Source organism: Hemiscyllium ocellatum, chromosome 6, assembly GCF_020745735.1.
Source record: "Hemiscyllium ocellatum isolate sHemOce1 chromosome 6, sHemOce1.pat.X.cur, whole genome shotgun sequence".
In the NCBI taxonomy this organism is placed as follows: domain Eukaryota; kingdom Metazoa; phylum Chordata; class Chondrichthyes; order Orectolobiformes; family Hemiscylliidae; genus Hemiscyllium; species Hemiscyllium ocellatum.
In genome coordinates, this window is record NC_083406.1 from 117,675,745 (window position 1) to 117,954,899 (window position 279,155).

Here is a 279,155-nt window from a genome sequence, read left to right on the forward strand (position 1 = left end):
ACACATTTTCAGCTCTGATCTCCAGCATCTGCAGACCTCACTTTCTCGATCGAGTGAATGGCTCTGTAGTTTGGAAAGACTATGGAGACTTCATTGTTAAACCTGTCACAACATTTATCAAATAGATAGCAAGAAAAGTCTCCAATGGCAAGGGGATGTCTTTTAAGATGAATAGTATTCTGAAGGTGTGGAGGCATACTGTACCTTTAAGAGAGTGAAGGACTTAGCAAGCACCCAGAGTGCTGAAGAATTTAGATTCTAACATTTGCTCCAGTGACTAGCAGTACCTGGGTTGCTACAAGATCAAAACAAATTTGAATTCTGCCAATCAGTTTAAATTATACCCAAGATACTAAACTCCAATCAAGTTTGAATCTGGTATTTTGACAATATTAACACCAGTGAAACGATCCAATGCTTTGGGTAATTGAACAAATTGGAGGAGAACTGCCAAACCACCAACAAATGCAGACTGCCTGGAGAATTGCTGCTCTCTTAAAAAGGTAGCTTTATCTATCAATCAATAACCGGTGAAATAGAAACCTCTAAGAAACCAGAGGAAGACACAAAGAGAAGAAGCTAGATGGCTTTGAAATTTGAATTTTTTGATAAATCTTAATTGGGGGTTTTACTGGACCACTATTATATAAAAGGGAAAGTAAAAGATAGGTAAGAGAAAGGAGTTGTAAATAGTTGTTAGTTAATATGCAATGTAGGACTTTATTCTCCAAGCTCTTAAATTTTTGGTACTTTAAATAGTGACTATGGGGATAATTCTTGGCCTCTTGAATTAACAGATGACTGCACAGGGTACATTTTTTCTATAGTGCTGGTTTAAATTAGTGGTGGCGGGTAGGGTTAACTTCATGTTGTGGAGAAAGTGAGATCTTCAGATGCTGGAGATCAGAGCTGAAAATGTGTTGCTGGAAAAGCGCAGCATCCAAGGAGCAGGAAATTCGATGTTTCGGGCATAAGCCCTTCATCAGGAGTCCTGATGAAGGGCTTATGCCCGAAACGTCAAATTTCCTGTTCCTTGGATGCTGCCTGACCTGCTGTGCTTTAACCAGCAACACATTTTCAGCTAACTTCATGTTGTAACAACAATAGAACTACTAATAGCATGATGGAGAAAATTTTATGTAAAAAAAGAACACAGCAGCACGAGTCTGAAACACATCGCCTTCAAAAATTGTGAGATTTGTTGCGAGAGAAAGAAAGAGAGAGCCATTGATTAATATTAGTTTGTAAGAACTTACATTCAGTCTCACGGGTACTGTAACAGACAGAACAGTAGGCTGAAGAATACTGCAGCAAATAGTGTCAATAATAGTTATAATGGAGTCAGCGGTTCAGGAGCCTGGATAACAAATGAGAGTTTAAATGACACCAGGACAGTTGGAGAACATGGAAAGAGGAAGCAGCTACAATATTAATTGGCTTGAGGGTCCATTAATGAGCTGGGGAAACCTGAATTCAAGCTAGGTCCATGTTGATATGTACAGTTTCGTCATAATAGTCCTTCTGGTCTTTATCCATCCCCACAGTAAGAAACAAACTAAGAATGGGGGTCACTCTTGATATGCTGTGGCAGTACCCCTACTCTGGATCTGGAAGCCCAGGTTCAAGTCTTACCTACTCCTGCGTCCTGCTATAACATCCCTGGACAGGCTGATCAGAACAATAGGTTAAATTAAAAGTTAAAAATAAAAACTATAGACCAAGGTCAAAACTTTCCCTTGAAGGGGTGAAGCAGGCAAGTGCTTAATTAAATGGAGGGAGTGCCACTCAAGTGGGCTCATTTGTCCTGGATGTGGGTGTCATTGGCTGGGCTAGCATTTATGGCCCATCCCTAGTTGCCCCTTGAGAAGGTCGAGCATGAGCTGCCTTCTTGAACTGCTGCAGTCCATGTCATCAGAGGAAATTCCAGGATTTTGACCCAGCAACCGATGAAGGAACAATGATATATTCCGACATTAAGGTGGTGAAATGTTTGAGTGTTGATGAAAGTGCACCCATCCAGGCAGGTGCGAAGGTTCGAAAACATTTCAGACTTGGAGACGGTGGATGGTTATTCCTTTGTTGTGCTATCGAAGTGTAATGATGTAGAAATTCTGGGCACTTCAAAGTGTGGAGAGAAAAGAATTCTTTGCCTCGTGTCACATTCAACACTTTTCACTGTTTTGTAACAAGATAGACATTATAATAAATAAATGAACAAGACTGATTTTTTGATTCAAATCGCTCACTATCGCAGTTAATTTCAACCCCTCAGAATACCAGCTCCAGCATCTGCTGGCTTCCTCTACAAACATAACATCTGACTTTCGTCAATTTCTTCAGTTGCTCACCAACCCCACACTTGCTGAATGAGCAAGTAACACTGTCCCGCCACCCCATAAAGATGGAAATTAACCATATGTGGTATTAGGTCACAAATAAGCCTTGATCCCACTGAATGACAGAATGGTCTGAAAGGACAAAATATTCCAATCCCACTCAGACATTCCCAAATGTAGCCAGCTCACTGACAACACCAACAGTCATGGAAGTTAACAGAAAAATGCACATGGACACGCTCTGTGCGTACGCGTGGAGCAGATAGGATGGGATCAAGCCGTGCTGATTTCACAGAAGTTTCTCCCATCCCTCTTAATCTGATCCCATCAAAAGTTATAAACATATACAGACACACACAACACACAACACACAAAGGAACAAAGACAATGGATCACAGAGGTATTTAATACACTGGTGGTACATTTTTTTAAACAGATGCAAACTGCAGACACAACATTAGACACACAGGTGTATCTGACCCCCGGAAGGTGAGCTGGCATTTAACCTCAAACCATGCATCCACACTAGTTTCACCATCTTTTTAAAAAAAGTCACAATATAAGAGCTCATTTATTAACATTATTTACAAATATATTGTTCATATACCAGTGGTGGTCAAAGACAAACAGGTTCTTTTATCTACATTGGAGGGGAATGGGAAAGAGACAACAAAATAAAAGCTTTGAAGTTGATTCCAAGCTCATTGTCCTATGCCTCTCTCCTGTGTGGCTTTAGAAGCAGCACAGGCTGGGGAATGAGCATGAGCAGCAACCTTTCAGGAACTGTGCTTTTGCGAGCTTTTTGAGCTAATACATTGTTGAAAATCCATCAACTGCTCCCCTCATTGCATTATATATGAACATCACTCCAACTGTTGTCTGTTCTCCTCCCCTTGTCACGCACACATTAGGGTGGACCCCACGATGCAAAACTCCAAACATCCTGTGTGAAGGCACTGCCATTAACACACGACACCTGACAATTATACAAGTACAGGCAGTGTTATGTCAAATCCTTCCCCAAGGCCAGGAACTGGTTGGGAAATGATCTGAGAAATGAGGATGGCTGACAGGCCACACTAGTGCCAGGCAAGTAAACGGTGGCTATTTTGGTGATTTGGCATCTGGCCTTCTGTTTCAATGTAAAAATGAAGTCTGCCACCTCAGTGAAGTCATTTAATAAAAGGTTATGAAAATACACAAGTCCACTGTTTTATCTCAATGAGATGTCACAGGGAAGGGTAGGGAGACTGTGTTACAGTCACTCATGAACCTTTTCCTTCCCCCAAGCTCCCAGTTCATGTAGAATGACAGTCCATGAAAACAGCTCTCTTTGAAAGGAGCAAGACAGACAAAATAATGTAACTCTCTCAGAAAAGAACTGCATTTGCACTTAACACAGACTCTAAAATACTGGCAATAAATCCCCCACAGAAGACCAGTGTTGGACAGATTCAAATCACTGTAGGTTAGAACTTATGTTGTATGTTTTTACAGTTCTCAGTCTAATCTTATTAAGCCTGTTCTGGTGAGATGTACCTTTACGTCCCTGGTTAGTAGGGCCAGACAGGAGATAGTAAAATGACTGGTGCTGGGACTATGGCATCTCACAGAGGTCACCATGCAGTAGCTAATACCAAGTCAAGATAGGTCCAATGTGGCCTTACCGGCAAGATACAATGTTTGCATCTCTTTCTTAGTTCCTAGGTTGCTAACCTCAAGATTTGACAAGGTTAGAATTGTTAGAGGGAGCATCCCATTCAATCAGTGTGAGAGGCCCCATAGCATTTGCAAACACATTAGCAATAATAGCAGCAGGCTCAGTGGTGCGCCCTTGTGGTCACCATTATTGATCTTTTTGGGGAAGGCCAATCAAACCCAATGAGAGATAGCATCTCCTGAGCTGGAGAGCCGCTTCGGAACGAGTTGGCAGCAAAAACCAAGGCAGTGCAAGCTGGGCTGAAAAATCCGGAGATCGCCTAAAAAAACCAACCCACAAGGACACGGGAAAGCTGCAGAGACGGCAGCAGGAGGGAAATAACACCTCCTGCAGCTTCCAAACAACTGCTTGACCTCAACAAAACCAAACCATAACCCCCATGCATTGTTGGGGGATGTGGTTATACACAGAGAGACACAAAACCAATTGTGAAAGCGGCTTCCCCAGTTTCTGTCCAATGTGACTGTGTTCACAGGGAGGATGAAAGGAAGTTAGAATGTGGGTGCATGGAGGGGTGGGGGGAGAATCACTGATCATCTGGGAAATTAGAGAATCAAAACATAAGGGGAGCAGATGGATTATCCCCCATGATAATGGCATAATGACTCAACAATGGTCATTTAAAAAGGGCTGGATTAATCCAAACATTTTCACCCACTACTCAAACTGACTCGCAGAGCAGGTTAAAAATAACTATCATTCTAAAAAGGTTTGAGTTATACGGTACCAATGTAACTACAAAACATGGGAGTCAGTCACCCAGAGCTATTTTTACTTCTAACCAAATGACTCCCAACCTATAGGCAAAGGATAACCAATGACATGTGATTAAAATAGAATCTATTTTGTTCAGAAAAGGCACAGTGGCAGTGTAAGTGAGAGCCCAACATTGAATGGGACTCCGGCACTTGGAGTTAAAGGGATTTGTTCCCTTTGGTGGGAGTGTCTGCGGAGACAAGTTAATCCAACAAGTTCTCCATTGAAAACAAACACTGGACTTCACTCAATTGGCAAGCACTGCCTCAGCTGACATTATTTATAAACAAAGTGACATCCATTCACTTCAGTTAAAGATCAGTTGATTGGAGCAGGCAAGGCATCATGGCCTGGCAGTGATCAGGAGTTGCAGGTGGTTCCAGTGCGTGGTGGACAGGCCCGACTGTGTTCTGATCAAATTCTCACATTGTACGGGGGAATGTGAGCGAGAGCGCACAAATAGATCATACTCCAATCAGAGGCCAGCACTGATCCCTTGAAGTGCCCAAACTCCAGTACCAATCCCATTCGGTACCAGTGTAGTGTTCAAGCTTCCGGCACAGGTCATCGGCTCCCTGACGGGGCTCACTCATTGTGCCTGACACAGGGTCATTGGCCCCTGAGTCACTGTCTCTCTCATGAAACGGTGACCATGGTACATGTGATAGTTGTCAACCCTTTCTGGCTTTAGGGTCACAAGGAACACTGAAGTGGCCTTAATTTTTTTTTCCTGTCTCTCTCTCTGTTTGCCCTCCCCCCACCCTCGAAGAAAGGGAGTCCTGCTCCCCTCCCACATCCTGCATAAGACAGAGAGAGAGAAAATAAACCAGAACTGGACATTTGAACTGAAACCAGACACACTCTGAAATACAGAGTGAGAGCAGGAGAGCAGTCAGAGGGTGGGAACAGCCACAGGGAGGGAGAGTGAGAGGGCAGACACAGGGAGCAGGCTTAGAGGTGTGGGGAAAGAGAACAGCCAGAGCGAGGGGGGAGGGAGGGAGTGCAAGAGTGAGAAGTGGGGGAGAGCAAGGTGGATGGAAGAGAGCGAGAAGGAGGAGAAAACAAAAAAGGGCGAGAGAGAGAGAAAAACCAAGATCTATTAAGATGTGAAGCCTTTGCCAGTATACAGAAGACTCTACACCTAACAAGCTCCAATTTGCCATCTCTCCAGACATATGGACTTGAACATTCCTCGTCATTTCGCTTGTGATATGCTCAAGGACAGATTCACTGCCAGCCAGTAACATACAGCTCTATAGTTTTAGGGCAAACCCAACAGAGGGTGATAAAACAAATAATTTTAGGTTTTGTAAAACTTGGTGACTACAAGAATTACAAATCAGACAACTCCCACAAACCTGTTGCGCAAGTGGTTCAAGTTAAAACCCTTGCTGAAATTTCAACAAAGTGCATTTTCTGGTGCTAGGACGGAAGCATACAAGGAGGATTTGGGGGGAGCGGAAAAAGGGAGCAGGGATAAATGCAATCCTCGACATGTGAACTGCAAAACCCATCCTGTTGGGGGGAAAGTGACTAAAATAGCGCTTTATTTTGGTGTGGAGATTAGAGATAAGAAGTGAACAAGCTGAGGCAGTGACATGTTCATGAATAACCCCAAGTGGGAACGAATGTGAGGGACAATAATACGACCCTGTGGTTAATCTGGTCATTGATCCATGGCAGACAACTCTTGGTTTAGAGGGGGTCAGTTTTCTCAGCTTTAGGAAAGAAAATGCGCGCACTTCAAATAATCAGCTGGGCACAGAAACGGCTGGGGGGGGAGCGAGGAGGAGATGGGTTACGGGGTAAGATTACAGCAGGCAGAGAAAAGGAACACCTCTCTTGCAAGAAGTCCCTTTGCATTTGGAGCGAGTCCATTCGTGACACAGGGTTTTACACAATATACAAACGGGGGCCTTTCCATTGGGAGGGGCTACAACTGTGCCACGATTCTTCTGGAGGCAGGAGCCACAGCAAGGCAGTGAGCAGCTGTAAAATTTTGACTCCACTACTACAGTTAGTGAGGATGACCACACCTAGAGATTTGACTCGCTGCTGGTAATCTGGGCCACAGCTACACAGAAGCTACATCACAGGTATCAAAAGTCCAAAGCCCAAGATGGATTGTCTCTTTCTGAAAAAAGAACGTAGCAGAATTTGAGTGCAGTAGAAGAGTTGCCAAAAAAAAAACTTCCTCTGTTGGCCAGGATTTCCTTTCTTCGATCGAGAGGTCACTAAAAGCCTACTTTGTAGGCCTGGATTTCCTTTCACAGGGGAAGAGGTCACAGTTAAGAATCCGGTTTGTAGGCCTGGATTTCCTTCATCGAAGGAAGAGGTCACAATTAAGAAGCCTGCTTGAAAGCCCCAATTTTCTGTTTCCTTTTGGTTTGTCATCTTCCATTTGAGACGCCTTAAAATAGAGTGTTTCAAAAACAAAAAAACTGCACGCACACACACACAAAACACACACACTACAAATAGTCATCCTCACTCGAGGGAGAGTCTGGGCTGCTGTCGGAAGAACTTTGCAGAGGGCTCTTTCTCATACTCCAGACCTGGGTGGAGAACGTTTTTGTCCAGCTGCAAGGATTCCCCACAGGCCTCAAAAGTTGGACCACCTCGTTGGCCCAGATCCAGTAGTCGTAATCAGTTCACTTACTGGCTTTAGTGTTCCACTGCTTGTTCATAGAGGTAAGCATCTGACTGATATAGGAGGTCAATAGGTCATCCATTTTGTATCCCTGTTGAGAGGAAAACAAAGGTGAAGCCTGTAGAACATTTAAAACGGAGAATAGGGCAGGAGTAGCCATTTGGCCCTTCAAACCTGTTCCCCCATTCAGTCTGATCATCCAACTTAATCCCCTGTTCCTGCTTTCTCCCCATACCCAACTCTTTATTTTTGAAAACACTCAATGTTTTGGCTTGTGTGTTAGAGAATTCCAGTCTCTGGGTGAAGAAATTTCTCATTTCAGATCCAATGACTCAACCGGTGTCCTTAGATTGTGACCCAAAAATCAGGCCATTCAGCCCATAGCCCACGCTAGCATCCATGCTGCACCTGCCCATCATGATAACCCTCTCTGCTCTCTTGGTCTGTCTGCTGATTGTCCGAAAAACCCGTCTGATTCACTAATGTTCTTTAAGGAGAAAACTGCCTATCTGGGCCTACACGTGACTCCAGACCCACAGCAATGCGAGTGACTCTCCACTGCCCTTGCAAAAGCAGTAGCAAGCCACTCAGTTCAGCAGCAGTTAGGGATAATTTGCAAATGTTGACCGTAAAAGGCATCCCACGAAAGAATGTTTAAAAATTTTGAAACTAGTCTCTCATCCATGACTCCGTGCACAAATCCAACCTTTGCACCGGAACATCTAGAGGTGAAGAGATGAGAGAAAAATGGATTTATTAGGGAGATTCAGCATTGCTTTATATGGGGGGAGGTTGTGTGTCTCAATCTTGATTGAGTGTTTTTTTAAGAGGAACTAATGGAGCTGAGGGTATGGAAGTGGATGTTGTCTGTGTGGATTTTACTAAAGCATTTGACAAGGTCGCTCATGGTTTACTGGTCCAGAAAATCATGTCACATGTGATCCATGGTGAGTAAATAAGTTGGATACAAAATTGACTTGGTCATAGAGGACAGAGGGTAGTTGTGGAGGGGTGTTTTTCTGACTGGAGGCCTGTAACCAGCAGGGTCCAGCAGTGTGCTGGGATCTCGGTTGTTTGTAACTGAATGAAAATGAAAGTGGTCTCATCTGTACATTTGCAGACGACATGGAAATTGGAGGAGTTGTGGACAGTGAGGAAGGTTGTCAAAGGATACAGCAGGTTATAAGTTAGTTGCAAAGTTGTGAGGTGATGCATTTTGGGAGGTCAAATGCAAGAGGAAAAAGTGTAGAGTAAATGGCAGGATTCTTAGGAGTATGGTTATACAGAGGGATCTTGCACTGCGAGTTCATAGCTCCCTGAAAGTGGTAATACAAGTGGATAAGGCAGTAAAGATGGTGTATGGCATGGCTGCAGCAGGAGTATAAAAGTTGGCAGTCATGTTTTATACAGCTGCAAATCTAGCTGTACCACGGTTGGAGTGATGTGTACAGTTCACCACATTACAGGAAGAATGGGAAGACTTTGGAGAGGTTTACTAAGATGTTGCCTGGATTGGAGAGTTTTCATTACCACAGGAAGTAGTTGATGCCACAATGAATGTATTCAAAAGGCAGCTAGATACAGCACTCGGGGCAAATGGGATCAAAGGTTATGGGGAGAAAGCAGCATTAGGCTATTGAGTTGGATGATCAGCCATGATCGTGATAAATGGCAGAACAAGCTTGAAGGGCTGAATGGACTTCTGCTCCTACCTTCTGTGCTTATCTAGAAGATGAACTTGGATCATTTTCTCTAGACAGTCGAAAGCTGAGGGGTGACCTGTTGGAATTATATAGGTTTGAGAGTTAGAGTCTTTTTCCCAGGGTAGAAATATCAAATACTAGGAGGCACAGGTTTAAAGTGAGAGGGCTAAAGTTTAAAGGAGATATGAGAGTTTTTTTTATGCAGAGGATTTTAACAGACATGAGCCAAAGGGCCTGTTCATATGCTAACTGTTCTATGTTAGTGACAAGACTTCTAGAGTAGTTTCACAGATGACTAATACCGCGTTCTATGGTGAAGGTACTGGTCTAATTATGTACTCTGGTGATCACCTTTTGAAAAGCTGAACTCTCAGACTTTGTCAGGCTTATCATCACAATTGCATGGTGTGCTGTTAAAGTATTCTACAACTGGAGACACAACAGTAGATGTGCACCTTTTGGTCTATACTTCATACATTTCTCAAAAGGACCTTTGAAAAAAAAACTAGGTGGGTGGCAACTTGATTCACCATCAGCCTGACTCTTCACTAGACAGCTTGCATTTGTATAGCACCTTTAGCCATACCTAGGTGTTTCATGGGAGAGTTATCAAATAAGATTCAAGTCCAAAACAAGGAGAGAGCTTACAAGGTAGAGAGACGTAGAGATTTAGGAATGAAATTCCAGAGCCAAAGATGTGTACACAATTGAAAGTACCACCACCAGTGGGGAGGAGACAGGGAAGGAGATGTGGCCAGAATTGGAGGAATGCAGATTGCAGAGAGTTGTAGAGTTGGAGGAAATTGAAGTTGAAAATGTGTTGCTGGTTAAAGCACAGCAGGTTAGGCAGCATCCAAGGAACAGGAAATTCAACGTTTCGGGCCAGAGCTCTGGCCCGAAACGTCGAATTTCCTGTTCCTTGGATGCTGCCTAACCTGCTGTGCTTTAACCAGCAACACATTTTCAACTGTGATCTCCAGCATCTGCAGACCTCACTTTTTACTGGAGGAAATTGAAGACAAGATGGAATTTGAAAACAATGATGGGAGTTTTACAATGGAGGTCTTGATGGATTAGGAGTCAATATAGACCACAGAGGCACCACAGGGGTGATAGATGAATGGGATCTATTGCAAATTAGGATAGAGACAGTATAGTTTTGGGCAAATTGAGCTTTACACAAATCTTGCTAAGATTTCATTGGTTGAGTAATGCTTACCAGAGACGTTTCACACAGGAGCTTGCTGCCTCTCACCAGGTTCCCGATGGTAATATGGAAGTACGTGTTACCACTGCTCCAGTTAGAAATCTTGGTGAATGGATGGGTGGTAAGAATATCCTTGAAGAGAAGAAGAAAGTCAGAGGCAGTGCTATACAGCACAGAAAGAGACCCTTCGGTCCAACTTGCCCATGCCGACCAGATGTCCTAAACTAACATAATCCCATTCGCCAGCATTTGGCCCATATCCCTCCAAACCCTTCCTATTCATATCTCCACCCAAATGCCTCTTAAAAATTGCAATTGTACCAGCCTCTACCATTTCCTCTGGCAGCTCATTCCATACACGTACCACCCTCTGTGTGAAAACATTGCCCCTTCTGACACACTCATTTTTCCACCCTGAAGTGGTCAAATAGGACTGCTTCTCCTCACAAGATGGGTCAATATCTTCTATTTCCTGACCCTCAGTGAGCTGCATGGCCTGTTTCAGCTCCTGTGGCCCTATCATTAAGAACCTGCAAGGCTGAGACCGGCAAGTTTTTAATCTGGAAAGGAATGAAGAGAAAAAAAAAAGACAGGAAAGTGGAGCTGAGGATTATCAGATCAGCCATGACTCATTGGATGGGTGGGCAGACACGATGGCCTGCATAGCCTACCTCTGCTCCCATGGTCTTATAATCAAATGATACCCTCACCCATTTACAGGGCACATATTTCTGCTCAGATCAATATCTTTGAATTCTCTGCCCTAGTTAACACAATTAAATAGAACTATAGAAGCAGGAAGGTAAGGCCAAAATGGTTGATGGTCCTCACTCTTCTCTTCCCTGAACCCCATCAACATGTCCTTTGATTCCTTTCACTTCATGCGTTCATTTAAAATCCTGTTAAATGCATCCACAGCATCCGCCTCGACCACATTGTGGATCGTCAAGTTCCAAATTCTTCTGTTTGTCCGTTCAGATTTATTAGTAACTAAATTTCAATTTACAGCTTGTGCTTTGACACATCTTCTCGAATTGTACTCTGTCAAACTGCTCTCGTAGATAGTGTTAAGACGGTTCTACCGTCCCTGCGTTCGTTTCGGAGGAATGAGACACCGGGTCAGATTCTAAGAAACAGACTGCTTTATTCGAGAGAGAATCGAGTTACAGCAAGGTATCAGGCTTGCTGGAGAAGGCGTTCTAATCCTTTGTTCTAAGTTGTCTATTCTTATACCCCCCTTATTCCTGCACCGTTCCCTTATTTGGTAATGGTCGGTTCTATAGTTTGCCATTGGCCCCAGTCTCTTATCAGTGTTCTAACATGCCTTATTCGGCTATCAGTTAGCTCAACTTGCTATGTACCAGATGGCCCCTTTGTTCTGTTTTTTCAAGTTTTACTGCTCTTTCAGTACTTTTCCACTGGTTCAATTATCTTCCTCAGACCTCGTGTCTGTTTTTTCCCCTCTGGGGCCCCCTGGCCACATCAGCCTGAGAGCTACTTCTATTTCACATTTGCCTGAGTGCTACTTCTACCTAACAATAGACATCCATCAAATTACTCTCATGCACAAATCAAAATGTTAAGTGTTTTGGCTATTAAAAAAATCAACTATAATCAGAAGGAAATCTGGAATGACTGTCCCCCAGTCCCACCCTTTAGAGAAGAGATTTTCCTATATAACGTCTCCAAACAGATCAGTAACTCCTTGGGGACAACTCAACTTCTGCAGGTTTCAAAGCACAGGCTGGGAAGAATGAACTGTTCAAGAAATCTTGAAGTTTCGCACCATCCAGGACGAAGCAGCCCACTCGACTGGTGCCACGTTCACAAGTATTCACTCCCTCCAACACTCAGCAGCAGCAGAGGCCCTGCAGATATTCAGCAATGCGCCTCAGGCAGCATCTTCCAAATCCACTACCGCTTCCTTTAGAAGGACAAGGGCAGCAGATACATGGGAGCACCACTGTCTGCAAGTTCCTCTCCAAGCAACTCACCATCCTGAATTGGAAATATATCACCGTTCCTGGAGTGTCACTCATCAAAATCCTGGAATTCCCTCCCCAAGGACATTGTGGGTCAACTCACAGTACGCAGACTGCAGAGGTTCAAGGCAGCAGCTCATCACTACCTTCTCAAGGGGGCAACTAGGGACAGGCAACAAACGCTTGCCTGGCCAGTGACACCCACCTCCCCCCAAGAGAATAAAAAGAGTAGAAATTTTGTATCATTTTATATTATGCAGACTGAGAGCTAGCAGCAGGAGAGATGGGCAGACTGACATTACCTCTTCTTGAGTCTGGTCAGAGGGTTGCCTGATTGAGAGTCATCCCGCAGCACGTGGGCAGCTCCCCAACAGCTTGAGGCACAGTGGCTCAGTGGTTAGCACTGCAGCCTCAGTGCCAGGGACCTGGGTTCGATTCCAGCCTTGGGTGACTGTCCATGTGGAGCCTGCACATTCCCCCCATGTATGTGTGGGTCTCCTCTGGGTGCTCCGGTTTCCTCCCACAGTCCAGGGTAGGTGGATTAGCCATAGGAAATGCAGGGTTACAGAGATAGGATAGGGGAGTGGGTCTGGGTGGAAGCTGTTTGGAGGGGTGGTGTGAACTCAATGGGCCAAATGGCCAGCTTCCACACTATAGGGATTCTATTATTCTCAAGTTAAACCTGGGACAATCAATAAATCCCACGAGTGAATGAACGAATTACACATTTTGAGGCAAAACTATAGAACGGGCATAGTAACGTTACATTGGACTGACTCCTTTTGTGTTCGTAGGATATGGCCATCACTGGCAATTGTTACCATTCCCTAACTGCCCAGAGGGCTGCTCAGAGTCAACCACATTACTGTGGATCTGGAGTCACATGTGGGCCAGACCAGTTAAGGACGGCAGATTTCCTTCCCTTAAAGAAGGTTAATGAATCAGATGGATTTTCCTGACAATTAACATGGTCACTGTGTGACAAGCTTTTTATCCTCAATTTTTATTGAATTCAAAATTCGACCATCTGCCATGGTGGGATTCAAATCTGGGTCCCCATTACATGAGTCAAGGTTAGAGTGGTGCTGGAAAAGCACAGCAGGTCAGGCAGCATCTGAGGACCAGGAAGCTGATGAAAGGCTTTTGCCCAAAACGTCAATTTTCCTGCTTCTCGGATGCTGCCTGACCTGCTGTGCTTTTCCAGCACCACCCTAATTTTGACTCTAATCTGCAGCATCTGTAGTACCTACCTCCACCCCCAGAACATGAACCTGGTATTCTGTATTACTACTATACCAGTAACAAGCTGAAAATGTGTTGCTGGAAAAGCACAGCGGGTCAGGCAGCATCCAAAGAGCAGGAGAATCGACGTTTCGGGCATGAGCCCATTTTCAGGAATGAGGAAAAGTGGTCCACTTTCCTCATTCCTGAAAAAGGGCTCATGCCCGAAATGTCGATTCTCCTGCTCTTTGGATGCTGCCTGACCCGCTGTGCTTTTCCAGCAACACATTTTCAGCTCTGATCTTCAGCATCTGCAGTCCTTACTTTTTTCTCAAAGACTATAACAGTAAGCCAGGCTCCTTTACCACAGCCACATTTTAACATTTGTTTCTTTTATTTTTCGAGCATTACGCTGGTAACATTTTTGCAAAATGACCCTTCCCAATAAATGTCAGTGCACCTCAAACAGCAGCAGCAGCAGCAGCTCAAGATGTCCAGACATAGGTATAGATGCAGTTAATGGGAGGTGTCTTTTCCCTAAGATGAGAAATTTCAAGACTAGGGGACCCATTTTTAAGGGGAGAGGAGAGGGATCTAACAAAGACAAGAGGTAAACTTGTTTTACACAGAGGGTGGTTTGAATGTGGAATGAACTTGAGGAAGTGAAGGATGTGGGCACAATTGCAACACTTAAAGACGTTTAGATGGATATGTTAATAGGAAAGGTTTGGAGGGAGATGGGCCAGGAGCAGGCAGGTGGGACTAGTTTAGTTTGGGATTATGTTCAACATGGACTGGTTGAACTAAAGGGTCTGTTTCCTTGCTGCATGACTCTATATAATCCTTAGGGCTAAAGGCGTCAAAGGACATAGTGAGAAAGCAGGAGCAGGGAACGAGTTGGCTGGTCAGCCATAATCATGACGAATGGAAAGCAGGTTCAAGGGGCCGAATGGCCTAAACCTGTCCTTATTTCCAATATTAGAGTTGATTGGACTGTGGCAATCAATGCACATAGCAAACCTCCTCTATTTAAAAATGTATAAGTCTATTTCCAACCTAAGTCCAATGTTACTGCTGTCAGATCTTTAGCTTCAAACATATATCATTCATCCATCCCTGCTTCGAGACCTGCAATTGTTTAGTTGCCTGGAGAGTTTTGTTCTGCATGTAGACTTTACATAGCAAGCTCCCTCACCAAACCAATAAGAGGGAACAGGATATCAGCACTTTCACAACCACCTGTTATAACTGTGCCACGTAACACAACATTGATCACCACCAATTAGATCACTCACTAGCCCAGCCTTCAGGTGGGAGGGGAGAATGGGCAAAGAGGAGAGGGAGGAGTAAAAAAAAAGTTACCTTTGTCTTCGGGTCAATTAGACTCACTCCATGCTTGTTGATCACAATCAAGAGGATCTCTGGGTAATTTGGCTCAGTGGTTTGCTGTTTAGAAAACAAAAAGGGAAACAGAACAACAGTCAAAGGTCATCCAACACTGGGTTTAAAAAGTGAGGCAAGCACAAAGAGGTAAAGGGTCATGAGAGACAAAGGCAAGTATGAAAGGGGAGTAAGTTGAGACATCATGTTGAAGTTGTACAGGATGTTGGTGAGGCCTCCTCTGGAGTACTGTGTCCAGTTCCAGTCACCATCTCCAGGAAAGAGGGTTCAGAAGTAAAAGTTGCCATTGTCGGAGGGTTGGAGCTATAGGGAGATGCTGAATAGGCCGAGGCTGTTTTCCCTGGAGTGTCGAAGGCGGAGGACTAACCGAATAAAATCACGAGAGGCAAGGGTAGGGGAAAAGTCCTGGACTATTCATCAGAGGGGAGAGGAGCCCAAAACTAAAGGGCACAGGTTTAAGATGAGAGGATGATGATTTAAAAAGGGACCTGAGGGACAAATGTTTTCACACAGGGTGGTTCGTGTGTGGAATGAGCTGCAAGAGAAAGTGGATGCAGGTACAGTTACAACATTTGAAAGACATTTGGATAAGTGCACGAATAGGAAGTGGTTGGAGGGATATGGGCCAGGAGCAGGCAGGTGAGATTAGTTTAGTCTGGGACTGTGGTTGCATGGACTGGTTGGACAGGAGGGTTTGTTTCCATGCTGTATAACTGAGAAAAAGGAGGAAGATTTAAATCAACCTACAGGTACATCAACCTGCTTCATTCTCTTCTCTCACTTAAATGGCATCTGAAGCACACCAAGGGTGGACTTGCCATGGCAAGGTCTTCCTGGAACAGGTCTCCAGTGAAGGCTGCAGCTGGAAGGGAGTTATTCTTGCACGCTGGTCAATAGTGCCACTCAAATCGAAATCCGTCTCTCTGCTGAGCAGGAGCGTTTGACTTTCTAACATCACTCCAACACTGGTGTTCATTGGGCAGCCAAGGATTGGGTGGGTGGGGAGGAACTCTGCTGTAGGTATTTTCTAGAGCTGAAAAATGTGTTGCTGGAAAAGTGCAGCAGGTCAGGCAGCATCCAAGGAGCAGGAGAATCGACGTTTTGGGCATGAGCCCTTCTTCAGGATTCAGGCATATTCCCAAAACGTCGATTCTCCTGTTCCTTGGATGCTGCCTGTCCTGCTGCGCTTTTCCAGCAACACATTTTTCAGCTCTGATCTCCAGCATCTGCAGTCCTCACTTTCTCCCTAGGTATTTTCTAACCAAGCTGTTCAATTGGGTTAAGGCACACCTCTGGGGCCGGTAGGACTTGAAGCCACATGTGGGCAAGAGTGGGGACTGCAGATGCTGGAAACCAGAGTTTAGATTAGAGTGGTGCTGGAAAAGCGCAGCAGGTCAGGCAGCATCTGAGGTGCAGGAAAATCGACATTGAGCAAAAACCCTTCATCAGGAATGAGGCAGGGAGCCTCCAGGGTGGAGAGCCACATCTGACCAATCACATCCAGTTGGGCAAACATGATTGAAGGCTCAAAGACATCTGCAGCAAAACATGCAGAGGGGTGGGGATGAGGCAGGAATATTGGCAGAAGATAATGCTGCTCATTTAAGAGCTAGAAGAGAACACAACGGGATGTATGGCCTTCTGCACCAGACCTCGTGAGAAATCCTGAATCATCGCAGGCAGATGAAGATTCTGTTGTTGAAATGCAACTATTAATGGAGGGGGCCTCAGTTTATGATGCTTTTTAAAAGTATAGACAGGCAGTCTCTTACCTTGACCTCAAAAAATGCTGATCCAAATGTAGGCCACTTATAGATAATCTTCAGGAACGATAGTTTAGCGTCTTCCCGTGATTTTCCTGCTTGTTTGTTGTAAAAAGCTATAATGGACTAGTGTTGAAAAAAGTAAACAATTCAGTTGTACAGTCAGATCCCAGAGGAAGTGTCAATAAGAAGTCATATGACCAGTGTGTTGAGAGTACAGCATGGAAACAGACCCTTCGGTTCAATCCTTTAGTCTATTTGATCCCCCAAGCCTAACAGAATCCCTTCCTTGTGGAAGCAGGCCTTTTGGCCCATCGACCCATAATCTACCCTATCCCTGTAACCCCACATTTCCCATGGCTAATCCACCTCACCTGCAAACTATAGGCAATTTTAGCATGGCCAATCCACCTGACCTACCCATCTTTGGACTGTGGAAGGAAACCCACACAGTCGCCAGAGGGTGGAATTGAACATAGGTCCCTCACGTGGTGAGGCTGCAGCGCTAACCACTGAGCCACCATGCTGCCCCGCAATCTATCCATTAAAACAATTTATGACCCATCTACTCAGGCAGATTGACAGAGTCTTGATTAAACTCATCTCATCGTTCATCCGTTGACAGTACTGAACTCAGAGGTCGGAATTGAACTCTAACCAGTTCAAAACACAACTTTGACTGGATTGCAGTCACCACTTTAGGAAGCAGAGTGCAAAACCGGGATTGATTCTGCTGGTGCCGCACTGAGGGAATGCTGCACTGCCCCAGGCAAATTCTTTTTCAATCTTTAGTGGGATGTGGGCATCACAAAAAGCTTTGTTCATGGAATGCAAGCCCATTGCCCAGAGGGCAGTTAAGAGTCAACCACATTGCTGTGGGTCTGGAGTCACATGTAGGCCAGACCAAGATGGCAGTTTTCTTCATTAAAGGGCATCAGTGACCCAGATGGGGCTTTTAAGGCTCTTAAAATCCATATATTTTTAAACCAAATTCAAATTGCCATACCAGGATTTGAACCCAGGTCCCCAGAACATTACCTGGGTCTCTGGATTAATCGCCTCGTGATATCATCACTCGACCAGCGCCACCCATGGTTACCATTCGTTGCCCATCTCTAACTGTCCTTGAACTGAGTGGCTTGCTGGAGCAGTTCAGAGGGAGGACAGGTGCCAACTACATTGCTGTGGGTGGATTTCCCCCTCTCCGAAGACCATTACTGAACCAGTTGGGTTTTTCTGATAGAAATTGATAGTTGTCATGGGTGCAGTTGTACAAGGCCATTAGAGACACCGAAGTCTACACCACAGCAAAGCTATTTGGCCCATTGAGTCTAAGCAGGTCAAAACACAACCCCCTATCTATTCCAATCCCATTTTCCAGCACTTAGCCCATAGCCTTGTATGCCTTGGAATCCCAAGTGCACATCTAAACACTTCTTCAATATTCCAGATTCCCACTGTCCTCTGGGTGAAAAAAACAACTTCTTCAATCTCCTCTTAACCTCTTGCCCTTTACCTTAAGGTCTATGCCTCTCCTCCAGTCATCGATCCCTCTACCAAGAGGGAACATTCCTTCTGCCTACCCCACGCTCCTCAATTTTGTCCATCTCAATCAAGTCCCCTCTCAGTCTCCTCTGCTCTAAAGGAGAACAACCCCAGTCTGTCTAATCTCTCAAACTCTCCAGCCTAGCCACCATCCTGATAAATCTCCTTTGCAGCCTCTCCAGTGCTATCACATCCCTTCTGTAATGTGGATTTCAGAACTGCACACATTACTCTATTGCTGTGGCTTAATCAATGCTTTATACACTTCCAGCATGATCGCCCTTCTTTTAAACTCTGTGCCTCAGGTAATAAAGGCAAGAATCCCAAGTGTCTTCTTAACCACTTTATCGAACTGTCCTGATCCCTTGAGACCAGAGGACAGATACACCAAGGTCTCTCTGATCGTCAGTGCTTCCCAGGGTCCTATTGTTCATCATATATTCCCTTGCCTTGTTTGTCATGCCCAAGTGCATTACCTCATTTATTGGGATTGATTGCAGTTTTCACTGACCAGCCCATCTATATCCTCCTATTGTCTAAGGCTAGCCTCCTTAAATGTTTATCAGGCACTAACTAGGAACCTGGAGCAACCTTGCGATGTAACGGTGTTGTACATTCACTAAGTCAGAGCCTCTTGCATTTACAATCGCCATGTGCAACGTGTTGGAGTGTGAACATGTGGTAAATAATGTTAACCTTTGAACTGTAAGCATGCAGCCACTCTTTGCCTTCTCTTTAACCAGTTGGTTCAAAATCCAAATTCAGCACAGCATCAAAACTACACGACAAAAGCAGCCCTTCTATGGGGACTAGCTGCAGTTGTTGTGGGTTTGTTCACCAAGCTGGGAAATTGGTTTGCAGATGTGTTCTAGGTGACAGCCTCAGTGCTGTGAATTCTCCTGTGAACCGCTGCTGTGCAGAGTCGGTTGGAATTTATTTGGTTTCGTTCCTGCTGCTTCCACTTGCCAGTTCTAGTTGTTTGTTGCAGTGGTCGGTATACCAGGTCTAGATCAAAATGTTTATTGATGGAGTCAAATGTTTATTGATTCATGCTTCTAGAAATTCTCTGGCTGTCCTGTGTCTGGCTTGTCCTGCTGTTGCTGTGTCATCCCTGGCGAATTTGTGGTCCTTGTCATCTGTGTGTGTGGCTACAAGGGACAGCTAGTCATGGCATTTAGTGGCTCATTGGTTTTCGTGAATGCGGATCTCTAGAGGTCTGCCGGTTTGTCTGATAAAAGGTGTTCCATGCAGTCTTTGCATGGACTCCTGTAAATTATGTTCATCTTGCACATGAGGGTACAGGGTCTTTTGTCTTGGTGATTTGTCTGAGCGTGCCTGTCGGTTTATGGGCTGTCAGGAATCTCAGTGGTCAGAAGTCTGGCAGTCAGTTCTGAGATTTCTTTTATGTAAAGTAGCAAGGCTAGTGAGTTGGGTTGTGGCATGTCCTAATCTCGTCTGTCTGTTAAGCATCTGTGGATGAAGTTGCAGGGGATATCCACTCTTGGCAAAGACCCGATAGAGGTGTTGTTCTTCTTCCCTTTGTCAGTCAGGAGTGCTGCAGTGTGTCGTAGCCCTTTTGAATGGGGTCCTAATGCAGCTTAGGTGTGCGCGCATTCGGGTAGTTGCTGTTATAATTCAGGATCTGGTCCACGAGTGGGTTTTCTGTACATTTTTGTTGTGCATTCCCCACTGTGTTCTTTCTATCATTACATCCAGGAATGGGAGTTGGTTGTTAATTTTCTCCTCTCGTAAATCTGATCCCTGAGAGCATGCAGTTGATAACCTGCTGTGTGCTCTTGATCTCTTCTTTTAGTTGCAAAGTGAAGCTGTTTCAGAACTCCACTCTAAAGGGCTACAATACGTTGCAGCTGAGAATGGAAGAACACCTCTACAAAGTCTTTGTCAAGGACACGGATATCCCCCACAACTTCATCTGCAGATGCCTAACAGACAAACAACGTAATGGGGACATGCCACACACTAACAAGGCTACCTTATATGAAAAATGTCTCAGAACTGACAGCCATACTTCTCTTGACCATTCAGGTTCATAATAACACCAAGTGACAGCCACGCTCAGACAACTGACCAGAACAAAAGGCCCAATACCCATCATATGCAGGACAAATGTGGCATACAAGGTTCCATGCAGGGACTGCACAAAACACTATATAGGACAAACAGGCCGACCACTAGCAATCTGTATTCATGAACATCTGCTGTCCCATACACAGATGACAAGGACCATAAATTCGACTAGGATGACACAACAGTAATAGGGCAAGCTAAACAGAGGACAGCCAGAGAATTTCTAGAAGCATGGCACTCATCCAGAGTCCATCAATAAACACATTGACCTAGACCTGATATAATAACCACTGCAACAAACAACCAGAACTGGAAAGTGGAAGCAGCAGGAACGAAACCAAATAAATTCCAACCGACACAGCACAGCAGCAGTTCACAGGAGGCTCCACAGCACTGAGGAGGTCACCTAGAACACGTCTGCAAACCAACTTCCCAGCTCAACGAATAAACCCACAAGAACTGAAACCAGCACCAGAGTTACAAACCTTTACATAAATATTGGAGACTAACTTTCAATTCCTGGTCTTTATTACTTAATGTTAAAATTTCATCAACTGCCTGAGCCTGGCCCCCTGGGATTACTAGTCCAGTGACATTACCACTACCCTGCCTCATCAAAACATTGTCTGATTTGTTGATGCTTCTAACACGTCACCCATTATCCTCTCCCACTACCAACCCCACCCCGCCAGCCTTTGGATCAATATAATCCCCGTACAATACACTGAAAGGTGGTTTACTCCTCCTCGCCCTCTGAAGTGGCCTAGCAAGCCAAAGGCAGTAGATGATACCTTCTAGGGTCAACTATCCAATGAGGATGGGAGGTTACACATTGTGGTAGAAGAAACACAGAGAATACATGCTCTATGGTACAACTTTAGGGGAGTACAGGAGCAGAGGGACCTAAGGGTTAACATGCATAATTATCTGAAGGTGACCAGGCAAGTTGAAATAGTTGCTAAGGCAGCTTCTTGGGTTTATAAATAGAGACATAGAATATACAGGCAAAGCAGCAATGCACCACCTCTATAGATTGAGTATTGTATTCTGGGCACGTTAATAAAGGAAGGATGTTAAAGCCTTGGAGAGAGTGCAAAGGAGATTTACTAGAAATGATACCAGGAATGAGGGTTTATAGATACAAGGAAAGAGGAGAGAGATTGGGCTTACTCCCATTATGACCAATTTCAACAGGGTAAAAAGGAGGATATTCTGTTTCTGCCAGTTGGTATGTCAGTAACAGTAAATTGTCAGCAAGAGAGAGCTAGGAGTGAGATGAGGAGAAACGTCTTTTGTTCAGACAGTGGTTAAGATTTGGAATGTGTTACCTGTGAGAGTGGTGGAGGCGGATTCAAAACAGAGCTGGATATATGTTTGAAAAGGGGTGAATTGAGGGCCACGGAGATAGGGCCGCAGAGTGGGACTAGCTGGGGTACCTCTTTTGGGTGCTGGTACAGACTGGATGGGTCGAATGGCCTCTTTCTGCACTGTATGATTCCAGGATTCTGAAAGGGACTCTCCTGTCGTTAGTAAAAACACTCCAAGGATAATCTCTTACCCGCTTCCAGTCATCGGGTGAGACGTGCCGGATCAAATCCTGTGGCACCAGTTCCTTCAGCATCTTGGGAATGTTTGGGAATTGGGACTTGTCATCTTCAAACTTCACCCTGTAAATGAGCGCCGCCAATTGCAGCACGTCATCACGGGAACACTTGTGGTAGCCACGCAGATACTTAGGAAGCTCCTAAGACAAGGAAGAGAAAAGCATGTCTGAGACTCCATGGACTGAGGGTCGCGCTCTCCCAACTAGGTTCCAGTCCAACTGTTAGCTTGCCATGGCATCCGTATATCCACGGGCAGGTCAAACTGAGGCACTTTGTCTTCACCATCTCGCTCCGTTATTGTCTAATCTCAAGTGACCCCAGCCTGTGGTAGCCCTCGAGTCACTGAGCTAGAAAGCTGGGGGCGTGCAATCTACCATCAGTTTCTACTGTCTGGTGTAGACTCCAAACCAGAGTCGACATTCAGCAAGAGCCACAAGGACATAAAACCGGTTGGCTGATGATGTTGGTTGTTTAGCACACTGCAAGATTCAAGCCCGACTTGAGCAGAAACTCAAGGCCAACACCACCGCCCCCCCACCCCAGTACCAAGTGACCACCTAGTAGACGTTGTCTGAATTAGATTTTATTGGCATGTGTACTCAAACAAAGGGTTATGGGAATGCAGTGAGAAATTTCCAATGTTGCCATTTTCAGTACCATTCTAGGTACAAAAATCTTTAAGTAGTTGTGGTTCTGTTCGCCGAACTGGAAGTTTTTGTAGCAAACGTTTCGTCCACTGGCTAGGAGACATCATCAGTGCTGTGGAGCCTCCTGCGAAGCGCTTCTTTGATGTTTCTTCCGGCATTTATAGTGGTCTGTCCTTGCCGCTTCCGGGTGTCAGTTTCAGCTGTCCGCTGTAGTGATTGGTATATTGGGTCCAGGTCGATGTGTCTGTTGATGGAATTTGTGGATAAATGCCATGCCTCTAGGAATTCCCTGGCTGTTCTCTGTCTGGCTTGCCCTATGATAGTAGTGTTTTCCCAGTCAAATTCATATTGCTTGTTGTCGGAGTGTGTGGCTACTAGGGATAGCTGGTCGTGTCGTTTCGTGGCTAGTTGGTGTTCATATATGCGGATTGTTAGCTGTCTTCCTGTTTGTCCTATATAGTGTTTTGTGTAGTCCTTGCATGGTATTTTATAAACTACATTAGTTTTGCTCATGTTGGGTATTGGCTCCTTTGTTCTAGTAAGTTGTTGTCTGAGCGTGGCTGTTGGTTTGTGTGCCGTTATGAGTCCTAGGGGTCGCAGTAGTCTGGCTGTCAGTTCTGAAACGCTCCTGACGTATGGTAGTGTGGCTAGTCCTTTTGGTTGTGGCATGTCCTCGTTCCGTGGTCCATCTCTTAGGCATCGTTGATAAAGTTGCGCAGGTATCCGTTTTTGGCGAATACTTTGTATAGGTGTTCCTCTTCCTCTTTTTGCAGTTCTGGTGTACTGCCGTGTGTTGTAGCTCTTTTGAATAGTGTCCTGATGCAGCTTCGTTTGTGTGTGTTGGGGTGGTTACTTTCATAGTTTAGGACTTGGTCTGTGTGTGTTGTTTTCCTGTGTACCCTTGTGGTGAATTCTCCGTTCGGTGTTCTCTGTACTATCACGTCTAGGAATGGGAGTTGGCTATCCTTTTCTACTTCTCTCGTGAATCGGATGCCTGTGAGTGTGGCGTTGATGATCCGGTGTGTTTTTTCTATTTCCGTGTTTTTGATGATTACGAAAGTGTCATCGACATATCTGACCCAGAGTTTGCGTTGAATTTGTGGTAGGGCTGTTTGTTCTAACCTTTGCATAACTGCCTCTGCTATGAGTCCCGAGATTGGTGATCCCATGGGTGATTTGTTCGTATATCTGATTGTTGAATGTAAAGTGTGTAGTGAGGCATAAGTCCAGTAGTTTAAGTATGCCGTCTTTGTTGATAGGTTCCGCCTCCTGTTTTCTGTTCTGTATGTCCAGTAGGTTGGCTATTGTTTCTCTGGCTAGGGTTTTGTCAATCGAAGTGAACAGTGCCGTCACGTCGAATGAGATCATGGTTTCTTCTTTGTCTATGTGTGTATTCCTGATGACGTCCAAGAATTCCTGTGTTGATTGTATGGAGTGTTTGGATCCGCTGACCAGGTGTTTCAGTTTCTGTTGTAGTTCTTTGGCCAGTTTGTATGCTGGTGTCCCTGGTAGTGATACTATGGGTCTGAGTGGGATGTCTGGTTTGTGTACTTTGGGTAGTCCATAGAATCTGGGGGTGTTGTTGCTTTCCGGTTTCATTCTTCGTAGGTCCGCTTTGGTTACAATAGCCGCGCAACTTTATCAACAGATGCCTAAGAGATAGACCACAGAACGAGGCCACAACCAAAAGGACTAGCCACACTACCATACATCAGGAGCGTTTCAGAACTGTGACAGCCAGACTACTGCAACCCCTAGGACTCATAACGGCACACAAACTAACAGCCACGCTCAGATAACAACTTGCTAGAACAAAGGAGCCAATACCCAACATGAGCAAAACTAATGTAGTTTATAAAATACCATGCAAGGACTACACAAAACACTATATAGGACAAACAGGAAGACAGCTAACAATCCGCATACATGAACACCAACTAGCCACGAAACGACACGACCAGCTATCCCTAGTAGCCACACACTCAGACAACAAGCAACATGAATTCGACTGGGAAAACACTACTATCATAGGGCAAGCCAGACAGTGAACAGCCAGGGAATTCCTAGAGGCATGGCATTCATCCACAAATTCCATCAACAGACACATCGACCTGGACCCAATATACCAATCACTACAGCGGATAGCTGAAACTGACACCCGGAAGCAGCAAGGACAGACCACTATAAATACCAGAAGAAACATCAAAGCAGTGCTTCGCAGGAGGCTCCACAGCACTGATGATGTCTCCTAGCCAGGGGACGAAACGTTTGCAACAAAAACTTCCAGTTCGGCGAACAGAACCACTACAACAAGCACCCGAGCTACAAATCTTCGCACAAACTTTGAAAATCTTTAAGTAGAAAAATATGAAAATAAAAGTTAAAAAATTCAACATTACAGTCCCCAATGTCTCATCTCAAGTAGGTGTAAAAGATCCCATTCTGCTATGTTAGAGAAGAGCAGGGCAGATATTCCTCGTGTTACACAGAACATAGGAGCAGGAGGCCATTTGGCCTTTGCAGCCTGTTGCACCATTCATCACGATCATGGCTGATCGTCCAACTCAATAGCCTAATGCTGCTTTCTCCCCATAACCTTTGCTCCCATTTGACCCAAGTGCTGCATCCAGCCACCTCCTGAATCTTATTTGTTACCAGGTAGCAGAGTCTAGCAGGGGTACCCTAGATCCAATGAGATAAGGGAATGGGTGATGGTTATGGTTCACTTAAGCGATAATTGAGGGAGTACTGGACTGGATATGGGTAGCGAATGTCAGTGCGTATATCGGAGTTTGAGTGTGTGTGCGCGATTAGAAATATTAATGCCTAGACTCTATTTAGCCAGCATTTAAGCTCTGGTATTTAAACACATTGGCCAATATTTATCCCTCAAAGCAACTTCACAAAAACAAACCATCACCCTGTTACATTGTTGTTTTTGGAACCTCACAGCTTGCAACTTGGCTGCAGCATTTCCCTGAACTGATGCTCCAACATTGGTGGGTCACAGTCTGAGGAGAACAGGTAGGTCATTTAGGACTGAGACGAGGAGAAATGTCTTCACTCAGAGCGGGGAGTCTGTGGAATTCTCAAAACAGTCGAGACCAAAACATTGGAATGTTTTTTTAAGAAGGAGATGGATATATTTCATAGGGTTAAAGGGATGAAGGAGTATGGGGAGAAAGCAGGAACAGGACAGAGCTCAATGATCAGCCACGATCATATTTTTAGATTAGATTAGATTCGATTCCCTACATTGTGGAAACAGGCCCTTCGGCCCAACAAGTCCACACCGACCCGCCGAAGCGCAACCCACCCATACCCCTACATTTACCCATTACCTAACACTACGGGCAATTTAGCATGGCCAATTCACCTGGCTCGCACATCTTTGGACTGTGGGAGGAAACCGGAGCACCCGGAGGAAACCCACGCAGACACGGGGAGAACGTGCAAACTCCACACAGTCAGTCGCCCGAGGCGGGAATTGAACCCGGGTCTCTAGCGCTGTGAGGCAGCAGTGCTAACCACTGTGCCACCGTGCTGCCCACTAATATTGAATGGTGTAGCATAGTCAGAGTCTACTCCTGATTTCTACCTGTTTTTATATTGCAAAATTGAAAATGTTGCTGGAAAAGCGCAGCAGGTCAGGCAGCATCGACGTTTCGGACATGAGCCCTTCTTCAGGAATTCCTGAAGGGCTCATGCCCAAAATGTCGATTCTCCTGCTCCTTGGATGCTGCCTGACTTGCTGCGCTTTTCCAGCAACACATTTTCAGCTCTGATCTCCAGCATTTGCAGTCCTCACTTTCTCCTTATATTTCAAAATGCCTGGTGGTGATGAAAATATATAAACAGTAAACTCACTGCGGTAAATGGTTACAGGAAACAGAATGGCAAATGCTCCAATCCTATAGTATTCCAAATCTTATTTGGGTGAAAAGACTGCAGCACAAGCCACAATCCTCTAAGAATTAGGAATCAGTGACCAGCCAAATGCACCATGTAACTGAATACACCCTCAAGCCCAAGACCGTGTCCCATGTCTCAGGCCTACCGGAAACTTCTGTTTGCTGCACCATGGTACCTGATAATAATGAAAGATGGAGTCCGCCATCGGGTCCTTTCCGGGAACTGTATGTGTCCATAATTTCTTCATGAAGAAGACCTGGTATGTCAGAGAAGGCATTACACCTAGAGAAACAACCACAAAAAACTGACATCTTTCGTTTCTCAGAAGGACTGAACTAATAATCCTGAAAAAAAAAGGGGGGTTCAGGTTACAAAAAGAAAATGCTAGTGAACGGCAAAGCCCACGAAGCTGACGTCATCTCCTAAAACGTCTGTGCAAGCTCCAGTCCTTCGGAGAGGAATCGGTGTGAATCGAGGCGTTGCTAGTCAGTTTTACCGCCTCACTCAAGAACAGATTTCAATTCAGCTGTGCCCCCAGTGGGGGGTGTGTATCTCTCCATCTGGGAGACAGCAATTTCAAATCCCACTCTGGGGACAGGAACACACCACACTCCACTAGGGTCCAGAGGCGGTGCTGCAAGGTTCAGGCCACTGCTTGGGGAGAACCAACTTAAACCAACGTACCGCACCCCACCCTGGCCTCAAGAGGGTCGTGAATAGATTTTTTTTTCAGTCAGAATTTTATTTCTACTCACTCCACAAACCCCAGCTCACACAGATGCCTCGTCTTCTCTACTCACACTTCAACCAAGTCAGAAAGGTAGGCAGTACTGGCTGGGGCTGTTTCCCCTGGAGCAGAGGCGGAGGGGGGAGACCTTAGAGGTTTATAAAATCATGAGGGACACGGACAGGGTGAATGGCCAAGGTCTTTTCCCTGGAGTTGGGGGTGAGGCACAAAATTAGAGGAGACAGGTTTACGGTGAGAGGGTGGTGGTGCGTGTATGGAATGAGCTGCCAGAGGAATTGGTGGAGGCTGGTACAATTACAGCATTTAAAAGGCATCTGGATGGGTATATGAATAGGAAGGGTTTCGAGCGATAGGGGCCAAATGGGACTAATTTAGTTTGGGAAATTTGGTCAGTATGGATGAGTTGGACCAAAGGGTCTGTTTTCAAGCTGCATGATGCTTACTCTTTAAAATATCCCTTAATTAAGAGAAGACCAGTGTTCTTTAGTTCCACTGCGCTAATTTTGAAGAGGTGCAGCATTGGAGGTCACGCGCGATCCCTCAACCGAAGTAAATAAGACAGATCTGGTCATAATGATCACGCTGCTGTAATGGGATGGGGGCCTTGCCTCATACAGCTCGCCTGCATTATAAAAATAAACCACTGCAGGACGTGCGGCAGAGTGAGGAACCACTCATTGATCAGCCAGCTAAAATCGTTCAAAATAAGAAAATTAAAAGAACGGTGCAAGTCGGAAATCTGAAATGGAATTGGACAGCACTCGAGAAACCCACTGCAGGTCTGGCAGCATCTGCAGAGGGAGAAACAGAGTTAACGATTCAAAAGGATTCTTTGTTGGGAATGCCAAAAGAAGATTTGTAACCTAAACTGTTTCTCCTTCAGCTGACTTGCGTGTTGCCTTGTAGTGTTGGCCATGTTGTGCTGCTATCAATAGCTCGACTTGACCATGCTCATCCTGCCAATATGAAAAATCATCTGGAAATCACAGCCATCGCTTTCAGTGCCAATTCTGAGTATTCCATAACAATAATGGACAATAAGCAACTGCCTACCCCCTACCCCCTACCCCCTTCATCCTCAGTGACCAAACGTTCAGAGAAATACACATTCCCCAAAAACACCACAGTATAGAACCAGAAAACAATCCCAAGAAGATGCTTTTTGTTAAACATCAACCTGTACAGAGACGTTTTTACTTTGGAGCAGGTGGGACTTGAACCCAGGCCTCCCGGTCTAAATGTAGGGACACTACAAGAACCTGGATATTTACAAAGACAAAATACAAGTCAGCTTGCACAGCCAGATTCTGTTCTGTTCTTTACCATCCTTCATTGGCCGAGCCTTCTTGATCCAGTCAGTGAGGTGTCGTACAAAGTCAAAGAAGAAATCTCCTTCGGGAACACTGATCACCTGGGAAGCAACAAGATCACCATCAGCATTGGCCAGATCCTCCCTCACACTGAGTGCAAGCACCTTGACCCAAGCTTCACCCCTAACAGGTTCAGGGACCTCCACAAGGGGCTGGAACTCAACACAAGGCCAGGATCGTTGTAACAGGGTGCAGGATGAGGGACAGAAGGAGGGGGATGATGGTGGTGGGTGGGAAAGAGGCATGTCAGGGGGTGGGGGGTGGCGTGAAGGGGGTTGGTGGGATCGGGCGGGGAGTGGAGGGAGGAGAGTGGAGGGATCAGTCTACACTGACAGCCCAAAGTTGTTGATCAGCCCACATGGGATCAGATTACCATGAGGTTTGAAACTCTGGGGTTGTGCTTCAGTTGTCCCTTTGGCACCGGGAAGGTGGTGGGGGTTGGGTTCCTACAACACACAGACTGCAGCGTTTTGGAAAAGGGCAGTTCTCTTCTCAAACCGGAGGTGGGGGTTAGAGATGGACAACAAAATGCTGGCCCAGCTACTGACATCCACATCCCAAACAGCAAATATTCCTAAAAATCAAAGTTACCCATAGTTCTGCTTCCAACTTCCAACTTCTTCTATTCCTTTACTATTACACACATCATGACTCCTGCACCAATCGCCCCAGTAGCTGGTTACCTTGTCAGAGATCTTGACAAATAAGCTGAAGCCATCGGGAGATTTCAGCATCAGTCTGCCTGAAATATTGTGGCAGAAGTCTTTGGCTTTGGTGCTGGATTCCACCTCAAATGCCTGCGGAATTTACCAATCACAGTTAGGGCTTCAGAGACCGGAGAATCCTTACATTGCTCCCCCCTCAATGGAGATATTTACATACCCACTGACACGTTTGTAACCCAAGCAGGTTTGGGGCCTCACATTATAAAAAGATACATCAAAACTGACATATAGACAAGCAAAAGGAAAAGGAAAAGGAAAAGTTGAGACCAGAACAGAGCTGGTATACAGAACAGAAGAACAAAAATAGTCAACAACCTGAGGCCACAGAAAAGGGATGGGGTGAACGGTGACTGGATAGTACGGACAAGGCTGGATAATGTGTTTCCATTTGTCATGTAACTACGACAGTTACCTATAAACCTAATTAAAAAAAAGGAATTTAAAAATCCTTCAACCAAAATGTGGGCATTGCAACCAAATGGAATGGGAGAAAGTGAGGACTGCAGATCACAATCGAAAAGTGTGGCGCTGGAAAAGCACAGCCGGTCAGGCAGCATCTGAGGAGCAGGAGAGTCGACGTTTTGAGCAAAAGTTCTTCATCAGGAACCTTCTTCACATTCCCGAGGAGGAGCTTATGCTCAAAACGTCGACTCTCCTGCTCCTCAGATGCTGCCTGACCGGCTGTGCTTTTCCAGCGCCACACTTTTTGAAGCAAATGGAATAGCCAAGGGGAACACCTGAGATGTATTTATCTTTACTCTTTTAGGGCACATGGGCATGCCTGGCAATTTTCTGCATGCCATGCTTGGCTACTTCAAAAGGGGTGTGTAAAAGGTCTGTGGGGAGATGGTGGCACTGGTCTAACAATCCAGAATCACAGGCTAATGTTGAGGAAGGCTCTCTGCATCTTAAACATTAACTCTGCTTTCTCTCCACAGAGGTTACCAGGCCTGCTGAGCTTTTCCAGCCATTTCTTATTTTGCTTCTGGGGCCATTGGGCTTAAGTCCCACATGTAGATAGCAATATTTTTTAAAAATTTGGAATAAAAAGCTAATCTCAAACTTAGCTGGTTCACTAATGTCCTTCAGGGAAGGAAATCTGCTGAACTTATCCAGTCTGACCTACATGCAAAGCCACAGCAACGGATCTCAACTGCAATAAATGCTGGGCCAGCCAGTGACACACACATCCCATGAATTAATAATTTAAAAAAAGAAGAAAATGTCTGAAGTCACATGGCGGCAAGACTGGGTGGGAATGGCAGATTTCCTTTTAAAGTTATGGACATATAAAAGGAAGTTATACAAACACAATATAGTTAGGAAGTAAAATTCAGACTAATAAGGGTTACGTGAAGAGAGATGGGAAAAGGTTTGTGGAGTATAAACACCAGTATTGAGCTGAAGGGCAGAAAAGTCAGCCTCGTCATTTCATTCTCTGTCAATATTTGAGGCAAATGCTCTATCTCTGCCTAGAATTGGAAAACTAATGAGGGTCCATTCTTTGGGGCTCATTCAACACAACAGCGCCAACACAAGCAAGGGTGACATGATGGCTCAGTGGTTAGCACTGCTGCCTTACAGGATCAGGACCATGGGTTCGATTCCAGCCTCAGGCCACTGTCCATGTGGAGTTTGCACGTTCTCCCAGTGACTGCGTGGGTTTCCTCCCAGATTCCAAAGATGTACAGGTTAGGTGGATTGGCCATGCTAAATGCGGGTTAAATCAGCCAAGATTGAATGGCCTAATTTCTAGTCCTATGTCTTACGGATAAGGTAGGGGGATGGGTGGGATGCTCTTTGGAGGGCTGTTGTGGACTTGATGGGCCAAATGATCTGCTTCCACACTGTAGGGTTTCTATGATGATTCTTTATCGATTGATTGGAGATAGCATCTTAAGATTAGTGAATGAATCAGGAAAATTCTAATCACTGACTGTTCTGGCTTTTGGTTTAAAGCATCACACTGGGATATTGGGAAAAGTCAGAGAGATGCAATAGTTAACAACCCCACAAACCTACATCAGAGCAGCAACCTTTCCAAACTCTCAGAATAACTGGGGTTGGGTAATAAATTCTAATCTGGGTGTCACTGGCCAGTTTATGTAGAAGGATAAATGCCCGATTAATATTCCCTAGGAATACTGCCACAAATAACTAATCAACCAGGAGGAATTACCATACAAGAATTGAGTGACAGGTGTCATAGACCTAAGTAAGAATGTCATGGAAAGAGAGGCAATTTTGTAAATAAATACATTCAATAGAACAGAGACCCTGCTGGATGTACCTTTGAAGAGAAACAAAGGTACTGTTGATCAGCTGGGATATTGTGCACAGCAGGTTAATCTGATAAGTGCGAGTTGAGGCATTTTGGGAGATCTACAAAGGGAAGAACATACATTGACCGGTAGGACCCAAGGGAAGTACTGAGGAACAAAAGGGACCTCGGTGTACAAATCTGTATATCCCTGAAGGAGCCAGCACATAGACAGAATGGGGAAGAAACCAAGTTGGGATGTGTGCCTTCTGTTGCCAGGACATAGAATATAGGAGCAAGGAAGTCTTGGTTACAACTTTACAAAGCATTGGCTAGGTCTCTGATGGAATATAGTTGAAAAGGGTGGCGCTGGAAAAGCACAGCATGTCAGGCAGCATCAATGATTCGGGCACGATGAAGGGCTTATGCCCGAAGCGTCGACTCTCCTGCTTCTCGGATGCTGGCTGTGCTTTTCCAGCACCACACTTTTGACTGACTCTCCAGAATGTACAGTCCTCACTTTCTCCTTCACTGATGGAATATTACATACAGTTCTGGTTGCCACACAGATGTGATTGCAGTAGAAGGGGTGCAGAGGAGATTAGATTCCCAACAGTGTGGAAACAGGCCCTTCAGCCCAACCAGTCCACACCGACCCTCCGAACAGTAACCCACTCAGACCCATTTCCCTCTGATTAATGCATGTAACACTATGGGCAATTTAGCATGGCCAATTCACCTGACCCGCACACCTTTGGACTGTGGGAGGAAACCAGAGCACCCGGAGGAAATCCACACAGACACAGGGAGAATGTGCAAACTCCACACAGTCGCCTGAGGCTGGAATCGAACCTGGCACCCTGGCGCTGTGAGACTGCAGTGATTCACCAGGATGCTGTCTGGGATACAAAGTCTCAGTTATGAGGAGACTAGATAGGATGAGTTTGTTTTCCCTGGAGCAGGGGAGACTTGGGTGGGTGAGAGTGTGCAGGAAATCTGATTGAGGCATACAAAATTATGAGGGGCACAGACACATTCTCTGCTGACATTAAACCATTTGTCTGCAATGTAATATATTTCTTGTGAAACAGGGTGACACTTACCTCGTCTGTGTCGTCAGGGAAGTAAACTTTGTGGAAGATCTGAGTGGTTTTATGCTGAATAGCCTCCACTTCCACTAGGTGAGGTGGGTATTTCCTCAATCCATTCCTGTAAATGGCCAACACGAGAGGTGGAGCAACTTGGTCAATCTCATTTATAAAGAAGGTTCTAGCATTTCTACAGCATCTCTACTGCCCTGGGCCATTATTGTGGCTTTACACCCATTGGAGTACTTTAGGAACGTAGAACATTACAGCGCAGTACTGGCCCGTTGGCCCGCGATGTTGCGCCAACCTGTGAAACCAATCCTACACTATTCCATTTTCATCCATATGTTTATCCAATGACTATTTAAATGCCCTTAAAGTTGGAGAGTTGCAGGCAGGGCATTCCACACCCCTACTACTGAGTAAAGAGCTTATCTCTGACATCTGTCCTATATCTATCACCCCTCAATTAAAGCTCTGTCCCTTTGTGCTAGCCATCACCATTCGAGGAATAAGGCTCTCACTGTCCACCCTATCTAATCCTCTGATTATATATGTCTGAATCAAGGCACCTCTTAACTTTCTTCGTTCTAACCAAAACAGCCTCAAGTCCCTCAGCCCTTCCTCATAAGACCTTCCCTCCATACCAGGCAACATCCAAGTAAATCTCCTCTGAACCCTTTCCAAAGCTTTCACATCCTTCCTATAATACGGTGACCAGAACTGTACGCAATACTCCAAGGGCAGCTGCACCAGAGTTTTGTAGAACTGCAGCATGACCTTGTGGCTCCGAAACTCAATTCTTCTACTAATATAAAAGCTATCACTCTGTATCCCTTCTTAACAGCCTTATCAACCTGGGTGGTAACTTTCAGGGATATACGTACATGGACTCCGATCTCTCTGCTCAGCTACACTACCAAGAATCTTACCATTAGCCCAGTACTCTTTATTCCTGTTACTCCTTCCAAAGTGAATCACCTCACACTTGTCCACATTAAACTCCATTTGACACCTCTCAGCCCAGCTCTGCAGCTTATCTATGTCCCTTTGTAACCTGCAATATCCTTTAGCACTGTCCACAACATGACCAACCTTAGTGTCATCCACAAAGTTAAAGACCCCACCACCAGGGATATACTTCCCTCCCCACCCCTCTCCGCCTTCTGCAAAGACCGTTCCCTCCATGACTACCTGGTCAGGTCCACGCCCCCCTACGACCCACCCTCCCATCCTGGCACTTTCCCCTGCCACCGCAGGAACTGTAAAACCGGTGCCCACACCTCCTCCCTCACCTCTATCCAAGGCCTTAAAGGAGCCTTCCACATCCAAAGTTTTACCTGCACATCCACAAATATCATTTATTTTATCCGTTGATCCCGATGCGGTCTCCTCTACATTGGGGAGACTGGACGCCTCCTAGCAGAGCGCTTTAGGGCACATCTCCGGGACATCCGCACCAATCAACCACACCGCCCTGTGGCCCAACAATTCAACTCCCCCTCCCACTCTGCCGAGGACATGGAGGTCCTGGGCCTCCTTCACTGCCGCTCCCTCACCACCAGACGCCTGGCGGAAGATGAGGCGTTCTTCCTCCTCGAAACATTTCAACCCCAGAGCATCAATGTGGACTTCAACAGCTTCCTCATTTCCCCTTCCCCACCTCATCCTAGTTTCAAACTTCCAGTTCGGCACTCTCCCCATGACTTGTCCGACCTGCTTATCATCTTTTCCACCTATCCACTCCACCCTCTCCTCCCTGACCTATCACCTTCATCTCCTCCCCTACTCACCCATTGTACTCTATGCTACTCTCTTCCCCACCCCACCCTCCTCTAGCTTATCTCTCCACACTTCAGGCTCTCTGCCTTTATTCCTGATGAAGGGCTTTTGTCCGAAACGTCGATTTCGCTGCTCGTTGGCTGAACTGCTGTGCTCTTCCAGCACCACTGATCCAGACACAAAGTTTACTAACCCATCCTTCTACGCTCTCATCTAGGTCATTTGTAAAAATGACCAACAGCAGTGGACCCAAAACAGATCCTTGTGGTACATCACTCGTAACTGAACTCCAGGATGAACAGTTCCCATCAACCACCATCCTCTGTTTTCTTTCAGCTAGCCAATTTCTGATCCAAACCATTAAAATCACCCTCAATCCCATGCCTTTGTATTTTGAGTAATAACGTACTGTGGGGAATCTTATCAAATGCCTGACTGAAATCCATACACACCACATCAACTGCTTTACCCTCATCCACCTGTTTGGTCACCTTCTCAAAGATCTCAATAAGGTTTGTGAGACATGACCTACCCTTCACAAAGCCATCCCTAATTAACTTACTCCTTTCTTAGGAGATTATAAATCCTCTCTCAATTAACCTTTTCCAACACTTTACCCACAACAGAAGTAAGACTCACTGGTCTATAATTACCAGCTTCTCTCTACTCCCCTTCCTGTACAAAATGTAGGGATGTAGTCACTGGTATAATGAATTGAATCACTCCCATAAATGGAAACAAGATCAGAGATTATTGACTTGTCGTGACATCAATTGACGGATATATCACTGTTCACCTTCAGAATAACTCCTTGTGATCTCCATAAGGGCTGGTGAAGGCCGCAGCCATTGTTACTCCAGAAGCTAGAGATTACCCCTCCATCTGAGAGAGTCCTGGGCCTGCACACAGGTAGCAGAGCACAAAGGAGGGATAGTTTGGGAGGTCAGCACAGGACATGGTTTCCTTTGGGGAATTTACACGACTTGGATGTTAGGACACACCCCACTCCACTGGATGCCTGTGCAATCAGAATACCGATGCTCACAGAAAAGGGTGCAGGCAGATTGAGACTGAGTGCGCCAAGTGAGGATGAGAAACGGTCATTCTTACCGGAGTGCCTTCTGGAGACGATGCATGCAGTCCACAGCAAGCAGGTGGCTTTTCCTCGACTGTAGAAATCTCTGGACGTGGGGCAGGAGGACATTGCTGGGGGGAAAGAGTCCCGTACAGAGCCAGAGCAACTCCCAGCCCCTCTCTTCACTGTACCTGACCGAAAACACACACCATGAACGCCCTAAGCTGCAAGCAAAACTGAGATGACCAGCATCAAAAAGGTGGGAGGGAACAACAGGCAGTGATCAGGACATCTGGCATAGTGAGGGCCAAGGCGACCGCATGGCACTGCTGGCATTGGACCAGTAATAGAGGGTACAGGCTAATGCTCTGGAGGAGACATGGGTTCACATCCTCGCAGGACAGTTGGCGGACTTTAAAATCAATCTGGAATTGAAAGCTAGTCTCAGTGATGGTGGCCATGACAATGGTGATTCTTGTAAAATCTCATCTGGTGCACTTTCAGGAAGGAAATTTGCCAATTTTTACCTGGTCTGATCTACATGTAACTCCAGACTCTCAGCCATGTGATTGACTTGATTGCCCCCTGGGAATGGTCCTGGCCAATGGAGAGTTGATTAAATTTAATCAATAGTTATCAATTATTGTATGTTTCGGGATGTGGATTCCAAAAATGGAGGTTAATGGATATGGGTCAGTTCTCTAAAGGCTTTTTCTTTTTAAGAAAAAAAGATAGAAAGCCAATTTGGAACAGTGACCTTAATACATCAGTTTCAAGAAAACCAGTGACTACAGCAGGGATAAATCCATGTTGTTCATGGACAAAATGTTTAAATGCTAGGTTTACGAAAGGCAGACTTAACTAATCATGATAAACTTTTGTGAAAAAAAACAGTAGATGCTGGAAATTCTCTGCATGTCCGGCATGATCTGTGGAGAGAAAGAGTTAACAATCCAAGTCCAGCGACCCTTCCTCAGAAGTGATGGGTAGCTGGGAAAACATTTTATGCAGAAGATAGGGAGGTACCACTAAACGATAAGTAGCGATAGAACAACAGTTGGACAGACAAAGGAGTGGATAACGATCAGCCTGGGAGAATGAATGGCTGCTAATGGAGACTATGAGGAGATAACAATGGGTAGTGTGATAACAAGGCCTGGTGTGTGGAGGTGCACAAATGCTGCCAAACTTGCTGAGATTTTCCATCAATTTCCACCTCTGTATCACACTCATTTCAATTTTCAGGAGGCAGAATAGTTTCTCCCACCAAAAGAAGGAAGTCAGTTCAAGTAAACCAAATCACTTTGGTAGAACTGTTTTACAGGCTGAAAGTGTGTTGCTGGAAAAGCGCAGCAGGTCAGGCAGCATCCAAGGAGCAGGAGATTCGACGTTTCGGGCATAAGCCCTTCCTGACCTGCTGCGCTTTTCCAGCAACACATTTTCAGCTCTGATCTCCAGCATCTGTAGTCCTCACTTTCTCCTCTTTTACAGGCTGCAAAGCTGCCAAACCAGGAGGGATTTTAACCTTTAACATGTCAGGACAGAGACCATTTCGGCCATCACACTTATAAGATGCACCAAGGGACTTGGAAAGCAATTAAAGTTGATTCCACCAGGCAAGAAAATGAAACTTTGGAAAATCGATTCAATAAAAATGTTAAAAGTTCAGATATGAGAGACATTGAATCTTCATAATGGATGTTGTTGAGAGTTAGGTTGAAACTTTGTATTAATCTTTGCATCAAGGTCTTTCTGACTGTAATACATAGTTTTTTTCTGGCATAATACGTTAATATCCTGTTGTTAAAGCACATGCTGCATCCTTGAGTGAATAGGTTTGTGACCAACCACAATGTTACCCAACTGCTAAAGTTAAATGTAAGATCAATCAAGTCAGCTTTCATTCTGGGATCTGACCTATCCAGTGTTACCTTCAGCTGGAGTCATAACACTTGGTGGAGCTCAAAGAAAAACAGGATCATCTTAACACCAAATTTTAAAAAATATATATATAACCAAAACTCTATCCTCCACAGAAAACAGATGGGACTACTTTAAGTTTGGAATTACAATCAGCTCGGACCGAAGGGTCTGTTTCCATGCCGTATGACTCCGTGGTTCTAAGACTCATCCTAAACCAATGAATGTTCTACCCAGTGTAAAAGCTTCAATTGGCACCCTGTTTAAAAACTTGGCACCCTATAAAAATCCATCCCCATGTCTCTCAGAGTTGAGTTTAAAAAACAAAGGTCCAAAGCACCTGTAGATTGCCCTCTATACCTGCCTCTGAAACAGGACTGTTGATCAAGATGATCAAACAAGGATGAACCAAATACTCATACACTAACACAGTATACACCAACAATGTGGCTTCAAACACACTGTCTCCAATTTGATTAATTTACTTCACTACAATATTATGCACAAGCCTGACATTTGAAAACGATCAATGTTGGGAAGCTGAAGGGGAAGCCTTTCCAGCTCCCTATGCCTGCTGCCCCATTCCACTAACAAATAGTTTCTGTATCAAAAGTACGTTAACAAAAGGTCTCACTCATCTTTCCAACTCTTCACTTATTCCTTTAATGACCCCAAAGAAACCATCGGGTTTTGACATTTATTGACATCAAGTCCTGTTCTCTTCTCCATTCCACTTTTGTTACTCATTGAATAAAGACTTCACCTTCAGCCATTCCTGATGAAGGGCTTTTGTCCAAAACGTCGATTTTCCTGCTCTCGGATGCTGCCTGACCTGCTGTGCTTTTCCAGCACTACTCTGATCTAGACTCAGATTTCCAGCATCTGCAGTCCTCACTTTTGACTACTTTATTTAGTTTTCACTTTGTAAGGAACAATGTAAGACCATAAGAAATAAGACCACAAGACACATGAGTGGAATTAAGGCCATTCGGCCCATCAAGTCCTCTCCGCTATTCAATCATGGCTGATGGGCATTTCAACGCCACTTACCCGCACCCCTTAATTCCTTGCAAGATTAAGGATTTATCAATCTCTGCTTTGAAGACATTCAACGTCCCGGCCTCCACACGGCTCCATGGCAATGAATTCCACAGGCCCACCACTCTTTGGGCTGAAGAAATGTCTCATTTCCATTCTAAACTGACCCCCTCTAATTCTAAGGCTGTGCCCATGGGTCCTAGTCTCCCTGCCTGATGGAAACAGTTTCCCAGTGTCCACCCTTTCTAAACCATGCATTATCTTGTAAGTTTCTATTAAATCGCCCCTCAACCTTCTAAACTCTAATGAATACAGTCCAAGATCCACAGCTGTTCTCAGCTAATTTAACATGTTAAAATAGAATAATAGAACCTCTACAGTGTGAAAAACAGGCTATTCAGCCCATCAAGTCCACGTCAACCCTCTGACTCACTCCCCTGCATTTCCCATGGCTAATCCACCTCTCCATCACATCCCTGGATACTATGGGCAATTTACCCTGGCTAATTCACATAGCCTGCACATCTTTGGACTATGGGAGGAAACCAGAGCACCCAGAGGAAACCTACGCAGATAAGGGGAAATAGTGCAAATTCCACACACACAGTTGCCAGAGGTTGGAATCGAACTCTGGTTCCTAGCACTGTGAGGCAGCAGTGCTAACCACCAAACCACTGTGCTGCCTTTAATTTAATGTTCGGTGCTTGCAGAATCAAGAAGGGGGAAGACCGTTTCATTTTGGAGAGTAATTTTGTGGGCTTGGTGCAGACATGGTTGGGGCGTGTTTGTACATGTAGGTTTTTGATGAGCTTTCACAACCTTGAAAAGAGATGGGCTTGGTGGTTCGGTGCATGAAAAAGGGTGAAGAAAATAACTGGCTAGCAACAGGGCTACAACGTTACACAGACAGCCAAAACAAATCCATAGGTCAGTGTGTGCAGCTGTACCAGAGAGTAGATGCAGAAGGTTAAAATGTTCCAGCAATAAATCCTGCAAAACTGATTAAAACAGTTTAGGAAATTCATGAGTTTCCTCTGAAATTAAAAGGTAACATTAAGTTAAGTTTGTTTATGGAATCCAGGGAGAGTAATTAGCTGAAGAAAAGCATCTAGTGAATACACAAACACATTGAAAGAAACCAGTTACCGCTGCGTTTGCCTGGACAACAAACATTAACATGGGAGCAGCACGGTGAGTCAGTGGTTAGCACTGCTGTCTCAGTGCCAGGGACCCGGGTTCAATTCCACCCCTGGTTGACTGTCTGTGTGGAGTTTGCACATTCTCCCCGAGTCTGGGTGGGTTTTCTCCGGGTACTCCAGGTTCCTCCCACAGTCCAAAGATGTGCAGGTCAGGTGGATTGGCCATGGGAAGTGGCCCCATTGTGTTCAGGGATATTTAGATGGGATGGATTAGCCATGGGACATGTAGAGTTGGGGGGTGGGATGCTTTTCCGTGGGTCGGTGTGGATTTGGTGGGTTAAATGGCCTGTTTGTACACTCTACGGATTCTACACTGGAACAGTAAATTCCTATCAAGTTTTGTTCCTTTTCCCCCACCTCTGAGGACAAAGTAGGAAGGAAGAGTATGAATCTTTTTTGCTGGTGTTTGTAATGAATTTGTTTTGCATGGTGCAATACACTTCTTTTCTTGTATATTAAAGATTGTGTGTATCTATGTCGAGATAGCGGAGAAAGTGAGGACTGCAGCTTTTGCCCCAAACGTCGATTCTCCTGCTCCTCGGATGCTGCCTGAGCTGCTGTGCTTTTCCAGCACCACACTCTCTAACCTGCATGTCAAGATATGTCTCACTGAGATCTGACTTATTAGTATTAATATCTATTGGAATTGTAACTCTTCAACTAAGTTGAAGTCAGCTCCAACCTCCTCACAGTATCCTAATACAAAATACTCATTTAATTATCCAAAATTTAATCTGAAAATGTCTTGTCTATTGCAGAGTCAGTTTTGAACAGGGTCACATGCCCTAACACTTCATACACACGACAAGGAGTTGCCAGAGGTCAGGAGGTCCCTGACAAAGGGGCAGCACTCCGAAAGCTTGCAATTTCAAATAACCCTGGTGGACTATAACCTGACGTTTTGGTGACTCCTGACTTCATATATACAGAACTTTTATGAATCAAATGTTTTATTTACAACTCAAATTGGTTATTATTTCACCCCAAACGCAGTCAGGTTAATGACTGGACTTACTTCACATGGTTATCAGTGAGTTGTTTGAGAACCTGGCAGTAAATCTCATCCTTCATCAGCTCCCCTTTCAGAGCAGCTTCAAATATTTGGTCGGTCAGCTCATTCACAGACCGTGTTCTCTTGGAGGGGTAATCGCCCATGTACTTCATGATAGGTGCTGGCTAGGAGTCAAGGCAATGACCGAAAGAACATTCATTCACCCAGTGCCTTCACAGAGAGTGACGGCACAGGGTTATCACCAGACTAATAACCCAGAGACCAACATCACCGATTCTCAGAGACCAATTCTCACTCCTCCCCCCCGACACACACAGTGGCTCAGTGGTTAGCACTGCTGCCCCACAACACCAGGAACCCAGTTTTGATTCCAGCCTCAGGCGACTGTCTGTGTGAAGTTTGCATGTTCTCCCAGTGTCTGCATGGGTTTCCTCCGGGTACTCCAGTTTCCTCCCATAGTCCAAAAGATGTGCAGGTAAGGGTGGATTGGCCATAGTCTTCAGGGACGTGTAGGCTAGGTGCATTAGTCAGGGGAAATGTAGAGAATAGAGTAGGGGAATGGGTCACTATTCACATGGTCAGTGTGGACTTGTTGGGTTGAACGACCCATTTCCACACTGTAGGGGATTCTAATGTCTATAGCGCTCAGATAAGGAGGGCCATCAGTTTGCCTGGGATAACGTAACCATCTTGGGACATGCTGATCAAAGACACACATGGGAATTTCTAGAGGCCTAGTTCTCAAACCAGAACGCTATGAACAGACAGAGAAATGGACCCTAGATACAAGCCACTGTAGGGCGGGACTGGAAATGCCACAAACCACCATAACAGACCGGGTCAGATAGATAATGAGCAGAGTACTACAACAACGCTTCATAGGAAGGTGCACTGAGGATGTTACCTAGTAGGGTGATGACACATCTGCACACAAACCAACCAACTCAGCAAGCAAACTGCATTATAGCTCTGGGGAAATGGGTTCAAATCCCACCAGGGTCTCAGAATTTAAATTCTAGGGATGACATTGGAATTGAAAGTCATTTTCCATGATAGCAACTATCATGGAAACCCATCTTCCTCATTAACGACCTTCAGGGAAGGAAGTCTACCATCCTTAACCAGTATGGCTGACATACGAAACTCCAGATCCACAGTAACTGGCCGCTGAAATGGCCAAATTGCATCCTGACAGCCCAGATACTGAAGCAGCCCATGTCCAAATGCAGCAAGTGCTGAACAATATCCAGGCTTGGACTGACAAGTGGTAAGTGATATGGGCATCACAGTGGGTGGCACGGTAGCACAGTGGTTAGCACTGCTGCCTCACAGCACCAAGGTCCCAGGTTTGGTTCCAGCCTCGGGTGACTGTCTGTGTGGAGTTTGCACATTCTCCCCGTGTCTGCGCGAGTTTCCTCCAGGTGTTCTGGTTTCCTCCCACAGTCCAAAGATGTGAGAGTCAGGTGACTTGGCCATACTAAATTGCCCATAGTGTCAGGTGCATTAATTGGAGGGAAATGGGTTTGGTGGGTTACTCTTCTGAGGGTCAGTGTGGACTGTTCGGCCCAAAGGGCCCATTTCCACGCTGCTAATCAAAATGGCAGGCACTAATCATCACCAATAAGAAACAATCGAACTATCACCCCCTGATATCAAATTACCGAGTAATATTACCATCACTGAGTCCCCACCATCAATATTTTGGGGGTTGCCATTGGCCAGAATAAATAGTGACCATAGGAGTAGGTTAGAGGCTAGGAATACTGCAACAAGTAACCCTCCAAATCCTGTCCACCATCTACAAGGCACAAAGTCAGGAGTATGATGGAATACTCCCCACTTGCCTGGATTGGCACCACAAACTTCTGTCCCTCTACCACTGCCACCCCATACACACTGCTGCTACATACAAGATACACTGCAGAAATTCACTCCCCTCCACAACAGCACTATTATTTTGAGGAACATTCTAGTAAATTTCTTCCACGTTCACACCGAGGTCCTCCTGTCCTTCCCAAATGCCCAGAAATTGACTGGCACTGAATTCAATCACTAGACTCTGAACTCAATCAACACTCCAAAAAAAAGGAGCAACACTGCAAAAGCTAGTGCTTCTAAATAAACCTGTTGGACTATAGTCTGGTGTTGAGAGACTTGGAAACTTGTGTAAGACTGGTTGACATGGTTGGAAGCCAGATCTCTGGGAAATGAAAAAGGATATCAGTGAATGCAAGACAAGCTTCTTGTGATAACTCCTCATTACTCAGCAGCTTCTTCAATAGAGGCTGTTTCATCGGCTCTCTGGTACAGGACCACATCTTGTCTTTCCCACGATTCTTTGTGATCATCACTCTGCTTAGTGTGTGCTTTGGAGGTGGCCTACAATTTTGAAAACAACAGAAGGGTAAAGGGTTACAAAGGCATCTACTTGAAAATGATACAAAACATCATTGCAAAACCGCACCAATTCCTTTCTCTTGATGGAGAATGTTCCAGAATGGTTCCTGGGATGACAGGATTGTCCTTTGGGGAGAGATTAAGGAAATTGGGTCTGTGGAATTGAGAAGAATGAGATTCTGTCTCCTACACACTCAAAATTCCTTAAGGGAGAGGCAGATCAGGAAGGAAGTTACTTCTGGCAGTAGAGTCTGGAACCAGGGAAATTAATCTAGGAGTAAAAGACAAGCCATTAAAAGGACAGAGGTGATGAGGAATTTCTTCACACAAATGGTGATGAATCCTCAGAATTCATTTCCCCGGATGACTGTAGAACTATCATGGAAACCCATCTTCCTCATTAATGACCTTCAGGGAAGGAAGTCTACCATCCTTAACCAGTGTGGCTGACATACGAGACTCCAGATCCACAGTAACTGGCCTTTGAAATGACCAAATTGCATTCTGACAGCCAAGATACAGAAGCAGCCCATGTCCAAATGCAGCAAGTGCTGAACAATATCCAGGCTGACAAGTGGTCAGTGATATGGGCATCACCGTAGCACAGCAGTTAGCACTGTTGCCTCACAGCACCAAGGTCCCAGGTTCGATTCCAGCCTCGGGTGACTGTCTGTGTGGAGCATGCTCAGAGACTGATGGATTTCTAGACAGTGATGACATCAAAGGACACAGAGATAATGAAAGAATATGGTGTTGAGGTAGATGTTCAGCCATCAGCTAGATGAGTGGACCAGGCCTGAGGGGCTGAATGGCCTACTCCTGCCCCTATATTCCTACCTGAAGTAGTCATATGAGAACTCTTCCAGTGTGTAAGGCTTAACCTTCTCCTCCAACTCGGATATGGACAACTGGGAGGTCCTGATGGCTTCCTGTCGCTGGCCTGGCGTCATGGTAACCAAGCACTGGAATGAGAGAGAGTGGGAGACATATGGTGTGGTTCTGCACACTCTAACCCAACCATTGCCCAAGCAGAGGGACTGGACAACCATATTCTCTCACATCGAATTGGTGAGCTCTGCCCAATTTACATCGCATACCTTCCACCACGTTTACCCATTAAATGATCTCAGAAGCATGTTTTTTTATATATGGAAATAAATGGTAAGGGCCCAAGTATTAGCTTAACTTGTGTATCAGAGTTTATGTATTCAAGCCTCACACCAGAACGGAGTCCCACAGCCAGACTGACACACACACACACTCGTTTACAGAGTACCATATTTTCAAATACTGCCCCAAGTTTAGTTGTTGCTGTGGACAGCCCAGATATTCTGCAACCTCCAAACAGGGTTCCCTGATGCATTCCTGCCTCAAGCGACAAAAATAGATCAATGATTATTCAGTATCACTAAAACAGAGAGACATTCTGCAAAAACGCTCTGCTTCGTACTCATCAGGACACGTGCAAGAATGCCAAATTTCAAAAGGGAGCAACAATTTATACTCCACAACAAAAGGCTATGATTGGTTGGTAAATCAACGCTGACCAGTTGAGGCAGTGGCACGGAGAAGGAATGGAGGAATTATTGTTGCCAGGCAACAGATCAGCCAACCAAATCAGTACCTTTTTCATATGCAGCATGAATCAATGATCCTTTAAAAATTTGGCATTTTTTTTTACATGCCCTGACAAGCACAAGACAAAACAATCTTGGACAGCAAGTCTCTTTTCTTAGTAATACTCAAGAACAACTCATTCAATTCAATTGCTGTTTGCAGGATCTCTATGCACAAATTAATTGTGTCCCTTTATCTACCCAGCAGCGAATACACTTGAAAATTAATTCACAGGAGGTGAAATACTTGGGAATATTCAATAGGTGCTACTGATAAATGCAGGCCCATCCTTTGGCATCTCGGACTGAGGCAACAGATTACAACAACAAAACCACTCACCACAATCTCAGCTGGTGGCTTGGTGACAGTAGGCAACACGTAGACGCAGTCAGTGGGGAAGTCACCTTTCTGCTTGGTCCTTTCGTTCATTCCATGACCCCAGCCGCAGGTCATCACTTGCTCCCCGGTGTCATGCTGCAGAAGGATCAGGTCTCCCTTTTGGAAGCTGAGGAACGTCAACTCATCGCCAACTGCATGAAAGAGTAGAACCATAAACGTCGTAGTTAGCCAGAACTGGCGTAGCTCTGGACGACTGCCGAACATTGCCAATCTCTCTGCTGGGAAATGTGAAGAAGCTGGGTGGTATGGAAAATGGTGGAGGGGTGGCTCTATTAATTAAGGAGTGATCAATGCCATTTGTTTTGTAATGGATACAGGACTTTCCTGACTAAAAAGGGGTCAATCTGCAGAGCAGCGACTATCTAGTTCAGAAGGAACAGATTCCTGGGGGGGGAAAAAGGGGGGTGTGTAATTCATCTTTGGTTCATTGGTTTCAAAAGGGCCAGAACGCAGACATTGAGCAGAATTTTGACACAATTCTGAGGATGTGGGGTTTGCTTCAGATGAATCCCAATCTTCCCACTGGCACACCCCATTTCAGAGGCATCTTTAAAGTGGTCAGTTTGGAGTCAAAGCATCTACATGGTGTGGAAGTCAGCTAATCAAAAGTCTCTCATTGATGAGAACTTCCCATTCGGCATGTAACACCTCCATGTGGTAGTCAGAGAAAGGTCAGTGAGAGAAGGTGGCCTCCCAGCAGCAGATCAGGAAAGCCATTGTTTCTCCAACCCCAGTCCTCAACACCCTCCCCGTAACCTGTTAGCGTTCCTGTGTGAAAATGCCCAACTGTCATTAATTGCTCAGTTCAACAGAAGTTGGGTCCCTGCCATTTGGGGCTGTAGGACAATTTCAACACAAACATCTTGCTCCAACTAATCCCAGGCTTTTTATTTTTAAAAATTCATTCACAGGAGGGTGTCACCAGCTAGGCAGCATTTATTGCCCAGAGGCAAGTTAAGAGACAACCACATTGCTGTGGGTCTGGAGTCACATGTAGGCCAGGCCAGATAGGGATAGCAGTTTCCTTCCCTAAAAGGGCATTAGTGAACCAGGTGAGGTTCTTTTTCAATAATTGATTTGTGATCATCAGAGAAATGTACCGCACGGAAACAGGCCCTTCGGTCCAACTCGTCCATGCCAACAGGTACCCCAACCTAACGTAGTCCCGTATCTCTCCAAACCCTTCCTATTCATATACCCATCCAAATGCCTTTTAAATGTTGCAATTGGACCAGCCTCCACCACTTCCTCTGGTAGCTCATACATGTACCACCCTCTGCGTGAAAAAGTTGTCCCTTTTAGATTTTTCCCCTCTCACGATAAACCTATTCCCTCTAGTTCTGGACTCCCCGACCTCAGGGAAAATACCTGGTCTATTTTCCGTATCCATTCCCCTCATGATTTGATAAACTTCTACTCCCTATCATTGGACAATTCCAGAGCTTTTTTTTAAAAATTTAATTCACATTCCACTACCTACCATGGCAGAATTAGCACCCGAGTCCCCTGAATATTGTCAGAGTCTCTGGATTATCAGTCCAGTGACAATACCACATGATCATCACCTCTCCTATGCATTCTTGCATAATATATGGGTGACACCGGAAGGGCCACTTAATCAGCCATCCCGAAGTTCCCTTGGACCGAGAGGCTTGAGCAGCCGGTGCGGAGGGCAGTTAAGAGTCAACCACATTGCTAATGGGCCTGGAGTCACATGTAGGATGGCAGATTCTCTTCCCTAAAAGACGACAATAACAAACCAGTTGTGTTTTTAAAATGACCATAAAGAACACATTTGGGTCATAGTGAGCCTAGATCCATGAATTGGATTCAATTTCCACAAGCTGCTGGGTGGGATTAGAATTGGAATTAGAATTAGAATCCCTACCGTGGGGAAACAGGCCCTTCGTCCACACAGGACATTGGTTAGGCCACTGTTGGAATATTGCGTGCAATTCTGATCTCCTTTATATCGGAAAGATGTTGTGAAACTTGAAAAGGTTCAGAAAAGATTTACAAGGAGGTTGCCAGGGTTGGAGGATTTGAGCTACAGGGAGAGTCTGAACAGGCTGGGGCTGTTTTCCCTGGAGCAGAGGCTGAGGGGTGACCTTATAGAGGTTTACAAAATTATGAGGGGCATGGATAGGGTAAATAGGCAAAGTCTTTCCCCTGGGGTTGGGGAGTCCAGAACTAGAGGGCATAGGTTTAGGGCGAGAGGGGAAAGATATAAAAGAGACCTAAGGGGCAACTTTTTCACACAGAGGGTGGTACGTGTATGGAATGAGCTGCCAGAGGAACTGGTGGAGGCTGGTACAATTGTAACATTTAAGAGACATTTGGATGGGTATATGAATAGGAAGGGTTTGGAAGGATATGGGCAGGGCACAGGCAGGTGGGACTAGATTGGGTTAGGATATCTGGTCGGCATGGACGGGTTGGACCGAAGGGTCTGTTTCCCTGCTGTACATCTCTGATTCCATGACCCTCTGAAGAGTAGTCCACCCAGACCCATTCCCCTACATTTACCCCAGACTAATACACCTAACCTGCACATCTCTGAACATGACGGGCAATTTAAGCATGGCCAATCCACCTAATCTGCACATCTTTGGACTGTGGGAGGAAACCAGAACACCGAGAGGAAACCCACGCAGATATGGGGAGAATGTGCAAACACCACACAGACAGACAGTCGCCCAGGTCCCTGATGCTGAGGCAGTGCTAACCACTGAGCCACGGTGCTGCCCCAGAACCCATGCTCCTCCTCGTCTGAGTTACCAACGAAGTGACATTACCACTACACCAACCATCTCGTACATCACTATCATAGTGCTGCTATATTTGTTTTTTTTTTGCAGGGGAGGGGAAGAAATGTGGGAGGATTCACATGGGAGTTTTTCTTTTTAAAGAATCCGTAGTGTGGAAACAGGTCCCTTGGCACAAGTCTACGCCGACCCTCCGAGAAGCATCCCACCCAAACCCATTCCCTCACCCTATTATTACTTCACATTTACCCCTGAACAATGCATCCAACCTACACATCTCCAAACACTATTGGCCATGCTAAATTGCCCATTCACCCAACCTGCACATCCTTAGAGTGAGAGAGGTCGAGGTCATAGAATCATTGAATCCTAGCGTGCAGACAGAGGCTATTGGGCCCATTAAGCCTGCATTGACCCTCCAAAGACCCATATCCCTATGCTATCCATGTGCTCTCAACTCCTGTATTTTTGACAGCTAATCCACCTAGCCTGCACATCACCGAATTGTGGGAGGAAACCACAGCACCCGGAGGAAACCCGCACAGGCACGGGGAGGATGTGCAAACTCCACACAGTCAGACAGTCGCCCGAGGCTGGAATTGAACCCGGGTCCCTAGCACTGTGAAGCAGCAGTGCTAACCACTGAGCCACCCAAGGTGATTATTAAATGGTTATTAAATTTCAGGTCACTTTATTTTACACTCATCTTACAATTCAGACTTCAGCATGGCACTAGATTTATAAGGTTATTCGCCCTTCGGTAGGAGTGTCACCCACAGAAACCTGTAGTTGAAAAATGTGGTGCTGGAAAAAATGTCGATTCTCCTGCTCCTCGGATGCTGCCTGGCCTGCTGTGTTTTTCCAGCACCACATTTTTCAGCTCTGGTTTCCAGCATCTGCAGTCCTCACTTTCTCCAAGTAAACCTGTACTCCATTAACAAAAGAATTTTCAGGAGAGCTAGGACTGAAGGAGAGGAGACAGAACATGCCTTATGGCTAAATAACAAAAGGAAAACAAGGACCCTATGGGTTTCTAAATAACTTCATACTTCAGGGAAATCCGAAAGGCCATTTGAGCAGCTGTTAATATCAGGTCTACCACCAGAATATAGAAAGACAGCAGAGGGCTGTCCTGCTGTTACTCACCAGGGCTCGGGTTATCTTGCAGAGCGACCACAAACTTTGACCTTTTCCTTAGTCCCTCCAGGAAGGTCACCACAAGGTCTCTGATATCCTCCGCATTGTTGGAGGTGAAGGTGTATTCATCACCTTTAATGGTAGACAATGTGAAGCTCTGTCCCTGCATTTTGCTTCCCCTGCAGGTTGGACACAGAGACTCATCAGCGGGTGTTTCAACAGTCATTCACTTTCTCTATACCCCTCACTATTTTATAAACCTCTGTAATAAACCTCAACCTCCTATATTCCAGTGAAAATGGTCCCAGTCTATCCAGACTATTTTTCCCTCTCAGACCCTCCATTCCCAGCACCACACCAATCTGAGCAAGTTCAAGCACAATTAGGGGCTTGTGACAAAATGCTGGGTTTCCCCAATGGTGTCCACATCTCATTGAAAGAAAAATAACTTTGTTCCTAGTTCAGGGAGAGAAAAGTCATTTAACCCATTGTGGTGTCCCCAAAAATGTGTAGTATTGAAACTCTAGCGATCAATTAAAAAATTTCCCGACTGCCTTCTTTCAGGTTTCAGCCCAGAACTTACTTGCTGCTGGTGACTGCAGTGATTTCAGGGAAGGAAAGTTCCAGAAGGACTTGCTCCTGTTCATCCACAAAGTACACACCAGTCCAGTTGACGGCTACAATCACATCGTTCTTTGGAAGGCTTGGGCCTGGAGGGAGGGAAGAACTTAAATGAATAAACGCAACAGCAGTACCACCAGCTCAGCAGGCAAGGTCTCAATGAATAAAGTTCCTTAACTCATACACAATTTGAACAGAATTAGGAACAGCTTGCAGTCCAGCATCTGCATTTCAGGTACGTTTTAAAATAAAAGGATTTTGCATTGGCCTACCACCTACACAACGTTTTAAAAGCACTTTACATTCAGTGGTGGGCAGTCAACGTGGAGTAGGAAGCCAATTTGCAAATAAGCTCCTGCAAGGAGAAATGGGCTGATTGTTTCTTCACATTACTCAAGGGTGTCAATATTGGCCAGAACTTTAAGGAGAACATCATTCCTTTTATTTAAAAAGACCCAGGGGATCTTGGATTTAAAAAAAAATAGCTCTTTGCAGATTAGCAGGATACCTAACCTCTATCTTTTGCAGCATCTTCTCAGAGAGAGGTAGAGATACACAGCATGGACATAGACCCTTCAGTCCAACTCAATTATGCTGACTTGATATCCTAAATTAATCTAGTACCATTTTCCAGCATTTGGCTCATACCCCTCTAAACCTTTCCTATTCATATACCCATCCAGACATCTTTTAAATGTTGCAATTGTAGCACCACTTTCTCTGGCAGCTCATTCCATACACACACCATCCTCTGCATGAAAAAGTTGTCCCTTAGTTCTGTTTTATATTTTTCCCCCTCATCCTAAACCTATGCCCTCTAGTCCTGGACTCCTGATCCCAGGGAAAAGACTTTGTCTATTTATCCTATCCATGCCCCTCATGATTTTATAAACTCTATAAAGGGCACCCCTCAGCAGAAAACAGTCCTGGTATATTCAGCCTTTCTAGAAAGCTCCAACCGCCCAACCCTAGAAATGGCCGTATAAATCTTTTCTGAATCCTTTCAAGAAAAGGGGAACATCTTTCCTCAGGGAGACTAGAATTGAATGCAGTATTGCAAAAGTGGCCTAACCAATGTCGTGCACATCTGCAACATGACCTCCCAACTCATGTACTCAATACTCTGACCAATAAAGGCAAGCATACCAAACACCCATCTTCACTATCCTGTCTACCACTTTCAAGGAATTATGAGCCTGTACTCATTAAGTACAGAAGTCCTGCCCTAAATTGCCGTTCCAAAATGCAGTACCTCATATTTATCTCAATTAAGCTTGGTCTGCCACATCTTAGCCCATCAGATATTCTGTTGGTGAAAGTGAGGACTGCGATGCTGGTGATTAGAGTGTATGGTGCTGGAAAAGCACAGCAGCTCAGGCAGCATTAGAGGAGCAGGAGACTCAACATTTTGGGCAAAAGCCCTTCGTTAGGAATGGATATTCTGTCCTGATACTGACCCAGTAGATATTAACTGTACTGACGGTTGTGTTATTGCTCATCTCAGATCCACCCTGTTGGTTGGTGTAGAGATGGGCCGTCAAACCAAAAGGTGCAGGAGGAATAGGCCATTGAGCCCATTGAGTTTACACTACGTTCAATGATATCATGGATGATCCGATAACCCTCAACACCACTTTTCTGCCCTTCTCCCCATAACGATCTATTCTCTTACTGATTAAAATGCTGTCGGTCTCTCTCAGCCTTTTTCTATAATTAACAACCCAGCCCTCGACAGCCCTCTGCGATAAAGAATTCCACTGACTCATACCTTTCAAGAAGAAATTCATTTTCATTTCTGTTTTAAACAGATGACTCCTCATTATGCCCACTGGTCTGAGACACTCTCACAAGGGGGAAAAAAATGACATGGTCAATGCAGAATGGCTAAGCCCCCTAAAGAATCATGTTTCAATAAATGTTTCTTCTCATTCTTCTAAGCTCCAATGAACACAGGCCCAACTGACTCAACCTTCCTCATAAAACACTCCCACCGTACCTGGGATCAGCCGAGGGAACCTGTTCCTGACTGCCTCCAATGCTAGTATATCTTTCCTTAGATAATGGCAACAGAAGATCCTAATCTTTGATGATCACCAATCTGTTCTGGCCCACCCACATCGACGCAATTGTCAAGAAAGCACAGCAACGTCTCTACTTCCTCAAGTGACTAAAGTGAAATTTGGACTGTCCACAAGAACTCTTACCAATTTTTACAGGTGCACCATAGAAAGCATCTTATCAGGATGCATCACACCTTGCTGCTCTTCTCAACATGCAAGAAACTACAGAGAGTCACGAACACAGCCCAGCCTTCCACCCATTGACTCCATCGATGCTTTCCTGATGCAGCAGGAAGTGATCAACATAATCAAAGACCCCTCCCACTTCGGTTACACTCTCTTCCACTGGGTTGAAGATATCTAAGTTTGAATACATGCGCCAACAGGTTCAAGAATAGCTTCCTCCCAGCTGTTATCAGACTGGAGAATGGACCTCTCAAACATTAATACTGCTGATCTCTCTGTCTCTGTCTTTCGGCACCTGTAACACTGGTGCACTGTGTATGGTATGATCTACCTACACAGCATGCAAAACACCACTTTTCACTGTATCTCCGCACGGGACACCAAAATCAATCAAAACGGAGTACAGTATTTGAATGGTAGGTTTAGTATCTTAGCTGAAAATGTGTTGCTGGTTAAAGCACAGCAGGTTAGGCAGCATCCAAGGAACAGGAAATTTGACGTTTCGGGCCAGAGCCCTTCATTAGTATCTTATACAATTTTATCAAAATTTCCCCATTTCTGCCCGCTGGTCTGAGACACACTCAAGGGGAGAATCACAGGGTCAATGTGGAAAGGTTAAATCCCCTAAAGAATCGTTTATGTTTCAATAAAGGTTGCCTCTTTTTCTGCAAAAAGAGAAGCAGCAGCGGCAACCAACCATTCTCTCTGAAATAAAAGGCCAACATTCCATTCCACTTGCTTTCCCTGTATCTCAGCCATGAATCTAGCAATCCTGAAACATGCATGTTTACCCCGAGTGTGGCATTCCATTGAGCCATGGGCATATCACTCAAGAATGGTAGACACTCAGGGGCAGAAGAGGGCACATCACATTTTTACCTCGAGGTCTATTGCGTGTTTGTGCTCCTGGGAAGCACCTCAAGCTACCTCACAACATTAAAAAGATGCTACACACTGAATCAAAATGTAAAATGAAATTTGATATGAAACACCGTGCATAAAATGCAAAATGCCACAAAATATTAAAAATCTGAAATTTGAAACAGAATTTCTGGAAGAAACCGAAGTCGATTAGCTTCTGTAACGACAGCAACCAACTTCTCAAAAGATCCACAGAACCTGAAAATGCATTTATATTTAAAAAAAGCCACAATAATAAAATCACACACCGGCTATTCTTTCAGGTTAGAGAAAGAAGACATTCAGGTTTGGAAACGCATAGAAACACCATGACCTTCAAGTTCCCCTCCAAGCCACTCACCATCCTGACTTGGAAATATGTCAACCTTCCTTCACTGCCGTTGGGTCAAAATCCTGGAATTCCCTCCCTGAGCATCGTAGGTCCACCTACAGCACATGGAGTGCAGTGGTTCAAGGCAGCAGCTCACCACTACCTTCTCAAGGGGCAACTAGGGACAGACAATAAAAGCTGACCTAGCCAACGATGCCCATGTCCTAAAAAGTGAATTAATAAAACCTTTTGGAATATTGCCAGTTTGTGATGTGCTTTAAGTTTCTGCGATCCATGGGGAGAGAGGCAGCTCTCAGCTGGAGTGAAGATCCCATCTCAAAGTTTACATCATGTAACAGTTCACTTCAGCCATCTGAGACTCACTTTGAACTCTTGAAGGAATGGGAGGGGTGAAGGAGGAATCTTTCAGATTTCCACCCTACCCCGTTCTTTTTGGGGTTTCTGTTCTCTTCACAGTTGCTGGAGGGGTTCAGGAATGTTTCAACTGGATGTTCCAGGTGTAATGTGTGAGACACTGACTATTGGAGGCTGAGGGGTGACCTTGTAGAGGTTTATAAAATCATGAGGGGCATGGATAAGGTAAACAGACAGGGTATTTTCCTCTGGGTGGGGGTGTCCAAAACTAGGAGGGCGTCACCTTAAACTGAGAGGGGAAAGATTTAAAAGAGACCCAAGGGACAGGTTTTCACAGAGGGTGGTGCTTGCGTGGAATGAACACCAGGCAAAGTGGTGGGGGATGGTACAATTCCAACACCTAACCTCATACTTTTAACACATTGTCTGAGTGGAGATGTCACTTTATCTTTATTAATACCTTAAGTTATCCCAGGACAGTGACTGCAGAGTACTGGAATTTACATATTAAATCAATCTCCATTCCAAGTGATTAAAGAATCAACAGCAATCTAAGTTTGTTCAATGCATCACATCAGTTGTGAGACACCTTGATCTTTTACTATAAATCCTGTGCACTATGATCCTGCCCCACTAGCTACCTGGCAAAGCAGCACTGCTCCAAAAAGCTAGTGCTTCCAAATAAACCTGTTGGACAATAGCCTGGTGTTGTGTGACTTAACATTCAAAAGGCATCTGGATGGGTACATGAATAGGAAGGGGTTAGAGGGATATGTGCCAAATGGGACTGGATTAATTCAGGGTAACTGGTCGGCATGGACAAGTTGGACTGAAGGGTCTGTTTCCATGCTATACATCTCTAGGACTCTCCTACTCTGTCCCTGCCTGTATGTTCGTAATATACACTCACATAGTGATCAGCTAGCTCAACTGGCTGGACGGGTAGTCTGTGAGGCAGAGCGATGCCACAACATGGGTTCGATTCCTGAACTGGCTGAAGATGAAGGAGTCTCCTTCCTAACCTTTCCATTCACCTGAAGCATGGTGACCCCCTGGTTAAACCACCACCAGCCATCTCTCTCTAACAAGAGCGTCACCCTCTGGTTCAGCAGGACAATGCGGATTTTGACCTTTACCCTCACTCAGGCCTAAACCACAGTGCTGCAGAAATAAGGAAACACGTGCTTTAAACTGACCTGAAAATTTGAAGGCCTCATAAAATCGAGAAAAAAGTAAAGGCCACTTAAAGCGGGCAAAGTCCACAACCTCCTCCTTCACAGTCTGAGGGTCAACCCTCTTCTGGGTATACACTCCCTAAAAAGGGGACAATTTTAAAAACAGAGTGGCATTTAATGTATCGCACACAAGATGAACAAAACACATGCACACTGCAAGATAACATCAGTGCCCACCAGCTCGGAAATAATTAGAGTAAAAAATGAGGTCTGCAGATGCTGGAGATCACAGCTGCAAATGTGTTGCTGGTCAAAGCACAGCAGGTTAGGCAGCATCTCAGGAATAGAGAATTCGACGTTTCGAGCATAAGCCCTTCATCAGGAATGAGCAGCATAAGCCCTTCATCAGGAATCAAACAAATACAGAAACCAAGACAGAAAAGTTCTCTGGACTGATGGTCACTCAAATACACCTTAAAGATTCAAGCCTGACCTTTGATGGGTCATAGAGGTCACTGGCAGGGCCAGCACTGCCCTGGAATGGAATGGTTCAGTCAGCCATTTCGGAGGGTAAGAAAGAGGCAACTAAATACTTTGCCAAGGAAGTGGCAAGTGTCTTCAGGTTTGGGTACTTGTTAATGTTAATTATTACATACTAAAAAGACTGCAATTGAATTGAGCATCCTTTATTGTCATGTGTATTTTATATAAAACACAGTGAAAAAAGGGCCAGGCACAGAATTTTTAAAAAATAATAAAAGTCTAATATTTTCCTTCTTTGCTGCGATAGCATACCATCACCAGAGTCTCACTCCAGGTAACACCAACCCACGCCAACCCTCAGAGTGTGCATCATGCTCCATGATTCCCAGCCGCAGGGAGAGTACCCCACTCCGGGCTACACTAGCTCCCTGCGGCACAGTGTGGGAATACCCCACTCCGGGCTACACTAGCTCCCTGCGGCACAGTGTGGGAATACCCCACTCCGGGCTACACTAGCCCACACCGTGCCGCGGGGAGAGTACCCCACTCCGGGCTACACTAGCCCACACCGTGCCGCGGGGAGAGTACCCCACTCCGGGCTACACTAGCCCACACCGTGCCGCGGGGAGAGTACCCCACTCCGGGCTACACTAGCCCACACCGTGCCGCGGGGAGAGTACCCCACTCCGGGCTACACTAGCCCACACCGTGCCGCGGGGAGAGTACCCCACTCCGGGGTGCACTAGCCCACACCGTGCCGCGGGGAGAGTACCCCACTCCGGGCTACACTAGCTCCCTGCGGCACAGCGTGGGAATACCCCACTCCAGGGTGCACTAGCCCACACCGTGCCCCAGGGAGAGTACCCCACTCCGGGCTACACTAGCTCCCTGCGGCACAGTGTGGGAATACCCCACTCCGGGCTACACTAGCCCACACCGTGCCGCGGGGAGAGTACCCCACTCCGGGCTACACTAGCTCACACCGTGCCCCAGGGAGAGTACCCCACTCCGGGCTACACTAGCTCCCTGCGGCACAGTGTGGGAATACCCCACTCCGGGCTACACTAGCCCACACTGTGCCGCAGGGAGCTAGTGTAGCCCGGAGTGGGGTACTCTCCCTGGGGCACGGTGTGAGCTAGTGTAGCCCGGAGTGGGGTACTCTCCCTGGGGCACGGTGTGGGAATACCCCACTCCGGGCTACACTAGCCCACACCGTGCCCCAGGGAGAGTACCCCACTCCGGGCTACACTAGCTCCCTGCGGCACAGTGTGGGAATACCCCACTCCGGGCTACACTAGCCCACACCGTGCCGCGGGGAGAGTACCCCACTCCGGGCTACACTAGCTCACACCGTGCCCCAGGGAGAGTACCCCACTCCGGGCTACACTAGCTCCCTGCGGCACAGTGTGGGAATACCCCACTCCGGGCTACACTAGCCCACACCGTGCCGCGGGGAGAGTACCCCACTCCGGGCTACACTAGCTCACACCGTGCCGCGGGGAGAGTACCCCACTCCGGGCTACACTAGCTCACACCGTGCCGCGGGGAGAGTACCCCACTCCGGGCTACACTAGCTCACACCGTGCCGCGGGGAGAGTACCCCACTCCGGGCTACACTAGCTCACACCGTGCCGCGGGGAGAGTACCCCACTCCGGGCTACACTAGCTCACACCGTGCCGCGGGGAGAGTACCCCACTCCGGGCTACACTAGCTCACACCGTGCCGCGGGGAGAGTACCCCACTCCGGGCTACACTAGCCCACACCGTGCCCCAGAGAAAATCCCACTTCAGGATAAATCAGCCCATGCCACGCCACTCCCAAGGGCCCACTCCACACCAAAGAGAGAAAGTCCCACTCCAGGCTTCACTGGTCAACCAACTGTCTCTAGCTACACTGCCTCTGAAAACGCCACCACCACGTCAGAGCACATTGAAGTTGCCTCAAGTTATAGCCTTTATCCCAGAATGAACACTGATTGCACTCCAATGCCACTTCAACAGGGCTCGAGATGGGTAACCCCCCTCATTCAGGCAATATTGCTGGCTCTAATCTCACTGTTAGTTTATGAAATAGTCTCAACAACGTATCACCTAATAATAATCACAACACACATCTCTGAATGCTTCACTTTATTAACACCCCCTCCACAGGGCGGCACGGTGGCACAGTGGTTAGCACTGCTGCCTCACAGCGCCAGGGACCTGGGTTCAATTCCGGCCTCAGGCGACTGACTGTGTGGAGTTTGCACGTTTTCCCCGTGTCTGCGTGGGTTTCCTCCGGGTGCTCCGGTTTCCTCCCATTGTCCAAAGATGTGCGGGTCAGGTGAATTGGCCGTGCTAAATTGCCCATAGTGTTAGGTAAGTGGGTTGTGCTTCGGCGGGTCGGTGTGGACTTGTTGGGCCGAAGGGCCTGTTTCCACACTGTAAGTAATCTAATCTAATTCACAGTGTTAGCTATACTGTGACATCATCGTGAGACTGCTCCAGGGTCCCAAGGCCCATACACAAATTTCTCACTGGCTTTATTCATGGCAATCTAATAATAATGAACCCCACCTTTGAACCCTCTAAATGTAAACCCTTTAAACGATGGGCAGCAAGATCCTGGGAAGCACACAGGATCAGAGGGACCTTGTTCATTTCCACTGGTTGCTGAAGATATCAGGACAGTGGATAAAGGGATTAAGGCGGCATATGGGATACTTGTCTTTATTAGCCGAGGTATAGAGCTTCAGAACAGGAAGGTGATGCCAGAACTGTCTAACACACTGGTGTGAGCACAGCTGGAGTATTATAGGCAGTTCTGAAATCCACATTATTGGAGAGATGTGATAGCATTGGGCAGAGTGTGGAGGAGATTTACTAGGATGTTGCCTGGGCTGGAGTGTTTCATTAATGAAGAGAGATTGGACAGACTGGGGTTATTTTTGTTAGAGCAGAGGAGACAGAGGGGACATGATAAAAATGCATAAAATTGTGAGGGGCATTGACTGGGTAGAGAGGAAGAAACTTTTCCCCTTGGAAGGATCAATAACAGGGGCATAGATTTAATGTAAGGTGCAGGAGGTTTAGAGGGGACACAAGGAAAATATTTGCTCTGAGGGGGTGATGGAAGCCTGGAACTCACTAAGGGGGAGAGGCAGAAAACATAGTAGTATTTAGATGTGCACTGATGATGCCAAGACATACAAGACTATGGGCAGAGTGCTGGAAAACGGGATTACAATTGTTAGGTGTTTGTTCAATACTGGCGTAAACTGGATGGGCAGAATGGCCTTTTCCTGAGCTGTAGATCTCCAAGACTCCACTCTACTGGACATTTATAAAACAAATTTTAAGACTTCACCCCTCAAGCTTTTCACTTCTAGCAAAAAAACTAGAATGTAAGCTCACTTTCCTAATATTTTGGTGACAGTGAATTCTCAGTGATAAATACAGGTAATGGGTAAGGGAAAGGATGCTTGCAGCACTGGTTCACAATTTGAAATTTACAGAGTTTCATTTAGAACTTTATCTGGGAATGTTTTACTCTGTTACTGAAGCTATGAAAGATGACGACAGGAAGGTGTGAACACAAAAAGATCAAAAGCTAACAATCATGGCTGAATCCAGCACACACAATCCCAGACCCTTCACACAGAGGAGGTTGTTAATATGTGGACTGAATGGCTGAGTGAGACAGCGGAGGCAAAACAATTTTAGAATGCTATGGCCTAGCAGAAGGCCATTCAGTCCGTCATATGGAGCCTGGTTTTACAATCAGGTGCTAAATCTCCTGCCTTTTCCCCATAACCCTGCACACTACCTCTATCCAAAATCATCCAAAATCCTCTTAAATAATTAAACCTGCCTCCACCTCACTTCCAGATAATACATTCCAAATATTAAACAACTCGACACAATGGCTAGCACTGCTGCCTCATGGCGCCGGGACCCAGGTTCGATTCCACCCTCAGGTGACACAGATGCAGACAGACACGTTCTCTGAATGTCTGCATGGGTTTCCTTCCACAGTCCAAAGATGTGCAGGGTAGGTGGATTGGCCATGGAAAATGCCAAGTTACAGGGATAGGGTGGGATAGCCTATGGAAGGTGAGTGTGGACTTGATGGGCCAAATGGCTTCTTCCCACACAGTAAGAATTCCATGGTACTCATGGAGTCAGAGATGTACGGCATGGAAACAGACCCTTCGGTCCAACCAGTCCATGCCGACCAGATATCCCAACCCAATCTAGTCCCACCTGCCAGCACCCGGCCCATATCCCTCCAAACCCTTCCTATTCATATACCCATCCAAATGCCTCTTAAATGTTGTGATTGTACCAGCCTCCACCACGTCCTCTGGCAGCTCATTCCGTACACGTACCACTCTGTGAAAGCCTTGCCCCTTAGGTCTCCTTTATATCTTTCCCCTCTCACCCTAAACCTATGCCCTCTAGTTCTGGACTCCCCAACCCCAGCAAAAAGACTTGGCCTATTTACCCTATCCATACCCCTCATGATTTTGTAAACCTCAATAAGGTTGCTGTGTCAAAACAATTTTTTTCCTCACTTCATCTTTGCTTCACTTGCAGGTCACTTTAAATCCTTATCCTCTCGTCCATGTTGAATGGGAACAGCTTCTCCTCATCAACTCTATCCATGATTTTAGAAAACCTCTATCAATCTCCTCTCAGCCTTCTTTTCCAGGTCAAACAGTTTCAACTTCTTCAGTCTATCCAGATCATTGGCGTTTCTTATCCCTGGAACTTGCACCTCCTACACGCTTTCCAATTCATTCACATCTTCCCCTTAATGTGTTCAAAATTGCACAGAGAACTCTAACAGAGGTTGAACAGCGGTCTTAAAACAACACTGCCTTCCTCTTGTACTCCACAACTCTAATAGTAAAGTCTGGTATGCTTCATTTACAAATAATACAAAAAAAAGGGGAATTACTTAACAACTAAAGCTCAATGTTTGGATTGAAAATGGAACACCTAAATTGCCAATCTTCTCTGAAGTGCATTAGAACAACAGTGGTGCAGCAATCCATTTGGTCAACAGAGGGCAGTATTATGCTTCAGAACAGAAGGAGGGAGGATTGTGCAGAACTCCAAACCTGGTTCAGACAGGGTAAGTGAGAATCAGCATAGAGAGAACCTCTCCTTCAAACCATGCATTCAGCTGATACACCAACTCCAATCCCTTTCAATTGTGTGGGCATTAAGTCTTGTACCATACTAGGATGGCACTTTACTTCATGGTTCAATTTTGACATTATATCAAACAGTGCTGAAAATGTGTTGCTGGAAAAGCGCAGCAAGTCAGGCAGCCTCCAAGGAACAGGAGATTTGACGTTATGAATCCTGAAGAAGGGCTTATGCCCGAAACGTCGAATCTCCTGTTCCTTGGATGCTGCCTGACCTGCTGCGCTTCTCCAGCAACACATTTTCAGCTCTGATCTCCAGCATCTGCAGCCCTCACTTTCTCCTCGAAGATTATATCAAACAGTGTCTTACAGCATAGAAACAGACCTTTCGGTCCAACTAGCCCACAACGACCCGGCTCCCAAACCAAACTAGTCCCACCTGCCTACATTTGGCCCATATCCCTTCAAACCTTTCCTATTCATAAACTTATCTTTTACAATGTTGTCACTCTACCTCTATCTACCACATCATTCGTTCTACATAAGAACCACCCTGTGTGAAAATGTTACCCCTCAGGTCCCTTTTAAAAACGATCTCCTCTCATCTTAAAAACTTGACCCTGGTTTTGAACTTCCTCAACCTCCAGAAAAGACCTTTGGTATTCACCTTATCTTAAGTCTCATCATTTTATAAACCTCTAAGCTGGAAGGTTTGTTTTTAGAGGTTGCATCACCATACTAGGTAATATCTTCAGGGAGTCTCTGAATGAAGCTTCTTTCAGAGGCCCTCTGATGAGGTTGCCTAGTATGGTGACGAAACATCTGAAAACAAACCTTCCAGCTCAGTGAGCAAACCGACAGTCAGAACTTCAGCCCGAGCTACAAATCTCAAAACTCAATAAACCTTTAAGGTCACCCCTCAACTTCCTACGCTCCAGTGGGAAAGAAGTCCCAGCCTATCCAATCTCTCCTTCTAACACAAGCCCTCCATTCCCAGCAACATCCTGGTAAACCTTCCCTGAACCCTCTCCAAGATCCTTCCTATTGGAGAGTGATCAGAACTACACACAGTAGTCCAGAAGAAGAGGTCTCCACCATCATCCTGTACAACCTGAACATGACATACTCAACAGGTCGGAGTAATGAAGGCAAGCATGCCTAACCACCCTGCCTGCTGGAGATGCAAATGTCAAAGAACCCTTGGCTTTTGAATTCAGTGTCACTTCAGAATGTGTCCAATTGGAGGAGGTGGTTACCACAAAAACCTTCTCCCATCTCCAACACCTTCCTTTTATAACTAAGTATCCAAAAAGCATGAAAACAAACACTTTATCAGTATTAACATACTGATTAAAGTGTGAACAGCACATAAACAATAAGGATAGATGGTGGTGTAGAGGTAACGTCACTGGGCCAATAGCCCAGAGCCTCAGGTTAATACTCTCGGGAACGTGGGTTCAGATCCCACCACAGTAGTTGGTAGGATTTAAATTCAATTAATAAAAATAGAATTGAAAGTTAAACTCAGGGGCTCTTATGGTGTAATGGTAGTGTCCCTACAGACCAAGAGGCCTGGGTTCATGCCCCACCTGTAACACATCACTGAACAGATAGATATTTTCTAATCAATCAAGGTAGTTTCAGTAATGGGGACCATAAATCCATCTCTCCATCGGGTTCACTAATGTCCTTTAGGGATGGAAATCTGTCAGCCTTACCTATTCTGGCCTACATGTAACTCCAGACCCACAGCGGTGTAGGCCTTCTGAAATGGCCCACCCAGCCACTCAGACTGAACGGAGGTGGACAATAAATACTGGCCTTGTCAGGGAAGAATAAAAGCTTTTTCCAGAGACACTTTAAACAGGGTTCACAGATAAAAAAAAATTTGCAAAAGAAGCAAATGTGAAAAGAAAACATGTCACAATTTGCACTTCCTGGGAGAGCAGCAGAGACGGGTCCAACTGAGGCATGAGGACACTATTTCTGTCAAATAATGTGCAAGGGAATGGGAAAAGGCAGGAGAATGATACTACGTTATGATGGTCCTTTGAAGAGACAGTGCAGACAGAGTCAGAGAGAGAGTCATAGAGATGTACAATATGGAAACAGACCCTTCGGTCCAACCCGTCCGTGCCGACCAGATATCCCAACCCAATCTAGTCTCACCTGCCAGCACCCGGCTCATATCCCTCCAAACCCTTTCTATTCATATATCCATCCAGATGCCTCTTAAATGTTGCAATTGTACCAGCCTCAGTCACTTCCTCTGGCAGCTCATTCCATACACGTACCACCCTCTGTGAAAAACGTTGCCCCATAGGTCTCTTTTCTATCTTTCCCCTCTCATCCTAAACCTATGACTTCTAGTTCTGGACTCCCCCACCCCAGGAAAAAGACTTCGCCTATTTACCCTATCCATGCCCCTCAATTTTGTAAACCTCTACAAGATCATCCCTTAGCCTCCGACGCTCCAAGGAAAACAACCCCAGCCTGTTCAGCCTCTCCCTATAGCTCAAATGCTCCAACCCTGGCAACATCCTTGTAAATCTTTTCTGAACCCTTTCATATTTCACAACATCTTTCCGATATGAAGGAGGTCAGAACTGCACACAATATTCCAACAGCGGCCTCACCAATGTCCTGTACAGCTGCAACATGACCTCCCAACTCCTGTACTCAATACTCTGACCAATAAAGGAAAGCATACCAAATGCCTTCTTCACTATCCTAGCTACCTGTGACTTCACTTTCAAGGAGCTATGAACCTGCATTCCAAAGGTCTCTGTTTAGCAATACTCCCTAGGACCTTACCATTAAGTGTTTAAGTCCTGCTAAGGATTTGCTTTCCCAAACTGCAGCACCTCACATTTATCTGAATTAAACTCCATCTGCCACTTCAGCCCATTGGCCCATCTGATCAAGATCCTGTTGTAATCTGAGGTAACCTTCGCTGTCCACTATACCTCCAATTTTGGTGTCATCTGCAAACTTACTAACTATACCTCTTATGCTCGCATCCAAATCATTTATGTAAATGACAAAAAGTAGAGGACCCAGCACCGATCCTTGTTGCACTCCACTGGTCACAGGCCTCCAGTCTGAAAAACAAACCCTCCACCACCACCCTCTGTCTTCTACCTTTCAGCCAGTTCTGTATCCAAATGGCTAGTTCTCCCTGTATTCCATGAGATCTAACCTTGCTAATCAGTCTCCCATGGGGAACCTTGTCAAACGCTTTATAGATCACATCCACTGCTCTGTCCTGATCAATCCTCTTTGTTACTTCTTCAAAAAACTCAATCAAGTTTGTGAGACATGATTTCCCATGCACAAAGCCATGTTGACTATCCCGAATCAATCCTTGTCTTTACAAATACATGTACTTCCTGTCCCTCAGGATTCCCTCCAACTTGCCCACCGTCAGGCTCACCGGTCTATAGTTCCCTGGCTTGTTCTTACCACCCTTCTTAAATAGTGGCACCACATTTGCCAACCTCCAGTCTTCTGCAACCTCACCTGTGACTGTTGACGATACAAATATCTCAGCAAGAGGCCCAGCAATCACTTCTCTAGTTTCCCACAGAGTTCTAGGTTACACGTGATCAGGTCCTGGGGATTTATCAACCTTTACCCATTTCAAAACATCCAGCACTTCCTCTTCTGTAATATGGACATTTTGTAAGATGTCACCATCTATTTCCCTACAGTCCATATCTTCCATATATTTTTCCACAGTAAATACTGATGTAAAATATTCATTTAGTATCTCCCCCATTTTCTGCAGTTCCACACAAAGTTCACCTTGCTGATCTTTGAGGGGCCCTATTCTCTCCCTAGTTACCCTTTCGCCCTTAATATATTCGTAAAAACCCTTTGGATTCTCCCTAATTCTATTTGCCAAAGCTATCTCATGTCCCCTTTTTGCCCTCCTGATTTCCCTCTTAAGTATACTCCTACTTCCTTTATACTCTTCTGAGGATTCACTCGATCTATCCTGTCTATACCTGACATATGCTCCCTTCTTTTTCTGAACCAAACCCTCCATTTCTTTAGTCATCCAGCATTCCCTATACCTACCAGCATTCCCTTTCACCCTGACAGGAATATACTTTCTCTGGATTCTTGTTGTCTTATTTCTGAAGGCTTCCCATTTTCCAGCCGTCCCTTTTACCTGTGAACATCTGCCTCCAAATCAGCTTTCGAAAGTTCTTGCCTAACACCATCAAAATTGGCCTTTCTCCAATTTAGAACTTCAACTTTTAGATCTGGTCTATTCTTTTCCATCACTATTTTAAAACGAATACAATTATGGTCGCTGGCCCCAAAGTGCTGCCCCACTGACACCTCAGTCACCTGCCCTGCCTTATTTCCCAAGAGTAGGTCAAGTTTTGCACCTTCTCTAGTAGGTACATCCACATACTGAATCAGAAAATTGTCTTGTACGCACTTAACAAATTCCTCTCCATCTAAACCTTTAACATTATGGCAGTCCCAGTCGATATTTGGAAAGTTAAAATCCCCGACCATAACCACCCTATTATTCTTACAGATAGTGGAGATCTCCTTACAAGTTTGTTTCTTATATTTCCCTCGGACTACTGGGGGGTCTATAATACAATCCCAATAAGGTGATCATCCCTTTTTCTTATTTCACCGTTCCACCCACATACCTTCCTTGAATGCATTTCTGGGAATATCCTCCCTCAGTACAGCTGTAATGCTATCACTCATCAAAAATGCCACTCTCCCTCCTCTCTTGCCTCCCTTTCTATCCTTCCTGTAGCATTTGTATCCGGAAACATTAAGCTGCCAGTCCTGCCCATCCCTGTAATGCTGTGATATTCCAGTCCAATGCTCTTAACGATGCCCGGAGTTCATCTGCCTTCCCTGTTCGGTCCCTTGCATTGAAATAAATGTAGTTTAATTTATTAGTCCTACCTTGCTCCTGCCTGTTTGACTCATTTCTGTTCTCTACTGTACCAGTCTCAGATTGATCTCTTTCCTCACCATCTCCCTGGATCCCACCGCCCACCCCCTTTACTAGTTTAAATCCTCCCAAGCAGTTCTAACAAATTTTCCTGCCAGTCCCCTTCCAATTTAGGTGCAATCCGTCCTTCTTGCACAGGTCACTTCTACCCCAAAAGAGATTCCAATGACCCAAAAATGTGAATCCTTCTCCCATACACCAGCTCCTCAGCCATGCATTCATCTGCTCTATCCTCCTATTCCTGCTCTCCCTAGTTCATAGCATTGAGAGTAATCCAGATATTACTATTCTCGAGGACCTCCTTTTTAAATTTCTGCTTAACTCTCTAATCTCCCTTCAGAATCTCAACCTTTTCCCTTCCTATGTCGTTGGTTCCAATGTGAACAATGACCTCCTGCTGGCCCCTCTCCCCCGTGAGAACATTCTGCACGCACTCCGAGACACCCTTGATCCTGGCACCAGGGAAACAACACACCATTCTGCTTTTTCGCTGCTGGCCACAGAAACGTCTGTCTGTACCTCGGACTAGAGAATCCCCTAACACAATTGGTCTCTTGGAACCTGACATACCCCTTGTTGCATGATCAGCTGATTGTGCCAAAACACACCCGACAACTTTAACTTGACAAAACTTCAGGTCAAACCTTGCAGAGCATCAATCCTAAATTTCACAAATATCCACTTCCATGTTAACAGCTGATTATGAAAGATTTCAACAATAAAAACTTTGTTCAAAACAGCCTTTACCATCAGAAAATATCCCACTATGCTCAGGAATGTAATGGGACTAAAAGATCAAATCAGCCCACATGGGGATATCAGATCAGGCCGATAAGCCTCTTCTGGATTGAGAGAGCTGTGAGAGCTTTTATCATGGGAGGAGGAGATGGAGGCTGGACAGGAAAGTTCAAAACTTGGGACTGAAGACATGACCATCAATGGTGAAGTGAAACAACAAAAATAATAAACAGGAGATGGAAGGAACAGAGATCTGAAAGATGAAGGATTGAGTGAATTTGCAGAATCATAGAACCCCTACAGTGTGGAAGCAGGCCACGTGACCCATTGAGTCTACACTGACCGTGTGAAAATCATCCCACCCAGACCCATCCCCTTACCCTATCCCTGCAATCCTGCATTACCCAAGGTAAATTCACCCAGCCTGCACATTCCTGAACACTACAGGCAATTTAGCACAGGCAATCCACTTAACCTGCACATCTTTGGACTGTGGGAGGAAATGGAGCACCTGGAGGAAACCCACACAGACACAGGGAGAACATGCAAACTATACACACACACACACACACACACACACACACACACACACACACAGTCACCCGAGTGTGGAATTGAACCTAGGTCCCTGGTACTGTGAGGCAGCAGTGCTGCCCCATAAACAGACAGAACGTAAGACATATGTATGGAAGGATTTGAAAATCAGGATGAGAATTGTGAAATCTGGGTCCAATCCGACAGTAAATAAATGCCAGCAAACATGGGGAAAACAAGAAATGTTGGATGAGCTGAAGTTTAAGGGAGATGGTAATCAGCTAGGAGAGGGAGCCGGTCTGTTCAGGCTCTAACACAGCTAGCTGGATAAATCTCAGGTCCGAGGGATGCAGCCTCGGTCAGCCTCTCAATTCTGTGCAGTGTGAGCCCACCTTCTTATGGGCTGCAGTGATGTACTGAGCCCATTTCTCCACTGTTTTAGAGGAGCTGATCTCCCGGTCCGGAATGTAAGATGGGATTAAGCTCAAGAGTCGCTCCAGGACAATCTCGGATCCATAATCCACGTAGTACTGCTGGGATGCCAGCTCAGCCAAGTCTTCCTCCTATTGCAGCCAGGATACAAGTTACAGAAAGTGGAAGAGAAACAGAGTCAGTAAGTGTTGGCTAACCCAAATAAATGTATAACAAAAATGGTAGACAAGAACAACACTTGGGATGTTAGTTTAAACATTAAAAAAAGTCTCACAGGAAGTGGACATCACAGAGAGGGTCTGCATTGATCACCCAACTGCAGACCCGAGGGGGGTGGTGCTGACTCAGTATCACTATCTGGTGCAGGCCATATGGTGGAGGTGCTCATTCAGAGCGGTTGGCTTCTGAGCAAACACTGGATACCCACATGGCTGCACGGAGGAGCGAGATGGGAGTATCATCCATTCCAGTTTCTTTATTCATTGGTGGGTACATGGGCATCATTGGCCGAGACAGCCATTTATCATCTGCCCAATATAGGAGCAAATTACTGCAGATGCTGGAACCTGTATTGAAAACAAAACAAAACAAAACAATACAATAATGTTGGAGATCACAGCAGGTCAGGCAGCATCCATGGAGAGGGAGCACGCTAATATTGATTCTTGTAGACTCTTCAGAACTAGAGTAAAAAATGAGGTCTGCAGATGCTGGAGATCACAGCTGCAAAATGTGTTGCTGGTCAAAGCACAGCAGGCCAGGCAGCATCTCAGGAATAGAGAATTCGACGTTTCGAGCATAAGCCCTTCATCAGATGAAGGGCTTATGCTCAAAACGTCGAATTCTCTATTCCTGAGATGCTGCCTGGTCTTCAGAACTAGAGTCATCTAGACTCAAAACATTGGCTTGCTCGCTATTTCCACAGATGCTGCCTGACCTACTAGTGATTTACAGCACTTCCTTTCAGTTTATTATTGGTCCTCTAGACCGACAATATCATTAGGGAGGGAATTCCCAGATTTTTGACCCAGCGACCCAGATCCTAGTCTCTGACCCTCCTCCTGTAACCAGTGACTAGTCCAGTTCAGATCCTGGTTCATGGTAACCTCCTAGATGTTGATAATGTGGTCAAATTTAGCAGTGATAATTCCATTGAAAGTTAAAGAACCATGATTGATCTCGGTTATCATTGCCTGGCATTTGTCACTCGTTACTCCAGTCCATACCTGGATATTGTCCAGGTCTTGTTACGTTTGAACACAATACTTCAGTATTTGAGATGGTATGAAAGATGCTGAGCATTATGTAACCAGTGAACATCCCCATTTCTGACCTTGTGATGGAGGGAAGGACATTGATGAAGCAGCTGAAGATGGTTGGACCTAGGACACTACCCTGAGGAACTCCTGCAGAGACATCCTGGAGCTGAGATGACTGGACAGCAACCACAACCATCTCCCTGTGCGTTAGGTATGATTCCAACCATATGGTGATTTTCCTGTTCCTTGGATGTTGCCTGATCTGCTGTACTTTTCCAGCACCACTCTAATCACGATTCCAACCAGCAGAGATTTTGCCCCAATTCTGACTGGGATGCCTGATGCTACACTGTCAACTTGAGCTGAAGGGCTCAATTACACATGGAAGTGGACCAAGGACAGAATTTAACAGTAGTCCCTGACACACAATCGTTTCGCTGGTTTCATTCTCAGTGTGGGTGTTGTTGACACGATTAGCACTCATCATCCATTTGGTGGGCTCTGTAACTGAATGAAAATGCGTTGCTGGTTAAAGCACAGCAGGTCAGGCAGCATCCAAGGAATAGGAAATTCGACGTTTCGGGATGAAGGGCTTATGCCCGAAACGTCGAATTTCCTATTCCTTGGATGCTGCCTAACCTGCTGTGCTTTAACCAGCAACGCATTTTCAACTGTGATCTCCAGCATCTGCAGACCTCATTTTTTACCCTCTGTAACTGAATGACTTGCTATGCTATACCATTTGAGGCCAGTAGAGGCAGACTTGTCCAACTGAAGGTAATGGCTGCAACTGCTGAAGGAGAACGTGACTCAACAGTTCGATCCAGTTCATGGGGAAGACAGCAATGTTCATACTGAACATCACTGGATGAACAATACTGGCTAACGGGCACATGTTCAAATCCCACAGCAGCAGGGGGAGTTTGAACTAATTAGAATTTATTTATTTTAAAAAATCTGGATTTTGTTTGCTCAGTTATGGGCACGTAGACACGTCACTAGTTTAACCAGCTGTTATATCCCTATTTACCCACGAGAAGGCGATGCTGAGCTACCTCTCGGAATTAAATTTCCATGGAAGGATTTTGGTGGAATTGGGGGCAGTGTGGGCAGGGGTGAGTGCACCCATAGTGCAGGCAGAGAGAGAGAGAGAGAGAGAGAGAGAGAGAGAGAGAGAGAGAGAGAGAGAGAGAGAGAGAGTCCCTAAGGAAAAAAAGCAACCTACCCCTGGAGACTAACATCAGTGACCTATCACAGGTTGCTGTTAATGCTCCATCTGGTTCATGCAGGTCCTTCAGAGAAGTCAATGTCATCTTTACCCAGTCTGGGCTACATGTGACTCCAGACCAACAATGACATGGTAGGATTCTCAAGGATAATTGGCAGTGACCAAGAAATGTGACCCCCCCCTACCCACAAATGGACTTAAAAACAACAAAAGGTTCCCTCTGGTTATATTTTCTTTTAAACAGTATACAGAGACATTCATTTGTTCAATTTTAAAGCAGAAATTAACTACCCCACTCCCCTAAACATTGGAGGCTTAGCGGGGATGTTACAGCCTCTGGGTAGGAGTCCAGTAAGACTGTACAAGTCTAGACTGACTCGGGAAAGGTGACAAGAAATCTTGCCGGGGCAGCTGAGAAATTTAGATTCAATTAATGAATATATATCTGAAACAAATCAGAAAATCCCTACAATGTGGAAGCAGGCCACTCAGCTCATCGAATCCATACCAACTCTCCAAAAGGGGATCCTATCCAATCTCCATATCCTTGCATTTCTCGTGGCTAACCCACCTGGCCTGTACATCCCTGGACACTATGGGCAGGTTTTAGCATGGCCGATTCACCTAACCTGCACACGTTTGAACTGTGGGAGGAAACCCATGGAAACCCTGGGAGAATGTGCAAACTCCACACAGACAGTCACCAGAGGGTGAAATCGAACCTAGGTCCCTGGCACTGTGAGGCAGCACTGCTAACCACTGAGCCATGGTGCCACCTAGTAACGGTATCAAAGCATCTACTGCGCTGCGATAAAAACCCAATCGGGTTGACAGACAGGAAATCTGCCAGTCATTCTCGGTCTGGCCTACCTGAGAATCCAGACCCATGGCAAGATGGTGGACTCTAAACTCCACTCTCAGCAAAGCAACTCAGTTCACGGGCAATAAATCCTTGTCAACAACACACACCTCCCACAAAGCCAATGAGGCAAAACATGAGATGACACACACAACGTAGGCCATTCAACCCATCGAGTGTGCCTTGAGGAAGATCAGACTCACCTTGTCACACCTGTACTCTCCAAACTTGACCCCTCTCACGGTCTGCTGGTAAATGAGGTTGGTTGCCACCAGGTCCTCAGTTGGATCATGCCAGGGTGTGAAGATCTCCTTACGGAAGAAGAGGCGCCAGGGTGCGTTACGCTCCTGAGCGCCTTGTTCCTTGGCGTACTGCTCGCACTGGGAGACGGCATCCATTACATAATCATTCCCACTGCCAAGGGAGGAGACCTACAGAGGGGGCAGTTCACATATCAATGACTGATTAATCAAACCCCTCAACACTCCAACTGGAACAGACACAGATGTCAAATTTGGCTGCAGGACCATTCTGCATTGTTACTGGACAAATTCTGGACAATCAAAAAGACAAAGAACTTCTATGTATATTCCTGTAGTCCAACAACACCATCAGCATTTATACATCACCTTTAACGCAATGGTTGGAGACACGATAGTTTTCGATATCCATACCTTGTCGAACAAAGCAATATAGAGAGAAAATCCAAAGCGATCCTTCAGGCCTATCTTGTCAGCCAACGCATTGCACAGCTCTTTGGCTGTTGTCGCGGAGTCTGTCAGGAGGGTCTTTGTCGTCCCATCCATGAAGGTGATGGGCAACATGATTGGTTTCTTCGACTTGGTGGCCTGTTACGAAGGGGAAGACAAAGGGCAGAATACAGAACGCACTGTCGTGGGGGGTGATTGACACTTTCAAAAAGAATTGTATAATTCCTACAGTTTACAGAGTCTGCACTGATCCTCTGAAGAGTATCCTACCCAGACTCAATGCCCCTTCATCCTACCCCACCGTAATCCAGCAATTCCAATGGCTAACCCACCTAGCCTTCACGTCCCTGGACACAACAGGACAATTTAGCATGGCTAATCCATCGAAACTGCACATCTTTGGACCGTGGGAGAAAACTAGAGCACCCGGAGGAAACCCACGCAGACACGGGGAGAATGTGCAAACTCCACACGGACAGTCGCCAGAGGCTGGAATCGAACCTGGGTCCTTGGCACTATGAGGCAGTAATGCTAACCACTGAGCCATCTTTAATCTGATAATCCATTTTCAGAGAGGGGCATTGTGGGTGCATGGTGGGCAATCCTTAGCTCCTCCGCTAAATGACTATGTTCAAGCTGAGGGGGGCAGACGTGCTTTGTGGTTTAAAGTCTTGGAGATGGTCCTGGAACACTAACCCTGACCCCTGACCCCCTAAAACAGTTTTGAAATAATAAATTTCACACTCCTGGAATTACCTGGAGTTCCAGCCAGCTGGGAGGCTGTGTCCGTGTTCCATTAGCAAACGTTCTCCTCATTCGTTCCTCACAGTAAGGTGCGTAGCCGGGTGGACCCCCGTTGATGAAATTTCTTAAATACTACAGCAACACACACAAAATTATAGAATCATAGAATCCCGACAGTGTGGAAACAGGTCATTCGGCCCAACAAGTCCTCACTGACCCTCCGAATGAGTATCCCACCAGACCCATGCCCTACCCTATTACTCTACATTTCCCCTGACTAACTAACGCACCTAACCTACACATCCCCGAACACGGTGGGCAACTTAGCATGGCCAATTCACCTAACCTGCACATCTTTGAAATATGGGAGGAAACCAGAGCACTGGGAGGCCATTCAGCCCCTTAAGCCTGGTCCAGCATTCAATAAGAATTTGGCATATTTCTCACTCAACCTCTGTCCCAAACTGGTTCTTTAAACCCCAGAGTCTAATTGTCCATCAAACATCCACCATTGACTCGTGGTGCAGGGGAAAAAAAAAAGAAAGAGTCAGGGTGGCAACTTTTAAACACGGTGGCTCATGAGTGGAATAAATTTCCAGAGGAAGTGATTGATGCAGTTACCATATTTTAAAAGACATTTGGATAAGTACATGAAAAGAAAAAAGGTTTGGAGGGATATGGACCATGTGCAGATAGTTGATAGTTTGGGATTATGGTTGGCACAGGCTGGTTGAACCGAAGGGTCTGTTTCCGTGCTGTATGACTCAAAATTGCAAGGAGCCTAGGCAAAGCAGACAGGGAGAAACCATTCGTCCTTCTATCAAGGGCAAGTTCTCACAGAACGAAAGGAATTTGCAAAAGTAGTAAACATGACAAGAAATGCTTTTTCTCTCAGTGAGTAGTGAGGGGATGAAATGCGCTGCCTGGAAACGTGGAGAAAGCAGGTTCAACTGAGGCATGCAATAGGGGTGCGGTTTCCATTTAAATTAATCCTCCAACATACAGCAGAAAGGGAAAGGGTATAAGGATGGCATTAAGTCACAATGCCATTTCTACAGTCAATGCAACCATGGGCCAAATGGCCTCCTTCTGCACTCTATCAATCAATTCTGTGGCTCTCTCTGCAAGTGTTAGAAGCTCTTCCAAGCACTCCCACTGTTATTTATTCCAGATGTCATTGTTTGAGATTAAACAACTTTTGTTTGGCATTTTCAAATCATTCCTAGCTTCGACAGCATTTTTTTAAAACCATTCCAGCTTTTCACTCCCCTTTCTGTCAGGAGTGCAGATTAAATTACAGTCCTTTCTGCTAATAACAAAATCATTGCATTCTTGTGCAATCTCTCTCTATATAAAAAGCGCATGATGAAAATGGTGGGGATGGAATCACGTATGAGCCAACACATGTATACTAAAGTTCATGTTTTACAAACAGTGTTCACCTATTCACCAACCGTGAGACAGCCAATGTGCGCTGATGAAACGTGTGCAATAGTAGAAAAGGACTCTACTGGTGCAATTTACACCAGCAGGAATCTCAAACTGTTCCTCATCACCTCGACATTCTCTACTCTCATACCAATAATCCCAAAGTCAAAATAACTCAATATAGTCTGAGCAGCTGGACTTCACTTAAAGAAAATAAGTGAAAATAAAATTATTACAAAGATAGTTTTGCATTTATATAGTGCCTTTCAGGATTGTGGACAACCTGAAGCATTTCACAAAAAATAAAGTATTTTTCAAAAGTGCATTGTGTTTAAAGTGTAGGAAATAAGGCAGTTAACTTTCACAACGCAAACTCCCACATATGGTAAATGTATGTGCGTAGGTAGGTACTGGTGTTAGACTGGAGTGAAATGAAGTCACAAATCAAATGACACCAGGTTATAGTCCAACAGGTTTGTTTGAAATCACAAGTTTTTCACCCGATGAAGGGGCAATGCTCCGAAAGCTTGTGATTTCAAATAAACCTGTTGGCACATGATTTCTGATATTATATGGCAATATGATCATGACCAGGTACCCTGCTACACAGCGTACTCAATAAGCTTTGGACACAAAAAAATGTTTCTGGCAAAGGTCAGCAGGTCTGGCAACATCTGTGGAGAGAAAAATCCGAATTGACATTTTGGGTTCAGTGACCCTTCCTCAGAATGTAATCAGTATCTTATTTAGCTGTAGTCAATGTGCGATGGCAGAGGTTAATCTTAGGCACAGTAAGCTTCCACTAATATCAATGCCATAACAACAGATGATCCTCTATTTTAGAGAAACTTTTAGATAAATAAGGAGGGTGGGGGTTTGTAGAAGTGATGGGACTGTTTTGGACCCCATATTTCAGGTAGGAGGTACTGGCCCTAGTGCAGGTTCAGAGGAAGTTCATGAGAATGGTCCCAGTAATGAAAAACTTAACATATGAGGAATGTTTGAGGGCTGTGGGACTGTACCTCGATGGAATTTATAAGGATGAGGCGGAAATCTGATTGAAAAACTTACAAAATACCAGAAGACCTGGACAGAGTGGATGTTGGGAAGATGTTTCCATTGGTAGGATTGTCTAGGACCCGAGTAAAGAGAAGACTTTTAGAATGGAGATAAGGAGAAACTTCTTCAGCGAGAGAGTAGGGAATCTATGGAATACATTTAAGACTGAGATAGGTTCTTGAGTATCAAGGGGATCAATGGTTACGGGCAGAGAGAGAGAGAGAGAGAGAGAGAGAGAGAGAGAGAGAGAGAGAGAATGGGAGGGGGGGGAAAAGAGGGGGAAGACAGGGTGAGAAACTTATCAAAAGGAGGAGAAAGTGAGGACCGCAGATCAGAGTTGAGACCATTCCTGATGAAGGGCTTCTGCCTGAAACATGGATTCTCCTGCTCCTTGGATGCTGCCTGACCTGTTGTGCTTTTCCAGCATCACACTCTCGACTTGAGAAACATATCAGCCATGATTGAATGGCGGAGCAGACTTGATGGGTTGAATGGCCTAATTTCTGCACCTATGGTCTTAAAGCAGGAGAGGAGAGAGGAAAAGACAAATACATATTGGCCAGCACATCGGGGAGAAGTCTTTTTCTTTAAATCAGATGTACCTTGGTTTTAAATCCCATCCATTTTCAGGTGGATCTCTGTATATTTTAAGCGTTCATAAAATCACAGTGAGAGCTGGAAACTTACCTTGACAAACTTTGCAGAAGGAGCGAAGCAGCCAACACAGAGGGACAGGAGGATCCAGCCCCGGGCATGGCTGCTCTTGGACGGATTCTGGGTAAGTTGTTTGCAGATCTGGCAGTAAATCTCATCCCTGTCACATGACAAGACTCCGTCAATAAGTGGTATAAGGCCTAGGCTCCTCACTGAACCTCTTGTTAAGATCAGTCATAAGCACAGAATCATGCAACAAGGGATGTCATCCCAAAACTAAAGGATGGTTGAGAGACAATCACCGACTGGACAGTGTTTTCCCATTTTTCAAAGTGTAGGGGGTGGGGGGAGGTGAGTGTGAGGGACAGTGACCAACACGTCACCTCCATTGGTGAGGTTACTCAGCCCCTCGAGCCTGTTCCAGCACCAAGATTGTGGCTGATCTGTGGCCTAACTCCATATACCTGCCTCTGGCCCATACCCCTTAATACCTTTGTTTAACAAAACATTATTGCAAATTTAAAATTGACAACTGCTGTTTGTGCTGAAAAATGCGTTGCTGGAAAAGCGCAGCAGGTCAGGCAGCATCCAAGAGCAGGACAATCGACGTTTTGGGCATAAGCCTTTCTGCTGCGCTTTTCCAGCAACACATTTTCAGCTCTGATCTCCAGCATCTGCAGTCCTCACTTTCTCCTAACTGCTGTTGTGGAAGAGATCCAAACAGCATCTACCACTCTTGTGTGGAAGAGCTTCCGAACATCTCCCCTGGTCCTAATTCTCAGACTATGCCCCTTGTTCTAGGATCTCCAAACAGTGGCGATAGTTTACCTTTATCTACCCTGTCTTTTCCAGTTAATGCCTTCACTACTTCCATCAGATCACCCCTCAACTTTCTAAATTCTGGAGAAAACAGGTCTTATTTGTACAATCTCTCCTCACATCTTAATCTCTGAAATTCAAGCATCATTCCTGTAAACCTATATAGTACTCTGTCCAATTCCAACATATCCTTCCTGTCCAAGTTTGGTGCCCAGATCTGTTCAGTACCACAACAGTATTCCAGCTCTGATTCAAAGTAATGCAAGGCATTAGACAGACAAGAACTCTCTCCTTTTAATGCTCCATTCCCTTTGAAATAAAAAGGCCACAGTGGCCTTCCCTATTACCTACTGAACGTGTACGCTAACCTTTGGCAGGATTTAGGCATGAGGACTCACAAACCCCTTTGTGTTGCAGCTTTCTGAAGAATTTCCCACAAGACGTTTTAGATTTATTCATTCACGGGTTGAGGGCATCGCTAGCCAGGCCAGTCTTTATTACCCAAAGGGCAGTTAAGAGTCAACCATATTGCTGTGGGTCTGGAGTCACGTGTAGGCCAGATTGAGTAACGGCAGCAGTTTCCTTTCCTAAAAGGATATTATGGAGCAAAATTCCAGCTGGTTCACCAACGACAATGGATTTATGATCATTAGACTCTCACTTATTGAATTCAAATTCCATCATTTGTTGTGGCAGGATTTGAACCCAGGTCCCCAGGACATTATCTGGGTTAACAGTCTGGCAACAATATCACCAAGCTATCGCCTCCCCTTAGGATCAGAAATTGTCCATTCAGCCCATCAAACCTGTTGAATATTCAATCGATCAGATCATGGTTGAATATCTCCTCATTGGCACTTCCCACTCCAACTCTATATTCCTTGATGTCATTAGTTTCCAGAAATCTATTGCTCTCGGTTTTAAATTTGTTCAATGACTGAACTCCCAAATCCAGGGGAGAGGATTCCAAAGATTCACCACCCTTGGAGTGAAGGGATTCCTCCTCTTCAGAGTTTTAAAAGGCATACATCTTATTCTGAGATTATATCCCTTGGCTCTAGTCTCACCAAGCAGGAGAAACATCTGTGTCTCCTCTGCAAGATCTTTGAAAGTTTCAATGAGATCACCCTTTACTCTGCAAAATTTTAGGGACACAGACTTAATTTCCTCAGACTCTTCTCATCTGACATCCTGCCATCCCAGGGAGTAATCTAGTGACCTTCAGTGCACTCCCTCTATGGTGAGCATTTCCTTCCTTAGATAAGGTGATCAAGATTTCAGATTAAGTCTCACCAAGGTTCTATAAAACTGCAGCATGGCTACTCCACCTTTAGACTCCAGTCTAATGTGCCACTTAGGCTATAAGGAACACAAGTAAAGCACTTGGCCCCTTGAGCCTGTTCTGTCATTCAGCAAGATCACGGCTGATCCAACATTCCTCACATCCAATCTCCCGTTCGTTCCCAGTAATCCTCAATTCCCCAAACTTCTTGCTGCACCTCTCTGCTGGCTTTCCGAGACTGATAAACAGGTCCCTTTGGAAAGCACACATTGCTTAACCTCTTAAATCATTTAATAAATGATCCACCTTTGTGTAGTGAATAACTTCATACTCATTCACTTTAATATTCCATCAGCCATACTCTAGCCCAGCCACAGTGTGTCCAAGTCTTCTTGAAGCATCTTTGCAACCTCCCAACATTGGGATCAGATGTAACATCTGGAAATGTTACATCCGATCCCCACATCCAATTCATTGATCAAAATGGTGCCCAGTTGTGGCACTGGCACTGACCCCACAAGTTACAGTCTGTTATCCTCAGAATGATTCTGGAACTTATCCTTACTTTCTTTTTTCTGCCTGTTAACCAATTCATAACCCATACTGGTCCATTTCTCCCAATCCTATGCACTTTATTTACTAACTCAGTCTTGGGACTTTTATATATAAAAAAAATGAGAAGTCCACGTGCACCACATCTGCCAGTTCCCTTTTATCTGTGCGACAAGTACCCTAAAAAAGCACCAACCCGTTTATCAAACCTTAAACAAACTTGTGTTGTTCAATCATATCACTACTTTCCAACCGTCTAGTTATTACATCCTTCGAAGTAGATTCTAACATTCTCTCTATTAAGGATAGGCATCAAACTAACAGCTCTGCGCTTCTCCATTCTCTCCCTTCCTCATTCTTCAAATCCCCAGTGTGGAAACAGGCCATTCAGCCCATCAGGTCCATTCCGACCCGCTGAAGAGCACCACCACTCACCCCCAAAATCCTGTAACCCTACATTTCCCATGGCCAACCCACCTTTCCTGCACATCCCTGCGGTGGGGCATTATGGGCAACTCACCTAACTTTGGACTGTGGGAGAAAACAAAATACTTGCAGGAAACCCACACAGACACAGAGACAATGTGCAAACTCCACACAGACAGTTGCCTGACGCTGGAATTGAACCCAGGTCCCTGGTGCTGTGATCATAGGGGTTACCTTTATTCCTTTCCAGCTTTCAGGAACCATTCAAGAATCAATAGAATACTGAAAGAAAGCCACAATGTCTAACCTTTCTTCAACTCCATTCAACTCTCTGGCGAGTAACAGCGGTGAGGAAGACAGGAACGAGAAAGTAAAAGGTGCGTGAGGGATCAGTACCTGACCTCCGGCCTGAGGATGCCATTCCCAATGATAAAATGGAGCTTCTCCAGGTTAGAGGTCGGCCTGTCCTCCAACATACTGTTCCCCCGGAGGGTGTAATCCCCATCATTCAGCCGCTTTGCCACCTAGCAGGAGTCAGAGGAGAAGTCAAAATGTCAAAAGGGAGATGCAGAGATGACAACTTGCACCAATATGGCACCATTAATGCAGCAAAATAATCAGAGACACTTCCACAGGACAGAGAGTTTGTTGGACAAAATCTCTGGACGGGCCACATCACAAGGAAGAGAGAAAAGGAGAGTCAGAGTCAAAACGTGCGGCACTGGGAAAGCATGGCAGGACAGGCAGCCTCAGAGGAGCAGGAGAGTCAACGTTTCTGACAAAGGACTTATGCCTGAAGCATCGATTCTCCTGCTCCTCAGATGCTGCTTGACCTGCTGCGCTTTTCAAGCGCCACACTTTTCAACTTCATAAGAAGGATCAAAGCTCAGCCAAGCAGCAGGGACTGAAACAAGGAGATGGCGGTGGAACGCAGTAGGAAGGGAGCTCCTGAGCTTTGAGACAAGGAAACGGGACACCCACCATCGGCTGGGGACCATCGAGGATGCACAAGTCTTAGTCAGAGAAGTAGAGAGAGATAGATTGAGGGGGTGGGCTGTAGGGCTGAGGGAGATTAGCTGCAGGGAAACAGACAAGGGTATAAAACATTTAAAATCTTCATGTTGAAGAGTTACTGCACTGAAGCCACTGTTGGTCAGCGAGCAGAGATGATGGGTGGGGAGGAGTTGCTGCAAGTGAAGGTAGAGCCTGATTTTCACGAGGATGGAATCGAATGGAGGATATATCAGTAACTCATTTTGACATGATTAGATGGATCTCAGTCTCATGAGCATGGGGGAGGATGGCAACAGGAAAATCCTCTTAAAAATTACCTCCTCAGTTAGCTTTGATTTCTTCTTCAGAGTCAGGGAAACCAGCTTGTGCCTCACACTGTTCTTCTTGTCAGAATGTGCACTCTGCAACACAACCATGTCAACACTAGTGGAAGGTGTATCAACATCAGCACAACATACATTAGCAGAGGATACAGAAAGGAGAATTCCAGATTTCTGAAAACAATGGCATTTCACCATCTTGTTACCAGCAACACATCTTTACCAGAGGGTCATACAGCATGGAAACAGATCCTTCAGTCCAACTCGTCCATGACCGCCACGTTTCCCAATCTAAACTAGTCCCATTTGCCTGTGTTTGGCCCATATCCCTCTAAACCTCTCTTATTCACGCACCTGTTCGAATGTCTTTTAAGTGTTGTAACTGTACCTGCATCTACCACTTCCTCCAGCAGTTCATATGGACCACCCTCTGTGTGAGAGTAGTTGCCCCTTAGGTCCCTTTTTAAATCTTTCCCCCTCTCACTTTAAGCCGACGCCCTATAGTTTTGGCCGCCTCTATTCTGGGGAAAGACCATAAGACATAGGAGTGGAAGTAAGGCCATTCGGCCCATCGAGTCCACTCCGCCATTCAATCATGGCTGATGGGCATTTCAACTCCACTTACCAGCGTTCTCCCCGTAGCCCTTAATTCCTCAAGACAAGAATCTATCAATCTCTGCCTTGAAGACAATTAGTGTCCCGGCCTCCACTGCACTCTGCGGCAATGAATTCCACAGGCCCACCACTCTCTGGCTGAAGAAATGTCTCCGCATTTCTGTTCTGTTTGCTATTCACCTTATTAACACCCCTCATGATTTTCTAAAACTCTAAAGACCATCCCTTAGTCTCAAGCTCAAGTGAAAAATGTCCCAGACTGTAACAAGGATCTTATTGCTATCCATAGCAGTCCACAGGAGCACAGACTGGAGGGAAATCTAGATAAACACATGGGAAAAGGAGGATCGCTTCTATATTCTTAACAGCAGAGATTGCTCACCATCAAGCTGCCTACCTCGCTCTCTCCCTGGAGAGCCTGCAGCTCCCGCTTATATGTCTTCTTGCCGAGGGTTTCGTAGATTTTGGTCATGACTGGAATCTTCTCGCTGCCGTCGCTCATGGCTGTGTGGTACTTGGGCTCCGGTAAATCCCCCATGAACCTCAATATGGTGATCCAGACTGCCAGGGACGCCTGCAAACCAGGAGGAGGTGTGAAAAGAGGAGAGACACTCCGGTCGATCGGTGCAAACACTCATCTCAAAGTGCCCTGCGCCCAGCGCTGTGAGGTAGTAAAATATCACTGGCTATTTCTTTGAGCACAGCAAGCTCCCACAGAGTAGCATCAGACTGCCACTGGATAATCCAAATTTTACTGATACCAGCTGAGGGGAGACACAGCATAGAAGGCCACTGCTGTATTCCAGAACAGCATCTCGTAGATTCCAGACAGTGTGGAAACAGGCCATTTGGCCCAACAAGTCCACACTGACCCTCCGAAGAGTAACCCACACCCATTCCCCTAGCCTATTGACTAATGCACCTAACCTACACATCCCTGAAGACAACAGGACAATTTAGCATGGTCAAATCACCTAAGCTGTATGTCTTTGGATTGCGGGAGGAAACCCACGCAGACACTAGGAGAATGTGCCAACTCCACACAGAGAGTTGCCCAAGGCAGGGATCGAACCCTGGTCCCTGGCGCTGTGAGGCAGCAGTGCTAGCCACTGAGCCAGCCATTTCATTTAACAGAAGATAGCATTTGGCTGATCACACTAGTGCTGGCCCTTCAGGGCAGCTACCCAATTCTCCCCTGCAGCCTTTCAGATGTACAGCAAATGGATTTAACCAGCACCTTACAAACGGATGCTCAGGCAAAAATCAAATACCACAAAATTTACTATATTATTTCGTCCAATTATTATAATTGTTTTAATTTATTCACCTCAATGTAAATATACTTGTCAAACAGAATGGCCACACGAAATATCAAGAATTGGTTCAATTTAGAGTCAATTTCTCCAAAATGCCACCACATCGTGAAGTCAGTTGAGGGAGTGAGTGAGAAGGTTCTCTACAGTTAATAATAAGTTAAATAAAACTTGCGTTTTACGCTGCAAAGGAAATAAAAGTGATGTGCATACCCTCTGCATTATGTTTCTACTATTTAGTGTGTGTTTTACATTAGGTTGGACCTCTTGATCAACTGGAATACTTCTTGATCCATAGGTGCTGTACAGACAGTTGCCTTTTGAAAGTTACTAACTAATCTACTTCACTGTTGATCCTTTCAGAACATGAACGTGGGCTATTCAACAAAATAACTTGCCTTTTCCTTTCGTTAACCTTCTTCTAACGTCTCGTGCCAAAGGATGTCAGATGGGCACCCAAAACGAAATTTGACATTTTCTAACATGGTTATTTGAAGCCAGTTTCATTTCAACCTTAAAGCACACTGATGTTTCCAGTCAAACATCAAAACACAAGTCAAGTAAATCCAAATGATTAATAATCCAAACAGAACGCCAGAGAAACTCAGCAGGTCTGGCAGCATCTATTCTGAACAGAACTCATACTATACTCAAGATGTGGAGATGCCGGTGTTGGATTGGGGTGCATAAAGTTAAAACTCCACAACACCAGGTTATAGTCCAACAGGTTTAATTTGAAGCACACTAGCTTTCGGAGCGACAATCACCTGATGAAGGAGCGTCGCTCCGAAAGCTAGTGTGCTTCCAATTAAACCTGTTGGGGACTATAATCTGGTGTTGTGAGAGTTTGAATTTCATACTCAAGATGTTTACTTGGATTCTATCACCATAAATGCTTCCAGACCGGTGGAGTCTCTGCAGCATTTGTTTCAGATTCCCGCAGTCGGCATTATTTTGCTTCCAGACAAGCGATCCAACTCTTCCGATGGTTTTTACTTACGAGTTGGTCCCCTTCGTCATCATGGTAAAGCAGGGGCAGCTTGAGGGGTCTGCGGATGTAGGTATGAGTGGTGGTGCCCTGGAAGTAGGTGGCAGCAAACTTGGCAAATTTGTACTCTGACAGATCTTCCTCTTCCTCTTCTGGCAGTGGCAGACTGGCATCCAGATCCTCTTCCTCCAACTCCCGGGGGGTACGTTCGAGGTCCTAGTGCCAACGCAAAGATATATCAAGTCAAAGCTCACCAACAAAAGCGTGTTTAAACAAAAACAACAATCGAGAGGTTAATGTGTGATCTGGTATAATCAGTTCTGCACACTTCGGTGCAAAAACCTAATGATTACTGAGTAGAGTATCACTGTGTACTATCTAGGAGATACACTGCAGAAATTCGCCAGATGCCCTCAGACAGCACCTTCCAAACCCATGAGCACTTCAGTCTAGGGCAGCAGATACACAGGAACACCACCCCCTGCAAGTTCCCCTCCAAACTACCTCAGCATCCTGGCTTGGAAGTACATCACCGTTCCTTCAGTGTCACTGGGTCAATATCCTGGAATTCCTTCCTTCAGGGCATTTTGGGTCAATCTACAGCACGTGGATTGCAGCGGTTCAGGAGGAGGCATCGCCTTCTCAAGGGGGCAACTAGGGACAGGGCAATAGATACTGGGCCCAGATAGCAACACCCACACCTCATAAGTGAATTTTAAAAATCTGCAGAAGAGAACAGTGAGACTGAAGAGATGGGATTGAGGAGTAATTGGGTATATTCCCACGGAAGCAAAAAGTGATTTTTTTTTGGGATCCTAAAAAGAAATAGGATATTGTGTGCAGTTTTGGTCGCCATACTATAGGAAAGATGTGGAGGCACTGGAATGGGTGCAGAGGAGGTTTACCAGGATGCTGCCTGGCATGGTAGGAAGATCGTATGAGGAAAGGCTGAGGCGCTTGGGGCTGTTTTCATTGGAGAAAAGAAGGTTTAGGGGTGACTTGATAGAGATGTACAAGATGATAAGGGGTTTAGATAGGGTTGACTATGAGAACCTTTTTCCACATATGGAGTCAGATATTACGAGGGGGCATAGCTTTGAATTAAGGGGTGGTAGGTATAGGACAGATGTTAGGGGTAGATTCTTTACTCAGCGAGTTGTGTGTTCATGGAATGCCCTGCCAGTAACAGTGGTGGACTCTCCCTCTTTATGGGCATTTAAATGGGCATTGGATAGGCATATGGAGGAAAGTGGGCTAGTGTAGGTTAGGTGGGCTTGGATCAGCGCAACATTGAGGGCCGAAGGGCCTGTACTACGCTGTATTTTTCTATGTTCTATGTTCTATGATAACCTAAACTGTCAATAGCTTTTTGACCTTAAAAATAGGAACAGAAGTAGGCCGTTCAGCCCATCAGGTCTGCTCCGCCATTCAAGGAGTTCATGGCTGATCTGATAACCCTCAATTCCATCTTCCTGCCTTTTCAGTTCTGTTTTGTCCAAAGCAACCTCAGATTAATAGCAAACAGAAATTGCTGGAGAAACTCAGCAGTCTGTGAAGAGAGATACAGGGTTAATGTTTGGGGTCCAATGGTCCCCAAGAATATTCATAGAGTCATACCAGACTCAAAACTATCTCTCCTTCCAAGGATGCTGCCAGACCAGAGTTGCTCTAGCAATTTCTGTTTTTGTTTCAGATTTCCAGCACCTTCAGCTGTGTTTTATTTAAATCTCGGGTAGAGACCGAATCTAACAGAGGGAAATTCAAAATTAATCTGTGGAAACCATGACCCCAAGTTGAATGCAAAGAGCTTGGAATTTAAATCAGAGCGGTGCTGGAATAGCACAGCAGGCCAGGCGGCATCTGAGGAGCAGGAAAATTGACGTCTTGGCTTTTGTCCGAAACATTGATTTTCCTGCTCCTCTGATGCTGCCTGACCTGCTGTGCTTTTCCAGCACCACTCTGATCTAAACTCTGGTTTCCAGCATCTGCAGTCCTCACTTTTGCCTGGAAAGAGGTCTGTCAGGCTGCAATGGAGATAGAGAGCCTGTGGCACTAGGACCCCAGTGGACCACAGTCCTGCCAGCTGCCAATCAGGGATGGCAAGAGCGTCTCCCATGCTGATTGGCCAGAGTGCCATCAGCTTTGTTCTACTGTTGAGCAGAGTAACCAATACTGAGGCTGTATAACCAGATGCTGATTCAAGATCCCAGTAAAATGCCATTGCAGCAACCAATGAGCTCCTCTGCAGTATATGATTCCAGGTTCCCCTCTTTTGTTCAATGGGCTGATATCGGTTAGCTCACATGGTTGGAGTCTGTTGATAAAACCCGACAAATCTTTCTCTAACCCAATCTTTGAAACAGGGAAAGCACAAGGTGGCATTTAATGCAAATTAGATTAATTATTTTTGAATGAATCACTCAGTAACACAGAACTTGGACACTGAAGCTCTTTATGTGCTTCAGGACACATGCAAGAATGCCAAAACTCAAACAAACAATAACAACTAATTTATATAGCAGGAGAAAAGGGGGCGGATTGGTTGGCAAGTCAATCAGTATATTTTGCTATATAGTTCCCCATTGTTTTCTTCATGGAGCATTCCCTTGGCCAGAGTCAATTTAACACCAAATTGACACCCTTTTGTCCCGTGGTGCAGTGTAAATTGTTGAGCATTTGAAACGTGGCATTCTTGCTTTTGGTCTGATGATTTTGGACACCAAATTGGAGTAAGGCAATAAAATGGAGCATTGTACAACGTTACTCTCTTCCTGCCGAGGCAAAGTGCCTAAAGTCTCTCTGCTACTTGTGAACATTCGTTTGCCATTTCTGCTTTGTGTTGAGGATGAATCATTGAAATTTACTGCAAAGATTGATCAACCTAGCAATTGGACTGCATGGTGGCTCAGTGGTTAGCACTGCTGCCTCACCAGTGTCAGGGTCCCAGGTTCAATCTGAGCTTCTGGCAACTGTCTGGGTGGAGCTTGCACATTCTCCGTGTCTGCATGGGTTTCCTTCAGGAGATCCAGTTTCCTCCCAAGTCCAAAAGATGTGCAGGTTAGGAGGATGGGCCATGCTAAATTGCCCGCACTACCCAGGGATATGTAGTTTTGGTGGGTGAGCCATGGTAAATGCAGGGTTACAGGGATGGGGTGGGTTTGGCTGGGATGCTCTTTGGAGGGGCAGTGTGGACTCAAATGGACTGAATGGCCTGCTTCCACAGTATACAGATTCTACGATTCAAATTCTCAAGGATTCTAATCCCCATGTCCCAGATCTGCCGAAGGATGGATTCACTGATAAGGGTTTAATAGGCATTAGGGAAACCAAAAAGTAACAGGAATCTTCTTTGGTACCTCAAACCCAGATGGTGCTTGACCCTCCTGTCCAGGCAATGGAGCGGGGCTGCCCAGAAAACCAAACATTTTATCCACCATCTCGGAGTCATTCACAGGCTCGTTCCGAGCCCTCTCCATTTGCTCCAGCATTTCCTTCTTCCGACGGGCTTCTCTCTGCTCACTCATCTCCCTCTCGGCGTCTTCGAGAGCCAGTTGGGTAAGGCGTTCCTGCAGCAAGAGGAGGAGAACAGACAAGTTGCCAGCCAAAGCCATTCTCACCAGGGACCGGAGGAGAATGGGGGTGGGGGTGGGGGGGGGGGGGGGGGGGGGTGGAAGAGGAGGGAGGGGGAAGTGGGTGTGGGCGGGGAGGTAAAACATGGCCACTCTCTGATACAATTCTGCTGGATTACCAGAAGCAACCAATAAAAGTCATTACAGCAATCCTTTATTCTTTCTTGGGTCATGGGCATCGCTAGCAAGACCAGCATGTTGTGCCAATTCCCAAATGCCCTTGGACTGACTGCCCATGTCAGAGACCTCTGGATTACATCATGAAGACTGACAGAGGTTACAGGGAGGGTGAAGCCATAGACAGACAGTCAGGAGTATACAGAATAGAATTTTCAAAATGGTGTTGTTTTGGATCAGCAGCTAATGTAGGTCAGTGCAGATGAGAGAGAGGAAACAGAGCTTGGTGTGTGCATGACATTATGGAGAAACTGCAAATTTAGAAGGGGAAAGGAGAAAGGTTGTTTTAAAAAGAAAAAAGAGATTGTTGGAATAGTCAAATCAGAGGTAGCAGGAGCATGAAAGAGTCTCCCTGCAAAAGATGGGCTGATGCAGGGACAGAAATGGGTAACATTACAGAGACACTGTAGCTACATGAACAGGATGGGCTTCGAGGGATATGGGTCGAACAGGACTAAGTTTATTTAGGATATCTGGTCAGCATGGATGAGTTGGACCGAAGGGTCTACTTCTGTGCTGTACATCTCTACGATGTGTCAAGGTTCCTTAGACAGCCTCTTCCAAACCTGGGACCAGCATCATCTAGAAGGACGAGGGCAGCAGATACATGGGAACACCACCCAGCTACGGGTTCCCCTCCGGGCCACTCAACATTCTGATTTGGAAACATATCACCATTCCTTCAGTGTCACTGGGTCAGAATCATGGAATTCCCTCCCACTGTGGGGGCTCCCACACTCCAAAAACAGCAGCAGCCAAAGGCTCCTCCAGTTCCTCGAGGGCAATAATTGCTGGTCCAGCATCCCATGACCAATTCTGGGGGACCTCTACACTGAACTCTTAAAAACAAACGATCAGAGTCCCTGACGCCACTGAAGTTCCTCAGCCTTTCAGGGAAAATGGGGACAGAAGTCATTCACGTGACCCACCTGGTGTTTCCTTTCTGCCTCCTCCTTGGCTTTTTTGCTGCTCATCTCTTTGCGAAGTCTCATCTCCTCAGCAAGGCGGAGCTTCTCTGCTTCCAGCCTCCTTTGGTACTGGGAAGGCAAAGGAGAAAAACGCAAAACAAAAGGAACAATTGCAGAGGTTTCAGTTACATCTAGATCCTCGAATCCGTGCTGCCACATGAGTCAATTGAGAAGAAAGGCTCCTACAGTGACTCATTGATTGACTGAGAAAGATATGCATTTATGTATCAATTTTTACAACCTTGGGCTGTGTCGGACTTTGATAGCTGCTCACTGCACAGCTGACTGACATCTCAAACAAGTGGCAGGTGACTTAACTGCAAAAGCCATTCAAACAAGTAGATGGGCTTGAGGCACAGGCACATTGAGTTGTGAGAAAAACAGCAGTGAAAAGAACTGACCCAAAAATCAAAGCACAGCAGGCCATTTGGCCCATCGAGCCCAATGTTGGCCCCCTGAATATCAAGTAAAAAATGAGGTCTGCAGATGCTGGAGATCACAGCTGAAAATGTGTTGCTGGTCAAAGCACAGCAGGCCAGGCAGCATCTCAGGAATAGAGAATTCGACGTTTCGAGCATAAGCCCTTCATCAGGAATGAGAGAGAGTAGCCAAGCAGGCTAAGATAAAAGGTAGGGAGGAGGGACTTGGGGGAGGGGCGATGGAGGTGGGATAGGTGGAAGGAGGTCAAGGTGAGGGTGATAGGCCGGAGTGGGGTGGGGGCGGAGAGGTCAGGAAGAGGATTGCAGGTTAGGAGGGCGGTGCTGAGTTGAGGGAACCGACTGAGACAAGGTGGGGGGAGGGGAAATGAGGAAACTGGAGAAATCTGAATTCATACCTTGTGGTTGGAGGGTTCCCAGGCGGAAGATGAGGCGCTCCTCCTCCAGCCGTCGTGTAGTTGTGTTCTGCCGGTGGAGGAGTCCAAGGACCTGCATGTCCTCGGTGGAGTGGGAGGGAGAGTTAAAGTGTTGAGCCACGGGGTGGTTGGGTTGGTTGGTCCGGGCGTCCCTGAGGTGAACAGTTTCCTCCTTTTCCCCTCCCCCCACCTTGTCTCAGTCGGTTCCCTCAACTCAGCACCGCCCTCCTAACCTGCAATCTCCTTACTGACCTCTCCGCCCCCACCCCACTCCGGCCTATCACCCTCACCTTGACCTCCTTCCACCTATCCCACCTCCATCGCCCCTCCCCCAAGTCCCTCCTCCCTACCTTTTATCTTAGCCTGCTTGGCTACTCTCTCTCATTCCTGATGAAGGGCTTATGCTCGAAACGTCGAATTCTCTATTCCTGAGATGCTGCCTGGCCTGCTGTGCTTTGACCAGCAACACATTTTCACCCCTGAATATCAAACCCAGTTAGTCACCTTCCCTTCCACTTTTGCCAAAGCCCCAGAATTTGTTTGACGTCAAGTATGATCCTAACTTCCATTTGGGAATTATGGTTTGGTTTTTACCTCCAGAGCTTAGTTAATCTGTAATGCCTGGAGTTACTGGGTTTTTTGACCCCTGGATGGGATGGTGGAGCTCTTATATCCACTACATGGGGGCCACAACATGGAGGAGCCGGTGTTGGACTAGGACAGGCAGAGTTAGAAGTCACACCACCAGGTTTAAATCCAACAGGTTTATTTGGAAGCACTAGCTTCCAGAGTATGTACTACCTGATGAAGGAGCAGAGCTCTGAAAGCTAGTGCTTCCAAATAAACCTGTTGCACTATAACCTGGCGTTGTGTGACTTTTAAGTTATTACAAGGGGGACTACCATGCTGTTGATGGAGCTGTTCCAGGCACCCTGAGACACCGAATCACTGAATGAGGAGACTATCATTCAGTCCATCATAGGCGGTGTGTCATTAAAAGGGCTCTGAAATTAATCCCTGCCTTATCCCATAAACCCACAATGTATATTTGACAAAGAAACCAATCTAGTTCCCGTTTGGAAGCTAGCAACCTGTCAGGTTAGCACTTGGCAGCCATAACACTGATTTAAAAGGTACCTCGTACAAATGCAAGCTTTCTACACTGACAGTCAACAGTTAGTTCGTTTGTGATTCCTGATGAAGGGCTTTTGCCCGAAACGTCGATTTTGCTGTTCGTTGGATACTGCCTGAACTGCTGTGCTCTTCCAGCACCACTGATCCAGAATCTGGTTTCCAGCATCTGCAGTCATTGTTTTTACCTAGTTAGTTCAGTTGGCTGGATGGCTGATTTGCAATGTGTAGGTTCAATTCCTGCACAGGCTGAGGTAACCATGAAGCATTCTCCTCACTGGAGGCTTGGTGACCTTCAGGTTGAGCCACGACTCATTGAGTGTCTCGTTATTGAGTGTAGCCTCATGGATCAGCTGGGCTTTGGCGACTTTTTTTAAAGTTGAGGCAGACTCAACTTCCACGTAACGGGCTCCCTTTCCCTCCCCTCCAGTCATAGCGGAAAAAAGCACTCACCTCTCCTCTCAGCCGCTTGTACAGTCGACGTGCAATCATGCCGCGAACATAAGTTTGGATGGTGATGACAGCCCAGAAGCAATGGCGGAATGCTCTCCTCACCAAGTAACCACGGCAACGGGCCTGGAATAGGATGATTCTCTTCCGGGCGAAGTGATACTGCGTGCAGAGCTTACGGGACCGATAGAGCGCTTGGAGTCTGGAGAATCCAATTCGCATCTAGCCCGAGATAAAACGAAGGAAGCATTGAAGAGAAAAAAAAAGAAACAAAAAATAGTGCAACACAGACTTGGAACAACAGTGCGGTCCACTAAGCAAAACCGCAGGGATTAGGTGGTGGCTCCAGGACGCATAAGTTAATGAGATCATCACTGACCTGCTGGTTCTAATCTGCCTTCCTCTCAGCACAGTAATCACTTAAGGTCAAAACCTTTTATGGCCCAAATAGAAAATGGGGGAACAAGCCTGTCGCCACGTTCTCCTATTTAATAAATCTAAGTTTCCCCCAATAGGGGGATGTCAAAGGGTGTGGGTGAGCCTTACGAATATAGACTTGATTTTGATTTGATTTATTGTGGTCATGTGCTGAGATACAGTGAAAAGTGTTGTTCTGCATGCTCTACAGGCTGATCGTACCATGCAAAGTATATCAGGGTAAGAGCAGAGGGCAGAATACACAGTGTTAAAGCCACAGAGAAAAGGAGATAGCACATGAATGTTTGAGGTGTCCATTCAGAATCTGATAACGATAGTGGAAATGATCTTGGAGCAGATCCTTTGCAATTCCCAACCTTGATATCCCCAAGTCAGGCAGCAGACACACTGAAGTGCCACTGCCCTGAGTAACATACCCTTCTGACTTGGGAAATAATAGCTCTGTACTTTCATTGTCACTGGGTTAAAACCCACTCCTTAACATAGCTGCAGGTACTACACACTCACTCACTCACTCACACACACAGCAGCAGTTGAAGATGATAGATCACCACCACCACCTTCTCAACAGCAACTAGGAATGGACAAACCAATGCCAGCCTTGCCAACACCCACAGCCGCAAACAAAAATATATTTTTTTAAAAAAAAATGGAATGAACAGTTGACTTACTGCGCTGAAATTCTTCCGACACTGATATCCACGCCAATACTTCTGAATCAACAACACCGATTTCCTTATTTTTACAAAGTTCGACCTGTGGAATGTTTTGGAATTTTTTAAAAACCCAGCTTGGAACATGTTCTCTCAAAAACAAAACATGCAGCACATGATCATATTAACTTTTCTGGGAAATTTGTAGATCAATAAAATATGGGTTAGTTGCAGAGTAACAGTTTAAGTTCCAAACAGTGATTGATGGCTTAGTTTATAAGAATCTCATTTCTGTGTTGGAAGGCTGTCAGCTCAGGTCCCACTCAAAAAGAAAGAGCATAACTTCTAGGGAACACACTATCATCAGTTTTCCACCTTTTAGATATATTAAACAAAAGTCTTGTATCTCCTCTCAGGTAGAGTTATTAAACCTGAAAATGTGTTGCTGGTCAAAGCGCAGCAGGTCAGGCAGCATCCAAGGAACAGGAAATTCGACGTTTCAGGCATAAGCCCTTCATGGTACCACTTGAGAGCCAGGAACTTTGTCCAATATGTATCCTTCAACTAACATCCCCCAAAACAAACATTAAATAATAAAAAAATCTGAGAATTGTCTGAATGCTCAGCATCAGCATGAGGAGGAGCAGAGTTAACATCAACTCTCTCGCTCTCTCTCCACACACAAGTGCTGCCTGATCTGTTGAGAGTTTCACAAAGATGTAAGAAATAGAAAATCTAGGCTACCCAGCCTGACCTGTGCCCTGCCATTCAATAAAATCATAGCTGATCTGATCTTGGCCTCAAGTCCTCTTATGCTGTTCTAACAAAATAAAGAACAGTGCATAACAGAAATCTGAAAGAAAGACAAGCGCTGGAGAAACTCAGCAGGTCTGGTGGCAATGGAAAGGGAGAGAAACAGAATTAACACGGAATCCAGTGTCACTGGATTGACATGTTAATGTCTTGACTGTGTACTGGTATTCCCAGACCATTAGCCTGGGGTCTAGATTACTAGTCACATTATTCCTCTGTCACCTATACTCAGATGTCCCCCCCAGGTAAAATTGTGGGAAGTTGAGACACTTGCACAGTTAGTTGGACCGAATAGCCACCTTCTGGATTAAATGGAATTGTCATTACAATGTGAAATATAAATCAAAGAGACGGATAGCAGTGATCAAAGCTCAGATCATGGTGTGAACCTTGTAAGGTGTAGGATTAAAGGATCAATTAGCATTTTACAATCTAAATGATTCCTATTGTCTGGTTAATTCATTCCAATGCTCAGTGATAGAATGGGAAAAGCAAATCAGATTTTGGATTAGAAAATAAGTTCACGGGATGAGCGAATCACTGGCTAGGCCAGCGCTTATTGCCCATCCTAATTGCCCAGAGGGCAGTTAAGAGTCAACCACATTGCTATGGGTCTGGACTCACGGGTAGGCCAGACCAGGTAAGGATGGTAGATTCCATCCCTGAAGGACATTGATGAACCAGATGTGTTTTTCCAACAATCGAAAATGGATTCATGATCATTAAACTCTTAATCCTAGATTTTACTGAATTCAAATTCCACTGGCTGTCATGGAGGGAGTCAAACCCAGGTGCCCAGAACATGGCCTGGGCCTCTGGATTGTACCACTATGTCATTGCCACCCCAGTGTTGATAGGTTTAACATTGAATCTGCATAACACACACTAGACCCAATGCCAGGAAATAGAACATAGCATCCAGAATCCAAAACAGAAATCGCTGTGGAAGCTCAGCAGGTCTGGCAGTATCTGTGGAGAAAGAAACAGAGTTAACTCAGTTAAATGATTTCTGAAGAAGGGTCATTGGACCTGAAATGCTAACTATGTCTCTCTCTCCACAGATGCTGCCAGACCTGGCATGGTGGGCAGCACGGTGGCACAGTGGTTAGCACTGCTGCCTCACAGCGCCAGAGACCCGGGTTCAATTCCCGCCTCAGGCGACTGACTGTGTGGAGTTTGCACGTTCTCCCTGTGTCTGCGTGGGTTTCCTCCCACAGTCACAAAGATGTGCGGGTCAGGTGAATTGGCCATGCTAAATTGCCCGTAGTGTTAGGTAAAGGGGTAAATGTAGGGGTATGGGTGGGTTGCGCTTCGGCAGGTCGGTGTGGACTTGTTGGGCCGAAGGGCCTGTTTCCACAGTGTAAGTAATCTAATCTAATGAGTTTCTCAAGCAATTCCTGGTTTTGTTTCAGGTTCCCAGCATCTGCAGGTCTGTGTTTAATTATGGAGCATCCACAATAATTGTGGAGCTGAAAGTATCAGATTCAGATTATGCAAAACACTTGTGCTGAGAGAGAGCGAGAGAGAGCGAGAGAGAGCGAGAGAGAGCGAGAGAGAGCGAGAGAGAGCGAGAGAGAGCGAGAGAGAGCGAGAGAGAGCGAGAGAGAGCGAGAGAGAGCGAGAGAGAAAAAGAGAAAGAAAAAAGAGCGAGCGAGAGAGCGAGAGATGAGGGGATGATGTGACTGTTTACTTTCAGGATTTTAAAAAGCAAATGAGATTATTTCAGACTAACAAACTGCTTCAACCCGATGGACAGCTGCAATACCCGAGGACAGCAGGCTACGTTCAAACAGGGCTCTTTCTAAACTGCTGCCAGTTAGCTAAAGGATTGTTCAGAATAATGTCAATGTCACAGTTTCAAATCCCATTCCAGGTGAGACAGACAGGGGTCATGCATCTTATACTGCAATGTAGCAAGTGCAAGGCAATGATATGTCCATCAGTGCTGGGCTTATGTACTGGTACATGGTGGCGTACATAATTAGTGGGATCTAAATGGCCCTAGCAGCCAGAACGTTCAAGGGGTTTCACAGTAGCTCAGTGGTTAGCACTGCTGCCTCACAGCACCAGGATCATGGGTTCGATTCTACCCTCAGGTGACTGTGTGTGGAGTTTGCACATTCTCCCTGTGTCTATGTGGGTTTCCTCCGGGTGCTCTAGTTTCCTCCCACAGTCCAAAGATGTGCAGGTTCGGGTGGATTAGCCATACAACATTGCCCCATGATGTTCAGGGATGTGCAACGGGTTATAGAGATTGGATGAGGACTGCTCTTAGAGGGGTCAGTGTGGAAACAATGGGCCAAGTGGCCTGCTTCCACACTGTAGAGATTCTATGATTCACAAAAGATAGAAAGTGGGAGTAGGCCATTCGGCCCTTCCAGCCTGCTCCACCATTCAATAAGATCACGGCTGATCATCCAACTCAGTCCCCTGTTCCAATTTCTCCCCTTAACCTTTGATCCCTTTAGCCTTCAGAACTATATCTAACTTCTTCTTTCAACCATTTTCTGGGGGGTGGGGGCAGAGAATTTGACCGGCTCCCCACTCTCTGGGTGAAGGCACTTCCCCACATCTCAGTCCGAAGTGACCCAGCCTAAGTTTAGACTGTGACCTCTGGTCAAGGTCATCCTTCCTGTTTTTACCCAGTTAGAACTTTATAGGTTTCTACGAGATTACCCCTTCCTTGTACCATTCTTCCAAAATGAAGACCAATCTAACTTATCCAGTCTCCCCTCAGATCAGTCCTGCCTTCCCAGAAATTCAATGGAGGATTACAGATAGTGTGGTCACAGAATTGTAATGACCCTTTGCTTTCTACAAATCATTGAATAATAAAAACTGAAGGCACAAAGGATCTTTTAAATTAAAGCCATTAAAAATCATATAGATGTTCCCCACTCCCTAAGAACCTATCGGGACAGTGCAGTAATCTTTTATTGAGTTAAAGGTAGTTTAAAGACTTTTAGCTATAAAACTCTAACACTCCCTTAAACTCACTTCCATCCCAGCTTCTTTTTCAATCTCAGGTCATGTGATTTTATGTCACTTCCATTGATGTTACAGACTGTTACAGTTAAACTTTTAGTTAAAAACTTAGTCATGCAACATGAACAACCACAGTTCCACAGTCCGAGATCTCTCGCTACTTGCGAGAATGAACAGATTTTAATCCAAAAATCATCTTTAAATAGAGTCATAGAGTCATACAGCATGGAAACCGACCTTTCGATCCAACTTGCCCATGCCAACCAAGTTTCCCCAACTTAAACTCATCGCACCTATCCGTGTTTGGCCCATATCCCGCCAAATCTTTCCTATTCATGTACCTGTTTAAATGACTTTCAAATATTAGTAACTATACCTGTACTACCACTTCCTCTGGCAGCTCATTCCATCGGCAAACCAGTCTGAAAAGGTTGCCCTTCAGGTCCCTTTTAAATCTTTCCCCTCTCAGCTTAAACCGATACCCTCTGGTTTTGAACATCCCTTCTGGGGGGAAAACACCTCAGCTATTCACTTTATCTCTGCCCCTCATGATTTCATAAACCTCTACAAGGTAATCCTCAACCTCCTAAACTTGGGTCTAGCCCCTCTCTATACCTGAAACCCTCCATTCCCAGCAACATCCTGGTAAACCTTTTCCGAAGCCTCTCCAATCACATAACATCCTTCCTGTAGCAAGGTGGTCAGAACTGTACACGGGAGCCCAGAAGATGTCTCACCAACATCTTGTACAACCTGTGGCGGCGGCGGCACAGTGGCTAGAGCCGCTGCCTCACAGCGCCAGGGTTTGATTCTAGCCTTGAGTGACTCTCAGTGTGGAGTTTGCACATTCTCCCAGTGTCTGCATGGGTTTTCTCGGGTGCTTCGGTTTCCTCCCACGACGTGCAGGTTAAGTGAATTAGTCAGGGGGAAAATGCAGGAGAATGGGTCTGGGTGGGTTACTCTTCAGAGGATCGGTGTAAACTCCATCTGCTGCTCCTCAGCCTGCTGGCCAAATTGATCAAGTTCTCTGTAATCTCAGATAACCTTCTTCATTGCCCACTATGCCATCAATTTGGTGGCCATCAGCAAACCTAATAACCATCCCTCCTAAATTCTTATCAAAATCGTTCATATAAATGACAAGCAACAATGGCCCCAGTACCGATTTCTACAAAATCCCACTGGGGACAAGCCTCCAGTCCGAACAAACAACCCTCCACCACACTCTGCCTCTTGTATCCAATTGGCAAGCTCACCCTGAAACCCATAGAGAGTCAGAGATGTACAGCATGGAAACAGACCCTTCGGTCCAACCCGTCCATGCTGACCAGATATCCCAACCCAATCTAGTCCCACCTGCCAGCACCCAGCCATATCCCTCCAAACCCTTCCTATTCATATACCCATCCAAATGCCTTTTAAATGTTGTAATTGTACCAGCCTCCACCACTTCCTCTGGCAGCTCATTCCACACACATACCACCCTCTGCATGAAAATGTTGCCCCTTAGGTCCCTTTTATATCTTTCCCCTCTCACCCTAAACCTATGCCCTCTAGTTTGGGACTCCCTGACCCCAGGAAAAGGACTTTGCTTATTTATCCTATCCATGCCCCTCAATTTTGTAAACCTCTATAAAGGTCACCCCTCAGCTTCCGACACTCCAGAGAAAACAGCCCCAGCCTGTTCAGCCTCCCCCTGTAGCTCAAATCCTCCAACCCTAGCAACATCTTTGTAAATCTTTTCTGAACCCTTTCAAGTTTCACAACATCTTTCCAATAGGAAGGAGACCAGAAATGCATGCAATATTCCAACAGTGGCCTAACCAATGTCCTGTACAGCCGCAACATGACCTTCCAACCCCTGTAATCAATACTCTGACCACGAAAGGAAAGCATACCAAACACCTTCTTCACTATCCTATCTACCTGCGAATCCACTTTCAAGGAGCATGATCTAACTTTGCTAATTAGCCAACCATGCAGATCCTTGTCAAAGGCTTTACAACTGCTACTAATAATAATTATAATGCAAAAGGGGTGTTGAGAAATAGGCAAATATCACACTACAGGTCCAATTGTGTTCAAATAGGTGAAAACTCCCGAACTCAGTTTTTCCTTGCTTTGTATTGGTTGTACTTTAATCTAAACAGTCCAACTGGTGAAGAGCTCTTTTTTAAAATCACATGGCTATCAGGTGGTAGTGTAACCACTGTGGCTCACATGGGAGCACACTCACCTCTGAACCTCAAGGTCCTGAGTTCAAAGTCTCATTCAGGACTCCCATGGAAATAAAACCAAGGGTGCTGTTCCAGTGCAGTCCTGAGGGAGTGTTGCACTGTCATGCATGCAGTCCTTCCAATGAAATGTTAAAGAGATAGACGTTCTGTGGAAGATGTTGAAAATGTGTTGCTGGTTAAAGCACAGCAGGTTAGGCAGCATCCAAGGAACAGGAAATTCGACGTTTCGGGCCAGAGCCCTTCATCAGGAATGAGGAGAGTGTGCCAGGCAGGCTAAGATAAAAGGTAGGGAGGAGGGACTTGGGGGAGGGGCGATGGGAATGTGATAGGTGGAAGGAGGTCAAGGTGAGGGTGATAGGCCGGAGTGGGGTGGGAGCGAAGAGGTCAGGAAGATTTGTAAAACTTGCGCCCACACCTCCTCCCTCACTTCCCTCCAAGGCCCCAAGGGATCCTTCCATATCCGCCACAAGTTCACCTGCACCTCCACACACATCATCTATTGCATCCGCTGCACCCGATGTTCTGTGGAAGATCCCAATACACAATGCCAGAGAGGACAAAAGGATTATCCTCATTATCCTGGTCAATACGGATGTCTTCATAGACATCACAGGTACACATCTAGCCATTACACGGTCACTATCGCATCATTAATCATATCAATAATAAAAATGTTGGTGAATACTCTTGGCACATCAGGGATGTCCATACCTCTGAGGCAGGAGGGCTGGGTTCAATTGCCACCGGCTCCAGATGTGTGATATTTTCTAAAATCACCCTGTTCAGAGATGATATCTAAAACTATGATATCCTGGTCTGAAAAATATGTGTTGCTGGAAAAGCGCACCAGGTCAGGCAGCATCCAAAGAGCAGGAAAATCGACGTTTCGGGCAGGAGCTCTTCTTCAGGCATGGTTTCAGGCTCTTGCCCGAAACGTCGATTGTCCTGCTCTTTGGATGCTGCCTGACCTGCTGCGCTTTTCCAGCAACATTTTCCAGCTCTGATCTCCAGCATCTGCAGTCCTCACTTTCTCCTATGACTTCCTGGAGTCAGTCTCAAATGTTGACAGAACCAAAAGCAAAAACAGAACTAAAAACAAAAACCAAAAAGAACTGCGGATGCTGTAAATCAGAAACAAAAATAGAAATAGCTGGAGAAGCTCAGCAGGTCTGGCAGCATCTGAGGAGAGAAATTGGAGTTAATGTTTCCGGTCCAGTGACCCTTCCTTAGAATCTGAGGCAGTTCCGAGAAAGGGTCACGGGACCCGAAACGTTAACTCCAATTTCTCTCCACAGGTGCTGCCTGACCTGCTGAGCTTCTCCAGCTTCTGTTGTTTCAGAATCAGAACTAGGCAGAGACTTTTCTCATCTAGAAATCCCTATGTTTTTGACAATGAATTATTAGTCAAACATAATTGCACTATTAATCTTTATTCTATGGACATAAATATCATTAAAAAGATTTTAATGAATTATGATTAAAGGTCTGTACAAGTAGAAAAGGTTTAGCTATTTTTTAAAACTTTTTTTTAAAAAGATGGGATGTGGGTGTCACTGGCTAGGGTAGCATTTATTGCCTATCCCTAAATCGCCCTGAGGTCAGTTTAAGAGTCAACCCCACTGTGGGTCTGGAGTCACTTAGGCCACACCAGGTAAGAACGGCAGATGTCCTTCCCTACAGGATATTAGTGACACAGACAGGTCCTTATGACAGTCAGCAGCGGTCACATGGTTCCCATAGGGCTCGCTTTTCCCCTCAAACTTCTAATTAAGTTCAAATTTCATCATCTGCTGTGGTGGGATTCGAACACATGACACCAGAATCCTGCCCCAAGCCCCAGCGAGAAATACCATGAGGTCACCACCTCAACATAAAGAAAGAGAGAGAACTCATGTCATTGCATGTTGAGATTTTCCCTCCCGTACACATCACAGGACTAGACTTGTTTGCATATTTCATATTCAGGATAAACTCGAGACTGGCAATGGTTGCTAGTTGATCTTTTGCAATGGCAGGGGAATAGATTAAAGTTTACATTAACACTGAATAGGTCAAACTGCTGAAACGCCAAGTGTTTGGAAGGACAATTCCTTTGAACAATATCCATCACATTACGACCTTTTGAATAAAGCTGGGGTTGCACCTGCTTGATTTGATGAGTCCTACCTGTCTTTAAAACCCCGAACCACTTTCTGAATGAGGATGACCTTGCCAGTGATGGCCTTGTCTCGCTCTATCTCCAGCAACATATCATGGTGATCCTGAAATGAAAATAGACACAAGGCAGGTTTAGCGCTCGTAACAAAACCTCCATCACAATATAGAACATTTAAGAAAAAAAAGATGGCAATGGACCCTTCCACCAGCCCAGAGCTTTGTTAATATCTAACATTTCCTACTGTCATTGAGAGTCAGTCTTTACAGCACAGGAAGTGGCCCAACATGTCCATGCTGAACATCAAACATCAGACTATTCTAATCCCATTTCCCCACCCATTTGACCTGTAGCCTTGGATGTTACCGATATAATAATGGGAATGAACATGTTAATTATACAAATGTTAGAGACTTGGGGTTCTTGCAAATTGTCCTGATAATTGCAAAATGTCATCAATATTTCAATGTCTCTGTTCAAATGATATTTGAGTTCTCTACTGCCAGTGGTTCCATCTTGTCAGGAAAGCAATGACAATAGGACAGTTCATGCTATTAACACTTGGAGACAGAGGAATGGAAGAACTGTATTGGAGAACGATTTAGTACTTGACAGACAAGGAGAGTTGAAGAGGTTAATTGTATTTTGACCTGTAGGAATTCAATCATTCTTAAAGACAGGGATCATGTCCAGCTCAGTAAAGCAGCCCTTGAGAAGAAAGTATTGTGGTGAGAAACGAGAGAGGCGGGAATCTCACAGAACCCTATCTAGGGACCAGCATTGGAGCCGGCTCAAACAATGGAAGGAGCCCATATCATTATCTATGCAACATATTGATTAAGAATCAATGGAAATCTGAAACACACTTCCCTATGAAAATGGAAAGGTTAGGTTTATTCCAAACCCATTAGAAAGGACAAAGGCAGCAGATACATAGGAACACCACCTCCCACAAGTTCCCCTCCAAGCCACACACAACATGGACTCAAATAGATCACTGTTCCTTCAGGGCCACTGGGTCAAAATCCTGGAACTCCCTCCTTAAGTGCATTGTGAGTCTACCTATGGCACATGGACTACAGTGATTTAAGGCAGCTCACCCCTACCTTCAAGGGCAACTAGGGACAGACAATAAATGCTGACCCAGCCAGTGACACCCACATCCCATAAGAGAACATTTTTTTCAAATAAAAAAGAAAATTTTACACAATTTGGAACACAAACAGCACAAAGGAATAATGATTTCAAGGTGTGCAAATGAAGATACAGGTTAACCACGATCTAGGCAATGGTACAGGGTCATAATGGCTGAATAGCCTACTCCTTTTAGATTTCTAGAGGAGAGCACCTATGGCTCACTGATTGAGGGGTCACGTAAGGTGACCAATCTGAAAATCGGTGCTCTAGGTATATAGTCTCCCCCAGGCTGAATATAACCACAGGGTCACAAAGTGTGGTGCTGGAAAAGTAGAGCCAGTCAGGCAGCATCCAAGGAGCAGGGGAGTCAATGTTGAGCATAAGCTCTTCAGCAGAGGAGCTGATGAAGAGCTTATGCACAAAACGTAGACTCTCCTACTCCTCGGATGCTGTCTGACCAGCTGTACTTTACCAGCACCACACGTTTTGACTCCAATGTCCAGTCCTCATTTTCTCCTTGTTATCGCATAGTCTGCCATTACACAGCACCTGTTGTTAACCACCAACAGTCTCCATTAACATCTACTCATCCTCCTCAGTCAGATCATTATCCACTCCTTTGTCTGTTCAACTGTTTTTGTCTCTCTTTGGGCTCTATCCCCACCAGTTTACTCCTTACCCTATCCCTCCATTCTCCGTTCGGATACAAACTGACATTTTCCTAGCTGCCTTCAGTTCTGAGGAAGGGTCACTGAAACATGAATGCTGTGAAGAGAAATCAAATGTTGCTGAGCTTTTCCAGTAATTTCTGGTTTTGTTATCTTTGCCCACTAACTTCACCTGTCCTGAAAGATTTTTGGAGCCGCCTCAGTTTTATGTCATCTTCAGACTTGGGACAAATACATTTAATCACCATATCCCAGTCACTGATGTACATTGTTAGCTGGAGGCCTGAACACTGAGCCTTGATGTATCAAGCTGAATTAACCCATTTATTCCCATGTTTTCGGTCTGTTAATCGGTTCCCCAGCCATGCCAGTATGGATACATTACATTTTAAAATCAACCTGTACAGCGATGTTATCACACACCTTCAGAACAGGTGGGACTTGAACCAGGGCCACCTGTCTCAGAGGGAGGGACCCTACCACCACACCATAAGAGCCCCCTTCATGCCAGCACATACTTCCCAAAAACCAAGTGCTCTCATGTTTCTTTACTAAGCTTTCATAAAACGTTATTGAAAGCCTTCTGCAAGTCTAAAAGAGTACCATATCCACCGGTTTGCTCTCATCTATTCTAGTAGCTCTCTTCTCTATGTCAACCCTCTTCAGCATCTCTTTGGGGGCAGCCGCGGTGGCTCAGTGGTTAGCACTGCTACCTCATAGCACCAGGGACCCAGGTTTGATTCCTACCTTGAGCGACTGTCTGTATGGAGTTTGCACATTCTCCCTGTGTCTGCGTGGGTTTCCTATGGGTGCTCTGGTTTCCTCCCACAGCCCAAAGCTGTGCAGGGCAGGTGAATTGGCCATGCTAAATTGCCCGTAGTGTTAGGTACATTAGTCAGGGCCAACAGGGGATAGGGGAGTGGGTTACTCTTTGGAGGGTCAGTGTGGACTTGTTGGGCCGAAGGGCCTGTTTCCAGACTATGGGAATCTAAAATCATACCTCAGTTAGATTTCCTCTCCTCCGTCTAAACTCCCGAGAGTACAGGCCTCAAGTGGCCAATCTCTCCTGAGAAGTCAAACTCATCTCTGGAATCAAATCTTGTGAACCTTCTCTGAAAGGCCTCCAATACAACTATCCCTCCCCAGGCAGGGAGATCAATGATTGCACACAACACTCCAGCTGTGGTCTATCTAATGCTTTGTACAGTTGTAGCTGTACTTTTACAGTCGGTTCCTTGAACTATAAATGCAGTCACTGCTGCTTGGTAGCTGATAAGCAATCGTCCTGAAGCTCTGTCCCTTTTCTGTTTCAGTTCTACCCAAACAGATTCTCCACCTTGAAAATGTTCAGCAAGTACCAAGTCAAACAAAATGACAGCACAGCATTTATCATTTGAGAAACGCATGGCAGTCGTTATATTTCGAGATCATTGACTGACAGCCACTATATTCCAATCCTCTCCCATCCCACGTGATTGCAACGCTGAAAAGTTCCTAAAATAATCTGTCCACTCACTCTGGTTTCTCTGCCGTTGCCATGACAACGGCCTTCTACAATCACCACTGTCCCATCAGAAGATCTGGAGTTTCCGGACAGGAAGTGGAAATCTCCTGCTGTCCTCGGCCATAAACAAAGAATAAAATGAATAAAGCAGCTTCCTGCCGTAGGCACAGCTGAGACTCACTGATAAACTCCCCAGTGGGTGGGCAGGGTAAAAACAGACAGGGCCATTCCCTCATAGTCAAAGAGACTTGAGCCTTTAACAAAGTAAAACACTGAGGCACTTCATAGGAATGCTATTGAACAAAACTGGACCCTGCAGTTGCCTAGGAGGGAGATACAAAAGGAAGGAGAGCACAAGCCTGGTCAAAATGGGAAGCTTCTGAAAAGAGAGGGGGAGAGAAGCAAAGGGGTTTAGAATGGAAATCCCAGAACTGAGGGTAAGGTCACGGATAACGCAGCAGTGAATCATTGGTGATTCACAAAACGCCAGATTTGGATTGGGTGAAGGAAACTGCCATCCTTCTCTGGTCAGGCCTACATGTGACTCAGACCCACAGCGAACAGGTTTGACTCTTTAGTACCCTCTGAAATGTTGAGCAAGCCACTCAGTTCGAGGGCAATTGGGGATGGATTAAAATAAATGCGAGCTTTGCCTCATCCCACAGAAAAACAAGCACCACAGAAATCTTAATGGCCTACGGTTTACGGGTCTTTGCATCTGTGGGACCCATTCATGAGTGAACCATGAGCTAAGGGCCAATCCATAGAGCTCCCTTTATTCAAGGAGAAAAAAAAGATAGACAGAAGGTGACAGACACCCTTAATGCAAAGTCCACCTCCTCAGTCTGTCCCAGCGTCTATCCCAGGGAAAAAGTTGAACTGGAGGCAGTTCAGAGGAGATTCACAGGACAGATTCCAGTCTATCCCAGCCACATCGTCACTTGGCAATGTCCAGGAGCCTTGCTGGAGACAGGCTCAATCAAAAGCTTCCGAGAGGGCACTAGGCAATTATTTAAACAGAAACAATGTCCTGTCTCCAACATCCTGTGGAAAGGGCAGGGGGAATGGCATTATGTTACAATGATCATTCTGACAGCCAGTGCACCCCTGATGGGTTGAATGGCCTCCTCTTTATTAGTACATGAGATGTGATCGTTGCTGGTAACATTTGTTACCCATCCCTAATTGCCCTTGTATGGAGTGGCTTGCTCACCCATTGCAGAGCAACCCCATTTCTAAGTGTGGAGTCTCATTTAGGCCAGACCAGGTAAGGACTGCAGTTACTTTCCCTACAAGGGCATCAGTGAACCAGATGGGTTTTAACAACAATTGGTGATAATTCCACAACTACCATGGAAACGAGATTTATTTTCCAGATATATTCATTGAATGAAAGTTCCATCAGTCACTGCGGTTGGACTGGAACCCTTGACACCTGAGTGTTCACCTGGCTCCCTGGATGAGTAGGGGAAAGGTGAGGACTGCAGACGCTGGGCAGTCAGAGTCAAAAAGTGTGGCACTGGAAAAGCACAGCAGGTCAGGCAACATCCGAGGAGGGGAGTTGACATTTCGGGCAGAAGTCCTTCATCAGGAACATGGAGGGGGAAAAGGGGCTTAGGATGCTGCCTGACCGGCTGTACTTTCCCAGTACCACATTTTTTTTGTCCCTGGATGAATAGCCTGTTTGCATTACCACGATGCTAGTATCTCCCATCTTGTTCTTCCTCTGCACCAGAACATCTGAGATTCTGAAATGCATTAGTTTCATTGAGCTTCAAGTTTGGTCAGCAGTGTGATCTACAACTGGCAGCTCCTCACTCTCCGGTTTCAGAATATGGTATACACACACACAGTTAATCTCTTTAGTACATTTCACCTAAGTGCAATATGGAAAACATCCCTCTCAATCGCCATAAGAACAAAGTGGAAGAGATAATTGGATGAAGTATCTTATTGACCAACAGCGCAGTCTACCCTCACTGGGCTTAAAAGATCCCGTCCCACTACTGCAAAGAAGGGGGGTTTATTGCCAGTACCTATCCATTCATCAGCATCACAAACCAATTGCCTGGCTATTTTATCACATTGCGGTCCCTGGGAGCTTGTTGTGTGAAAATGGCTGCTACGTTTTCTACATACAACAGCACCCAGACTTCTTCAGCTGTTACACACGTTGGGATCTCTGGTGGCCGTGACAGGGTATATTGAAATACAATGGAAAGTGGTGTTTCTTATTTAGTTCCTGCCAGTTAGGTCAACATTCCAATGTTATCAGCCATCAGAAAGCAGAGGAGTATCGCTCCTGGCTCCAGGTAACTACCAGCTAGAGGCTGGTTGGACCAGCCAAAGAGAAGTTTGCTACTTTGGGTTCTTACAGAAGGATGTGTCAGATTCAGGAATGCTTCAGGAAAGCCAGGAGTTCAAACACTGCCAGTCAGCACTCACTGCAACATAGGAGTGGAAGGCGGCCATTCAGCCCTTTAGGTCTATTCCGCCATTCAACAACAATCATGGCTGATCGACCAACTCCGTCCCCCTGTTCCTGCTTTCTCTCCATATCCTCTGATTCCATTAGCCCTAAGAACTACATCAACTCCTTCTTGGCATCAATCTGTTCCTGCGGTAGAGAATTCCACAGACTCACTGAACTATTACCTGCTCCCATTCCATTACAGAGTGCCAATCTCCTTTCTTTTCCCTATACCCTTGCACACCATTACCAGCCCAAAAACAACACATCCAAACCTACTCTTGACTACCTCGATTGAACCTGCCTCTACCACACTTGCAGGCAGTGCATTCCAGACTCAAAAGGAAAAAAAAATTAAAATGGAATAAAAAAGTTCACCACTCTCTCGGTGAAGAAATTTCTCCTCAAAAAGTCAAAGTCATAAAGCACAGACACTACACATCCCAATCTGATCTAATTCCATTTAAAGTCAGAGATGTACAGCACACCACTTTGGTCTAACTCATTCATGCCAACTAAATATCCTAAATTAATCTAGACCCATTTATCAGCATTTGGCCCATATCCTTCTAAACCCTTCCTATTCATGTACCCATCCAGGAGTCTTTTAAAATGTTGTAATTGTACCAGCCTCCACCACTTCCTCTGGCAGCTTATTCCATACGTGCAGCTCCCTCTGCATGAAAAACTTGCTCCTCAGGTCTCTTTTCTATCTTTCCCCGCTCACCCTAAACCTATGCCCTCTATTTCTGGACTCCCCCACCCCAGGGACGAGACCTTGTCTATTTACCCTATCCATGCCCCTCATGATTTTATAAACCTTATAAAGCCTCCAACGCTCCAGGGAAAACATCCTAGCCAAGTTAGCCTCTCCCTATAGCTCAAATCCTCCAACCCTGGCAATATTCTTGTAAATCTTTTCTGAACCCTTTCAAGGTTCACAACATTATTCTGATAGAAAGGAGATCAGATCAGAATTGCACGCAATATTCTAAGTGGCCTAAGCAGTGTCATGTACAGCCGCAACATGACCTCCCAACTTCTATGGATTAGATTAGATTCCCCAGAATATGGAAACAGGCCCTTTAGCCCAACTGCTCTGACCAGCACTCAGCCTAGATCCCTTCAAACCCTTCCTAATCATGTACCCATCCAGATGTCCTTTAAAATGTTGTAATTGTACCAACCTCCACCACTTCCTCTGGCAGCTCTTTCCATACACGCACCACCCTCTCTGTGTGAAAACGTTACCCCTCAGGTTGTTTTTAAGTCTTTCTCTTCTCATCCTAAACCTACACCTTTCTGCTTTGAACTCTCCTACCCTAGGAAAAAAGGATCTTGGCTATTAACCTTCACCATGTCCCCCGTGATTTCATAAACCTCTAAAAACAACACCCCTCAGCCTCTTGTGTTCTATAAAAAAAGCCCTGGCCTATTGCTCAAACCCTGCAGTCCCAGCTACATCTTGTTAATCTTTTCTGCACCCTTTCAAATTTAACATACTTCCAGGAGAAAGCCAACCAGACTTGTACACGGTATTCTAAAACTGGCCTCACCAATGTCCTGTATAGCTGCGACAGACGTCCAAACTACTATAGCCAATGTCCTGACCAATGGGAGTGAGCATACCAAAAAGCCTTGTTCACCACCCTGTCTACATGCAACCCCACTGTCAAGGAACTATGCACTTGTTTCCCCCCCCCCCCCCCCCATGGTCTCTGCTTGGTAACACACCCCAGGGCCCTACCATTAACTCTCTAAATCCTACCTTTGTTTGCCATACCAAAATGCAGCAGCTCACATTAATCTAAATTAAACTTCATCTTCCACTCCTCAGCCCATTGGCCAATCTGATCAAGATACTCCATATCTGACCTACACCACATCTTAGTCTGTGACCCTCTGGTTCTACCTCCCTGGTCATCAGAAACATCCTTTCTGCATTCACTCAGTCTGATCCTGTTAGAACCTTATTAGGTTTCTGAGAGATTTCCCCTGCTTGTTCTTCTAAATTCCAGCGTACACAGTCTGAACCGATCCAGTCTCTTCATACACCATCCGAGGAATTGGTCTTTGTAAACTCCTACTCTCGTTGTGCTGCCCTCTCCCATGTCGACAATAGAATTATTTAAACTTTTTAAACTCACCTTTAGGAAAATCTTCGTCTTTCCGATCTGCCAGTCTCCATCTTGTCCCAGAACTGCTTCTGCTATCCGTTGACATGTACCGCGCAGATCTCCCTGGCAAGCGAGAAGGTGGTGTTTTAAGAAATAAAGTTTTACTAATCAGATGAAAACTGTTCCCTCCCCCCGCCCACTCTCCCTGACTCCAGAACATACTGCAACCTGGCATCAGTAGGTGGGGAGGTATCAGATCACCCCCAAGCCTGAGCCAGCTCATGCCCGAAACGTCGATTCTCCTGCTCTTTGGATGCTGCCTGACCTGCTGCGCTTTTCCAGCAACACATTTCCACTCTGCTTCACCCCATTCCAGGTTTGTCTGAGTAATCTTAACTAAGTCTTCACTACAGCATGGTGCATGTGAGAGAGAGCAACTGACTTCTGAAAACAATAATATTTTTGTCATCACAGTCAAGTTGACATACCTGACCAGCAAGGAGCACATGCAAGTGAGATAATATTGGGAGTAGGAGGCCATTCAGCCCCTCAAGCTAATTCTGCCATAGTAGGATCATGGCTGATCTCAAATGTGGCTTTAATGGCACCTTCTTGCCTAGCCCCACCACTCCTAACATCTCGTCACTCCCTTGTCAAGCTAAGCTTTCTCTAACTCAGCCTGATTCAATCAATCACTAATTCACTGTCCAACCTCTCCTGCTCTCAAATGGAAATAAAACCCTCTGCAGATTAAAATGAACCTCAGATGATATTCCTTCCCATCTCCATCTTAAATGGGAGATCTTCATCTTCAAACGATGCCCTTAGTTCTGGATGGGGGAGTTGGAAAAGCACAGGTCAGGCAGCATCCAAGGAGCAGGAAAATCGAAGTTTCAGCCAACAAGCCTCATTCCTGATGAAGGGCTTTTGGCCAAAACTTCGATTCTCCTGCTCCTCGGATGCTGCCTGACCTGCTGTGTTTTTCCAACACCATACTTCAACTCTAATCTCCAGTCCTCACTTTCGCCTCTGGATGGTGAAGATCTGGTGGGTGCAGTGGGGAGTATTCCTGTTTTACAGAGGAATCTGGGTGCTGTTTGCATGAAATATAAAGTTATCATCCAGGTGCAACAAGCAATTAAAATGGGAAATGCCATTTCCACCTTTACAGCTAAGGGCTTAGAGTTTAAAAATAGAGAAGTCTTGTTCCAACTGTACAGGATGTTGGTGAGGCCACACTTGGGAGTACTGTAGAGTTTTGGTCCCCATATTTAAGTATACCCCATCATTGGAGTTGGTTCAAAAAGCGATTCACTCAGCTGATGTAGGGATTATCATATCAAGTGTCACTAAACAGGTTAGACCTTTATTCATTAGAGTATAGAATAATTAGATCAGATTAGATCCCCTACAGTATGGAAACAGGACCTTCAGTCCAAGTCCACACCAACCCTCTGAAGAGTAACCCACCCAGACCCATTTCTCGTATTCACCTCTGACTATGGACAATTTAGCATGACCAATTCACCTGACCTGCACATCATTAGACTGTGGGAGGAAACCGGAGCACCCAGAGGAAACCCACGCAGACACAGGGAGAACATACAAACTCCACAAATTGAACCTGGCTCCCTAGCACTGTGAGGTCGCAGTGCTAACCACTAAGCCACCATGCTGCTCTTCTTCATTTAAAGCAGTAAATTATTTTTGGAAATATTGAGTTGACAGCAACAAGGAATAGGCATGAAAAGAGGAGTCGAGGCCTTGGTGGATCAGCCATGACTTTATAAAATAGTAGGGGCCAAATGCCTACTCATCCGGATATTTCTGACTTTCTGAATCTCTAGCCTCAGGTCCCACTCAACCCCTTGACAGTTACTGAAGGTGCAATCCTAATGGGGCTATGCAGGTCGAGCATCAAACTAGGAATCCTTCCAATGTCGCCAATGACACCATGCAAGAGTGGCAGAATTCCTGGTCAGATGTCCTCTCCATGAATGGAGAGAAACTGGACCTTCTATGCTCTATCTATGGCTCCAGGACACTACCTGCATCAAGAGTGTTACTACAGCTGCATGGACTCCATAGATTGCCAGATTGGATGGATGCCTATGCCCACGCCAGATGTGATGGACGTCCAGATCTGCCCACAGTGGACATTGTTGCTGCTACAAGTTTGACCTGCCATCAGGCAGAGAATAGCACACAAGAGGAAACATCTCAGCAGCTAAACCCCCAAGGTGTCTTACATGTTTCAACATGATCACTTCTCATTTGTTTAAACCCCAATGGATATAGATTATAAGACATTGGATAAGGAAGCCATTCAGCCCAAGTCTGTTCCATCATTCAATGAGATCATGGTTAATCTGATCACCCTTAACCCCACTTTCCTGCCTTTGTCCCAAATCAGGGATGGGCAACAAATGCTGGCCTAGCCAGAGACGGCCACATCCCATGAGGAAACTAAAAAGAAACCTCTAGACTCTCTCTATACTTAAAAATCTCTCTTGACCTTGAATATACTTAAGGCAATCTCAATGGCTCTCTGGGATAAGACTTCCACAGATTCACTGCCCTCATCGGTCTTCAATGGCTGTCCCCTTACTCAGATTACACCCTCTGTTACTGGGCTCTCCCACAGAGGGAAACAACCTCGCCATATCTTCCAAATCCCCCGAGAACTGATCCAAGATTCTTATGTAAAAGGCTAACCTGTTCAACCTCTCAATAAGAAACCCCAGTCATCATTAGTGGTAACTTCTCCCAGTGTCCTCAACTGGCATCATGGGATAAATTACATATTTGTTGAAACAAAAACAAATCTCATCTGCTGCTGAGGGGGCAAAAGTGGCCAAGAATTTGAAAATCAAGCTTGCGTTGTTATATCAGCAACAGAGCAGGCAGTTAAATCTGTGCAACAACACAGGAGCGAAAAAAGTCTCGCTACATGGCACGGGGCAGCACAGTGGCTCAGTGCTACTCCACAGCACCAGGGATCCAGGTTCGATTCCAGCTTCGGGCGACCCGTCTGTGCGGAGTTTGCACATTCTCCCTGTGTCTGCGTGGTTTGCTCCGGTTTCCCCCCACAGTCACAAAGATGTACAGGTCAGGTGAATTGGCCATGCTAAATTGCCCATAGTGTTAGGTGCATTAGTCAGAGGGAAATGGGTCTGGGTGGGTTACTCTTCGGAGGGTTGGTGTGGACTTGATGGGCCAAAGGGCCTGTTTCTACACTGTTGGGAAATCTAACCTAATTATCCAGAGGCTGGGCATGTACTCCAGAGCAGCGAAGTGTTTCCAGAATGTTCTGTTTTTATTTCAGAATCAAAGACAATGCACTAGGATTCACGGTGGGAGGAACAGAACCACACAGGAGGCTACAGCTAACCTGGAGGACAGACAAGTGTGGGAAGCAGCAGAGCGAGATTAAGCAATGAAAACAGAAACAGAAATGATTGGAAAAGCTCAGCAGCTCTGGCAACCTCCGCAGAGAGAAAGCAGAGTTAACGTTTTGGGTCTAGTGACCCTTCCTCAGAGCAGTTAGTTTGGTTTTTAAATTTAGGAGAGGGAAACGGTTGCACTTCTTTAGGAAGAACTTTTATTAAATTGGAGAGGGTTCAGAGAAGATTTCCCAGCATGCTGCTGGGGCTGGAAGGTTCGAGTTGTAAGGAGAGGCTGGGCCTTTATTCCCCTGGAGTGTCAGAGGCTGCGGGGTGACCTGAGAGATTCATAAAATTGTAAGGGGCACGGATAGGATAAACAGACAAGGTCTTTTTCCCTAAGGTAAGGGGAGTTCAATACTAGACGGCATTTTTTTTTAAGGCGAGAAGAGAAAGATTTAAGAAAGGGAGCCAAGGGGCAACATTTGCCACACAGAGGGTGGTTTGTAAGTTTGTAATGAGCAGCCAGAGGAAGTGGTGGATGCGGGTACAGTTACAACATTTAAAAAGGCATTTGGACAGATAGAAGAAAGGTTTAGAGGGATATCAGTCAAATGGGACTTATTTAGTTTGGGAAATCTGGTCGGCATGGATGGGTTGGACTGAAGGGTCCATTTCCATACTGTATAACCCGAAATAAACACTAGCCAGGTTACAGATAGCCAGGGAACAGGAGCATCATCTCAGCTGTGACACAAACACTCTATCAAGTGGCTTGATGGCTCACAAGGCAGACCGGCTGAGGAGTAGGCAAAGACTCAACCTTCAAAAAAGGAGCACTCGTTATTATACATTAATACTGAAGACTATTGCACACGATTATCATAGATACACCAGCTTTGTCTTATTAACTTAGGTTAGGGATGATGGATCCTCATGTCCACGTGCCCACAGGACATCTTCCAGAGAGTAGACAGCTGTAATGAAGCCTGCTTTTCCCATTCGCTCAGTTGGCTGGATGGCTCGTTTGTGATGCAGAGCAACACCAACAGTGTGGGTTCAATTCCCGTCCCAGCAGACTTCACAATGAAGGCCTAGTAATCTCAACCACACCCCTCCGAGGGGCACCAACCCCTCAGGTTAAACTCCCTATCAGCCATCCCCCTCTCTCTCTCTCTAATGAGAGAGAAGCCTACGGTTATCTGGGACAATGGTGATGTGAACTTTTCAGTGTTCTTCCAGAAAGTGTGAACTCCTCCCACTCTAATATTTATACCCAGTGACGCGCAGCATGTGACATCATTGAAAGGTCACTCCATGGTCCTATTGCCCATGCACAACAAAAATCAGCAATTCCATCTTTGTCATGGAACAAATTCCTTGGAGATGGCTGTCTTCTCCACCTCAGTAACACCTACAATACGTGGACCAGAGTGTCTCATGAAGGCAGCTCAGGAATTGGCAATAAATGTTGGACCTTGCCAGCAGACCCAAGAATGTAAATGCAAAACGAGAACTTCAGTGAAAGGACACAGGGAAGGAATAAAGAATATTTACCTGTTTATAAGCTGGTTTCACTCCAGGCATCAGTACCCGATAACGATCGACAAACTCCACAAAGGTGTAGCGAATAGGATAGCCAGCCCGTCTGATCCGAATGGTCTCCATCATTCCAGAGTACCTCAGCTGTCGGACACACAGCTCCCGATCAAATAACTGTCCGAGAACAAAGAGATACCAGCAAATGAACATAGGCCCCAATGGGCAAAAACAGACAATGCAGTGTGGAATAGGAAGACACTCAGGATTAACTCCTGTTCCAATTAGCTACTTGTGACTAGAGCCCAAGGAGGGGGGTAAGCAATGGGGTGGAAAGTACCCACAATCCTCAGATTCACTATTCACTCGGAGGCGAACCTATGACCCTTGAAGGGAAGATTGCATGAGAGAGAGAGAGAGTGTGTCAGGTGACCAGATTATAAACATTGAGATTTCAACTAACAGCACATCACTCGCTGGGGAGGTGGTAGTGTAGTAGTTAATGTGACAAATAGAGGTCCAGGCTCCTGCTTTAGTGACAGGTTCAAACCTTACCACGGGAGCTGGAGAAATTTAATATTTAATTGTTGAATCTTGAATTAAAAGCCAGTCTCAGTGATTGCGACCATAAAACCATCATTTGTCAGAGATAAAAAAAAACATCTGGTTCACTAGTATCCTTTAGGGAAGGAAATCTGCCATCCTACAAGTGATTCCAGCTCCCATTGCCTGAGCTCCTGGACCCTCAGGGACTGTGGGCCATCACATTGTGCAAGGGCAAATCCACAAGTTGGTCTTCCTGGTCTTTATCCCCCGCATGTTGCAGAGACCCTGTACAGCAGAGAAAGACACTGGGAGATCTGGGTCAGTTAGGAGAGGGTACACCCCCTTGGGTGAAACTCACCACCAGCCGACCCTCCCTGGTGAGAGAGCAGCCCCATGGCCCTCTGGGAGTAGGGCGACGATCTTTATGTGACAAGATACATCTCCACGGCAAACACACCGAGGAGGGGGCAGCGAGATGTGAACCTTGGGACCCTCTGGCTCAGATGGAGGGACCTCAACATGGTGCTACAAGCCTTTAAAATGATAACGGTCAAGCTGCCCACACACTAGTTGCCTCTGGAGCAAGTGGGACTTGAACCCAGGGCTTCCAACAAAGCCTCTCGAGACATCAAGCTGGACAATTCTTCCAGTTTTATTACGACAATGCCAGTCCCCAAGCTGGAGACAGATTGCATTTGGAGTTTACACTTTGAATAGAATAACAATTTATCATGTGTATTTTTAACAAAAACAAAAACTGGAAACCCTTTGATGTTTGGACCCTTTTTAAAGTACACCCTGCTCCATGAACGGTTAACAACTTGTTAAAAAGGCTTCTTCCCCTCACTAGCTCCTGTGCTGACAACGGTCTCCTCCTTCCCCCGGGAAGCGACTCCGCATTGATTTAGCCGTGCACAGCAATTCACATTCTCCTGCCGGTTTGCTCAGATGAAGCGGCTCGGCGATGCTTACCATGGACTTCTTGTACTCATTGGGTTTGATGCAGCGGACGAAGAAAGGCTGGCAGACGCTGAGAGTTCTCATCAGCAGCTCCAGCGAGCGTTTAAACTGGCTGCTGAGGGTTGGCGAGCGCTTCCTAGTCTCTGCTCCCTGGGAACGAGCGAGACAATGGAAATTAAAACAACACAGGAAGCAATGATACAGCCAGAGACACTTTCCCTTGGAGCATTGGCTGCTGCAGCCATCCAAGGGTCATCTCCATTAACCCCTAAACTGTAATCTTTTTTTAAAAAAGAACTTTAAAATTCTCTCATCAAAAGGAGGAAGTAGCCTGGAAGGAACAAGGAGAGAACAGGCTTTATTTTGCAACAACACGCATTGGTGTATCACATTCAATGGCATTAAATGACCCTGGGCTACTTTATATTAAAAAAAATTGTCTCACACAACAATAATCAAAGCAAAGTAATAAGTTAGAAAGAGGCCATTCAGCCTGTCAATGTCTGTACTAGCTGAATAAATTAGCTGCCCGTTCTAATCCCACTTCCCAGCCCTTTGGGGTTCTAGCACATCAGGGGCAGAGCCAGGTTCCTTTCCAATGTGTTGGGGGTTTCTACCTCAATATCCCCCCCCTCCCCCAGCAGATAATTCAAGACACTTACTACCATCCAGTGAAAACATTTTTCCTCTAACCCTTCTGCTCATCACCTTAAACCCATGCTCTTGACCCCTGTGCTCAGAGAAATAGGTCCTCCCAAACATTCGATCAAAACCCCTTAAAAAGTCACCCCTCAGTCACCTCCATTCTGAACAAAATAACCCTGGCCAATCCAAGCTTTCCCTCCATTTTCAAGCTCTGGCAACATTTTTGTAAACCTCCCTCTTGAGAGTTATCATCTCCTGCCAGTGATGTGGTGACCAGAACTGTACACAGAATTCCAGCCGTGTCTTACACAGGGTCTACAGTTCCAGTATTACACCCCTGCTCTCGCATTCACTACCTCAGCCAATAGAGGAAAACATCCCATTTTCCTTCCTTAACTCAGCTACCTGCCCTGCCACCTTCAGGGACCTGGGGACACAGACACTGAGGTCTCTCATTTTCTCTTCCTCTCTCAATACCCCCCTACCGATGGTGAATTTATTTGCTTTGCCTACCCTCCCTGTAAAGGGAGCAGAATATAAAAGATGATACTGGGGCACATGACCAAATACTTTGTCAAGCAGCTGGGCTTTAGGGAACATACCCTCAAAAACAAGGAGATGAGAGGGGACTGTACAGGGAGAGAATTCCAGAACCTGGGGTGTCTAGGAAGCTGAAAGATAGGCGACAAAAGAAAAAAAATGCAGCCATGTAAACCAGGTATGTGCACAAAGCCAGTGTTGGAGAAACAAAAGATTAGTGAATGGCGATGCTGGAGGAGTTCAGGAGAGGTTTGAAAGTAAGAATGGCCATTTTTAAAGGGAACCATTTCTCAACCTGGCATTGCCAATGAGTTCATCAGGAGTTATCTTACTCCAACAACCGTCTTCCTACACATTCTTCTCTCCTGTAGGGGTTCACTGGCATTGGCTTTTAGACCAGGTCACGTTTCCAGAGTTATACAGACCACTGACCCCCAAAGCTTTTGGGGATTCAGGTCAAATTCTCGAGGTGCTCGGCTGTCACAGACCTTCAGAGGAGTTGTGATCCTTCGGAAATTCAACTCCGACAAAAAAAAAAGCCTCACGTCCGCCCTAAAGGTCCCCATTCTGCCCACCTCCTGGGGAAACTTTCCTTTTCCCCACCAAAATGGTGGTGGTGTTTTCTCCCCTCATTTTAGTTCCATTTCTAAAAACGTTGGAGGTTTGAAGGAACGGGGTGACAGGAATTGGGATGTTAAGACCACACAAAGAGGAACAGGAGGAGGCCATTCAGCCCTTTGAGCCTGCCCTGCCGTTCAATGGGATCATGGCCAATCTGACATTCCACAAATCCACTTTCCCATCCTTTCCCTGTAACCCATGATTCCCTGTCTGATTAAGCCTTAAAACATGACAGATGCTTCTGGCAAGAGCACACTGAAGCAACAGATTAGAAACACACATCTGGAATACTGGGAACAGTGCCCACTTCTTGTTTTAAAAATATAGAAAGATTCTACACAGCACATCCAATGTCTCTGCAACAGGTTCCTGACATTTCCTACAGGAAACAGGAATGAAGAACACTCCATTCCCCACCCCCATCAACTCCCTCCGAGCTCCCAGTGTTAATTTTTTCCCACAGATTGATACAGGTCACATTTTTCACAACTGAATCAGCAAAGCGGTGTATAATTCTGGCACATTTGCTCCACGGTGATACAGCTTGTATCAGCGTCTGACTGAGAACAGAGTGAAATGGCTCCATCTGCAAGTTTTCCCAAATCGGACTCAGAGAGGACTGTCTGGGGTAGACGTTGGTTGGGCAGAGGGTTGAAGGCGATACACGGAGCCTCAATTTCTCATCAATACTTAAATCAAATTGGGCCTTCAATCAGCTGGTGGGCCCCTTTCAAAAGGCCAAAGTACGGTCAGTATGAGAGGTAACCCTCTTTCTGTGGCAGAACGCAGAGTCGGAGGGGAACATAAAAATAAAACATCAGACTGGCTTTTGAATGCAACCAGCCTCTGAGAAAATAGCCACAGGGTTATCCTATGGACAAGGCTTACTGTTTTAAATTGGGACATGGGACTCAGGCACTGGTTTATTGTCTATCTCCAATTACACTCCAGGTGGCGCTGCAGTCTACAGAGAGTCAGAGATGTACAGCATGGAAACAGACCCTTCGGTCCAACCCGTCCATGCCAACCAGATATCCCAACCCAATCTAGTCCCACTTGCCAACACCCAGCCCATATTCTTCCAAACCCTTCCTATTCATATACCCACCCAAATGCCTCTTAAACGTCGCAATTGTACCAGCCTCCACCACTTCCTCTGGCAGCTCATGCCATACACATACCACCCTCTGTGAAAAAGTTGCCCCTTAGGACTCTTTTATATCTTTCCCCTCTCACCCTAAACCCATGCTCTCTAGGTCTGGACTCCCCGACCTCAGGGAAAATACTTTGCCTATTTACCCTATCCATGCCCCTCATACTTTGGAAGCCTCTACAAAAATGTCACCCCTCAGCCTCTGACGCTCCAGGGAAAACAGTCCCAGCCTGTTCAGCCTTTCCCTATAGCTCAAATCCTCCAACCCTGGCAACATCCTTGTAAATCTTTTCTGAAACCCTTTCACGTTTCACAATATCTTTCCGATAGGAAGGAGACCAGAATTGCACGCAATATTCTAACAGTGGCCTAACCAATGTCCTGTACAGCTGCAATGTGACCTTCCAACTCCTGTACTCAATACTCTGACCAATAAAAGGAAAGCATACCAAATGCTTTCTTCACTACCCTATATACCTGCGACTTCACTTTCAAGGAGCTATGAACTTGCACTCCAAGGTCTCTTTGTTCAGCAACACTCCCTAGGACCTTACCATTAAGTGTATAAGTCCAGCTAAGATTTGCTTTCCCAAAATGCAGCACCTTCCATTTATCCGAATTAAACTCCATCTGCCACACCTCAGCCCATTGGCCCAACAGGTCAAGATCCTGTTGTAATCTGAGGTAACCCTCTTTGTTGTCCACTACACAATTTTGGTGTCACCTGCAAACTTACTAACTGTCACTCAATTTTATCCAAATCATTTATGTAAGTGACAAAAAGTACCCAGCACCGATCCTTGGTGGAGGTCATAGGCCGCCAGCCTGAAAAACAACCCTCCACCACCATCCTCTGACTTCTACCTTTGAGTTCTGTATCCAAATGGTTAGTTCTCCTTGTATTCCATGAGATCTAACCTTGCTAACCAGCCTCCCATGGGGAACCTTGTCAAACGCCTTACTGAAGTCCATATAGATCACATCTACTACTCTGCCCTCATCAATCTTCTTTATTACTTTGTCAAAAGTATAGAGATAATCCAAAAAAGCCCTTAGGGAGGGAGTACCACGATTTTGGCCCAGTGACAGTGAAGGAACGGCAATACATTCCCAAGTTAGTTTGGAGAGTCACTTGGAAGGGAAGGGAACTTTCAGGGGGTAGTGTTCCCACATATCTGTTGTTCTAGTCAGTCAACCTCAATGGAAGTGGTCACGGGTTTGGAAGATGTTAAGGAGTCTGGAATTGCTTTAGTGCATCTTGTAGGTGGTACACACTATTGTCTCTGTGCATCAGTCTCAAAAGGAGTGAGCAGTGAAGAGGATGAATGCTCAAGATGGTGGGTGGAGTGCCAATCAAAACAGGTGGCTGTGACCTGGATGGTGTCGAGCAAAAAGAGTGTAGTTGGAGCTGCCCCCATCCAGGCAAATGGGGAGTATTCCCTCACACTCGTGACTTGTGCCTTCTAGAGGATGGACAGGCTTTAGGGAGTCAGGTTGCAAGTTACTCACTGCACAGTTCCTACTCTCTAACTTGTTCTTATAGCCACTGCATTTAAATGGCGAATCCTGTTGGATTCCTGGTTAATTGTAAACCCAAAGTTGCTGTTGGTGAGTGATTCAGTGACTGTCAAGTGGAGATGGTTGGATTCTGTCGTCATGTGTCAAGCAATGGCCATCTCAAACAATAGTGGCAAATAACTCTCTCATCACACATCAGCCTCAGTCAGGATATTGTTCAACTCTTACTGCATTTGGACATAGTCTGTTCTACATTGGAGGTGAACATTGGGTCAGTAAACATCTCCACTTCTGACCATGAAATTGAGGGATAGTCATTGATGGAGCAGCTGAAGATGGTTGGGCCTAGGACACCAACCTGAGGTACTCCTGCAGAGATGTCTTGGAGCCGAGATGACTGACTTCAAACAACTGCGACCACGTCCTCTATATACCACATAGGACTCCAATTAGTTGAGAGTTTTCCATTGATTCCAGTTCTGGTAGGACTCCTTGATGCCGCACTGTCAAATGCAGCCTTGAGGTCAAGGGCAGTCACTCTCCTCCCCTCTGCAAGTCAGCTCTTTTGTCCATGTTTGAACCAAGGCTGTAATGAGGTCAGGAGCTGAGTGGCCCTGGCAGAACCCAAACTGGAAGTTTCTGAGCAGGTTACTGCTGAGCAAGTGCTGCTTGATAACACTGTTGCTGACACCATCCATCACTTTGCTGTTGACAGATAGTGGACTGATGGGGCAGTAACTGGCTGGGTTGGATTTTTCCTGCTTTTTACATACAGTGCTATTCTTGGTAATTTCCTCCAGTCTGCCAACCATTGTGGCAGTACTGGAACAGCTCAACTAAGTGTGCAGTAAGTTCTAGAACACAAGTCTTTAGTACTATTGCCAGAATGTTTCTAGCGCCAATAGCCTTTGTATAAGCAGTGCCTCCAACTGTTTGACATCACAGAGTGAACCAAATTGTCTGAAGACTGGTATCGGTGATGCTGAGGGACCCCATTGGAGATAGATAGATTATCCATTTGACACTTCCAGCTGCAGATTGCTGCGAAAGCTTCAGCTTTCTCTTTTGCACTGACGTGCTGGGCTCTTCCAATATTGAAGGATGGGGATATTTGTGGAGCTTCCTCCTCCAGTGAGTTGTTTAATCATTGACCACCATTCACTCCTAGATGCAGCACAACCTCAAAAGCTTAGAACTTATGTTGGTTGTGGAACCACTTGGCTGTGTCCTTCATTTACTAAATATAGTTGGAGTTGTCCAGATTGGTAGCTTCACAGGTTGACACCTCATTTTTCGGTAAGTCTAACACTGCTCCTGGCATGCCATCCTGCACCGTCCGTTGAACGCCAAATGGCAGCAATGGATGAGCAGGGGATATACCAGAACACAAGTATACAGACTGCTGTTGACTACAATTCTGCTGTAGATGGCTCACAATGCCTCCTGGATGCCCAGTCTTAAGCTGTTAGATCTGATTGAAGTATGTCCCATTTAGCACATTGATAATGGCACACGACACAATGGTGCGCATTCTCAACATGAATGCCGCACACCATCTTCTCAAGGACTGGTATGGTGGTCACTCATACAGATAGTCAGAGATAGATGCATATACTACTGTTCCTTCACTATCTATAGGTGAGAATCCTGGAATTCCCTCCCTAACAGCATTGTGCTGTAGGCAGACCCATATGGATGGCAGTTCACCCCCATTAGATTAGATTCCCTACAGTGTGGGAACAGGCCCTTCGGCCCAACAAGTCCACACCGACCTGCCGAAGCGCACCCACCCAGACCCATTCCCCTACATTTACTCCTGCAGCTAACACTACGGGCAATTTACTGTGACCAATTCACCCAACCTGCACATTTTTGGACTGTGGGAGGAAACCGGAGCACCCGGAGGAAATCTACACAGACACGGGGAGAATGTGCAAACTCCACACAGTCAGTCGCCTGAGTCGGGAATTGAATCTGGGTCTCTGGTGCTGTGAGGCAGCAGTGCTAACCACTGTGCCACCATGCCGACCATCTCAAGGGCAACTAGGAACAGGCTATAAACATGGTCCTGTCAGTGACACACATCCCATGTATGAATTTCTTGTTTTTTTTAAAAAAAGGGAATCTTGCCTAGGGACTCAGCAGTCAGATTGACTTTGCCCACTGAATTGGCTTGGCCAAGCCACTCTGAGTTGCACAAAAATTGCTACAACAAATGAGAAGCAGCCAAGACATTCCAATCCACACTACCTTCTCCAGGGCAATTAGGAACAGGCAGTAAACACCGACATTCCCACCTCACATCTCAAGAATGTGAAAAAGAAAACATTGTTGAATTGATTATAACCTCCCCTTAAGATCGTTACTGAAAAAAACTGGTTGAATGGACTTAAAATATCACAATTAAATTCACCAAAAAAGTGTTAATTACCATGGCTACATCAGCCTGGAAGATTTGTTTGATGAATTTATTCTTGGATGAATGGACCAATTGAATGATGTCTCCATGAAGCGTGTCTCGATTTTTCTCCAAAAAACCTGACAAAACAAAGACCTGGGATCAGACGGTAAACAAGGAGACAGGACCATTCCAACAGCACAGCTGGATTAAATGTCAACTCGACTGCTCATATTCTACACTCTAATAAAGCACCCAGAACTGCGGGACTGAAGATCCGCATCCTCTGGCTGGACATCGGAAACAAAAACCAAAAATCACTGGAGAAACTCAGCAGGTCTGGCAACATCTGTAGAGAGAAAGCAGAGTCAGTTCTTCCAATCTACATAAAAAGGGAAAAGGGTTTTAGTTTGGAAAGGCATCATGTGTCAGTGCAGTCTTTGTGGGCAGGAAGGCCTGTTCCTGGTATTGTACTGTACTTTGTTCTTTTCATCCTGTTCTGAAGAGGAGGCACTCTAAACAGCGACTACGCTTGCTCCTCACAGTTGTTGCTGGACCTGCTGAGCTATTTCTGTTTTGAATGGGTCATATTCTACATTTATTAGTTAGTTAAGGGGAAGCCTGTGGTGGATTAGAATCTTACGCTTGGACCTCCTCCATCAGAATGTTCTAAACGCAAGCCTTTAAAACATGAAGACAAACATACAAACAGCATTACGACTGACAAAAAGAGCTCAAACTTGAACAGTTGCTCAGTTCTTTCTAGTCATCTGTTAAGGCACGATTACCTTACAGTTTTTGTTACAAACCCAGATGATGGTAGTACTGGACAAGTCAGATCACAGAGAGAGATTTGGTTTGATTCACCGTAATTTTAGTTTACAGTGGTCAGTTGCTGAACATATTCAGAAAAGGCTGCTCGGGTACTTTTAACAAAAGAACACAAAAAATACTTGTTACACAAAAACAGAGAAAACTACTACAAAGCAGGCTTATTACGAATAACAGAAAGAAAGATTCAGTTCTATGACTTTCCATATCAACCTGAAAGACATTCCGAGGTCTCAGACCGGTCACCTGATTCCATGCTAAAGCTGCCTGTCCAATAAACAATGACTATAACCGGTGCTGTTTACAATAACACTCTGTACAGTTGCTTAGCGACACTTTTTTCTCATTACTGTTTCGTCCCAAGATCCTGAAACAAGCAGCTAACTCAGCTCACTTATTACATACTTTGAGAGAATCCTTAGAGTGTGGAAACAGGCTATTTGGCCCAACAAGTCCACACCAATCCTCCAAAGAGCATCCCACCCAGACCCATCCTCCAATCCTATCCCTGTAACCCTACATTTCCATTGGCTAATGCACCTAACCTACATATCCCTGGAGATTATTGGTACTTTAGCATGGTCAATCCACTCAAACGTGCACATCTTTTGACTGTGGGAGGAAACCACAGCACCTGGCAGAATCTCACGTCATCACATAACGGGTTAGAGCCACAGAGTCATAGAGACATACAGCACGGAAACAGACCATTCAGTCCATCATGCCGACCAGATATCCCAACCCAATCTAGGTCCCACCTGCCAACATACAGCCCACATCCCTCCAAACCCTTCCTATTCATATACCCATCCAGATGCCTTTCAAAATGTTGTAATTGGACCAGACTCCACCACTTCCTCTGGCAGCTCATTCCAGACATGTATCACCCTCTGCTTGAAAAAGTTGCCCCTTAGGTTTCTTCTATATCATTCCCCTCTTACCCTAAACCTATGCCCTCTAGTTCTGGACTCTCCCAACCCATGGAACAGACTTTGTCAATTTATCCTATCCATGCCCCTCATGATTTTAAACACCTCTATAAGCTCACCCCCTCAGCCTCTGATGCTCCAGGGAAAACACCCCAGCCTATTCAACTTCTCCCTATAGCTCAAATCCTCCAACCCTGGCAACATCCTTGTGAATCTTTTCTGAACCCTTTCAAGCTTCACAACATCATTCCAATACAAAGGAGACCAGAATTGCATGGAATATTCCAACAGTGGCCTAACCAATGTCCTGTACAGCCGCAACATGACCTCCCAACTCCTGTACTCCATACTCTGACCAATAGAGGAAAGCATACCAAACACCGCCTTCACTATCCTACCTACCTGCAACTCTACTTTCAAGGAGCTATGAACCTGCACTCCAAAGTCTCTTTGTTCAGCAACACTCCCTAGGACCTCACCATTAAGTGTATAAGTCCTGCTAAGATTTGCTTCCCCAAAATGCAGCACCTCTCATTTATCTAAATTAAACTCCATCTGCCACTTCTCAGCCCATGGGCCCATCTGGTCCAGATCCTGTTGTAATCTGAGGTAACCTTCACTGTCCACTACACCTCCAATTTTGGTGTCATCTGCAAACTTACTAACTATACCTCTTATGCTCGCATCCAAATCATTTATATAAATGATGAAAAGTAGAGGGCCCAGCACCGATCCTTGTGGCACTCCACTGGTCACAAGCCTCCACTCTGAAAAACAATCCTCCACCACCACCCTCTGTCTTCTACCTTTGAGCCATCTCTGTATCCAAATGGCTAGTTCTCCCTGTATTCCATGAGATCTAACCTTGCTAATCAGTCTCCCATGGGGAACCTTGCCGAATGTCTTATTGAAATTCGTGTAGACCACATCCACCTCATCAATCCTCTTCGTTACTTCTTCAAAAAACTCAATCAAGTTTGAGAGACATGACTTCCCATGCACAAAGCCATGTTGACTATCCCTAAATCAGTGCTTGCCTTTCCAAATACAAGTACATCCTGTCCCTCAGGATTCCCTCCAACAACTTACCCACCACCAACATGGCTCACTGGTCTATAGTTCCCTGGCTTGTCTTTACCACCTTTCTTAAACAGTAGCATCATGTTAGTCAACCTCTAATCTTCTGGAACCTTACCTGTGACTATCGATGATACAAATATCTCAACAAGCCCAGCAATCACTTTCCTAGCTTCCCACAGAGTTCTAGGGTACACCTGATCAGGTCCTGGGGATTTATCCACCTTTAACTGTTTCAAGACATCCAGCACTTCCTCCTCTGTAATCTGGACATTTTGCAAGATGTCACCATCTATTTCCCTACAGTCTATACCTTCCATGTCCTTCTCCACAGTAAATACTGATGCAAAATACTCATTTAGTACCTCCCCATCTCCTGTGGCTCCTCACAAAGGCCACCTTGTTGATCTTTGAGGGGTCCTATTCTCTCCCTAGTTACCCTTTTATCCTTAATATATTTGTAAAAACCATTTGGATTCTCTTTAATTCTATTTGCCAAAGCTATCTCATGTCCCCTTTTTGCCCTCCTGATGTCCCGCTTAAGTATACTCCTATGGCCTTTATACTCTAAGGAATCACTTGGTCTATCTGGTCTACACCTGACATGTGCTTCCTTCCTTTTCTTACCAAACCCTCAATTTCTTTAGTCACCCATCATTCCCTATACCTACCAGCTTTTCCTTTCACCCTGACAGGAATATACTTTCTCTGGATTCTTGTTATCTCATTTCTGAAGGCTCCCCATTTTCCAGCCGCCCCTTTACCTGCGATTACCTGCCCCCAATCAGCTTTTGGGAGTTCTTGATTAATACCGTCAAAATTAGCATTCCTCCAATTTAGAACTTCAACTTTTAGATTTGGTCGATCCTTTTCCTTCACTATTTTAAAACGAATAGAATTATGGTCGCTGGCCCCAAAGTGCTCCCCAACTGACACCTCAGTCACCTGCCCTGCCTTATTTCGCAAGAGTAGGTCAAGTTTTGCACCTTCTCTAGTTGGTACATCCACATAATGAATCAGAAAATTTTCCTCTTAGTTTTACTCTACTGATGATGCTTTGAACAATGTGGGCAAGGAAAGTCAGCAGGTCTGCAACTTTGGGATTAGGAACAGCTCGAAGGGCGGGGTTAGTTGGGCTGGGCAAGACGCAAACCCTTCCCGGGGGTCAGAGGTGACTCCCGATGCACACCAGACCCTTCCTGCAGATCGTCCCGACTGTGGTGCCTATCGTCCTTCTATGACAGACAGGTCGCCTTGGCTGCTACCTTGCAGCTTCACTTAGAACTGGTACAGAGCAGGGGAATCTGACTGTTTAATTAAAACAAATCATGAAGGCCGCAGACATAACCAACATTTGTTTCCCTTAAACCTCGTCCTTCCTGTCTGTTGAAGACCCATCTTCCTTTCTGACAAGTCACAGCATTCCCTTCATCTTACCGAATTCTGAACCACTCAGAACTTGGTTGTTACTAACAGCACCTCTTCCCTTGAATGAGCCTGCAAACTACCCTGACTTTATTTTGGTCAAATTTTGTGCCTAATGAACAGCTGTTTATTTTCTCTGTGCAATGCTTTCCTGATGCACTGAGCTGTTTACTGCCAGACCGGCTGAGCTTTCCAGCAATTTGTTTTTGTTTCTGATTTACAGCAAACAGCAGTTCTTTCGGTTTTTATTTAGAATTTTGCTTGTGATACTGAGTGTGTGGGGATATTGGCCAGAGCCCTGGGCACAGTATCTGTTCATTTTCAATGTAACAATATAGTGTAGCTCCACCATGGGGACTGTGGTGATTCAAATAGCTCACCATCACCTTCTCAGGACAGCTTTGGATAAGCATTAAATGCTGGCCGAGGCAACACTGCTCGCACCCCATTAAAGGCAAAAATATTGGGTGTGCACTCCAAAAAGGAAACATTTACAGGGCTTTGGAGAAAGAGTGGGAACATGGAATTAATTGATTTGATCTTTCAAATTGCCACCACAAATATAATGGACCGAATGGCCTACAAATTTTGAGATAGATTTAGATTACTTACAGTGTAGAAACAGGCCCTTCAGCCCAACAAGTCCACACTGACCCACCGAAGCGCAACCCACCCAGACCTATTCCCCTACATTTACTCCTTCACCTAACGCTACGGGCAATTTAGCTTGGCCAATTCACCTGACCTGCACATTTTTGTATTGTGGGAGGAAACCAGAGCACCCGGAGGAAACCCACGCAGACACGGGGGAGAATGCGCAAACTTCACACAGAGATGTAGTGGTTCTGTTCGCCGAGCTGGAAGTTTTTGTTGCAAACGTTTCGTCCACTGGCTAGGAGACATCAGCAGTGCTCTGGAGCCTCCTGCGAAGCGCTTCTTTGATGATTCTTCCGGCATTTATAGTGGTCTGTCCTTGCCGCTTCCGGGTGTCAGTTTCAGCTGTCCGCTGTAGTGGTTGGTATATTGGGTCCAGGTCGATGTGTCTGTTGATGGAGTTTGTGGATGAATGCCATGCCTCTAGGAAATCCCTGGCTAGCCCTATGATAGTAGTGTTTTCCCAGTCGAATTCATGTTGCTTGTTGTCTGAGTGTGTGGCTACTAGGGATAGCTGGTCGTGTCGTTTCGTGGCTAGTTGGTGTTCATGTATGCGGATTGTTAGCTGTCTTCCTGTTTGTCCTATATAGTGTTTTGTGCAGTCCTTGCATGGTATTTTATAAACTACATTAGTTTTGCTCATGTTGGGTATTGGCTCCTTTGTTCTAGTAAGTTGTTGTCTGAGCATGGCTGTTGGTTTGTGTGCCGTTATGAGTCCTAGGGGTCGCAGTAGTCTGGCTGTCAGTTCTGAAACGCTCCTGACGTATGGTAGTGTGGCTAGTCCTTTTGGTTGTGGCATGTCCTCGTTCCGTGGTCCATCTCTTAGGCATCTGTTGATAAAGTTGCGCGGGTATCCGTTTTTGGTGAATACCTTGTATAGGTATTCCTCTTCCTCTTTTTGCAGTTCTGGTGTACTGCCGTGTGTTGTAGCTCTTTTGAATAGTGTCCTGATGCAGCTTCGTTTGTGTGTTGGGGTGGTTACTTTCATAGTTTAGGACTTGGTCTGTGTGTGTTGTTTTCCTGTGTACCCTTGTGGTGAATTCTCCGTTTGGTGTTCTCTGTACTATCACGTCTAGGAATGGGAGTTGGCTATCCTTTTCTACTTCTCTCGTGAATCGGAAGCCTGAGAGTGTGGCGTTGATGATCCGGTGTGTTTTTTCTATTTTCGTGTTTTTGATGATTACGAAAGTGTCATCGACATATCTGACCCAGAGTTTGGGTTGGATTTGTGGTAGGGCTGTATGTTCTAACCTTTGCATAACTGCCTCTGCTATGAGTCCCGAGATTGGTGATCCCATGGGTGTTCCGTTGATTTGTTCGTATATCTGATTGTTGAATGTAAAGTGTGTAGTGAGGCACAAGTCCAGTAGTTTAAGTATGCCGTCTTTGTTGATAGGTTCCGCCTCCTGTTTTCTGTTCTGTATGTCCAGTAGGTTGGCTATTGTTTCTCTGGCTAGGGTTTTGTCAATTGAAGTGAACAGTGCCGTCACGTTGAATGAGATAATGGTTTCTTCTTTGTCTATGTGTGTATTCCTGATGGCGTCCAAGAATTCCTGTGTTGATTGTATGGAGTGTTTGGATCCGATGACCAGGTGTTTCAGTTTCTGTTGTAGTTCTTTGGCCAGTTTGTATGCTGGTGTCCCTGGTAGTGATACTATGGGTCTGAGTGGGATGTCTGGTTTGTGTACTTTGGGTAGTCCATAGAATCTGGGGGTGTTGTTGCTTTCCAGTTTCATTCTTTGTAGGTCCGCTTTGGTTATCTGTCCGTTTTTTCGTAGATTCCTTAGAGAGAGTGTTATTTATTCTATTGGTGAGTTGTGGTTTGGGGTCCGAATCCTTCATTTGGTAGGTGTTGGTGTCTGCTAGTAGGTGTTGTGCTTTATTGATGTAGTCTGATTTATCTAGGATGACAGTCATTCTGCCTTTATCTGCTGGTAGCATGATTATGTTCTTATCATTTCTTAGTGCTTTCAGTGCTTCCCTCTCCTTGGTGTTGAGGTTATGTGTTTGTCTTTTTCTTATCATCATAGGTACGAACAAACAGTGAGACAGGAATTCTTGGACGCCATCAGGAATACACACATAGACAAAAAAGAAACCATGATCTCATTCAACGTGACGGCACTGTTCACTTCGATTGACAAAACCCTAGCCAGAGAAACAATAGCCAACCTACTGGACATACATAACAGAAAACACGAGGCGGAACCTATCAACAAAGACGGCATACTTAAACTACTGGACTTATGCCTCACTACACACTTTACATTCAACAATCAGATATATGAACAAATCAACGGAACACCCATGGGATCACCAATCTCGGGACTCATAGCAGAGGCAGTTATGCAAAGGTTAGAACAAACAGCCCTACCACAAATTCAACCCAAACTCTGGGTCAGATATGTCGATGACACTTTCGTAATCATCAAAAACACGGAAATAGAAAAAACACACCGGATCATCAACGCCACACTCACAGGCATCCGATTCACGAGAGAAGTAGAAAAGGATAGCCAACTCCCATTCCTAGACGTGATAGTACAGAGAACACCAAACGGAGAATTCACCACAAGGGTACACAGGAAAACAACACACACAGACCAAGTCCTAAACTATGAAAGGAACCACCCCAACACACACAAACGAAGCTGCATCAGGACACTATTCAAAAGAGCTACAACACACGGCAGTACACCAGAACTGCGAAAAGAGGAAGAGGAATACCTATACAAGGTATTCACCAAAAACGGATACCCGCGCAACTTTATCAACAGATGCCTAAGAGATGGACCACGGAACGAGGACATGCCACAACCAAAAGGACTAGCCACACTACCATACGTCAGGAGCGTTTCAGAACTGACAGCCAGACTACTGCGACCCCTAGGACTCATAATGGCACACAAACCAACAGCCACGCTCAGACAACAACTTACTAGAACAAAGGAGCCAATACCCAACATGAGCAAAACTAATGTAGTTTATAAAATACCATGCAAGGACTGCACAAAACACTATATAGGACAAACAGGAAGACAGCTAACAATCCGCATACACGAACACCAACTAGCCACGAAACGACACGACCAGCTATCCCTAGTAGCCACACACTCAGACAACAAGCAACATGAATTCGACTGGGAAAACACTACTATCATAGGGCAAGCCAGACAGTGAACAGCCAGGGAATTCCTAGAGGCATGGCATTCATCCACAAACTCCATCAACTGACACATCGACCTGGACCCAATATACCAACCACTACAGCGGACAGCTGAAACTGACACCCGGAAGCGGCAAGGACAGACCACTATAAATGCCGGAAGAAACATCAAAGAAGCACTTCGCAGGATGCTCCAGAGCACTGATGATGTCTCCTAGCCAGGGGATGAAACGTTTGCAACAAAAACTTCCAGCTCGGCGAACAGAACCACTACAACAAGCACCCGAGCTACAAATCTTCGCACAAACTTTGTTCACACAGAGAGTCACCTGAGATGGGAATTGAACCTGGGTCTCTGGCGCTGAGAGGCAGCAGTGCTAACCACTGTGCCACCGTGCTGCCCACAAATCTGTGCTTTTTTATTCTAGCATTGGAATATTATAAAGACCTACTTCTCTTTCTGCTCCAACTATCCCTGCAGTCCTCTATTAACATTTTCCAGACAGTTTTTTTCCCTCCCAAAAGTTAAACCTGAGACGTTAGAGAGGATGAGATGACGTGCTACAATTGAATGTGTTTAGGAAGACCAGAGATTCTGAACAGCACATAGTGTCTTCTGGCAGAGCTGAGCTCTTTCAGAATCAGATCTCCAAATAGTTGGCGGTTACATTTAATGCAGAAACCTACCTCTAGTTTCATAGTAGACTATTCCAGCAAAATGGCTGATGCCAAACTGGGTTTCATAGTTGTTCTTCGGAGGGATATAGTAGGTGTTCAACTTGTGTTGGGAATTCAGCTTATTCAACATGGTTGTGTCTGTCCCCTGTCAGGAGATAGGTTCATCATGAATGAGATTCAAAAGAAACACTAAAAAGATCAAGTAAGCTAGCTCAGTGTCTGAACAGCTGGTTTGCACTGTGGAATAATGTGTTCAATTCCCACACTGGCTCAGTTTGTCATGAAGGACTCTCCTTCTCAACCTGTCCATCACCTGGGATGTGATAACCTTCACGTTAAACCATCACCAGTGTCTCTCTCTAAATGAGGGGGGAGCCCTATGGTCTGGTCAGATTGGAGTCAACAGAGTGGCCATAGAACAGCGGTTCCCAACCTTTTGATATCAAGATGCATTTCAATAAGACAAACAAATTTAATTGAATTTTTCTCAGAAATCTATAGAAGACATGGCTAGTTGATAGATGACACCAAAATAGATGGTATAGCGGACAGTGAAGAAGGCTAAGATTACAAACAGATCTTGATCAGTTGAGTCAAATGGATTGAAGAGGCAGATGGATTTTAATTTGGATAAATGCAAGGTGTTGCATTTTGTTTAACCAAACAAAGGCAGCACCTATACAGTTAATGGTAGGGCCCTGGGTAGTGTTGTCAAATAAAGACACCCAAGGGTTCAAATATTTAACTCTGAAGTTTGCCTTACATGTAGACAGGGTGATTAAGGCAGCGTTTAGCATGCTTGCCTTCATTACTCAGGTCTTGGTGTATGAGATTTTAGACGTCATGTTGTACAGGATATTGGTGAGGCCTCCTCTGGAATACTGTGTGCAGTTCTGGTTGCCCTGTTATAGGAAGGATATTACAAAGCTGGAGAGGGTTCAGAAGAGGTTTACCAGGATGTTGCCAAGAATGGAGGGTGTGTTATGGGGAGAGGATGGGACTTCTTTTACTGGGGCAAGGGAGGTTGGGGGGTTACATTATAGAGATTTCTAAAATCAGGAGGGGTATGGACAAGGTGAATGGCAGGTGTCTTTTCCCCAAGGTGGAGGATTTCAAGACTCAGGAATATTTTTAACACAAGAAGAGAAAGATTTAAAAAGACCGGGGGCATTTTTATTTTGAAAACCAGAGTAGCACGTGCCTAGAATATACTGCTAGAAGCAAAGGATGTGGATACACTTACAAATGTTTAAAGACTTTTGGATAAGTTCATGAAGAGGAGTTGAGGGTTATGGGCCAAGTGCAGGCAAGTGAAACTAATGTAATTCCAATGGTTGACATGGATTGGTTGGATCCAAGGGTCTGTTTAATTCTGATTAAGACTCAGCTGAACAGATAGCTCAGAATCATCACGTAAACTATGATTACTGCTTTACTAGAGAGAGAGGTTTACAACACAGTACAGATAAATGGAAAGACTGACATGCCTGCATTTAATTTAACAATTAATTTTAAAGAGTTTTATGACTTGGTAATTTTGCTTGGTCAGAATATCTTTGTACAACAAAGATGGCTTTATCTTCAACAATTTTCATGAGCTTTGTAGAAAATTTCATGGCACACTGGTTGAAAAATGACTGCTCTGCAAATGCCATTCCAACCATCTGTAGTTTCATTGTAGGTGCTGTCACCATATAATAATCGTACTCCCCCAAAATTTAATCTAAGGAGGAAGTGTACTGTGTAGTAAGGCTTTTAACGTCTGGGTCACACTCACTGACCTTGGTCTGACCTCCTCCAATGTATTCAAACAATTAACAATCGTAGGCCATTCAGCCCTTTGAGCTGTTTCACCATTCAAGAGGTTAATGGCTGCTTAGATTTTAACTCTGCATATCCCCAACTAAATATTTTATCCCCTTGGTAGTCAAGGAAGTAGCTAGCTCTGCTTAAAAAAAAATTCCGCTGACTCTCAACCCTCAAAACACTAAATCCCTCATCTCTATTTTAAATGGGCAGTCCCTTATTTTTAAACTCTGACTCCTAGCTCTAGATTCTCCTAGAGGACACATCCACCAGAATCTTAGATTTCTCAATTAAGTCACCTCTGACTAAACTCCAGAGGATATAAGCCCAGCCTGTCTAGCTTTTCCTCATAAGAGACACAACTCATTCCAGGTATTGGGTTAGTAAACCTTCTCTGAACTGCTTCCAACATATTAACATCCTTCCTTGAGCACAGTGATCAGTGCAGTCACTGTCTCATCAATATCCCATAGAACTGAAACATAATCTCCCTACTCTTGAATTCAATTCCCCTTGCAATAAAATCTAACACGATCAGATTTCCAAAGTGCTCACTATAATATTGGCAGAAGAACAAATTGCTCTTCATCCCATTGCCTTATATTGTGACTCCAGTTGCTGGACACCCTCCCCCCTTCAAGTCATCTGGAATATCCTTCCTCCCTTTGCTCTGTCTAGTCCTTTTAGAATTTTATTGATTTCTAGGAGATCCTCCCACCACTATTCTTCTAAACACCAATGAATACAGTCTCCTCATAGAATCCCTAGAGATGGGGACAGCCTTTTGGCCCATTGAGTCCATACCAAACAGTACTCCATCTAGACCCACCTAACCTGTCCCTGTAACCCTTTATTTCCCATGGCTAACTCACCTAGCCTGCATATCCCGGAACACTATGGGGCAATTTAGCATGGCCAATCCACCTCACTTGGATCTCTGGACTGTGGGAGGAAACCGGAGCACCCGGAGGAGACCCACACAGACACGGAGAATGTGCAAACTCCACACAGGCTGTTGCCAGAGGGTGGAATTGAACCCGGGTCGCTGGCGCTGTGAGGCAGCAGTGCTAACCACTGAGGCACTGCCTCCCCAACATCAGTCCTGTCATCCCAGGAATCAGTCTGGTTATTGGGCACTTGGACAGAGTGGGTCAGTGGCAGATTTGCCCAAAAGACATCCCACAAATTGAATTGAATAAAATTGTTAAAGCCTGACCCAACGGTGCCCCAGCTCGGTTTCTATCCAGCTGCTTCCATTTGCTTTCAAGTCCAGCACCGGATCCATACCTTTGGAAATTTGCTCTCTTCGTCGATGAGGGAAATGATGTTCATTGGCTTGAGTGCTATCATGTCAAGTGCATCCTGGTTGTCGGTGAACTCAATGTGCTGCCAGTTGATGTTCTCCAGGTTGTACTCCTCTTGCTCCAGCTTGAAGACATGGCGGACAAAAAACTGCTGCAGGTTTTCATTGGCAAAGTTGATGCAGAGCTGCTCAAAGCTGTGGGGAAGCAGAAGATGATTAAACACCAAAGGGCACTCTATATAGACCTCCCCCCCCCACCCCCTGCAAAATAGTGTGATAAATGTTGGGAAAGCATTAAAACAAGAAATTAGAGATGCAAAAAAAATCAAGACGGGCATTTGCTGGTGTTGGACTGGAGTGGACAAAGTCCGAAGTCACACAGCACCAGGTTATAGTCCAACAGGTTCATCTGAAACCACAAGCTTTCAGAGTGCTGCTCCTTCATCAGGATGAAAGCTTGTGATTTCAAAACCACCCTGTTGGGCTATGATCTGGTGCTTTGTGACGTCTGACAAGAAATCAAGGTATAGCTGTAATTATGGTTGAACTTTAAATCTGCTTTCCTCTACCCCAACCTCCCTCTCATTGACCCTCCCTCCCAGTCACCTACTGGATTCATTCCTCCCATTGACCAACCAGGTCGTACCCTCTACCTGCCTTCACCTATCCCTACTTCACCACCCTGCCCCCACCACCCCCTTTTAATCTGCAGCTCCCCCTACACCTACCTCCAGTCCTGAAGGGTTACACCCGAAACATTGACTTCACCCTCCTGATGCTGCCTGGCTTGCTGTGTTCTTCCAGCCTCCTGCCTGAAGGTGTCGACTCTTACTTGCCCAGAGGGGAGTTAGGGATGGGCATTTATTGCCCATCCCTAAATTGCTCAGAGGACAGTTAAGAGTCAATTGCTGTGCGTCTGGAGTCCCATGTGGGCCAGACTAGGTAAGGTTGGCAGTTTCCTTCCCTTCCCTAAACGACATTAGTCAACTGGATGGGATTTTCCAACAATCCACCATGGATTCATGGTCATCCTAAACTCTTAATTCCATATTTTTATTGAAGTCCAATTGCACCATCTACCATAGCGAGATTGGAACAGAAGTCTCTGGATTAACAGGGCCACTAGGCCACGCCTCCCCTCACTATATAGACTGAGCGAATCAAAAATCAGTAACAACCATAGAGGAGGAATTGTGCACAGAATGATTTTCCAAATCAATACATTGAGCAACCAACTGGAGAACAGGCCATCCATAATAGGAAAGGAACAGTTAGCAATCTAGCTGTATAAGTGCCTTTGGGAGGTCATTCCACATTCAAGTCAGAAAATCACATAGCTGATTTGGAGATTTAAAAAAAATGTTCTGAATTGAAATAAAGGAAACTACAATAGGAGGCCTGAGCTGATTGTGATGGATCAAAGAACTTACTTATAAAAGGTTGATCATGGAAAGAGCAAAGTGAGGGACTGCAACAATTGTTCATTCATTTATGTGAAAATAAAACTGAAAAAGGTGGCCCAATCATGGTTAACAAGGGAAATGATGATTATTATCAGATCAAAAGGAAGGAGCGTACAAATTGCACACATGCAAAAAAAAATGTAGCGGAGCTAAGGATTGTGGAGTCATTTAGATTTCAGCAAAAGGAGGACAAAAACAAAAAGATTGCTAAAAAGGATGAGAGAAAATAAGCTTGCAGGAAATGCACATATTGATTGTAAAAGCTTCTACAGGCATGTGGAGAGAAAAAGGATTAGTGGAGACAACGTAGAGCCCTTGGAGTCAGAAGCAAGGCAAGTTACAACAGGGAAAATAACTGCAGCGAGGTTGGTAACCTGTCACCAAGTCTCCGTTTATTTACATGCTGAAAAATGTGTGGCTGGAAAAGCGCAGCAGGTCAGGCAGAATCAAAGGAGCAGGAGAATCGACGCTTCGGACATAAGCCCTTCTTCAGGAAAAAGATTCCTGAAGACGGGCTTATGCCCGAAATGTTGATTCTCCTGCTCCTTTGATGCTGCCTGACCTGCTGAGCTTTTCCAGCCACACATTTTTCAGCTGATCTCCAGCATCTGCAGTCCTCACTTTCTTAGTTTATTTACATGCGCACAGTACATGGACTCTGACCAGCCAGCTCAGAGCCAGTCCCTTGAATGAGGAGACTCTGAATCCTCGGTTTATTTATCTTTTTCTTTTTTAGACACAAGGTGCACAAATCTTTATTGCAATCACCTGATGAAGGAGCGTTACTCCGAAAGCTAGTGTAGTTCCAATTAAACCTGTTGGACTATAACCTGGTGGTGTGTGATTTTTAACTTTGTACACCCCAGTCCAACACCGGCATCACCAAATAATGAACCTTTATTCAGTTTCCACCACCAGGAAGGAAGGAAAACACTCGGGTGGCCTGTGACAAGCAGTGCCCTTCACATCAAAGGGCAATGCTGTGTGATCAAACAGTGAAGGGGAGGGCAGGGAATAAATCAAAATAGAGTTGGAGGGGGAAATGATGCACTCCACTCCCTGCGGCGCCCACCTCTCCTTGAACAACTCCAGGACACCGCGTGCTCCTTCTCCAGAGACACTCGGGCTCTAATGTAACCGCGGAAGAGGGGCAGGCAGTCAACCCTAACGACCCTCTCCATGGCCCGCTGCCTGGACCTGTTTATGGCCAGTTTGGCCAGGCCCAAGAGCAGACCCACGAGGAGGTCTTCAGACCTGCCCTCCCTCCTCCGCACCGGGTGCCCGAAGATCAGGAGCGTGGGACTGAAGTGCAACCAAAAGCAGAGGAGGTGGTTAATCCTCTGTTTTTTCTAATCCTCTGTTTATATCTCTCAGCCGGGGTCCCTGATTGGGGTTGTTAATCTGGGCCTATCAAGGATCTCAGTCAATGATATCCACCTGGCCCTCATTCCAATCACTACACAGACACTTAAATAAATACTCTATCATAAAGGAGGACATAAATGACATTCTCGGATATTGAGCAATACCATGGTTTAATGACAGCATTTAAACTGCGATGAGAAGCCATGTTGTCTTATGGAAATGAATGAAGGGATTACGTAACAATGGTCAGCAAATGGAGTTGGTGGTACAGATCAGCTTCAGCCTAATTGATTGAGGGTAGTCTGTGGGGCTGAACAGCTTCCTTCTATTTGCAGCATTAGGAACAATCTCCTATCAATTTCCACATATACCAATATTCCATATCTACCACCACCACCTCGTAAACCAAATTATCAACATTCACATTTGATGCAGAGGAAGCAGCAGCTCCTTACAGTTAATGCCATGGACAGACGGACATACAGGGCCTTACCTATTAACGTGGAAGTTTTCAAATCCAAAAATATCCAGCAAGCCGATGGAGCGACGCCACACCTTCGGCTCTCGAGATGGTGGTTTATAAATCGCTGCATTGATCTTCTCCACAATCCACACAAACAGCCTCCCATAGATACCCTTAAATGATGAGAGATGGAGGGAGGGAGACAAAAAGGCATGACCCACATCAGATCAAAATGATGAGACATGGCCGTTGTTTGACCTCTGAATAATTCAGAGAAAGGGGGAAATCAGCGCAGCTGGAACAAGAGATTCAGAACATCACCAAGAGGTTGAATAACCCCACAGTCTCTTTGGTCCAGCAGATCAGTGGGCATCTACTCCAGGTTTTCAAATAAGCCTAATTACTTCTTGCCGATTTCTTGCTTTTACTCCCTGTACCCTTGCAGAAGGATAAAATGAGATTCACAGAACATAATGGATTGTTGCCTAAAAGTTTAACTTTCTCATTGACCTTCCCAGAACAGCCAACTGTTCATTTCTGTATGATCTTCAATAACCATAACTGAGCAAGTTTATGATGGCACTGGCAACTTAAAAACAATTTACAATAATCATCAGGTACCAATGCAAAGGCACTAACAGACAGCATGTCTAAGGAAAGAAATGAGAAGTGGGGATTGAATTTCGAATTCTCCCTCCAGTCACCCAGATCATTTTCTGTAACAATGTCAGAAAATCCAGGGAAGTACTACCAGAGCTTGCTGAGTAAGCTGCAGGAACCACCGTGAAAAGCATTGAAAATTGGTTTTTAATTATGGAACAGGTTTCTATAATAAGCAGAGTGGGGGGAAGAGGAGCTGGATTAACTTAATCACTCTTCAAACTGGCACAGAAGTTGGGCTGAGTAGCACAGAATGAGGCCATGTTTTGACCACCTTGTCTATTTTTCTGCTTCAGTATATTCTTTTGTTCAAATGAATCTGAATAACTGTTTTAACCTGTAGGCAATGATATATATTATGAGGACATGTTGCGATAGGCATCCCATGTCAAATTATAACGAGCAAGTAACCACAAACAGGGGCATTGGGTAATTGTTAGATCCCAGAATATTAAGTCAAACAAAGCAGAGTAGAAATAATGCAAGTTTCTGTTCATAGAAATTTCAAATTAAATCAGGAAAATTACTATTTATACATGCAAGCGAAGGTCTGGGATTAGTCCAAACAATAATGTGGCTGCAAACTAGCAAGTCTTTTAGGTCAACATTAAAAAACTAAAGTTACAAAATTAAACTTTCTAGCTATCATCCCTTCTATAACACAAGGAGTTAGATATCATCCTTAAGGATAAAAGGGGCCGAATGGTATGGGAACAGAGGACGAAATTGGATGGTTAATCATGATCATATTGAATGGCCGAGCAGACTTGAATAGCCTACTCCTGTTGCTATTTTGTGTTTCGAAGGCTGCTCCAATTCTCTTGTTACAGTTTAGTTTGGTTTGCAGATAAACAAACTTTTTCCCTCTGTTCCAGTCCTCTGCTTCCACTCATCTTGGAGATCTAGGAGCTTAAAACAAAATAAACAAAAAGGGAGTTTATGTTGGAACATTTCTTCAGTGTTTTATTTCAGTAATGGAAATCCAAAACAATAAAACAAACTGCTGGAAATACTCAGGTCAGGCAGCAGCTGTACAGAGAATAAAAAATTTCAGGTCTGACTTCTTAAAATCGGGACTCCGTTTTTCTCTCTCTGGAGTGCAAAGCATCCCATAATACCACTGTGAACATTCACTCCCTCCAGCATGGACGCTCAGTCGCAGCAGGGTGTACTGCAGTAACTCAATCCTTAGACAGCACCTTCCAAACACTCCTCCACTTCCATCTGGAAGGACAAGGGCAGCAGACAGATGGGAACCCCACCCCCTGCAAGTTCCCCTCCAAGCCGGCCAGCGTCCCAAGGTGGAAACACATCACCATTCCTTCACTGTCACTGGGCCAAAATAATGGAGGTTCTCTTCTGGTTTTTTCCACTGGACTGTTGATCCAGGTAACATTGGAGGACCCAGGTTCAAATCCTGATAGGGGAATTTGAATTCAATAAAAAAAATCTGGAAAGAAGCGTTGTTAAGAAAAATCATCTGGTTAACTAATGCCCTTTAAGAAAATCTTACCTGCAAGTCCAGATTCACAGCAATGTGCTCGATTCTTAACTGCCCTCTAGGAAGGTAGGGATGGATGATGAGCACTAGCCTAGCCAGCACCACACATCCCACGAGAGAATGAAAACAAGATGCTAGTCCTGCTGAGGCTGTTTCCAGCTGTGTCTGATTTTAAGTTTAATTTCCTGGTCAGTCAAAAGCACGTTTTATAAGCAGTATTGTTGCACTTGATCAGGATGACTGCCTTGAAATAATTTAGACCATTAAAGGTTTGATGAGGTTTCTTGGCTCATGTTAGCAGTGGTGTTTGACGTTGTCAGAGTGCTTCTCTCTCCAACAGCTCACAAAGCTGTTGCTGATGAGACAGAGGTCTTGAAGGTTACTAACGTTGTTTATCCTGGCATTGCTCGGACCTAGGTACAGTATGGGTTCTGCGTTGACAGATTATTGCTGTTATAGATCTTTGGTTGACGGAATACACTGCAATGACTATTACACTGAATGGGGAGGACCTTTTATATCAGAAGGTTGCACGTCAAAATGTCATGCAGCTGTCTTAGAGATTCAATGCCTGTAATCTAGAGCCTATACAATAAAAAGGCTCAGCGATCGTACCCATCTCTGTCGGAGACTAAAATCATTGAAATGATTTGACACAGCAATGTAGGGTCATAGCACAGAAAGAGGCCATTTGACCCATCATGTCTACACCAGCTCCCGACAGAGCTACCCAGTTAGTCCCCATCTCTGTGGCCCGCTGAATTCATCACTTTCAAATATATACATCCAGCTCTTTTGCAATCTCCTATTGAATCTACCTCCACCACTCTCCCAGGCAACCTTTCCAAATCCTAACATCCCTCACTCCAAGCTCTCTTGCTGACAATTTTCACGAAAGGATTAAATATCAAACTTTTGCCAACTTTATGCAGTTAGATGCTTTGCCATTCCAATTTGTCCCTCATCTTCAGAGGGAGGCACTCTGTTTCCCATTCATACAGCAAACAACTTTCACCTTGACAAAAGCATCCCTGACGTCCAGCGCTTGGTCCATGTTAAGAGGGGTGGACACCGTCTCCCCTCGTGTGATGATGGTACGGCTGGTGAGGCAGTTCTGTAGATCCAAACAGTCAACCTGCCGGAAAGAAGAATGAGGCATTTATTTTTTTGAAAAAAAAAAGTGACTCAGTGGATCATAGCATCATTCCTGTAATTGTCTCTTGGATAGAGAGAGGGGGAGGGTGGTTGTCCTACAAGGAGGAAGCAGAGTACATTGTGACAATGTTCCCTGGAGTTTAGAAGACCAACAGGTGACTGCTTTGTGAAGGTCAAAGGCTCCGAAAGGGTTTGACAGAGTAAATCCTAAAAGATGGTTTCCCCTGGTCAGGGAATCCAAAACAAAGGCAGAGGCTGGAGCTTGATAGGGATAGGGACTGAGATGAAGAGAAATTATTTTATTCAAGTAGAAGGGGATCTTCAGAATGGTCTACCCTAGAAGGTTATGGATGTTTCAATCTTGAACGTATTTCATAGAAATCATAGAATCCCTACAGTGTGGAAGCAGGCCATTTGGCCCATTGATTCCATCCCACCCAGACCCAACCTTATCCCTGTAACCCTACATTTTCCATGGTTAATCCATCCAGCCTGCACATCCCTGGACACTATGGGCAGTTGAGCATTGCCAATCCAGCCTAACCTGCACACCTTTGGACAGTGGGAGGAAACCCACACTGACATGGGGAGAATGTGTAAACTCCACACGGACAGTCAGCCAAGGCTGGAATCAAATGCTGTCCCTGGCCCTGCGAGGGCAATGCTAACCACTGAGTCACCATGCCACCCTGGTTGAGATAAGGCTAAGACAGATAGATACTTGATCTCTCAGGAAATTTAGGTATAGTGGAGTGGATGGGAAAATGGACTTGAAGCTTAAAATCATCATAAGAAAAAGGAGGATCAAGCTGAACACTCTAATCCTGTTGATGCTTTTGCTGATCTCAGAGGAAGAGAGATCTCATTCATTTCAAATAATGCCTCTCAGAGCTAAAGGGAAGTGCAGTCACACTTATCAAATAGGAATGAGGGGGGAGAAAAATATGATTAATAGAGCGATGATTGAAGACTATATTAGTCACACGATTGTCTCAGGAAGGCTTAGGATTAGAGTCCTGTCCCACAGATTTGAGCCAAATGTCCAGACATTCCCACAGTGCAGGACTGAAGGACTGCTGTGCTGTCAGAAGAGCAATCGTTTGGAAGAGACATTAAGTAGAGGGTAACTGTCCCTTTCAGGTGAATGTAAAAGATTCCCAGGGTCAAGTCAAGAGAATAATAGGGTAGTTATGGCTTTCTGTAGTTTCCTGGTCAGTAGCATTGCCTCAAACCATCAGGAAAATCACAACTTGCTCGTTCTCCCATTTGGAGCTTGGTTTTCTCAAATAAGCAGCCTAAAAAGGGAGAAGAGTGGGAAAAAAAAATTGGACTTTTATACAACTCCTAAAACCTTTCAACATCTCAAATGACCTTTGAAATGGAGTAACTATTGTAATAGGGTAGAAGCAATGGCTAATGTGTACACAGTCAGCTCCCACTAGATGGGATTCTCCAGATAATACATTTTTAAATAAAGTTAAAAATCACATGGCGTCAGGTTACAGTCAAACAGATTTATTTGAAATCAAAAGCTTTACCTGACAAAAGAGCAGCACTCAGAGCTTCTAATTTAAAATAAACCTGTTGGACTATAACCTGGTGTTTTGTGATTTTTAAATTTCGTCCACCCCAGTCCAACACTAGCACCTCACATAGAGTCATAGAGAAGTATAGCACAGAAACAGACCCTTCGGTCCAACCTGTCCATGCTGACCAGATATCCTAACCCAATCTAGTCCCACCTGCCAGCACCGGACCCATATCCCTCCAAACCCTTCCTATTCATATACCTATCCAAATGCCTCTTAAATGTTGCAATTGTACCAGCCTCCACTACATCCTCTGGTAGCTCATTCCATACACATACCACCCTCTGCGTGAAAAAGTTGCCCCTTAGGTCTCTTTTATATCTTTGACCCCTCACCCTAAACCTATGCCCTCTATTTCTGGACTCTTTGACCTCAGGAAAAAGACTTTGTCTATTTATCCTATCCATGCCCCTCATTTTGTAAACCACTATAAGATCACCCCTCAGCATCTGACACTCCAGGGAAAACAGACCCAGCCTGATCAGCCTCTCCCTATAGCTCAAATCCTCCAACCCTGGCAACATTTTTGTAAATCTTTTCTGAACCCTTTCAAGTTTCACAACATCTTTCCGATAGGAAGGAGACCAGAATTGCACGCAATATTCCAACAGTGGCCTAACTAATGTCCTGTACAGCCGCAACATGACCTCCCAACTCCTGTACTCAATACTCTGACCAATAAAGGAAAGCATACCAAACACCTTCTTCACTATCCTATCTACCTGCGACTCCACTTTTGAGGAGCTATGAATCTACACTCCAAGGTCTCTTTGTTCAGCAACACTCCCTAGGACCTTACCATTAAAGGTGTATAAGTCCTGCTAAGATTTGCTTTCCCAAAATGCAGCACCTCCCATTTATCGGAATTAAACTCCATCTGCCACCTCTCAGCCCATTGGCCCATCTGGTCCAGATCCTGTTGTAATCTGAGGTAACCCTCTTCACTGTCTACTAAACCTCCAATTTTGGTGTCATTTGCAAACTTACTAACAGTACCTCTTATGCTTGCATCCAAATCATTTATGTAAATGACAAAAAGTAGAGGACCCAGCACTGATCCTTGTGGCACTCCACTGGTCATAGGCCTCCAGTGTGAAAAACAATCCACCCCCACCCTCTGTCTTCTCCCTTTGAGCCAGTTCTGTATCCAAATGGCTAGTTCTCCCTGCATTCCATGAGATCTAACCTTGCTAATCAGTCTCCCACAGGGAACTTTGTTGAACACCTTACTGAAGTCCATATAGATCACATCTACTGCTCTGCCCTCCATCAATCTTCTTTGTTACTTCTTCAAAAAACTTGATCAAATGTGTGAGACATGATTTCCCACGCACAAAGCCACGTTGACTATCCCGAATCAGTCCTTGCCTTTCCAAATACATGTACATCCTGTCCCTCAGGATTCCCTCCAACAACTTGCCCACCAATGTATGGCTCACCGGTCTATAGTTCCCTGGCTTGCCCTCCTTAAACAGTGGCACCATGTTTGCCAACCTCCAGTCTTCCGGCACTTCACCGGTGACTATCAATGATACAAATATCTCAGCAAGAGGCCCAGCAATCACTTCTCTAGCTTCCCAGAGTTCTAGGGTACACCTGATCAGGTCCTGGGGATTTATCCACCTTCAACTGTTTCAAGACATCCAGCACTTCCTCCTCTGTAATCTGGACATTTTGCAAGATGTCACTATCTATGTCCCTACAGTCTATATCTTCCATATCCTTTTCCACAGTAAATACTGATGCAAAATATTCATTTAGTATCTCCATCATTTTCTGTGGCTCCACACAAAGGCCGCTTTGCTGATCTTTGAGGGGCCCTATTCTCTCCCTACTTAACCTTTTGTCCTTAATATATTTGTAAAAACTCTTTGGATTCTCCTTAATTCTATGTCCGCCCTCCTGATTTCCCTCTTAAAGTATACTCCGACTTCCTTTATATTCTAAGGATTCACTCGATCTATCCTGTCTATACCCGACATATGCTTCCTTCTTTTTCTTAACCAAACCCTCAATTTCTTTAGTCATCCAGCATTCCCTATACCTACCAGCCTTTCCTTTTACCCTGACAGGAATATACTTTCTCTGGATTCTTGTTATCTCATTTCTGAAGGCTTCCCACTTTCCAGCTGTCCCTTTACCTGCGAACATCTGCCTCCAATCAGCTTTCAAAAGTTCTTGCCTAATACTGTCAAAATTGGCCTTTCTCCAATGTAGAACTTCAACGTTTAGATCTGGTCTATCCTTTTCCATCATTATTTTAAATCTAATAGAATTATGGTCGCTGGCCCCAAAAGTGCTCCCCCACTGACACCTCAGTCACCTGCCCTGCCTTATTTCCCAAGAGTAGGTCAAGTTTTGCACCTTCTCTAGTAGGTACATCCACATACTGAATCAGAAAATTGTCTTGTACGCGCTTAACAAATTCCTCTCCATCTAAACCTTTAACACTATGGCAGTCCCAGTCAATGTTTGGAAAGTTAAAATCCCCGACCATAACCACCCTATTATTCTTACAGAGAGCTGAGATCTCCTGACAAGTTTGTTTCTCAATTTCCCTCTGAATACTGGGGGGTCTATAATACAATCCCAATAAGGTGATCATCCCTTCCTTATTTCTCAGTTACACCCAAATAATTCCCTGGATGTATTTCCAGGAATATCCTCCCTCAGCACTGCTGTAATGCTATCCCTTAAAAATACATCATATTTAAATGATGTCAACTGAGACTAGGAATAGCCAGACTTGACAAATAGTTAAGGAGGACAAATGAAACTGCACCATTTCATGGTTTTGTCAGATAGTTTCTTAGTAAATTAAATAAGAGTGGATATGAAAACAAATGTCAGAAATTGTGTAAACTGCTGATTGAGCATTTCAAACTGATTAAGGAAATTAGGATGGTCTTCATTGCAAGGTTCGCATTCATGAGCAAGGGGGTCTTATTGCAGCCGTACAGGACTTCGGAGAGACCACACCTGGAGCAGTGTGTGAACAGAGAGAGGCTGTGCATTATTTTCACTGGACGGTTAATTGAAACACTCAGATAACATTCTGGGGATCCAGTTTCAAATCTCACCACAGCAGATGGTGAAATTCAAGTTCAATAAATATCTGGAGTCGAATGGTGACCATGAATCCATTGCCAATTGTTTGGAAGAAAAAAAATCATCCTTGATGGAAGGAAATCTGCAATCCTTACCTGGTCTGGCCTACATGTAACTCTAGACCAAAACAATGTGCTTGATTCTGGATTACCATCTGGGCAATAAGGACAGCCACATCCTGTGAATGATTTTATTTTTTAAAAAAGTTTTGATATCCTTAAAGTTGTGTGTGTTAGGGAAGTGCAGCAAATGTTTAACAGGTTAATACCCAGGATGGCGGAGTAGCTGAATGGAGAGAGATTCAGACAACAGTCTGGAATAACTGCTGTTTAGAGGAATAACAGGGATGCCACTAAATGGATAAAATTTGGACAGGAGTGGTATAGTAGACTGGATACTGGGATGATATTTCCTCCAAATTAATCTATCTACAGCAAGAGGGTACGTTCTCAGGTTGGACCGTATTGGAGTGAGAGGAGAAGAAATCTCTTCACTTAGAGGCTGGTGAGCCTGTGGAATTCTCTAATACACAAGGCAGTGCAGGTCATGTTACTGAATACGCTCATGAAAGAAAGAGATTGATTCCAAGGCACTAAAGGGTATGGGGAGTGGGTGGGGTATGGGCACAGTGAGTGAGAGAGTGAGAGAGTGAGAGAGTGAGAGAGTGAGAGAGTGAGAGAGTGAGAGAGTGAGAGAGTGAGAGAGTGAGAGAGTGAGAGAGTGAGAGAGTGAGAGAGTGAGAGAGTGAGAGAGTGAGAGAGTGAGAGAGTGAGAGAGTGAGAGAGTGAGAGAGTGAGAGAGTGAGAGAGTGAGAGAGTGAGAGAGTGAGAGAGTGAGAGAGTGAGAGAGTGAGAGAGTGAGAGAGTGAGAGAGTGAGAGAGTGAGAGAGTGAGAGAGTGAGAGAGTGAGAGAGTGAGAGAGTGAGAGAGTGAGAGAGTGAGAGAGTGAGAGAGTGAGAGAGTGAGAGAGTGAGAGAGTGAGAGAGTGAGAGATGAATGGTGGAAAAGGCTCAATGGGCCAAAAATGCCTACCCCTACTCTGTAGATTCTGTGATTTACAGATTCCTCCTTAAATCAACACTATTAGAATATTCTGAAATGGAGGTGCATGATGTGGTTGGAGGCTCTATTAGGGCAAAGTGAATTCTGAACCAGTTTTGAAGAAAATAGACCTGAAAATACAAGTGGCTTTTTGACACAGATGACTTGCATTTACAACTCCTCCAGCATTTCAGTGATTTGGACACTTTTTTCCACAGAGCATAGAGATGTTACCAATAGAAGCAAACAAATGTTCTATATTGGACACCTGTATGGACACAGACAGGCAGACGTTAAAAAAGTTTAAAAAAAAACAAACAAACATTCACCTCAAGCAGAGTAGCAGCAGACATCAAATGCGTGGAGTAGACAACCTCACATGAATCCAAATTGTCGTACACTCGGGCTGAAGGATCAGCAGAATAAACAAAAGTAAATGATCTCAATGGCAATTTGAATAAACATTGAATATTCTTGCTTATTATACTAGAGACACAACACAAGGATCCCAGCTGCACTGTAAGTATAAAAATGCTAAACCATATTGCCAGTAAGACGCACACAGGTGCTTCTAGTGACAACACAACTCTCTTAAGGAGGCAGTTAATTTTTATTTATTCACAGATGTGGGTATCGCTGGCTGGGCAAGCGTTTATTACCCACCCCAGCTGTGCTCGAGAAGGTGGTACCTTCCTGAATGACTGCAGTCCATGTGCTGTGGGTAGACCCACAATGCCCTTGGGGAGAGAACTCCAGAATTTTCATCCAGTGACAATGAAGGAACAACAAGATATTTCCAAGTCAGAAAGTGAGTGGCTAGGAGTGCAATCTACTGGGAGGTGGTATTTCCACATACCTGTTGCCCTTGGAAGTGGTCATGGGCTTTGAAGGTGCTGCCTAAGGATCTTTGGTGAATTAGTGCAGTGCATCTTGTAGATGGCACACACTGCTGCTACTGATGGGGCATCAGTGACAGTGAGAATGGGTGTTTATGGATGTAGTACCAAGTGTCTGCTTTGTCCTGGATGGTGTGTCAAGCGTAGTGTTGTTGTTGGAGCTGTACCCATTCAGGTACGTGGGGGACATTCCTGACTTGTGCCTTGTAGATGGTGGATAGGCTTTTGGGATCACAAAGACCATATCTTTCGATTTTTATTTTGGATGGTGTTCAAAAATGGCAGTAGGATTACTATAGGCCAAGGACAGTGGAAATATTTGCTGCACTTATTTGAAAAGTACCTGAAGCTCATTAGAAGTTGCGTTTATACTGCTGCTTCATTCGAGTGGTGGGACACAATGTTTGAGACACAGTGACACTATTGGTGTGTGGTTAGAGGGAGCTATGTCCAGAAACAGATGGCAGGTTAGTTTAACAAATCAGATCAGTTGTGCAGACAGGACAACAGCTCAGCCTGGTCTCAGGCAAGTGGACAGTGAGACAGGTAAAAATTGAGGTCTGCAGATGCTGGAGATCACAGTTGAAAATGTGTTGCTGGTTAAAGCACAGCAGGTCAGGCAGCATGGATGCTGCCGGACGGTGAGACAGGACAATCAAAAGGGTGGAATCTCTTTATCCACTTCTTTATCGAAGGAACAGCCAACCTGAAACAGCCACCACCATTTCCTACAAGTTGCTGCCACAAACCAGTGACTGAGAAATCGAACGGAGAGCGTGCTAACTGTCTGTGTCTTCAACAAAGAACTTGGCTACAAAGATCAGAGATCAGAAGGAACACTCATTGAATCCTGTGGACTGGTGCTAACAAACTGCATTCTTTTAATTTCCTTTTCTTCTGACCCATTTGTGAGGAGGCGTGTAGTCAAACACTGGACCTGGGATGCCGGTGCATAGTTCCTTCAAAATGGCATCACATGTAGACAGGATGGAGAAGGCAGCATTTGGCCTGATTTGGAGATGCCGGTGTTGGACTGGGGTGTGCAAAGTTTAAAAAATCACTTCAGATTATAGCCCAACAGGTTTATTTGAAAGCACTAGCTTTCAGAGCGGTGTTCAACTACCTGAAGGAGCAGTGCTCCCAAATAAATCGGTTGGATTATAACCTGGTGTTGAGGTCTTTAGCATTTGGCATGCTTGCCTTCATCGGTCACAGCACTGACCACAGGAGTTTGGACATCATGTTACAGGACATTGGCGAGGCCAGATTTGGAGTACTGTATACAATTCTGGTCATCCTGCTACAGGAAAGATGTCACTAAACAGAAATATTGTGCAAAAAAAACAAAGGTTTACAAGGACATTAACAAGATTGTAGATTCAATTTATAAAGGACAGATTGGGACTTTTCTCCATGGAGCATAGGAAGCTGAAGGGTGACATTACAGAGATTTATAAAATCATGAGGGGCATGCAGAAGGTGAATAGCCAAGATCTTTTCTCCAAGGTAGGGGGATTCAAAAAGAGAGGGCATAGGTATATGGTGAGAGGGGAAACATCTCAAAGGGACTTTAAAGGCTACATTTTCCACACAAGAGGGTGGTACATGTATGGAATGAGCTGCCGGTGGACGCTGGTACAATTGCAACATTTAAAAGGCATCTGGATGAGTATATGAATAGAAAGGGTTTAAGAGGGAAATGGGCCAAATGGGATTAGATTGGGTTAGGATATGTGGTTGGCCTGGACGAGTTGGTCCGAAGGAGCTGTTTCCAATATGAAAATATTGAGTACACATCAAAAAGGACATCATTGACCCCAAACTACTTTGGCAAGTCTTCAGGCTGGGGAACGTCAAAAAGCAAGCCCTTCTTTCAAAGTGTTTGGTAGCTGTTCGTGTTGGCAATGATAACAAGATCTCAGGGACAAGTAACCAGTCCGACTGCTTCAGGATACTGCTCAAGGGAACAACGTTGGCCAAGAACACAGCACAACTCAGTGTTCCTTTAAAGAGCATCATGGGAACCTCATCGCCACATGAAATGTCACTGCTTTTATTTAGCACCGTTCAAAGAGACCTCAAAGGACTTCTGCATTTCGACACCACTTTGCTTAATACCCTAAGGTAATGCAACAACAAACCACTTAAGGTAAAATATACACCCCCCACCCCACCTCACCCCCAATCACTAATCTGAATTCCCAGCTTTCCCTCCATTGTAAAGCAGATCACCCTCAGATTTACATTCGTAAGCCAGATTGCCCATGTGCAGAATCGCAGCCATCAGTTTGGAGATCTCCCAGTTCTCGGTGTCGGTGAACATGAGAACCTTCATGGCCGAGCGAATGTTGGCATACTCCTTACTGTCATCTCGGCCATCACAGAAAGTGCACTGCCCCTGGAACACACAATACAATACAATGTCATACAGTCACAGAGATGGACAGCATGGAAACAGGCCCTTCAGTCCAACTCTTCCATGCCGACCAGATATCCCAACCGCCAGCACATGGCCCATATCCCTCCAAACCTTTCCTATTCATATACCCATCAAAATGCCTTTTAAAAAATGTTGTAATTATACCAGCCTCCACCACTTCCTCTGGCAGCTCGCTTCATACACTCACTAGCTCTGCATGAAAAAGTTGCCCTTTAGGTCCCTTTTAAATCTTTCCCCTCTCACCCTAAACCTATGCCCTCTACCTCTGGACTCCCCCACCCCAGGGAAAAGACCTTGTCTATTTACCCTATCCATGCACCTCATGATTTTACAAACTTCTAGGTGGTCACTCCTCAGCCTCCGACACTCCAGGGAAAATAACCCTAGTCTATTCAGCCTCACCCTATAGCACAAATCCTCCAAACCTGGCAACATCCTTGTAAATCTTTTCTGAACCCTTTCAAGTTTCACAACATCCTTCCTATAAGAGGGAGGCCAGAATTGAACACAATATTCCAAAAGTGGCCTAACAAATGTCCTGTAGAGCTGTAACATGACCTCCCAACTCCTATACTCAATACTCTGACCGATAAAGGAAAGCATACAATATGGCTTCTTCACTATCCTATCTACCTGTGACTCTACTTTCACGGATCTATGAACCTGCATTCCAAGGTGTCAATATTCAGCAATATTCCGGTTTCCTCCAACAGTCCAAAGATGTGCAGGTTACGTGATTTGGCCAGGCTAAATTGCCCATACTGTTAGGTGTATTAGTCAGGGCTAAGTGTAGGGAAATAGGCCTGGATGGGTTACTCTTCAGAGGGTCACTGTGGACTTGATGGGCCAAAGGCTTGTTTCCACAGTGTAGGGAATCTAATCATGACAAAATTGGAGGTGGAGTGGACAGCAAAAGAGGTTACCTCAGAGTACAATGGGATCTTGATCAGATGGACTAATGGGCTGAAGAGTGGCAGATGGAGCTTAATTTGGATAAATGTGAGGTGCTGCATTTTGGTAAGGCAAATCCGAGCAAGACTTGCACATGTATTGGGAAGTCCTGGGATGTACCCGGACAAAACCCCCGCAGACACGGGGAGGATGTGCAAACTCCACACAGACAACCACCAGAGGCTGGAATCAAACCCAGGTCCCTGGTGCTGTGAGACAGCAGTGCTAACCACTGAGCACAGTGCTGCATTAACTGTCCATTTGCAACGTTACTAACTGTACCTCCTATGTTCACATTCAAAATCATTTATATAAAAATGAAGAAAATCAATGGACCTAGAACCAATTATTGTGGCACATCGGTCACAGGCCTCCAGTCTGAAAAACAACCCTCCACTATCATCCTCTCTTCTACCTTTGAGCCAGTTTGGTATCCATATGGCTAGTTCTCCCTGTGATCTAACCTTGCTAACCGATCTACCACGAGGAACCTTGACGAACACCTTATTGAAGTCCATAGAGATCACGTCCACCACTCTGCCCTCATCAATCCTCTTCATTACTACTTCAAAAACTCAACTAAGTTTGAGAGACATGATTTCCCATGCACAAAGCCATGTTGACTATCCTTAATCAGTTCTTGCCTTTCCAAATACATGCAAATCCTATCCCTTTGTATTCCCCCGAACAACTTGCCCATGCCATGCTTCCAGGTTTATAAATCCCTAGCTTTTCCTTACCACCTTTCTTAAAGAGTGGCACCACGTTAGTGTTATGAAGGTGTAGGTACGTACTGTACCTTTAAGAGAGGGGGGAAACTCACAGGGACTGACTGAAAGCAGAGTGGGCTAACAATTTAAAAATGTAACATTTGATGGAAACAAAACAGCTGGTGCTGCATTGCCATGGAACAAAAACAAATTCAAATTTGGCCAGTTTAAATTATACCCAGATACCAAACTCCAATCAAATTTGAAAATTTTACTACTTGAGGGGACATCAAGCCAATGAATTGATCCGATGTTTTGGGGTATAAAATCAGAAAGTTTGAGCAGTTAGGGGGAGAACAGCAGAGGGCACCAGTACAGACTGCCAACCAAATAGCTCTCTGAAAAGGTACCTGTCCATAAGGAAAGTTGTGCAGAAGACTGAAGAAAAGATGACCCAGAAATCCGCAGAGGAAAATCTACAAAGGAGAATCGACAAAGCCGACTGGTTTTGAAATATTATTTTTATTTGTAAATCTTAAATCAAGGTTTTTATTTTTAATTGGACCTGTAATAGACTGGGAGGTAAAGGATAGGTTTAAGAGAAAGGAGTTGTAAATAGTTGTTTTCATGTTCTGTTAATTTTTACTTTAAACAGTGAAATCTGGGATAGTTCTCTGCCTCTCAAATCTTAGATTGTGGTGCGATGTGATCTTTTCTGTGCGTTGGGTTTAAATTAGCAGAGCGGGTTTACCCCACATTGGAACGTTCGCCAACTTCCAGTTTTCTGGCATCTCACCCGTGACTATCAATGATAGAAATATCTCAGCAAGGGGTCCAGCAATCACTTCCCTAGCTTCCCAGAGTTCTAGGGTACACGGATCAGGTCTTGGGGATTGATCCACATTCATGCATCAAGACATCCAGCACTTCCTCCTCTGTAATTTAGACATTTTTCAAGAGGTCACCATCTATTTCCCCACATTCTTTATCTCCCATATCTTCCTTCACAGCAAATACTGTTACAAAATCCTCATTTAGTGTCTCCCTACCTCCTGCGGCTCCACACATTGGCTGCCTTGCTGATCTTTGAGGGGCCCTATTCCCTCCCTAGTTACCCTTTTGTCTTTAATGTATTTGCAAAGCACTTTGGATTCTCTTTAGCTTTGGCAAACAGTTCTCTCATGTCCTCTTTTTGCACTCCCGATTTCCCTCTTAAGTATACCACTCCTGCCTTTATACTCTAAAAAAGGACTGACTTGATCACTCCTGTCTATACCTGACGTATGCTTCCTTCTTTTTCTTCACCACAACCTCAATTTCACTAGTCATCCAGCATTTCCTATGCCTACCAGCCTTGCCTTTCACCCGAACAGGAGTGTACTGTCCCTCGTTATGTCATGGATAAATAGGTAGAGAGCTACACAGAACATGAGGGGTCCTTGTGTCTCAATGCAGACGAGGAACACTTTAACCAAGTTAGTGGCAGTCTAGGATTGGTCCCTGAGAAAGATGTCTAAGATCGGTGGAGCAGATCAGAAAAAAGTGAAAAGATATTACAGGGTCAGGAAAATTGACCTATATTTTAATCATCAACTTGTTCAGGTGTTATTATACACCTCTAGAGCAGATGGGCCTCCCGGTTCAGGGATAGGGGCATTCCCACAAGAGGGCTGGTCAGGGAACCAGATTTTCTTTTCCTAAACAACTTTTCTCATCAATCTGTTCAGAAATGTTGTTATTACAACACCCCTTTGGAAAAGGGTGAAGTTTGAACCCGGGCCTCCTGGTCTGGGGTAGGGATACTACCACTGTTCCGCAAGAGGATCTTTCAGGGAACCTGGTAAAGGAAATGAAAATAAAAATCAGGTGTGATCCAACTGAATACTCGACCAGTTTGGTGGGCTATGAGTTCTGAATTGTCCATGTCAAATTGTCCATAGTGTTCAGGGATGTGTAGGTTAGGTGCATTAGTCAGGGATAAATGTAGAGTGATGGAGAATGGGGGATTGGGGGGAGGGTCATCTTCGGAGGGTCAGTATGGAATTGTTGGGCCAAAGGGCCTGTTTCCACACTAAGGATTCTAAGATCCCAAGGTTTCCAAAGAAGTGGGTTGAAGTTATAGTCTCAACACAGGGTAGGTTTGTAATTTTAATATTCTCTCTTCGAATGAAGGTGCAATGGTGGGACCCATTCACTGCTCAATTCATGGGATTTCAACAATGAAAAAAGGTATACCCTCAAGCTTGCAATTCTTCACTCAAAACTCAGATGGTGTAGGGTCTTTCAGAAACAAAAGGAGTAGTGAGCTGGGGTAATCTGGTCAACTACCCCACCTCCTGGCAGCCTGTCGGAACATTGGAACGGTAAGGAATGGCAGAGTGTGTGTTGGCCAAATACACAAACAGTCAGATATGCATGTTAGGAGCAGGAATGGGCCATTTGACTCAAATCCTTCTCCGCTATTCAAAAAGATCATAGCTGACTGTACTCTAGTCAGAACTGTTTCACTGATTCCACCAGATTTGCTTCGACATCCGAATTAGTCACGAATTTCACCTCTGTCTTAAACATATTCAATGACGCTTCCTGCATAAAACTCTGGATAAGAAATTTCCACACACTGACAACCCTAAAGAGGAAAAATTCCTCATTTTTCATCTCAATGGGATATCTTTGACTTTTAAAACAAAAACCACAGTCTCCTCTAGCTCGAACACAAACAAAAACAGAAGTTGTTGGAAAAGCTCAGCAATTCTGGCAACATGTGAAGAGAAATAGGAGTTAATGTTTCAGGTTGATTGACCAGTCCTCAGAACCTCCCTTTCGCTCAGTTCTCTTCCACATCCTTTCACCATCTATTCTCACCAAGTCCCTTCAAATTCTTACACGTTGTAATAAACTCTCCTTCCAAACTCCAGTGGATACAGGTCTGGCCTATCTACCCTTTCCTCATAAGATAATCCCCACTCCAGAGACCTGAGCACAAAAGATCTTTGCTGAACTTCCAATGCAGTACAAAAGGAAGTGCCATATTGTTGGAGGAGCTGTCTTTCAGATGTAGCATTACACTGATCCACGATCTCAGCTGTTTGTGTAAAATGTGGGTGTAGCAGGTCAGCAAGTGTCACCTATTCCTAATCGCCACTTGAACCAAAAAGCTGCATTTCAGAGGGCATTGCTTTGGGTTTGGAGTCACCTGTAGATCAGGCTAGGAAAGAGATTCCCTTCCCTGTAGACAATTACGGAACTATATGGATTTTTATAACATATCGATCAAGGGTTACATGGTCACCATTAGGCCAATTCCAGACTTTTATCGAGTACAAATTGCACTCTCTGTCACAGTGCGATTCAAACCTGTGTCCAGAATGTGGATTACTACTGTGCCAGCTCCTTCACTAAAGCAAAGAGGAAATGATTGTGGGACATTATTTCAAACAACAGATTCGGACGTAAAGTTTTAACTCTTTAACCAGTTGGTACAGATTATCTGGTCAGTATCAAGTTGCTGCTGGAGAGATCCTATTGTGTGCAAACTGCTGGCTGCCCAGCCGCACAGTGATTATACACCATGAGCTGCCAATTGAATTAGAATATCTTCAGATTGTCAAAGGCACTACATAAATGCAAGTTTTCCCTGCAAATCTATGAATCTGCCTTTAATCATTCAATCCTACCCTTTCAGGATTGATGCATACAACATCTCTCAAATTGATCAGCAACCCCGCCCCTCTGCCCCGCCCCCTCCCCACCCCATTCGGCTCTCACCATTGTTAAATAAGTGTAATCCGTAGCTTTGCTCAGACCCAGTGCCTTCTTCTGGTCCATGCTCATTCCCATCAACATACAGTAAAAGATGTGATAGTTCCTCTCCCCTTCAGCCTGCAGAAGAAAAAGGAAGAAATTTAAATTAAAGAACATATTTGTGGAGGACAGTAAGTTAACTAAACTGATCATCTCACTACTGAAGGTGGAATGGGGTCCCCGCCAAAGGGCCCGATTCCTGGGAATAGATTTCTCTTGATATTCAGCAGGCCCCATTACACACTTCTGGGATGGTGTGTGTTGGGAGGATGTCTTCCCCCATTTCTGCAGGCAACTGGCTGTTTAAGAGTCATACAGCACAGTAACAGACCCTTCGGCCCAATCATTCCATGGTGCTGCATTTTGAGAAAGCAAATCTTAGCAAGACTTATACACTTTATAGCAAGGTCCTAGGAGTGTTGCTGAACAAAGAGACCTTGGAGTGCAGGTTCATAGCACCGTGAAAGTGGAGTCACAGATAGATAGGATAGTGAAGGTGGTGTTTGGTATGCTTTCCCTTATTGGTCAGAGTATTGAGTACAGGAGTTGGGAGGCTGTATAGGACATTGGTTAGGCCACTGTTGGAATATTGTGTGCAATTCTGGTCTCCTTTCTATCAAAAGGAAGGATCGTGTGAAACTTGAAAGGGTTCAGAAAAAGATTTATAATGATGTTGCCAGAGTTGGAGGATTTGAGCTACAGGGAGAGGTTGAATAGGCTGGGGCGGTTTTCCCTGGAGCAGAGGCTGAGGGGTGACCTTATAGAGGTTTATAAAATCATGAGGGGTATGGATATGATGGATAGCAAAGGTTTTTTCCCCCCAGGGTAGGGGATCCAGAACTAGAGGGCATAGGTTTAGGATGAGAGGGGAAAGACATAAAAGAGACCTAAGGGGCAATATTTTCACACAGAGGGTGGCACGTGTATGGAATGAGCTGCCAGAGGAAGTGGTGGAGGCTGGTACAATTACAACATTTAAAAGGCATCTGGATGGGTATATGAATAGGAAGGGTTTGGAGGGATATGGGCCGGGTGCTGCCAGGTGGGACTAGATTAGGTTAGGTTGGGATATCTGGTCGGCACGGACGAGTTAGGCCGAAGGGTCTGTTTCCGTGCTGTACATCTCTATGACTCTATGACCATAATCCCAAACTAAACTAGTCCCACTGCCTCACTTCCATTCTCCAAAAAAAGGTTTCAGCTAGTTTTATTCAATGCTATTTGGCCATTCAGCCCCCTCCCCAGCACCCCACCCTCCTCTCCCCCACTCCATACCCACTCATCACGTATACTCAACCGGTCAAAAACTGTTTAGAGATTAAAACAAAACCACAAGCAGCCCACAGGAATGCCATCTTACACACATTTGATAAAAGAAATCAAAAACTCTCATTCACAAAAAAAATTAAATGGCCTCAAATTGTCAGTTGTATAAACAAACAAAAAAAAAACCTCTATTCAGTCACCACAAAGACAAAGACAATTAAATCCCACAACAGTCTCTTGAAACTGCCAATTGAAGAGGACCTCAGCCCCATCCCCTGCTCTTTGCCGAGATAAGCAGCTTTGGAACTTTTGAAAATTCTGTCAAGCATTCCTAATAAACACAGCTATGGAAATATCATGAAGTGTTTTGAATTGTACGAAGAACAGATTTTTTTTTGAGTTACCTATTTAACAGGAAGAAACAATCCTACACAAATACCATTATTTCTTCATGGTTTTGTTTTTACAGTGTGACCACTCTTCAGTCTGCACGTCTCTAAAATATACAGTCGTACCTCGTATAACTTTTACGCCTCACTACTACTAAATTCCAGAATTTCTTCACATGGCTAGGATACTGGACATAACCAGGACAGTATGTTCCCAAGAAAAATCTTTACACAACAAATTCAGTACAATACATTGAAAGACAACATAAACTCAGGCAGTACCAGTCTACAGAGTGCAGAGCAGATGGAACTGGATGTATATATGCATAGTTCACTGAAGGTGGTAAGGTAGAGGCAGCAGTAAATAAAACAGACATTGTTCTTGTCCTCTATGCCACTATTAATATAGCCAAGAGTAAGGAGGTGATATTGAGCTTGTACAAGGCACTTGTTTGTGAACATAGAGTTGTGGCTGCCACATTCTAGGAAAGATGTGAATGCATCAGAGACCGTGCAGAAGCAATTCACAAGAATGGTTCCAGGGATACGACACTTCAGTGATGAGGAGGGATTGAAGAGATGGAGACTGGTCTCCTTGGAGAGACAGAGAGCAAGAGGAGATCAGATTAAACTTCCAAAATCACGAGCGGGCTGGACAGAACAGATAAGGAGAAGCTAATCCTGTTTGTAAAAGGAACATGAACGAGAGGGGGATAGATTTAACGCGATGCATAAACAATGCAAGGGTGACGTGAGAACAAAAATCTTTTCCACCAGGTTATTACAATATGGATACACTGCCTAGGAATGTGGTAAAGTAGACAGGCAGGAGGCTGGAAGAACACAGCAAACCAGGCAGCATCAGGAGGGCTCAAAAAGGTAGAAGACAGAGGGTGGTGGAGGAGGGTTGATTTTCAGACTGGAGGCCTGTGACCAGTGGTGTGTCACAAGGATCAGTGCTGGGTCCTTTACTTTTTGTCATTTATAGAAATGGTTTGGATGTGAGCATAAGAGGTACAGTTTGTAAGTTTTGCAGATGACACCAAAATTGGAGGTGTAGTGGACAGTGAAGAAGATTACCTCTGATTACAACAGGATCTTGATCAGATGGGCCAATGGGTGGAGAAGTGGCAGATGGAGTTGAATTCAGATAAATGGGAGGTGCTGCAGTTTGAGAAATCAAATCTTAGCAGGACTTATACACTTAAATGATAAGGTCCTAGAGAGTGTTGCTGAACAAAGACACCTTGGAGTGCAGGTTCATAGCTCATTGAAAGTGGAGTTGCAGGTAGATAGGATAGTGAAGGCGGCATTTGGTATGCTTTCCTTTATTGGTCAGAGTATGGAGTACAGGAGTTGGGAGGTCATGTTGCGGTTGTACAGGACATTGGTTAGGCCACTGTTGGAATATTGCGTGCAATTCTGGTCTCCTTCCTATCAGAAGGATATTGTGAAACTTGGAAGGGTTCAGAAAAGATTTACAAGGATGTTGCCAGGGTTGAAGGATTTGAGCTACAAGGAGAGGCTGAACAGGCTGGGGCTGTTTTCCCTGGAGTGCCAGAGACTGAGGGGTGACCTTAGAGGTTTACAAAATCATGAGGGGCGTGGATAGGATAAATAAACAAACAGTGTTTTCCCTGGGGTGGGGGAGACCAGAACTAGAGGGTATAGGTTTAGGGTGAGGGGGAAAAAAAATAATGAGACCCAAGGGGCAACTTTTCATGCAGAGGGTGCTACGTGTATGGAATGAGCTGCCAGAGGAAGTGGTGGAGGCTGGTACAATTGCAACATTTAAGAGGCATCCGGATGGGTATACGAATAGGAAGGTTTGGAGGGATATGGGCCGGGTGCTGGCAGGTGGGACTAGATTGGGTTGGAATATCTGGTCAGCATGGACAGGTTGGACTGAATGGTCTGTTTCCGTGCTGTACATCTCTATGACTCCGGGAGGGAGAGAAGTCAATATTTCGGGTGTAACCCTTCTTCAGGGCTGGGAGTGGGTGTGGGGAAGATGGAGGCATGGTGGTGAAGTGGGGATAGGTGGCGGATACGACCTGGTCGATCAATGGGAGGAATGTGTAAAGATAAAATGATGCTGGAAAAGCACAGCAGGTCAGGCAGCATCTGAGGAGCAGGGAAAAAAAATTCGATGTTGTTTCAGGCAAAAGCTCTTCAATCGGGAATGAATCCGGTTGGTGGCAGGGAGCAGTGGAAGGGAGGGGGCAGGGCTAGAGAGGGAGTTGGGGGATGGGAAGAGCGGTTATTTGAAATTGGAGAACTCAAACGTCCAGTCCTCTGGGTTGTAGGGCTACCCAGGTGGAAGATGAGGTGTTGTTCCTTCAATTTGCGGTTTGGTTCGTTGTAGCAATGGAGGAGACTGAGGATGGTCATGCCAGAAAGGGACTGGTTGGGGGAATTGAAGTGGGTGGTGACTGAGAGGTCCCTATGGACCCAGCTGTGATGCTTGGTGAACCTTTCCCAGAGTTTACGTCCTGTCTCCCCGATGTAGAGAAGACCACACTGGGAGCACCTGATGCAGTAAACTCAATTTGTAAAGAGACAGGTGGACCTCTGTCTCACCTGGAAGGACTGTTTCGGACCCTGGATTGAGGTGTGTGTACCCACACGTTTTGCATCTTTTCTGGTGGCAGGGGAAAATACCTGGGGGTTTGGGCAGGGTCAGTTGGGAGAGTGGCGCAAACCAAGGAATGTCATTGGGAACCGTCTTTGCGGAAGGCAGAGGAGGTGGGGAGGGGAAGATGTTCTTGGTGGTGAGGTCTAGTTGTAGCTGGCAGTAGTGTTTATGGATGACGAGTTGGGTGCGGAGACTGGTGAGGTGTTGGTGAGGACAAGGAGGACCGTCTATATTGCATTTGGGGGAGTGGAGTGGGGGCTTGGAGCAGTGGCCTGGGGAATGGAGGTGGTGCTGTGGAGGGCAGTCTGGATAACAGAGGGGAGGAAAATGTAGCAAAAGGCACAACGGAGGCATTTTAAAAAGGAAATTAGGAGGTTTTTGTGGAAAGTAATAGCGTACAGCGATAGGAGGAAAAGACAAAGACTGGTAGGCAAAAAATGCAGACACTGGAGATCAGAGTCGAGAGTGTGGTGCTGGAAAAGCACAGCCGGTCAGGCAGCATCCGTGGAGCAGGAGAATCTACGTTTCAGGCAAAAATCCTTCATCAGGATCAGAAAGTTTGGTATATGCCAGGCCAGGTATTCAAGCTGATGGGCTGAATGGCCTCCTCCTGCCACCACAATAATTCAGAGATTCTGTGGATGCTGGCCATCATGCCTTTGAAGTGAATCCCCGGACTGAGAAAGCATCACTGGTGCAGTTTCTCTCAAATAAAACCTGGCAAGAGGAGGGGCAAAAACAAACACTAAATAAAGAGAAACAACAAAAAAAACCACAAATAACACGGGCCAACACGACAATCTGATGGGTTAGTTTCAGAAGACCAGGCCTTCAACTGTGGTAAAGTGCAGAGGTACAGCAAATACAAAACAAAGCAAGGGACAGTGAAGTGTAAGAAGGTGTTCCAAAATTCAGTGTGGATCCAAGTTTAGCAAGGCCTTAAACAAAAGCCTGTAAACACAAGTCAGACATTACACTTTCAAAAGATGCTTTGTAGGACAGTGCATTTTTTAAACTAACACTCCAGTCCCAAAACAGGGAACGGCATAGAGTGGGGAGAATAGGAATGAGGGGTGGGGGGTGATGCTGGAAAGGGATCCACGCTGTAACTGAAATATTAAAAAAGGTCTAAAGACTACAGCCTGACTGGCGAGCAGGTGAAGAACAGAATCAAATCACAAGAGCAGCCACTTGGCATGCCTGTCCAAATAACTCAATTCAGCTGGGTATTAGCCAAGTCTTTGGCTGCTGGACTACACAGTAATGGCATTTTATACACTTCCCCAGCTAGATATTAGCAAAGTGATCCGCTAGCTAAGTTGCTGTTTTCACCTGTCAATCCCTGAATGATGGTTCGTTAATTATTTATTAACCTGTAATTATTTTGTGTAACAACTTTAATTTTTCCCCAACACCATAGGACCTGTACACCGTGTGGAAGCAGGCCATTCGACCCATCAAGACCAAATCAACTCTCCAAAGAGATCCACCCCCTTACCTTACCCCTGTAATGCTGCATTTCCTATGGCTAATCCAGCTGGCCTGCACAGCTCTGGGACAATTTATGGTTGATCCACCTAATCCATGGGTCTCTGGACTGTGGAAGGAAACCAGAGAAAACCCATGCAGACACAGGGAGAATGCGCAAACTCCACACAGACAGTGGAATTGAACCCGGTCCCTGGCGCTGCAAGGGAGCGGTGCTAACCACTGAGCCACCCTGCTGCCCTTTTTCATCTATAATCATGGATACAAATAAAGTTAACTCTGAGCTCCAATATTTGAGTCAGTCAGTCATCATTGTATTCTTAGTTATTTTCACTCATGATGTGCAAGTAAAGGCAGCATTTTATATAAAAAAAGGCAAAGCCTTCCATTCTTGCCCGTGATCACTCGATTAGATATACCATTCCTCCTTCTGCAAAAGATGCTAAAGGAAGTTGAGCTTCCTGTCATAAGAGTTACCTGTCTACAGACTCGAGATTTCTCCAGCAGGTACTGTTCAATCTTGGCTCCCTCAATGGCACCCCTCTTGTTAAAGTGGATGTCGATGTACTTCCCAAAACGGCTAGAATTATCATTCCGGATAGTCTTCGCATTCCCAAATGCTGTGGAACCAAATAATAAGCAAGTGCTGAGCTGCTGATGTTTGAAATTCTTTACTGGACTGTATTGTAAGTCTGTTCACAATATTATAAAACTTATTTCTAACTTAACCTCAGACAATAGCAAATGCTACTGATTTCCTTTTAATCCTTTGTATAACACCGCACCTTTTTTTACTCTATGGCACCATTAAATGCAGCCATTGTAAAAACTTTTCACTGTATTCCTGTCCTGGAGTGACAAATAAAGGAACTTTATTTATTCATTCAAATCAAATACAGGCCAGAGCAATACATTCTGTATGGGAAAGACTAATGAGAGATTGACAGTGGTTCTGTTGTACAACAGTGCTCAGTGCCCAAGTAGTACCATGAATAACCCTGTACCATTTCCTTCTCTTGTATTCTACTGAAGTTCCACTGCACCTTATCTTTTAATTACTCATGTTGCATACAATCTTATATGTAGCATCAAATTCAACAACTTCAACTCATAAGTACTTCCATAGCTTGAACCCAAGATCAAAGTCCCTCTACGTTCTTGTTCTGTCCTCTGTACTTCCACAGCCTCTCCCAGCCTCGTAATCTCCCATGTTCCTTCAATTCTGTCCTTTGTCACTCCCCACCCCTATCACGTTAGACCCAATGTTGGCCATGCCTTCAGCTATCTGGAGGTTTTGGGATTAACTTCCTGAACCCTCCATTCTCTTCACTCCTCTCTCATCCTTACAAAAAAAAAACAACTGATCATATCGTCCAAATTGGTGATAACCTCCTCCAATACCTCATCAAGTTCTTTGATATGCAAAAGAATCCAGAGTATCCACACCCTCCAACACCGACACTCAGGAGCAGTGTCTATTATCTGCAAGAAACTGCAGAAATCCACCCTTAGACAGCACCTTCCAGATCCACGACCACCATCATCTAGAAGGACAAGGGTAGCAGATACATGGGTACACCACCTCCTGCAGGATCCCCTCCAAGTCACTCACCATTCTGACTGGGAAATATAAATCGCCATTCCTTCACCGTTGCAGGGTCAAAATCCTGGAATTCCCTCCCCAAGAGCATTATGGGTGCACCTACAGCACATGGACGGCAGCGGTTCAAGACAGCAGCTCACCCCCACCTTCTCAAGAGGGGCAACTAGGGATGCTAGACCAGCCAGAGATGCTGATGTCCCACGTGTGAACGAGAAGAACAATGCTGAGTGTTATTCAGTTCATAGTAGGGCAGGATATATCAAAGATAAACAAGTGATTCGACATTTAACTGTCAGGGCTGCTAAACCATACAAGTTGTGTAAAAGGTCACTCCCGTTGCACCTAGCTGCATTCTCTGCTGGATACTGCATGCTCCAGAGCTCAGCACCTCGAATCGGTTTGCCCAGCTCACCTTCCAGAATGGGATTTGCTTCAAGGACCTGCTGCTCAATCCAGGAGTGCTGCCCACTAATAGCTGCCAGGAATTGTAAGATCAATTTGGTGCTCTCCGTTTTCCCAGCCCCGGACTCACCACTGCAAGGAAAAAAAATCACAACACTGATTAGATTTGCAATTCTACCTCTTGCCTTTAGCCAAACTTGGATAATAAACACCTAACACCCATTTATATCCCTTTACAACATCAGTACAAAAGTATCAAAGGAGTGAAACCGCATCAGAACACACCCACATGGTTTGTACAGTATTATGCTGCCCACTCTTAGTAATAACAGAATAGGTGAGGGATATGACATTGGAGCAGGACTCTGGACAAGAGAAGAGGGATGGAAATGGAACAAAAGATCCGGGACAGGTAGAGACAGAACGGAAAAACGTGAAAATCTCCTGTACGTTGTCCTGTCAGAATTCCAACTCAATTGAGAGCCTGCACGTGCCCCTCCCTTGGTCACAGCTAAACAGGGAGAGCTGATGTCCTACAATGGGGGTTGGCTGGTGCTACTACAATGGAGGGGAGGGGGAAAAAAAAAAAAAAGAGTTGACACTACTACAATGGGGGTGGGTGGGTAACTGACTGACATTACTACAATGGGGCTTCCAGATTTGTCTCACTAGCAATGTTGGTCACAGGAGGAGTCCCACCTGAATCCTTGGTACAGTGATACAGAGAAGGAGCATTCACAAAATCAAAAATCCTGCTTCTCCCCATACCACATATTAGGATCAGCTCTCATTATTTCTTGTGTCTTAGAAAAGGGCAATCTTTAGCTTATAAAAAACCCTTCACACCAGTCAAGTTGTTTTAATTAGATCGCTGGCATCTTCGTTTCCAGATGAACGGGCTTATCCCTGAAACGCTGACTCGCCTGCTTCCTCGGATACTGTCTGACCTGCTGCGCTTTTCCAGCGCCACCCTTTTCAACTCTGACCTTCCAGCACCTCAAGTGCCACAGAGATCGGATTGGGATTGGGACTGCAGCTTCTCAATCCCAACTAATGCAGGACTACAGTGGAATGGCAGCCCGTTCATGACTGCGAGGAAGGAAACAAATGTCTTGCAGCCAGACCCGCAGTTGGCGCAAAAGTAGGTGGAAAGGCAAGTTGTGAGGCAGTTACAAGCATTTTAGAGATATAGATAGGTTCAGTAAGTTGGCAACTAGAGTATAAATGAGGAAAAATGTGAATGTAGAAGGGAGATCAAAAGAACATAATATTATTTAAATGGAGGTAAGCAGCAAAGGGACTTGTGCACAAAACAGAGAAAGCTAGCACATGGACAGCAAGTAATCAGGAAGGGTAATGGAACTTGGGCCCTTATTTCAAGGGGGTCAGAGTATGAGTAAGGAAATCTGACTGCAACTGTACAAGGTGCTGGTGAGATCCCACCTGAGGCATAGGGAGCAGATTTGGGCCTTTATTTTCCCTGTTTCACACAGACGATCGCTGGAATGGTAGGCCTAACATAGGATCGGCTGAGGATCCTGGGATTGTATTCATTGGAGTTTAGAAGGTTGAGGGGAGATCTAATAGAAACTTAGAAGATATGCATGGCTTAGAAAAGGGTGGATGCTAGGAAGTGGTTTCCATTAGGCAGGGATACTGGGACCTGTGGGCACAGCCTTAGAATTAAAGGGGGCAATTTAGAACTGAAATGAGATGACATTTCTTCAACCAGAGTGTGGTGGGCCTGTGGAATTCATTGCCACGGAATGCAATGGAGGCAGGGATGTTTGGGGTCTTCAAGGCAGAGATTGATAAATTCTTGATCTCACAAAGAATTAAGGGCTACGGGGAGATTCCGGGTAAGTGGAATTGAAACGCCCATCAGCCATGATTGAATGGTGGAGTGGACTCGATGGGCCGAATGGCCTTGCTTTCACTCCTGCGTCTTATGGTCTTATCGAAGGAAAGATATTATTTCGTCGGAGGCAGTTCACTAGGTTGATGCCTGGGACACGCACCATCCAAATTCAGAACGATGATTCCCGGAATGGCAGGATTGTCTTCTGACCAAAGGCTCAACAGGTTGGTGTTCTACTCAGTGGGGTTTAGAAGAATGGAGAGATGATCACATTGAAACATCCCAGATTCTTAAGGAGCTTGACAGGGTCAATGCTGAGGAGGTTTCCCTTCATGGGAGAGTCCAGGACCAGAGGGTGTAGTCTCCGAATGAAGGGGCACCAATTTAAGAGAGAGATGAAGAGGATACGTGTCTTTGGAACTCCTTGCCATAGAGAGCTGTGGGGGCAAAATCCTTGTGAATATTTAAAGGCCAAGACAGAGAAATTCTTGATCAGTCGAGGAACCAAGGGTGACAGGAAAAGGAGGAAAGCAGACAGGAAGAATGGCGGACCAAACATGATCCTATCAAAAGGGCAGAACAGGCTCAAGGGGCCAGTTGGCCCAATTCTGTTCCATCTTCTCATGGCTTTACAGGCGAGGCAAATCATTTAAGGACCATCCCTTCCTAAATCACAGACGGACCAATAATCGATAATGACAGGGAACCTGCTGGAATCCAGCAACAGAGTAGTGTAACAGTATTCCATTCCCAACTGTCTGTTCAGTGGATGGAATTTCAGTGCAAAGACCACACAATTGTAGGAATGGATGGTTTTCCGCTGTATTCCTACTGCAGGCTAGATCCTACCAAGGATCAGATACTGCAATAACTGAACCACTGCAATAAAGCATTGTAGCGGAGACAAGGCTACATATTTAATTTTGACACCAGTCTCTCTAGCTTCTGGAACAAAAATGTCTTCCGCATCTAGCATTCAATCCTGACGCTCACAGGCAAAACATGTATGGTGGACAAATTGAGCGCTGAAAATGTGTTGCTGGTTAAAGCACAGCAGGTTAGGCAGCATCTCAGGAATAGGGAATTCAACGTTTCGAGCATAAGCCCTCATTCCTGATGAAGGGCTTATGCTGCTCATTCCTGATGAAGGGCTTATGCTCGAAACGTCGAATTCCCTATTCCTGAGATGCTGCCTAACCTGCTGTGCTTTAACCAGCAACACATTTTCAGCTGTGATCTCCAGCATCTGCAGACCTCATTTTTTTACCCGGACAAATTGAGAGATCAATGTGTGCCTTACTCCTTGGTGTTCAGGCAGAAATAAATCAATCTTGGTTCTTCCCAATGGCCAAGAGTAATGGCCACTTACAATCACTTTAGATTTGGAGTCAACAGTTTTTTTTTAACAAACTATAAAGACCATATTTGATTTATTTCACTTTGCTTTTGTTTCTGAACCGAAAAAAGGATTTTTTTTTAGAAAAGAACAAAGGAATAAGAAAGGACTCACTGTACTTCTTTAAAAAAAATTACTGGAACTTAACTCACATGCAAGCTGTTGGGATTGGGGTGGAGGGGAAGCAGGGGCAGGGGTATGTTGGAGGTAGTGGAAGAGGTGACGGTCCAGCTCCTGGTGGTGGTGGGGTAGTGGAGAGGGGGTGATCCTTGGACAAAGTAAGATTAGTTATCAGCAACAGGTAGTTTACGCAGCCATAACTGCACGTTACCCCACAATCTGAAGGCCATCTGCTCGTTGCAGGAACCAAAAGGAGAGTGCAATCCTAGCTGGACAGCTTGTGGGTGTGAGCAATATAAAGAGAAGAGAAGTCTTGGGATCTCTAAAAAGGGAGGTGGAGCATGCCTTGCTCTCTCCCTGCGGTGAGAATATCCAAGAGTTAAAGGCGGCAGGTTTGTTTTTGACCACCAGCTCCTGCAGTTTAACCAATGAAGTCAGAGAGTTAATAGGATTTGTGATGCCTCCTGTGGAGAAGTCAATGGACTGAAGGACTTGGGAAAGTGAAGGAACCCAAGGATTGGGAACATTTGAAATGCTGCTCCAAGATATCCCCTCCACCCATCACACTTGCACTGTTTTGTCTACCTCCCTCTGGCACTGTTTCCCTCCATGGGCCCATCTGTCGATATCTCAACTTGTCCATGGGCGACACGGTGGCACAGTGGCTAGCACTGCTGCCTCACAGCGCCTGAGATCCGGGTTCAATTCCCGCCTCAGGCGACTGACTGTGTGGAGTTTGCACGTTCTCCCCGTGTCTGCGTGGGTTTCCTCCGGGTGCTCCGGTTTCCTCCCACAATCCAAAGATGTGCGGGTCAGGTGAATTGGCCATGCTAAATTGCCTGTAGTGTTAGGTAAGGGGTAAAATGTGGGGGTATGGGTGGGTTGCGCTTCGGCGGGTCGGTGTGGACTTGTTGGGCCGAAGGGCCTGTTTCCACACTAAGTAATCTAATTTAAATCTAATCCACCATACATGCTTTGCCTGGGAGCATCAGGAATGGGTGCCAGATGAGGAAGACTTTTTGTATCAGGAGTTCGAGAGACTAGTGTCAAAAGCGGATTAGGAGGGGATTAGAGTTTTGCGTAGTAGAGTTTTAGGAGTTCACAGATTCTGACTACACAGAAGCAATTAAATTTCTTAAAATATAAATTGCCAGTGCTGATAAGTACAGGAACACGGTTCATGTTTATTGTTAACTGCAGTCGATCAGACGAAAAAATTGGGGATTTTGAAAACTTACTGAGTTTTGAGAAGATTTGTAGCTCAGGTTGAGGTTTTGGATGTAGGTTTGCTCACTGACCTGAAAGGTTCATTTTCAGACATTTTGTCACCCTACTAGGAAACATCAGTGGGCCTCTGGGCAAAGCATTGCTGATGATTCCAGCTTTCTATTTATCTGTTGGGGTTTCTTTGAGTTGGTGATGTCATTTCCTGTTCTTTGTCTCTGGGGTCCAAGTCAATATGTCTGTCGATAGAGTTCTGGTTGGAATGATGAAGGTCTTATGCCCGAAACGTCGAATTTCCTGTTCCTTGGATGCTGCCTGACCTGCTGCGCTTTTCCAGCAACACATTTTCAGTTCTGGTTGGAATGTCATGCTTCTAGAAATTCTCGTGCGTGTCTCTTTATGGCTTGTCCTAGGATGAATGTGTTGTCCCAGTTGAAGTGGTGTCCTTCCTTATCTCTATGTAAGGATACTAGTGAGGGGGGGTCAGGTCATTTTGTGGATGTCGTTTTGTGAGGGAGGACAATGACATGACCCTCTCTCACTAGTATCCTTACATAGAGAGAAGGAAGGACACCACTTCAACTGGGACAACACATTCATCCTAGGACAAGCCATAAAGAGACACGCACAAGAATTCCTAGAAGCATAGCATTCCAACTGAAACTCTAACGAACACACAGAGTTAGACCCCATCTACCATCCCCTCAGAAAAAGAACAGGAAATTACATCACCAACCTAAAGAAACCCAAACAGAGAAATAGAAAGCAGGAATCATCAGCAGTGCTTCACCCAGAGGCCCACTGAAGACGTTACCTAGTAGGGTGACAAAAATGTATGAAAATGTATCTTCCAGCTCAGCAAGCAAACCTATCTCCATTTTGTGAACTTTGATAAAATCTTTAACATTCGTGAGTCTAGGATAGTGGGGCTCGCAATTCTAGCATGTTACCCTGAGCGGGGTGTAACCAAAGTGTCAGATCCTTCTTTGCATTCCCTTGGCTGTTACCAAGTCGGTTTCTCCAACAGGGCAAAAAGCAGCGGAAATGAAATCAGAAACAGAGTGATTGGAAATACTGAGCAGTGCAGGCTGAAGCTGTGTCTCTCTCTCTCATCTACACAGTTAACATTTCAGGTTGTGACCTTTCAGAAGAACCTGGAATAAGTCTGGCTGTACTGGGAAGGGGGCGACACACTGAACACTAAGTTGCCGCTGTAAGTTGGAACCCTGAGAAAAGTCCTGATGTGACTCCAGGAGTTGCAGTTGCCTTGGGAGAAGTTTTAAACTTGTAATGGGTTGATTTACACCGTCCCTGGACATGAGACAAACACCTGACACCAACATGTATGGATAAGCACCACTTACTAACTGGAATGGTTACTGTGTAAACTCTGCTGTAGCACCCAGGGTTACCAACACAATTCAATACAACTCACCATCAAGCACCATTCACCCGGCCACCCACTATCCACCAGAAAGCTTCGACATCTGCAAACCTAATCCATGGAATTTACTACCACAGAAAGCATGAAGGGCCAACACATTGTATTTATTTCAATAAAGGATTGGATAGAGCACTTGGGGATAAAGCGATCTAAAAAGAGCGTGGGGAGACAGTGGGAACAGGGGATGGAATGACCAACCACGATCACACTGGATGACAGAGTGGCCAATTCCTATTCCTGGTTTTCTAGGGTTTTCCTGTAAACCATAAAATAAAGCGCTCTCAATATGAGAGTTGAGGTCACCAGAAAGGGAGAAGGTTTCATGCACTGTTCCTCTTTGCTGGTCAATGGCAAAAGATGTAGCCAGGATTGACCCTGCCGGATGGTAGAACTCAAAATAACACAAACATGTGGATCCTCACTGCTGAGAGGATTGCCAATGATGAGAGCACCATCTTCTTTCCACAGCTGCTGCCAAATGCAACGGATATTTCCAATGTTTTTGGGTTTTTTTTTTCTTAGATTCATAGAATCCCTACAGTGTGGAAACAGACCATTTGGCCCAACAAGTCCACACCGACCCTCCAAAGATTAACCCATCTAGACCCATTCCCCTACCCTATTAGAGAGTCAGAGATATACACAGCACGGAAACAGACCCTTCGGTCCAACATGCCGACTAGATATCCCAACCAATCTAGTTCCGCTTGCCTGCACCTGGCCCATATCACTCCAAATGCTTTCTATTCATATACCCATCCAGATGCCTTTTAAAAGTGTTGCAATTGTACTGGCCTCCATTTCCCCGACTAATTGCACCTAACCTACATACCCTTGAACACTATGGGCCAATTTATCATGGCCAATCCACTTAACCTGTGCATCTTTGGACTGTGGGAGGAAACCGAAGCACCCTGAAGAAATGCTCGAAGTCACTGTAAGAATGTGCAAACTCCATACAGGCAGTTGCCAGAGACTGGAATCGAACCTGGGTCCCTAGCGCTGTGAGGCAGCGGTGCTAACCACTGAGCCACCGTGCTGCCCTTTAGTTTCCAATTCCCAGCGATTTGTGATTGGTAAAACAGGAGGCAGCGAGAAGTGGCAATGTGGAGTGATCGGGGTGCGTCTTTACTGACCTGATGATACAGCACTGGTCCTTGTTCGCTCGCTGCATGTTGAAGTAGCAGTTATCAGCGATGGCAAAGATGTGGGGTGGCATTTCACCGATCTTTCGGTTGGTGTAATACCGGATTTGTTCAGCCGTGTAGATTGGCAGCAGCTGGTAGGGATTCACTGCAACCAGGATCGAGCCTGTGTATGTCTGAAAAGGAGAGGCACCATGGTAATGTTAGCAAGTCGGCTAACTGAGGTAGCTATGCTGAAAGAGGAAACTCAACAAGTTCTATTCCACAGAAAAACACTGAAAGCAACTGCTCAATTTGGCAGTGATTGATGGAGGGGCAGGAATTGACGACGTGGTGCACTAAATCGGAGCAACTTACCATGGGATGAGTCATCTAGCTCTTCCAATCCCAGTCACACTCACTGCTCCTATAGAGAATCCCCCTACACCCAGCATGTTTCGCTTTCCCAGTTCAGTTGGAGAGCGCAGATTTGGGCTGAATGGTTTAAAAACAGCTCTCTAACGCGATCAGTGTAACTCACGCCTCTCCATTCCCCTTGTAGGGCTATCTGCCCAGTCCTTAAACACATCAGCAGCTGTCTGCCTGAGTTGCCAGTAACAACTCAGTCTCACCAGACTCTGGGCAAAGAAGCACTTTGAAATCCCTCCTTGATGGTCTCATGTTTCACTCATTCCTGAGAGCAGGAACGATCTGTATCCACCATCAAAACTTCATTAATGCCATCTCAGCCTTCCACTTTTCAAAAGGAAGTGACCCAGCCTGTTTGTCCTCTTCACCAGAAACATATCACCATTCCTTCAGTGTTACTGGGTCAAAATCCTGGAACTCCCTCCCCAGAGGCACTGCCATTAGAAGTCCACAGCACAGAGAGAAAAAAAAAAGAGCCCTTCAGCCCATCAAAAACAGCCATCTAACTAGTCTAATCCCCTTTTCCAGCACTTGGCCCATAGCCTTGTAATTACAAAGACTTCCTATAGTACATTGACAAGGGAGGCAGCTCAGCACCACTTTCGAGGGCAACTAGGGACAGCCAATAAATACTGGCCCAGCCAATGACGCCCACACTCGGAGGGGGAATTTTTTAAAAATGGCATCAAGTTTGTAAATCCATTTCCCCTCACGCCCCCAGCTCACCTTCTATAGTAGCTCTGTATATTCTAACACAGTGACCAGAATCGGATGCAATACTTTGGGTGGACTCTAACCCATACTACACACCAACTTGTTTAAGAAACCTTCCTACTTTTCAATTCTGCCCCTCTCAAAAACATAGCCCAGTGTTTTTTTTAAAAAAAAACTCATGACTGTATAGACTCATTCATACAGAAATACACCACTTCCTTGTGTATCGCACCCAACGCAATACTTCAGTTATTTGTGGAAATAAATTGTTGATAATAGCCGTAAAGAGAGCTCCCAGCACCGATCCTTATGGGACCGCAGTTCCCATTCCATACAACCATTCCAGGGCTGCACTCTACTGCAAAAGAGAGTGTGTGTCATTGCTGAACAGCTAGGAATTGCTGCTATTGGACAGATGTTGAGAACCTCAAGATTTCAGGAAATATTTATAAGGATGTTGCCAGGGTCAGGAGGATTTGACCGATAGGGAGAGGCTGAACAGGCTGGAGCTGTTTTCCCTGGAGCATCAGAGGCTGAGGGCTGACCTTATAGGAGGTTTATAAAATCATGGAGGGGCATGGATTGGGTGAATAGTCACGATCTTTTCCCCAGGGTAAGGGAGCCCAAAACTAGAGGTTTAAGGTGAGAGGGGAAAGATATAAAAAGGGACCTAAAGGGATAACGCTTTCACTCAGAGGATGGTGCGTGTATGGAATGAGCTGCCAGAGGAAGTGGAGGCTGGTACAATTACAACATTTAAAAAAGGCATCTGGATGGACACACAAATAGGAAGGGTTTAAGAGGGGATATGGGCCAAATGGGACTAGATTAATGTATTAAAGTAGGATGATGTGGACAGGAGGAAATGTTTCTGTGCTGGACATCTCTGACTTAAATGACCCTTCAAGTTTGCTTCCCCATCTCAAACATCTCTGTGCAAGCACACCACTGCTGCTCAGTATGCACATTTCCCGTGTGCCTTGGAATGTTTACCATATTAAAAGGTGCCAAGTATAGATTGGATTATAGGGAGCTCTGGTGTGGTAATATCATTTTGTTACCTCTAGGCCAGCAGTCCCTGCTGCTCCAGAGGTATATCTTAACATCCCTGAACAGGTTGGATTTGAAAAAAAAAATCTAGCCAGGATTGTTGATGAGGTAAGGATATACATTACATGGCAGCTAGCTCGGCTAATATCTCAAATGCCTTTCATAGATATCCTTCAGAACCACTGACACTGAATTCTCTCATCACCCCAGGACAAAACAAAACTGAGTTAGATGTAGTTCTTAAAGCTAAAAGGAATAAAGAGGCTGTGGGGAAAGTGGGAACAGGGGATGGAGTTGGATGATTAGCCAGAATGATAGAGCAGGCCTGAAGGACCGAATGGCCTACTCCTGTTCCTACGTAGGATAGCTCCCTCATCCTTAGTCGTGCCATCAGATTATCTCCCAACATCTGGAATCAAGAACCGACACGAGTCCTGGCTACACCAAGACATCTGTAATCTACGTTAAATAGAATTAACGACAACAAGCCCTGTCCCCAAGCCAAAATCAGCACTTGATGGATTATTAAAATAAAAATCAGCAAATGCAACATTTCTCAAGTTTCTTATTAAGAGCCAACACCGACCAAGATGACCTGACACCGAAACAGGACACTGATAGCATGAATCAAATTACACAGGAACAGGAGGAAGTCACTTATAGAATGAAAATGGTTATATAATGCACCGATGACAACAGAAAAGAGGTGCTCTTAATGAGATGGGAAACCCAATACCAAGTTTGAGCCATGCAGAGTGCAGCCTTTGAAGATGGATGTGAACAATTGTGTGTGTGTCGTAACTTGTGATACTTAAGTTGGAGTTGGTGTCCATAGCGAGTACTTACCCTCCCTCCACAGTTTGTCTGCAGAAAAAGTAGGCAACGGATTAAAAGCAAAGGCCAGGAAACAGGTACAAATAAAAAAGCCACAGTTTTGAAATAAAGTATTGTTTTCAAACATTTATATAGCGCCATTCATGTCTTCAGGATATCCCAAAGCAGTCAATGCAAAAAAAAAAGTGTCACAACACAGAAAATAACAAAGACGACCAAATGCAGAGGAACCAAAAGGAGAGAGTTAGAATCACTCCATCTATTTTTCCAAAACATCACAGCTACAATAAGTAGGGAGCCAAAAAGCAGCAGTTCTCCGGCCACACACAGCAATCCCCACCTCCTCCCAACTCTCCCAAGCCACACCAAAGACCAAACCACTTGGTGCATGGCTCCAGTGGCTTCCCCTGGAACCAATCCAAGCAACTGGAGGGGGTGGAGACCTGTCTTCCAAGGCCCAAAGAAGTCCCAGTGAAGGGTGACAGACCAACTCAGCTCACTTCATTTGTACAATTTAGATGCGTTTGCCCAACAGAACACTCTAGGTGGCGAGGAAGTCTTCGCGAAGCCTCCAATAGCACGGTCAACTCAACGTACCTTCATCCCAAGTACCTCTTGCCACCGGCATACAACTTTTTATGAAACGCAGATACTGGGAAGCATGTCACAAAGCTGGGATTAAACTGCACTCCTGCAGGAGCTTGGAGCTACTCATCAACGTCAGCACAGTCCGACTGTGCATGCAGCTCCATGTAAACAACAAGAAAGAAATTGGTAAAGTTGGCACTATCCCAGAAGGACTGTAAGAGGCTGCGCTCTCAGAGAGAGAAGATGACTGATGGCGAGTATAACCAGAGGGTCACCATATTTTACTCAAGATGCAGTATTGCGAAAGTGGAACCTTCGTGATAGCGTGGGCTGGTGTGGGAATTGAATCCAACGTTAGCGTATTAAACACATAGGAATCAAATAACTCAAAAGGATCTAGCCTTCCATAGGTTAAGCATTTGCAATGGTTTATGGAAATGGCAAGGAGTAATTTAATTAATCAAGATGGTCAGCCATTATAATGGGCAAGCATGTCAGCTCTTTGTCTGTGAGAACAGAACTGTTTGTTCATCCAGTTGCCAATCCAATGAGCACATCTCTACCTCAAACAGAAATGCATTTTAAAAAGCCCACACTCGACTGTTCAATGCTCTCAAGAAACTGTAGGATGCTGGCTCATACTCACATAAATTAAACGCTCCCTATACCGGATGAGGAGGTTACGCAGAATTCCAGCTTCGTTCAAGTCTCCCAGGCGGATCATATCTTCCACTCCATGGATAGACGTTGGATGCATTGGTTTAATATTGGTGGCATTCTGAGGGGAAATCCAGTGCTCCTGGGGAGGTCCGGGAGGGAAATAGACAACAGAAAGAGAGTCTGCATTTACACTATTGCTCCACTTGGACAAAGAAATAAATGACAGCCAATTCCTACCTGCATCAACGGTTAAAATAATTAGCAGTGACTTTGTACACTCAGATTAAAAGAAAGCATCACAGCTCTTTAACAATATAACAATGTCTGACAGGTTTTTAAGAGATGTACAGCACAGAAACAGATCCTTCTGATCAGGCATTCCAATCTGACCTAGCCCATTCACCAGCATTTGGCCCATATCCCTCCAAACCCTTCCTATTCATATACCCATCCAAATGCCTCTTAAATGTTGCAAATGTACCAGCCTCCACCACATCCTCTAGCAGCTCATTCTATACACACACCTCCCTCTGTATGGAAAGTTGCCCCTCAGGTCCCTTTTAAATCTTTCCCCTCTCACCCTAAATCTATGCTTCTAGTTTTAAACTCCCCCACCCTAGGATCTCTTCTGAACTCACTAAATTGGAGGCTCTTGCAGAAATAAATTATACTCCTGCACAAAGACCAAAGACCAAGACCAAAGACCAACTCTTCAGTCACAGGAAACAGTATAATGGCAAAGTAAAAATGGGAAAAATATTATGACCATTAGAATGATTGGGCAACAACTAAGCATTAATTAAATATGGAGGACATTTTTGTTTATGTAACACTGTACTCATGGAAGTTCAAGTGGATCTCTTACAATTTGTCATGTTGATGCTCAGGGGGCTCAAGGATAAATGGACCATTTTTCACATTCAGAAACAGCAGCATTAGCCTCTGACAGACACCATTTCTGACATTGCATACAGCAGGCAAAGAACTGCCTTAGATGTTAGTCCTATTATTCTCTGGCAGCACTTCCCCCAAGGTAAGGCCATGGGGTCAGAGGTAATGGCAACTCTGGCCAAGTTCTAATGGATATACAGCCATCCTCCTGCTCGCTCAGTGCTTGCTCGAGGGTTTTAGCAAGAGCTGGAAGGTACATCATTCACAATGTTGAACCAATAGCATTTCAATGCAAAAGTCTATCACAAGTACAATCCAATTATTCCATCACAGAGTGGGAAATACTTGCTCTGGCCCTCAATATGACAAGGTTCTATATGGACCTGTTGGATAAACAATTGTTATGGACCAGACCAAGTCCCCTCAATATTTAGAAGATAGCCTGTACCCTAACCTTTTCTTATTTTTAAAAAGGTAGATGTAAAATGTTGCATTCCAGATGCAATTCATTTGGTCAAACAACCATATTTAAAAGCAAAATACATTTATTCAAACACTAAAATGCAAAGAAAAAAAAAGAGTAACTTAGAGTAACAGATTATTAATTTTTAATTAACTGTTCCAATATAGATCCATTCCAAACACACACTTGGCAAAAAGGTGATTTCAGAATGCAGATTTTCTCACCTGCAACTCTAGCAGCAGAGAAAGAACCCCCAGCTTTAAGCTCTATCAGAGAGGAAAACATGGTGAAAAAACCCAGAGGGAGAGTGTAGTAGAGAGAGATGTACTGCAGCTTCCAAATCCTGCTGAGGCCCCAGCAACAACTGCTGAAAGTAAAAACTAAAATCCCTGTTTCTGTGGGAGCTTGACCCCACCCAGCCAGGTTGCTTCTATTGTTGCAACATTTTAAGAAAAATACATTCTAAGGCTTCACAAGCTGTTTACTTTAGGAGTTTTTGATAGACACAAATGGTACCTCTGCCTTAAAATTTCTCCAAGAGGGGAAAATACACCACTTAAAGCCATTTTATAATCATATGTTTCACCTTGGAAACCGATTGAAAATGGAAATGATTGGCCACACAAACCACTGACAAATGTATCACCAAGACTACAACAACTCTTTGGAAAAAAGGACAGGGATGTAACTTTGGCATTTGCTATAAACCAGATACCCAAACTGTCACTGAACTGATTACCAAATCCCAGTAAGAATGCCAAAACTCCACTAGATTTACAAGGAGTCAATATGGACACTGGGGTGGAAAACACACTTTAAAACAAAAGGGTCAATCTGATGACTTTTGCTGAACACCAACACAACCAACTCTGGAAAGAAACGGTTATCAAGCCACGACTGAAAGCATTTTGAAATGTTATTGTAGAAAGATGGCCAGACACGATACAAGAGGTGTCAGGTGCTGTCAGATACTTTTGGCCACACAGGGATGAACAAGCTATCTCATGAGATGGGAATGTGTAAAAGGGATGGTTTATAAATTTCTAATTTATAAATTGCAATCAATGCTCTTGGCCAGGATGAACTATCACAGCGGTAGTACAGACATATGGCCAGCGAGGGAACACAATACCTGGCACGGGATCCTGTATACTGGGCAAGTGATCAATGACAATGGTAATGAGGAGACACTGAGAAGATACAAGGTGAACGAGAGTCACCAACCTCATCAACACCAAGAATCTATAGACACCCCGGAGAAAGTGAGGATTGCAGATCAGAGTCTAGAGTGTGGTGGTGGAAAAGCACAGATCAGGCAACATCTGAGGAGCAGGAGAATCGACGATTCGGGCATAAGCCATCCATCAGGAATTCCTTGGCTCAAAAACGTCGATTTTTTTTTTAGATTAGATTAGATTACTTACAGTGTGGAAACAGGCCCTTCAGCCCAACAAGTCCACACCGACCCGCCGAAGCGCAACCCACCCATACCCCTAACCTAACAGTACGGGCAATTTAGCATGGCCAATTCACCTGACCTGCACATCTTTGGACTGTGGGAGGAAACCCACGCAGACACGGGAAGAACGTGCAAACTCCACACAGTCAGTCAGTCACCCGAGTTGGGAATTGAACCCGGGTCTCAGGCGCTGTGAGGCAGCAGTGCTAACCACTGTGCCACCGTGCCGCCCCGGATGCTGCCTAACTGCTGTGCTTTCCCAGCGGCATACTTTCGACTCTGTACACCCCCTCAAGACTCAGTCAGTCCCTGAAAGATAGTAACAGCTTTATTCATGGTACATGGTGATTGGTTTCATCTATGCCCCATTTCAAATGGTCAGATAGTTCAAGAACAATATGTGGCAGATTCAACGAGTACAATATTCATCCTGTCCTGTACAATAGGAGAAAGTGAGGACTGGAGATCAGAGTCGAAGGGTGAGGTGCTGGAAAAGCACAGCAGGTCAGGCAGAGTTCGAGGAGCAGGAGAATTGAAGTTTCAAGCATCAAGCTCTTCATCAGGAATCCCGATGAAGAGCTTCTGGCTTGAAACTTCAACTCTCCTGCTCCTTGGATGCAGTGGCTGTGCTTTTCCAGCACCACACTCTGACTCTGTCCTGTACAGGGACCACACTTGGCAATGGGCCACAGACAGACCTTTTCTGCAAAATGAGGCATACACCAAGCAGCGCCCTCCTCACAACATCCCATCTGACTGAGCAAATGGAGTTCGCCACTAAATCAAGGAGATAGGCCTACCAGAACCAAAGATCACATCTGGAAGGCGAGTTAGGGTAATGTTGTCCAACCTTTATCCTTCTAAGTTCAGAAATAGAATCCATACAGTGTGGAAGCAGGCCACTCAGCCCATTAAATCCACATTGACCTCCAAAGATTATCCCACTCACACTTACCACATCCCTGTAACCCTGTATTTCCCATGGATAACCACCTGACCTACACATCCCTCAACACTATGGCCAGTTTAGCATGGCCAATCCACCCTAACCTGTCCATCTTTAACTGTGGGAGGAAACCTGAGCAAACCCACGCAGACATGGGGAGAACATGCAAACTCAGAGGTTGGAATCAAAGTCAGATCCTGGTGATGTGAGGCACCAGTACTAACCACTGAGCTGACCTGGGTTGGAAATATAGCACAAATGTCATGAAAAACAAAGGAAAATAACGCAATGTGCATGACTGATGTTATGGTGGTGCGTTACTGCCAAATCCAAAGAAGGGACAGAATATCAGAGTCACAAATCCAACCAAAGGATCCTGGTTATCCATAAAAGGTACCCAGTGTGCAATGAGCAGAGATTCCATAAAGTCAAACCACCAACTGATGCAATGTTGAGGAGATCTAGAAACAGTGTAGCACTCCAGCCTTGCACAGAACTCACAAAAGATGCGCACCTTCATTTTCTGAGTGCAACCAAAATGCAAACAATTGATCCAAAAAAACACGAGACCAATGAACAAACTATTCAAGTTTAGTTCTTCCACAAGTTATCCTATCATGCAATCTAGACACCTATATAACACACCTAAAATATTATATACAGCCTCAAAATGTTACCATCCTGGCTTCTTCATAAATACTTTGATTTACAGGGTCAATGTTTTCATTTGGTTCATGATATTTTCCCTTAGGGAAATATAAAAATTGTGTTACTGCTTTAACAGCTGAAAACATGAGCAAGCCAAGGTCTAGGATCATTCAGGTAAAAAATGAGGTGTGCAGATGCTGGAGATCACAGTTGAAAATGTGTTGCTGGTTAAAGCACAGCAGGTTAGGCAGCATCCAAGGAATAGGAAATTCGACGTTTCGGGCATAAGCCCTTCATCAGGAATGAAGGGCTTATGCCCGAAACGTCGAATTTCCTATTCCTTGGATGCTGCCTAACCTGCTGTGCTTTAACCAGCAACACATTTTCATCTAGGATCATTCACATGACCAACAGCATGCTTGAGCTGTTCGTGACCTTGGGGTGCAGGCTCATTGTTCCCTGAAGGTGGGCTCCCAGGTAGATAGGGTGGTGAAGGCAGCATTTGGTATGCTTACCTTTATTGGTCGCAGCATTGAGTATTGAAGTTGGAAGGTCATGTTGTGGCTGTACAGGACATTGGTTAGGTCACTTTTAGACTGTACATAAAATTCTGGGTCTACCTTCTATAGGAAGGATGCTGCGAAATTGGAGACTGCTCAGAAAAGATTGACAAGGGTTTTGCCAGGGTTGGAGAGTTTGAGCTATAGGGGTGAAAGACTGGGGCGGTTTTCCCTGGAGCATTGGAGGCGGAGGAGAGTGACCTTATAGACGTTTATAAAATCATGAGGGGCATGGATAGAGTGAATGGCCAAGATCTTTTCCCCAGGGTGGGGAGTCCAAAACTAGATGGCATAGGTTTAGGGTGAGAGAAGAGAAAGATTTAAAAGGGATCTAAGGGGTAATGTTTTCATACAGAGGCTGGTGGGTATATGGAATGAGCTGCCAGAGGAATTGGAGGCTGTTACAAATCCAACATTTAAAAAGGCATCTGGATGGGTATATGAACAGTAAGTGTTTAGAGGGACAAGTGCTGGCAAATGAGAATAAATTTATTTAGATTAGGTGGTGGGCATGGATGAGTTGGACTGAAGGGTCTGTTTCCATGCTGTACACCTCTATGACTAAAGGATCTCTTCTCAAGTTTTAGTTACAGAACAATTTACAAGTTTATCTTAAAACCAAATCTGCTTGAGATTTTGAAGTGTATTGAATCTACCATAATTGATCAGTCTGGTCTGAGAGAGACTGACCAGTGTGAAGGAATACAAGACTGTAACATAATGACGACATGGCAGAATACTCACATTGCCTTCATCGTCCACAACCTGAATTTGTCCAGAGTCACAGAGTTTCACTACTGCCCCGATAGGAACTTCAAACTCTCGTCCAGTCTTCAGATCCAACCAGACATAATCCCCCTGGAGAGATACAGATGGTTCATGGTCAGCTTGTGTTACTGGAAGGGGAAAGATTTATCTGTAATTAAATCTCATTATTAATTTTATACTGTCCAGTGAAGAGTGCAGCCCACATTGTTACATCGCTATTGAGGCCCAGAACAAGCTTTAATAATCCAGGTTTCCCTTTTTAAATCATAGAACACAAAAGCACAACAGAGGAACAGGCCCTGCAGCCCACCATGTTGTTCTAAACAGGATACCTAATCAAACTGCTCACTTCTGCCTGCCCTTGGTCCATCTGCCTCCAATCCTTGCTTACTCATGCACTTATCTAAAAGTCCACTAAACACCCATATCATATCTGCTTCCACCATCACCCCTAGTGTGTTCCAGATACCTACTACTCTATAAATGCATGTCCCCTAGTGAGAATCATTTCAACTCTGGGATAAAGATTCTGACCATCAACCCTCATCTATGCATCTCATAATTTTATAGACTTCTATCAGGTCTCCCTTCAGACTCCACTGCTCCAGAGAAAACAATGAGTTTTTCCTAGCCTCTCCTTATAGCTCAAACTGCCTGGATGAGAGGGTATCTGGTAAACCTCTTCGGCACCCTGTCCAAAGCTCCACATCCTTCCTGTAATGTGGCAACCAGAATTGAACAAAATATTGCCCATCTCTCAACCATGTCCCCTCTCAATCTCCTCTGCTTGAAGGAAAACAACCCTAGTCTGTCCAATCTTTCCATCACAAACTCTCCATTCCAGTCCAGGCCATATCTTGGTAAATCTCTTCTACACCCTCCCCAGTGCTCTCACATCCCTCCGATAAACGTGGAGTCCAGAATTGCCCATAACCTCTAGCTGTGACCTAACCAATGTTTTATACCTAACCAGCATCACCTCCCTGCTCTTAAACTCTATACCTTGGCTAATAAAGACTCATACCTTTGTAACCATGTTATTTAACTGCCTTCATAGCTTAAGGGACTGGTGCACATACACATTTAAAAAAAAGGTCCCTCTGATCCTTAGTGCTTCCCAAGGTCCTACCACTCTTTCTCTTGACATGCTTATCCTTCATCACCTCACACTTATCCGGATGGAATCCCATTTATCTCTGACCAACCCATCCAGATCTTCCTGTAATCTAAGGCGGTCACAATTTGGCACTCCAACTTGTGTAGTCTTCCCGAGCCCCATCATTTCACTGGGATAGGCATTTCCACAGTGCTAATAACAGCTTGTATCATAGTTTAGTACAGTGACAGTGCCCCATCACAATAGCTTGTGGAATTAAAATTAAACTCATCAAGTCTGGAATTGAAAGCAGTGGTGACAGTGAACATGGTTGGGGGGTGGGGTGGGGAAAAAAAAAAGATGAGTAAAAGATTGTGGAAGAGGGAGGATGGGAAAACGTGAAGGGAGTGTGTGTGGGGGGCAGGGTGTGCACATAGAGGAAGAAATCACCTAATAAGAACTAAAATAAATACAAATCTACCTCAATTAAATGGCTCTAGCTCAAACCCTGGCAACATCCTTGTAAATCTTTTCTGAACCCTTTCAAGTTTCACAACATTCTCCCTATAACCGTGAGATCAGAACTGAACACAATATTCCAAAAGTGGCCTAACCAATGTCTTGTACAGCTGCAACATGACATCGCAATACCTATACTCAGTTAGCTTTCACAGTTTCTAAACATTAGCACAGAATTTTAAACTTCCTTCACCACAGCAGGGTGGCTAGGCTGGCGGTCATGATTTGAAGGAACCAATGCTGGACTGGCATGGGCAAAGATTAAAAAAAAACTCAACACCAGGTTATAGAGCAACAGGTTTATTTGAAAGCACTAGCTTTCAGAGAACCACCTGATGAAGGAGCAGCGCTCAGAAAGCTAATGCTACCAAATAAACCTGATGTTGGGTGATTTTTAAACATAGACGGATAATGAATTTGTCCCCCCTTCCCAGAGAGGAGTAGGGGGGAAGGACAGGGTCCCCTTATCCTCATGTATTCCTACTAGAGCTAAGATGACAATGGGACGTGAGTGGGAGTAACCAGTTCAGTGTGGGACAGAGTTAGCCTAACAGTAATCCAGAGGCCCAGGCTCGTACACATGTTCAAATCCCAGCACACCTGCCAGTGGAACTGAAGCTCCATGAACAAATCAGGAATTAAAAGTTAGTCTCAAATGATGGTGATCAAGAACTGCCTGGTCCTCTTACGTACTTCCTAGAAGGAATGAAGTCCTGACTTAGTCTGGATTTGGATCCACAGTGATGGGTTTGAACCATAATTGCCCTTATTCACTCGTGGGATATGACATCGCTGGCTGGGCCCCAGTCGCCTTTGAGAAGTTGGCGTGCTGCCTGTTTGAGCTGCTGCAGTCCATAAGTAGACCCACAACCTCATTAGTGAGCCACATTGCAAGCCACTCAATTGTGCCAAAATTACCTCTCCAAGGGCAGTTAGGGATAACAACAATGGTCAGTCTTTCTAGTAATGCCCAATTTTGATGGGAAAATTCAAGTCTCTCACTCAACGGTGGTCTTTCGGGTGACCAAAGTGGGAGGCCACCAAAATTCAGATATACCATGATACACATTATTACCCAAGGGATCTAAACAATCCCAATTCTTCCATCTTACAGCATGTGGTATGGATAAGATGCTCCCTTTGGAGTCAGGAGTCCGGGAGCAAGACGAAGAGTCTCAGAATATGGGCAAAACATTTAAAAGGATTGAAGTAAGAAGGAATTTATTTATTCCAAGACTGGCCAGCCTCTTGTAATTCTCTAACCCAGAGTTCTGCAGAAGCTCAGTCATGGAGTATGTTCAAGAGAGAATTTGATGGATCTTCAGACATTACAGGAAGGGTGGAGAGTACAGAAAAAAAAAACTGCATCCATGGAAAAGAGGAGCAATGATCTGGTCAAATGGCAGAACCATGCTGATGGGCTGAGTGGCCTACTCTTGTTCCTATGTTCCTTTTGCATCAGGACTGCTGTAGATGAGAAAAAATAAAAAAAAAGTACAAGCATTCAAACTACCACCTTGGAGCAAATCACACTTCATTTGTACACTAAAAAGTGTATGAATACCCCAAGAGGAGGAAACAAAAATTTGGAATAACTTTACTCTATTAGAAAACTTAACAGAATAATAGATTATTTAACTAGTAAAACAGCAACTGTTGAAATAGCTCAGTTGGGAGAGCGTGAGACTGAAGGTCCCTGGTTCAATCCTGGGTTTTGGCAGACAGCGTTGCTTGTGCGCTCCATCTTTGTTTAGAAAAATAGGATTCTGGGTAATCCCAGATAGAGGGCAGGAAAAATTTCTGGCTGTAAGAGCTGGTCCTTTTTTTTTTGAAAGAAAAAAGGTATTTTAGATGTTAGAGGTGATTTCCTCAAATTCCAGGAGCAGAAATTACTGTATTATATGCTGTTGCATTGTTTTGGAACTTTGGGAGGCAAAAAAAAAGTCAAAACAACAGTTTTAAAAAGGAATAAGGGCAGACAAAGGAAGCACATGGTGAGGACAGTGCAGGAGAGAGAGACAGACAGACACACACACACACACACACAGAGACAGAGCGAGACCCTGCACAGTTACTGCCTTTGCTGTTTTTGAATTCATGTATCGCTGGACAGCGGAGGAGTGCATCTGGGAAAATTAACGAACAGTGAATTTCACAACTAATCTTGGAGGAACTGTTGGTGAAGTTCACAGCACAGAATCAGATAAGTTAATTGTTGTTTTAAGTCTGCCCAAGAGAAAGGCTGCAGTAGTGAGTACAGTAGGTTCTTTCTTGATAATATGTTTTTGGAGATAAGTCTCTTGATTAAACTTAAAATATAAGCCATAGCTATTAATTTAACCTGGGGCAGTGTTTGTAGAGGAATAAGACGGTGTTATTTTCTGGGTCTGTAGATTGTGAAGGAGCAAAAATGGCCTTTGCAGTAAAATGGGGGTAAAAAAAGTGGGGGGTGGGACCCAGCGAGACAGTGAGGAAAGAGATCGATCTGAGATGGGTACAGCCGAGAACGGAAGTGAGTCAAACAGTCAGGGCCAAGGTAGGACTAATAAATTAAACTGCATTTATTTCAATGCAAGGAGCCTAACAGGGAAGGCAGATGAACTCAGGGCATGGTTAGGAACATGGGACTGGCAATATCATAGCAATCACAGAAACATGGCTCAGGGATGGGCAGGACTGGCAGCTGGATGTTCCAGGATGCAAATGCTACAGGAAGGATAAAAAAAGGAGGCAAGAGAGGAGGGGGAATGGCATTCTTGATAAGGGATAGCATTACAGCTGTGCTAAGGGAGGACATTCCCGGAAATACATCCAGGGAAGTTATTTGTATGGAACTGAGAAATAAGAAAGGGATGATCACCTTATTGGAATTCTATTATAGATCCTCTAATAGTCAGAGGGAAATTGAGAAACAAACTTGTAAGGAGATCCCAGCTATTTGTATGAATAATAGGGTAGTTATGGTCTGGGATTTTAACTTTCCAAACATCGACTGGGACTGCCATAATGTTAAAGGCTTAGATGGAGAAGAATTTGTTAAGTGTGTACAAGACAATTTTTGATTCAGTAGGTGGATGTACCTACTAGAGAAGGTGCAAAACTTGACCTACTCTTGGGAAATAAGGCAGGGCAGGTGACGGAGATGTCAGTGGGGGAACACTTTGGGACCAGCGACTGTAATTCTATTCCCTTTAAAATAGCGATGGAAAAGGATAGACCAGATCTAAAAGGTGAAATTCTAAATTGGATTTAGGCCAATTTTGATGGTATTAGGCAAGAACTTCCAAAAACTGATTGGAGGCAGATGTTCGCAGGTTAAAAAAAAGGGACAGCTGGAAAATGGGAAGCCTTCAGAAATTAGACAAGAATCCAGAGAAAGTATATTTCTGTCAGGATGAAAGGGAAGGTTGGTAGGTATAAGGATTGCTGGATGACTAAAGAAATTGAGGGTTTTGTTAAGAAAAAGGAAACATATGTCAGGTATAGACAGGATAGATCGAGTGAATCCTCAGAAAAGTATACTCCTACTTCCTTTATACTCAAGAGGGAAATCAGGAGGGCAAACGGGGCCACGAGATAGCTTTGGCAAATAGAATTAAGGAGAATCCAAAGGGTTTTTACAAATATATTAAGGACAAAAGGGTAACTAGGGAGAGAATAGGGCACCTCCAGGATCAGCAAAGCGGCCTTTGTATGGAGCCACAGAAAATGGGGAGATACTAAACGAGTATTTTGCATCAGTATTTACTGTGGAAAAGGATTTGCAAGATACAGACTGTAGGAAAATAAATGGTGACGTCTTGCAAAATGTCCATATTACAGAGGAGGAAGTGCTGGATGTCTTGAAATGATTAAAGGTGGATAAATCCCCAGGACCTGATCAGGTGTACCCAAGGACACTATGGGAAGCTGGAGAAAAAAGTGATTGCTGGGCCTGTTGCTGCGATATTTGTATCATCTGTAGTCACAGGTGAGGTGCCAGAAGACTGGAGGTTGGCAAACGTGGTGCCACTGTTTAAGGCGGCCGGTAAAGACAAGCCAGGGACCTAGAGACCAGTGAGCCGGATGTCAGTGGCGGGCAAGTTGTTGGAGGGAATCCTGAGGGACAGGATGTACATGTATTTGGAAAGGCAAGGACTGATTCAGGATAGTCAAGGTGGCTTTGTGCGTGGGAAATCATGTCTCACAAACCTGATTGAGTTTTTTGAAGTAACAAAGAAGATTGATGAGGGCAGAGCAGTAGATGTGATCTATATGGACTTCAGTAAGGCGTTTGACAAGGTTCCCCATGGGAGACTGATTAGCAAGGTTAGATCTCATGGAATACAGGGAGAATAGCCATTTGGATACAGAACTGGCTCAAAAGGTAGAAGACAGAGGGTGGTGGTGGAGGGTTGTTTTTCAGACTGGAGGCCTGTGACCAGTGGAGTACCACAAGGATCGATGCTGGGTCATTTACTTTGTCATTTACATAAATGATTTGGATGCGAGCAGAAGGAGGTACAGTTAGTAAGTTTGCAGATGACACCAAAATTGGGGGTGTAGTGGACAGCGAATAGGGTTACCTCCGATTACAACAGGATCTGGACCAGATGGGCCAATGGGCTGAGAAGTAGCAGATGGAGTTTAATTCAGATAAATGTGAGGTACTGCATTTTGGGAAATCAAATCTTCGCGGGACTTATACACTTAATGGTAAGGTCCTAGGGAGTGTTGCTGAACAAAGAGACCTTGGAGTGCAGGTTCATAGCTCCTTGAAAGTGGAGTTGCACATAGATAGGATAGTGAAGTAGGTGTTTGGTATGCTTTCCCTTATTGGTCAGAGTATTGAGTACAGGAGTTGGGAGGTCATGTTGCGGCTGTACAGGACATTGGTTAGGCCACTGTTGGAATATTGCGTGCAATTCTGGTCTCCTTCCTATCAGAAGGATATTGTGAAACTTGGAAGGGTTCAGAAAAGATTTACAAGGATGTTGCCGAGGTTGAAGGATTTGAGCTATAAAGGAGAGGCTTGAACAGGCTGGGCTGCTTTCCCTGGAGCGTCAGAGACTGAGGAGTGACCTTATAGGAGGTTTACAAAATTATGAGGAGCATGGATAGGATAAATATACAGAGAGTCTTTTCCCTGGGGTGGGGGAGTCCAGAACTAGAGGGCATAGGTTTAGGTTTAGGGTGAGAGGGGAAAGATATAAGAGACCTAAGGGGCAACTTTCTCAGGCAGTACGTGCATGGAATGAGCTGCCACAGGATGTGGTGGAGGTTGGTACAATTGCAACATTTAAGAGGCATTTGGATGGGTATATGAATAGGAAGGGTTTGGAGGGATATGGGCCGGGTGCTGACAGGTGGGACTAGATTGGGTTGGGATATCTGGTCAGCATGGACGGGTTGGACCGAGGGGTCTGTTTCCATGCTGTACATCTCTATGACTATGTAGTAATAGGCTATAAAACACACCCTTGGCAAAAGGCAATTTAGGTAAAACAGATGATCTCTCAGGCAGTTCTCCAGTTCAGGAATAAGAATGTTGAGGAAACTCAGTAGCAGGGAGAGATGTCCTGCAGTTTTCAAACCCTGCTGAGACCTCGACCGCTACCACTGAAAAATTAAAAAAAAAACTTTAAAACATCCTGGTCCTGTGACCCCACCTGGTCACGCTACTTCTATTGTACTGACCTTTCAAAATAAAACACAAAAAATCCCAAGGCCTCACAAGCTATTGACTTTGTTGGATTCAAAATTGACAGCTCTACACTTCGGTCTTAAAACCGCTCTTCAGAAAGAAAACCGGGACAAAATACATCACACACCACGGTTGCTCAGTGGCAGCTGGGTGTACCAACAAGATGCACTGCAGAGGTTCACAGAGGCCCTTTGGACAGCACCTTCCAAACACACAAACATTTCTTTCTAAAAGAACAAGGACAGCAGATACATAAGATCAACAGCTCTGCAGTGGCAGTGTCCCTCCCTCCGAGCTAGGAGTTCAAGCCCTACTTTCTCCAGAGGTGCGTAAAAACATCAAAGCAAAGGAGTAGAAAGCATTGATCATTGCCTACCGGGAGGAGCGTATGCTGGTGTTTGAACACTTGGTTGACGTTACGCAGAAGTGCCCATTTCCCTTCATCCTTCTGATACAAGTCATCATCGACCCTTCTGCGTGTATACATGTCCCAGCCTCAGACCCTGGCTCAGGAAGATTGCAGGCACAGCTGCCCCCTTCAAACATCGACAGTGATGCCCTAGTGCATTCTCAGCGTCAACCACCGTCTGCAGCCAGCCTTCCCATGGACTCCAGCGTCACTCAGCTGAGGGAGCTCCCAGCGTAGAAACACAGCAACCTCCAAGGGAGGAAACATGAACTAATCCCTCGCGGACAACCAGAGCAGAACGGGAGCTTGCGGCACACCAGAACGCCCTCATGGATTTAAGATTTCACAAGAGTCCCTTTAAAATGGCAGTCAGACCTGGAGCAACTTCTGCCAAACTGCACAAAAAAAATGTTTCCTCACCACACTCTCTCTTGATAGGACACCCTCTCACATTGATATCTGGGCTCAAATGTAAAGAGCAAAACCAATCATCTGGCAGAAACAGCTTGGTGAATTATAAACCAGGCTCTGTCAAGCAACAACAGGTATTCATTAATCCACTTGACAGTGCAATACTGTAAGCACTCATGCATTAATGTGATTACAACCACCCTAGAAACCATCTGCGAGGGGGAAGGGTTAGGGACAGGAGATCTTAAAGGAGGAGGGAGTGATCCATTGCTAATGACAGGAATTGTGAATCATTTATAAAGTCTTTGTGCCGTACATCTGGTCTTCAGTTCCGATTAACTTGACGAACGTCTTCAGTGGTGCTGATCACATGACACCAAAAAGGCTCATCTGCTCTTGGATTGGCCAGAAGGTAGACCTTTGGAGCATGCAGGGACACTGTTCCTGGTCAGACATCAAACTTGAACATTTTAATGTGATTAGCTCAAGCACAACCTACTGTCCAAAGCAGAACAAAATGGGTGCACAGCATTTGGTCACAAGTCATTTTGTTTTGTAAAAAGGTGGAGTGTTAACAGTTGCAGCTCCTGCTCTAAAGTGATTCAATCGCTAGATTGACATGAAGGACACCTTTTTCAGAACATATTTGCTTGTAGAAGCCAGACAAGGCAGATAGATTGAGTTATTGATAGACAGCTCACCCTGGTCTATTCACCATGCTCCCCTCAACACTTTCATCCCACAAAGTGTTGGGAGTATGGGATGAATTTACACCAATCCCCTTCACACATTATTCCCATAATTAGTGGCCTATATTCACACCCAGCTCCAACTTCACAAAAGTCTTGCCCCAGTGGTTGGGGCAGCACTGTTGCCTCACAACACCAGTGACCTGGGTTCAATTCCAGCCTCGGGTGATTGTCAGTGTGGAGTTTGCACATTCTCTCCATGTCTGTATGACTTTCTTCCAAGTGCTCTGGTTTCTTCCCACAGTCCAAAGATGTGTAGGTCAGGCACAGAGCAGGCCCTTCGACCCACGATGTTGTGCCAAGGAATTGTGCCTACTCTAAAATAAAATAACCTAACCTACGCACCCCTCAATTCACTGCAGTCCACATGCCTGTCCAGCAGTCACTTGAATGTCCCCAGTGACTCTGCTTCCACCACTACAGCTGGCAATGCATTCCATGCATTCATGGGAAAGTATGGGGGTTACAGGGATGAGGTAGGTGGGATCCTGTCTTTGGAGAATTGGTGCAAACTCAGTAGGCTGAACACTAGGAATTCTATGATTCTATGACATCCTGCCATATGCTGCAATACACAGAAGTCAAACCATGTCCCCAGTCATACTCAGTCTCAGGAGAGATCAGAGTGAAGGATACACCCAATGTACTCTTTGCTACTTCCCCCCCCCACCCTCCTCTGACCTTTCACCTCCATCCCCACCCCCACTCACTTATAGTACTCTATGCTACTTTCTCCCCACCCTCCTCTCATTTATCTCTCCACCCTTCAGGCTCTCTGCCTTTATGCCTGATGAAAGGCTTTTGCCCAAAACATCGATTTCGCTGCTCCTTGGATGCTGCCTGAACTGCTATGCTCTTCCAGCACCACTAATCCAGAATCTGGTTTCCAGCATCTGCAATAATTGTTTTTTACCTCAGGGGAGATCTGTATTCTTTAAACACCGTCATCTGTGGTTTCACATTGCAACCATGTCGATTGTCATGCATTCAAATTCCCTCCATAGAGACTGGCCTCATTCACTCTCAAAAGGAAACAAGATTTTGAGGGGGTGGGGGCGTGGGGGTGGGAGATGTGGTTAGAAAGAGGTTTCAAGAACCCATCTCCAGTCAAACACGTGGCCACTTTGTTCCAAAGGAGAAGGTTTTGGAACAATGAGAACTTTTGTCCAATTATGCTCCTGGGGCACTAAATGAATAAAAGAATGTTTTTCACTGACAGCAAAAGTTGGGAACTTGAATCACACAAAACATTGAAATTAGGAGGAATAGATCATTCAGCCTGCTCTACCATTCAGTATAACCATAGCTGACCATCTAACCCAGTCCCCTGTTCCTGCTTTCTCCATGTACCCTTTTGATCCCTTTAGCCCTAGGAACTGTATCGCTCTCTCTCTGTGAAAACAACCAATGTTTTGGCCTTAATTGCTTTCTGTGGCAGAGAATTTTGTAGCTTCCTGACTCCACAGTTGCAGGAAGAGCAGCAGCAGCAGCAGAAGAAATCCTTCCGATTCCTAAAGTTTTGGCGATTTAGCCCATCGAGTCTACACCGACCCTCTGAAGAACAACCCACCGTATCCCTGCATTCCCCATGGCTAACCCCACCTAGCCTGCACATCCTTAGACTTAGGAGGAAACCCACGTAGACATGGTGAGAACAGTGTTGAGTTCGTACAGCCACCCAAGGCTGGAACTGAACCTGGGTCCCTACTGTTCTGAGGCAGCAGTGCTAACTACCAAGTCACCATGCCTCACCCTGGAGTACTAGAAAAACATTTAAGCATCAACTAAGCCATCACCAAGCTTAGACTTGCCGTGACTCCAAACCAGAGAGACTTGAATACATGGGATTAACAAATTAAACTGGGCAGTTGAAAAAAAAAGACTTGAGGCACAGAAATGTCTGAAGTTAAACAAGTCAACACATTCCAGGATTCTAATGAGTAAGGCAAACATACAGAACAGAAGAAAATGAGGACTGCAGATGCTGGAGACCAGAGTTAAAAAAAATGTAGTGCTGGAAAAACACAGGTCAGGCAGCATCCGAGGAGCAGGAGAATCGACGTTTCAGGCATAAACCCTTCTTCAGGGATGAGGAGAGTGCGCTAAGCGGGCTGAGATGAAAGGTAGGGAGGAGGGACTTGGGGGAGGGGCATTGGAAATGCGATAGGTGGAAGGAGGTTAAGGTGAGGGTGATAGGCCGGAGTGGGGGGGGGGGGGGTGGGGGAAAGGTGGTGGAGAGGTCAGGAAGAAGATTGCAGGTTAGGAAGGTGGTGCTGAGTTTGAGGGTTGGGACTGAGACAAGCTGGGGGGAGGGGAAAAATGAGGAAACTGGAGAAATCTACATTCATCCAGTGTGGTTGGTAGGTTCCTAGGCGGAAGAGGAGGCACTCTTCCTCCAGGCGTCGTGTGGTCAGGGTCTGGCGATGGAGGCAAAGGACCTGCATGGCCTTGGCGGACTGGGAGGGGGAGTTAAAGTGTTCAGCCACGTGGTGGTTGGGTTGGTTGATGCGATGTAAAAACAATGACTGCAGATGCTGGAAACCAGATTCTGAATTAGTGGTGCTGGAAGAGCACAGCAGTTCAGGCAGCATCCAATGAGCAGCGAAATCGATGTTTCGGGCAAAAGCCCTTCATCAGGAATAAAGGCAGAGAGCCTGAAGCATGGAGAGATAAGCTAGAGGAGGGTGGGGGTGGGGAGAAAGTAGCATAGAGTACAATAGGTGAGTGGGGAAGGGGATGAAGGTGATAGGTCAGGCAGGAGAGGGTGGAGAGGATAGGTGGTAAAAGGAAATAGGCAGGTAGGACAAGTCATGGGGACAGTGCTGAGCTGGAAGTTTGGAACTAGGGTGAGGTGGGGGAAGGGGAAATGAGGAAACTGTTGAAGTCCTCATTGATGCCCTGGGGTTGAAGTGTTCCGAGGCGGAAGATGAGGCATTCTTCCTCCAGGTGTCTGGTGATGAGGGAGCGGCAGTGAAGGAGGCCCAGGACCTCCATGTCCTTGGCAGAGTGGGAGGGCGAGTTGAAATGTTCAGCCACAGGACGGTGTGGTTGATTGGTGCGGGTATCCCGGAGATGTTCCCTAAAGTGCTCTGCTAGGAGGCGTCCAGTCTCCCCAATGTAGAGGAGACCACATCGGGAGCAACGGATACAATAAATGATAGTGGATGTGCAGGTAAAACTTTGATGGATGTGGAAGGCTCCTTTGGGGCCTTGGATGGAGGTGAGGGAGGAGGTGTGGTCACAGGTTTTACAGTTCCTGCGGTGGCAGGGGAGGGTGGGTTGTAGGGAGGCGTGGACCTGACCAGGTAGTCACGGAGGGAATAGTCTTTGTGGAAGGCGGAAAGGGGTGAGGAGGGAAATATATCCCTGGTAGTGGGGTCTTTTTTGAGGTGGCAGAAATGTCGGCGGATGATTTGGTTTATGCGAAGGTTGGTAGGGTGGAAAGTGAGCACCAGGGGCGTTCTGTCCTTGTTACAGTTGGAGGGGTGGGGTCTGAGGGCGGAGGTGCAGGAAGTGGATGAGATGCGTTGGAGGGCACCTTTAACCATGTGGGAAGGGAAATTGCGATCTCTAAAGAAGGAGGCCATCTGGTGTGTTCTGTGGTGGAACTGGTCCTCCTGGGAGCAGATATGGCGGAAGCGGAGGAATTGGGAATACGGGATGGCATTTTTGCAAGGGGTAGGGTGGGAAGAGGTGTAACCCAGGTAGCTGTGGGAGTCGGTGAGTTTGTAAAAAAAATGTCAGTGCCAAGTCGGTTGTCATTAATGGAGATGGAGAGGTCCAGGAAGGGGAGGGAGGTGTCAGAGATGGTCCAGGTAAATTTAAAGGTCAGGGTGGAATGTGTTGGTGAAGTTGAAGTTGATGAATTGCTCAACCTCCTCACAGGACTACGAGGTGGCGCCAATGCAGTCATCAACGTAGCGGAGGTAGTGGTGGGGCCGGTGTTCCAGAGGTGTTCCTGAAACGTTCCGCAAGTAGGCGGCCTGTCACCCCAATATAGAGGAGACCACATCAGGTGCAACGGATACAGTAAATGGTGTGTGTGGAGGTGCAGGTGAATTTGCAACGGATATGGAAGGATCCATTGGGGCCTTGAGGGAGGTGTGGGCACATGTTGTGCACTTCTTGCAGTTGCAGGGGAAGATGCCGGGAGTGGAGTTGGGTTGGTGGAGGGTGTAGACCTGACAAGGGAGTCACGGAGGGAGTGGTCTCTCCGGAACGTTGATAGGGGTAGGGAGGGAAATATATCCCTGATGGTGGGGTCTGTCTGGAGGTGGCGGAAATGATGGAGGATGATATGATGTATCCGGAGGTTGGTGGAGTGGAAGAGGAGGACCAGTGGGGTTCTGTCCTGGTGGCAATTGGAGGGGCGGGGTTCAAGGGTGAAGGTGTGGGAAGTGGAGGAGATGCGGTGGAGAGCATTGTCGACTACGACGGAGGAGAAATTGCGGTCTTTGAAGGAGACCATTTGGGTTGTTTGGTATTGGAATTGGTCCTCCTGGGAGCAGATGCGGCAGAGGCGAAGGAATTGGGAATATGGGATGGTGTTTTTACAGGGGCAGGGTAGTAGGTGGTGTAATCTAGAACAGAAGAGGCTAGTCAACCAATTCAGGGTTTGCCCAGCCACACTTCTGAACAACAGAAGATTTTAGTGCAAGCCTAGACATCAATGAGACATCAGTTAAAATCCAAGTGGTCTTAAAATCCTTCAACAATTCTGGAAAATGCCAAATTCAATTTTAAAAAAAAGGTCAAAAAACAAGGTGATGCTTTTATTGATGTGGTTACAGGTTGAAGGATGGGAGAATGGAGGTATAAAGCATAATTAAACGCTAGCCTGTATTATAGCAGGAATTGCTGATTAATTCTTTTTTATCCTACTGTAGTCCAATTGAGTTTTCACCTAGGAGAAAGCAGCTCAGTAGGAGAGACAAGTGGAGGTGCCTAACAAATAAAAATTAGCATAATTTGGAAAAAAGGGGGGAAGAAAATCCTTGGATCAGGAAACTACCATTGACCACACAGCTCCCAAAAAGACAGGAATGGGAAAGGAGCACCACAGAACAGAAGTCTAGGTGCAGGGGCATTGTGGGTTGGTAAGCGGACAAGGCCCAAATTGTCTGCAAAATGTTGTAGCGCAGAAGTGACCCAAAAAGTGTGAACAGTGAAATAAAAACCAAAAAGTACTGCAGATGCTATAAATCAGAGACAAAAATAGAAAATGCTGGAAAAGCTCAACAGGTCTGGCAGCATCTGCAGAGAGAAATCAGAGTCAGGGTCTGAGGAAGGGTCACTCGAACTGAAATGTCAACTGATTTCTCTCCGCAAGTGCTGCCAGACCTGCAGAGCTTTTCCAGAAATTTCTGTTTTTTTGAAACACTAACCTGGAAACATGCAGAATGCTTTCACTGCAAGAAAAAAAGAGCTTTTTTGGAAGATACGCCAAAAATCAAGTCAAAGCAACAAGGCCGAGGGGCATGGATTTAAAGTGATGAGCAAATAAAGCAGGGTGATGGGAGAAATATAGTTAGGGTGTACAATGGGTTGCCTGGAAACATGGTGGAGGCAGGTTCAATGGAGGCAATGGCATGCCAGGATATGGCAAAAAAAAAAGGAGAGATTAGCAGTAGATAGGAGTTGGCTTTGATTATAGAGTCAATGTGGTATAATTGGCTGAACAGCCTCCTCTGGACCATAATAAGTCTGTAACCAAACTTGAGCTTCAAAGTTTGCAACAAAAACAAACATCTTCACACATCGAAGCTAATGAAGTTGAGAAATTTGCAACAGAAGATTTCCTGAGTAAGATCGATGACCCTAATCTTGATTCTGGATTTCGGATATACACACACACACCCCCCAATAAATACATTTTTTTTTAAAAAACAAGACACCGGTGCAGTGTAACCATTTAAAACAATGAAACATGGTTATTAACATATTGCCAGCAATCACCAGGGATCCGGTTATAATGTCCGGGAGGGAAAACACACACACACACACACACACACACACACACACAGAGAGAAATAGTTGAAAGTGTGGTGCTGGAAAAGCACAGCAAGTAGGGCAGCATCTGAGGAGCAGGAGAATTGTCATTTCGGGCATAAGCCCAACACGCCAGCTCAACAGAAAGCACAAATTGGAGTCACCGCACAGGTAGAAGATCCTTTATCCAAACATTCAAAAACTGAAAAGCTCAGAAATTCTAAGGTTTTTTGTGAGGTTTGTTTCTCATTAACAAGGTTGTTTGGCGAGCAAACAGTTAACCCAAGTCAACACCCACTAGATGCGTGTCACTCAGATACAACGTGGGAGGGGGCATGGCCAAACACACTCTTACTTAGAAGTCTGCTCCACCAGTAGGACTTTAAAAAAATTTCATCATTAAACTCACTTCTTCTGAAAACCGAAAAATTTCGAATTCCGAAAGACAGTTGGTCCCGAGCATTTGGGATAAAAGGATCCTCTACCTGTACCGAGCCAGATAGTCATTGGGTCAGCTGTGCAACATGGAAACAGATCCTTTGATCCAACTTGTCCAAGCCAACCAGATACCCTAAAAGTAACCCGTCCAATTAGCCAGCATTTGGCCCATATCCCTCTAAACCCTTCCTATTCATGTACCCATCCAGATGCCTTTTGAATGTTGTAATTGATTAGATTAGATTACTTACAGTGTGGAAACAGGCTTTCCAGCCCAACAAGTCCCCATTGACCCGCCGAAGCGCAACCCACCCAGACCCATTCCCCAACATTTACCCCTTTGCCTAACACTACAGGCAATTTAGCATGGCCAATTCACCTAACTTGCACATTTTTGGACTGTGGGGGGAAAACCAGAGCATCCGGAGGAAACCCACGCAGACAAGGGGAGAATGTGCAAACTTCACACAGAGTCGCCTGAGGCGGGAATTGAACCTGGGTCTCTGGCGCTGCAAGGCAGCAGTGTTAACCACTGAGCCACCGTGCCATCCACTAATTGTGCCAACTTCCACCACCTCCTCTGGCAGCATTTCCTTTTCAAATGGGAAAAGATCAACTATACACACAGTGTCTATACAGGCTGGTCAGGGAAAACAGACAAGAATCTAGAAGCGCCTTCACAAATGATATTATTCTGAAGAGGAGTCAGACTCAAAATGTTAATTCTGTTCTCGCTCTACAGATGCTGTGTGTCGGTGTGAGATATCCAGTCATCCACAGTTCTTTGTTCCAACATTACGTACAGTTAAATGGAAGGCTCAAGACAGAACTGAGCATTACTTTGTGGAGTGCAGCTCTACCCATACATCTTTACACACCTAGGAAGACCCCACACTCACTGAAGAATGCCCAACTTCAGCTAGAAGAGGAGATGAGCAGGGATGATAAACATTTCCCACATCAATAAGCCAACAGAGCAGCGCTCAGTGCCCTTCGGGCCTTATAACCGGATCTCTGTTGGTTGCAGGCAGTACTAATAACTGTGGCTCTTTGTTTAAAACTGTTACACTTGCTCTGGTATCTTGTTTAAAGTATATATTTACACCATCTTCCCTGTCATGTCCAAATAAATTCAGTTAGTGAGATGGCTGCCTGAAACCATTGTTCAGCCTGGAAATCCAACTTAGACCTTCTCTCCAAGACAGCAATCAACCAAAACCAACAACTTTTACACACAGCGCACACAGTACGGGGCCAACAGATATACAGCCCCCAACACCTGGCTTGGAACCAGGAACCCCACAGCCCAAACAGAGAAGCCAAGCCAAGAGTATCATTGGAACAAAGGACATCTGGGCAGGGGACAACCAAGCGCTCTCTGAAAAAGAGCTTCCAAGAGACGGCAAGAGTCTCCACAACCAGGCACACTTTATAGAAATGTAGAACAGCACAGAACAGGCCCTTCTGCCCACGATGTTGTGTGAGGATTAATCTTAATATAAAATAAAATCACCAAGCCTACGCACCCCTCAATTCACTACTGTCCATGTGCATGTCCAGCAGTCACTTGAATGCTCCCAATGACTCTGCTTCCACCACTACCGCTGACAACGCATTCACAACTGTGTAAAGAGCCTACCTCTGATGTCTCCTCTATCCCTTTCTCCTAAACACCTTAAAACTATGACCCCTTGTGCCAGTAAATCCTGCCCTGGAGAAGAGTCTCTGGCTATCGACTCTATCCATGCCTCTCATTACCTTGTACACCTTAATCAGGCAACCTTGCTTCCTCCTTTTCTCTCTGGAGAGAAAACTCTGAGCTCAGTCAACCTCTCTTCATAAGACAGACGGTCAGTCCAGGCAGCATCCTGGTAAGCCATCTTTGCACTTGCTCTAAAGCCTCCACATATTTCCTATAATAGAACAACCAGAACTGGACAATATTCCAAGGGTGGTCTCACCAGGGACTTGTAGAGCTGCAGCAAAACCTTGTGGCTCTTAAACTCTATCCACCTGCTAATGAAAGCCAAAACACCATATGCTTTCTTAACAACCCTATCCACTGGGGTGGCAACTTTGCACTTGGACACCCAGATCCCTCTGTTCCTCCACACTGCCAAGAATCCTGTCTCTAAATCCTATTTTGAGCATTCGAGTTTGACTTTAAAAAACACATTTCCCTCAGTGACAAGCTGCAACTGAGAGCTCAAAAGTTCTGATCTAGCTCACAGGAAGGGTAAAGGCAGATGGTGACCGTACATTGGGTCCCCAAGGGTAGGGAGCCTGATTAAAGATTTTGTATTTAAAACTGGCCATTTCAGATTCCAGTAGTGTTTAATCCAGCTAATAGTCTATTTAATAGTATAACTAGCCTCTGTATAGATGATTGTGTCAATTGCTGGGTTTATTGCATTTACCTGTAATATAGGTATCTTTTTGTATTTAAATAAACATGAATTCTTTTTGATTTGAAGCATTAGTCTTCATTTCATATTCCGTAAATAGGTCCAGTGTCTAGAATCAGGGATCTAGGGATGATCCAAACCACTTAAAGAAAGAAACTGGAAATGACAGATTGCAAGCCAGAACTCGACACTGAAGTCACCAAGTAACTCTCTGCATCAAGCTGCCACTTTCTGCTCCTACCCCAAACCAGCCGGAGAATGAATGACTCACCATTAAAAAGACAATCTCTGATAATCCCTCTTGACATTACACAGCTCAAAGGCTCAATATTCCCTCAAAATCAGTTTCTGCAAACAAACCATCAAATGGAAATTAAAAGCATAAATTGAGTTTGTAATGGGTCACTGATTTCCATCTTGCTAATGACTCAACCGCGTACACATGATGCAATATTAAACTCTGAAACATCCATAAATATTCCTCTCAGCAGTCTTGTGAATTCAGCAGCACCTTTAATTGCCTTGAATCCTGTACAGGGATAAATAATAAGCCACCCATTCAGTGTAAAAACACAAACCCCACAAATCTGATCATTTACGGGATAATGAATGCTCCTGACCAGTGGGATCAGAAGACATTCCACTCTTCTCTTTCAATCTATATGCTAATGGGCTGCGGTTGACCTCAAAACATCTAGGCTGCCCCAGTTGGTGTCTTACAAAGTTCAGTATGCCAGAACAGGACAGGGAGAAATGTGTTAGCTTAACTCCAGTCCATTCCCTACTGTCCCTTTACACAGGGTGGGTATGGTTGCTGGAATTCAATTTGTTGGACTATAACCTGGTGTTGTGTGATTTTTTAAACTGTCTTCTCCAATAGAGCTCAGTGTGAATGATTTACATTTCACTTCCAAAATGTTTTATTTTCCTGGCTTTTGCCTTTCGGAAGCCAGACCTACTATAACATGGACACTGGCGCAGGAAGTAGGTAGATCGGTGAATTTGTTGATTCACGGTCAGGAGATATGGCACGAGTTAGGCCATAAAACATGCTTCAGTTACAGTAAGGAAGATAGGGTTTCCCCATACATTCACCTGATGATGTGGAGGCCAAGACCTTTAACTGCTCACCCTCCCTCCAGCTTCGCCTGCAATTCTCAGGCGGTCTCCTGTGACAGCTGCAGGCAGTGATGCGAGGGTTTGAATTTCACCCACACCCCTACAATTTCTGGAATGAATCAAAAGTGTTGATGTATCAACTTTATCCTATCACCACACGGTTTGGAGTCACCTGGAGTTCAAAGCAGATTGGTCGAGGAGAAGGCCAAGCTCAAGAACTGCCTTCAGACTGGGACTTCAAAAGCAACGCTATTTATTCCACATCTGTACCACAGAGACAGTAAGGACTGATCGACCTACTTCCTGCGCTGGTGTCCATGTTGTAGTAGGTCTGGCATCCAAAAGGCAAAAGCCAGGAAAATAAAATAGTGGAAGTGAAATGTAAACAAAAGACGTCATACTGAGCTCTACTGGAGAAGACAAAATTAAACATCAGAAACACCAGGTCACAGTCCAACAGGTTTAATTGGAAGTACTACCTTTTGGAGCGCTGCTCCTTCATCAACCACCTGAAGGAACAGCGCTCCGAAAGCTAGTGCTTCCAATTAAACTGGTTGGATTATAATCTGGTGTTGTGATTTTTAAATTTGTCCACCCCAGTCCAACTCCCCCACATCGTAGAAGACAATTCAGACCAGAGTGTGTCACCCACAGACTTGTTCCTTTTCCAACGGATATAGAGAGTGTCCCAAAACTTGCCTTCCCACCCCCACCCACCAGGGGATACTGCTCCAAGATGTCATCACAAGGGGCTCCAGGGTTCCGAAACACCCACATAACTCAGACATCTGAGACTTGACAGAAATAAGATCGGTGTGAGATGAGGAGGCAGAGAGACCTATTTGGACTCCAGTCACAGATGGCTCAGCAGAGATGAAGGAGAACAGAACGGCTTCCTCCAGTTCTCTTGTTAGAGGTTTCAGGAACATTAGCACAGTTGGCACTGCAAAGTGATTGCTCAAAAGGGAGAAAGTTGTGCATGTACATGGACATGTCCAAGATTCATTAAGGGTTAACCACAATTGGCTGCAATATCAAAAAGAAAGGAAGACATCTATGTATTCCTACAGTTGAGGTAGGGGAATGTTAAATATACACTAATGTTAGTACTTTCAAAAGTAACAATCTTCAATTTTATTTATTGATGGGATGTGGGCATCATTGGCTAGACCAACATGTACAGCCAATCCCGAATTGCCCAGATGGCATATTGTTGTGGGTCAAAGTCACATATACACCAGACCAGGTAAGGACTGATTTCCTTCTCTGAACCAGATGTGTTTATTGTGCCATGGTGGGATTAGAACCCAGGTCCCAACACTTACCCTTCGGCCTGTGAACTACTAGCCCAGTGACAATACCACTAGGCCAGCACCTCCCCTGATATTTTACTCCAGAGACCACCTACTGGGGTGAAATAGGAACTGACTGTTCTCTGCGTACCCCAAGCTCACTGACAGCTCCATACACCAATACTTGCAACCACCACACCTCCCTCCCCCAAACCCAACAGGAAAACCAAAAAAGGGCAGAGTGAGAAATTTACCGGAGAGCTGGAACCCTTCGCTGGATCCCTCAGCGGTTTCACCATCTCGCTGACAGCGATGACATCCAGCTGTAACTGTGTAAAAACCACTGGGTGCCACGGGCACTGGTTATTACCAACAGTCAAGTCTACGCCAGCACTGATGAAATCTCGGACAGTTGGATTCCTAACCATAGCGTCCCCCTCCAACATCAAAACTTTTGCTGAACAGCTACACAGATACTTTGCAGAGAGAGAGAGAACAAGAGCCCTCACACAAAGGATAAACAATCCTCAATTCAGATTTTACCCAAGCGTCCGGCTCATTAAAGAAGCTCAACGTTGCCAATGTCTGTGTACAAACAGCAGGCTGTCAAAACCAATTAATAACCGAAGGAGCGGACAGAAAATCTTTAGTCTGACACTGTTCAACGGACACTGGAGATGAACAGAGAGCAGCAGCACGTAGGCCCAGGGGATTAGATACAAGATGTATCAGCAGATTAGGAGGACAATAAACACAGCAGAGAGGTTAAAGTGACACAACATTGCTTTAAAGTTCAAAAGACTGATTTTTGAAAAACTAATTGGATCCTGGGTTGAGAAAACTACCTCAGGATAATTAAAATGCAACAGACGATATTCTACAATGAGCTATAGAGATGTACAGCACAGAAACAGACCCCTCGGGTCCAATTTGTTCATGCCAACCAGATATCCTAAACTAATCTAGTCCCATTTGCCAGCATTTGAGCCATCTCCCTCTAAACCCTTCCTATTCATACACCCATCCAGATGCCTTTTAAAAAGTTTATCATTGGACTGGTCTCTACTGCTTCCTCTGGCAGCTCACTGGGGTCACGAAAAGACAAACGTCACATTTTGACACGAGTTAGGGTCAGCCATCATCTGCTGCCCATCACCAGCCCTCAGTCTTCTATAGCTTATATTATCCTGTCCCCTCCATGACCTACATTAAGCCTATAACCTACTCAACTGCCTGTCTCAAATCCTCCAACACTGGCTTCAATGCACATCCCATTACTGAACTGTTCCAATTTCAATGTTCACAACTTCAGCCAAAGCCCCAATTCTGGAAGTTTCTTCCCCAAACTTCTCCACCCCTTCCTCCTTCAATAGATTTTTTTGTCCAGCATTTTAGTTAAAGTGTTAATATTAAGGTAATAATGAAAATTAATGTTCTAATGCAGCTTGACAAAAACTTGCTCCGTGTGGGAGAGTCTAGGGCCAGAGGGCATCATTTCAGAATAAAGGGGCCACACTTTAAGACAGAGGGGGAAGAATGGACCGAGGGTGGTGAATTCTGTCCCACAGAGGGCTGCGAGGCAGCGTCATGAAGTATATTCAAGGCTGAGATAGACAGTTTTAATCAGGAAGGGAATCAAAAGTTAAGAGGAAAAAGGCAGGGAAGTGAAGTTGAGGATTATTACAAATCAGCCAATGACTAGTAAATGAATCGATGGGCTGAATGGCCTACTTCTGCTCCTGTGTCTCATGGAGAAACCTCCTTGACGTCTGAGATGTTTAATCTTTCATCGAACTGATCAAAATAAGAAACAAAATGCTTGGATACCTCCACCTCTGCCTTCTGTACTCATTGTCAAATTGCATTGATTGTTGGGGAGAGCAGGGGGCAGTTTCTCCTCCTGAACTAGAGACCTACCGAAGGGTTGACCATCCTCAGAACCCGGTCTCAAGCAGCCATTCTTCACATCCAAGCTGACACAGTCACTCCAGGCAAGGTACTTGAATGTAGAAGCCATCGTTCAAATCCAATTCCATCCTCACTTGACATTCACCAATCACCCACACTCAAATTTTTAAAATTTATTCATGGGCTAAAAAAAAAAGGTATCGCTGGCTGGGCCAACATTGATTCCTCTCCAAATGCCCTTGGAGAAGGTGGGGGTGATGTAGGTAGACCCACAATGCCGTTAGGGAGGGAATGCCAGGATTTTGGCCCAGTAACACTGCAGGAACGGAGTTATATTTCCAAGTCAGGTTGACGAGTGGCTCAGAGGGGCATCTGAAGATGGTGGTTATTCACAAGAATTTCCTCTCCCTGGAACCAAAACTAACTAAATTGACAGTTTGAGGGCATCGGGCCCGTATTTTCACTGTAGAAGATAAGGGACATTTGATGGTGCTGTTCAAAATTATGAAGAGTCTGGATGGAATGGGAAGAAAAACTGTTCCCAGTGGAGGAAGTGTTGTAAGTGAGAGCGTAGAGATTTAAAGTAATTGGCAAAAGAATTTTTAAAAATGCAAGAAAGAAATCTGGTCTTATAGCAATTAGCTCTGGTCTGGATAGCAGCATTTCAGAACTTGGAGGTGGTATATTCAGATGAAACAGTGAAGAGGGAATTAGGTTTCTTTTCAAATAATCACCAAATGTGCAGAGTTATTGGGGAGAAGGAAGGAGGATAACCCCAGTTTGAAGAGCCAGTGCTGAACTGATGGGTTCACCCTGGAGAAGGGGGAGCAGTCTAATAATCTTCAGAGCTCTTGGAACACTGGTTGAAATCCTGCCAAAACCAAAATTAGGGAAGATCTGGAATTGAAGAATAAATTTTGATAATGGTGACCATGATAAGTATTACCAATTATTACAAAAACTGAAAATGTGTTGCTGGAAAAGCGCAGGTCAGGCAGCATCCAAGGAACAGGAGATTCGACGTTTCGGGCATAAGCCCTTCTTCAGAATCATTCCTGAAGGGCTTATGCCCGAAACGTCGAATCTCCTGCTCCTTGGATGCTGCCTGACCTGCTGCGCTTTTCCAGCAACACATTTTCAGCTCTGATCTCCAGCATCTGCAGATCTCACTTTCTCTTCAATTATTACAAAAAGCCAGCATCTAGTTGACTCACGCCCTTTAGGGGAGGAAATCCTGCCATCCTTACATGGTCTGGCCTACATGCAACTTCAGACCCACAGCAATGTGATGGCCACTTAACCGCCCTCTGAAATGGCCCTAGCAAGCCACATAGTTCAAGGGACATTAGCAATGGACAACTAATTCCAGTGACACACACATCCCATGAAAATGCATAAAAGCAATTAGACCGCCTGAAGGTGGAATCCAGAACCTGGTCCACATTGTTCAATGGATCCAAAAGGGAGGCTGTTTAAAGTTTAATCATGAGGCTTTTCCCAATAGATCTCTATGTATCTTGGTCATCAACCCTCAAAAGGTAAGATGTGAACAGAGAGCAATTCAAGATTCCTCTGATTTTCACATCATTGTTTCAGTTATTAATCACTCACAGGTCCCTCATTCCAATGGGTTGAGAGGAATCTGTGGGAGCTTTCAGGATAGAGACTGGTAGGTGCAAGGAGAGAATATCAACAACACAGGAAGTTGAATTACAGAACAGCCCTGATCTCACGAATGGCAAAATGGATCAGATGGGCCGAAAGCCCCCCCACCCCACCCCTTCCCCTTTGTAATGGCTGCAAGCAGAACGCAATTGGAGATCATCCAAAATGGAGAGCTAACTTGGACATTTTTCTTAAGAGCAAAAGAAAAAGCACTACTCAACGGAATGAGCTGAAAACCCATCACCTTTAACAAAGGCTCCGATAGTCAACTATTTAAACTGAGCATAGATAGACTAAACATTCACAGTACTTGGTTCGCTCTCTCTCTCTCTCTCTACACAACTTTAAATTAAACAAAAACATCCAGGGAGTGAGCAGAGAAGTCAGCTGTGAGTGAGTGTATGGACAGTGTGTAGTCATTTTAAGAGAGTCATAAATAGACCTGAAAATTTTGAATTCTTGCCATCTCTGCATTGACCAGAGGTTTAAAAAAAAAAATCAATATATATTGTACAACTACATTAATGAATACGGTCATGGTCCCAGCTGATGGTAGTACTGAGGAAGTCAGGTCACTGAAGATAATTGACTGGATACAAAGAGAAAAGGAAAAAAGGTAAACAAGGAGAGATATAGAATAGGTTCAAATGGAACAAAACAATGGATGCCGTACAGGGGTTCAGCAAGGGCAGGGAGGAACTTAAAGCAATTAGGAGATCAAAAAGCAGAATGAGAAAATGCAGGCAAGGTTAGTGAAACTCTCAAGATATTCTATAAATACAAGGAAGGGAAGAGATTAACCAGGAAAATCAAAAGGGGAAAATCTGAGTGTGAAGCCAGAGGACATTGGTAGGGTGTTAAATGAGTACTTCACATCTGTCTTTACTAGGAAGGCGAAGGATGTAGGTATAGAATGCGAGAAGATGGAGATCAGTATAGGGAGTGAGATGGTATCGGAGGTAGGAACAGGTTTATAAAGTAGACAAATCCCCAGATCTGGATGGGCTGTATCCCAGCTGCTATGGAAGGAAGTAGCAGGTCCCGAAATCAAATGTTTAAATCATCTCTGGCCACAGCGAAGTTGCCAGGGGACTGGAGGGAGTTCCACTTTACAAGGGTAATAGAGATAGGGAATTACAGACCAGTGAGCCTAATCTCAGTGGTAGGGAAACTATTGGAGAAAATAAATCTCCATTAGAGGGGCAAGGTTTGATCAAAATAGTCAGCATCGCTTTGTCAGAGAGAGGTCAAGCCTAACAAATCAAATGGAATTTTTGGAGGATGGGACTGAGTGTTTGGATGAGGGTAGAGCAGTTGATGTAGTTTATCTGGATTTCAGCAGAGTCCAAAATGGGAGACTGGCAAAACAGAGTTAATTGGATCCAGGATAATTGCAGGATGGATCCAAAATTTGTTTAGTGGCAGGAGAGAGGGTGGTGGTAGATGGTTGTTTCTGTCACTGGAGCCCAGTGCTGCATCCTTTATTGGCGAGATATTCACAAATGGAGATGCATATGTTGCAGGAAATTATAAGTTTGTAAATGACACCAATCTTGGTGTCAATCATCAGCTAAGGAAAGGATTAGGTCATTGGAGGGTATTAATGGATTAGGCAGGCAGATAGAATTTAACCCTGAGAAATGGGAGGTGATGCACTTTGGAAGTAGTAACACCTCAACAGAACCTCAAAAGAAACAGGGGGGTCTTGGAGGTATTTGTCTTCAGACCCCCGAAGGTGATGAGAGGTCAATGAGGTAGTTAAACTTAACCTCCCTGCTCTGATAATCTATGCCTCGACTGGCAAGGCATATAGGACAGGGATATTGGAGCTATACAGGGCCTAGGCCACAGCAGGCACTGTGTGCCATTCTGATCCCTGCACTATAGGAAGCATGTGATTGCACTGGAGGGAGTTCAGAGGAGATTCACCAGGATGCTGCCTGGGATGGAGCAGTTCAGGGTATTTTCTTTAGAGCAGAGAAGGCTGAGTGTGCCCTGATAGAGGGGTATAAGATTAGGAGATGGATAGGAAGCAGCTGCTTCCCTTCATTGAACGGCCAACAACGAGGGGTCATAATTTTAAATGAAAAAGCTGAATGATTCGACAATAAACCTTTTCACCCGGAGAGTGGTGGGTGTCTGCAATGCACTGCCTGGGAGCGTAGTAGAGCTGGGAAACCTCACAAGAATACTTGGACAACTGAAGTGTTTGAGGTGTCATAATATTGAAGGCTATAGGCCAAGTGTGGGAGTGTGGGGATGGTGTAGGTAGTGGTGTATCTTTGGCAGTAATATTCAGTGGGTTGGATCTAAATTGCATGATTCTAGACTAATGACTGTAAACCAGGCTTAATAGGCCACAAAAGAGGATGTTAATGTACTTTTTACAGAAGTACATAAGTTTATTACACTAAAGGAAATGCACTACAGAAGAACTATAGGAACAGAGTCTTATTGCAAATATCAAAAAAAAAAATTCAACCCTTTAAGCCTCAGTATATTATTTTATAGACACTCCAACTTCCAAGGGCTTACCATGCTAGAGTTCCAAGCTGAGCTGGCGTGGCCGTAATGGAGCTGCTTTCAGCAAATTTCTGCTTCCACTTGATGGTATCCTTCTGTTAACAGCACACCCAGAAACTGACAATTACCTGTTAAATGAGCTCACTTATTCCTTAACGTGGCCTCCCCTCAACTCGGGCTTTCAATCGTCCTGTAGGATGTCATCCTCAGCAACATCTCTACAACCTTCCACTTATGAAGTTTTCATCCCTCTGACTTCTAAACAACTTTTGGGGGGGGGGGGGGGGGGGGGGGGGGGGGGAGCTGTGCACAGTCTGAGGATATACATTAAGCCATTTTAGGTAGATATGGTATTTAGTTAGATACAGTTCTTAGGGCTAAAAGGGATCAAAGGGTACAGGGAGAAAAAGGACGAACAGGGGACTGAGTTGGATGATCAGCCATGATTTTATTGAATGGCAGACTAGGCCCGAAGGGCTGAATGGCCTCCTCCTGCACCTATTTTCTATGTCAGCACTATGATAAGGCAAGATAGTCCTCTCTCACCTGTCAGCTTCTTGTGATCAAGTGAGTTATATTTTATTTCAAATTCATTCGAATGGGCCCTCTTCTGGTGCAGTGGTAGTGTCCCTGAACAGAGACCTGGGTTCGAATCCCACCTGCTCCAGAGATATTTAATACCATCTCAATTAGGAAAATCGATTAAATTCATTCAACAAATGCCAGGCAATAACTATCACAAACATGAGAGAATCTAATCGCCATCCCTTTACATGCAACTGCATCCCCCCAGATCGACATCCTAGGATGTTCCCATTGACCAGTAACTAAGCTGGATTATCCATATAAATAACAATGGCTACAACAGCAGGAGACAGACTAGGAATCCTGCAGTGATTAACTCCCCTCCTGACTCCCCAAAGCATGCCCATCATCTACATGACACAAGTCAGGAGTGTGATGGAATACTTCCCACTTGCCTGGATGGGTACAGCTCAGAACATTCGAGACGTTTGACACCATCCAGGACAAAGCAAAGCAGTCAGCTTGATTGGCACCACATCCACTCCCTCCACCAATGCCCAGTAGCAGCAGTGTGTACCCTCTACAAGATGCTCTGCAGAAATTCACCAAAGATCCTCAGACAGCACCTTCCAAACCCACAACCACTTCCATCTAGAAGGAAGGACAAGGGCGGCAGACACCACGGGAATACCACCCTAAAAAGTTCCCCTCCAAGCCCCATACGCTAGCCGGACTTGGAAACATACTGCTGTTCGTTCACGGCCACTGGGTCAAAATCCTGGTTCTCCAAGGGCATTCTGGGTCAACCCACAGCAGGTAGACTACAGCGTTCAAGATAGCAGCTCTCCACCACCTTCAAGGGATGGACAATGAGTGATGGGCAGCCAGCGACTCCCACATCAAGTGAATTTTTGGAAAAACTACTGCCCAAGGCATAACGTGGACATCGTTCTCCGTACGGTATCAGTTCAGCTAACATCAGAAAGCTAACATTTACAACACACTGGTAGCACTAGAGTGCAAAACAATGTGGGCGGCACGGTGGCTCAGTGATTAGCACTGCTGCCTCACAGCACCAGGGACTTGGGTTCGATTCCAGCCTCGGGCGACTGCCTGTGTGGGTTTCCTCCCACAGTCCAAAGATGTGCAGGTTAGGTGAATTGGTTATGCTAAATTGCCCGTAGTGTTGAGGGATGTATAGGTTAGATGCATTAGTGAGAGGAAATTTAGAATAATGGGGTAGAGGAATGGGTCTGGGTGGGTTACTCTTTGGAGGGTCAGTGTGGACGCGTTGGGCCAAGTGACTTGTTTTCACACTGTAGGGATTCAATAAAATTCTGTGAAAGATGGGAATAATAATGACGACCTGAAGATTTTATTCAGTTATATACTGGTGATCAGCTAGCTCAGTTGGCTGGACAGCAATACAGAGTGACACCAACAGTGAGAGTTCAATTCCACACCAGAGGTTATCATGAATGACCCTCCCTGAGGCCTCCAGTTAAACCTCCAGCAGGTGACAGAGGGATCAGCCTCTGGGGATTTGGCAGCTATTAAAAAGCAGTAAAGTCATCATAGCCCGACTGGAGAGGTAACTATGAGGCAAACATTACAACACAAAAAAAAAAGAGACAGACAGATTTCATGGGATTGACTCAAGAGGGAGAGAAAGACAGCACCTCCAACAACATAACCCACTGATTGCATTCAAGCAGTTGGAAAAAGACTCCAATCCCCAAGACAAGCGTACTGCTGAGAAGGTCAAAGATGCAGACTCAATCATTGGCCATGATTAGCTGAATCACCATTTGTACAGCCCACACTGAATGCCTGGAGCTCCCACTAGTTTTCAGCCAATCACCACCTCATGTTCTCCCTCTCCTTATCTTCACTTATACTCCACACTCTAAGACACTCCCAAACCTTTGTCTGGGTGTTCAGCAGTGCCAGTGGGGCAACAGGGTGAATGACAATTGCTACCTTTCACCACTGACCAGGAGATGACATGGAGGAGGGTCAGCAGCCCAATTTCTCAACTCATTTAAAAAAAAGAAACAAAAAAATGCTAGAGTGAAACAACCACTTGAAGGAATGGCACTCCAAAAGCTAGTGCTTCCAAATAAACTGGTTGGAAAATAACCTGGTGTTGTGTGATTTCAAAAACAAGAGATAAAAGGAGACACTAATCTCTACAGGTCTGTAAATGCCCTGCTCCCTCTGCTGGCAGCACATGTTAAGGCAACTAGGTAAAAAGTGAGGACTGCAGGTGCTGGAAGAGCACAGCAGTTCAGGCAGCACCCAAGCAGCAGGAAAATCGATGTTTCGGGCAAAAGTCTCTATCAGGAATAAAGGCAGGAAGCCTCCAGGATGGAAAGATAAAAATGTTAAGGCAACTGACATCCTGCTTGAATACAAAGTTGGAGAAACTCAGCACGTCTGGCAGCATTTGGACAGAGAAACGGAGTTAACATTGAACTCAAGAGTTCAAATTCTTAAAACTTGAAATGCTCCTCTGATTTCTCCCTTCACAGATACTGCCAGACTTGGAGTTTCTCCAGCATTCTGTTTTTACTTCAGATCCCCAACATTTGTAGCATTATGCTACTCTGCTTTCTTCAACACAGGAGTTTTTCCAAAAACAAAAACTAAAACCTTCAACGTTGTTGCTGCTTGTGAGGAAAGACTTGTTATTGGTGTCCCTCTTGCAAATAACACATTGCAGCCATGGTATAATTAAGTTCTTGACAGGATTAAGGGGTCACTAGTTGGGCCAGAATTTCACTTCCCAGAATGCAGTTAAAGGGTCAACCACCTTGCTGTAAGGTCTGGAGTCACATGCAATGCAGTTTTCTTCCCTAGAGGACATTAGTGAACCAAATGGGCATTCCCCCCAACAATAGACAATGGTTTCATGGTTATCATTAGACTCAATTCCAGATCTTCTCCCCCCAGTCAAATTCAAACTCCATCATAGTGGAATTCAAACTTGCGTCTCCAGAACGTTAACTAGGTCTCTGAATTAAGCAGTCCAGCAACAATATCACCAGGCCATTGCCTCCCCCTTGTCATTGACAAATATTTATTGTCCATTCCTAGTTACCCTCAAGGAAGTTTCTGAATGATTGCTGTCCATTTGACGTAGGTATAGGGAGGGAGTTGGGGAGTACTGTTGGGGAGGGAGCTCTAGGATTTTAAGCCGGCGACACTAAAAAGGATATATTTCGGAGTCAGGACAGTGAGTGGCTCAGAGGGGAACTTACAGGGGGTCGTGTCCCCATGTATCTGCTGTTGTCCTCCTAGATGGAAGTGTGCATGAGTTAGGAAGATGCAGTTTAAGAATTGCTGGGGTGGTGTGGGGTGTGTGTGTGTCCAATCAAAACAGCCTGCTGGGTCTTGGATGAAATGGTGATCCACGTGCCATGTCTTTAATATCATTGAGAGAAATCATCTCAAATGTTTATGTCAGAAAACCAGTTGAAAGATTGAGCTGCAGCAGGTTTTAACACTTGTTTTTGCAGTTATATGGTTACACATTGCAAATACACCCTTTTCAACCCAAATAAGAGTTTTAATCTGTGTCTATTTACAGCTCAAACAGTTACACTATTAATACCCAATCAAGACATTGTGGAAATTGAAACTCCTACTTTATATTTAGTTATTTTTTCTATCCCACATGTGAAAGCACATTGTATTTCATTGCTGATCATTCATTGCAATGTCTGATTGGCAAAGCTTATCCCAATCCTACAGTTATTTATCTCCTCCAGTGTCAGTCTCGAGAGCAATGAGAGTGCGCGAGAGCAAACAACCTTGCTGCAAACAAGTGACCATTTAACAGCAATAATCCCTTGGTAATAACATCAAAGGGCACACGACGCCAGGTTATAGTCCAACAGGTTTATGTAAAATCACAAGCTTTCAGAGCACTGCTCATCCGTCAGGTGAGGTGTCAGAGTGCTCTGAAAGCTTGTGATTTTAAATAAACCTGTTGGACTATAACCTGGCGTCGTGGGACTTCTGACTTTGTCCACCCCAGTCCATTGGCATTCCCCCATTTTGGTAATAATGGATCCTAACCAGGGATAGCAGCCTTTCCTGATTTGTAACCAAAAATCTTCAACATATTAAATATCCTGTAATAATGCCTCTGACAGAAATAGAGCCCAAAAGTCTTAAAGGAACATTGGCAATGTTTTCAAGGGGCCAACATAATGTGAACATGCCCATTTGAAGCAAACTAATGGACTACTACACAAGCAAATCAAAAATTTCATTATTATGTGAATCCATTCATAATATTTGCCTTTAAGTCTGAAAGATAGAATTCAGCCACTGCATTAGGAACAATTTCTTCTCCACAAACAACAGATTTTAGTCTACGGTCCATTAATCACACGAGTGCCTCAATTCTGGCACATCCTCTCTCTAAATAACTCAGCATTAACAGAAAGGACACAACATGCCCAGAAAGCACAATTCATCAAGGCTTTTTTTTTTCTAAAAATCAAAAGAACCTCCAATGAGTAGCAACTCGGAACTTTAGAATAATTAATTAAATTGGCTATTGTTATTCAAGTTGGAAAAATTGTCCCCACTTTGCACGTTAAGAAAACCTGTTAGAATTGCCTTTGAGTCGGAGGGGTGGCACTGCAGCTCAGTGGTTAGCACTGCTGCCTCTCAGCGCCAGGGACCTAGGTTCGATTCCAGCTGCAGGTGACTGTGTGGAGTTCGCACATTCTCCCGGTGTCTGTGTGGGTTCCCTCTGGGTGCTCTGACTTCCTCCCACAGTCCAAAGATGTGCAGGTTAGGTGGACTGCCTGTTCTAAGTTATCCATAGTCTCCAGGGTGGTGCTGGCTAGGTGGGGTAGCTATAGGAAACACAGTGGGTTAAGGGAGATTATTTTTTAAATGAAGGGTCAGTGTAGACTCAATGGGTTGAATGGCCTGCTTCCACACTAAAGAACTCCAATGATTTTAACAGCAAAATAAAAGGCCTATCATTTCTGTACTGGTCATCAAACCATTTCCCAATCACACTTCCCAGCATGTTGACCATAGCCTCGTAGACATTTTCTAACCATCTTGTTCTACCTGTGCCAGAGGTGTGATAACATCATCTCTGAACTTCTTTAATTCATTCGTTCACAGGATTTGGACATCACTGGCTGGGCCAGCTTTATTGCCCATTCCTAATTGCCCGGAGACCATTTAAGACTCAACCCCATTGCTGTGGGTCTGGAGTCACTGTAGGCCAGACCAGGTAAGTAGGACAGATTTCCTTCCTTAAATGGATTTTATTAAAACAGATTTCTTTTTTGTCTGACAGTGGACAGTGGTTTCATGGTCAGATTCTCAATCCCATGTTTTAATTAAATTAAAATTCCGCCATTGGTCATGGTGGGATTCGAACCCAGGTCCCCAGAATATTATCTGCCACATAAATTTAGGCCATTGCCTTCCATGAACCAAAACCTGGGCCTCCTGACTCAGAGGTAGGGACATTAGCACTGTCCCATTACAGCCCATGTACCCAGAACCTTCTGTGCTATGGCATCTCAAGTGTCCATTTAAATATTTCTGTAACATCTGGAGGGTTCTTACCTCTACCACCCTTTTAGAGGTGGTGTCCCAGCTACCCACCACTCTACACGAAATCCTTTTCCCCCAGCCTACTGATTCTGGCCTTAAAACACTGACTCCACCACCAAGGAGTGTACCGGGAGGGGGGGGGGGGGGGGAAGAAAGAGAAAGCTTCTCCCATCTAACCCCCTTGCACACCCATATACTGTGATTCACTTTCCTTTTAAAAAAGGCAAGCCGAAGGCGTGCATGGTTTCAGAAAAAATGGCAGCAGCAAAAATAGGTCATTCAGCCTTTCAAGCTAATACTCTTCCCTAGTCAGTTAGATCGTAGCTGATCTTCATCTTAGTGTTCAACTACCTTCATTTCAATCCAATCAATTTCAAGGGTGGAAATTTATAATTGACCCTGGCCCCCGTGTTGGGTTGAGAGACAGAGGAATTTTGAGATACTATCCTTTCTTAGAGAGAAAGGCTTTCCAATATTGGCTGTGAAAATCAGACTGCAGATAATCTCACCTGTTGTAGAATCACCATCGTTCCACCTTAAATCCCAACACCATCCATCCACCATATGGGAACCTGCTGAAGGAGAAAAAGAGAAAGAAAGATTAATATGACATAGGCATGTAGAAACAAAAACAGGAGGCCATTCAGCCCACAGACCTTGCTTTGACGTTTAGTGAGTCATGGCTGATCCATAAACCAATTTCCATATTTTTCCTAATATTCCACTTGCTAACAAAATTCTAATGCCAGAGATGGATAGATTTTAACAATTGGGCTATTATCAAAAAAGGTATATGTTATACTGGAACTTATCATTTTGCACTCATCAGGACAAATGCAAGAATGCCAAATCACAATTTCTACTACAGCACGAGAGAATGTGCCGATTGGTCAGCAAGACAACTCTGATTGGCGTGAGTGAGTGAGTGAGTGAGTGAGTGAGTGAAAGGTGGGAAAGCTACAGGAAACTGTTAGCTCCTGAACCTCCCAGGCAATTCAAAACAAGCGAGGCTTGAACACATTTCTTTGTTTGCAGATGATACCTCTCTGCTTATAATGGGTGTCACTTCCGGAAAGCATAAAATCACCCATTATTAGCACAGCTATTAGGCTACAAGATGATCCAAACTTCTATCGCCGTCTCCTAAATTCACTCATGACCAAAAAAAAGGACAGATTTCAATGTTTAGATTATGCCAGAATATGCCACATAACAGACACACAGTTCCTCCCCAAACATCTGATCAATTCCCTTTGAAACCTTGAAAAATCTAGTCAAGGGGGAAGATTCTAAACTCCACAGAATACAATCAGCCTTTTAAAAAGAACATCATTCATGGGACACAGACGCCACTGGCTGGTCAGCATTGCCTACTCCTAGGTGCCCTTGAACAGAATGGTTTGCTAGGCCATTTCAGAGGGCAGTTGACAGTCAACTACATGGTCCTATGTCTGGAGTCACATGTAGGCCAGACCAGGTGAGGATTATGGAATCAGAATCCCTACAGCATGGAAGCAGGCCATTTAGCCCATTAAGTCCACACCAACCCTCCAAAGAGCATCCCACCCACTCAACCCTATCCCTGCAACCTTGCATTTCCCATGGCCAATCCACATAACCCACACATCTTTGGACTGCAGGAGGAAACTGGTGCACCCACAGGAAACCCACACAGGTACAGTCACCAGAGGCAGGAATTGAAGCCTGGTCCCTGGCTTTGTGAAGCAGCAGTGCTAACCCCTGAGGCACTATGCCACCCCAAAGCACAGTGCAAGAACTGCACGAGATGGAGACAGTGCGTTCTCCAATAAGTAGTCAGGCTGTAATTTTCATGTTTCTGCAGAGGACAAATGTGGCACAAAAAAAAAGGGGCTTTATTTATGCCAACATTTGTAGATCATTGATTTAAGTCCTTCTCCAGGATGTAAGCAGGAAAGCTAGGAGACATGCAAGGGGAAGTAGTCTGGGGGGAGTGCTGCATTACCGGAGGTGTTGTTATCTGGACAAAACAAAGAACTCATCTCTCCATGCAGGTCAACGCAAGCAAGCCCATCTCCCTATTTCAACAGCAGACCATGTCTTCACTGTCTTCTAGCCAACGCTTATTCCTGACACTGCAGATTTCCCAGGTTACCACCACAATGCTGATTGTGGGAGCTTGCTGGGTGTGTAATTCAACTGCCACATTCCCTACAAAATGTCATACTTCAATTAAGTAGCTCACTGAAACTCCAAAGCACTTTACAATATTGGGGCATTATTTAACGCAGGCTTTTTATTAAAAAAAAAGAAAATCTGCATACAGTAAACAGACCATGTACCAATTCCATAGGATCTCTTGCTAAAATAAAACAATTGGGGAGATTTAGTTTCACCAGGAATCTGGAGGGAGAGGAGATGCCCAAACAGTGGCTGGAATCATGAGCGGAATATCAAACGGAACTCCTCTTGTCCCAGACAGCATTCTCCATGCCATTTAATGAAGACTGACATAATCCATGGTGATGGTATTTCAAATGTCAAGCATGGGCTGGTTTACTTGGGCAGATAATTTCAATTGGGCCCCGGTACAAATTATCCAGAAAATGCAAGTAACAAAGCCCTGTTCAAGGGACAAACTCATTAACATGAATTTACCAGAGAGAACACTGAATAGGATAGTACAAATCTTGCTGGGTGACATAAACTGATCCCTTTTCAGGCTCCACATCCTGCCTGACAATGACAAAAGTTGTTAAGACAGAGCTCAGTGACAAAATAAAATCAGAATGTTCAGTTCACCCGCTTGCTATGATTCTCCTTCCAATTGCTTTTCTCTCCCTCCACTTCAGTGGAGCCGTGATCTACGTTAAACTATTTATACAAAGCTTCTACCTCCGGCCCCTTCCAAAAAGTGACTCAGTAAGTGAGAAAAAAAAAAGGTGTTATTTACCTCAATCTTGCTTTTGTACTGCCCAAGAGAAACATCCAAAACCAGTCACAGAGAACAAACCGCAGTCATCAAGGGCGAGAGGGGAAAGATTTAAAAAGGGACGAAAGGGGCAACTTTTTCCACACAAGAGGGTGGTACGTGTATGGAATGAGCTGCCAGAGGAAATGGTGGAGGCTGGTACAATTACAGCATTTAAAAAGGCATGATGTGGAAGTGCTGGCATTGGACTGGGGTGGACAAAGTTAAAAGGCACACAACTCCAGGTTACTGTCCCACATGTTTATTTGGAAGTACAAGTTTTTGGAGAGCTGCTCTGAAAGCTTGTACTTCCAAATAAACCTGTTAGACTACATCTTGGTGTTGTGTAGCTTTTAACATTTTAAAAGGCACCTGAATGGGTATATGAATAGGAAGAGTTTAAGAGGGATTTGGGCCACACACTGGCAAATGGGACTAGGTTCGGTTGGGATATTTGATTGGCATGGATGAGTTAGATCAAAGGGGTCTGTTTCCATGCTGTACATAACTCTGACATCTTCCAAATCCACAACTACTACCACAGCTAGAAGGACAAGGGCATCAGTTATATGGAGGGGTGCTGGCATCCCCAAGCCACTCATCACACTGACCCAGAAATACATCACCGTTATGGGGTCAAAATCCTGGAACTTCCGCCCCAAGGACTTTGTGAGTATACTCACAAAAACATGGACTGCAGTGATTCATGGTGGCAGTAATTATGGGTGAGTAACAAATTTTGGCCTAACCTGCAATGATAAGGTAAAAAGTATAAACTCCAGATTCTGATTAAGGTTTCTGCCCAAATATTGGTTTCCCTCTCCTTGTAGATGTGGCCCCATATATCAGGGCTTCTAGCATTTTCTGTGTGGCCTGAAGAACAGGATCTCAAACAAAAACAAACTGGTTTGGAAGTTTGGGGATGGGAGTGATGGCCGTCTCAGGAGCCTCAAATTCTAAACAGGACCAGACAAGGGAATTCAAGGACAAACATTCACGGTCAACAGATATGGGATAGGCCACGTTAGGACTGAGTTTAGGAGAAATTTCTTCACATCAAGGATGGCGAGCCTGTGGAATCTCTGCCACTGAAAGTGGTCAGAGCCAAATGTGGAATGACTTCAGGGAGGAGTTGGATATCGGTTCTTTAGGGAAAAAGGCAAAGGAAGAATGTGGGATTGCAGTCCCAATGAATGATGGAGCTGGCTTGAAGGGCTGGGGGTGCGTGTAGAGGGAGAAGGAGCTGAAGAGGTCAAAGTGGTCTGGCCCTTCCATGCCAGAGGAAGGTTTATACTCAAAACATCAACTTCACCTCTGATGCTGCCTGGCTTGCTGTGTTTCAGATTAGATTAGATTCCTACAGTGCAGAAACAAGCCCTTCAGCCCAACCAGTCCACACCGACCCTCCAAACAATAACCCACCCAGACCGATTTCTCTCTTACTAGCACCTAGCACTATGGGCAATTTAGCATGGCCAATTCACCTGACCTGCACATCTTTGGACTGAGGGAGGAAACCAGAGCACCCAGAGGAAACCCACGCAGACACCTGCTCCTCGTTTACTTTGAATTCTAAAATCTGCAGATTTTGTTGTAAATCTCTGCCAAAATTGCAAGTTTACTTTTCTCCACATTATACTGCCAAACAAGACATGGGATTCCTCTACAAACAGCAGGGCATGAGGGAGTTCAGAGGAGCAGAGGGATCGGTGTTAGTCTACAGGTCCCAGAAGATGGCCGCATCAGTTGTTAAGATTAGTGAAGGGGTGGATGGAACACATGCCTTTATAAATCCATGGCTCAACCAATAAGAGCAGGGGAGGTTATGTTGGACCTGCGTTGGGAGATCAGTCAGAACGTTCCCTGGAATTGACCAGGTCAGTTACAGGGAGACACTGGATACACTCAGGTGGCTTTCACCGAAAGCTGGTGGGTAGGGGTGCGGTGCAGTCCGATACAGGAGTGTAAGATGAGGAGCAGCACGGACAGGATGGGTAGAAAGCAGCTGAATTGTTGGTCGAAGGGTCTAAATCAAGAGGGCACTCTTAAAAGTGGAGAGCAGAAGGTTTAGAGGGATTCAAGGAAAGGTTTTCTCACCCAGAGGGTGACGAGGATCTGAAATGCATCACCTGGGAGAGTAGTAGGAGGTAGGATATTTCACAACCTTTAAAACAAAAAAAAAAAGTTGCCGGAGGCAGTGGAGGAGGCTGGTACAATTGCAACATTTAAAAAGGCATCTGGATGGGAATATGAATAGAAAGGGTTTGGAGGGATATGGACCAGGTGAGACTAGATTGGGTTTGGGATATCTGATCAGCATGGAAGAGTTGGACCGAAGGGTCTGTTTCCATGCTGTACATCTCTAGGACTCTAGATACTTGGATGAGCACTTGAAATGTATCACATTCAAGGCCATGGGCCTAGTACAGGAAAGAGAGTAGTGCTGGTGGTGGTGTAGACTCGATGGGTTGAATGCCTCTTCTGTGCCATATGATTCTATGAAACAGACCAGAATGGCACACGAAGGCCTAGAGCACATGGACGGATTGCCAAAGTTACAGCCAGCCAGTCAGGGAAGGAGCAGGATTTATATTTTCTTTAAAAAAAAGTTGCTAGGAGAAAAAAAAAAGGTTATTCGGAATGGGGTGGGCTGGAAGCACAGAAGGAAAGGGTCAATGGGAGGAAAACAAAATTGGCAGCATTAAAAAGGTCAGGAGCCTTGAAGTTAAAAATAGGGTCTGACATGATACCCCTTAGGGAAAAGGGTGAGAATTGTTTTGGTTAATGACATATTGCTATAATGTACTGAGATACAGTGAAAAGTATTGTTTTGCATGTTAACAAGACAAATCATACCTTATGCAAGTACATCAGGGGAATGGAACAGCCACAGATAAGGTGCAGACAAAGAACAACTCTAATATGCAAGTGGTTCACTCAAGTCTGATAACAGTGGGGAAGAAGCTGTCCTCGAATCTGTTAGTATGTGTGTTTTCAAACTTTTGTATCTTCTGCCTGATGGGAGAGATAACGGTCAGAAGGGACAGAGACAGAAAAGACAGATTGATCCCATATATGGATCAGTAGAGTACCGGCTGACATTGATAAAAACAGATTGATCTTTTGCCAGTCAGTAACACAAGGAAGAACCTTCCACTCTCCTGGGGAAGTGAAGTGGCGAGGATCACAAATGCACTGCCTAACAGATTGGTGAAACAGGAGCTTTCTGAAAAAGGGGAAGTGATAATACCTTACAAGAATAATCTGCAGGCCTTTGGGAATCAGCATGGGGGAGTGGGACTAGTCAAGCTGCTCTTACAAAGAGCCAGTTCAGCGAACAGAACCACTACAACAAGCACCTGAGCTACAAATCTTCGCACAAACTTTGAAAGAGCCAGTAGAGAAACTAAATGGCCTCTTGTTCCATTCTAATCTATTACCTTCACTGAATCCCCCACTGTCAATATCCTTGGGATTACCATTGACCAGAAACTCGAAGACTCACCACATAAACAGTGGCTACAAGAGCAGGTCAGAGACTCTGGATACTGCAGCTCCTGACACCCCCAAAGCCTGTCCACCATCTACAAGTCAGGAGTGTGATGGAATACTCCCCACTTGCCTGGATGGCTGCAACTCCAACAACACTCAAGCAGTTTGACACTATCCAGGACAAAAAAGCAGCCCACTTGATTGGCACCACAACCACAAACATCCACTCCCTCCGCCACCGCAGTGTGTACTATCCACAAGATGCACTGCAGAATTCACCAAAAAGATAAATCAGACAGCACCTTCCAAATCCACGAACACTTCCATCTAGAAGGACAAGGGCAGCAAGTACTTTGAAACACCACCACCCGCAAGTTCCCCTCAAGCCACTCACCATCCTGACTTGGAAATATACCGCCGTTCCTTCACAATCATTGGGTCAAATCCTGGAATTCTCCCCTACCGGTATTGTAGGTCAACCCAGAGCAAGTGGACCACAGAGGCTGAAGGCAGCAGCTCACCACCACCTTGCCAAAGGGCAATTAGGGATGGGCAATAAATGCTGGCCCAGCCTGTGACAGCCAAGTCCCATAAATGAATAAAAGAAATTCTAAGCGTAAGCAGCTACAGTTCAGCGTGTGCTTAAGACGCATTTAAAAAAAATCACAGCCAGTCAAAATATTAGGCCACACATTTTTATTTAAGTGCAGGTTAGGGTTGAGCAAAACATGGACATTTATTTTGGATATTTTGTTACAAACTACTGCACTTTACAACACGATGAATAAACAGGCCGACAGCAGATAATAATTCTCCATAGCGTTTACTGCCTGCTTTAAAATTTACTAAACAACGAGTCACATTTCTTCCACAGATCAACATATTCAAGATTGCCTGTTTTAGTAAAAGAAAATTTAAAATCACACAGATGACCTGAAGATCACGAAGTGGGATTCTCAACCGAACTGGCATCTTGTCTTTCCAGATGAGAAGGGTAAAGAAACTAGAGAAAGTGTAATCACAACGAATTACGCCTGTAGTTCACATCCAGCTGAGGAAAACCAGTGTCTGACTCTCCATAAGAACCCCACCTCCCCCACCCTCGCCCCCACAAACATCAAGTCCCCACAGCTGTTTGAAGCGCCAATATGCATGCCCTCCCTTTCCAGTGCCCCCACATGTTGCTGCAGGCCATGCTACATTTTCATAGAATCCCTACAGGGCAGAGAGAGGCCTTTCATCCCATTGAGTCTGCATCGATCTTCGGAACAGCATCCTACCCCCCCCAGATCCCACCATTGTAATGTTGCATATCCCATGGCCAATCCATCCTAACCTGCACACCTATGGACTGTGGGAGGAAACCAGAGTACCCGGGTGGAAGCCCACACAGATACAGGGAGAACATACAAACTCCATACAGACAGTTGTTCAAGGATAGAATTGAACCGAAGTCCCTGGCGCTGTGAGGCAGCAATGTTAACCACCGAGGTGCCCAAAAGATTCATAAATCTCCTTTAGCAATCCTTCTCCAGGTATTCTCAGACCACTGTCAGATGTTCATTGGTACTACTGGCATTTATTACCCCTCCCTAAATGCCCTTCAAGGGCATTGCAATGGCAACTTTCTTGAAATGCAGGAGGGGGGAAAGAGAAGCAAAGGATTCAGTGTCACTCACTGCCTTCACCCTCCATTTCTGACATTTTCCAAATTAAAAATCATTGGCTAAAATTGTTCAGTTTGTCTGAGCAGTGGCTACAAAAGCAGGTCAGAGGCCAGGAACCCTGCAGTGAGTAACTCACCTCCTGACTCCTCAAAGCCTGTCCACCATCTACAAGGCACAAGCCAGGAGTGTGATGGAACATTCCCCACTTGCCTGGATAAGCAAAGCTCCAACACGACTTAAGAAGCACAGCATAAATGGGAGGACAAAGCAGCCCACTTGATTAGTATCACATCCACAAGCATTCACTCCAACCACTGACAGAGTACACATTGCTGTTACTATCTACAAGATGCACTACAGGTATTCACTAATGATCCTGCAACAGCACCTTCCAAATGCACGGCCACTTCCATCTGGAAAGATGAGGGCAGCAGATACATGGGAATACCAACCCCTGCAAGTTTCCCTGCAAGCTGCTCACCACCCTGACTTGAAAATATATCACCGTTCCTTCACAGTGTCACTGGGTCAAAATCTTGGAATCCTCTCTCATGGCATTGTGGGTTAACCCACAGCACAGACTGCAGCTGTTTAACGAAGGCAATCACCAACTTCAAGGACAGACAATAAATGCTGGTCCAACCTGTAGCCCATGAATCGATTTTTTAAAAAAAAAGAAACACCTCAAATCCAGGAATGGACAGTTAAATTAAACCTATAGACCAAATAGAGAGTCAAAAATCTGATGTTTGAGCACCGTAAGGAGATGCAAAAAGAGATGGGATCATGTTGTTAATGCACTTTCAGAAAAGGTTGCAAATAGCTTAGTTTATTTTATTTATCTTATTTTCTTTTGCTTAATAGACTTGTTTTATTGTTAAAAACAGATTTGCAGAATAGTGTTGTTACAGTGAGAGACCGCAACTTCTTTAAAAATAAATCAATATGATCTATCAAGCCAGATTCTAAATCTGGGGCCTGACTAGTCTTGTAATAATATTAGACAGGATCATAACACTATCCTAACTTAGGTCAGAAAGCATGCCATTCAAATGAATTCTGTAAAATAAAAAAAAAACCCAGTCATGTTATTCATTAATTATTTAATACTCAGGGCAAAGTCGGCTTTTTACAGGTTAGAAATGCAAATAACTGATCCTTTGATTAATTGGATATGTTTAAATTGCTTCCCTTTAGGCAAAGGCTATTATTTTTTCAGCTATAGATTCTCTGTCTGACAAGACAGCTTATAATTGCACTTTTGACCTTTTTAAACTTGTCAGTTCATTTCCCAGTCTAGTGTTTAATCGACAGGAAAATAACTGTCTGCTACATCAGTCCTGGTCTCAATCTCACATCAGCCCAACAGGTTTTACACTCATCACGCCACTCCTCAAAGATCACGATGTTGTAAAAAAACACAAGGCTGGAGGCAATGCTGCCCACCTCAGTTATAATCCCTCCAACCAACCCAATTCATTCAATCTCTTCATTATTAAAAGGATAAGGGTTTATGTCACTAGTGTACTTCTTGAAAGTGGTGTGCAAGTTCAGGGAAAATCATAAGCCCTTCATTAGGGCCCGTCTATGCCCGAAACGTCGAATTTCCTGTTCCTTGGATGCTGCCTGACCTGCTGCGCTTTTCCAGCAACACATTTTCAGCTCTGATACTCCAGCATCTGCAGACCTCACTTTCTCCTCAGGGAAAATCATGTAAACCTGTTCAAGGAGGTGACTGAATATCTGAGAAAAGAAATGGCTGGAGAAAATTGGAAGATACTGAAAAAAAAACACAAATATGGCATGTTCATGTCCTACTTCCGCTCAGAAGCTACCAATTCACACTGCATCATTCACAAACATGAATGACAGGACAGAGATCAAAAAGAATAAAAGCCCATGGTGTTAGAAGTAAGCTACTGACAAAAGATAGAGAATTGATTGACTGACAGAAGGCAGTGCACAGGGATAAAGGGGTCTTTTTCTGGATGGCAGTCAGTACCGACTGGAGTTCTACAGGGGTCAATGTTGGGACCACAACTATTCATATCTCCAATCTGGGCAAAAGGATCGGAGGACATTATTGCTAAGCTTGCAGATGACAAAAATAGATGGAGGGACAGGTAGTGTTAAGGAAGTGTGGAGGGGTGCAGAAGGACTTGGCTAGGCTAGGAGAGTGGACAAAGCAGCAGCAGAGAGAATACAATGCAGGAAAAGTATGGGGTTGTGCATTTTATCGGGAGGAGAGGCGTAGATTACTTCAAGATGGGGAAAGGCTTCAGAAATCTGAAGAGTAAGAGGGGCTTGGGAGTCTCTGAAGGTTCACATTTAGGTTCAGTTTAGTTAGGAAGGCAAATGCAATGTTGGCATTTCAAGAGAAATGGAATACAAGAACAGAGAAATGCTGCTGGGGCTGTATAAGGCTCTGGTCAAACTTCACTGGGAATATGGAGAGCAGTTTTGGGCCCCAAGAACGTGCTGGCCTTGGAAGGGATCCCGAGGAGGCTCACAAGGATGATCTTGGGAATGAAGTGTTTATCATGAGGGGTGGTTGAGGATTCTAAGTCTGTATTCAGTAGAGTTTAGAAGGATGGGAAATCTGAATGAAACTTACAAAATACAGAGGCGCCTCAATAGAGCACGTGTGGGGATGATGCTTCCACTAATAGCAGGAGAAAAGAGTGAGGGGCACAGCCTTAGCGTGAAGGGATGACCCTTTAGAACTGAGAGGAGGAGGAATTTCTTCAGAAAGAGGGTGGTGAACTTGGGGAAACTCTTTGCTGCGGAAGCCTGCAAGGACCAAGTCACTGAAGTCACCCAAGGGGGAAGGCTTCCAAAATCTTACAATTGGTTTGGTTTGGTCACAGCTTTCCTGGACCTGCTCAGGTTAAGAATTTCCATGGCATTTGTTGGACATACTGAGAGTCTGGTCTCCCAAGAATTGGAAGTGAAAGTAGGGAGAAGGTGATCATTTTCATTGCCTCCAATAAATCCTTCCTGATACTCTGTCCACTTGCTCAGCAGCAGATCTGTTACACAAGAGACAAAAAGATTCTGTCTAGAATTGTGTTCATGTCTCTTTCAGCTCCATCCTTGGCCGGTTATAATATGGTGGGCCATAAACATTCTCAAAAAGAACGAGCCACTGCATTCCTATTGCCCTTTACCCAATGTTATCTTTCAAAAAGGTCATTGCAGATCTTCAGGTTCTTGGACACATGTTGCTGGGTGTTTAACAGAGAGACTATTTGCTATGAGTGCTCACTGTTCTGGACTGATAAACCGGATGTGGACTCAAAAATATAAAACAAATTGTTGGACGACCTGGAAGGCGGAGCTGGAAGCACGAGTTCAGACATTGAGATTCCCCAGGTCACTGAAAACCAGGAAACAGGAGAAGTAGGCCATTCAGCCCATCAAATTTGCTCTGCAACTCAATGAGACCATGGCTGATCTGGTAATCCTCAACTCCACTTTCCTGTCTTTTTCCCCCATAACCAGATTCCCTTGCCGATTTAAAAATCTACATCTCTCAACTTTGAATAAAATGACCCAGCCCCAACAGCTCTCTCCAGTAAAGAGTTCCACAGATTTACTACTCTCTGAAGAGATTCCTCTTCATCCAGTCTTAAAATGCATGACCCTTTAATTCTGAGATTATGCCCTCTGGTCCCAGACTCTCAAAAGGGAACCATCCTATCAAGCACCTTAAAGAATCTTGTATGTCTCAGTAGGGTCACAGCTTATTCTTTAGAGAGCCATCAAGTACAAACCTAACCTCTCCTTAGAAAAAGAGCGCCTCTCCATATCTAGGATCAACCTACAGATCTTTCTCTGGACTGTCTGTAATATCAAATGTATCTTTCCTTAGATAAAAAGGGGCCAAAACTGTTCGCAGCATTCTAGGCATGCTCAGAAAGTGGGCTTTTAGTGATTCTCTATTTTTACACTCCACTCCATTTGTAATAATGGCCAACATTCCATTTACCTTCCCTATTATCCTCCGAGCTTTGTGATTTATGCACAAGGAGTTGGACTGAAGGGTCTGTTTCCGTGTTGTACATCTCTAGGACTCGGACTCTCAAATCCCTCTGCTGCAGATTTCAGCAGTCTTTCCCCGAGCAAAATGATATTCAGCTCCTCTATTCTTCCGGCCAAAGTGCACGACATCACATTTGCCCCCATTATATTGCATCAGCCAAGTTTTAGCTCACTGACTTCACCAGTCTGTATCCCTCTGTGGGCTGTGTAATCCTCAGCACTTGCCTACTCACCTATTAATGGGTCACCGACAAACTTGGTAACAAACATAGACTTTCCTCAAGCACCTTGTTAAATCTATATTGTAATGAATCATGAGTAAAAAGTGAGGTCTGCAGATGCTGGAGATCAGAGCTGAAAATGTGTTGCTGGTTAAAGCGCAGCAGGTCAGGCAGCATCCAAGGAACAGGAAAAACATTCCTAATGAAGGGCTTATGCCCGAAATGTCGAATTTCCTGTTCCTTGGATGCTGCCTGACCTGCTGCACTTTAACCAGCAACACATTTTCAGCTGTAATGAATCATGACCCCAGCACTGAACCCTGTGTCACTCCCCTTGTTACAGTTTGCCATCCTACAATGTTCCCTGATCCCAGATCCCAACTCTATCTGTTAGGATCACTGAAGTGTTAAGGCACAGATGGAGACCATTTGGTCATCATATCTACACTGGTTCTTCAAATGAGCATCACGCCCTAGTGCAAGTATCGTGCTTCTTCCCTCCCTCTCCCCCACCTCCCTGCACCCACACCCCACCATCTCCACACAGTATCTTACACATTATTTCCATTCAATTCCCTCCTGATTGCAGTGAAGGCAAATTCAATTATGTCACTTCCAGGCAGCACATTTCATTGCTTGCCGCATATAATAGTTTATTCTCCCCCCTCGCATCGCATTTGTTCCAATTGTAAATCAATCACTTTAAAATTTAAAGTTCTCTCTATTCTCGCTCCTTTTATGAGCAGCAACAGTTTCTCCCTATCAGCAGGAGCATGACAGCAAACAAGGAATATTTATGAACAAAAACACTAACTGGAAACATCTCGCTCGTAAATCCCACAGCAGGTCCCTCACCAAATCAAAATCAGTTAAAATAATGCCCTTTCACCCGGTGAATGTTCTGAATGAATTTTCTCTACTTCTCCCCTAATCTCTCACTGTCTCTCATCTGAAGAGTCAGAAGGTAGAGAGTTCAAGTCCCAGAGCAACGATGGAATGCCATAATCCAGGCCGCTTGCAGAAGCATTTAGATTAGATTCCCTACAGTGTAGAAACAGGCCCTTCAGCCCAACAAGTCCACACCAACCCTCTGAAGGGCAACCCACCCAGGCCCATTCCCCTACATTTACCCCTTAATGTAACACTACGGGAATTTAGCATGGTCAATTCACCTGACCCACATATCTTTTGGACAGTGGGGAGGAAACTGGAGCACCCGGAGGAAACCCATGCAGACACGGAGAGAATGTGCAAACTCCACACAGACAACTGCCTGAGGCAGGAATCGAACCCGGGTCTCTGGCGCTGAGAGGCAGCAGCGCTAACCAGTGAGCCACTGTGCCAGCCAGGCGAACCTTGTTTGTACAAATTGGCTGCAGCCTCCCCTACACTACGACACGCAGGGGGGAGGAACTATGCACCATCATGAGAAGTCGTATTAAACAAGCTAATGTGGCTAAAGGCAAGAACGTCCTCTGACCCTAATGGCTTGCATCTGAGATCCTAAAAGAAGCAGGTACAGAGATAGTGGACTGTAATTTTCCAAGGATCTCAGATTCTGGAGAAATATTAGAGGATTGGAAAGCTGCTAATGTGACAGCTATTTGGAAAGGAGGGAGGCAAAAAACAGGTAACAATAGGCCAATTACCATCACAAATCGATTGTTGGAAAACTGTTGAAAGTCATTAAGTAATACAGGTAAACAACCCTTTATCCAAAATCCTGAAATCTGAAGAGCTCCAAACGTAAGAGGGTGTTTTTGTGAAGTTTTCTTTCCTCATTAACAAGGTTGTTTGGCGTGCAAACAGTTAACCCAAGTTGACACTCAATGAGATGTCACTCAGATGCGATGTGGGGGCATGTAGCCCAGCACTGGTAGGCCTCAAATTTTGTCTCGAGGCTCATTTTACTCCGAGTCTGCTCCTCCGGTAAGATTTTTAAAATTTCAGACTGTCACTTATTCTGAAAATTTGAAAAATTCCGAAAACCAGCTGGCCCCGAGCTTTTCGGATAAAGGATTGTGCACCTGTACTGAGCTTTTGGAACGTCAGAATTTAATCAAGCAGTCAACATGACTTCATGAAAAAGAAATAGTATCTGATTAATTTGGTGTCAAGGGAGTCTCTGGCAGAGTAGATATTTGATTTATCACCACATGTATTGAGATACAGTGTAAAAACAAAAATGTTGCTTTGCATACAGTTCAGCCAAATCATACCTTACTAAGAACATCAGTGAGAGGGAAAACCAGTTGACCTGATGTATTTGTCAAGTGCTTTCTGGAAGTCCAAAGTACCTCAACAAAAAAGGTTAACTCAAAATAAGCACCCATGGTGTTGGAGGGAGAATTGGCTCATGGGCAGGAAACAGCAAGTGGGGATAAAGGTGCTCCTTTTCAGGTTGGTGACTTGTGACCAGTGGGGTTCTACAGGGATCAGTGATGGAACAACAACTGTTTCATAATATATATATTAAATGACTTGGAGGTGGAGGGGTCTGGGTGGAGAATGTACTATAGCCTATTCTAGCACATGGACTATAGTGGTTCAAGGCAGCAGCTCCCCACCATATTTTAAAAGGGCAGCTAGAGACGGGGTAATAAATATTTGTCAGCCAGCGATGCTGACAGCCCAGGAGTGAATTAGAATAGCCAAATTTGCAAACAAAAAAAAAAGTGGAAAAACAAGTTGTAAGTGGGATGTAAACCGTTAGTATAATGTGGGAAAATGTGAAGGTGTTCATTTTGAAGGGGGTTCAAAATAACATTATTATTTAGATGGAGAAAAAAAAAATCAGCAGAAAAGCTGCAATGCAATGGATTGGGGGAAGACTTCTGCATGAAGCAGAAAGCTAGCAGAGTGTAATCAGGAAGACTAATGGAATGTTGGCCCTTATTTCAAAGGGGTTGGAGTATGAGAGCAGGGAAGTCTTACTACAGGAGAAAGTGAGGTCTGCAGATGCTGGAGATCAGAGCTGAAAATGTGTTGCTGGAAAAGCGCAGCAGGTCAGGCAGCATCCAAGGAGCAGGAGAATCGACATTTCGGGCATAAGCCCTTCTTCAGGAATGAGGAGAGAGTGTGCCAAGCAGGCCGAGATAAAAGGTAGGGAGGAGGGACTTGGGGGAGGTGCATTGGAAATGCGATAGGTGGAAGGAGGTCAAGGTGAGGGTGAAAGGCCGGAGTGGGGGTGGGGGTGGAGAGGTCAGGAAGAAGATTGCAGGTTAGGAGGGCGGTGCTGAGTTCGAGGGATTTGACTGAGACAAGGTGGGGGGGGGGGGAGAAAGGGGAAATGAGGAAACTGGAGAAATCTAAGTTCATCCCTTGTGGTTGGAGGGTTCCCAGGTGGAAGATGAGGTGCTCTTCCTCCAGCTGCCGTGTTGCTATGGTCTGGCGATGGAGGAGTCCAAGGACCTGCATGTCCTTGGTGGAGTGGGAGGGGGAGTTGAAGTGTTGAGCCACGGGGTGGTTGGGTTGGTTGGTGCGGGTGTCCCAGAGGTGTTCTCTGAAACGTTCCGCAAGTAGGCGGCCTGTCTCCCCAATATCGAGGAGGCCACATCGGGTGCAGCGGATGCAGTAAATGATGTGTGTGGAGGTGCAGGTGCAGGTGAATTTGTGGTGGATATTCCCTGCAACAGCAAGAAATGCAAAACTTGCGCCCACACCTCCCCTCTTACTTCCCTCCAAGGCCCCAAGGGATCCTTCCATATCCGCCACAAATTCACCTGCACCGCCACACACATCATTTACTGCATCCGCTGCACCCGATGTGGCATCCTCTATATTGGGGAGACAGGCCGCCTACTTGCGGAACGTTTCAGAGAACACCTCTGGGACACCTGGACCAACCAACCCAATCACCCCGTGGCTCAACACTTCAACTCCCCCTCCCACTCCAAGGATGTGCAGGTTCTTGGACTCCTCCTTCGCCAGACCATGGCAACACGACGGCTGGAGGAAGAGCGCTTCATCTTCTGCCTAGGAAACCGCCAACCACAAGGGATGAACTCATTTCTCCAGTTTCCTCATTTCCCCTCCCCCCCCACCTTGTCTCAGTCCCAACCCTTGAACTCAGCACTGCCTTCCTAACCTGCAATCTTCTTCCCGACCTCTCCGACCCATCACTCTCACCTTGACCTCCTTCCACCTATCGCATGTCTAATGCCCCTCCCCCCAGTCCCTCCTCCCTACCTTTTATCTTAGCCTGCTGGACACACTTTCCTCATTCCTGAGGAAGGGCTCATGCCAGAAACGTCGATTCTCCTGCTCCTTGGATGCTGCCTGACCTGCTGCACTTTTCCAGCAACACATTTTCAAGTCTTACTACAACCATACAAAGTGCTAGTGACACCATATCTAGAGTACTGCGAGCAGTTTTGGTCTCCTTAAGACATTTTATTCACTGGAGAAAGTTCAGATTAAAACCTTTCATTAGGATGATCACCCGTGCGCAGGCATTGCCTTATGATCAAAAGGCTAAACAGGCTGGGACCCAACTCCCTGGAGTTTAGAAGAATGAGAGGTGACCTCATTGAAACATCCAGGATTCTTAAGGAGCTTGACAGGGTCAATGCTGAGAGGATGTTTCCCCTCATGGCAGAGTCAAGGACCAGAGGGCACAGTCTAAGAGGTGCCAATTTAAGATAGGCATTGCATTTTGGTAAAACAAACTAGGGCAGTGGGTAGATTTTAGATTCCCTATAGTATGGAAACAGGCCCTTCATCCCAACAAGTCCACACGAACCCTCTAAAAAGCAACCCACCCAGACCCATTCCCCTACTCTATATTTACCCCTGACTAATGCACCTAACACTCTGGGCAATTTAGCATGGCCAATTCACTTGACCAGCACATCTTTGGACTGTAGGTGGAAACCGGAGCACCCAGAGGAAACCCACACACACACACGGGGAGGATGTCTGTCTGTGTGGAGTTTGCACAGTCATCCAAGGCAGGAATCGAACCTGGGCCCCTGGTGCTGTGAGGCTGCAGTACTAACCTTTGTTCTACTGCACTATTGGTGGCTCAAAGATACCTAGGGGTCCAGATGCATAAATCTTTGAAGTTTGCACTACTTATTGATGGGGTGGTTAAGGTGATGTTTAGAATGCTTGCCTTTGATACTCAAAGGTCTGAGCAATGGAGTTGGGACATTGTGTTGAGATATCCTCTGGAGTAGTGTGTGTATAGGTTTGGTCACTGTGTCATAGGAAGGACATTATTAAATTGGAGAGGGTCCAGAAGAGATTTAGCAGGTTGTTGCCAGGAATAGAGGGTTTCAGTTGAAGGTGGGCTGGGACTTTTTTCTTCTCCCCACTTTAGCGTAGGAGGTCGAGAGGTGACCTTGTAGAGGTTTATAAAATCATGAGGGGCATAGATAAGCTGAAAAGAAAGAATCTTTTCCTTAGGGTGTGGGAGTTCAAAACTAGGGAGCTTATTTTTAAAATCTCTCTCCTTTTTAAAACAACAGAATAGTTCATTCCAAACATGAACCACCAGAGAAAGTGGTGGATGCGGGTACAGTTGCAACATTTAAAAGACATTCGGTTAAGTACATGAATAAAAAGGGTACACAAAAGATGGAGGGATATGGGCCAAATGTAGGCAAGTGGGACTAGTTTGGTTTGGGAACATAGTCAGCGTGGACTGGTTGGATCAAAAGGGTCTACTTCCACGCTGTAGGACTATAACCATGATTCTATGAGATGGGGACAAATCCCTTCTCAGAATGTCTTTGGAACTCTTTACCACACAGAGTTGTGGGGACAGAGTCTTCATTTTTAAAAATAAAATGAATAGAAACCTTTCATGATTTTGAACCACCAACCTTTCAGTTAGCAGTCAAACTTGCTAACCTATTGTGCCACATGAACAGGCTAGATTTAAGGCTTGAATAAATGGATTCTTGACCAGCCGGGGAAATCAAGGGTTATGGGGAAAGGGCAGGAGGAACATTGGTTGATCCCATTACAATGGAAACTCGATTACCCGAACGGGATGGGCGGGCACTATTTTGTTCAGATAAACAATTATTTGGAAAAGTGATTAAATGCCTTTCCTTTTTAAAGTCTGCTCCCTGCTCAGAAGACTGCAGCAGCAGACAGTGAGTGAGACCCCCATCCCCCCAAACCAGGTCCACCACCCGCTCCCCAACCTAGCCCAATCCTGTCCCCCAACCCCACACCCCCTCCCCTGTCCACTCCAGCCCCTCTCTGGGGCATCCAGACTGCACACCAACAAGGCTGTTGCTGCAGTTGCCTTTGTGGGTAAGTCTCTGAATAGCACACAGCCAGACAAAAAAAAACTTTTTCCTGCAAACTTTTGACAGGTTCCACATTTGCCCTGCACACGACAAATGTGGGAGAGATTATTCCTGGGAAGTGGGTGGTTAGAGTATACCCCTCTGTAGATCTCCAGGGAAAGTGTGTGGGGAGACAGTGCCTGTTTAAATCACTAAACAAAAGACGCAATCACCACTGGAAACACGTCTTTGATGTAAATGTGCCTATCGGCAGACCTCCAGATCTCCTTCGGATAATCGAGGTTCCCCTGTATCTTACTGAAGGGCAGAACAGGTTCAAGGGGGAAAGAAAGTGGCGTACTGTTGCTGTTTAGGATCTTATATGAATGGTTTGAATAATTTAAAATACCGTGTGCTTGATAATTGCAAATCCAACAAAGACTGAACTGCTTATAGTCTACAGACTGTGGTACCACAGTTATGGAGGGGTGTGAAATCATGGAAGTTTGATATTCCGGTTATCATTTATAATAGCATCGTTAGTACAATAAAAGTATCCAAAAGGAGGGTTAAAATACAATTCTATCTAAAACTAGAGATAATAACAGGAAATAGCTATTAAAAAGAAAACAAAAAAAAAAGGGAAAGGAGTCAGATTTGTGGAGGGAATTCCAATCATGAATCGATGGGACAACTTTAAAAAATGTTGGGAATGAGCCAGCGGCTGTAATTGCTCAAGAACAGGTCCCACGGGACCAGTTTAATCACAGAAGGTTCTGTTAAACCAGAGCAAACACCAGCTGATTATGAATCCAGCTGGACTTCCATCATCAGTGTTAACAGAAGCCAAAACGTGTGACCATCCTACATCTGAGGACTAGCCCAATTACTCATTGTCCCACAGTGACACAGTACTCGATCTCTCATGCTACACCATTAATAAATACAAGAGGCTGGATTTTTCCAAACAATGCCACTGACAGATGTCACATCAGATGCAACAGAATACACCAGCAATTCACCTTGCCCAGTTAATTATAGGAGCAATAACACTGCATTAGGAGACATCCAATCCTTGTGTCATGACTCTCAGCAAACCCAAATACAAAAAAAAGGAGAATGGTTTCACTTTGTTCTCCATCTCATTGAATGTTTGTGCAACTGAAAAATTTAAGCGCTAAACTTGACAATACAGCCTGCTAGAATTTCATCATTTCAGGAGTACCAGAGTACTCCAAACAACTTGCAATTATTTAAAAAGAGAGGGAGAACTCTTCGGTTAAGATGCACATGATTCCCTCATGAGATATGGGCATTGCTGGCTGGGCCAGTATTTATTGCCCTTAACAACATGGTGGTGAGCTGCCTTCTTGAACCGCTGCAGTCCACCTGCTGTAGGTAGACCCTCAATGCTCTTAGGGAGGGAATTCCAGGATTTTGACCCAGTGACAATGAAGGAATGGAGATACTCTCGATCCTGACTTAGAAATGTGTCTTGAAGGGGAACTTGCAGGTTGTGATATTCCCAAGTATCTGCTGCTCTGGGCCAGATAGACATGGCCACAGGTCTGGAAGGTACTGTCTATATATAAAAAAAAAATTCTGCCCTGCATCTTGTAGATGGTAATACTCTGCAGCTATTAACCAGCAGCGATGGATGGGGCGAATGATTGTGGATATGGTGACAGTCAAATGGGCTGCTTCATCCTGAATAACGTCAAGTTTCTGGAGGGTTGTTGGAGCTGCCCCCATCCAGACAAATGGGGAGTATTCCATCACACTCCTGCCGTGTGCCTTGTAGATGGTGGACAGGCTTTGGGGAGTTAGAAGGGGAGTTATTTGCCACAATATTCCTAACCTCTGACCAGCTCGTCATCACTATGTATATAGCGAGTCCAATTCAGTTTCAGTAGTAAACCCCAGGATACGGATATGGTTCAGCAATTGTCGCGACATAGTCAAGGTGGGGGGGTAGGGTTGGATGGAGGTTAGATCAGCTCTTATGAGATGATTATTGCCTGGCCATTTGTGTGGCGTAAGTGTTACTTGCTGCGCTTTTCCAGCAACACATTTTTAAGCTCCCTTGTATCCTAATATCATGACACTTTATTCTGGATTGGGGAAAACACTAATTGCTTGGTCCATCTGCCCAATCCGGTCAGAATATAGATGTATTAAAATCAGATCCCACCTTCAAGCCACCCAATTCTAACCTCCAGTGAATACATTAAACATTATAGTGTAGTACAGGCCCTTCAGCGCTCGATGTTGCACTGATCTGTGGAATCTGGAATCTGCCCAATCTGAGCCCATCTATCCTACATTACTCTAATCCAGGTCCAATTGACCCAGTCTCTTACAGGACGAACCTGCCATCCCAAGATTCAGTCTGGTGAATGTTTACTGTCCTTCCCCTCTATGGTAAGCATCGCTTTTAAGCGGAGACACCAAAAAGGGCACACTACACTCCAGGTGTAGTCTCACCACAGCCCTGTACAACTGCAGCAGGACTTCCTTGTTCCTCTATTCAAATCCTCATGGAATAGAAGGCCAACATCCCACCTTCCTTCTGAACAGCTTGCTTTACTTACAGGCTTGTGCTCAAGGACACACTGGTCCCTTTGTACATCAATGTTTCTCAAATCACCATTTAAAAATAAATTCACTGCTATTCTGCTGTTTCTTCATTCATTCATTCACGGGATGGAGGAGGCCCAGGCTGGGCAGCATTTATTGCCCAGAGGGCAGTTAAGAGTCAACCACATTGCTATGGATTTGGAGTCATATGTAGGCCAGACCAGGTAAGGATGGCAGCTTCCTTCCTTAAAAGAATATTAGTAAACCAGATGGGATTTTTTCCCCCCCAAACAGTCAACAATGGATTCATGGTAATCATTGGACTCTTAATTGCCAATTTTTATTGAAATTGAATTCTACTGTCCTCCATGGTAGAATTCAAACCCAGGGCTCCAGAACATTACCTGGATCTCTGGATAATACAGTCCAGTGAGAATATTGCTATGCCATTGTCACCCCTTTCTGATCAGAGAGAACAACTTCACAAGACTGTCAGACATGCATTAACCTACTCATTCAACTTGTCAAAAATCACATCGCTCCCTCACTGCTCTCAATCCACCTGGGTTTGCATCATTAGCTCACTGGGAAAGTGTTTATTTCCCCTCCTCCCAGTTGTTGAGATTATATTGCAAATAGCTAGAGCTTGAGCATGGATCCTGTGGTACCTTGTTTGTAACTACCTTCCATTCCAAAACCAAACCATTTATTCCCACTGTTTCCTATCTGCTAGCCAATTCACACCAGTATTATTACTATTAATCCCATGTGCTGTAATTCTGCACAATAACCTCTTCTGTGGAATTTTATCAAAGCTCTCCTGCTTCCTCATCTAATACTCTTGTCTGCTCTCATGTTTCTGTTTGAACTGGCCAGGCATTTCTTAAAGTACCTATGCAGAACTCTCTGTGTGCAGGGAGACCTTTTCATGGTCCTAACAAAAATCCAATCCACCACATCAACTGGCTCCAGCATCTCTATTCTACTTGTTACATCCTCCAGAACTCCAGTAGGTTGGTCAAACAGGATTTCATTTTCATCACCCATATTGACTTTGGAAAACACCTATAGGACTGTACAAGTGCCCTGCTGTCGCATTCATTGGCAACACGGTAGCTCAGTGGTTAGCACTGCTGCCTCATAGCACCAGAGAGCCAAGTTCACTTCCCGCCTCAGGCAACAGTCTGCATGGAGTTTCCACATTCTCAGTGTCTACGTGGGTTTCCTCAGAGTGCTCGGATTTCCTTACACAGTCCAAAAGGTTAGATGAATTGTTAAATTATCCAGGGATGTGCAGGTTGTGTGGATTAGCCATGGGAAATGCAAGGTTAACAGGAGAAGGTAGGGGGCTGGATGGGATGCTCCAAGGGTTGTTGCAGACTTGATAGGCTGAATGCCCTCTTTCCACACTCTTGGGATTGGGGGTTCTGTAATGTACAATAGACTTCCTTACTACTGATATTACACTAACCATACATGGGGAACACCAGCACCTGGAGTTCTTCTCCATGACAAACTAGCCTGCCTTGGAAATACATCACTGCTCCTTCAGTCACTGAATCAAAATCCTGGAGATCCATTTCTAACAGTAATATGGGTCTCCCTCCAGCACTCAGACTGCAGTGGTTCAAAAGCAGCAGCTCACCATCTTCCCAAAGGGCAATTAATGCTAGCCCAGCCAGTCAAACCCACAGTCCATGAAAAAGAAAATAACAAGTACTGGCACCTTTCAGCAAGATAACAGAGACAAGAACTTTACAATTTAAAACAGAAAAAAAAAACAACACTCTTCAAATCTCCCAGTTTCTGGTCATGCTGATACTTCTCAAAACAGTCAAACGTTCATTTCCTCCATACATTTCTCAATCCGGTCATTCAAGGCTACAACCAACAATCTTGGCACTGTGCCTTCAAATACGTTGAATCTTCAAGGTTACTCACCATCTGCATCCACCCTACCTGCTACATTTCACCATCCCTTTCCTCAGGGACTGCTCAGTCCCAGCCCATTATTGCGCCTCAGTCACATTTAGATTTTTGTCACTTCCCTTTTGCAAACTTCAGATTGACTTGCAAGAATCCAAGTGAATCTTCAATCATCACTATTTTCACTCAAAGACAGGCTGGCAATGCTTTTCCCTATAGAACGTGTTCTTCTGACAATTCCCATATCAGTTCCGGTCCAACACAGAACAGAAAGTGACCATTTGCTAGCACATTCATTTTCAAAAAAATTCATAGGATGTAGGATCACTGACTAGGCCAGCATTTATCCCCCATTCCTAAATGGTTTCATATACAGATGTTTGAAGTGATGCACTTTGGCTGGAAGAACATTGAAAGACAATTTAAAAATAGGGGGCAAAGGACCTGCGTACCCGGTAGGATTGATGGGTATGAGGGGTCATAGGTTTAAGATATTAGGGGAAGGTATAGAGGAGACATCGGAGGTAGGTTCTTTACTTAGAGAGTTGTGAATGCATGGAATGTGTTACCAGTGGTGGTGGTGGAAGCAGAGTCTTTAGGGACATTTAAGCGATTGCTGGACAGGCACATAGACAGTAGTGTAGTGAGGGGTGCGTAGGTGAAGTTATTATATTTTACATTAGGATTAAACCTCGGCACAACATTGTGGGCCAAAGGGCCTGTTCTGTGCTGAAATGTTCCATATACAGAGCAAGAAATGTTTTGGCATAATTAATAGGCACATGGAGTACAAGAACAAGGTGGTGATGTTGAACTTGTACATGAGACTTGTTAGACCTCAGCTGGAGTTATTAGGTACCACATTGTAGGAAGGATAGGAGAGAGTGCAGAAGTGATTTACAAGAATGAAGTCTCTCAACTCTGGAACCAGTTATGAGGATAGATTGAGATTGTCACCTTGGATAGAATGCTATTGGCTCCAATAATGCTCCCTGAAGGATAAGAACAGCAGATACACAGAATCTTAGAATACATTTAATCCTGACAGTATGGAAACAGGCCATTTGGTCCAACAAGTCCACACCAACCCTCCAAAGAGTAACCCACCCACAGCCATTCCCCTATTCTATTGTATTTCTCCTGACTAATGCACCTAATGACACATCACTGAATACAGTGGACAATTTAGCATGGCCAATTCATCTAACCTGCACATCTTTGAACTGTGGGAGGAAACTCATGCAGACAGGGGGAAAATGTGCGAACTCCAGACACAGAGGCTAGAAACGAACCTGAGTCACTGGCAATGTGAAGCAGAAGTGCTAACCACTGATGCCCTCAGTGGACTCCACTTCCTGCAAGTTTCCCTCCACACTTCTTACTTTCCTGACTTGGTAATAGAAGCACTGAAAGAACAGTGATATAAGTCAAAGTCCTGGAATTCTCTCCCTAAGATCACAAGGTGTACTTATAATACAGACCACAATAGTTCTCAGAGGAGACTCAGCAACACAGTCTCCAGGGCAATAAATGCTGACTCAGCCAGTAATGTCCACAGTCAAGGGAACAAGATGAAAATCTCATCTAACCCCATCACCACCTAGTCCCTTCTTCCTCACAACTTTATAACTTCCCCATAAATATGTCTATGCTCTTTCTCTCACCACTCTCCAGGTAAAGACATTTATCCTGAATTCTTGATTGGACTCTCCACAAGTAGGAGAATCTCCTGTTTTTGTGAAAATAACAAAAAGTGTTGATAGACCACAACAGGAAGACAACACCTTGGATACACTGGCCACACATTAAGGATACATCAGAAATGACCACCAGACTACTCCGACCCCTGGGTATCATGGCAGCCCAGAAACCTACCACCACAACTACTGAAAAGTATAAGGGATCTTATACTCACAACCAACAGGTGAAAATGTGTTGCTGGTTAAAGCACAACCAACAGGAACAATGTATTATACAAAATACCACAAAGACTATCAAAAGCAATACACAGTTGACAGTGTGGCACTGGAAAAGCACAGCAGATCAGGCAGCATCCAAGGAGCAGGAGAGTCGATGTTTCGGGCATAAGCCCTTGATCAGAAATATGGAGGGTGAAGGGAGCGGAGACAAATAGGAGAGTTGGGCGGGGCAGCAGGGATGCAGAAGGTAACTAGGAAGGCAATAGGTGGATGCAAGTGGGGAAATAATGGTGATAGGTTGGCGGGGAAGGAGGAGCAGAAAGGTGGGAAGGAAGATGGACAGGTGGAACAGATCAAGATGGAGGTGCCGAGTTGGATCTGGGATGAGGTGGGGCAGGATATATTTGGAAACTGATGAAGTTGATGTCATGCCCAAAACGTCGACTCTCCTGCTCCTTGGACGCTGCCTGACCGACTGGGCTTTTGCAGCGGCAGTCTTTTAGACTCTGACCCTCCAGCATCTGCAGTCCGCATTCTCTTCTAAAAACACTGCAAAGGGCAAACAGGAAGGAAATTAGCCACCAGGGTACACAAACATCAAGAGACATGACCAGCTATCACTTCTATCCATACACATGGACAAACAAAGAACAACAATTCAACTGTGACAAATGTATCCAACATCCTAGGACCAGCCAAACAGGGATCCCTGAAAGCCTGGCACTAGAGCTGGAACTCCATTAACAAAGAGTTAGAGGCCATCCATCAACCACCAAAGAAACAGATCCAACAACAAAATGGGAGATGACACCACCAATCCCAGCAGTCCCAGACAAACAAATAGCAAGTGGGACAGAACAAGAACGCTTCACTGGAGGCTCACTAACGAGGTTACCTAGAATGGTGACAAAAATGTCTGCAGACAAACCTACCAGCTCAGCAAGTCAGCAACCTCATCCACAACCTGAGCTACAAATCTTCTCAAACACACCGAGTGTTAATAGAGTAAGAACCGTGTTAGAGTCTACTTTAAGAAGTGAGGGGATAAGGGGGTAGGTCATTTGGTCCTTCAAGTCTGATCCACCATTCAACTTGATCATGCCTGACCTTTGACCTCATCTCCCCCAAACACCCTCTGACTCAGCCCTCCACCACCCCAGTTTCCCAAGATATCTTTACTCTCAGGAAAGTTATGAACTAGTCTTGGGAAAAAAAATGCAATAGTTGAGCTTCCATTGCCCTCTAGGGTAGAGATTTTGCAAAATTCACCTCTGAATCAGTATAACTTCCTCATCTCAGACCTAAATGGTCTGCTCCATATTCTGAGACAGTGGCCCCTGGTTATAGACATTCGCCTCACCAGCCAGGGAACCACCATCCCACGGTGGCACAGTGGTTAGCACTGCTGCCTCACAGCGCCAGGGACCTGGGTTCAATTCCCGCTTCAGGCGACTGACTGTGTGGAGTTTGCACGTTCTCCCCGTGTCTGCGTGGGTTTCCTCCGGGTGCTCCGGTTTCCTCCCACAGTCCAAAGATGTGCGGGTCAGGTGAATTGGCCATGCTAAATTGCCCGTAGTGTTAGGTAAGGGGTATATGTAGGGGTATGGGTGGGTTGTGCTTCGGCGAGTCGGTGTGGACTTGTTGGGCCGAAGGGCCTGTTTCCACACTAAGTAATCTAATCTAATCCCTGTCATTATCCAATCAGGCCATGGAAGAATTGTGTAAGTTGAATGGCGATCACTTCATTTTTCAGAGCTTTAGCGAACATGGGCTCGCTCCTCATAGGATAATTCTATCATCGCAGGGATCCGGGTGAACTGTGGTTTCAATCTCTCTGATGGGTTATTTCTCAGTCAGTATACATTTGACAGAGATGGAAGTAGTGCACGTGTACCTTAGCACTGTATTGTAATGTGATCAGAGCACTCCACCCTACCGTGGGATCACGAAGGATGGAACTCTACTGGAAGCATAAATAAATTTTGAAAGTTGAATTTTACCATGGAAGCAGATGAGTGTAGCTCATCTCTATTAATATGGGCTTTAAAATATCAAGTTCAGAGACCTCATGAAACAAACAGTCACTTTGCATGCTTAGCCAATGCAGTACACCACTGCAGTGTGCTCATGGAAAATTGTTTATACATGATGGTTTATGACAGGCAGGTAAAACACAGAACCTAAACTGGATTGTCACTACTTCAAAAAACTCAAAGGGAATTGATGAGGGCAGAGCAGTAGATGTGATTATATGGACTTCAATAAGGAGTTCGACAAGGTTCCCCATGGAAGACTGATTAGCAAGATTAGATCTCATGGAATACAGGGAGAACTAGCCATTTGGATACAGAACTGGCTCAAAAGGTAGAAGACAGAGGGTGGTGGTGGAGGGTTATTTTTCAGATTGGAGGCCTGTGACCAGTGGAGTGCCACAAGGATTGGTGCTGGGCCCTCTACTTTTTGTCATTTACATAAATGATTTGGATGAGAGCATAAGAGGTACAGTTAGTAAGTTTGCAGATGACACCAAAATTGGTGGTGTAGTGGATAGCAAAGAGGGTTACCTCATAACAACAGGATTTGGGTCAGATGGGCCAATGGGCTGAGAAGTGGCAGATGGAGTTGAATTCAGATAAATGGGAGTGCTGCATTTTGGGAAAGCAAATCTTAGCAGGACTAATACACTTAATGGTAAAGGCCTAGGGAGTGTTGCTGAACAAAGAGACCTTGGAGTGCTGGTTCATAGCTCTATGAAAGTGGAATTGCAGGTAGATAGGATAGTGAAGGTCGTATTTGGTATGCTTTCCTTTATTGGTCAGAGTATGGAGTACAGGAGTTGGGAGGTCATGTTGCGGTTGTACAGGACATTGGTTAGGCCACTGTTGGAATATTGCATGCAATTTTGGTCTCCTTCCTATCAGAAGGATGTTGTGAAACTTGAAAGGGTCCAGAAAAGATTCACAAGGATGTTGTCAGGGTTGGAGGATTTGAGCTATAGGGAGAGGCTGAACAGGGTGGGGCTGTTTTCCCTAGAGCAGAGGCTGAGAGGTGTCCTTATAGGTTTACAAAATCATGAGGGGTAAAGGGTAAATAGGCAAAGTCTTTTCCCTGGGGTCAGGGAGTCCAGAACTAGAGGGCAACTTTTTCCACACAGAGGGTGGTACAGGTGTGGAACGAGCTGTCAGAGAAAAAGTGATGGAGGCTGGTACAATTGCAACGTTTAAGGGGCATTTGGATGGGTATATGAATAGGAAGGGTTTGGAGGGATATGGGCCGGGTGTTGGCAGGTGGGACTAGATTGGGTTGGGATATCTGGTCGGCATGGACCAGTTGGACTGAAGTGTCTGTTTCCACACTGTACATCTCTCATGATTTTAGTTTAGAAAACCCCAAAAGATTGAAAGTATTTAGAATAGCTCAGTGGAGACCTGACCAGAGTAAGAAACAAGTTCAGTTTTTCTCTTAAAAAGAAAGATCAGGACAGTTCTAACAAGATGATTGCTTTACCTGAGAAGTTGCTTATGCAGCTTCCAAACCAGAGTCAAAATCTGCAGGCTATTAGGAGTTGAGCAAGTTTAAGCTCTCAGTAGAGAATAATCATGCAGAATGACACCACAGTTTGCAGAAAAGAAATTAGAAGAAAATGATTAACTAGAAATTAAAAGTTGATAGAGGGGCAACTTCACTGGATTTCAAATCTCTATAATTGATGGTGATGAATAAATTGAAAACTTTGTCTGCCACTTTAACACACCACTCCGTGCCCTGGCCAACATCTCTCTCAGGCTTGCTGTAGAACTTCAAAGCTCAACACAAGCTAGAAGAACAGCACCTTACTTTCCACTGTTGCCCTCTAAACTGTACATTGAATCCAATGACTTTAGGGCTGGAGCGCTCCCTTGTCCTTACCCCAACCCCCAAATACCAGGCCTTATCACATGGGCTGCTATTACACAACTCATTGTTAGCCATTAATAATCCCCACTAATAGCTATTCACTCTTCTAGACAGATCGTTATCCACTTCCTTGTCTGACCAACTGTCCTTCTCTGTTTGGGCTCTATCCCCACTTAGTATTTACTCCTTACTACCTCTCCCCCACAACTCTCACCCCCACCCTATTTTCGTAGCTACTGTCATTTCTGAGGAAGGGTCACTGGACCAAAAACGTTAATGGATTTCTCTCCACAGATGCTGCCAAACCTGCTGAGCTTTTCCAACAATTTGTTTGTTTGGAGATTGAAAATCTGCTTTGTTGTGTCTTAAGGTTTTTCTAAACCGTTTATTACATCTAGATAGTTTTGTTTCATGTTTTTGCAATAAACATGTAGTTAAAATAAATGTCAAAGCCACGCGTGAATATTTCAATGACTGACCACTGTAAAATAAACCATTGATCAACCAAGCCAGATTTCATTCTGGGTTCAGAATTTTATATTAATATCATCAGCTGTAATAAATATCGCTTGGATTCTTCAATAATACCAAATGCTTATTACATCATGGAGGGAGTAACCGGAGATTGCTACATTATGTTGCTGGGTATAGAAGGTTCAAGTTACAAATAAAAAAGGCTGGAAATATCACTGGAGCATTGAGACAACTTTATAGAAATTTATAAACTAAATGAGTGGTATAGATAGAATTAATGGTAGTTGTTTTTTTTTCCCTAGGATGGGGGACATTAAGACTAGGGGGCACACTTAATTAAGAGGATAGCGACTAAAAAAAAGGATGCAGTATAATTAGCACTGCTGCCTCACAGCGCCCGAGACCCGGGTTCAATTCCCGACTCAGGCGACAGACTGTGTGGAGTTTGCACATTCTCCCCGTGTCTGTGTGGGTTTCCTCCGGGTGCTCCGGTTTCCTCCCACAGTCTAAAGATGTGCGGGTCAGGTGAATTGGCCATGCTAAATTGCCCGTAGTGTTAGGTAAGGGGTATATGTGGGGGTATGGGTGGGTTGCGCTTCGGCGGGTCGGTGTCGACTTGTTGGGCCGAAGGGCCTGTTTCCACACTAAGTAATCTAATCTAAGTAACGTTTGTTTATTCTTTTAAAAAAAAAGGGTGACTTGCCTGAACCTCATGAGGAAGTGATGAATGGGAGTACAATTACAAATTTAAAAGACATTTGGAGAAGTACACAAATAAAGATTTGGAGGGATATAGAACAGAACCAGACTGATAGGACTGGTTTAGCTGGAGATTACATTTGGTATGGACTGGTTGGGCCTAAGGGTTTGTTTCTGTGCTGTATGATTATGTAAAATGCCCCAACTTCACATCACTCTATGATGGTTAAAACCATTCATTCAGTTTGACTAGGAATCTTGCACATATTTCATTCCAACTTGTCCATTTCCTGGATGTCCTCTACTACATCAAGCAACCCAATAGCTTAGGTGAAGCCTGCCCCCAAATTGACATTTTACAGCCAGTGTAGTCTTAAAATCTTAAACTTGACATGAGTCTCCAAGGAGGGTAAGTTTCTCTTAAAGTTCTGACGATTAGAGCATGTAGATGCCAACATTTAGATGTCCTTCTATTATTCAGTCACCAATAAAGATTGTGGGGATCGCAACAAGCAGCAGCTGCTGATTATTCTAGAACCTTAGGGGGTTCACAACCAGCTGGACAGAAGCATCAGTAAAGTCAAGCCCCTCATTAGCCTGTACAGACATATTCAGCATTCACTCACTCAATTACAAAATATTACGTTTTTCAAAAAATGTAGGAGAAAATTCCAAGAAGAGTAGGAGATACAACTTCAATAGGCACAAGTACATTCAAATGAACTCATTTAAAAAAAAAAGGTACTAATTCAACTTTTATTGAAAAAATGAGTTACGAATAGGTCTGAATTTTCTTTTAAATATAAAATTGGATCGCTTCATTTGCTTTCTCTCCTTCAAGATATATTCCTGATCAGGTTTAGTTACCCTAACTGAATACTGCCTTCCACTGGATGTTTTAATTTATAATGCTTGTGATATATTTTGGAATGCTACATTAAAAAAAGGTGCTAAACGGATACAAAATGGCGATTATGCCCACCATTGAAAACTCTGAAATCACAGAAGGTGTGAAAGTAGGTTGCATTTAACTTAATGAATAAGTGTTTCAACTGAGGAAATATGAGTAGGGAAAATAAAAATATTCCAAGATGGAAGTATGGATGGTTTCTCCTCTATTCTGTCATAGAATGTGTTCAGCTAGTATTCATTGCCCATCTGTAACTGCTCCTGATGCCTTTTACAACCACAGTCCATTTGGTTTAGGTAGATCCAGTGTGCTGTTAGGAAGAAGTGCTACAATTTTGACCCATGCAACAGCTAATGAGTGGTGATATACATCCAAGTCAGGATGGTGAGAGAGAGACTTGGAGGACATTTGGAGTTGCTGGTGAGTCCATACATGTAATACCCCAGTTGTTCTGGGGGTAGAAGTTATGAATTTGGAAGATGTCGAAAGTGCCTTGATGAGGTATATTGTGTCTCGTAGGTAGTACACCACTGCGCACCAGTGTTGGAGGGACTGAATGTTGAAGGAGGTGGATGTGGTGCGAATCAATTGGGCATTGTCCTGGACAGGGTCAAGCTTCTTGAATGTGGTTGGAGCTGTCCCCATCCAGGAAAGTGCAGAGTATTCCTTCACACTCCTGACATGTGCCTTGTGGCCAGGCTATGGGGAGTCAGGAGCAGCTTTACCTGCTGCAAGATTCCTAGAGTCTGACATGCTCTTATAGCCACTGTGTTTATATAGCAAGTCCAATTGAGCGTCTGGTCAATTGTAATCTCTAGAAGGTTGTTAGTGGAGAATTAAGCAATGGTAAGGCCATCGAATATATATATATATAAAAAAAAAGAGTGATGGTAGATGCTCTCTTGTTCAAGGTGGCGATTAAGAGGCACTTGTGTAGCACAAACATGATTCCTGTCACTTCAAACCCTGGACATTGTCCAGATCTTGCTCAGTATCTGTAGGAGTTGGGAATGGTGCTGAACATTACTCAGTCATTGGTGAGTAAAAAATGAGGTCTGCAGATGCTGGAGATCACAGCTGCAAATGTGTTGCTGGTCAAAGCACAGCAGGTTAGGCAGCATCTCAGGAATAGAGAATTCGACGTTTCGAGCATAAGGGCTTATGCTCGAAACGTCGAATTCTCTATTCCTGAGATGCTGCCTAACCTGCTGTGCTCAGTCATTGGTGAACATCCCCACTTCGGGCTTTGCGATGGAGGGAAGATAATTGATTAACAGCCGAAGATGGTTAGGCCTAGGACATTAACCTGAGGAACTCCTGCAGAGATGTCCCAGACCAAAGATGATTGACATCCAACAACTTTCCTTCATGGCTGATTTGACACCAACCAGAGAAGAACTCTTCCTCCCAACAACACCCTCAATATCTGTTACCACATATTCCAGCTTTCTACAAGTTCCTGCTTCTTAGTTGATCAAATATTGCCTTCGCCATTCTGAATAAGTTAAGATAGTTTATCAAGTACAAATTAACCACCGGCCTAGGTCTACTGGGCTGAAAGAACTTTACAACATAGCATTGGACCAATCACATGATTAGGTATTTGTTTTAACTGGAAACACATTTCACATTGGTAACAGTGATCAAGGTTAAGAACGCTAATGCTCAGAATAGATTTCCTGGCTTTCACTACATCTTTAGTAAACAAAGCAAATGCCAGCAATAGTCTTTCTGCTGAGACTGGAGGATCACATTCCAAAGATTCTTTGCCCAGCAATGAAGCAGCCCAGGGAAAGACAGCATCTATAGGATTGCCAATTGCAAGACTATGATAGAGTCATAAAGATGTATAACATGGAAACAGACCCTTCGGTCCAACCCATCCATGCCAACCAGATATTCCAACCCAATCTAGTCCCTCCAAACCCTTCCTATTCATATACCCATCCAAATGCCTCTTAAAATGTTGCAAGTGTATCAGCCTCCACTACATCCTCTGGCAGCTCATTCCATACACATACCACCTTTGTGTGAAAATATTGCCCCTTAGGTCTCTTTTATATCTTTCCCCTCTCACCTGAAACTTATGCCCTCTAGTTCTGGACCCCACCCCAGGGAAGAGAATTTGCCTAATTTATCCTATCCATGTCCCTCAATTTTGTAAACCTCTACAAGGTCACCCTTCAGCCTCCGAAGCTCCAGGGAAAAACAGCCCCAGCCTGTTCAGCCTTTCCCTATAGCTCAAATCCTCCAACCCTGGCAACATCCTTGTAAATCTTTTCTGAACCCTTTCAAGTTTCACAATATCTTTCAGATAGGAAGGAGACCAGAATTGCATGCAATATTCCAACAGTGGCCTAACCAATGTCCTGTACAGCTGCACCATGACCTCCCAACTCCTGTACTCAATACTCTGACCAATAAAGGAAAGCATACCAAAGGCCTCCTTCACTATCCTATCTACGTGCAACTCCACTTTCAAGGAGCTATGAACCTGCACTCCAAGGTCTCTTTGTTCAGCAAAACTCCCTAGGACCTTACCATTAAGTGTGTAAGTCCTGCTAAGATTTGCTTTCCCAAAATGCAGCACCTCCCATTTATCTGAATTCAACTCCATCTGCCACTTCTTAGCCCAATGGCCCATCTGGTCCAGATCCTGTTGTAATCTGCAGTAACCTTCTCCGCTGTCCACTACACCTGCAATTTTGGTGTCATCTGCAAACTTACTAACTGTACCTCTTATGCTTGCATCAAAGTCATTTATGTAAACGACAAAAAGTAGAGGACCCAGCACTGATCCTTATGGCACTCCACTGGTCACAGGCCTCCAGTCTGAAAAATAACCCTCTGGCACCACCCTCTGTTTTCTACCTTTGAGCCAGTTCTGTATCCAAATGGCTAGTTCTCCTTTCATTCTGAAAGATCTAACCTTGCTAACCAGTCTACCATGGGGAACCTTGTCAAACTCCTTACTGAAGGCCATATAGATCACATCTACCACCCTGCCCTCATCAATCCTCTTTGTTACTTCCTCAAAAAAACTCACTCAATCAAGTTGTGAGATATTTCCCCACGCACAAAGCCACCTTGACTATCCCTAATCAGGGCTTGCCTTTCCAAATACACATACCCTCCAACAACTTGCCCACCACTGACATCAGGCTCACTGATCTATAGTTCCCTGGCTTGTCCTTGCCACCCTTCTTAAACCATGGCACCAAGTTAGCCAACCTCCAGTCTTCTGACACCTCACCTGTGACTATTGATGATACAAATATCTCAGCAAGAGGCCCAGCAATCATTTTAGCTTCCCACAGAGTTCTCGGGTACACTTGATCAGGTCCTGGGGATTTATCCACCTTTACCAGTTTCAAGACATCCAGCACTTCCTCCTCTGTAATCTGGACATTTTGCAAGATATCACTATCTATGTCCCTACATTCTATATCTTCCATATCCTTTTCCACAGTAAATACTGATGCAAAATACTCATTTAGTATCTCCCGCATTTTCTGCGGCTCCACACAAAGGCCAACTTGCTGATCTTTGTGGGGTCCTATTCCTTCCCTAGTTACCCTTGTGTATTTGTAAAAACTCTTTGGATTCTCCTTAAATTCTATTTGCCAAAGCTATCTCAGATCCCCTTTTTGCCCTCTTGATTTCCCTCTTAAGTATACTCCTGCTGCCTTTACATTCTAAGGATTCACTCACTCAATCTATCTGGTCTACATCTGACATATGCTTACTTCTTTTTCTTAACAAAACCCTCAATTTCTTTAGTCATCCAGCATTCCTTATACCTACCAGCCTTTCCTTTCACCCTGACAGGAATATACTTTCTCTGGATTCTTGTTATCTCAGTCCTGAAGGCTTCCCATTTTCTAGCCATCTCTTTACCTGCAAACATCTGCCCCCAGTCAGCTTGCGAAAGTTCTTGCCTAATACCGTCAAAATTAGCCTTTCTCCAATTTAGAACTTCAACTTTTAGATCTGGTCTATCCTTTTTCATCATTACTTTAAATCTAATAGAATTATGGTCGCTGGCCCCAAAGTGCTCCCCATTGACATCTGAGTCACCTGCCCTGCCTTATTTCCCCAAGAGTAAGTCAAGTTTTGCACCTTCTCTTGTAGGTACATCCACATACTGAATCAAACCTGTCATTCTGTCTTGTGAACTTAAATTCCTCTAAGCTCTTTAACACGATGGCACTCCCAGTCGATGTTTGGAAAGTTAAAATCCCGTACCATAACTACCCTATTATTCTTACAGATAGCGGAGATCTCCTTCCAAGTTTGTTTCCCAATTTCCCTCTGACTATGAGGGGGTCTACATTGAAAAGTAGCAGCAGAGAAAATAAAAGAAAGAACAATGCAAACAAGGACAAATGGATCAAACCGAAGAACACTTCCAAAGTCACGAGATGGAAAATAAGGAATAATTAATCACAGGCAGATTCTTTCCCCCCCTCATCAATTCCCTTGATGTATGACAAATTTGACAAATGCAACTACACATTTGGCCTTTTTGAAAATCATGTATGGGATGTGCGTGTGGCTGTTATCCACCCCTAGAGGCCCTTGAACTGATTAGCTCTTTAGTTCCCTTCAAAAAGGGCCAAAGTTAAAGGGCCTGGAGTCATATGTAGGCCTGGCTGGCTAAGGACAGCAGATTTCCTTCCCCACCCCTGAAGGTAATTAATCCATCAAGATGCGTTTTGAAATGACATTCCACAATAGCTACATGGTCACCATTAGACTAACCGTTAATTCCAGATTTTATTGAATTCTAACTTTGCCAACTGCTATGATGAGATTTGAACCCATGTTCCCTGAACACAGTCCATGCTCACCGGATTACTAGGCCAGTGACATTACCACTTTGACACCAGCTCCCCAATCCCTTGCACTTTGTGTTTCAATAGAGGGAGTGCAGGGCACTGCAGAACAATTGGAGATGCAGAAAAGGCCCTCAAATGGTCATTTCCTTTATTTAAAAAAGTTTGTTCTTGATTTGGAGCACTCTGGACAATAAATACTGTGCTATCCAATTGCTCTGGAGAAGGTAGTGGTGAGCCTCCTTTTTGAACACATACATGTGAAACTTGAAAGGGTTCAGAAAAGATTTACAAGGATGTTGCCAGGGTTGGAGGGTTTGAGCGCCAGGGAGAGGCTGAATAGACTAGTGCTATTTTCCCTGGAATGTCAGAGGTGGAAGGTGACTGTATAGAGGTTTACAAAATCATGGAGGGCATGGATAGGGTGAATAGTCAAGGTCTTTTCATTAGGTTAAGGGAGTCTAAAACTAGAGGGGTACAGGTTTAAAGGGAGGAGGGGAAGATTTTAAAAAAAAGGGGGAATCTTTCTTCTCCCCCCCCCACCCCCCCCTCAAGAGTAGTGCGTGCATGGAATGGGCTACCAGAGGAACTGGTAGGGATGGGTACATTTAAAAACACATCTGGATGGGTTTAAGAGGGATACAAGCCAAATGCTGGCAAATGGGACTAGATCAGTCTAGGAACTTGGCCAACGTGGAGGAGTTGGATCAAAGGGTCTGTTTGCATGCTGTATAACTCTGATGCATTTATACCCAAACGTTGCTATTTATTTGCTGCACTGTGATCCAATGGAATGGCTGATCAACATAGCTAAGGGTTAACTATATCACAATGGTTGGGTGGTCACATGTAGGCAAGATTGGATAGGGATTCTCAGAGGATGCAAGTGAACAACAATCCAGCTGCTTTGTGGTCAAAATATTTGATTCCAGATATAAAAATCACTTGAATTTAAAATTGCCTTCCAGATGCTACAAACTTGAGCAACATTCCAGGCACTCAAATATTCTTAACCATTTACAATAATTAGGTTACCATCCCCAAGAATTCACAACCTGCTTCAGCCACAACCCCCATCATGGTCCCAGAGCCTAATTCCATGACTCAAAAAGAACAAGTCAACCAAATTTAGTTTCTGTTCAAGAAAGAGAAACTGCTAGAATATTGTTGGCATTTATTTTGCCAGACAGACACAGGCCAGTGCTTTCACAGGAGGAGGAGTGAAGACAGGGCAGGTTAGAAGAGTCTGGCTTTAGGAAAGGGCAGCACCTGAACCCAGGCAGTGGACTCTCTGGCCACTGCCTCCCTACATTGCCTCCGCAAAGTAACCACAGAAACTTTGTGTAGAAAAAAAGGGGAGAAGTTAATGGCGCCTGTTCAAACCTACTCTACTATCGGCTAATCTATTTCAAAAGAATTCATTTTTGTGAAAATTCCAGCACATTCTTAACCTTATTACTTCAGAACACAATCTGCCAATCAGTCGGACATCTGGGAATTGTGCACATTGAAGGTTTGAAGTTGCAAATACACTATTCCTCACTCCCCTCACAAATAGAAAGAATTTCTCAATATTTGTCACCATTTGTGCCTTTTTCTAAATTTCAAAGGGAACAGGTGCTCAATTCCCCAGTTTAAACACACATTCAAAAATCAGACCTTCTTTTCTTGCCTGGTCCCTTCCAGTTATAATGCTGTTCACTAGCCCCATGAAAATTAACAGCTCATTTCTACCTTGCTGAGCTAACCTTAAAATATTTAAGTTACAAGCATTAAAGAGGCAGGTTAACAGTGTATGAGTAGATATTAGGTTGATCCTCACTAATTATACTACTGGCCAATTCAAATCCAAAATGGTTTGATCGATCACCAGCCTCATTTCTGCAATTTGGTTACTGTGGCAAGTCACTAAACATATTTACATGAGGCTACCAACGTTAATTTAACAAGTGAACACAAGTTTAAATAAATATTACAATTGCAATAATTACAATACATTACAAATCTTAATAAAAAAAGCACATTCAACCTTCCCTCCCCCAGCAATATCCTTTACAGATAGGAGTGATACTGCATTGGGTTGTCTATCTTAATTCTAACTTCTTAGAATGACTTTCCCCAGCCCACCCACTTCAACTGCTGAAGCAGCTCAAGGCTTCTACCCAGCTCTGAATAATTCTTTCCAATTTTAAACAGCCTGGAGACTTCTACAAACAAAACATGAAAATGTTCTTCTACTAAAGTGATTTTTCTTTTTGAACTCTAACAACTTGAAAGGGTTCAGAAAAGTTTTACAAGGATGTTGCTGGGGTTGGAAGGTTCAAGTTACAGGGAGGGGCTGAATAGGCTGGGGCTGTTTTCCCTGGATCAGAGGTTGAGGGGTGACCTTACAGAGGTTTATAAAATCATGAGGGGCATGGATTGAGTGAATAGACAAGGTCATTTCCACAGGGTAGGGGAGTCCAAAACTAGAAGGCATAGGTTTAAGGTGAGAGGGGAGGAGGCCCAAGGGTCAACATTTTCACAGAGGGTGGTGCATGTGTGTAATGAGCGGTCAGAGGTAGTGGTAGAGGATGGTGCAATTACAGCATTTAAAAAGGCATCTGGATGGGTATATGAATAGGAAGGGTTTAAGAGGGATTCAGGTCAATGCTGCTAAACGGGACTAGATTAATTTAGGATATCTGGTCAGCATGGACAAGTTGGACTGAAAGGTCTGTTTCCTTGCTGTACATCTCTATGACCATCTCTGGAGCAGCTTGAACTTGTACAGCCTGGTCCAGAGGTAGGGACACCATCACTGAGCCACAGTATCAGAACAAAACTGATGCATGATAGCTTGTTCTCGATCAGACATATCTTCAAGAACATAAAAAGAACTAGGAGCAGGAGTAAGCCATCTGGCCCTTACAGCCTGCTCCACCATTCAATAAGATCATGGCTTCAGCTCCATTTACCCACCTGCTCACCATAACTCTTAATTCCTTTCCCATTCAAAAAATTATCCTAGCTTTAAAAACATTTACTGGGGAAGCCTCAGCTACTTTGCTGGCCAGGGAATTCCATAGGTTCACAACCTTTTGGGTGAAAAAGTTCCTGCTCAATTTAGTTCTATCTGCTCCCTCTAATTTTGCGGCTATGCCCTCTTATCCTAGTTTCACCTGCCAGTGGAAACATCCTTTCCACTTCTTTCTTATCTATCCCTTTCATAATTGTATATGTTTCTAGAAGGTTCCCCCCCATTTTTCTGAATTTCAATGAATTTAATCCCAATCTACTCAGTCTCTCCTCCTAAGCCTACCCCATCAACTCCGGAATCAACCGAGTGAACATCCTCTACACCCCCTCCAGTGCCAATACATCCTTTCAAGTGAAAAAAATACCAAAACTGCACATAGTCCAGGTGTGGCCTCACCAGTACCATATACATCTGCAACATAACCTCCCTGCTTTTAAATTCAATCCCTTTAAACAATGGAAGGACAAAATTCTATTTGCCTTCCTAATTGCTGTACCTGCAGACCAACCTTCTGCGTTCATGCACAAGGACACCCAGGTCCCTCTGCAGAGCAGCATGCTGCAACTTCTTACCATTCAAGTAACAGTCCTTTTTACTGTTACTCCTACCAAAATAGATAACTTCACATTTATTAACGTGGCATTCCATCTGTCAGATTTTTTACCCACTCACCTAATCTATGTTCCTCTGCAAAGTTCCACAGTCCTCCGTACACTTTGCTCTGCCACTCTGTCATCTGCAAATTTAGACACATTACATGTGGTCCCCAACTAAATCCTCCATGTAATTTGCGAGTATTGCAGTCCCAACACCAATCTCTGAGGCACACCACTAGTTACTGATTGCCAACCAGAATAGCACTCATTTATCCCCACTCTTTTCTTCCTGTTGGTTAATCATGCTAATACCTTGCATCTTTATCTTATGCAGCAGCGTTTTGCATGGCACCTTGTTGAATGCCTTTTGGAAATCTAGATGCACCACATCTACTGGGTCCCCATTGTCCATCTTGCTTGTAACATCTTCATAGAATTCTGAACGATTCGTGAAGCATGGCCTGCCCTTCTTGAACCCATGATTGCCCAATGGGACAATTTTTATTTAGATGCCTAATAATTTCTTCCTTGATAATAGACTCAAACATTTTCCCCACCAAAGAGGTCAAGCTAACTGATCTATAATTCCCCATCTTTTGTCTACCACCCTTTTTAAAACAGTGTCGTCACGTTTGCCGTTTGCCAACTGCTGGAACTGCCCCAGAGTTCTCTGAATTTTGGAAAATTCACGTCAGTGCACTTGCTATTTTTCCTGCCATCTCGTTTAGTACCCTGGGATCTATTCCCTCAGAGCTAGGAGTCTGATTTACCCTTAGCTCCATTCGCGTGCCCAACACTACATCTTTTGTGATAATGATTGTTTCTAGGTCCTCACCTACCTTCGTCTCTTTGGCAATTACTAGCACGTTATTTGTGTCCTCCACTATGAAGACTGACAATACCTGTTCAAAGCCTTGTCCATTTCCTCATATCCCACGACTAAATCCCCTTTCTCATCCTCTAAAAAGGATGAATGTTTACTTTGGTCACCCTTGTTTTGTCAAAACCTTTGCTCTGTCTTTTATAGTCTGGGCTAGAATTTTCTCATTATCTCTTTCTTTATAGCCACAAAAAAAGAAATTTGTTGACCTTTAAAGCTTTCCCAAATCTTCCAGTTTCCTGCTGATCTTAGCCACTTTGTATGCCTTCTCTTTCAATTTGATAGGATGGAGATGCTGCCGGTGCTGGACTGGGGTGGACAAAAAATTAAAAAACACCAGGTTATAGTCCAACAGGTTTATTTGGAAACACTAGCTTTCAGAGCGCTGCTCCTTAGTCAGGTCAGCCACCTGAAGGAGCAGGACTCGAAAAGCTTAGTTCCAAATAAAACTGTTGGGCTATAACCTGGTGTGAGGTTAACTTTTTCAATTAGACACCCATGGCAGAATACCCCTTTTGTTACATTCCTTTCTTTTCATCGAAATAAAGTTTTGTTAAGCACTTTGAAAAAATTGCTTTGCAAGGCTTCCACTGTTCATCAACTGTCTCACCATAAAGTTTGTCTTTTCCAGTTTACTTTAGCCAACTCCTCCCTCATCCTATTGTAGTCTCCCTTGTTAAAGCACAGGACCTTGGTACTGGATTTTATCTTTGCACTTTAACTATATTCCAAAATCCAACCATACTGCGATTGCTCCTTCCAAGAGGATTCCTGACTATGAAATCATTAATTAGTTCTGTCTGCTTACACAGGATCAGATAGAGGATAGCTTGCTCTCTCTCGTCAGTTCCATTACATACTGTTCAAAAGAAAAACTATCGTGGATACATTCAATGAACACCTCCTCAAGGCTACCCTAACTGATCTGGTTCAACTAATCAACAAGGCCATAATGACTTATCATAACAAAGTATCATAGTCCTCCATTAGTAACAGTCTCCAAATAGAGGAGAACACCAAAGGTGAGCTATAAAGATTGCCAACTCTCTGCACAGGTGGTGACAGCTACAGAAGCTTTGTCATGTGCTTTTACTTTTGTTATTAAATGACACACAGTGCACGTTACCATCCTCCACATTTATTTTAACACCTACTAGCCATCAGTAACCAAAGAAAGCTCTCCAAAAACACATCTGCACGCTGCATTACCAGGAAAAGGTTAAAGACCACTGTCATGTGTGGATTGACAGATCATTTGGTCCAACCAGGGCATCAGTTACTCAACAACCACCAACAGAAACTGGTGGAAAAACCTCAGCAGGTCTGGCAGCATCTGTTGACAGAAATCAGAGCGCTCGAGTTTTCTCAGTGATTTCTGTTGGTTGTAGCTCCAGCATCCAAAGTTCTTTGGCTTTTTCATCTGTTATTCATTTGTTGTAATTATTAAGTTAAAAATTTAAATAGACAACTGCATTCCCAATTAACCACCCAATAAGCAACCAACACCGTCTAACGTCAGATTAATGACGTGGAAGGAGATGCATATGTTCTCTTTTTTTTTTAACAGCAATTTGCGATGAACTGGAAGCTTGTGATCAAAAGGCTGGTGTAAGCAAATTCAATAGCGCCACACAAAAAAAAAAGAATACATTTTAAAATTTTTTTTTAAAAAAGAGTAAGGAGAGAGTGGCCTGGATTTAACAGATCTTTCAAAGGGTTTGTACAGGCAGAATAGACTGAGTGACCTCCTATTTTGACAGGAGCAGCAAGTGGAAGAAACAGGGCTGAACAGGAACCACTTACAGCTATTCCTCAGCAATTTAATTCTAAGATGTGAGCTGATTACTTGTCAGCAGTGCTGCAGGCCTAACTTCAGACAGTCCTTCACAGGAGCAGCTGTTAGTGTCGCAATACTCCAGCCCACTCTTCTGATTGTCAACATTTCAGACTAGCGTTCTCACTACATGCCAATTACAAACAAACATTTTCACAGGGAAAGCCAGTTCATCCTTCAACACTAGCTATCAGTATTAATCCAGAACTAAGCAGCCACCTTGTGTAAAATGCTTCTTCCGTGTAATAGCAGGAGCTGACATTTCTGAACAAAAAACGAGATGTTAGTCAAAGAATATTCCCTTTCATGTCATGTCGAGTGCAACCTGTTTGCTCAGTGACACTCAGTTTGGGTTCCTCCAGGACAACTCAGCTCCTAACCTCATTATGGCCTTAATCCAAATATGGACAACAGACCTTGCTCTATTCACCCTGTCCATGCCCCTCATGTTTTTAATAAACCTCAAAAAAAAAGGTCACCCCTCAGCCTCCAACACTCCAAGCAAAAAAATAAGTCCTAGCCTCTTCAACCTCCCCATATAACTTAAACCCCTCCAATCCCAGCAACATGCTTGTAAATCCCTTCTGCATCCTCATGTTTAACAGCATCCTTCCTACAGAAGGACGACCAGAATTGAACGCAGTATTCTAAAAAGTGGCCAAACCAATGTCCTGTCCAGCTGCAATGTGACATCACAACTCTTATACCCAATGATCTGCCCAAGGAAGGCAAGCACGCCGAAAGCCTTCTTTGCCCTCCTGTTGCTAGGTCTGTTTGACAACACTCCACAGGGCCCTACCATTAACTGAGAAGCCCTGCCCTGATCTGCCTTTCCAAAGTGCAACATCTGATTCAAGCCTACTCTGCCATTCGAAGTCACAACCGTTCTGATTACTTCACTTCCACATACCACCCCAATGACGCTTCACCCCTTTGCTCATGAAGAATCCATCTACCTCAGGGAAGAGTTAAACAATCAAACCTCAGGAAACATTTCACCTTATCCATTTTAAATGGATGACTTTTTTTTTATAAAAATGGATTCCTACTTTCCCACAAAATTAAACAAAACATCTCCAAATCCATCCTGTCAAGATCCATTGCGATCAAGTTACCCTTTATTCTTTTAAACTATAGCATATACAGCCAAGTCTGTCCAATCTTTCTGGGGTGGCACAGTGGTTAGCACTGCTGCCTCAACTCCAGGGACCCAGGTTCACTTCCACCCTCGGGCAACTGTCCGTGTGGGGTTTGCACATTCTACCCGTGTCTGCGTGGGTTTCTTCCAGGTGCTCTGGTTTCCTCCCACAGTCCAAAAGATGTGCAGCTTAGACTGGAATTGCCCACATGATCCAGTGATGCGTAGGTCAGGTAGAGTAGCCATTGGAAATGCAGGCTTACAGGAGAAGCAGGGGTAGGGGGAAAATGGCTTGCTTCCACACTTTAGGAATTCTATGAAGAAAATTTGCTCACTCCAAATGAACTTTCTAAAATTTTGCTAGCTGCTGCAGTGAGATTCTAAGCTTTGGTCTAGATTAATAGCCCAATAACATTACCATTATCCTATTATTATCCCCACACACTGACTTGAACTTACAGCCTTCTGTCACAAGAGGCAACAGGGCTATCCATTGAGCCATGGCTACCGTTGACATGTGACATCAATTCCTAGGTCCCACAAACATGAAAAAAAATCACAAGCGTAGAGAAAATTCTGATTTGAGCATTGCAGAAATCATTTTCCTTACTGATGGCAATCCAACTGTCTTTGTGAGGATAGCACCAAGGCTCGAAATAGGAGAAGGTGTAAGATATATTAAAGCTGCCAAGCTCGGACTTTGACAACGAGAGATAGCAGAAAGGAGGGAAGACAGAAGAGCTAGAGGATTTCAATGAATGACATGTTAGATTGAGAATAGAGAGTGTTGCTGGAAAAGCACAGCAGGTCAGGCATTTCTGATGAAGAGCTCTGGCCCAAAGCGTCAACTTTCCTCCTCCTCCTTGGATGCTGCCTGACCTGCTGTGTTTTTCCAGCACCTCACACTTGATCTGATATGCCAGCATCTGCAGACCTCACTTTCTCCATGTTAGATTGGGAGACTATCTGGAGTAAAACTGCAATGTTACCATCAGTAACAGATTGGTATCGTTATCTAGGTTTTTCATCTAGAATAGAATAACTGATGGCTAATAAAGTTTCTCTTTCCATTATTTTTACCTAAGCAACCCATTCGGAGATGTTATCAGACACTCCTGAAGCAGGTGGGACCTGAATCTAGGCCTCCGAGCTCAGAGGTGGGGACACCACCATTGCAGCACAAGACCTCCATAATTCACATTTGGAAGCTTGCAGACTGACACCAAATCAATTCTGCAGGTAACCAGCAGACACAGTGATCCCAATTAACAGTTACTTCACTGCACACACAACACTAATTGAAGCATCATCACAGCAAGCTACTTAAACCAGCCCTTCAAAACAGCTGAATGGCTGACTCAGTCATTGATTGTGGGGTTGGTTTTAGTCTGGTAATGAGATAAACTTGAGTGGAGTGTTTGTGTGGGGCAATTTCTGGAGAGAACAAATGAAAGTCTCATCCCAGAAACAAAACAAGCTAATCTTACAGCCCATTGAGAGATAACAGAAATTATTTCCTTATTCTCTTGGAAGGCTTATAAATCTGGAAGTTAATACCAAATCTACTGTTCAGCCAAAACTACTTTTACTTTAAAAAAAGGGTCACTGGGCTAGTAAACGGGAGGCTGAGGCTAAAGCCTGGGGCCATTTTAAACATTGCAAAGCTTCACGTGAAGTCTAGTTACTGTTGTAACATTGGGAACAGAGCAGTGTTAGAGATGCACAGCATAGAAACAGAACCTTTGGTCTAAATTATCCTTGCCAACCAAGTGTCCCAAATTAATCTAGTCCTATTTGCCAGCATTTGGCCCATGTCCCTCTAAAACTTTCCTATTCATGCACCCATCCAGAGGTCTTTCAATTGTTGTAATTGTACCAGCCTCCACCACTTCCTCAGGCAGCTCATTCCATACACATACCACCCTCTGAGTGAATAAAGTTGCCCCTTAGGTCCCTTTTAAATCTTTCTCCTTAAACCTATGAATTCTAGTTTTGGATTCCCCTATCCTGGGGAAAAGAGCTTGGCTCTTACCCCCTTCCCGTGTCCCTCATGATTTTATAAGCCTCTATAAAATGGTCACCCCCTCAGCCTCTGACACTCCAGGGAAAACAGCCCCAATCTATTCAGCCTCTCTCTATACTCTTCCAACCCTGGGTTCCCCAAACAGTAATGCAATAAGTGGGCAGCACAATGGCACAGTGGTTAGCACTGCTGCCTCACAGCACCAGAGACCCTGGTTCAATTCCCACCTCAGGCAACTGTCTGTGTGGAGTTTGCACATTCTCCCTGTGTCTGTGGGTTTCCATGCTAAATTAGGTGAGTTGGCCATGCTAAATTGCCCATAGTTAGGGGCAGGGGTAAATGTGGGGGAATGGGTCTGGGTGGGTTGTGCTTCAGCAGGTCAGTGTGGACTTGTTGGGCTGAAAGACCTGTTTCCAAAGTAAGTAAGTAATCTAAAAAAGTGATCAGATAACGTTTTAATGATTTCATCTGTCTATTAAAAATATTGACTAGGCTATCAGAAACATTCCACTTCAGCTCATGTGGTCACATACTTGCCTGACAAAAGGTTCAGTCCCAGCTCAGGGCACATACAAATAGAAACTCAAGGCTGACACTCTATATCTTTCCAAATCAACCCACACCGGGACATTGTTATATATTTCTGGAGAAAGTGGGACTTGAACCAAGGAATTATTAACCTTGAACCAGGAGAGAAACCACTGCTGCACCATTACGGTACCACTCCAATTACAAATGCTGTTTGTTAGATAACATATTAAACTGAGCTCTCAGAATATTCTTCCCTCATATCCATCAACCAACACCACACACACACAAGAGTAGCTAATTATATCACATTGCTGTTTCATTCATAAAAGTGGTGGTACTATACAAATGCAGACATAACCGAAGCAGAGCGCCCCTCCCGGTCTCTTCTGCAGTAAGGAGCGAGGGATGTAATGACCACTTGAAATGGTCGGACTGGAGCCTTGGTCTAACGCCTAACTTGACAAGTGAGCTCTGCTAGAGCAGTATTCACCAGGACCATGAGCTCTGGTCACTGGGAGGTGGGGGAACTTGTCAGCATCATTTCTGACTCAGTCACTGACCGAAGGTAAATAGAACAAGCCTCGATATTGGGAGGAGATGGATAAATAAATGTTTCAAAATGAACCAGCAGCGTATCTTATTGCTACAGGGATGGAGATGACGGCCCACACAGTATTAAACACACATCCTACCAGTATGAAGAAACAGTCGCCACTATTGACAATAAACAGTGAACCTGTCGTCCCTGGCTTTATCCAGTCTCAGGAATGACCAGGGGAATAATCAATGCCACACCATCAGATTATTAAACGCAACAGCTGTATTGACTCAAACCCCATGATCATAATCAATGCACCGAAATCAGCGGGAGCCCCGGCTAAAAATACACACTGGGAACTCACCAAATTGTTGCAACAAGCGTCTCCCAGCGATGCCGAGATACAAGCAACCAGCAAATGCAGGGGGGGGGGAAATAACCCAGAGGAAATGAAACGCCGTTCTGCAGCCGGTGTTAGCACAAGGAGCAGTCTACCAGCTCAGCACTAAATCAGATTTCAATCAATTAAAGCAGATCCCCAGAACCGGGCTCGCTTCTGAAATCGCTGCACGATATTTTCCCCCTCATGAACGAGTAAAGGTTTCTTAACATTCCTCCCAGAGTGAGCCGGGGTGGGGGCACTGGCTGAGCTTCTGTCCAAGGGATTCCTCACTCTCTCTCTCTCTCATTGACAGCGTCTCGGTAGCTTAGAGACCAGGAGTCACTTCCACCCTCCAACACTGCCACCCTTGTTGGAAAAAGCTAATCTCACCCACACCCCAAGGTCACAGTCTGAAACAAAGGAAGGGAGACACACTTGAGCATTGGGAGGTTGCTCAGGGTAACGTTGCAGAAGGGTTTTGTATTGTTTTTAAAAGAAAACTCTTGAATCTTTTAATACATGTCACTAAAGGTAAACCAAAGCATAGGTTTAAGATGAGAGGGGAAAGAGTTAGAGTCACAGAGATGTACAGCACAGAAACAGACCCTTCGGTCCAACTTGTCTATGTTCATCACATACTCTAAATTAATCTAGTCCCATTTAGAGTCATAGAGATGTACAACATGGAAACAGACCCTTCGGTCCAACCCGTCTATGCCAATCAGAATCCCAACCCAATCTAGTCCCATTTGCCAGCATTTGGCCCATATCCCTCTCAACCCTTCCTATTCATATACCTATCCAGATGCCTTTTAAATCTTGTAATTATACCAGTCTCCACCACATCCTCTGGCAGCTCATTCCATACATGTACAACCCTCTGTGTGAGGAAGTTGCCCCTTAGGTTTCATTTATATCTTTCCCCTCTCACCCTAAACCTATGTCCTCTAGTTCTGGACTCCACCACCCCAGGGAAAAGACTTTATTTATTTATCCTATCCATGCCCCTCATAATTTTGTAGACCAGAATTGCACGCAATATTCCAACAGTAGCCTCACCAATGGCCTGTACAGCCACAACATGACCTCCCAACTCCTGTACTCAATGTTCTGACCAATAAAGGAAAGCATACCAAACGCCATCTTCACTGTCCTATCTACCTGTGACTCCACTTTCAAGGAGCTATGAATCTACACTCCAAGGTCTCTTTGTTCAGCAACACTCCCTAGGACCTTACCATTAAGTGAATAAGTCCTGCTAAGATTTGCTTTCCTAAATGCAGCACCTCGCATTTATCTGAATTAAACTCCATCTGCCACTTCTCAGCCCATTGGCCCATCTGATCAAATTCCTGTTGTAATCTGAGGTAACCTGCTTCACTGTCCACTACACCTCTAATTTTGGTGTCATCTGCAAACTTACTAACTAGACCTCTTGTGCGCACATCCAAATCATTTATGTAAATGACATAGAGGACTCAGCACCGATTCTTGTGGCACTCCACTGGTCACAGGCCTCCAGTCTGAAAAACAACCTTCCAACACCACTCTGTCTTCTACCTTTGAGCCAGTTCTGTATCCAAATGGCTAGTTCTCCCTGTATTCCATGAGATCTAACCTTGCTAATCAGTCTCCCATGGGGAACCTTGTCGAACACCTTACTGAAGTCCATATAGATCACATCTACTGCTCTGCCCTCCATCAATCTTCTTTGTTACTTCTTCAAAAAACTTGATCAAATGTGTGAGACATGATTTCCCACGCACAAAGCCATGTTGACTATCCCTAATCAGTCCCTGCCTTTCCAAATACATGTACATCCTGTCCCTCAGGATTCCCTCCAACAACTTGCCCACCACCAAGGTCAGGCTCACTGGTCTATAGTTCCCTGGTTTGTCCTTACCACCCTTCTTAAACAGTGGCCCCACGTTAGCCAACCTCCAGTCGTCCAGCACCTCACCTGTGAGTAACAATGATACAAATATTTCAGTAAAAGACCCAAAAATCACTTCCCTAGCCTCCCACAGAGTTCTCGGGTACACCTGACCAGGTCGTGGGGAAGTATCCACCTTTATGCGCTTCAAGACATCCAGCGCAGACTTCCTCCTTTGTAATACGGATGTTTTTTTACCACCTATTTCCCTAGAGTCTATATCTTCCATGTCCTTTTCCACAGTAATACTGATGAAAAATACTTGTTTAGTATCTCTTCCATTTTCTACGGCTCCACACAAAGGCTATCTTGCTGATCTTTGAGGAGCCCTATTCTCTCCCTAGTTACTCGTTTGTTCTTAATGTATTTGTGAAAATCCTTTGGATTCTCCTTAATTTGCCAGCACTTGACCCATATCCCTCCAAACCCTTCCTATTCATATACCCATCCAGATGCCATTTAAATGCTGTAATTGTACCAGCCTCCACCACTTCCTCTGGCAGCTCATTCCATACACGCACCATCCTCTGTTTGAAAACGTTCCCCCTTAGGTCCCTTTCAAATCTTTCCCCTCTCGCCCTAATCTTTTGCCCTCCAGTTCTGGACTCCCCCACCCCAGGGAATAGACCTTATCTATTTACCCTAACCATGCTCCTCATGATTTTATAAACCTCTATAATGTCACCCCTCAGCCTCTGAACCTCCAGGGAAAACAATCCCAGACTATTCAGTCTCTCCTTATAGCTCAAACCCTCCAACTCTGGCAACATCCTTGTAAATCTTTTCTGAACCCTTTCAAGTTTCACAACATCTTTTCTATAGCAGGGAGACCAGAATTACATGCAATATTCCAAAAGTGGCCTAACCAATGTCCTGTACAGCCACAACATAATCTCCCAACTCCTGTACTCAATGCTCTGACCAATAAAGACAAGCATACCAAAAGCATTCTTCACTATCCTATGTACCTGTGACTCCATTTTCAGGTAACCATGAACCCATATTCCAAGGTCTCTTTGTTCAGCAACAATCCCTAGGACCTTACAATTAAATGTGTAAGTCCTGTCCTGATTTGCCTGTCCAAAATGCAGCACCTCACATTTATCTGGATTAAACTCCATCTGCCACTCCTTGGCCCATTGACCCATCTGCTCATGCTCTGAGGGGTAACTCTTTCATGCAGAGGGTGCTGCATATATGGAATCATAGATTCTATGGATATACGAAATGAGCTGACAGGAGAAGTGGTCGTGGTGAGTATAATTACAACATTTAAAAGATATTTGGACAAGTATGTGGATAGGAAAGGTTTGGAGCGATATGGATCAAACACAGGCAAATGGGACTAGTTTGGTTTTAAGAAACCTGGTCAGCATGGATGAGTTGGGCTGAAGGGCCTGTTTCCATGCTAAATGCCTCTATGACTCTAAAGTCACTATAGACCCAGAGGGTTGCTCTCTCATCAAAGGGAGGTCACTGGTGGTGAGTTTAGCATTTCAGCTGAAAGGTGTAGGAATTGAACCCACACTGTTGGCATCACAATGCATCGCAAACCAAGCACCCAAGCTCACCAAACCCCCAAATGTCTCTCTCCATGCTCTGACTTTGTAAATATTAATTCATAGGATTTGGACGTCACTGGCTAGGCCAACATTTATTGCACAGAGGATGATTAAGACTAACAATATGGTCTATGTTGAGACACGTGGGCCAGACCAGAGTTACCTTCCTTAAAGGACATTGATGAACCAGATGAGGTTTTTTTGACAATCAATGACAGTTTAGTGGCCATCATTAGACTCTTAATTACAGTTGAGATTGTACAGGCCTCACAATACTGTGTTCAGTTCTGATCGCCCTGTTATGGGGAGGATGTTATTAAACTGGAGAGGGTTCAGAAAATATTCATCAGGATGTTACTGGGATTGGAGGATTTGAGATATCAAAATAGACTGGAAAGCCTGGGAGACTGTGGGGGTGACCTTATAGTGGTTTATAAAATCATGAGGGGCATAGACAAGGCAAATAGCAAGGGTCTTTTCCCTAGGGTGGGAAAGTTCAAAACTAGGGGGCATATTTTTAAGGTGAGCAAAGAAAGATTTAAAAAGGACATGAGAGGAAATTTTCTTATCCAGAGAGTGGTTCATGTGTGGAATGAACTACCAGAGGGGGTGTTGGATGTGGTACTGTTACAACATTTAAAATAAAAATGGGAATAAGTTCATGAATAGGGAAGGAGGGATATGGACCAAAAGCATAGGCAGGTGGGACTAGTTTAGTTCGGGAACGTGGTCATCATGGACGAGTTGGACCGAAGCGTCTGTTTTCATGTTGTATGACTCTATGAATCCACATTCCACCATCTGCCATGGCTGGATTTGTACCCGGGTCCCCAGAGCGTTAGTTGAGTCTCTGGATTAATTGAATAGCAATAATACCATAAAGCCATTGCCTCCCCAATCTAACACCACATTACTCTTGGCATATTCTATTGAGAAATGTAGGGTAGAGCTACACCAATAGAAATGTGTCAATTAACTTGGAGGTTTTAAAGCAAGCACATCATTCAAGGTTTATAAGTGATTTCTTGGGGTTCTCTAACTTTGATCTCTGTGCCTCTCCCCAACCTTATTATCATCTTCTATTTTATTTTCATCTTTTGTTCTTGTCCCCTCATCATGTTTGAAGATAAACACATGGATAATGACACTACCTTCATTCCTTCCCACAATCTGTGCAGACCCAGATCCCTCAAACATCATCAGATCCTTTATCTTCCAGTGATGTTTCTTGAGGAAGCATTATTCATCAAGAATGTAACACAATTTTCAGCCCTAGAAACCCTACTCTGTGGAAGCAGGCCATTCAGCCCATTGAGTCCATACCAACACTCCGAAGAGCATCCCACCCGGACCCACCCCAACTCCCTAATCTTGTATTTCCCATGGCTAATCCACCTAGCCTGCACAGCCCTGGACCCCATAGGCAACATGTTGAAGGGTTTATGCCCGAAACGTCAACTCTCCTACTCCTTGATCTGCTGTGCTTTTCCAGTGCAACGTAGCATGACCAATCCAACTAATCTGTACATCTTTGGACCGTGGGAGCACTGGGAGGAAACCCACGCAGACACAGGGAAAATTTGCAAACTCTATGCAGTCACCCGAGGCTAGAATCGAACCTGGGTCCCTGGCACTGTGCGGGAGCAGTGTTAACCACTGAGCCATCAAGCTGCCCCTGTTCTTGTCGTATCTACATGGCTGGTCCAGTTGACTTTCTGGTCATTGGTAACCCCCAGGATGTTGATAGTGGGAGGGATTCAGTAATGGTAGGCCATCAAGGGGTAATGGTTAGATTGTGTCTGGTTAGAAATGGGAATCGCCAGGCACTTTTGTGATGCAAATCTAATTTGCAAATTGTCAGCCTAACCCTGGGTTTTGTCCAGGTTTTGGAGCATTTGGACATGGGCTGCTTCAGTAGCTGAGGAGTCACAAATTATGCTGAACATTGTACAGTTTCAGTGAATGTATGACGGAGGGAAAGTCATTGTGGAAGCAGCTGAAGATGGTTTGGCTGATTTGGACAAGCTCTGCAACTTTGGGAGTAATAAAACAGAAGCTCTTATTGGACCAGAAGATTCTGACAAGCAGTGTAACGTGTTGTATCTGTGCCAAGGTTAGTCAACCTCCAGGATTCCCATCAATGGAGCACAGAGCTGCTTAAAGAGGCTTGCTGCTTCTCAGGATACATCCTTAGTTCCAGACCAGCATTCTGTGCTGCTCACTCTCCAGGCATCACAGAAGGCACAACATACTGTCCATTGCAAACCAATCTTTCAAAGTGTCACTGTAACAGGCAATTATTAACAAAGGCTTTCTGATCCAGAAAGAGACTTTCTGAAAACTCAGGTGTGATCTACAGCCTGGTCATAGAATCTCTCCAGTGCAGAGAGAGGCCATTCATCACATTGAGTCAGCACCAACCCCTGGAAGAGCATCCTACACTATTCCCATAACCCAGCATTTTCCATGGCTAACTCATCTAACCTTTACAACCCTGGACATTATGGGCAATTTAGCATGATCAATCCACCCTAACTTGCACATTGTTGAACTGTGGGAGGAAAACAGGGCACCTGAAGGAAACCCACACAGACGCGGGGAGAATGTGCAAACTTCACATAGACAGTTACCTGAGGTTGAGATTGAACTTGGGTGCTTGGTGCTATGAGGCAGCAGTGCTAACCACTGTGCCACCAGTCTGAGTTTGTGATCTCGTTTGAAATGTGTAATACTCTTAATGGGCTTGACAGTGCAGTTTTCCCTGGCTGAAGAGTTTAGATCATGAGATCACTGTCTCAAAATAAAGGACCATAATAATGAGGAATGAGAAGAGATTTCCTTGCTCAGGTGGATATGGATCTTTGGAATTCTCAGTCCAGGATGGCTGTGCAAGCTCAGTCATTGAGTATATTCAAATTTGAGATCGACAGATAGATGGGTGTTAAGAAATATAGGTTTTCCAGAACTCTCTACTCAGATTGGGGCATGACTGGCAAGACCAACATTTGTTGCTCTAATTGCACTTGAATGAAATGGCTTAAGGTGCCATTTGAGGGCTGTTGAGAGTCAACCACACTACCGTGGGTCTAGAGTAACCTACAGGTTAGACCAGGTAAGGATGGCAGGTTTTATATTTGGAGTTGGGGACCACGTTGCACATTGTTAAAGTTTGCAGATGACACTAAGATGAGTGACAGAGCAAAGTGTGCGCAGAGGACTGTGAAACTTTGCAGAGGAACATAGATTAAGTGAGTGGGCAAAGGTCTGGCAGATGAAGTACAATGTTAATAAATGTGAAGCCATCCATTTGGTAGGAGTAACAGTAAAATGGACTATTCCTTGAAAGGTAAAAAGTTGCAGCATGCTGCTGTGCAGAGGGACCTGGGTGTCCTTGTGCATGAATCACAGAAGGTTGATCTGTAAGTACAACAAGTAATTAGGAAGGCAAATGGAATTTTGTCCATCATTCCTAAAGGGGATTGAGTTTAAAAGCAGAGAGGTTATGTTGCAGCTGTACAAGGTGCTGGTAAGGCCACACCCGGAGTACTGTGTACAGTTTTGGTCTCCTTACTTGAGAAAGGATGGACTGGCACTGGAGGGGGTGCAGGGGAGGTTCACTCGGTTGATTCCGGATTTGAAGGGGTTGGCTTATGAGGAGAGACTGAGTAGATTGGAATTCAGAAGAATGAGGGGGGGATCTTATAGAAACATATTATGAAGGGAATAGATGATAGAAGTAGAGAGGATGTTTCCACTGGCAGGTGAAACTGGGATAAGAGGGCATAGCCTCAAGGTTAGGGGAAGCAGATTCAGGACTGAATTGATAAGGGACTGCTTCACCCAGAGGGTTGTCAATATATGAAATTCCCCTGACACCACTTCAGTAAATGTTTTTAAAGCTAAGGTAGATTCTTTTGAACATTAAAAGAATTAAGGTTACAGTGAGAACGAGGGTAAGTGGAGCTGAGTTCAGGAAAAGATCAGCCATGCCTTATTGAGTGGTGGAGCAGGCTTGAGGGCCCAGATTAGGGAGTGTGGCACTGGAAAAGCACAGCAGGCCAGGCAGCATCTGAGGAACAGGCGAGTCGACGTTTCGGGCACAATCCCTTCATCAGGAGGATTCCAGTATCTGCAGTCCTCACTTTCTCCTAATTGAAGGGCGAGATGGCATACTCCTGCTCTGAGTTCTCATGTTCTTATGTTTTCTTCCCAGAAGTCATCAGATGGGTTTTTATGACAGTTTGTGACAACTTCCTGGGCACCATTACTGTGGCTGGCTTTAGCTCTACATGGTCCTGAAGCATCTAAACCTCAGGATTACTGGCCCAATGGTATTCCCAACTGGAAAGCTGGTGTTGAGACCATGATGTGTCTTTCTTCATTTGACTCCACACATACTGGGGCCTCTGTCTTTGGCTCACTGTCGATATGCTTTCTGATTCCTTTTGATGACTCCTCCATGAAGCACCTTGGGGTTGCTGCTATGGAAACAGCCCAACCCCAATGCAAGACATGTGAGGAAGCACATGCCCTCGTGATCGAGTTGTTCAGATCTGAAGCAGCGGGAATAGATTCACTAATAATTTGCAAAAAAGAATTGAGTGGGAAACATGGGCAGGAGAATGGAGAATAAAGACAGTGTGAGTACATGGCTAACTCTTTCAGGGACTAGGAGAAAGGGAGGACTGCGGACACTGAAAGGTCAGAGTCAAAAGTGTGATGCTGGAAAAGCACAGCAGCTCAGAGTGCAGCCGAGGGGCAGGAGAGTCGACATTTCAGGGATAAGCCCTTCATCAGGTATGTATGATGGGCTGAATGGCCTCTTTCTGCACTGTGTTCCTGAGATTGGGTGGGGTGTAGTATGAGGAAAGATTGTGCATCTCCCCACAGGAGTTAACAGGAATGAGGGGTGATCTTACTGAGACATTGCAAGCATGCAATAGGCTGGATGATAAGGACGTGCAATCCCTTGCATTGGCGAGTCCAGGATGTGGGGATGCAGTTTTAAAATAAGGATTCCACATTTGAAATGGGGATTAGGAGAATTGTTTTCTCTCAGAGGCTCATGAGTCAATGAAACAGTGAAAGTGGGATCATTGGGCTATTACAAAACATTGGTAGATAGACTCCCTGGTTAGTCAAGAAGCTGAGGGTATCAGGGTAAGAGGGAATGCAGATTTGGGGCCATGGTCTTATTGAATGACCCATTCCTGCTCTGATTCATATGTTTGCAAAAGAATTTGAAGAGAGCAGAAGAAATGTCTTTTCACAAACAGTTTTGAGGTTCTAGAATTGGTAGGTAAATCAGACAGCATAACAATGGAATTGGTTGGACTGAGGGACATGAAATAAAAGGGGGACAATTAGGGCTCATCTGTTTAGGATGACAATTCAGATATAGAAGACACCAATACAGAGTGGACGAAATGGGTGACCATTTAGAACTGAGATGAGGAGGAATTTCTTCAGCAAGAATCTGTGGAACCTATGGCAGAAGGGTGTGGAGGCCAAACCATTGTGTGTATTTAAGAAAGAGATAGCTAGGTTCTTGGTTAGTAATGGGATCAAGGGTTACAGGGAAAAGACAGGAGAATAGGGTTTAGAAACATTGCTATAATCAAATAATAGAACTTACTTGATGGGCCAAATAGCTTAATTCTGCTCCTGTATCTACGGTACATTTCTGAGCAATTACAGACCTAAGCAGCAGGGAAAGGCTTAATGCAAAATGTTAGGAGTCAACATTAATCAAGTTGAATGAAGAATTTCTGAAGCACCTTGGACTGAAACATGTTGAGGATAACTGGAACTGGAGAGTAACACCGAATCCTATTGGGCAAAGAAGGAAATGATGAATTGGTGCAATATTTCCCTCAATATTACAGTGTAAAGGATGTGAATGTGTTGGAAACAGTTCAGTAAAGGTCTCCTTGACTGTGGCCAGGTTGTCTTATGAGGAAAGGTTGGACAACCTAACCCTGTCTCCATTGGAACTTGCTGAAAATGTGTTGCTGGGAAAGCGCAGCGGGTCAGGCAGCATCCAAGGAGCAGGAGAATCGGCATTTCGGGCATGAGCTCATCTAAGGGACTTTTGCCCGAAATATCAATTCTCCTGCTCCTTGGATGCTGCCTGACCTGCTGCGCTTTTCCAGCAACACATTTTCAGCTCTGATTTCCAGCATCTGCAGTCCTCACTTTCTCCTACATTGGAACTTGGAATAGGAAAAGGCAACTTCATTGGAACATACAAGATCCTCTAAGGGAGTTAGCCAGGGTAAACTTTAGAAAGGAATTTTCCTCTTGTGAGGATAGCTACAACTAATGGTCACAGTTTTTAACTTAAGGCTCCTCCATTTAAAACAGAAAGGAGGTAAATCTTTTTTTTCTCTCAGACAGTCATGAGCCTTTGGAACTCTCTTCCTCAAAAGATGACAGAAGGAGAGTCTTTGAAAATATTTCAGTGGAGATGGATCGGTTCTTGATAGCAAGGGGGTGAAAGGTTATCGGGGTGCATGGGAATGTGGAGTCATCTTACAGCAGGAGAATGGGTTTGAGAAACCTATCAGCCATGATTGAATGGCGGAGCAGGCTTGATGGGCTGAATGGCCTAATTTCTGCTCCTATGTCTTATGGTCTTATGCTCTTGATCAGATCAGCCATGATCTTATTGAATAGTTGTTGAGTAGGATCAAGGAGCTGATTGGTCTATTTGATCTTTGCTGATCCTCATTGTACTAACTGACCAGTGGGGTGATGGAAGAGTCTGTTTGTGTAGTTTGATATGTGCCATGTAGGTGTGGCCCCAACCTCTATGGTTGAAATGACAATATTTGTTTTAATCATGCACTGGCTAATCTCAGAGCCACTTTGGGACAAGAGAGAAAGAAGCTGGATGTTTGTGAATATAGAATACAGAAAAGTACAGCACAGAACAGGCCCTTCGGCCCGCAATGTTGTGCCGAGGATTAAAATAAAATAACCTAACCTACACACCCCTCAACTCACTGCTATCCATGTGCATATCCAGCAGTCACTTAAATGTCCCCAATGACCCTGCCTCCACCACCACAGCTAGCAACGCATTCCATGCATTCACAACTCTCTGCATAAAGAATCTACCTCTGACGTCTCCTCTATACCTTCCTCCTAATATCTTCAAACAATGACCCCTCATCCCGGCCAATCCTGCCCTGGGGAAAACTCTCTGGCTATTGACTCTATCTATGCTACTCATTACCTTGTATACCTCAATCAGGTCACTTCTCTTCCTCCTTCTCTCCAGAGAGAAAAGTCTGAGCTTAGTCAACCTCTCTTTGCAAAACAAGCCCTCCAGTCCAAGCAGAATCCTGGTAAACCTTCTGTGCACCCTCTTTAAAGCCTCCATATCTTTCCTATAATAGGACGACCAGAAATGGACACGATATTCCAAGTGTGGTCTCACCAGGGACTTGTAGAGCTACAGCAAAACCTTGCGGCTCTTAAATTCGATCACTCTGTTAATGAAAGCCAAAACACCATATGCTTTCTTAACAAGCCTATCCACTTGAGTGGCAACTTTGAGGGATCTATGTATTTGAACACCCAAATCCCACTGTTCCTCCACACTGCTAAGAATCCTGTCTCTAATCCTATATTCAGCATTCAAGTTCGACCTTCCAAAATGCATCACTTCACATTTATCCAGGTTGAACTCCATCTACCATTTCACAGCCCAGCTCTGCATCCTGTCCATGTCGCATTGCAGCCTGCAACAGCCCTCGATACTATCAATGGCACCTCCGACATTTGTGTTATCAGCAAATTTACTAACCCACCCCTCAACCTCCTCATCCAATTCATTTATAAAAACTATAAAGAGCAGAGGCCCAAGAACAGCGTCCTGCGGTTCACCACTCAACACTGACCTCCAGGCAGAATACTTTCCATCTACAACCACTCGCTGTTTTCTGTCAGCCAACCAATTCTGAATCCAGACAGCCAATCTTCCTGTATCCAATATCTCCTGACTTTATGAATGAGCCTACCATAGGGAACCTTATCAAATGCCTTGTGAAGTCCATATACACCACATCCACTGTTCGACCTTTATTGACCTGTCTTGTCACCTCCTCAAAGAACTCAATAAGATTTGTGAGGCATGACCTGCCCCTCACAAAGCCATGCTGACTGCCTTTAATCACACAGATGTAAGAACTGGTCTGTAATTGCCAGGGATCTCCCTATTCTTTTTCTTGAAAAGTGGAACAACATCCACCTCCCTCCAATCCTCCAGTACGACTCCCAAGGAGAGTGAGGAAGCAAATATCCTCGCTAGTGGCTTAACAACCTCCTTTCTTGCTACCCGGAGCAGCCTAGGATAAATCTGGTCTGGCCCTGGGGACTTATCAATCTTAATGTTTGCCAAAATTTCCAGCACATCAACTTTATCAATCTCGATCTGTTCAAGCCTGTTTCCCAGCTCCTCAAAGTTCTCATTCACAACAAGGTCCCTTTCCTTAGTGAAAACCGAAGCAAAAAACTTACTTAGGGCTTCCCCTATCTGCTCAGACTCAACGCACAAGTTCCCTACGCTATCCCTGATTGGCCCCACCTTCTCCCTGATCATTCTCTTATTCCTCACATATGAGTAAAATGCCTTTAGGTTCTCCCTAATCCTTCCTGCTAAGCCTTTTTCGTGCCCCCTCCTGGTCTTCTCAGTCCGTTTCTGAGCTCCTTTCTGGCAAGCCTGTAATACACTAAAGCTGCGCTAGACCCTTGCTTCCTCTACCTTAAGTAAGCTGCCTTCTTCCTTTTGACGAGAATCTCCTCTGTTCACATCATCCAGGATACCTTAATCTTACCCCTTCTTGCCTGCCTCAGAGGAACAAGTTTGTGCATCACTCACAACAACTGCTCCTTAAACAGTCTCCACATGTCTGTTGCCTCTGATATAGAGGCAACTGAGGCAGCTACAGAACCCCAATGCACAACGTGTCATCCTTGGGCACCATGTGGGAGGACTTTCTCAACAGCCTGCTCCTGGACGTGGTTAGAGTGACCATTAACATTTCCAGGCAGAGGGCCATGGAAGGGGTTATTGGGTCCCACTCCTTCACGGTTATGTCTGCACGTGGGTCTCCATGAAGAGGAAGTACGTGGTGCTCACCAGAACAATAGAGACCAGAGTGCATGGCAGGGGCTGGGCTGCATTAGCAACCCCAGGCCATGTTATTTTAATTTAGTAAGTTCCTGTCCACCTTTTATAAGTTTTTGTGGGCCTATTGGTTATGTTTTACGTGATAGTGCCCCATCAGGGCCCGGTTAACCTGCTTTTAGGTTTGTTCCAAAGGGTAGAATCGAAACGAGGAGCTAAGCTCCCCTTGCTCCAGGTAAAGGCTGGGTTTTGGTAATAACAGCACCTTCTCCAGGTTGTCAACGGTCTAAGCGAAATCTTTGCAAAGTCCACCTGCCTCACCCGCCCTCCTTCAACTCGAAACCAACTAATGCTGATTAACTCCCTGGGATAATGGTCAAGATTAGAGTGGTGCTGGAAAAGCACAGCAGTTCAGGCAGCACCCAAGGAGCAGGAAAATCGACGTTTCAGCAGGAGCCCTTCATCAGGAATTATGCCCGACTTGTGGCCTAAACATTGATTCTCCTGCTCCTCGGATGCTGCCTGACCTGCTGTGCTTTTCCAGCACCACACTTTTAGACTCTGACTCTCCAGCACCTGCAGTCCTCACCTTCTCCCTGGCATAATGCAACAGTTCCAGCTCAGTAGGAGGCCAATCAGCCCATCATGTTGACATCAGCTCTCTGCAAGAGCATTCCGTTAGTTCCACTCATTAGCCACTCCCAATCACGCTGAAAACATTTTCACTTCAGGACATTGTCCAGATCTCTTGTAAAGCTGTGACACTGTGTCTCGAGCTCGCTTGTTAAATCCTGACCACTGGTTGTGTAAAACTGATTTTACTCTTGCTGTCTCTGGCCACTAATACCCTTCCAACAATGGGAAAAGGAGAAGAATTATCTCAGTGTTGATTGTGGGATTGACAGCTTCCTTTTTATAATGAAAATGTCTCTGTTGGCATTTCCTTTTGTCTCACCAATTCCCCTTTTGCTGAAGACCAGAGTTGCATTTATTTTTTTCTCTTTTTGTTTACACATTGACTCTCGCACCAGCCAGCACAGAGTCAGTACCCTAAACTGAGGAGACTCTAAATCTCCTGGCTTTATATATATATATATATATATATCTTCTCTTCCCTTTTTCCTTACCCCCACCCACTACAACGTAACTGTGGTAGTGCTTATTTTTCCCAGTACCCATGGTGTGTATGGGTGTGAGGCACAGTGAAAGACAACAGGTGTACAAATCTTTATTCAATTCCCACCACCAGGAAGAAAGGAAACACCCGCGTGGCCAGTGACAAGCAGTGTCCTTCTCAAAGGGCAATGCTGTGTGATCAAACAGTGAGAGAGAGGACAGGGATTAAATCAAAACAGAGTTGGAGGGGGAAATGATGCACTCCACTCCCTGCGGCGCCCACCTCTCCCTGAAAATCTCGAGGGTGTTGGTGGAGACTTGCATTTTTACTTTTTTTAGGGGTTAAATCAAAATACAGTTGGGGTGGAAATATATACTTGTTTATTCCTCCCCCCCTACTCCCGCCTAACTGCGGTAATGCTTATGTTTTCCTCAGCACCCACGGTGTGTGCATGCAGGTGTGAGACACAGTGAGAGACACAAGGTGCACGAATCTTTATTCAAATTTCCACCACCAAGAAGAAAGGAAACACCTGAGTGGCCAGTGACAAGCAGTGCCCTTCACATCAAAGGGCAATGCTGTGTGATCAAACAGTGAGGGGGAAGGGCAGAGACTAAATCAAAGTAGAATTGGAGAGGAAAATAATGCACTCCACTCTCTGCAGCACCCACCTCTCCCTGAGCAACTCCAGGGTGTTGGTGGAGACTTGCATTTTTATAGTGACTATCAGAAGTGTGGGATGTCACGCAACATTTTCCCACCAATGAAACCCTTTTGAAGCAGCCAATTTGTGCACAGCCACCTTCCACAATAAACAACGTGACAATGACCAGTTAATGTATTCACAGTTAATGATCAGTTAATGTATTCACAGGAATGTTGGATGAGGGATAAGTATTGGTCAAGTCACCCCAGACAACTCCCCTACTTTTAACAGTTAAAGAGATGTGCACGGCAAATACTGATATAGTGTTGATGTTACTAGACCAGGGACCCAGGCTCATATCCTCAGAACATAGGTTCATATCCTATTGGTGGAATTGAAGGACTTTTGTTGTATAGTGGCAATATCTCTGTCTCTGACCCAGGAGATCTGGACACCTGCTCCAGAGGTGTGTCAGCAAATTGATAATGAAATGGTAGTGTGGGCTGGCTTTTCAATTAATATCGTTGTTTTGGGGTAGCATGATGACTCAATGGTTAGCAGCGTTGCCTCACAGCAGCTGGGGCCCAGGTTCGATCCCAGCCTCAGGCGACTGTGTGGAGTTTGCACATTATCCCCGCATCTTCACGATGGACATCCAGTCCCTGTGCACATCCATCCCCCATCAAGAAGGACTCAAAGCCCTCCGCTTCTTCCTTTCCTGCCGCACCAACCAGTACCCTTCCACTGACACCCTCCTTCGACTGACTGAACGGGTCCTTACCCTGAATAACTTCTCTTTCCAATCCTCCCACTTCCTCCAAACTAAAGGAGTTGCCATGGGCACCCGCATGGGCCCCAGCTATGCCTGCCTCTTCGTAGGATATGTGGAACAGTGCATCTTCCGCAACTACACTGGCGCCACCCTCCACCTTTTCCTCCACTACATCGATGACTGTATCGGCGCTGCCTCGTGCTCCCACGAGGAGGTTGAACAGTTCATCAACTTTACCAACACCTTCCATCCCGACCTCAAATTCACCTGGACTGTCTCAGACTCCTCCCTCCCCTTCCTAGACCTTTCCATTTCTATCTCGGGCGACCGACTCAACACAGACATCTACTATAAACCGACTGACTCCCACAGCTACCTGGACTACACCTCCTCCCACCCTGCCCCCTGTAAAAATGCCATCCCTTATTCCCAATTCCTTCGTCTCCGCCGCATCTGCTCCCAGGAGGACCAGTTCCAATACCGTTCAGCCCAGATGGCCTCCTTCTTCAAGGACCGCAGATTCCCCCGAGACGTGATCAACGATGCCCTCCACCGCATCTCCTCCACTTCCCGCTCCTCTGCCCTTGAGCCCCGCTCCTCCAACCGCCACCAAGACAGAACCTCACTAGTTCTCACCTACCACCCCACCAACCTCCGTATACAGCGTATCATCCGCCGTCATTTCCGCCACCTCCAAATGGACCCCACCACCAGGGATATATTTCCCTCCCCTATCAGCGTTCTGCAAAGACCACTCCCTTCGTGACTCCCTTGTCAGGTCCACACCCCCCACCAACCCAACCTCCACTCCCGGCACCTTCCCCTGCAACCGCAGGAAATGTAAAACTTGCGCCCACACCTCCTCCCTTACTTCTCTCCAAGGCCCCAAGGGATCCTTCCATATCCGCCACAAATTCACCTGCACCTCCACACACATCATCTATTGCATCTGCTGCACCCGATGTGGCCTCCTCTATATTGGGGAGATGGGCCGCCTACTTGCGGAACGCTTCAGGGAACACCTCTGGGACGCCCGGACCAACCAACCCAACCACCCCGTGGCTCAACACTTTAACTTTCCCTCCCACTCCACCGAGGACATGCAGGTCCTTGGACTCCTCCATCGCCAGACCATAACAACACGACGGCTGGAGGAAGAGCGCCTCATCTTCCGCCTGGGAACCCTCCAACCACAAGGAATGAACTCATTTCTCCAGTTTCCTCATTTCCCCTCCCCCCACCTTGTCTCAGTCGGTTCCCTCAACTCAGCACCGCCCTCCTAACCTGCAATCTTCTTCCTGACCTCTCCGCCCCCACCCCACTCCGGCTTATCACCCTCACCTTGACCTCCTTCCACCTATCATATCTCCATCGCCCCTCCTCCCTACCTTTTATCTTAGCCTGCCTGGCACACTCTCCTCATTCCTGATGAAGGGCTCTGGCCTGAAATGTCGAATTTCCTGTTCCTAGGATGCTGCCTAACCTGCTGTGCTTTAACCAGCTCTTTCCTCCGGGTGCTCCAGTTTCCTCCCAAAGTCCAAAGATATGCAGGTTAGGTGAATTGGCTATGCTAAATTGCCCATAGTGTTAGCTACACTAGTCAGAGGGAAATGGGTCTGGGTGGGTTACTCTTCGGAGGGTCGGTGTGGACTTGTTGGGCTGAAGGGCCTGTTTCCACACTGTAGGGAATCTAATCTAATAATATACAGCACAGAAACATACCCTTCAACCAACTCATCCATGCCAACCAAATACCCTAAAATAATTGAATCCCATTTGCCAGCACTTGGCTCATATTCCTCTAAACCCTTCCTATTTATATACCCATCCAGATGCCTTTTAAATGGTGTAATTGTACCACCCTCCAGCACTTCTTCTGTAGACAAGCAGGAGGCTGGAAGAACACAGCAAGCGAGTCAGCATCAGGAGGTGGAAAAGTCTATGTTTCAGGTGTAACTCTTCTTCAGGACTCAGGGTGGGTCGAAAAGGGAGCTCATTCCATATGTGCACCACCCTCTGTGTGAAAAAGTTGCCCCTTAGGTCCCTTTTAAATCTTTCTGCTCTCACCCTAAACCTATGCCCTATAGTTCTGGACTCCCCCACTATAGGGAAAAGACCTTGTTTGTTTACCCTATCCATGCTTGTCATGATCTTATAAACCTCTATAAAAGGTCACCCCTCACTCTCCCATGCTCCAGGGAACACAGCCCAAGCCTATTCAGCCTCTCCCTGTAGCTCAAACCCTCCAACTCTGGCAACATCCTTGTAAATCTTTACTGAACCCTTTCAAGTCTCACAACATCTTACACAGGAGTAGGTGAGAAATGTAAAATTTCCTGATATCAGAGAGGGAGGCCTGTCATGCCCACACCTGCTGTCCATATGAACAATTCACTTTGTGCCATCCTCCAGCCTTTTCTAAAAACCATCAAACTCCCTTTGTTGTTAAATAAACTTCACCATACTCCCAGGCAGTGCCTTCCAGACCCCTACCACGTGCTGCATGTAAAATGTTTCCCTCAGCTCGCTTTCGCTCATTTTGCTAAATAAGTTCAATCTGCCCCTTCTGGTCTTGATCCTTTCATGATGTGGAACCATTTCTCACTCGTTACTCTGTCCAGCACACTCATGATCTTAAATACCTCAATCAAATCTCATTAATGAAATATATCATCAGTTGTCACATAAACCTATCTGGTTCTTTCACTGTGTCTCACACCTACACACACACACACACAACATGGGTGCTGGGGAAAAAATAAGTACTACCGCAGTTAGGCGGTAGTGTAAAAGAAAAACTATAAACAGGAGTGTCAGCCATCCTGTTTACTCTGAGGGAGCTGGATCACTGTTAAGGAATCTTACTGGGTAAATAAAGAGGGACTTGGTGACCGGATACTGGCCTGGGGAGTTATTTTACATTAAAAAAAACTCATCTGGTTCACTAATGTCTTTTTATAAGGAAAGTGTTGTTACAGAGTCATACAACATGGAAACAGACTCTTCAGTTCAACTAGTCCATAACGACCATGTTCCCAAATTAAACTAGTGCCCACATCCCTCCAACCATTTCTTACTCATGTACTTATCTGAATGTCTTTTAAATGTTGAAACAATACCCACATGCACCACTCCCTCACAAAGTTCATTCCACTCCCTGAATAAAGAAATTGCCCCCATGTCATTTTTTAATCTTTTTCCTCTCACCTTAAGAGTATGTCCTATTCTTGAAATTCCCCACCCTATGGGAAAGACACCTGCCATTCATCTTACCTGTACCCCTCATAATTTTATAAACCTCAATAAGATCAGCAGTCAACCTTCTACGCTCCAGTTAAAAAAAACTCATCCTCTTCTTATAATTAAACCCTCCATTCCAGGAAATATCCTGATAAATCTCTCTTAAACCTTGGATGCTGCCTGAACTGCTATGCTCTACCAGCACCACTAATCCAGGATCTGGTTTCCAGCATCTGCAGTCATTGTTTTTACCTCTCTTAAACCCAGTCCAGTTTAATAATATCCTTCCTAGAACAGGCAGAGCAGAACTGGACACAGTACACCAGAAGAGGCCTTCCCATCTGGCCCACACGTGACTCGAGATCCACAGCAAAGGTGGTTAACTCTTAATTACCCTCAGGCTAATTTAAATGAGCAATAAATGATGAACTAGCCAGCAACACCCATGTCCCATGAACAATTTTTTTTAAAAAGAATGCCACTTAAGAAAATCGAGCACATAATTGTGTCAAAACATAGCCAGTTGAAGCCAATAGCAGCAGTATTTACCACCCATAAAATCCACTGCAGGAATTCACTAAAGATCCTCAGGCAACACCCTCCAAACCCACAACCACTTCCATCTAGAAGGAAAAGGGCAGCAGATACAAGGGAACACCACCACCTTCAAGTTCCCTTCCAAACCTTTTACCATCCTCACTTGGAAATATATTGCTGTTCTTTTCCTGTCTCTGGGTCAAAATCCTGGAATTCCCTCCCTGTCTATCTACAGCACGATAGCAAGGCAGCTCACCACCACCCTCTCAAGGGACAACTGGGGACAGGCAGTAAATACTATCCCGTCCATGTCCCATGAATGAATTTTTAAAGCATCAACAGAGGAAGCGCTGCACTGTCTGCAGCATGTACCTTCAAGAAGGCATTAATCCGCTATCCCAGTCTTATTCCTAGAGGGAGATACAAGGGGGGTGGGCAGTGTGCTGACCAATATGTATTTAGCAGCCATTACCTAGAACTGACTGTCATTATCACATTGCTGTTTATGGGATCTTGCTCTACACAGGCATTGGTTTATTTTCTGCAATGGAACAGTGAGTATACTTTGAACATTAATTAGTTGATTATGGAGTGCTTTCAGACACCCTGAAGTTAGGAAGGTGTTGTAAAAATGCAAATATTTACCTGTTAACCAATTATCTATTGGCTACAGTCAAGGTAGAGTGATGGATGCTACCCTCTAGTGGATATCTCATGTTTCTGTTTGATTATTCACCAATAAAGAAACAAGAACGAGAGTCAGTGTGATTTTAAACTACTTAATAATCGGCACATTCCTTTCCATTTCCATCCTGCATTTTACAGACTGATAACCCTGCTCTGGACATAATCAGATGAAGGGCTTTTGCCCGAAATGTCGATTTCGCTGCTGCTTGGATGCTGCCTGAACTGCTGTGCTCTTCCAGCACCACTGATCCAGAATCTGGTTTCCATCATCTGCAGTCATTGTTTTTACTCTGGACATAACCAGCTGTGTCTTAATTAAAATATTAACATCTGACTAATGTCAACTCTCTTCCCAGGCTACTGCTTTCACCCGTCTCCCTGGTAACAATTTGGGAAGGGAGGGGGATATCCATCAGGACTCTTGCTCTCGATTGATATCTAACAAGTAGTCTGGTTCTTCTTCAGGTGTCCATCTTTGCTTCTGGCTGTGTGTGTGTGTGTGTGTGTGTGTGTGTATATGTGTGTTTGGATGTTCCTCTGTATGTGTATGTATGTTTGTTTGTGCCTTTCTGTCTGTCCATCCCAGATTCAGTATCTCCCCCTTGCTGTTTAGATTTAGATTAGATTAGATTAGATTACTTACAGTGTGGAAACAGGCCCTTCGGCCCAACAAGTCCACACCGACCCGCCGAAGCGCAACCCACCCATACCCCTACATTTACCCCTTACCTAACACTACGGGCAATTTAGCGTGGCCAATTCACCTGACCCGCACATCTTTGGACTGTGGGAGGAAACCGGAGCACCCGGAGGAAACCCACGCAGACACGGGGAGAACGTGCAAACTCCACACAGTCAGTCGCCTGAGTCGGGAATTGAACCTGGGTCTCAGGCGCTGTGAGGCAACAGTGCTAACCACTGTGCCACCGTGCCGCCCATTATTTACCTCTCTTCCTTTCTTTCTCCTTCCCACTGTCTGTCCTCTCTCCTCCTCTTTCTTCTGCCTCCCTCTCCTTTTATTTTCCTCTCCACCCTCCCTTCCTAACCTCTCTCCACCTTCCTATCATGTTTCTCCACCTACTCGCCTTCCTTGCTCTTCCTATCTTTCTCTCCCTACTCTGCTTGTTCATCTCTCTCCCTACCTGTGGTCTCTCTCTCTCTCTCTCTAATCTCTATCTTTCTCTCTATCTATTCTTCTTTCTCTGTCCTTCTTCTGTAAATACTCCTCCTGAGAGCCATCCCACTGAATGCTGAAGTCCAGGGAATGAAAATAAATTGGGCAACAGGCAAGAAGGTGAGAAAGGGTGAGCTCCCACTGTGGACTCAAGGCCTGATAGTAAATGAGAGAGCGACTCAGATCTATATTCTTATTTTATTTCCACGTGGACGGCAATCAAAATATAAAATACATGTCATCGTTAAATATCTGAATGTGCTATAGTTCTGTAGAAAGAGACAGTCAGATGTAAATGGCAGGGTGCTAGGGAGGGTGTAGTAGAGAAGCATCAATACAAAGGTTGGGGGTTCAGAGATAAGCTGCAACAACATTGTGAGGAAATCTCACTGAGACAAGCTAGAATGAGCTGTGGCCTCATAGACACCTCCATTTGTCTGGGCCATTCATTCTCTGCTCCAGAGACTGTCCCCACAACAGGCTCCCAGTATGTCAACCCCATGCAGAAAGCAGGCCGGAGGGATGCTGTCTTCCCACTGGATGGACAGATCCCTTTGAATGGACAGCATCCATTCAAATGAAGACAGGGCTAACATGTCTGTCTGGACACTGGGGTATCCTTCCTCACCTCGCACTCAGGCAGAAAGGGATGGGGGTGGGAATGAATAAATTCAACTTCCCAAACAATGAGACAATTGAGGTTTACTGTCAATGACACATAATGCTCCAACCCACCTTGAACGCTACTAAGTGGAAATTTTTCATTTGCAAATTTTATAGTTTATTGGCTGGTTTCACATCTCTGGGCGGGGAGGAAGGTCTGGGCCCGTAGGAGGAGTCCATTCTACTTGGGACAAACATTGTTGGGGTCAGTCTTTCTGGATTCTTGAACAAGTGCCCATCCTCATTGTGGTTCCACCCAGTGGACTAACACACACAAGTGAACATTGTTATTCAATATCGAATCTTTTTAAAAATACATTGAAATGACTTCACATACAGCCAAGATTATACTTTACAACAAATAAAATTTCAGCCCTTTATGATTAACAAGCAAGAGACATGGTGTACAGAGTTGACTTGTGTGAGTGACCTGTGAGGGGGAATTAAATGGGCAACTGCAGTACTACCACAATGCCACCAGATATCAGCAATGTCCATGCTTATGGCTCTCAGAGCCATATGGGTAGGAACCTCCCAAGGAGTTGCATCGCCATATCCCCTAAAACTCAAGAGCAACTCTGACGATATTCCCGGCCTTTCTCTGCTTGAGGGATGGGCCTGGAGG

At 44.9% G+C, this 279,155-nt stretch overlaps 1 protein-coding gene across 1 annotated transcript; it reads right to left on the reverse strand.

Moving 5' to 3' along the window:
- Positions 1-2,765: 2,765 nt before the first annotated feature.
- Positions 2,766-185,741, reverse strand: myo7aa (myosin VIIAa). The gene is made up of 49 exons (XM_060826303.1): positions 185,631-185,741; positions 177,933-178,046; positions 172,208-172,360; positions 170,986-171,003; positions 167,959-168,143; positions 160,791-160,912; positions 159,253-159,395; positions 152,962-153,075; positions 147,337-147,490; positions 144,526-144,602; positions 138,320-138,439; positions 135,174-135,316; positions 131,837-132,047; positions 128,753-128,888; positions 120,017-120,123; positions 113,121-113,258; positions 111,621-111,779; positions 106,711-106,803; positions 98,796-98,890; positions 90,613-90,697; positions 89,507-89,725; positions 87,031-87,138; positions 85,652-85,861; positions 82,308-82,511; positions 80,392-80,568; positions 79,377-79,460; positions 78,442-78,569; positions 75,000-75,126; positions 71,838-71,957; positions 71,046-71,219; positions 70,575-70,802; positions 66,986-67,156; positions 54,737-54,854; positions 49,651-49,777; positions 49,077-49,246; positions 45,106-45,296; positions 43,987-44,111; positions 42,974-43,131; positions 40,756-40,909; positions 35,619-35,774; positions 32,742-32,847; positions 29,337-29,450; positions 28,607-28,694; positions 26,711-26,817; positions 21,931-22,116; positions 16,749-16,865; positions 14,938-15,021; positions 10,385-10,504; positions 2,766-7,553 (listed from the first exon to the last, which is right to left on the reverse strand). Exons 1-49 carry the CDS (start codon positions 185,739-185,741, stop codon positions 7,464-7,466), a joined length of 6,639 nt encoding a protein of 2,212 aa, XP_060682286.1. The 3' UTR covers positions 2,766-7,463.
- Between the last annotated feature and the right edge of the window lie 93,414 nt (positions 185,742-279,155).

Bases quoted from the DNA above. Each gene is read 5' to 3' on its own strand.
- myo7aa (XM_060826303.1), bottom strand. From the start codon at position 185,741: ATGTATACACGCAGAAGGGTCGATGATGACTTGTATCAGAAGGATGAA. The intron at 106,804-111,620 runs GTAAATATTCTT...CTCGCTTGCCAG, and splicing joins TGAAACCAGCTTATAAACAG to GGAGATCTGCGCGGTACATG. The intron at 78,570-79,376 runs GTAATTTTTAAG...GACTCCTGCTAG, and splicing joins AATCAAAGCTAACTGAGGAG to GTGGCAAAGCGGCTGAATGA.